Below are 284,488 nucleotides of genomic sequence, written 5' to 3'. Positions count from 1 at the left end.
TGGCGAGGGCGCTTCGTTGGATGGAGTGTGTTATTAACGGAAAGAAGAGAATTCAAGTAATGAAGGATTTTTTGTTGGGAAATATAAGGGTCACTGGAAAATGATCGTTAGTCGCGAAATATGCTCCGCAAGCGGGCGCAAATTGCCCTCGTACATTCCGCAGTACTCAATAATCCTCGTATCGTATTAAGTGGGCCAAAAAACGAGGAAATTAGGTAACTTTGTGCAGATAAGTATCACGAAACGTGAGGTATTTTAAGCAGCGAGTCCCCCCTGTATTTGTATTGCTAACAAAAAAATGGTACGTATTAATTTCACCTCACAATTCATTTTTAATGATAGACCGCTTGAGGCTGAAGAGTGCGGCTCTGTGCGTGAAGAGGGAAGGAATGCAGAATCGATTATTAGTTCGCTGTTTTGCGAAACAAGTTGACGCCCACCATTATCGAAGTGGGAGAGAAAACAGAAGGTCGGTTTATACACGCGTACGATGGGAAAGCTAGAAGGAGAGAGGAAGAAAAAGGAGCACGAAGAGAGAGAGAAGGAAAGAGAGATTTTTTCCTCTAGTACTGCGCGAGGGTTCATTATACCTCGTTGCGTCTTTTATTCCCCTAATTGCTTTATGACGCCCTATTACGTGTCCTCCCCCACCCCGAAAATACGTCTCCCTTATTTCCCGATAACGCGCGGCTTCGAGCCCCGGAGTCCTCAACTTCGTTCTATCGCTTTCACTCTCCCTGGGCCCTTACCCACCGAACTCTACGAAGAGGATCCACACGGACGTATACACCTTGTATAACGAGCCACAGACGCCCGCACGCACCCTTCGATAGTACTGCGGAACTATAGGGAACTGTGTATAGATGTGTAAACAGGGTTGGAAGAGCGAGAGAATGAGAAAGAGCGCGGGAGAGAGAGAGAGAGAGAGAGCGAAGGGGAATGAAGTCTGAATTATGCCACCGAATAGATTGGTATACATGTAGACATTTACGTATACACAAATATACACGGGGACGCGTATACGCGTGCATACAAAGCCCAACACATTGTCACGACACCCTCGTCATTCTCCCAGGAGGCTCCGACTTTCGGGGAGTTAATTGCGCCGTCGGAATTTCGTTGGCAAATTATTCTTTCATGCCTTTGGAGAGAAAATGTATTACCTTGTCTCTCCCTTCGCCTTGCACGCATTTCCCTCTTACACTCCAACTTCGAAGCGCCCCGCCCCTCCTCTACCGCCCCGTAAGACCTTCCTAGTTCCGGTATAAAAGGAAATATCCACAGATATATTTTCCTAAGGTTTGCTCATCTAAGCTCTTAGTGGAATTGCGAAAAAAAAATATTCTCTCGCTCTTCCTCTTGCCTTACTGTTCTAACGAGGACGAGGAAGGAGCGGTGCTGCGCTGGTTCTTAGTGGAAAATATATACGGAACTCATCCCCTCTGTTTATCAGAGGGAGAATCAGCACCGAGCTCTCGTTTACTTTTCGTATGAATAGTTTTTCATTCATTCGGACAAAGCAGCGACCGGTAATTCCATCTACTGGGATTTGTAACGGAGCTCTGTCCTTTATGAATTTTTATGACCCCGCATTCGGCTACTTTCTTGATTAACAATATTTATTTGATAATCCTTCTCGTGCCACGTGGACAAACTTTCATAAATTTTACTCATTTTTCCGCGGTTTCCTTTTTCATCCACTTTTTCTCATATTTTATCCACTTAACAAGTTTCACCTGTGAAATTAGCCGGGATCACGCACCCAGGAATAAAAGTCACACTCCCGATGGAAAGAGTCACTTCGACGTAATCAATATGAAGAACGAAGCAGCCGAAAGTAAGAAAATAACATTTCCAGCTAGACGGAAATAATCGATGTCTTTTTTCCCAAAATATCTACGTAGGAGAAAACGTGTCAGTGTGACGTCTGGCTCCTGCTGCGCACATTGAAACTCCCATCGCGCTCGCACGCCGCCGCCTCAGCCGCTTATCCTTTGCCGCAGTTGATCTTCGGAGGAACGACATTAAAAATACGAGAGAAAGGATGGCAGTAAGTGAAGAAGCGCGGAGCGGAGGGAAGTCAAAAATGTGGAAATCCATAAAAAGGTGTACGTCAAAATTCCAACGATGTAGAGAAAACTAAGCGATGAGAAAAGGAAAGAGAATACACGAGGGAAATGAAGATAATACGGGCCATAAATATTCCGATGAAACGAAGATACGGAAGAGCATAAAGATACCGAAAACAAGCACTGTGCGTTGCCGAACGCAAAGAAATCTAAGCGCTCTCGAGAATCGAGAGAGGATTCAAAAAAAAACCATAGTTGCCCGACGTTTTGCCGTTTGTGGCGAATTCTACGTGCGTACATGTGGGCATTTAAGGGTCCATGAACTCTGTTATTATATCAGCAAGATATATCTCGTTTGTGCGCGGTCGTAGTGTCGCGTAATGGTGACTCATGTCGAGGAAACCGCCACTTGTTCTCTCGGCAGCGTGTCTGCTGAGGTCTTCTCCGCGAAAACTCAATTCCGGACAATTTATTACGAGCCAGTCGAGCAAAGTACTGGGAACATAGGTTTTCGTCTCAACGGAAGAGACAGCGAACGAGAGAGAGAGAGAGAGAGAGAAAGCGAAAGTGTACGCGCGTAAGACGGAGAGAGAAAGAACACGCGTGGTGGTCGAGGATGGCCGAGATGTGTGATGAAGCCATTATATCTTATGGCGCCTGTATATATTTTCGCGGGACCACAGGAACGTCATTGATGCCAGGAATTTGAAGCACACGCACGAAAAATAAACCTCCGTCGGTCTCAGGCCTCCCATCTCCGTTTCACGGTGGGGTGATTAAACAATTAACGATGAAGAACGTGTGGTGCGAAATCACCGAAGACGAAGAAGAAGAAGAAGAAGAAGAAGATGCGACACGATTTCCGTGTGGTCTTAATTCTTCGTTCGCGTAGTACAAAAAGCGACTGCGAGCTGCTCCGGCCTTGGTGCGATTGGCAGAGTCGATATCGCCCGTCCGAATGCTGCAGGTCCGGGAGCGACGAGTCCTCGGAATAGGCAACATAGCTCGTGAGCGTGTAATCGAGGAATCAACGGTCGCGGAGAAATCGGCAGAATTCCTTTGCCACTAATTGCGAATGGATGTTGACTTTGGTTTTCGAACAAGCTCGCCCGTGGGTACTTCGGATATAACGAATAAATGGATTGCTCGGGGAAAAATAGTGGAATGATGAGAGAGAAATAGAGCTGAAATTGACCCTTGAATACCGAGTTTAATGATTAGACGTACGTGGACGTGAAACTGGTCCAGTTCCTCCAAGTTTCCAAGCGAGCGTGTATCAGACTAAAAAAGGGTCAAGTGCGAACAGATGGAGTGGTAGGTTATATGCGCCGGTTCACAAGGAGAGAGCAGTTGCCTCGATCCCGCCCGGCGATGTAAATGCACGCGGGATATGTGCAAATACACACACGAGCATGTATACATGAACGTGTGTAGAATGTGGTAGTTGCATCGTTAACGCAGAAGGTTGGGCTGGTGGGGCGATGAGAGAAGTTCGATCGCGGCAGTGTCCCTCCTGGAGGAGAGCGAGGTCATTACCGGCGACGCGCGCGCGGGGGCCCAACACTCAATCCATTTGGCCGGGTGCCTCTCCGCGGTGCACACGTTGCTCCTCGCTTGGCTCTTGCGAGCTCTGATGCATGCCTGCATCATCGAAGCGGATGGTTAGCAGCGGGAATTGAAACGGGATTGAGCAAGAGAAAGAGAGAGGGAGGGGCAAGGGAGGAAGGAAATATGTTGTAGAGCGAGAGACGGAAAGTGTGTATATATGCACGCGGATGGTCCAGGCCAGCATGCGCCAGGAAGTTTATGTCTCAATTATAATGGTCTCGAGCGTAATAACAATAAACGTCACATATATATTAGGCGTGCGGAGGGAAGGTGCGCGCAGTGAAGAACGAAGAGGAAACCAGGAACCAGCGGCAGCAGGTCCAAGGAAGGGTGATCAGCTCGAATAGGTGGTTTTGCAGGCGCATGGGGAAACGGCCCAGGTACACCAGCACAGTACGAGAGAATTCGTTGATAGCGAGGGAGAATCTTGTTTGCCTTAAACGAACTTCACCGCCGCAATTAACCGTTGGGAATGAGCCAGCGCACCAAACAGCAGCAGAAGAGATATACGCACGCGTAGCTTATACATACGTGCATACTTCTTTTGGTTTTCCCTTATATATGAGTGCGGTAAAGCATGCTCATTCTCGTATTTCTCTTCTCCTACCCTCTCCCCCCTCGCGCGCTCTTTCTCTCTTTCTTTCATTCTCATCCCAGCCCTACACTCGCTCATCCTCGCGCTTGAGCCTCTCCTCCTGTGGAACTTCGCGCCGTCCCTCCCGTACTTTGCCACGGTATAGCTCCCTCCCTCTTTCACACAAGCCAGCTCGGAATGAGGCACTGATGATGAGCTTGTTCGCCCACGGAACACGTACACGACCTGCTAAAGGCGATTCACTCGTATCACCTGCTCTACACACGCCGCGCGACCACCACTCTGCTGACCAATGGGGAAAAAACACTCCAGACCACTCGCATTAGCATAACGGTCATTGGCCACACGACTCTATAAACGCTCGATTTTACTGTCAGCAATTAGTCTTGCGACTAGAATTTATCTTGGATTCGTTATCGTTTGTATAATGCTGAAAATTATTCATTCTTTCCGGAAAGTTTTTTTAAGCACTGAGCAATGCCTCGAGACTCCTTCAACGAAGCCTTTTGTCTCTGGAAAATTCCTCTTCAGCGTTTCCTTTTTACAGTTCGAAACGGAAATGATTATTCAATCGTATATACAAGCGTTTAAGTCTGGCTGAACTGGAAGCCTGTTTGGAACTATTTGAATTTTCACTCCAAATTTATGGACTTACTGCATTACTGCTCATATTGGGTCGGTCTTTCGAATGAAATAAGAATTCTCCGAACCCGGCACCTTTGCTACGCGTTTCAATGATGAAAACGCCGCTTCGATTCACTCTCGAAAATGCCAAACTATACCCACAATTTGTTCGAATTAATTCTAGATGACAAGTTCTAGCCACGACATCGAAGATCGATCATAATCGTGCCGGAAGATCGAGTGGTTAGAATTATCGTTGGAATCTCATTTCTGAATGCAAATACATTTTTTTCGTGAGCCTGGATACTCCAGGCAACAGCGCAGCAGTTAAAAAATTAGTCCTAGAGTTGACTTTGACATTTGTGGAAACGAATTATTAACATTGCAATGTCGAGCATATTTGAGCAAAATAAAACGAGACGTCAGTCGTTCCGGAGCTGCTCGAATCTCAGTGGGTATTCCTCAAATAAGTCGAGAAGTTCAACTTCGAAAAACGCAACATCATGATCAACTAACTCAATTATTGGTCTTCGAACTCTCCATCGAATTTGGAAGAGTATCGTCGATTTTTTCAGACTGAATTAACTGGTAACTCGGAGTCGTCTTGGGAAAACTAGTTGAGGAATTCATGAGAGAAGAGTCTGCTGTCGCTATTCTTGCACTCTACAGTCGGCTCAACGTAACTCGATGATCAGGCACGCCGAAAATAATCTTATTTTCAGTTTAGATGATATGATCGAACTCGTCATAACCAATAATAAAATGACACGTTTCTACATCTGCATCCAGACGAATAATTGATTAACCACCTTAACCGATTAAACTCCTTAGATGCCATCATCCCATTATCTTCAATTCAATCGATCAATCGAATGTCATTTTGGGCGACCCACAACTTCCCTTCGTGAGTCCATCTTAAAAGATGGAACTAATGAATCTTAAAAGACACTTCACTGAAAACACGAAGTCCAACGCGTTATAAAAAAAGATAGAAGCGAGTAGATAGAACGGTACTTGGTTGCGCAACAGAATTATCACCGTGAAAATTCCGAGGCTGGCTGCAGAGGATGACGAACTATCTCGCGTACGGCTTTCGAGCCTGGGTGAGCCTCTGTTTTTTCCTCTACCGAAGGAACAGGATATAATCACGTGTGACATACATTTTGTTGTATCCTCTTTTTATTACATTTCCTCTGGCCACTGAACAAACGCGTTTCGGGTCCTTTACGTCCCGTTTAAAATCCCACTCTGACTCCGGAAAGCGTTACACCCTTTCGCATAGCAAAAATTCCGTTTTTCCCCACTTTTACCATGTGACAAGACAGTCCATTTTTCAGGGCTCAATTGTCAACGTCGCAGTCAATTCGCCACTCGCAAAATATGGGCACGATCGATCGCCTCCAGCTTTTGAGAAAATAGATATCGAAAGACCTTTCACGTACTCCATTTCACACCGACGCCTGTCATTTGACGTACCACTCGTTATCGCATATTCGATATAGTTAGAAGTCTTTGAAACAATATCAGAAAGTCGAAGTTATAGAGATCCGAAATAATGAAATTTGCAGCAGACGACAATCGTTCATCATTTTCATTGACATCAATGAATAATCAATTTTCAGAAATAATTATTGCTAATAATCGATGAAAAATCAGCACTCGATAGTGCACCGCGACGAAGATTCAACTTTGTACAATGATCCGAGTATTTTTTGTTTCATCAGGCTTTTTTAAGGTGGGACCGTACCTCTTTTGCACCGGGGCAGGCCGTGAGAGGGGTGCTCTTACGCTTCAACATGGAAAACCGCTCGTTTTAGCAGCTGCACGTGAATTTAGTTTCTGGTTTTCAATTTACATGAAAAAATGGTAATTGTGTGCTTTTGGACGAAAAACCATAATGTTTCTAATTTTATCGAAAAAAGCTTCTTGTTTTATGTTTCGAAATATCAAACATTTGCTTTGACAGCAGCAGTGCAGGATTATGCTTTCAGTTTTTGACTGTCGGCTGCTCTGCTCGATGCGACGTTGCCGCGTTTGAAGCTGCGTCCGCCGAAAGAGAGAGACAAACTTCGTTTATTAATTTTCTTTTGCACATTGCAGATAAACGGTACGGTGAAATAACCGCGAATTTCGCGAGAGTTATTTTGACAGTTGATTCATATTCTGGTATTTCATCAAAAAATGTCTTTTTTAACAGTAGTTTTTCAGTATTTATTTGCGTTTTTTTTTACACTTTTCCATAAGATCCAATGTAAAAAACAAATGAAATTTTCTCCGAAACGGTATGGCCGAACCCGTTAAATAAGTTTCGCAAGCAAATAGTCAAAAAACTCCCGAGCGTATCTACCAATTTGCATATAAAAATCCCTCTTTTTTTATATATGCTACCGTTCCACCTTAAAAAACCACCAAACAAGATAAAACTGTTGCGGAATAAAAAAGCAAGATGTTTCATTGAGATGCTTATTTCCTTGATTAAGATTGCAGTGGTACGTGTTTAATGAAATTCGGGAGTTAATAACAAGGTGAGCAGGAGAGAGCAGAGCGAGGGAGAATAAACACAATCTCACGTCAGGTATCCGAGTGTAACGTCCATGACCCTGTTAACTGTTGGAAACACACGCTTTTTCCTTCCACTGTGGACATAAATGGTTGAGCTAGATGAGATATGTGCGGGTAGAAAAAACGAGAAGAGAAGAAAAGGCGAAGCGGGAAAAGAAGAAGATTGACATCTCGAGCGTATGGGTGTGCATTCTTGTGCGTGAAGGTATCATCAGCCAGTCCGAGGGACACGTCTCGTTACACACATACACAAACTCCGCCGTCTTCGTCTCATCGGATAATTGGTTAATTGGGCAATTTATCTACAGCTACTAATTAAACAGGAAGGGCTACATACGCTCGTATATAAGAGACAGAGAAGAGATTCGAGAAAGAGAATAAGGAAGCGAGAAGGCGACAGAGGGATTAGTCTTGCAAGATGCACTCCTGAATTGCACACACATACATGCGAGGGTCACGTGCGTGCGTGGATTAATACAGCGAAGTAGATGCGACATAAAGGGGGTCACGGGGAGAGAGATGAAACTTCGAAGAGCTGGATCCCAACGAGGCTTTGACTCCTTTGTGACAGAGACATCTTTTCCCTCGCTCGCTTGCCCCCCTCGTGTCCGTTCCCTCTCTTTTTAAATTTTAGAAATACACTGAAACCACAACCTCCGAGACAAACTAGCACGCAGCTTGCATGTGTTTTAACGTGTGAGTGTGTTCCCTTGATGATTCCCCGACCATCTCGCAACCTGTCATAGTAGTAGACTCTGCATGAAATTAACTCAAATTTCTAGGTACACAGAGGCTACGTGACTCTAATAAAAAGAAAAAACTTTGCTCACTTTTCCCACGAATCCCTCGAATACCGCATGCGACGCTAGCTCTTTCGTCAACTCGCTCGCTTTGTGGACCGATTTTATCAGTTTCTTTTGAGAACTTTGCGCTATTTTTTTTTTCTCTCAATCTCCGCTCAAAACGGTTCCTCGAATTTTCATTTGCGCCACATGTAAAAAGCCGTTGAGCTTATCCGAATATGTGAGAAGAGTTTTTCGCCTCGTTCAAATCTCGGCATCGTGACACGAATTTTTTTTCGCATTTCAAACGCATCCCAACTACACGCATGAATCAATCATCGATAATCATACCGCAGGTGCGAGCTCTCCCGATCTTGAAATCAAAAACACCATAAAATTGACCACTAACGAAAAAAAAAAAAAAAAAAGAAAAACAAATCCACATTTTATGTTCCCTGAATCAAATGGATGACCCCGCGATTTTGAAAATTTGGAAAAACGTTGTATAAAACTGCATAATTAAGATTTTACGACCGGCTGATCGAAAAATCAGGAAACAAACATAAAATGTTCGTCGCTCTAGCCGAGCCAGAAGTTAAGGCGAGCGAAGGAAGACGCCGCGGCGGGTTTAGCAGCCATAAATATACACGTATATATTCGTACAATAAATAGATCCATCTATACCGTCGCCTCTTCAAGTTCTCGCACCCACGCCCGCATTACCATACGCTTGGCTGGCCGGAGAGCGTAACTCGAGATGTTACATTGCCACGAAAGGGGAATTAAGATCAATGGCTTGAAAGGGAGCGTGTGACTCTTGAATCTACCCGAATATATGGCAGAGGCGTTTTAACGCCTATAGATATAGATACGTAAAGATAAATCCACATTAAAAGTAAGTGTTGGTGAAAAAATGCGCGTGTATTAGAGTATTATATTACAGCATGTCAAAAAAGGCACAGACATACGCGCATACACACGGCTGCACTCGTTTCGTGTAGGGCATAACATACGTTTTGACCGTGCAACATTTATTTATTCGAGATCTCGTTTCCGCCCACTTTTATCTCTCACCTCGAATTGCAGAGAGCGCTCAGCGTAATCGGACGTCGAAGGATCGCGGGCGACGTGATCGGGTACGCCGCGCGAACGATCGGACGTGAACCGATCGGCAAAATACGGGCGTAGGCAGACCGCGAGAGTTTAATTCGAAATCACACACGAAACGAACGTTTTATTTGAAAAAATATGTGCTCGCTTGTACGGCCCTCATTCCGTTATAACCAGTTGGCGAGTAGGCTTTTTACAGTAACCGTACTTTCCTCGTGTCCTCATAATCATATGGGAAATATTCCTTCGTTATTATCATCGTGATTATTCGATGCTCAAACGATTTTTATCGTTGTTATTATTTTTCATATTCTCTTTTCGTTTCAGTATCATCATTGCCTGCGCTATTATTATTCGTAGAACTTCCGTGTGACTTTAATGTCTTCACTATAATCCGATTGAAGTGAATAATTTGTGGCTGGGACGTTCGCAGCAGGGTTTCCTCACGTCGAAATTTTTTTAACGTCTACATTGACACGATACGCGCGTATATTATGAATCTTATTGGATCGTATGGGTTTCTCGCTCTCTCTCTCGGTCTTACTCCTTTCTTTTGGGCTCATTAAAATATTTTGTACCTCTTTTGCTCATATCCCGAGGGCTCTCTCCGTCTCCCCCATATCTCGCTTTCTTTTTTTCTACTCAATCGCTTTCTCTCTTCCTCTCGATCGTTTTATAGCTCGCGCAGTCCTTATTCCCATCTCGCTGCGTTATCTCGGTCCATTAGGTCGGAGAGGACCGGGCGCGCGACACGAGTCGGTAGTGCCGTTGAAGATAATTTATCACTCGGCGCACATCGGCTCTCCTCTCTCCATCTTTCTCTCACTCGCTCCCCCCACATTGGGAAGGTGGCCGCGGCGCATCAGCGGCAAAGACCCAATGTACCTCGGAGTGTTGCATTACGTCCCACCTTCGAGCCCCCTTTAAACTACTTTGTATTCCGAAAAGTGGAAAATCTCATGCGCTCTCGAAACGTATAAATAAAAATTCAAATATAGATGCGGACCTGATCTCATCGTCGTTGCTTGTACCGTGGAAACGGTGCGTTGAACCGCCCGCGCGATGACTGCAAATCGCATTCGCTGCTGAGCCGTCCGGTTCGCGAGACTCTATCAATACCGCGAATGATCAATATTTTATTCTTCCTTTCTTCGTAATTATTTTGCCTGAAATCGTAGAAAAGCGATTTTCTCCCCGTACTTTTTTTTAATCAACTTTTCTAACGGTAAAGTCAATAAAAAAAAAACCGGAACCACTCAACGAACCTCTTCTCATAGGACACTCACGTACGCGAGGATGATTGAAAATTTATCACCAAATAAAAGGCGTCGTCGACCAAATTATTTCTGCCCTCTCGAAAAACGTCCCACTCAATTTCACTGACATGTGAGTTATCACGATATGCAAATGCATACTTTTATATTGGAGTAGGAATCCTCCCTCGGAGGACTCACTCTCTCCGCTCGCTTTCAATACCGCACGCGAAAATTTTGCTGCCGTAGGGTTGAATCCAGCTCCTGCCCGCGGTGCCCTCCCTCTCACAATCCTCTTTATGCTCGCGCCCCCGCAAAAAATGTGAGGGCTGCACTCGAGTCCGAACTCTTCTCCGGGAGAGGTAACAACCAAGACGACGACGAGGAGGAGAACGACGTGAACGACATTTCTATTATACTGGCAGAAAGCCTTTGCACATTGTTCGGAATGCTGTTAGCGACAGGTACTCGTCGATGTTCGATCGTTTGCCTCGCCATTTTCTATGCTCGTGTTATTTGCTCTCTTGTCGAAAAAATAAGGGAACACACGTGAATTTATAAAAGCCTCTGGGCATTTCTCCTCTTTCTCGATGAATACGGATAAATTCTTGGCCCCTAAATTTTATGCTCCAAAATAATCGATTCGAGAGCCTGACATCATACGGTGAGGATTCATCGAGTGTTATTTTCGAGAAAAAATAAAAAGGAAGGAGAAAAAACGAGTTTTTGATTTAGAAGAAAATGTGAAAAGAAAAGAAGATCCCGAAGTCTTTTGTTGGTCGAGAGCACATCGAGCGTGTGCCAATTTGTTTATTCCTTCTTTTCTTCGCTCAACGAAGTAGGCTCGCAAGCTGGCAGGCTCGGGCGTGAGTCAATTACTAAAAATAATGGAAAAACAAGAGATAAAAAAGAGAGAGAAAAACATAATCCTCACGACGATGAAAAGAAGGGAGCGGGGAACGAGGATTCCCAGCGATGCTGCGCGCTCGGCAGGAGAAAAGTATTAATTTACGCAGCGGGTCGTCGCATCCTCCGCGAGTGTGTGATAAACAATTGCTGCCCCGTGGCGCGATTTCGATGAAGATCCACCTTTTGTTCGAAAACAAGAGAGCCAACATCCCGCAACGCTGAACGCTCTCTTTTCCGTCGACGCACGTGCTTTAGATTTATTATTCGAAACTCCACGTCGCGGTATGTGTGCGATCCTCTCGGAATTCACCTCTCAGCTTCGCGCTCGTACATACCTTGAATCGAATGTTGCATCGAAAATATAATACATCGAAATATATTCAACCGACTTCGAGACTTTTTTCGTAGAAACAAATGTCTGTTTACCAGATGCCAAAATTTCGACGTAAATATGGGAAAGGCCAGGGCTTGTACCGACAGTGATTTATTTCATCCCCTAAATCCGCTCTACTTTTCTACTCTGATATCTCTCAACGATTCAACAAATAGCTCGCCCGATGGCACGGAGTAAATGATTTTATGTATGCAAATACCTACGTTTGTACGGAGCCATTCAAAATTTACGTGAGACCACGAAAACCATTTTTTTGGGTAAAAAAAACGTGCGTTCAGAATAAATTCCGGTTCAATTAATTTAATTGATATTTTACATTGAAATAACGGTATAAATTTCCATTTTGAACATTGGGATTTTCACTTATTCATTTACTGAAACGAAGCGGAGTAAAAATGTGCTTTCAAATTTGATTTATAGAAATTTTTTATTCAATTCCAAGCTAATTATTTCCATGCCTGTTTCATTGAAGATTTCAACCAGAACTTCCGTTTTGAAGAGAAATATTTTTTTTTGTTTTAAACCGAGAATGAAATGTTGAGGTGAATTTATGCGAGTGATACGATTTTACAAAAGCTCATAAATCATAATCTTCGTGGAGTTTATGTGATGAACGAGACAAATGTTATCCAGCTGTTGACTCCATTTTACCAAAAATATTACGAATTAAGTGAGAATAAAGCAGGTCAGGCTTGAGCACACACCTCGTGCACTAAAACTTCCGTATTACTCGTCTGGGTGAAGAATTCCATGGTTGCTATAGCGGAGAACGCGCGTTTGTATGAAATATCGTAAATCTGAAAACCAGCGACAATTTTTCTAGCGCACCGTGTATTTTCTCCGGTCTTTTCGCAGCTCGGGATTATATTTAAAAGTGCTGCCCCGTCGCGGAATTTCGATGAATCCCTCGCTCTACTATAGTTATATTTGAGAGTGCTTGCTCCAGTAATTCTAGGATTTGCGCAAGTTTTGGAGAGTTTTCGAAGCAATCAAATTTACAATTTTCATTTTCAATGACAAGGAAAATCAAAAGATGGAAAAATTTTTTAGCTAATAAATCAAAGCCAAGGAGGAGAATCTTATGGAAACTCCCAACGAAATGTAACTTCATTCGCTCACCAATAAAGCAACGTGCTAACGTCGAAAATAAAATTTCCGAAAGTTCATTAATTTCGTTAAATTCAATTAAGACTAGAATGACAAATTTTGAATCGCCTTATAGAAATTCATGCTCGCACGACCCATAAACCCATGTGCATTTGCTCCCTCGCTCTCTAGCTTGTTCCGTTGACGTTTGAGCTTTAGAAAGTATCTGACGGTGGCGAGCTTAGCTTTATCGTACACATTTATGTACGTGGCGCGCGGAGTATGTATAGAAAAGAGAATTTGCGCACGCGCGCCCTCTCCGTACGTGTGTATCATCGTGTTTTTTCCCCCTCACTTTTTTTAATACGCCGTTGCCCTCCTTACGATAGCTGAGGGCAGAGAGGGATAAAGTTGTATCTCGTCGACATAATAAGGCCGTAGGCTTTCACTGCTCTTTCCCCTTCCGCCCCTCGGCAGATTCCCCCGAGCCCCTTGCCCTTGACTTTTGCTTCTTTCTACTCCGTCAGAGTTTTTCCACGAGATTGCGTCGGTACTACTCAGCGGGGCACGAGCTGATGCATATATAGCATCTGGGTCCATCATTGTGTGCCGCCGGAGAGGAGGAAGAAGCGCGGGACAGAAGAGGGCAAGAGGGGAAAGCACTCCCGGACTCTGAGCAAAACTTTTTCTTCATCTCCGTGTTCAACTGGATCTCTTTCTCCTCCTCCTCGGTCTCCGTCCCTCTTGCACTAACTGAGCTACAAAGGGGCTGAAAATAATATCGAAATACTGCTCCAAAAAGGGTTCCACAGCTCGATAGAAGTCTGGAGAGGCTGTCAGTTCCCTCTGCTCTCTTTCCTCTCGCACGCAACTTCGTCCCTCGCAGAATCCCGCGTCTGACAGCGCGCAGACTAGTTCTCATAAAAAATTGGTACTTTCGGCTCGTCTGCTGCTGTTTAGCACACGATTATTGATGGGTGATAGCGTTGCCGTGTATTATGAGGATGAACAAAAATGAGGGACGATTCGGTCGATATACTATTAACGAAATCAATGAAAGGAACAAGAGAAATGAATTCGATTGGATAAATGAATCAGGAATATAAGAGTGTAGAATGATGTTTGAATAGCCACTGCGAAAATAATGCACTTGAATTTATATTTATAAAACATTATTTCGAGAGAGAAAATCCGTGAAACGAGCCAATGGTAAATTTTGAAAAATGCTCGCTTTATGTATTCGTACAGATATGAATAGATTGTAATTGGAATCGATGGTGGCGAGGCGAATGGGCTCGTCAAAATGAGCCCCGTATGAATATCGTACGTACGATGAAAATCGCTCGATTGTAATTAAATCTCTCGAATAAAGCTTTGACCTCGAGTTAGCGATGGAACGAGCGACCAAACCCCACTGCCGACCCCATCAACGTACTTTCGCCACATGAAAACGTAAACAAACTGTTATTGCAACGTTCTCCACCCGCTCTCTCTTGCTCTCTTCCTCTCTACCTTTGACAGAGTTCAAATAGCCGGATTCTTTTTAACTTTTTTCTAATTTTATTTTCGTATATAGAGACCGAGAAAAACAAAAAAAAATTGCAAATTTTTTTGTCTCCTTGAACTTTGATCCTCACGTATAAATATTCTGACTGTAATACGTCCACAGAAAAACAACACTTGGAATAGCTCAGATTTTTTTTTCATTAAAAGTCTGCTGGATTTGAACAAAGTTTTATATTTTTTAATAATATTATTTACTCTAGATGGACAGCAGTTAATTTTGATGCCCGCTCTTCGTGGTTCCCATCCTAAATAACATAGCTCAAAATAACCAACGAACAAAATAACTCTAATATCCTCAAACAAACAAACGAAAGCACACACGAACCTACCAATACGAAGGAAAAAAAATCGCACAGTGGGTGTTCTCGAGATATCTCGCGATATTATAAACACGATAAAAACAATAAACAATAAATTTATAATCAAGCATTTCAAATCTAGTAATAAAAATCCCGCATAGAGTTTCATATTTATCCGCAATCAATATTTCAAATGAATATTTCAATTACTTTCCGTATTCCATTAATGACAAACTTAAAGTTCATTTTAAATGACGATTATTATTCTCGTGATTATTTTGTTCATGGGTCATATTGTTAATTGGTTATTTTGCTCGGACACCGTTTTTCGTACTAAATTTGAAAATAACCATTGGAAACTTCACCTCGCGAAATTACTAGTCTGCGCTACCAAAGAATGTGAGTTTTGGATCGTGGTATTTGAATCATCGTTTTATGGGTGAATAAAATATTCAGAGCCTCAACAAATATTCTCTCGTATGAATCACCATTTTTCGTCGAGAAAGTTAAACGTTTTCAACTATTGTCGGTACACGTTTTCGAAACAGAAGCATCGAGCCAACGTGTAAGATAACCACGGTATGCGCAATGTGCAGCTCTCGGATACGTTTTACGTGTACCTGATGCTGATTGGCCTGATTTGCGTTTGTCACATGATCGATCATTTGCCTCACCACATTCGTTGCTTCGACCACACTGCCGCAGTCACGTCTCCGATCGAACTGCAGTTGGGCTGTGTTTTGTTCCCACAGTCGACGACGACGACGACGACGACGACGACGAGGTGTGTATATGAGGAATTCCATACCATTCCACAACGATGATTTTCAAAATTGTTGAAATTCATTGCCGCATTAACAACGATCGAATTGGATTTGAAATTCAATTGAAAAATAAATTAACGAATTTAAAATTGATCACTCGATTCGGCATTTTTGTTTTGTTTTCAACCATGCACGCATGTCACTGGACTCGAAACACAAAATCAAAAAAAAACTCCAACAACGGAATATTCAAACGTGATTAAAGCTGATTGATTATGATGAAAAAATGCTTGGAATTTTCAAGAATTTCGAAGCTTTAAAAATGAAAAATTGCCATGAAAATCAATGACTTCGGATCCTAACGGTTCCTCGTCACAAAAGGTTCCTGAAATGTGAAAAAGGTTCGGGATCATGGGCCAGATGAGAATAGTAGGAACGCCTTATATGCATGCACATATATTCAGATGTGTATCGACTCGATATTTCCTACGTGCAGTTTTGGTTGAATACCGTATCGCACATCAAACTTGGCTCCTCTCGTGTTTACCGTAAAGTTCAAAGGGGCATTAAACTATCGAGAACGCGGATAATCCATCGTCAATTACAGAATCCAGTATGCGGTATCGATTTACCTTCACGGACGAATATGCAAACAGAGGAAGTTCGAAATACGCCGAAATTTGTTGGCGTTGGCTCCGTAAATAAATGTGCCTTAAGTATACTTGGGTAATCGCGTACGATCGGTTTATTCTCTTCCGTGTTCGCCTCCCGCCTTCACGAAACTGACCTCAGACTATATTCTATGTAATAAAACCGAAGCAAATGAATATTTGATGTAGCGTAGAAGAGCCTAGTCATAGCGGGAGTTCATTGGTCGATGGGTACGTTGAACCATTGGAACACAATCGCTTCTCATCGAAGGGAAACATTGTTTTATTCTTTTATATCTCGAAAAGCTTGGAGCACCCTGAAAAATGGTGCAAAGAATGATCGAAATCACCATTGTGAGATGCCTTAAGACGCTGTCGTTTGTACCGCAATTGGACTTTGGAGTCTCGACTGTGAACGGATCGACGATGAATTTTTCTGACCGTTCGTAGAAAAGAAGCTCGAGAAAAAAGTGTCGAAAAATCATGGGTTAACCTGTCCAAAGCACTAATTTCGTAGCACAAAGTGCCACTTATCGTTTCGTCTGGCATTAGATAATTAAGCGGAAGATAAATTGAAGAAAAGAGTTGTGCCGGAGAATGACTGGAACGTGCCAAAACGCCCTCCATCAATTTGATCTTAACTGCGATGCTCGTAGCTGCACGTCGTTTATTGCGGCGAAGCGATGAAACTTGCCACCCTTCTTGGCACGATTGGAACGGTAGTTGTCAAATTTCTGTGTGCCGCCGTTGTTGCGAGGGTGAGAGAAACACTGTGCGGACGGGAAGCAGATGTGCAGCCAGCACTCGATGTCGCTGCTCTGATTTTTTTTGTGCCGCGTTGTTTTTGTGACACGAAACGAGGCCCAGATCACCGAAATATCCGGTACTTCTCCGAGGGTTTCTCCGTCTCCGTGTTCGACGTTGGTGTGTACGGAAAACAGTGGCAAAACAGAGGCTTTTCGTCGACGTCGTTTCCAGCGCTGCTTCGGCTCTTCCTCCGTGTGCCGCGACCGCCGCGCTCATTCGACTCCGCTTCTGTTGGTCCGGATCGTTAAGTAGAGGGTGCGAGATATTTCCGAGGAACGGGAGAGAACTGTCAACGTTCCCGAAACGACGCATCGTGTTACAGAGAGTAAAAGCGATGAGCGTACATACACAGCAGCGAGACGAGTATGCACGCGGATAGAGCGCAGATGCTTCTACAAGAGGGCGGAGAGAAATGGAGAGAGAGAGCGGGAGTAAGATGGAAGTATAAAGAGACTCATTTGCTCACACCCGACGTTATAAATCACAAGTGTTGGTCGTCGCGACGCTGGAATGAGCCAAGTTGCCTAATCATTTCTCCCTTGAAGAGAGCTACGCGCGCCTCGGCAAAAGGAAAGAAAACAAGAGGCGAGAGAACGAGAGAAAAAGAGAGAGTCGAAGCGCCGCCGATCCACAAAGACAACGTTTTACCACCGTCCCACTCGTTCTTCATCATCATCTTCATTAATCCACGAACTCTCGATGTGAATTTTATTAAATGCCGTCTTATTTGAAACGACGCTCGTCCGTCTTGGCTTGCGGCTAGAGAGCAATTACCTTCGAAATTGTCCAACGCGAAATTTTTCACTGCAGTCAACGTGACTTTTGTGTAGAATCGGATATAATAAATTCGAAATTCGTTATTTTCAAATTCAATTTCAAACGAATTACAATATTAAAAAAAAAAAACGACTTCGTTCTTCGAGATTCACGAATAAAAATTTTCCATTCCCACATTTGTTCCAGCTGTTCTGTATCCCGAATGACTTCAAGAGGCTCAAAATTTCCGTAGTTCTGTGTCAACTTCCGGTATACACTTCCTTCCGTTGTAATGAGGAGTAATTAACGTTTTGATTGCTAATAAACCACGCACGATGGAGCCACCCCGACATATCGCGGTTGATGAAGCGAAGAAAAAAATCACAGCCGTCGTTGAACAACGAAGTGACGTTCGCGATTCATAGGAGCACTTAGGCACGTGTTTATGGAAGCGAAATATATTTATTGTACTAGAAACGATTTATGTAGGCGCGAGGGCGGTAGAAAATGCCATGTGGGTTGCTCATAATCGTAGATTAAATGGCGTTCGACGATTCATTGGCAGTCATATTAGCGGGGAAGAGACGAGTCGGGGGGGTCACGATAAGTGATAATCTCGATCGATAATAGATCGGAGTATTGTGTCCCGTCATATTTGCGGGGGGAAGTACTTTAACGCCTGGTGTTATACATATACGACATTAATGCTTACCGTGAATTATTCCGCATAGGTGGAGTCACTGTTATATGCCTTATTGGGACGTATATACGACCGCACGTTCGTGTAGGGCATAAATTGGCGTGTGTATATCGCGGAGAGAGCAGCAGTAGCAAAACGCACACATGGGATTGGGCTCCTTGTGCAATCTGGCGCGGCCATAACTGGTCACCGCACACACGGAGCATCGCCGCCTGCACATTGGCTGCGCTTTGATAATAATATACGAATATCATACACGCTCCATATACGCACAATTTTACCGGGCTATACACGTCGTTCGTTCCAAAAATCGACTCCATAAATAACAGCGAATGGTTAGAGCGCTCTGCTATTCTGTGGAGAAAAATTGCTGTACATTTTCCTGTCGGATGCACCGCTGTTGGAATACTAATAAATAAATGACGGCCAATACAATGTGGCGAAAGAAGCGAGAGCTCGCAGAGCTCTGGGACGAATTTCTCCCTCTCCGTGTCCTGTCGCAAGAGCATCGCGGATCAGCTGTCGTCGTTCAATCGTGGAATCCCGAATCGAGGTCCGAAAAAAAGCGACTTGACTCGGAGTTTTCCGTACGAAATTCCTCAGATATTGCGTCAAAATTTTCAACGCACCGCGGGCAAAAGAGCCTCCGAGTCGTCGACGAGAGTCGAGGCAATTCCGAAGCCCACGAACGCGCCCCCAATTCGCTGCAATCCTCATAAGACAGTGTAACGACATATGGCTGCGCAAAATTTCCCAAAAATCCGAGGCGATTTAACGATATTATAATGAAAGTACAAAATATATGGAACTCCGCGCTGCGCATCTGTGCATCCAATTTTGGGCTGCTCTCCTCTGCTTTGTCCATTTAAAAGCCACTTTTCGATATGGACCGCGTAGCCTGCTCAACACAATGGAACTATTCCTGAATGACGATGAATCGTTCATGAATTCCCGTACTAATGGGGAAAAAGCCTTTACCTTGATCCTATTGTGTGTAAACGCGTTCACGTGGATGTTTGCGCGCGCGGGGCGCGCGCACTGTATTAGTTCGTCGATTGGTCGAAAACTCTCGGCCAATTTCGAACAATGAGAGACGTTCATATACACAAAATCATTGGTGTTACGTGCATTTCTCTCTGCCGCAGGAGTACAATGCTTGTATGAACGTTACATAACAGCCGAGGGAAAGACAGAGGGAGAGAGAGAGAGACAAATAGGAGAGCAGAGCTCCCCGAGATAGTGTCAACAGCAGAAAATGCTCTGGTCTCTCTCTCTCTCTCTCTCTCTGCCACCACTGCGTATCATTTAACTCGATGAACGTTCCATTGAACTTAATACACGTATGTATATTAATATATGTATATGTTGACTTGTATATAAGCTGTACAACATGGGCCACATTCGAGTAGATGCGATCGAATAAATATACGACTCAATATATATTTACTTGATTGTCTAGAATCTCGTATTAGTAATAATACATAATTGTGTTTATACGTACAGGGTGTCCTGATAAAAGCGCGATAACTTTCGGCCTTTCGAAGAAAGACATAGCGATCAAACGTATCATCAGTGAGAACTGAGCATTTCGGAGAAATTCAAACGTTCGGAAACTCTTTGATCTTGACTGTTGACAAAAACTGTTGCAGATCAAATTCTTTGGATGGGGCACTCACAGTGGGGTAATTATATTGTTTCTTCTTCATGCAATTTGTTTTTTTAATGAATTTAAACGTCAATATCCTTGGACGGGATATCATTGCTGGTGGTGCATGACTGTTTGGAGCTAAAAAACAAAAGTTTGCACGATTTTTAGTAAAAGTAGTCGAACTGCATGATCACTGAGAATAGTTTTTGATGTTTTATCACCGAAGCTATTCGATGACAAAGCTTTGGCCGAGTTACGAACGTTCGTGATTCGGTTTCGCTGAATGAAGCATTCACGAATGGAGAGAACAAAGTTTTTCAATGTTTATTTACGCTTTTCGACGTACCGTTAACAGATATGAATCTGGAGTAGCATTCCAAGTCGGATACGGCGTATTGTTCCGGTGACTGGGAATATGTCGAAGCGTCCCGGAGTATCTGATACGAGAGTAAACGAGTTTGGCCTGTACTTTCGCTTGTCTCTCACACCCCCTGAAAATTGCTTCCGTAGAAAAGAAGAAGGTAAACTATATCTTGCGCGTATGGTGCGCGCCCATATCGAGGAGGATCTAAAGCCAAAAGTATCTCAAGTTTGCACTGACAAGTACACATACTCGCTCGCGTGAAATGTCGTTTAACCCGGAGCTATTGGCGTACCGCATTTCCATGTATACATAAGCCGAGAAACGGGGAGAGAAGATCGAACAATGGAGCTCACGATAATGTCAAGCTAGACGAGGCGGGGAGGAGTGAAATCGAGGAAAAATGTTGGAAAAGTGCGAGGCTTCGCGAAGAGACAGAAGAACAAAACACACATTCGGAATCAGAGACCGAGAGATGGTCGCGATGGTTGTCCCTTTGCCACGGCAATCAAGTAATAAAAGAATCCTCCCTTCTCGCTTTCTCCAGTGTCCCACCGAGTCCTCCGCTCCCTTTTCGCCTCCCCTTCTCCCTTATCTTAACGAGCGATTGTGTGTGCGTGCGTGCGCGCTTTTGGTGGAGAGGTTTTGAAGAAGCGGGCTAGCGAGCAGCTAAGGGTGACGCGAAACGGGGCGAAAGTCGATGGCGCGTGTGCTGCTGGCTCCGTCAAAAGGGGATGCTCCGGGGATGCTTGACGGAGAGAAAAAAACCTCAACGAATGCTGCTCGGCTACTTCGGCGCTTCTGTTGCCAATTCTATACACAGTAAATGTGTCAGATTCACTCTCTCCCTGCACGTACACGTTTCCCTACTTTGGTGTTAGTGTTTGTACGCTTTGAGGGCTGAACGACGATGAGAATATTACGGGCCGAGCGACGAAAATTCTATGGCGCTTACACTGGACATCGTTGACCTGAGAGCACAGCAGGACCCTTCCTATCATGGCCGCGCGAAAGCAGCAGTAGCAGCATCATCATCGGCTGCGATACAACCAACGTGTATTGATTTATCGCTCGATACTTACCTCCCTTCGTCTCCCCCTCCCTTCCTCCCTTTTCGCGATACGTCATCCTTATTCTGCCCTTCATTTCCTTCGCTTTGCCACGAGCATAATTCACCCAAATTTCCAACATACCAGTCCTCGTGTACAAAGGAACAAGGACGCGGAGCGATCGCCTCTCGCTCATACTTCTCCTGCGCTCGAATGACACTTGACTCTACTTTATGGGGATGATGAGAGTGCACCCCAGCAGCAAGCAGCTTATATATTAAATAGTCGGGGGCTAACATCGTTACACCATTTCGTATATGAAATTCACAACGTACACACACCGCACATCCATCGCAGCTGTAAACGATCTTTGTATACGTTTCGCATGCTATCGAAAATCCAATGAAAAGAAAAAGAGAAAGCCTAAGGGCTTTTGCCTTTCGATACACGCCGCATTCATACACCTCATCCTGTTACACACGCATATGCCATGTTACAAATCGCTTCGAGTGTTCACGAGCTTGATGACAATCACCTTTGACACATAAACCACGTAACATTACTCCAGATATTGTGTTACGATATACGCGCGCGCTTGGCGACGGCGCACGCATTAGACGTAAAATAGAACTACTTTTGACCTTTCATTTTTCGATCCTCTCTTGCATCAACAGCCTCGACCCCGGGGTATTGAAAATGTTCGATCCAATTACGAACTGGGTGCGCGTTGAAAAAAATTTGATACTACATTTTTACCGAGAATCGGAGAGTTATTTGGATTAATAAATCGAGTGACTTTTCCAAGTTATTTTAAAATTGCTTTTGCTATCATACGAAAAATTTGTGAACGAGATTTCACGATTTTTATTATATTTTATTTCCAGAACGAAACATTAACCGCAACGCTGCAATGTCTCGAGGTTAAAGTAGCTCATGCACGAAACGATTTTGAAATTTACACAGAGTTTAAATGGGCAGTCAACTGACACGTGTATCAAATTTCAAAGGGTTCGTCTCATCGGTTATTGAGACAAACATGTTTAAATATGAAGACAAATACACGGGGTTATAGTGACTAGGGGTAAAAAATCGCGTTTATCTTTCCGTATAATGAATTCGGAAAGTGAATTTTTGAAAAAAAAATCGAGACGATTGTCTTACTAGTAATAAAGATATATTACATTAAAGATTGAACGAAATTGGTAATGAGCACTCGAATAACCACACATTTGCTTATTTCGGCAGTTTTCTTCTTCTTGGCTCGAGCCTCCCGTTGTGTTTTCCCTTTGTGCTCACTAATGCGATTTTCTACATGAAAAACTATAGTATTTTAGCCAGGAACGAATGAAATTTCGGGTTCGGTCAGTGACGGATCCCCGATTAATTAATGGCTTCTAATTTCGTTCGCCATAAGATAAGTTGAAAAAATTTATTTACAATTTCGAATTAATAACTCTGACATTAATTTAAAGTGATTATATCTTCAATAAAGGTGTAAAAATCAACCCAATTTAGACACCCCTAAAATACGATCGTTCGGGCATGATCTGCCTTAATTGCCTCTCAATTTCTAATGGATCTTAAAGTAAATTGATTCAGTTATTACATTAAAAATTCGATATTACAATTTCATTTCATGTGGACTTGGAATAGATCCCGAATGAATGAATTACTGGCTCATCGATCTTCCGTTTGGTTAATTCAGTTATGAGACACGAAGTCTGCTAGTTTTTCGATAAATTTCGAATGATCATTATAAATAGAGGATTCCCGGAAAATCGTCGATATTCCATTATTAATAGAATCCAGCAGCAAGATTCCATCAAAAAGTGACCATAAATGGCAATGATTGTAACAAAGTTACGAATATCAAGGGTTCGCCTCTCAGTTTTTTCGTTCAATTCTCCTATCACGCATGCGTGTATCTCGTGATACGAAAGCAAGACTGAACGGGAGGTCTAACGGAGAGGAGAAAAAGCAAATGTGACTCATTGGAGAATAAAGGAAAAAATAAGAGAGAAGAAGGATGAGCGATAAGGCGTAGGAAATTGGCTCGCAGGATTCTCGAGCGAAATAAATGCGAATGCGATTGCGGGAAGGATCGAATCATTCCGGGATCGTGATGCGGTTTGAGATACATATGTATACAGTATTACTCCGTTGGATGTTGATCGCATGAGAGAAGATGATGCCGTCGAGTTTTCCGTGCCACTCGTGGAATAACACATGTTGAGGAGCGAGAGCGAGCGAGGGTGTAAAGCGAAGTAACGAACTTTGTGCGAGGAAAGGCAAGGGCCTCCCTTATTCTAGAAAACTATATATACAGCTTGAGCCTACAGACATATCCACCGGTAAATAGAGAGGCGATTGGAAATAAGGAGAAAAAGATGCGTGCGTGGAATCGGAAGATGAGCGAAACTTTTTTACCTCAATAAAATAGAGAACCTGATACAAAGTCGCAGCGAACATACAAAACAGGTGCGCACACAAATTCTCTCCGTATACGAGCTTATTTACAAACACTCTAGTGTTTCCTTATGTTTTAATAAGCACGTGAGAGCGCACACATACCTCCATACATACGCGTATGCATACGCATGCTAATGGAACTAGCGAGCAAGAGCGAACATGGTCCATCATACTCGCGGTCCCCCAACTCACTTGCTCTCGATCTGAGAGTGGTGAAACGCCGGTTCGATTACCGGAAGAAGTAGTTGGGTTAGTTTAGTCGGCTGATCGAGTTAGCGTATAGTTACCGGTTCGAAGCCGGATGACAAATAACAGATGAGGTTTCGGAATGCTGCACACGTAGCGAGACGCCAAAAGGGGAGCGGATTCGGAGGGGTGGGATCCTTCCTACGAGAGGGAAGAAGTAACCACGCTCTTATCGCTCTCTCTCTCTCTCTCTCTCTCTCTCTCTCTCTCTCCCTCGAATCTCCCTCTTTTCACTATCCATCGTCCCACCGTGGAGCTTCCATGACTGCCAAACCCGAAAGCAGACGCAGAGCCAAGTTAGCTCGATGCGGTCCCTCTCGCGAGTGCAAGAAAGACGAGAACTCGCTATGTGCAGGCTCTCGAGGTACTTTCTTATATATTTTCCCAATACATATATACGCTTTCTTGCAATGTACGGAGCGAGATGCTGCATCTAACCCTCGAGGGTGATTTAATACGCACGTTTGATCCCATATTCTTTATAAAGTTTGTCCCAGGACACGCTAACAGATGCTGTGTTTCTCGCAGCTTTGCTCTTCCTCCTTCGCTGTCCTTCCAACCTCTTCTTTCCCACTTTCCTCTTTCTCTCTCCCTCCATCTTTTTCCTTCCTGCTGCTTTACTTTGTGCTCAAAGATACCGCCCATCATCAGTTTCAGCAAAAGCAAGAAAAACTTTGTACGCCCGCACTCTTGAGCGTCGTAATGCCTCGTAAAATCCTTCCCAAAATACACCTCGACGAATTCTGAGAGTCACGACGCTTCGCGACTATTCAGTGCGTGGGGTTGGAAAATTTATTCTACGAACGTTGCGTTTATCCACATTTTCCACTCTAATTCTTTCTATATTAATTATTCCTACTAAGTTCCATAGTCGCAGAAATAATTGATAAGAAAATTATCGAAAAACTGAGAACCGCTCGAAGTCACTGGATGTCAACATCAAACTTTATCTTAAACCAACGATTATTCACGATTTTTAAAAAATCAAATGAATACCATTTCGAAAAAATCACCGCGAAATGAGTAGCTTTGCTCCACTCTGTGTCAGTGAAGCTCCGAAAAATAATCGATTCACCCACACGTGACCCCCAGCGGAAAAAGGTAACATAGGACAAAAATGAGATAAATTCGTGTATCTCGTATCTCGGGTAAGGCTGTCAGGAGGTTTTGACACATGGTATATATGGCTGCGTGGCTTAGCGGCTGTTTAGTTCACCGGAATAGCCACAAATCATCATGACTGTCTCTCGCCCCCGATAAAAAAAAGAGAAAAATTTTAGCGCCAACGCCAAAAAGCACTTCCATCTTTTTATGGGCTGCTCGCGCCATCTTCTTTTATTTCTCGTCACTTGGCACGAATATGCCGTTTTTTTCCTTCAAAAGATATGCGTATCACGATGATATATCAGGGATATATTATATACGAAAAGCGAGAGTCTTACGATCAATTTGCACACGCAGCAGGCAGCGCTAGAGGTATAAGGCCACGTAAGAGGAAGAGAAATCCGACGTCTACCGCGCGAGTGCCGCCAAGTGTTGTACGTGTAAAGAATACGCGTGTCTTGTGAGGAAGCGTCTGTATGAAGAATTTTTTCCCCACATGCTGCGTATTACGTAACACAAGTCCGTATAATATATAAACGAAAAAAATGTCGAAAAAGTGTTTAGAATTTGAATGAGAGAGAGAGAGAGAGAGAGAGAGAGAGAGAGAGAGAGAGCTTCAATGAATTTCTCGCGATCGCGAAAGCTTCCGAAAACCCATTCGGCGAGAGAACCGAGCTGTAGAACGTTGCATCTCAGCCTGAACTTCACCCCCCCGATGAAAATAGTGCCCCGTTTCAACGTTCAGATCCCCACGATCATCGGGTTTGAGCAAATTGCTTTAATTCACGAATGAAATGTAAAAATCTAGGTTGTGAATAAAATGAAAGCAGTGCAAGCGCGATAAGGAAGCGAGGCCGTTCTTTTCGGGGGTTCTCGCTCGCTCGCGTGCTTTTCCTCGTGCCGCGCGCAGCTACTCGAAGCGAAAATAGAGGGAATGAGCTTGCGAACCTGCTGCTGTTTTCCAGATGGACATCTACGGATGCACGAGTCCGTGCACATACGCGCGCGTTCACCCAAAGACCCAAAGTTGTATACAAGTGGAGAGGGTTGCGACGAGGGACGGGGAGGGACGTGCCCATCCGTTGGCGAGTTGGAACAGCGGAGTGTCTTCTCTTCGCCTCCCCTCGACCATTCGCGACCGATGTATGAGACAGGCAGCGAGACTACGGTGCTTGCGTGACAGTGACACATATAGGCGGCAAGGCAAACAGTGAATCGCTCGGGGGCGCCTTAATTACATGGCGGCTTTTTCCTTTAGCAAGGACAGCGAGGAGGGGGCGAGGGTTTTACTTTTACGACTGACATACGGACGACAATCGGACAGACGTACTAGAGCGATCGCGCGGTGTGCTCTCTTTCCCGTGCTGCCACGATGCGGTTCAATCTTTAAACTATACGCGTATGCATATATATTTATATAGTTGTGAATCTATATGCAAGTACATTGTGTATGTATATCGAGTATCTCTCTTTCTCCCGTAGTTCGCATTGTCACCGTCTCAAGCATCGTCTGCTCACCGGCATGAACCTCACTCGTGCTCGTTTCCATTTTTTTTCTCTTTTCCCTTTTGTTTTTTATACTGTTTTTTTCTTCCCTCTCGGCGCTCTTTTCCTCTTCCTCTTTCCATTCTTTCTCTCCTCTCCTTCTTTTATTCTCAACTGCTGCTTGCCCCGTACACCGCCGTATATTACACCTATACAGTGGGCCGCCGCTGCCGCGCGCTCTCTGACTTCCACCTCGAGAACACACTCCGCGTCCACTGACCGCGATGAATTTGCCCGGTGCACCTTTCGGTGGTACGTGATACCCTCCACTCCTGGTGCTCGTGCAACAGACATTCGAAACTCAAGCGGAGAGGCGCAGAATAGGGAAAGAGAGACATCTCGCTCGGTGCACCTCTTTTTCATTTCCTATTCATTTCCTATCCACACGTACACGTAAACACAGCCGAAGGAGCTGCCTACGTAGGCAGCCGCTGCATATGATAGCTTCCTCACTTTTTCTCTCCTTGTTTCTTCTCCCCTCCGCCATTACCCACTTTTACATCGTTTTGTCTACCGAAAGTGACTTTTCCCAGAAGAAAATAACCTCCCGGGACCGACGTCTGGACCTGGCCGGAATGGACTTCCTTGAAGCATGTTAAGTCCCGTGTAGGCCAGAAGCTTGAAGGAAATAAACGATGGACATGGACAAAGTCTGCTATCGAGCTCCGCGGAATGGAAACGTTATCGATGCGGCTACTTCCTTTTCGAACTTTGCTCATAAATATTTATTATTTTCACCGAACTAGTTTATTCCTTCCGAGAATAAACTCCTCTTCCGTGCTTCCATTGTCGCCGCGCGAGAGATCGCATTTCTGAATGAGCGAACCACCGCGCGAGTTTCCATGGAAGGAAAAAACCGGTGCGCGGGGGCGCAGGGGCGTCGGGAGCAAAAAGCTTGCGCCCTTGTTAACGGTCCGTCACCCGTAATCAATCATTTATCACACGTGTTAAATCCACCAGGTTGCGAGGAAGACGCCGCACACTCGTGATATCCGGAGCCCGAGCCGCTCGCCCTCCGAAATCTATCTTGTTAGTACGCACGACCTTCGAGGCAGACAAGTTGTTAATCGCGCTAGGATACACGCAGGAGTACGAAGGGTTGCCGATTTTCCGCGGGGCGACATGACGAAGGGGTTGGACGGGCGCCACGTGCACCAAACTCAATCATACTATACTTAAGGGCTTACTGCGGAAGGGTATAAATCCGCACCCGAGTTCCCTCGGTTATAGGCCGTCCTGAAAGTCGCTCGGCAGGAGGCCAAGCCCGGCTTCGATTCCGGTATAATGAAAACGTAATTCTACCGCGATCCGATCGTTGGACGTCAATCCAATGGGCTGGCAAGCAAAGAAGGAAGCCGAACAATATTTGCAGTTTCGCCCGACACCCGACGTCCACGTTGCCCCGAGAAAAAAAAAAAAAAAAAAAAAACAAAATTCCACAAACTTTCCTCCTCGGGACGACGCAACGACCGGCTTAATAACAACTTTTGTAACACTCCGTAGCGCCTAAATTTGTTATACCGACAATTTTCGACTGTGAGATATTCCCCTACGGTCGGGATGCTTTCGGGCCCTTTGCAGACGGGCGAGCTCACGTCCATCGTATTGGACATGGAAGCACGTGATACCGTTCGCACGCGGCGAGTTATATACCGAGAGTTTTGGGTTGACGCTCCTGCGGCCCGAGAGGGCGCGCAATCACCGTCACCGTCGCGTCACGATATACACTGCGCCAAATATGCTCCCGGAGCGCTGTATATTTCGTAGTTTCCCAAACGAAAGGGCGCAATCGAGGCTATTTCGCGTGTCGAATAACCTTCGTTATGCTCTTGTGTATGAAAGCTCGACACGTAAATGTGTGCGGTACACACGTTTTGTTATGTACTGCCTAGTCGGTGCAAATCTCGCTTGGGAATTTGCCTTTCTTCTCTATGCTAATCTCCGCATTTCCCTTTCTCCCTTTCTCTCTCTGTCTCCCTCTCATTTTTGCGCCAACAAGCTTGCGCGAGGATACAGTCTCAGTGACGTGCGATTAGCATTGACTGAAACGATGTGTAGCGCACGAGAAGCGCTGCCGCGGGGGACCGGGGGCTGAGCTTTTGTACGTCAGTCACTTTGAATTCGGCCGATATCGCTTGATGATATTATCCGATCATGAGCCAGCGACAGCCATAGCCGAGTAGCGGGGCGGGGGTGTCGGAGAAGGGCTCGGTGAGGCGCGGAACGCTGGCGCTGTGTGCTCCCGTACAAGTGTGCGCCCTTCCGCGCGTTCGCCTCTGTCGGAGTGTGCGAGACCGAGCGGCAAGTACGGGTGAAGGAAGACTTAGGAAATATCCCGGGCATCACACACGGCTCATCGCGTGAAATGAGCCCATCGCTTGCTTCGGCGCTGACAAACATTTCACGGCACCGTTATTAGTCCCTGTTCCTTCTGCGTGTATTCAAACCGCTCTCTCATTTATGCCCATCTCCGTGTACGAACGCGCATACACGCACATCGAAGAGTGAATAAATCCCAACAGTAAATATAATATAACGTCACTTGTGACGTTCACCAGGCGCAGGATGAGGCTCGATCCGGTGATGATCGATACGTCACATATGCCTGATTCGATTTACTGCATGCACACCAAACGTGATTAGTTAATGACGGATAGTTTTTGCACGTGTCTTTCTCTAATTGCGCACTCGCGCGGTATACGGAGCATGCGGCTTCGGTTTATTCACAGTCACGATTTTTCGTCGCAATTACAATGGCGTGATTAACTTGGGCTACGGGTATATGTAACAGAACGCATATCGAGCCGGCGCGAGAAAAAGAAATGGAAGGGATCGATCGCACGCCCGTATTATTACCCCGGCGCCCCCGGCGGGCCGCGATGAATAAAATCTCGCGAGCAATTTTTCATCGCACTAATAAAAAGCAGCAGACGACGTGTAGCCTCGTTGGGAGTACAAAATGCAAGTCGAATGTCGTCACACTTATCGCGAGTTCCGCGCACTGCGCACACTAATGGCCCTCGCTGTATGTGCCCTGCAATCGGCCATGGACAAACGAGCCGGTTACAAACGTTGGATTTCGCGATAAAGAAATGTTGACGTGCCAAGGATTTTTTTACTACTCGCGAACTCGTGATAACGATCGATACGCGAGTGATAGAAAACATATTCTCAACGTTATTCGCGGCTTAGTTTTTTTCTCTACGAATTTTTAACCTCGCTCGATCGCATCCAAATAAATTCCTCGCGCTTCACCAAAAACGGTTTTCCCGTACAGCTGTTCGGCGGGTACCATTTCACGAATTATTATTATCATCCCCGAAATCGCTCACGTCCAATCAGTTTTCCCTTTCAAACGATTTATTTCCAACGTTCGCTAAAACCCTTGAATGAGAATTGAAAAAAATAAGGTCGAATAGAGCAGCCAAATTGAATTCTTCTCTTGCACGAACGACAGTCTTTATGCGCTTTGAATTTCGTTCGAGATGGCTAAAGGCTTTTTCCCCGGTTAGAATCAAATGGAGCTGTGGACCCTTATAAAAAGCACGGTATATCCGGGCGCATGGAGGAAAGTGCATCGATTCATGGAACATCAAGAGGCTATTTCAAATGGAGATATGCTCGTCAGTGATTGTTTTAAATATGTGTTGCTCGCCTGCGTATGTGACTGCGGGCTGCCCCTCCTCGATACTCATACTGCGCTGCCTCCGTGTCCACGGGTAGAATAGAGCCGAGCTATTGATGAATCAAAGCGTCGGTGGTGGTCGGTTGTAAAGTGTGCGTGCTCACCGCCCTCGAGAACGCGCGCTCGGACGATCGAACGGATGTCCCGGCAATGACAATATCGCTAACGAGCGATTCGAGTCCCTCCCCGCCTCTTTGCTTCCTTCTCTATCAGTCACTCATTCTTCATCCACCTCAGCCACTGATTCTAGCGTCCCTTGCTCATTCCGTGCTCTGTCCAGCTTCTCTGAGCCTGTGCCGGGCGTCCCATGAGCGTTCCCTCGATCGACCCCGGAGCATCGACTCTTTGTCGACCTCCTCAATATCGTAAATCAAATAAAAATCACGGCGCGCGCTCCATTGACGGATAATGACACCGCGTTTATTTCGGCTTACAGGTGTCCCTCGTGCGGCGTCGACATACATTACGATCAGGGGGAGTTGCCACGATTCAACGTCTCGCACTTCCGGAGCTCCGACTTTTTTCGTGCACCAAGTTTCTTTTTCACGGGGCTGCAACGTCGGGGAATTTATAAAGCTTTTTTGGTAAGGCGCACTTCTTAGGGAGCTTTTCGATCTCGCGCGTAGCTCTGCTCGAAGCAGGGCAAACGCCGTCGAGGAGACACGCGGTGGCTGCAAGTTTTTGTGCGAGCTAAGGGAAAAATGATGGGGGAGATATATTTTTTCGCATAATCAGCATGGAAAGCTCGAAGCTAGGCGTTTCCGGGGAGTAATGATACAGGAAAAAATGGATAAAAAAGATTTCGAGCGCGCGCCTCGGTCGAGCGGGAACTCGCAACAAGCGTTTTTCAATCCCCTCTGGGCGTGCACGCACCATTGCTCTGATTCGTGGTCACAACATGCGTGATCGACATCGGCGAATCGATGACGCCTTCCATTAATATCGCGCGTTTGGAGTGTGCGCTAAAATTGATGGAAAAAGTGTCATGGCGAATCGTACGAGACGGATAAATAGGGAAATGGAGGGGCGAGGGGGCCGAGAGAAAAAGCCGTGGTCGCCAAGGGAGCGTGTCTACGTATACATGCATAAACCAGACGCGCGAGGATACGGGTGGGAATGGAAGAATAGCGAGGAAGCTTCGACGTCGGTATGGGTTAGTTTCGGTAGAGTCCTCGACGCGGAGCCAAAAGCCCGAATCGCAAATGTTAACGTTGGAATGTCACGCGAACACCGCAGTACTCTGTAAAAGAACTTTTATACAGGGGCTTCCAAAAGTTAAAAGCCCCCAGCTGAGGATCCTCATCGAATGGTAAAATCACGAAAAAATCTAGTCCCCCTTACTCATTTTTGCGAGAATCACCGCGACAGCAGCTTGCTCTCGGAGATGGCGAGCTCGCTGCGCCGATGAGAAAAGGCTCGCGGATTGAATTTTTGAGGCGCTCTGTATTCCGGCGTGCAACGATTGCGCCGCCGGTAAGCGGAGAAACCTTTATGGCAAATGCTGTGCTCGATTTGGTCTTTGCTATTTCATTCTTTCGCAGTATAGAGAAAATGAAAGAATGAGAAAAGGAATAAAGCGGTGGAAAGAGGCACTTCTGGACTTTATATGAAGGGGGCAATAAATCTACGACTCGCTATCCAAATCCTTTTTTATTACCACCCCCATCCCCGAGCCCTTTATTATATCACTCGTATATAGCTCAAAGAGTTATTCGTTATTTCTACGCTCGCCTCTACCAACCGCCTAAATATTTGAGTCTCCGCGACGAGCTAAAATTCCAAGCGCGAATACGTCCATATACACGTCTATCAATGTGTGTTGGTCTCTCTGCCTGTATACGTGTACGTGTAATGCATAAAATCTACATTAGAGAGGGCTGGTGGCCCTGCGACGTCGCCTCTCCTAGTCTCGCGAATGCCACGGTGGCTTCTAAGCATGAATTTCCGCCGATAAAGCTTATCGGTACCGCGGTCCCGTTCGTGACTTCCCCGGAATCTGCGATCTACGCGTTCCTACGTATATCAACTGTATGTGCCCCCTCATCGGATCTCTCTCCCTCTCTCCCTGCTCTCTCTGCGCTCCATTCTTCTTCATCACCCTCTTCAGACGTATATACAAGTTTACAAATGGCCCAGGCCTTTCTTCCTATATATATTTATTAAGGCACTTGAAATCCTTTGGATTTAGTCAACACCGCAGACGGATACGACGTCAACGACGACGACGACGACGACGACGACGACGAGGCGTTATTTAACAGTCTAGCTGAGTGAGTTACGTGAGCTCGCACCTACTAATATTCGCGTAAACGAGCACTTAACTCTATCGAAAAGTATACATCTCAGGATGAATGATTGAGTATTATGTGCGTTTTTAGTTTTTCTCTTCGCTTCTATTGCTTCATTCGCTTTTTTTTACTCTCTTCTGATTGTTATCGTGCCCGTTACAAAGCGATTATAAATTATCGTGTCAACTCGCACGTATAATTGATGTGGCGGAAAATTTTCGTGTTTTTCGGGCCCCTGGACGTGCAGCTGGGTCTCCATCTTGTGTGTAGGGTTCTACGAAATTATTGCTAAAATCTCATTTTTATTTCGTGCCGCCGCAACGTTCCGGTGCTATAAACTTTGACTCGGAACACACTTTGATCGGTATCCATTGTTGTACCTCAGATTCGTAGTCGAGCAGGTTGCTACATTTTAGTGACGAATGAAGACGCTTTCGATTTAATCGCCCGACAAATGAGACTCAAATACGCCAGTAGTTTGTCACGCGCTTTGCTTGCATCGCGCACATTGTAATCAAAAGTGTCGTGCTGTAGCAAATTATATTTGCTGTTCCATTACAGCGCCCGTGTTTTTGGTACATCCGCCTGGTAATCCAATCTGTTTTGAGCCTTCAGTCCTCACTACTGGCCTCTGTTAATCCTAGGGCTGCGCTCATATACGAGCGAATATGCTGCTGGAATAGTTAACGTAAATTCATCCAGCTCACTGGGATACTTAATAATAATGTAAAGAGCAAACTCACTGTTTCAAATATTCCATGTATTTCGTGATATTCCGTTCGAACTACGTTTCCCTTTGAGTCTCTTCTCTCAACTGGATATCCTGATTTTCAAACATAATATTAGCAGCAGCAGCAGCAGCAGCAGTGGCGAGCGAAACAAAATAAAGTTAAATTGAAGTTAAAATGAGAACAAAAGATGAGCGATATTGCTTGGGAAATATGAGAGAACTAAATAAGCCAACTAAAATTTTTCCCAATTATCGTGTTTTTTATGCTTTACATTCGTCCAACTTCAATAATATTTCTCGACACGTATCTCCGGTTCTTTTATCCATTTTTGAATAGATTTTTTCAGCGAGACTGCGGACGAAGATGCGATAGTCCAGAGGATGCGCTACCGTACAGCGAGTACGATATTATCCGCATGAAATAAAACAAACACAAAATCATCTCTGTAATTACGGATATTTTTCCCCATCATTGTTACGGTACAATCTCGTAGTTCACGTTATTAAAAACGTAAGATTTTATGCCCCGTGTATATATTCGCAGGATAATAGCGTGAAGCAGCGCAGAAGCTGCAGTAAATGCATCCATCGGGTCTGCCGGCGAGTAACGGAGACGAGGTTCGCGCGCGATGGCAAAAGGCGTTGGCCAAGTTCCGTCTACGTACAGCTCGTTCTCTCTTTCTGCGCCTCTTTTTTTTATTTCACTCCTTTTTCTCAGCCAAGATCTCGTCGGTATTCGACAGGCAGCAGTTTCCACCGAGCGCGCAACCTTCCCCGACAGACTGGAGGCGCTAGCGAGCAGAGGCCTATGGCAAAACAAAATTCACGCACACGTAATAGAGGAAGTGAAGTTTATGTGGCAACTTCTTACAGTACTGCCACCAGCAGCGAGCGCGTTATATTCACCGGCGTATACAACGTGCATGGATACGAGTATACATATATAGATGTCAATATACGTGGCGCGTATGCATAAATACATGATCATAGGCGGTACGTATAGCTCGTGGGAACCTCTGAGGCGCTCTAGTTATTGCAGCAATTTAGCGTTCGAGAGCAGCGACGTGCCAGTGGAACTTATCGACGCGAGCAATTGAGAAATCGTTAGATTATACGCCACACATTGTAAATCAAAACGCCCTCTCTCGGCGTGCGCACTTTGAAAGGCAAAAAACTGGTCAGTCGTGGATTTTGAACGAGCGGTGTCCAAGTGATTTTCATTCCAACCGGTCGAGGGGGGAGAAAACGAGAGTTGGAAGGTGAGATAAAAATCCGCAGGTTCGTCGGTCTCGCGGAGCTCTTTCGGGAAACGTCTTCAAAATAATTTCCCAAGGAATGGTCGCAAGAGCGAATTCGAGCGGGCACACTCGGCCATATTATTTCGTATCGACAGCAATGAAATGTTGTTTTCAATCGTTCCAACCGAGCCCGGTACAATCTAATAGTAAAAGAGGCCATAAAAAGTATTCCCGGAGAAATGTGTCCAGTAAGAGAGTCGAGAGCCGTAAAACGCTCCCTCGTAGATGTGCTTTTAGCCAGCCGCCACGTTTTCTCGCGCGAGACTTTCTGCCCGAGACTACCTCGCGGATTTTTGGCGCACTGCGAAAACCTCGGGAGCCCTCACCGCCGCCTGAATTACATTGTACGCCGAAAAAGACGGATACACGCGTCGAGATATATCGAGCATGTAAATAATTATACGTACAAGAATAATAATTGGCGGGAGAATGCGCCCGCGCTCCTCGCGTTTTAATATAGCCTCGAGGAATCTACCAACGAAGTCGGACACTTTCACTGTTAATGCGCTACGTGTGGGTGTGGTGTGGCTACAGCATGCTTACGAGTAACCAATTACGTGTGGATATTCCAATGTACCTACATTTTATTTAAGCATCCAAGTATGTAATAAGTCGAGGGTGTGCATCGCGAGTGTGTCTGTGTGTGTGTGAAATGAGCGAGTGCGCGAGAAATGTCGAGCCATTGTCGTAAGTAGCTCATTTTTCTCCTTGATCCGGTTTGAATTCTCTTTCGCTTGTTCTTTTGCTCGTGCTTTCACAAACGTTCTCACCCACACACACACACACACAACGCACACACATTAGCGAACGAAAAGCCTGACCACAGCCACATCACACGGGCTGATCTGGGCTCGTGGTCTCTCGCGCATTATGCAATTGAGCAAATAACTTTCGGTTCACTTGTCACAAACATTCGCATATGCGGAGCGCTGTACACGCACACGTATCGCTATTTATAAACACGCTTAATTTTTATATCCCTCCTTCAACAAATACCTTCGCGCAGGACCGGTTATAAACGCATTTAATGCCTCCCCCCGACAACAACAGCGCAGAAAGTAATATCCTTGCTCGTTCCACAAACACCTACAATAATATATCAGTCTAGCCATTGTCCTGAGGCGATTTATATATTTTATCAATATAAATACCTGCGGCCCGCGAACACGAGTGTTCGTGCTGTTCGAAACCACCTAAAAGTATCCATCAATCAATTAATGTATCGCTGCAGCACCTAACAATTGTACACAAAACAATTTCATTGTTTTCGATACCGCGCGACTCGTGAGAGCAGACGCACGTTGTTTTACGTCCGCTACTTCGTGCCGAGTGAGCAATGAAATATTGGAACGTTTGTGCCTCGAACTCTGTAATTTGATGCACAATTTTGTCTGCTTAGCTAATGTCCCAAGGTTGTTTTTCCTCATTCCTGACGAAATCTGTCACGTGGATTTTACGAATACCGAGACGTGGGAAAGGAGTTTAGTGGCTTCGGTTTTGACTTTTATTTATTTGTACTTTAAATGCGATATTGTCGAAGTGAATTATTTTAGGTGAAATCACAAATTAATATTCCAGTTGCGCCAGCATGTCCTACATTCCGTGGAAGTGGAGGTGGCCCACGCGTGTGACAGTAAGCCTGATCGGATGTGAAATAGCGAGGCACATGGAGAGGACAATCAATAAAACGAGAACGATGAAAAATTCAGAGAACGAAATATATTTCATTGTCGAAGCATTTATGACGTGGGAAAGAGCCGGGAGAGCAGCGGAGCAACGACGTTCGCTGCATCGCACACATTTATGGAATAAATAAAATTTTGAAATCAAACGCGTGTGTCTCGATTTCTACAATCGTGGGGTGCGTGTGCTCGCCGAATCCTTTTGATGCAAATTGCTTTTCACGAAATCGCTCGTTATATTTTATGAGCCTGTAGGTTTGAATGAATTTGAATAAAAGACATTTTGCACGAATGTGTCACGACACGTTTTCTATTTATTTGAATACTCGCGCACAATCATTTACCTCCGAGCTCCTGATTAGCTACTTTATTCGTGACCTACATGCGCCCATCGAGATAAAACAGCGAGCGAGCAACCGCGTTGGCGGGTTCAAAAATCTCTCGAGGTTCATCTCCGCGTGTGCGAAGATAACATCACCTGCTTCCACGCGTCAACAATACGCTCCCTGTGTCGACGGATCAGTATTCCAAGTGTCCCAACTTCCCGTGTTTCTTCCGTGTGCAATCAACGCGGGGCGACGATCCCGTGAGAGAAAATAATACGAATTTATTTCTGACGACGATTCTTACTCGAAAGCTGTCCGCGTGCATGAACTCGAGTACAATTAAAAACTACGAAGCCCGACAAAAGTTCACCGAATTATGACGGAATGTGCGCTTAAAAATGCACCCCCTTCGCGTATCATCAACCCTCAACGTACAAATAAAGTGTACTCGACAATTATATCCCTCGAAACTGTGGCGTGAATATAAAGATCGCACAGCAGGTTTCCGTCACTTCCACGAAGTTTGCCTATCTAAAATGCACGTTGGCCGCATGCTAATCGCTCTCTTGAGAGTAATGCACTTCATTGTGACGTGAAACTGTAAACAAACTCCGAGTTTCCGCGGGTCATTAACTCTGACAGCAGGTGAGAAACAGCAACACGTCGCTTAACCGATCTATTTTTAAAAATTTTTCCTCGCCCCGCAGTCCGTAATGCGAAGGAACTTTCAACTGTGCAAATATCACACTCGAAAGTGTCGACCCGTCATAACTTTTCATTTATTCAGTGCTCATAAAAACTCGTTGACCGACCACGAATACTTGTAATTCTGTAAGTAAAAATTCATTTTGAGTTATTGCCGAGTAGCTTCGAGGTTGATTCAAAATTTAGCTTCATTTGGAACCATCGATAGTTTTTGTAACATTATACCGCGAGCATTGAAGTATAGCAAGCGGTTGAAACACTCGCGCGTTAACCGAAAGTCGGAGGCTCTTTTCCTGTAATCGATCTTCTGGAAAAACTTTTGCTATGCATCGGAGCTTGTGAACCGTTTCGATCAAGTTTTCCAGTATCGGTTCGCTGGGATCGTGTGTCTTTATTCGTGTTACCGAGCCGTGAAAATCGTTCGTGTCAGCCCCGTTACCGAGTGCTCTTTCACTTAGACTGTCCTTATCTCGATCTCCGGTATTTATTTCTTCATCGCCACGTCGAGTGGGCCGAAGCTCGGGCACCGCTCTCCGCTTGATTGACGCGAGCTTAAATTTCGTTCGGGCAGAGCAGCAGCCGGTTCCAAAATTTCGACATAGACAACGCCTCGATAACCTTGTCATTTACAACTTAACCGTCATTTTCATTCTATCAACGCAACACGATAAACTATCTCGGTGGCTTTGAGCCTCCCTCCCCCTCGTCCAACGATTAAATCCCAATCTCTCGAGTTCTCTCCTCCACGCTTCATTCACACTAAATATAAACCTCTGGAATATAAGCCTCTGGAAAACTAACATGCTGACACTCCTCGTTCAAACTGTCTGCAACTGTGTATGCAGAGACAGCATAACTCGCTTTTCAGACTTCCAAAAGTCCTCCGAAACCCGACTCTGACGTTGAAAAAGTGTTTCAAGCACGCTCTCAATGGACGTTTCTACAAAAATTCGTAAAACTTCATACCAAATTCAAAATTTCTTAGTGCGATTAACGAACTCGTATATTCACCAGGCTGAAGTTTACTTTCAATTTTAAGGTATAACTGGATGGATAGCTCGACCAAAAATTATATCTGATTGGAATTTCCGTACTTCGTGATGCAATAAAAATCTGAAAAAAATCAACAACATTTGGAAAGCTATGAACAATAATTATCAATAATAATATTGCCCAAAAGTTAATAACAAATTGTTTAAACAATTAATTATTCAATAATTTTGCGGTGACCTATTGTTTTTTTTTACGAATCAAATATATTTTTCCGAATGCTCATGAATTTTTTCAGAATTTTCGTGGATTTTTGAAATTTCTTGAAAAAATTTTGAAAAAAATTTTTAAAAACTTGAATTTTGGATATGTTTTAGAAGACATATTTACCATCAGTTTTGAAAAGTCTCCAGGTTACTCGATCAAAAATGTACAAATAGAGCCATTTAAAAAATTAAAAAAAGGGAATTTCAAAAATCCACGAAAATTCTGATAAAAATCATGAGCATTTAGAAAAATGCGCACATTCGATTCGTAAAAAAAATCAAGGGTTTACGGTAAAATTGTTAAAAATTTATTTATTTAAACAATTTATTAATAACTTTTGGGCAATATTATTATTGATAATTGTAGTTCATAACTTTCGAAATGCGAAGTACGGAAATTCCGATCAGGTACAATTTATCGGCTGAGCTATTCATCCAGTAATACCTTAAACGTTATTCGGTGTTTCTGCTATTGAAACCGAGAGCAAAAACGATGTGTGTTTTAATTTGGGATTATTGAAGGTACTGCGACGAGAGCGAACGATGTGAAGTTGAAGTATTGATGTTGATCCGCATGCCATCAAAGTTCGTTCATGCAAGCATCAAAAAAGTACCTACAAAATATATACCCTCGATATATAATGCATATATATAAATATGTATTGCCGATATGCGTATAGACGCGGCTGCAAATCAGACTCGAGTGGCATTCGAGTATAGATTGCGATATCAAGAGTATATTGGTAGCGTGGCTATATCGTTGGATGAATGCAATGCTGTATCGGCAGTAGAGAAAAGGGGCGTTGACTGGAAGGTGAAGAAATAGTGGAGCATCGAGTGAGCTCGAAATAAAATGCCTCTCCTGTGTCCCGATGTCTGCACACTAAATGTCCGGAAGGCGTGAAACTATAAATTAATATTTTCCCAAATCAAAATTTATCGACACTAACAATGTACTTGGGAACTCTGTTTTTTTTTTTTTTTTTATGTGCGCGAAATACGTCTTCGGTACACGTCATAAAGTTCGACATTCTCCGCTGTGATGAGGAGTCGAACTTGCTGGGTTTTTTTTCCCCATTCAAGTATAGAAACGAAGCGAATCGAGACCCAGTTTAATAAAACTAGTGATTCCTCGACGAGTTCTTCGTCCTCAATTTTGCTGTAAAACGAGAAAAAGCTTCGTTCCAAAAGTATTGAATTCAGGGGTAAAGTACGGTCAGGAAAAGCATGAAAGAGAATGACGAGAGAGTTTTGAAAAGGATTCTCATCCGGCTAACTTTGTCCTCTTTGTACTTTGAAACTTCAAATTTCGAAATAGTGGCGGAAATCGAATCCTTTCACATCGAATGAAAAATGGCTCGATTCGTCGGACGTTGCTGGGCGTTTCACCGAGTGATTTGAAAAAAAATACGTGACGTATTCGCATCGATAATTACAATCGAAAATTGCATTACATGTGTACGTGTACAGACAAATGTCGTATGCATTATTCGAATGGTTGGAAAGAGCCGAGGCCGCCTCGAGGCCCCGATTGGGTCAGCTTTTTGTCGTTTCTTTACAGCGAAGAGCCACAAGCTCCTGCTCGCCGCGCGCACGAGAGGAGACTCTCTCGCGGGACAATTTTTCGATGCGCGTCCGCAAAGCGACTTCTGCATCAATCTTCGTTCTCGCGGTAGGAAAAAAAAATCGACATAATGTTCAATCGAGTCCACTCTGTCTCCGGGCTTGTATAACGACCACGAAACTATGCGCATCGCGACTGCTTGCCAAATTAATTCGGCAGTCGATTTTTTCGCCCGAAAAACCGAGCTACGCTGCTGTGTCCGATAAAAATATACGGTGACGTGTGTTAGGTAAAGAAGTCGCAAGAAGTGAACGAGCCAGCCGAAATGTTGGGCTGTAAATAGTGCGTAGTAACGAGGGATTCTTCTGCGATAAGAAATAAGGCGCTCCGAGTGCTGCTCGTACTTTTGAGTGAACCCGCCCTTCCGCGGCCACTTTCGCGTAGCGAACTCGGGCGCCATACTTTTTTCCAACCCCATGGGTATCGTTCAAATCCACATTCACCGCCAAATTGGGAAGAGAAATACTTCTAATAAGGGATTGTCCGGATCGTTGATGATGAAAAAGCTTCGAAAACACTGCGGAGCCGCAACGTTTTTGTGATTCGAGACACTATACCGAGACACTACCGAGAGCACCAACGGGGCGAGGGATGAAAGGCCAATTAATTATCCTCGCGTGTCAGAAGCTCGAAAATGTCACACTCCTTTTTTGACAAGTTTCACGCGCGATTGCGAAAACTCATGAGCCCTTGCGAAGAGGCTTCAAGTGTGAAAAACATTCATTTTTCGTCCCAAAACGCTCCTGCTTTTCCTTCCGGGGACTCGAATTCGGCCAGTTTACTTCGAAGCCGCAATGCCTCCTGCGAGTTAATCGTATAAAATATGTCTTCAGTGAATCGATCGATGGAAAGTGAGACAATCGAATTTACGATGTTACTAATGATTCGATCGAGAGTTCCTGCTGGCCTATTGCATTTTCATTACAATTTCTTTTCTCACATATTTGCTCAAAGTCAGCACGAATCCCGCGATCAATCCGCGCGTGTATATAAATGTATGGACACGAATACAGGCGTATGCGCGAGGGTATAGATCGCCTCGAAAGAGATCCGCTCGCCATAGCCGTGCTATAACACCAGCACTCTCTCCCATTCGGAATATTCGATCGGAGTATCGGAAAGGATTCGTGTTTTTTTGACCGATTCCACTCGAGCGGCCCCCGGACAACCTTCAATTTGGATAATATAACGCGAGGTTGTCGAAGCTTTCGTTTCGGTTCTTCAGTCCTTAAATCAATAAATCTCTCGCTCCCTTCTCGCCGTTCCTCGGTGTGTGTGCAGGTTCTTTTACCTTCTTTTCTCTCTTTCTTCCTCCGTGTACGTATATGCATCGCCACACGGATAAAAGGTGCGTGTGTCTGTATTAGCGTAAGTATACACGTCCGCAATTCCTCTCGCGGCGGTTTCTCCGCGCGCGTATGTCCTCGTATGCTTCTCGTATACGTTTTGTTGTGATTGATGTTCGACTGAGGGGGGAGTCCCTTTATTTTTATTGTAACAAATAAATCGGAACGAAAGGCAGTGCTGACGTTCTTGTGTGCAGTCCAATATTTACTGGGGCCATGTAACCCAACGGGTGCTTCGCCCGCGCGACGTATGGACGATATTAGCAAGAAATTCAAACACCCTCAATCCCGAAGACTTTACGGATTTAGATTTCACAACGATTCTAAATATTCACGTACATCCTCAAATAGAATTCCCACCCTCGTTCACTCGTCATTCTCGCAGCAGTGCGAGTGTCTCTCATCCAATACAACACACTCCGATTCAAACCTTTTCAAACGTTCTTATTTCACAAGTTGAACTATAAATTTACATAAATATCTATATCATATATCTTACACGATTCTACGCTCCTGGAAACACGCTTTGCCATCCGTACGCGCTCCTAGGGCTAAAATTGTATAATGTAGATTCGTATTGCACGCTCTACGTCCCCGCGCATCTACCTACGTAAATGGATATGAATGCATACGGATGTATGAGTATTCCATATTCCACTCAGGTTTAGTCTTGGCAACTCAGTTGAATTCACACGACTAATGCGGGACACACCCTCTCCTACTTCTGCGGTATATTTCTCTCTCTCCCTCTCTCTCGGGCTCGTTCAACTACCATTTCTCTAGTTTTCCTGTACATCTATACAGCCCGCTTTCAGCAGAACCATCGTTCCATACATACTGACTCTTGCAACTCGAGATTAGGAACTTGGCATAGCACGAGTGAGCGAAATATTCGCGGTTTTCCGCGAGCGCACAAACTCGCGGCTTCCATCCAGAAGCCCGGGTATTTGCAGCGCACTCATTAAACAAGGGTCTCCATAACTATAGCGAATTTCATTCGGCGTGTGCGTGCGCGCGTGTCTGTGTGTACTGATAGAGGTATACTGATCGCGTGAGCGGCTAGTCGCGCGTGTGTGTCTTTCTGTGTAACGAGATGCAGGCATAATCGGATAACCGATTTACGAGGAAATTCAGTCGATATATCGAAGGAGAAAGGGATGAAGGGAACGAGACGGGGCGATACGTTGGTCGCGAAAAGGGGGGAGAGAGAGAAGGAGAGGGCGCGTGAGGAAACGAGAATAAGCAGAGCTAATTGTGTATCAGTCGATTCGCAAGTGCAATCATCCGCATCGCTCGAAGGTAGGAATTCTTAATCATAAGCTATTTGACATTGGAGCTAATTCGAATTCTCATTTGTTATCGCTTTATTTTAAGTGGCGACTCGTAATCCGGAGTTCTTTATTTTTTCCACGATTCACAGGGTTTTATACTCCGTCGTTCCATAAGCATATTAATGGTTCGGGGATTAGGAGGGGGGGGAATAATAAACGTAATTTCTCGAATGGCGATCCCGGCGCGCTGAGATCTGCTGGCAGAGTCAGTTTTCCATCGTCCCGAGACATTTTTTTCTTCTCTAAACTCGCCTTTCCTCTTCTGCTCCCGCAGCGCTGGCTTCGTTTCGCACACAAGTCTATTCTGCGTTGTATGTAGAGCAGATATTAGCGAGAGAAAAATTCTCGGTTCAACTTATCGGAGGCTACGGGCGCACACACGCGAACGCTCACGCGACGGTGATTAAAAAGTTTGCGCATAAATCGACGCGATAAATTAACTCTGATTTCGTTGAGGCTTACTCCGCGCCCGCGCCCGCAACCGTACACTCGTACGTATACAGATATAAACGTATATGAAATCGTGTGTGTGGGAAAAGACTCGAAAAGTCAACGAGATTTACTGCCTGCTTCGATGCACGATGGCACGGACCGCTGCTCAGCGATACCTTCCTTGTCTCTATTTTTCCATCGCTCTTCTCCCCGTCTCGTTTTTTCAGCACGCGACAAAACTCTTACAGTACGTACGGTAAAACATATATAAATTCCTTTTCATAATAAGGTGTCCGAATGCGATCAAGTTTCCTCGATACAAATGAGTTCGAAGCATCGGTCTTATTATGTTTTCGTAACGTCGATGCGCTGCTTCAAGTTTCTAGAAAATGACACTATGTAAAGGGCAAATTAATTGCTTTTTGAATGTTGCGTCAAGATATACGGGACACCCTCGAGCAGGAGAGTTTATTGTCTAGTTTAGGCAAAGTAGTACGAGCGTGCGAGCCACCTGAGCCCTCTCGTGCTAGAGTACAGGTCCGGCCAAAAGTGGCTCCAAATATCACCGGAGCTTAAAAATTTTCGATGTCAAAGTTTTCACACCAGTCTTCGATGCACGCGCGTTGGGAGGAAATTATTCATCGGGCTCTGTGAGAGCGGAGCGACTTTGTCACACTCGATCGGCTCGTTTCGATGATTGTTCGCGCTTTACAAGCGGAACATTGAGCACGAGACGGAGAGCCTCTCCGTCAGAATCCCTTTGAAAACAGTCTTTGAAAGGTGCTATATTTAAGGCAACGACAGTCACAAAGTACACATTCGTGTGTACAGAGAACGCGTTTCCATTGAGGGGGCTCGCGGTTTGAGAAGAAACGACACAAAGTCTGGCACACATTGTCCGCGAGAGAGAAAGAGAGAGAGAGAGAGAGTAATTATATGACCACGAGAATCGCATCCCGGTGTGCCACTTGTCTTTATACGTTCCTATTATTTCCTGGTTTCTACTCGGCCGGCCCTCTGTCTGGACACTCTAGTTCCCTCGTTCGCCGTTCCCGGCTTGGCATTGTAACTCCGAAACGAGCCAGAGATTCTGACCCACCCACACAGGGACACACGTATGTGATGTGCATTGCGGAACAATTCATCGTGCCCAGAATTTCAGTTACGTATGAGATATTCCACGCCGGGGTTCCAACTAGCGGCCGCTAACTATCGCGTCTAGTAAAATCTCATTTTATACGCATGTTATTACGAAGCAGTAAAAAAATATCGGCCAACCAATTTCAGCTGAAATCCTCCGCTGGAGCGATGAAATTTCTATAAAAACAAGCGAAACGCGACTGACGAAATTCGTTTCCCCGTCGCTCCACGACCGAATCGAGGAAGAAAAGTTCGTCGATTTCGAATCCGCCTGAAAAGTAGCACAGTCATTCGTACGGATTTGATCCTCCGACGAGCTGAATATTGAAGTTATTTTGTAATAAAGAGCAGAAGCAGTGCGCGCACGGTCAGCGAGTGGACAAGTTATGCGTCAGTGGAAGATCGTAGACCTCTCAAGCTGTTGGGCGGGTCGACGGCTCCGCAAGAGCGCAATGCATGCCTCTCTCCCAGCTCTAGAAACTCGTCTCGAGAAAGTATTAGCACTAAGAATTTATACGGGAGGTTGAGATACATTATGTACGTGTATTCCTATCCGTATACGTGAGTATTATATACATTTATGTGCACTAACGTATGTACGTATACAATGTACTGTATCTGTAAGACCGCATCGTTCCCGTTTCTCTGCTTCCTTCATTGCATCGTACGCCATAGACTGGCTTGCAGTTTCAGTGCATTGCCTTGGCTTATGGCCTTACTCGCCTTCCTCTCTCTCTCTTCCTTCCTCTCCCTCCGCATCCTCCTTTCCTATTTTCTTGTCTCTCTCTCCTTATCTACCTTTCTATATTTCCCTCTCTTACTTTCTTTATCTGTTTTTATGTACGTATGCGACTCGCTCTCTTTTTTCTTGCTTATTTCTCTCTCTCTCTCTCGGTGTCTCGCTCTTCATCTTGCCGCGGTATTTTTCCAGGACAATTTAATAAGACCAAATAATGACTGGGCGTGCAAACTAGTTTTCCGAGAGTCTGTCTGACTCTGTACAGAGCTCTGGATTAGTATATTCCACCGGTATCGCGAGCTATACGCTTATCTTTATTGTGTATATATTCCATGGCCTCACACACACACACACACACACAGGGATACACGTTAACACGCGAAAATGTCTATACAAATATACATTTCATAGAAGCCCTGGTACGCGCCAACTTCTCAATCTCTTGGGAGAAGAGCGCGAGCGCGCGCGAGACGAATAAAAAACTTCATTCTTTTACCGTTAAGGAGGTAAAAGAAATAAAAACAAAAGGAGAGGAGCGAGAGAAAGAACGGCGATATACACTTTGCGCAAATTACAAACGAGCCGTCGCGAGAGCCATAATGAGTTCGCACGTACCAGAGCAACGGCACGGGATGCCCAATTAGTGATTTCCGAGTTTTAACAGTACGCGATACGCGAACGCTGATGAACGACGTCTCATAAAATATGGATTTGGACCATGCAGTACGCTGCGCTGAAAACCTCTTCCGTTTCTCACCACGCGTATCGGTCTTACATCCCACCTATTTCTCAGAGTATCTCAGTGTTCATCTAGCCTCGCGCACGGAGTTTGATAAATCGTCACAGGAGTCCGCTCATTTCCGGAGCGAATGATTTCATTCTTTCGATAGTCAGGGTCACCGCTTCCTAATCACTAGACAATTACGGCTCTTCGCGCAATATGCTGTCGACAAATACTTTAGAATGTACTGCATGCATTGGTGGCGAAACGAGCCGAGAATTATTTGTATCCGCAATTAGTATGGCACGTCCGCACACACATTTTTTCATTCTCAATCAATGAATTTGTAACTGTGCGAATAAAAGTTTGAAGAACAATCGTCGAGCATAGAAATTGATGATGTATTTATACGAGGAGGCAAATATATTACGTTTAAGATAGCGAAAGCAATTTGAAATAAATCCATGGGACTGTTGGAGCGCGGCGTCGCGCGCTTATACATTAAATTGCACTTGGCGGATTGGTTTATATCGTGAATGCACTCGTTGTGATACAGGCATATTATACGTGGAGAGGAAGCAGGGGCGAGAGCGAAATTGTTTGGTATTCGCGGTTTCGAGCAGCGTACGTGTGTAAGTCGCAGAGCGCGAGGGACGAGCGGAAAGACGGAGAGGAATGAAGCGAGAGGGCAAGAGAGATCGAAACATTGTGGGTCCGTGGAGCGAGTCGTTGACGACGACGACGACGACGACGACACAAAGGTACCCGCGACAGTAACGAAAGTTATAGCTGGCCCTTTACGGGCCCCTCGTCTCCTCTCCATTTCCTAGACATCTCTTTCTCTTTCTTCTTTTCATTTATTTTTCCCCGAGTCGCGTTTCGTTCTCTCGCTCTCCGCACGGATTCGACACACAGAAAAATCTTCACCACTTCTTCCCTCGGTAACCCTTTTTCCCTCGGTCGCCCTGCCTCGATCTCCTTTCATCCCATTACAGCCCCCCCTTCCACGTTCCTCCACCAGGGACAATGGACCGCCCCCGAAATCCTCGCGTTCCGTCGAATAATCATTAATCCACGCGGCATCGCGCCTCACGGACCCATAGAAATGAGAGAGAGCGAGAACCCGGAGCGCGATTGAGGGGCGCGTTGAGCGCAGCGAGATTCGAATAGATGGATTCAGCCTTCGGAATAAAATAATTCCGAGCCTAAACAGCATAGATGGGAGGCAAAAAAATGGCGAGGAGCGAAAGAGAGGGGGCGCGTCGAAGATCCGCAAAGAAGAGATTTCGGAGCTGCATCTTTCGCTCTTCCTGTCAACGCATCTCTCGTCCGATCTCTTTGTCTCAACGGACTCTTGAAAGAGCGTCGCGAGAAATCGGAGTAAATAGAAGTACACGGACTCGCACGGCACACGAGAACGCGCACTTAAAAATGTCTGTCCGCACACAGCTCCACGCCGCGGAGCAGGATCGCTTCATATACATCCAATCCCACGTATATGTATAAAGAAAAAAGTTTGTCATGCGAGCAAGAGTGGGGGTAATGATGGATAGAGGCAATTAAGCGAGCGCGGACCGCCGCCGCGGTCGGGATCGCTCCAGCCCTTTGCCTCATCCGCGCGTCCGTGCTCAGAAACACGCGTATACCCGCACACATACACGGCTAATGTACTTATACATGAATCTTAAATTCACGAGTGTACTTGTCGCCCGCTGTCCACCACCGGAACCCTTTAAGCTCTGTCGAGATTGTTGAAATGTGTGCTGAAACACTGTGCGCAACGATCTCGTACAGAGTCGCACACATTATTCCTGCCCATGTACACACACGTGTGTGTGTACTTTTATTCAAATATGTTACACGCGCATGTACGCATACGCATGAGAAGAAAGGACGCGCAGGCATATGCACGAGAGCGGCGTCACGGGCATTGCGGTGACTATTAGTCCGTGCATAACTGCAGGAAACTGGAACGTCCCACTGGAGCAAGTGCTATTAGACTCAAGCTGAAATGTATGCCCCATCGATTGCCCTATCTCGACGAGAAGGTACTCGATGAACATGGAATAAGACACGAGCCTGGTGCGAGACGGTCGAGCGAGGAGCTTTGTTTTGCGGTTCATTTCATTTATTTTGGAAAGAAAAATTCCGTGAGTGAGAATTAAAAAACATTGTTTCGAGGCTGGTTGTGGTACAGAACGTGGGATGCTCTCATTCTCCCTCTCTCTCTCTTTCTCTCTCTCTCGCACTAGTTACTATATTTTCCCTCGTTTTGGCATGGAAGATATTAATTTCATGAATAAAAATATTGTAATTATATTTAAAACACGTGTGACTGTGTCCTGGAGGCTCGTACAATTTTCATTTCATTTTCATTCCCATGTGAATTGTAATTAATCATAGAGCCCTGTGTGCCGTCCGTATACAGCCATCCAACAAAGTGATAATAACGATTACACATGAAATTTAATATCCTCCTTTTTCAAGATCCACTCGCCGGGCGCGACGGGTCAACGATTTTCTGGCGTGTGGTATCTCCGTAACAGTTATTAGCAGTTAATTAAATTATTCTTTCATCGCTTCTCTCTCTCTGCCCTGCGAGCGGCACGCCGCACACACTCCAAGCGCACACTCGCATCGCACTCGATTGACGTGTAAGAGCGCGGCGTAGCGATAAACACATTAAAATAATACGTCACCCTGCAGACTACCATAAAGCTGCGCGAGCGTTCGCCGGGCTCGATGTAAATGATCAACATTCGTATGTATATGTTAAAATTATGCAGGATTGAAGTTTTTGTTCGAATGATTCAAAAATATATAGGACCATCGCCGCGACCAGGCATTCATATATTTAATACGAATATATTCGTCGCTCCTTATTCCCCTCTTCGTTCGCTCTTTTCTACCATGTTTTCTTCCCCCTCCCCCCTGCCCGAACTCCCTCTCTCTCTCTCTCTCTCTTACACGTCGCGTGTTTAATCGTAAATCGATGCCTCGCCCAGAGAACTGATAAAAATTCGATTACGACGAAGCAGAGAAGGCGAGAGGATCCTCGTACAGATATAGGCAGCAAAGCAACGCGTTCGCGAGAGTGCGAGAGAGCGAAATACATGGAAGGAGCAACGAGCCTCCGACTCTGCAGACTCGCACAAGCACACAAATACACGCGTCGATGTATACAGCTCTGAAAAAGCTTGTATATAAATATATATATTTCAATATACCATAACCCCAAATAAGTGCCGTCCGTATATACCATATAATGGCTCTTCTAAATCTTGCTCCTGATAGTCGAGCCAAAGAGATCGAAGTATCTACCGCGACTGGAGGTTCAACGATGTTGCTGTGTCTACCGATCGCCACGACGATTCCTCGCCTTCAGAAGGCCCCAGACTCGGTTTTCTCGCTTGCAAAGCCACCGGAGGTACGCCCTTGTGGCGCTCGCTCTGACAAACACATCCGAGTCCCATCTCGATATGGCGCACTTTGAAACGAGAATCGGTGATGGTCGTGATCGAGTTAAAACTCACGGGATCTTTCTCTGTGCAGCCGGACGATATGCGCACACATGAATTTACAAATATTTTGTTTTTTTGTGCCGGTCCATTTATTCGAGAGCTCTCGGTACTTCTTTCGGTTGCTTGTGCGGAGAACATTTCGATACTTCTTGACCTACATTCGCTATTTTCAACCTCGAACGTCTTCCGCGAGGCTCCCTGCTCTTCGAAGCCTGTTTTCATAAGTCGGTGCGGGGCTACGGTGGAGCCGATCGCTCTTCGGCGTTCGTGGCATCCAAGCGATTTCGTAAAATGAGTTTTTTGTGCTCCGAACGACGAACGTCCGCTATGGCGCATTGCTCGGGACGAAACTGAGCGCGCTCCGAATAGGCGAACAGCTGAAATAATTTTTTGAAGATGAAAAATTCGCTCGGTTTGTCTCATTTGTTTGACTTCTTCCTTCGTTCTCGCTTCGAACGTTTCAACACTCTCAGGCTCCGAGACTCGTCAGAAAGGCCTTCATTTGCATCAGGAATGGAAATGCGTGGGGTGTATCTGAACCGATTCCCCCCGCGAGCGTGTACCCCCCTCGCCCAACCGTCGTCCTTTCTATTCTTTTTTCTGGGCCCGTTGAAACGATCGACCTGTTTCAATACATGCCCGAGCTCACAGTGTCTTTTTCCTCCTTTCATCTCTCTCCCTCTGCCCTCTCAATGTTGGTTTATAAAGAATCAATTCGCCGCGGGATCCCCTGATCTCGTCATACCTTTCACCAATAAAAAGAGCGGGGAAAGAAATAAGTTTTTAGATACGCTCTCACCGTACCCGAACCTACGGTCGCAGGAATCATTTTTATTCTCTTTCATATTTTTTTTTCCATTCGACTGCATGTTTCTGTGTTTTCATTTCAACGTACGTCCAATCGATGACGCAAAACACGTGTGAGTCTCCATTTATTTCTGTACACGTGACTCCATTCACACATTCGAATGGAGTACAATTAATTTTTTAATTCTGCGCTACACAAGAATAACAGCTTTGTCGTTAGTTGTCGCGAACTGTCGCATCAGATGGGATCACGCCCGCAGACGTTTTGTCAAATTCGCTTGAAATTGTAAAAGTTTAAATGAAATACTTGTGTGAATAATTTGTCGCCTTTCCAGACGCGAACCGAGAGTTCTGCTCGCGCGAACTGTCAGGAAAGCATATTAATGGAAGCAGAATGGGGATTACGCGCCAGAACTACGGAGGTCTCTTCCTGACGAGTCTTTACAATATTTCCAATTATAGATCATGAATGGCGAACTGTTGGAATCAAAATTGAATCAATCGAGCAGCTAATGGGATTCGTAATGTAGACCACTCGCTCTGACTCGGTCATGTTTTCTGGATTCGATCGTTGACCGCATGCGAAAAGGAATTTAAATCTTTTAGTCTACGGCACTCGACACCGAATAAGCCCAATTTCGAGACTCCGTTTAACCGCAATGTTCAAGCAGATAACGAGGACATGCAAGAGTCGAAAAAATCGACCGTTTTATGATGAGATACTGGAAAATTGTGTAAAAGCACCGCATAAAGTGTGAGGCGAGCTTACAGCAAACGAGGAAAACTCGTTCCAGTCGTGTGCAGCATTCAAGTACAAATGCTCGAGTGCTCGGAGAGATTGGTAGTCCGGAATCATGCGGAATGCCTCCTACGTCTCCGCACGTCGCCCATCCACACTGAAGCCTACTCCTCGTGAGGGGATATTAAAAGTTACAAAAATCTTTCAAATTGCCTCCGCGCTTTGAAATGATTCAAATCAATTCATAATTCTCAGCTCGCATTTTTAGCTTCGCCTCTTTTTTCTATTCCCAGTCGCTCCCTCACACACGCAGGACAGTGTACAGACTGAAATTCGAGAAAAAAGGGCTCATCTTACAATATGCATGTGAAATAAATCCTGACGCGCAGTCGCGCATCGAAAAATCGACGTTTTTCTCCCGAACCAGGCCACCTCCATTGCGGGAAGGTTATATTTCAATTAAATCCACGCGAAAATTAAATTTCAGTATCTTTCATTCATTCGCGTATATCGTGAGGCAGAATATGAAAGACGTATGTTTGAATAAGTATTATTAAAGGGAAGAAATACGAGCACGCTGTACGATGAGACGTTTCATATAAACGTGTAAATAGAATCTCACGTTACTCCCAAAGATATATTCAGCATACTTATCTTACGGTCTAGTGCTGACGTGTGCGTAGAATTCACGTGTTTCTACAGGACCTTCCATCCCTTTTTACCAAAACATTGTGGAATCTCTAAATAATTTGATTCCGAAAAAAGTTGGAAAGAATAGTGAAAAAAGTTGGAAAAACGACGTAGTAACTCCGCAGTAAAAGATTCGAATTTTTCATCTCGAACAAGTTTTAGGTTTCCAAAATCGATTTCAACAATATTTTTTTTAGCCAATGATTCGAGTAATTCGTCAAAAGTGCGGTCAATAAATTCACTGTATTGTTGTCCATCCAAACGGCTTTTGTTCGATCAGCAAATCTGTTTTTCGAAGGAAACGACGAGGTGTCAAAACGCAAGGAAAACGTGTTTCACTGACGATCGGGGTGAACGCTGACGAAAGTGAAATTTCAAATGGGCAAAAAAAACAGAATCGAAAGTGATCAACTTAACGCGAAAGCCCCATAAGTACTCCTTGACTATTTACCTTAAGAATATGCACATCATAGGTGTCTGTGCAAGTGCAGCGCTGAAAGGGCAATGTCGCGATCTCGTAGCAATCGGGACCGAGGTCAACGGAGGTGCGCGCGCAGCACAACGTTTTCTCTCAGCACTATGAATAATCCGTGTACGAGAGCGAGCCTCTCGCGTACTCAGCAGAGCTTGCACTCGAGAAGATCAGGTCTTGGCTGTAAAGACACACCGTATAGCCAGGTCCGAACCTAATATGTTCTACACGTGCACATACATGCGCGAGGAGTCATCACAAATTGCAACTTTATATACTGAGCATGCACTATAAAACCAGAGAGAATATAGATACGAAAGTGCATATTTGCATGAACGTTTTCCTCGTAAACAACATATGCCTGCGTGCAGAGCGAATGTTTGAAGAAAAAAGCAAAGAGAGCAGGCGCGTCCCTCGGTGGGGACCTTCCCCGAAGGCGTTCGAATATTGAAAGAATATTGAAAATTGAAAGAATTCAATGAGAGTTTGTGAAAAACGAGTAAAGACGATGAATTTTCCATCTGAATTGTTTTCAATTTTTTCGATCAACGGCACATTTGCCACTTTCCGAAAGTTTCAAATACTGTAGAAAAATATAGAATTGCACACAATTTTTACTGGAATGCTGTCATATTTGTTCTCTTCTTTCACTTAAATTACATTCGTTCTCATTCTTTCGATATTTATACTCGATTGAGCGTCCTGAACCAAGAAAACACTTCTGAAAAATGACATTCTAACGATTGTAATCTAACGATTGATGTTGCAAAAAACATTGAAGAGATTCGCCATCAATGGTGACCTCCGAACACGAAAACTGCGACGATAGCCATTAATATCGACAGAGTTACGGTGATCGAAGTCGCTCCGTTGGGTAAATGGGAATCGTCATTGCATAAATCCCAATCGCAATAGTGGACTGCCGATTTACTGCCGATCTATTCGCCCCACAACGCAGCCTCGAGTCGTATGATTTTTATTTCCTAGAAGAAGAATCAAGATTTCGGGATGCCAACGCTGTTTTTTGTTTTTATGATGAGCGCGAAAAAATTGGGACTTTCTTGCAGCTTACCGATCTGTAGGAATTTGCTGAAACACTTGGCATTTGCTCGACACGTCTCTGTTGTTACTCCCGAATCATTTTCGTTGAAAGTGCCATGGCCACACGCCCCGCTTGGTGGATCACTGGTGCAATGGTGACACTTGAGAACGTCGCCTGGAACAAGAAAGTCGTTCGTCAATTCGTCCACGTCCGGAGTCAAACTTCTTTGCAGAATAATGGCCAATCGACAGGTCTCCATTTTTTTAATGATTCGAACGAAAAACCGAATGAAAGTTAAGCAAAATGCGAGTCATTTTCATCCTCCGCAGGGTACAAAAAAACAACGAACGTCAGAAGATTCACCTGCATTTTTAATCCGAGAAGAAGAAGAAGAAGCAAAACTTTTTACACGAAAAATCGTTCCTCTTCCGCGTTCCTGTTATTTTCTCTTGTAATCGAATACTCACCCATCGCGAGCAAGCGGCAGCGACGACGAATAAGAAAAGCGCAAATTTCATATAATATCGAAGATGAAGCACTGACTGATTGTATAAGCACTGGAAGAAGCTCCTTGTCGAAGGCAGTTGGAGCACGACTGATCCACAATGCTTCGAGAATATGCCTTCAAATCTAATGAAAGGTGGGGACTGTCGAGGCGATTTTTTACAGAATGGATTTAAGTTTTCCTCAAAACTATAAAACCATAGCCACACGAGAGTTTGGATTCTCGACTGACAATAATGACAGCATTGTGTCAGCCCAATCACCTGAAACGTATTTTACTCCGAATTCGTGCTGCTCGAGATAACAGACACGTTCGCTCCAAAGTTGAGCTAACATTACTCACGCTGCGTACATTTCCCGTGACTTTATTTAATCAACGAGAGATGCGAAACTTTCATAAAAGTACCCATTCGCTCGACTCGCTCAAAAATTCGCTCAAAAATAGTGCTTCTCCACATGTGTTCCAATCAATCTGGGTAACCTTGGAAAACTCAGATTTCGGATCATCAAATCGCGAGCTCCCCGAATCAATGAACTCCTACTCCGATTCTCCATTAAATTTATGAACCCTGCTTCAATGGTCGCGAGGTGAGACTTTCTTTCACATATTTTAACACCACTAATACACTTTGGCAAGGTAGCACGACTATTGGCTTAAAAAATATAAATATTTTATCATATTTATTCAATATATTTAAATAATAAATAAATTATATGAGCAATCCACTCATACACTGGAAATATATAAATGCAAGTGCACGTTCGTGATTCCATAAAAAATAAGCAGACAAGTGTAACTTTTTCTCGAAGCATTCGATTACTATAAGTGTTAAGTATACGAATTGCAGTTTTTTCCAGGACTTGATGGATTTTTATGCAAATATACCCTTTTATAGCAACCGGAGGTTAGGTTTTTGCACGCTGTTTTGATCGAATTTCTTCACGAAAACCATCCAATCTAAATAAAATTAATTTCTCTGAAGTCAGGTCGATATAACCGAGCCTGAAATTTTACTCAGTCCTTTATAAAAAGTTTAAGCACAGCATAAAAAATGTTTTTTAATCTTATGAACCGAGCCTGGCGATCGAATTACCTCAACTACTACAAACAAGTTTATTGGTGCAAGTATAGAGTGAGTACACACATTGACAAAAGGACGTTACATAGGAGCCCTATATATTTGTATCAACATGAATTTTCTGCTTATATATATTCGTACATGTGCGCTATAGAGTTTTGGTAAAGAGAAGAGGAAAGCGAGGGACTATCTACATATCAGCAATCTGTGACAAGTTGGCGTAATGAGGGCTCCCTCTTTGTGGATAGAAGGAGAAGGGCAATTATCGAGGCTCCGGTTTTCTTCGCCCGTGGGCGCTTCTTCGTACCGCGTGTTGCGGTGAGTCGGACCTTTATCCGGACAACGACAACGACGACGACGACAACGAGGACGACGGGGAAAGAGAACAAGAGGAAGAAAAAAATAAAATGAAGAACCGAGCGACCAAGAGAAAAGGGATAAAGAAGGCAAAAGAGGCAAACGAGAGCGCGGATAAGAGGCTCGATGGAATGGAATGTCTCGGCGCGATCGGTTCCGAACAACGTATATGCAGATACCCATACGCCTGTACAAAATCCCCCATACACGTCTGCACACATTGCACCTATGCCCGTACTAAAATAAAGGATGAAAAAACGATCGTTAAGAGGGCGAAACACCTGCAATTAAGATATGTTAATCACTATAGAACACACGTATCCGACGCATTCGAATATATATACACGTATCCTCGAAGCATCACTTGTTGCATGCATTATATACATATGGAAATATAAATGGACATTATATGTATTCACGTATTTTTAATGTCCGCGAGTACACAAATACATACACCGGCGCAGGTAGTTCTCGAAACGATTTTTTTACCTCGAAGCTTTCCCCTTGAATCTCGGTGGGAAATACGATCCCAGTAGCAGCAACATTTACGAGATATTTCGAGCAAATGAAACGCAATCGTGCAAAGCTCATCGTTTTTATAAAAAAAAGTTTCTAGCAGCAGAGAATTATAATGAAATATGCTCATTTATCCTGCTTCGTGCTCGTTCGTCAATAACAATGCGTTTCGCGATACACGCGAATGCAGGGAGTCTGAATAATATTGTGTATGTACGAGCCAGACGAAAGCTGTTCGGAATTATCATAATCGCGCCCGACGAATTATAAACTTTTGCATCATTTCGCATTTTCATAACGCTGCTTGGTAATGACGTCGAATATCAAGAGGCAATCCAGCGAATTTGTTTGTGGCGTCGATAACTAAAATAAACGAATAAAGTGTCGCAGGTTTGTGGAAATAATGATTGAAATAAAAGGGCAAAAGTGCCCCTGAATCTGTGTGATCCTCTTTAAAGTTTGAATCGAGTTGTACGTCGAGGGATGCTACACGAACGATCGGGGCTCCAGATAAGAAGTTGAGGCGCTAAGATTAGTTCTCACTCTTAAAATCGAAGGAAACAACGAGGCTTCCTCCCATCTGAATACATAATCGTATATATAGCGTTATGTACACAGTGGTAATGTTAAGTCTTATAACTATATGGAGAGGACACGCCACGGCGATGCCTACGAGCATTGATGGATCGTACAGCCTGATATCGTCGTTCTCTCCAAAGTGATTGAATATCAGACGATTGATCTCGACACCGATGGAGATCGATCAAGGGCTATTACACTCGCTACAAATATCCAACGCGATAGATTATAGATTTGTGTTACAAACTCGGCAAGTAACGCGTCGCGTTATATACGTAGGCGCGTTTCGGAGGTGTGCGCGCCTGTTAGCGAAGATATTTTGGGGATGAATGATGGAATGGTGCACAGCTTGTTTTAGCTGTGACGTAGGTCAGCCATCGGTGGGAGTCAGAAGCTCTGAGGGCAGCATTTTTTATGGAGCGATTGTTGCATGGCATTTCTTCGGAGCCGGATCAATTTGATGGTGAATTTCTCATGGAGGTTTGAGTCGGAGATAAGAGATTCTGCGGTTGTACTATTCGGGGATGTCGATCGTTGATTTTCGATTGTTCAGGCTTCTGGGGAAACTCCAAGTTGTTTTTTGTCTATTTCCATGTAAATGGATGGTGACGAATAAAGGGATTATCTTCGAAGGAAAATGCGTTAACTGGTTTTAGCACGGAGGCACACTCATTTTTCCAGTAGTTGGTAAATTTTCATAAAATGTAGTGAAAGACTCACCGAGGCAGATAAATATTCAACGCGGTCTTTTGGCGAAGCCACTTCCTTCTCTCCCGTCGCTCGCTCTCCTCTTTCGCTCTCTCAATGGCGAAAGAAGCACCTGTTATGTGTGTACACTTCGGTCTGAATGTGCGGCGGGTGTGCGCGCAGTTGGACATATATTCGCGATCCTAATTAAACAGTTGGGCAAACTCCGAGCATTGAGTCTGTCAAAGTGCTTGGTACGGACGAGTCGTGGATTTTATGGCTTTGGTTATACGCAAACATGGATAATTGTACACATCTGTATACGCTCGTAGTGAAGAAGTTCGTATAACGTAAACGTTTCTGAAACGCAGCCACAGCGCGGAGGCAGAGGAGCTTGATAAAGTTGTTTATTTCATTTTATTCGCCGACAAAAAACACTCCTGATAATTTCGAGCTCTCGACTAATTGCCCCTTGCTGAATGATATTCTCCTACGGATCATAATTACACGTGCAGCCATACCGTACCGCATATGGACTCGAACGAACTTTCCGAATAAACACACACCATTTGTACACACGCAAGCTCCATATTCCGGTGTGTTACACGTGAAAATTACACTTCCTTCTATCTAACCTATAAACTCTATGGCAAACTGGACTTTCAGTGATAATTCAAGCCTATCGTACCCTCATATTTGTAACGCCTTCGACAGATTTATGGAATATGACCTCTTGGCAACGAAATATCAGGGAAATTGTACATTTTTATTCATTCTTTCATTTTCCCTCGTTATTCATCGTGCCAATATTTAAATCTCTCACTTTCTCGTCCCTCTTCCACTCTTTCTCTCTCTCTCTCTCTAACTAATCTTTTAATCCACGAACACAGAGTCCCATAAATAAAGGATTCCGCGATAAATTTGTTTAAAGCGGGGCTAAAGGAAGTCTATCGTATAATCGTTTACGCCCTATGAATTTTCTATTCATGAGTTGGAAAAAAGTATTCCATTGCTGGATTATTCAACAGCTCAGAAAAAAAATCCCTTTTAAAGCCTCCATTAGAGGCTGAGACAAACAATGAGATAGCTCGCTACTATAACCCGTGATAGGCATTGACGGCGTTACAAGTTTTTTCGTCAGAAAAAATACGGAAATCCTCCATGAATTGTTCATTCCTCCAAAACTGGGTTACGGATTTAAGGATCTTGGGAAAATCGTCGTTTCCTTGCGATATCAACGAACTCTCTCCTTTCCTCGCAAATGTTTCAATTATTGAAGTTTCGTTGAATAATTCCAGTTCGAAGTCCACAGGCTCGGAGTGTACATTCGAGAACGTTGTTTCGAAGGCATTTTTAAAAAATTATCGTCAGTTAAAAGTGGAAAGCGACATCCTGATATTTTGACGTTATTAGTGAACGGAACGTAGAATTTTTATGGAAATTGAAGAAAACTTCTTGTTTAAATGAAGAACCAACTTTTGCCGTCTCCTCTCAATCTTGACGTCAATAAAACACGCATTTCTCCTTAAGATGATGGATCAGTCGGTAATCACAACCGTGAGTGCGAGAGAGAGAGATGCAAATTTTGAAAAGGAAATTTTTCCACATAGTTCGTCTGATCGAAAAAAAAAAAATTTCATCGGATTTTTGCGATCGTGCTGCGTACGATGACATTTTTATTATTTTAATCGGACGAACGATGTCAAAGAGTTTCAATTTCAAAAATTCGAGGTGTGATTACCGACTGATCCCTCATCTTAAGACACGTTTTGAAGAAACGTTTGTAAAAAAACTGGCATACTTATCGATATTTATTTATTTTGAAATATTGCTTGAGCGTCATCGGAAATTTAACCGTTCTGTAAACTTTTTGCGAGAAATCGTTTCGCCAGGATGGCGGAGTATCTGCTACGTTTTGTAAATTCCAAAAAGTGAACAAATACGTATTGCGAGCGTGTTGCTCAAAGGCATCGCGGTGACTTCCTACAGTGAATTTCGTGGCAAAATAACTATTCGATTCTCTCCGTGTATCCAATTTGCGTGTCCTCGAAATTGATTCTCTCAATTTCACTGGCGGAGAAGAGAGACGAAAGTAGTGAGAATTTCGTTGATGTTCTTCAAGTGTAAATTCGTGTGAAACGCTCATTTATTAAACGCGAAACATCGAAGCGAATTGAAAGTGGATTGCGGTGGCCCGGTTGAGTTTGGCCCAACATTTTTCCCTTCTTAATTATGTACAGCGATATAATAGCAGCGGTCGGTGTTGAGGCGTTCCCGTGGCAGTTGCGAGCGACACTTACTTCCTTTTTTACGACGGTGAAACAGGTTGTGAAGGGTGGTTCTCGTTAGGGACATTTTGTGCGTATATGCACGCGGCTATTTACTTAATAGTTAAAGCGAGAGTGCACGCGAGAGGGAGAAAGAGAGCGGAGAGAGGCCATTTTCATTCCGGCAATCATTTTTTGATTGCGATACTGGTCTTTTATTAAAATCAACTCGAGTCGAAATGCGTTGACCCCGCGGACATGCAACGAACTTCAAATTCGCCACGAGAAAGGGAGGGCTAAAATAATACGTTAATGGCGAATTTACGAGTGGCGCTGCAACCGAAAATTCAAAAGCGAGCGCGCCAGTACGCAATTTAGGAACTCAAATTCCACTCCGTGATTCGAAAATGGCTATAAAAAAACCGGAGGAAAATGAGTTCGAGGAAAAATCGAAGAGTTCCCGCGAAAAGCCTCCAATCACGATGACCCGGAATATCAAAAAATTCGTGAAGAAATTTCAAGCTTGTATAGAGAGACGTCCGCACACGGAATGGGCGCAGTCGGCAATGATAGTGTCTCGAAAACGCGTGTATACGCGAGTGTCATTAGGTGAAAAGGTGGTTTTCGGTGGCGAGTGTGGAACGGCCAGAGGGGGAATGAGCGTGGGCACACAAAAAGCAGCGCGGAAGAATGAAAAAAGTAAAATGGGCGAAAAAAATAGGGAGGAGAGAGCGCGAGGCGGCGCGGGGCGGGGAAGAAGATGGTTGAAAAAAGGGAGCGGGAGGACGAGCGCGAGGACGGTTCTTTTAATTAGTCAAAGGTGTGAAAAAGTCGGGTGCGAAAGTGTGCGGGGACTTGGCCAGCACGGGGGGGGAGGGGAGAAGCGCGGGTAGGGAAAGGAGGAAGTGTGAATGTGTGAAAGTCTCATGCTTCATATACATGCTACCACAAATGCCCAGCGTGTGCGCGCCTCAGCGACGAGCCTGGAGCGTCTACCGCGTGCCCGCACCGCGGTTTCTCAACCCACGGTCCTTCCTCCGCTCTCGCTCTACATCATGTATGGTACACTTTATAGCCGGGAGAGTAAGTGAGACGAGGGAAAAGAGAAGAAGAAGAAGAAGAAGAAGAATAAGAGGAAGGAGAGTGAACAGGGCGAAAGAGGAAGCGAAGGAAGCGGGGAGAAAGAGAGCGAGGGAGCGCGAGCGAGAGGACTCTGGCAAGACGAACCGGTTCTCATTCTTGCTCTATTGAAATTCCTACCGCGTGCCGCTATGCTACTTCATGCAGACGGGGTCCGCACACAGAGACAGAGAGACTGAGAGGGAGGCATGAAATAACAGAGAGAAAGATAAAGAAGGAGGGAGAGAGAGAGAGAGAGAGGGACGGAGAAAAAAGAGTCTCGGAAGCAAGAGATAGCCGTCTATATGGGTAAGTGTATCGCAACAGCAACAGCATCCCGCAGACCGACCACCATCTTGCTCGTGTGTGAAGAGCACATTAATTCGTACCCCGACTTAACATCTTTCTCTCTCTCTCTCGCTCTCTCTTCCTCATCGTCCTTCTCCTCTCGCTGTCCCTCTCTTTTGCGGCAACGCCCCGCGACGACCAGCAGAAGCAGCAGCAGCAGCAGCATCTTTTGCTCTCTATATCTCGCGGCGAGAGTCCCTGCAAGGAGCAACCACCGCGAGGCCACACGAGAAAGATGCAAGATCCACTTTATTCATGTACGCGCCTCTATATACGTCTATACATTCGTCATAGTTTACGACACGCACGAACTTTACACAAACAGTAATTATAAAGGAACTCGAGGAAAATGTAATCCACGGGGGCTGCGGTCCGATTATATTAAATTCATTTTCATCACAACCCTCCTCGACCCCTCGCTCTCGGTCTCTCTCCCGCCTCCCGGCCTACGTCTCCTTGTTCGCGAGGTTCTTTTTTCTCCTCCGACGCCAGATCCACCGCGCACTCTCGGACTTGCAAAATTGAATTTTCTTTCTCTTCCCTATAAAAGTTTTACGATGAAAAGAAATTCGTTCTCGTTGTGATTATTATGCTTTTTTCTTCTCTCCCTGCTCTCCGCGCCTTTGATCGTCCCCGTTGCTGGACGATCTAAAGAATAAGTTCGCGGCTATGAAATTTTGTTTTAATCGCCATCAAAGATGCTGTTTAATTGTAGCATGTTGCGGGCGATAAATCATACGAGAATTTACAGCTGTCGGGCGGTCTCACTTTTTTCTGTTTTATTCCTCTTAATTAAAGTACGGAACACGAATTAATTTAAATGACGTCGGGAAATATAATACAAAGTTCATAAAGCAACCGGGAGACCGTTATATCGTCAGGAAACTTTGAACGGATTTCACTCGAACAATAAAAAGAAGCAGCAGCCGCTATTCTCCCCACGAAATCGTTAGTTTTTTCATGTTTTTATAATTTCACGAACAGCGATGAAACGACGTGAAATAAAAATATTGAATTTCAAGATTTGGAATTATTCGGCTCGCTTTTTCTCGCTCGAAACCGGCTGCACAAAAACTCAGCTTCATATTGATTATTTCTGCATCGCTCTCTCCGTGGATTTCGCGCCTTCTGCAGCAGCAGCATCGTGAATTGTGTGGAAAAATGTCCTGCTCCCTCGGGAGGATTCTCCTGAGATAAAGTCGTGTATTGTGTGGAAGACTCGCAGTTGCACAGTCTCGATAAAAAAGGAGAAAAGCCCGCACTTTTCTTTACATTCATTGTTACGCTAAATACGATCTCTGTCTTTTCCTTTCTCGCTTTCGTACAATACACAATGGAATTACCGTGAGCAACGTGTATCTGCGCTAAATCGCAGTGTTTAACGTGCCTCCGATTCGTCACCGATGGAAAACACCAATGAATTTACCGAGCTTCGTCCAACAGGTTTTCAGCTCGCATCCGGACAATTATTTAATTAACTTTATCAACTAATTCATTCGACGAAACGATCGCGGCATGTTATTAGACTAATTTTCCTGAAGAATACTTTATCTCGAATTCCTTCCCAAAATGTGCCACTAGAAGGAATCCTCGAACTTTTCAATGGATTTTTTTTTAAAGTGCACTTTATTTCCTTCATTGAAAAAAAAAGAAGATTCAAATTCACTCAATTTTTGTTCATACGAATGGATTTCGTGAACAAAATTCCCCCCACGATGTCATTTGATCTTTCGAATTACTCATCAATCGTTCAACCCCAATTTTCCAATCGTCGTAACTAACAACGATTTTTTGGGGTACTTTTAATCTCAACGATAACGAAAGATCGAGCATCCTCGCTCTCGCTTGTAAATGCGGGGACAAAAGTTAACTGAATAACGTGAAAAAATTTCAACGGAGATTCTCGTCCATGCGAGAATAAACGATGCATCATCGTTTGTCTCTAATGAGAGAACATCGTGTGACTGCATGAGAATACACAGAGGATGCATCCATTGGGACATGACTGCACTGGACTTTCCAAGCCACCTCGCTATACTCGATCCCTTAATATGCCATAATATATAGACTATCAGGTTCTATTCATACGTGTTATCAGTGACGTAAATGTACATATATTATGTGAGATAGTATAAACAAAGGAGAGAGGGTGCTCGAACTCGGTCGTTCGATCGTCTGGCGAGCCATCAACAAGATATCAACGAGCAATCTTCGCCGTCACTAAAATCCAATAACCCTATAAAACATCTATGAATATTTGTTTCGCTACGTCAACGATGCTGCATCTCGAATAATGTGCTTTTTGCATCGTGTAGTACCAAATGAAATTGATGATTCTGCAGAGACGGAGAATTCTCGTGCAAAAATAATAAACGACGGGTAGAGAGCCGTGATTGCCCAGGCGGCTGGTCGTCCCGGGCAAGAAAAAAGCTCCGTTCTCGGAGGAAAGAGACGAATGAGTTTTCCTACGAACGTTCGAATTATTATTTTCCCTTTTTTTATTCGCACGTCGCATAAAAAACATGGGAAACATTTCTAACGGACGACTCAATATCGAAGTGTTGTTTCCGACAGGATTGTACGCGTGGAGCCGTTTTCGTAAGTGCCATAAAATTTTATTTTTTCTTTTCTATCGAATCGTTCGTGAGGTGGATTTGGGAATTGAAAATATTCAGTGGAAGAAAATGGACTTTTGGGTTGTTTATTTCTCAGGAGAGCGTTTTCTCGAAACGACTACGATGAAAATCGTTTTGCAGCGACTAATCTCATCGTAATTTTCAGGTGGTTCAATATTTTTCCAAAAGCCATCGTCCCCATGACGATGATGATCATTGATGAAATAAAATTTTAATCCATTAGAAGCTTAATTCGAATGAGATTTTCAGGAGTTTACAACAATTTTGGGTGACTATAGAGAATCCGACAAGAAAATCTGTCTGACGCGTGTGAAAGTACAGAGTTTGGAGAGATGCAAAAGAAAAAAGGGAAGAAAAGTGAAGGGAGAGTTGGCTGCGAGTTCTTTGTCTTTTCGTCGTCTCGCAAAAAGTCTGCTCCTGCGACGAGGAAATGTGTGCACCTCGAAGAGATTCTTGCGTGACTATGATGGAAGCTTCTGCTGGTGCTTTTATCAGTCTCGCGCGTTGTCTCATTCCTTGTCTCCCTGTCGCGGGCGCGTCAAGTAACGCGAGAGACTTTCCACGACGTTTCTGCTCTTCTTTGCCCCTCGAGTCGCGGCGGGCGTCCTCCTGGACGGTCTCGTCTTCCGCCAGGACCGTCTACTAATGGGATTTTCTCTTCTGACATTGCGAGGAACAAAAGTTATAGTATGACGAGTGCCCCTCGATGGATCGGCCCATTCCTCACTCACTTTTTCCACTCCCCTTTTATCTGTCGACTGGAAACTCAATATCTTTCGCTCGGGACGATTTCAATTTATTTTTAACACTTTTCACGTTTCGTCATTCAGTAGCGCGACAAATTAGAATTTTTATTTCTCCTCAACGCACCTTTTCCTCCACGTGCTTCTTCTTGCTCGAGCGCTCTCGTAATCAATCAAAAACAGATGGAAAATTAGTGAGGATTTCACCCAACCAGACAACTTCCGTGCTGCGAATTTCATACCGCGAAATCAACTCACGAAAACTTCATCTTCGTTGCCACTATCTCGCCTTTCTTTATTCTTCCATCATCCAACCTTTTTTTACAATATAAACAACAAATTGAAGATCCCAAGAAAATCATCCGCAGCCGCTCATTTATACGAACAACTAGATAAGTTATAATACTTAAGAGAAGATATATACGAACGTCGATGCCTTGCCTAACTTCGAATCATCGAATCACTGGCAATGAATCGTCTCTCGGGTCTCATATACACACCGGTAACACCCATCGCATGCTCGAGCGCGTCCAGATCAAGGATATGAAAGGCAACAAGAATTTTTCCTACGGCGATCTCTGTACGTACTGTATATATAAATATACATTATGTACTACGTGAACTATAGGCATTAAAATCCACGCTATAGTGCACACCTAGTTGAACTTATCTGATAAACTTATGCTATGGGAGAGCCGATAAATCCAAGGCCTCCATCCACCTCGATCATAAATATATAGGCACGCACAATAAAAATTCAATATTCTATATTTCCTTTTTCATACGACCATCTTCCGTAACTGTATCTCGAATTAAATGGACGATTCGTGGTGGAATTAATGATATTTTTGGTCCAAGACCATCATTAGGAGTGAGGGAATTGCGAATCTCTCGATGAACAGAGTTTTTAAGGTAGTACACGAAACAATTTTCTGAAGAAAGTCCTGAAATTTAGACAGAGTTTAAATGGGTAGTCGACTGACTATAACGAATGAACGCTGCTTACGAATTTTATGAAAAACGAAAGTTTGGGGAAAAATTCGAGAAGATTTTCTTATTAGTAATAAAGATGTATTATACGGTAAAGATTAAACGAAATTGGTAACGAGCACTCGCGTAATCTCACATTTGCTTATTTCAGCATTTCGTTTCCTCATCTTGGCTTGGGCCATTGCTGTTTTGTCTCTTTATTAATACTTTTTTCTTTATCTATTTCCCGTTGTGTTTTCCATTTATGGTCTCTAATGCGATTTTTTACACAAAAAACTCTAGTATTTTCGCATGGGACGAATGAAATTTCGGGTCCATAATCAGTGATGAATCTCCGATTAATTAATGGCTTGTAATTTCATTAGCCATGAGATAAGTTGAAAAAATGTATTCACAATTACGAATTAATAATTCTGACATTAATTTAAAGTGATTATATCTTTAATCAGGGAGTAAAAATCGACGCAATTTAGACACCCGTAAAATACGATCCTTGGGGTATGATCTACCTTAATTTTACGAAGGTAATTTTACGAATTTGGAAAACAGACGAAAAAGCGGTTCGTATATTTCTCGTCAAGTTGATTATTGAATAAAAAATTCCGACGAAATTCATTGCATTTTAATGTTGAAAGCCCGGCGAGTAGCGATTCCACGAATCATCATTTTTTACATTTCAATTAATTTGTTTTAATCGAGTTTCTTTAGCTAGGATTTTTTTGCTGCACCGATTTAATCCGAGGAATATAAGCATTTGGGGTTAAAATGAGTTTGCAATTAATTCAATTCGGTGGTGAAGGATAGAGTAATAAGTTTTTTGTTAAGCACGTCTATCGAGAAGTAAGAGAAAAAGTTGATTAACAATGCACGGATTGAATCGGAATTCTCGGAGTCTGGGACGTTCCGATTAGTGGTTGAGCGTGTTTCCTAACTGAGTTATGCAGCCCGCGCTATACCACGATCTATTTCGAATTCTCGATTCGAACAGTTGTACCACGTGTTAAATTACCGAATGCGTGGTACGAAATTCGGTCGAAAGTTCATCCTTTTTATTAGTCTCGAATTCCATTATTTCAGTGCGCGCGATTAATTACAGTCCCGACTTTATGTGAGAATATGAAAGTTTCATTTGAACTAATCCAAAGTTACAGAAGCTCGCGTCTCAAGATTGATACGAAGTTTCTCGTCCCACCGGAATTCGTCGGACAAAGATCCATGAAAAAATCATTTCGTAAGTCATTTTTTTGACACAAGCATTTATCCGGCGGAAGCCCTTTCAAGGGCTTTATTTTAGTGCCACATATTGCGAGGGATCGTGACAAGTCCTCCGACAGTCTCGCCGCTGGCTCTTTTATAACACTTCTGAGAGTAACAAAAAATACAATAAATATAATGCGAGTGTGTGTGGTTGTAACAGAACTGAAAAGCATCGTTTTGCGTGCGCCTGCCTCGGGTTCATGTCTTTTTTGAAAGCTCTACCGGGTTTTACTTCATTTCCGTTCGGAGCTCGCTCGCTCCGCGGCTAGTTCTCTTTCTCGCTTCACGATCGCTAGAAAGTAATGTGCCATGTGGCCACTCGTTTTTTTTCGTTGAAAAAGCAATCTGGTGACTGGAGCTCTCTCTCTCGACACGACGATTCGTCGCTGCTGAGCTCCCTGCACATACTCCGCTACGTACGTTACGAGTTTTGACGCTGATGATGAAGACCCTGTTGAAAAAAACATTATCCGAAGACAAGATGCGAAATTGTATCTACGGCCACGGGGAATAAAAAGAGAGTGAAATTTAATGGCAGCTTAATATGAAAAATGCAAACAGACGTACGCCAACGAGAAGCGTGTGTGGGGAGCAATTTCGATGCGATTTTTCGTGAGTAAATACGTTTCTATGTCTGCAAGCCTTCTGCAAGTCGACGCAGGGATTTAAGCTACTTTTTATCCGCAGCAACACGAGCTTCAAAAATAATGCATTAACGACAAACGAGAGACGAATGAATTTCGTGTGAAAACTACGATACGATGACTGAAGTGTTATTTGGTATATTTCTTTGGGAAAAAATTGGAGAGTAAACCGCGCGCGTGAATTTTTTTTATGAGAGAATCACGCGAAATTAAAGAGCCTCTTTGACGCTGCCCCGAGAGAGAGAGAGAGAGAGAGAGAGAGAGAGAGAGAGAGAGAGAGAGCGCTGAGGGAGATAAATATTTTCGTTGGCTCGGCAAAAACTCGCGAGAAAGAGAGAGAGCAGGAGGATGAGCGGAAGGGGGGAGGAAAAAACTTGGCACTTGAGATTCTCTCGCGTCTGGGGCCCATTTACGAAAGCGGTTCTCTTTTCGCGTGTTCCTCGAGCCTGCGACTTCTTTTATCCTTCCTCACCCTCCCTCTCACTCTTTTTCTCTCGTCTTGCGACACGTCGTGATAGTTTCTTTGAAACTCATCCGCCCAGGTCTCAGTTTCCCGACCGGCTTGTAAAAGCTTCTTCGTTCAATCTTTAGACACTCTATTCTCACCTCGTTTTCACATCCAAGAGAAACGAAAACGTCGAATAAAATAAAAGCATGAAAACTCTGTTTAATTGAAAAGCAACTTTGGTGAGAATGCGGCCGAGAAGACCGGTATTCGTTTCGAGCTTTTCTATCAATTCAGTAAATTGGACTTTTCATGTTTCCAAAAGCGATCGAGCCCACGAGCTTTCTTGTCCTCTCGAACAGCAGCGCGCGCCACTTCGCCGCGGTGGACACATAAATCTCCAAATAATAAACTCCCGGCGCAGTGAATATATTTTTCGGTAACCGAAAGAGAGACGAAACACGTACGGATAATTGAGAGATTCGGAAGGAGCCAGGCTGCTGCGAAAATTCAGTGGTCGTGTGTGGGAAAAGAGAGGGAAAATGAATGTCTCTCGGGGGAGACTTTTTCGTCCCCTGCGCGCGAGCCTGGAGGTTAATAGTCGGACGACCTCGCACTTTCTCCCTCTCTCTCCCTCCCTCGATCTCGGAATATGGTGAACGGCGTAGAACGGAGGAACGGCAACGGCCCTGAGATGGATGGATAACACGGGCCCCGCCTTGCCTACCGGCTGTGAGTTCTCGCGCACGAGTTCTCTCACACATGTGCGTGTGTATACGTGTACACAAACGATAGCTATTTGCCCCCCTCTCGCGGGAGCGAATCCGAGCCGAGTCGGTTCTCGCGCTCGCCGGGGCCCGGCAAGACCGAACGGGCCTAGAGAACGAGTAAGAGCATCGAGCACGAACGCTGTTCTCGCGGAGCCTGTCTCGCTCCTTCCAATCTCTCGGAGAATATTCCTGAGAAAGATGAAGAATAAAGGTCCAAAGAGTCGAGTGAAAAGTTTTCAAATTCCGCTGTCGCGGAGCAGAGGGGATGAAACAAAATGACTGAAAAAGCAAAATCGTGAGGCCCAAATGTACTCGATCAGTCGTTCAGCCCCTTTATCATCGCGCATTTGGTTTACTTTTCCATCTCACAAGTCCGTACGAAAAGGTTTTTGCGGCAGGCTCACAAATCACAGTGATTTTTTTCGTTCGGTAACCGCGCTCGTTGTCCTTCGAAAAATAAATGACTTTTGGGGCCCGCGTTTAATGCACGCGGCGAAAGACAAAACAATTTGACCGCAAGCCTGCTGCTCGTCACCTCAAGAAAAGTATTGCAATGCGGTATGCAGTTGTTGAATGCGTGTATATAGGCGCGCGCATATAAATAAACATGCTGAAAAATACAGCTTCAAACCGCGAAACTCATTTACCCTCGTTACAAGCAAAAGCATTATCGATGTATCCTCAACACGCACACACACAAACAAACTTCAAGTCCGGTTTGCACACGCACGTACGAAGAGTCCGCGCACACGCTGTTAAGGCGCAGTGTAAAAATGAGCGAGAAAATACTGACCGGGCGAATGGAAATTGTGGCTTTGTCATTTACGAAGCGTGAAGAGGTAAAAGTGGGTGAGAAAAAGAAGAAGAAAAAAAACGTAACTCGACGGCGTCGTGTTTTCGTGTGCGAGTCGACTCGCTCGCGTATGCCCACCAGGAGGCATAATAATATATCGAAGGGATGCATGCTGCAAGGTTGCAGACGCGAATATAATATCTCGGAGAACGTTTTCGAGGTGACTTCCGTTGCGGTGATCCCGACAAACGTTTCTCTCCTTGCGATCGTAAAATATCCGCGCTCGCATGTGTGCATGTGATGATTTTTTCAAACGGTTCAACCGCGAGCGGTTCGCGTCAATTGAAATGCACTTTTTGGGGAGCCGATGAAAGTGGAGCTGTCGAGCTTTCGGCTTCGCTCATAAATCCAGACGGTTTTTTGCATATTCGCCGAAATTTTTTCCGAATTTCAGCCCCATCAGACTCACCTACGAAGAGGCCACACTAGAAATGTTTTAATCTGAATAAACTTGAAACAAAATTCACCGAAATTCTAATCCGTCATCACCCTGGACATTCAAGGGCCAATTTGCACTAATTTCAATGCACTAATGAGGGGGTAAAGCGATTCACAGTTAATAACTTCAAGCCCACTTCCGATTGTGAGTGCATGAGCAATTAGAAACATATCACTGGTCTTAAGAACGATTTACTCCGCGGTACGATCTGCCAGGAATCGAAGAGAATTTGAAAATTGAAGTTTGCCCGTTGTGCACTGCAAATTGGGATCGGTTCGTTGGGGATAGTGCGCAGTGTAAATGCTCACGTGTACATACATCATTACAAGTAGGTGTATACATGGTATTAGTGTAATAGAGTCTGACATGGTAGAGGATCATACGTTGCGAGAGAGCTTACTCGTTCGCGTATGTTGCCCATTTTCTCTCACCCTTTCGCCGATGTTGTTTTTCCAGTCTTCCTCTCTCTCCATCTTTTCTGCATGTCGTCCCTTCTCCGTGCCCCTTCCTTTTCGTTCATTTTTACACCTTTTTTCTGTAACTTATACCGGCGGGCGTGGAACCTTGGATTTACTGGGATTGCAAGAGCGGGAAATGCGCGTGACCACGCCCGATATACCGGGTGTTCTTCGAATAACGCTGGTCTCTTTTCTCACGGTATCGGGACACTTAATCGCCTTGGCTGCTTTCCTCTCGTCCGCGCGACTCTTCCTCCCCCGCCGCTCGCTCCTCGCCGTCATCCCACCTCGCCCAGGACTGGTTTTCTACGACGCCAAATGCAAATAGAATATGCTCGATGCAGTGGGACTGCTGTTGCTCCTGCTGCTGCTGCAGCATTAGTACATCCGACCCACACTCTCTTTGTCCGACTCTCGTACATATTTTATCCTTTTATCGCACGGATTTAATCATGCGCACGAGTTTTTTCCTCTCTACGTGTTCCAAAGGCGATACACCATTCGTGTCTTCCACTCGCTTTACGTGCGTGTGTGGGTGTAGCTGTTTGCACGGGGATTTCTATACGATACAATGCAGATGTTTCGTACACGTTAAAATTACTTTGTTATACAAAGTGCACGTAATAATGTGAAATTTTCGCACGAGAGCGCGACTCCTGATCCCTCCTTTTTCAATACTATTTTTATGAGACTCTGTTTGCTCAGCTATAAATAAATATCGTTGCAATATTATCTACGATCTTCTGATAAATTTCCCCGCGCTTACGTTCCTCCGTACTCTCTCATTAGCGAGCTATCACTCGCGGGTCTCGGCTATCGCACGAAGCGGCTGAATCTATTTGCGAAATATTAATACTATCGGGAAACTGTTGAGAAAACGTCCGGTAAACGAAATTAATATGCGCTCCAGAGAGAGAGAGAGAGAGAGAGAGAGTGGGAGAACGGAAAAGACGGAATTAGAGAGAAAAAGCTCTTGTAAAACAGCGTTGTGAAGCGCACGACGCTGAAAGTCTCGAAAATGTGATTATCGAATAATTTAATTAACCGGCTTAGAGGCCGAAGTGCTCGTGATCTATGAGCGGATATAATACACGAACGATGAAAGATATCCAGAATATTTTCTCCGTTCCCTTGGCTCGTGCGGTTTCTCCACAATTTTCCACAAGCTTGTCACATTAACGCTGACAAGTAAAACCCCGAGCGAACCATATCCTCGTAATTGTCTCTACTTTTATACGAGACTTTATAATAACACATTGAACTGACTAATCTCATCCGGCGTATAACCATCTCTCGCGCAAGTTACTTCGTTATTAAATATTCGAGAGTTGGCCAGAAGAAAACAAGACAAAACATCGCGGACGTGCACATCTTCCAGCGCGTGTCAAAGTATCTCAACTATGCGCGCACTCCTCTTCAACGAAGAACAATGTTGAGCGGAGCACTTCCGAGCTTCACGCTCAAAGAATTTTCAACTATTAGTAAGAGAAATTTTTCAACTTCCGCCATTTAATTATTCCATCGCTCCGTACACGGACATGCCACCACTGGCTGCAAGATTGATTTTTATCGAGGTAATAAGTACCGAGTTTTCAAATACACACACACACACACACACGACAGTCGACACAATTATTCCAGGCCCACGATCAGGGAGAACCGTACTTATTGAGAGAATTCCGCGAAAAAATTCTCAGCTCTCAGCTCCGTTGAAATTGATTTTAATTAGCTTCGATCCTGCGTGATTGTTGATCGAAAAATAAAGATTCTGCAATTCCTTGAGATCGATCAACTTCGGATCGATACTCGACGGTAGACAACTATTGATTAGCGCACACTCAATGAATTCTGCCCCCTTATTATCAGAGTTGAGAAATCGACTGGGATTTGGAGAGTAATGAACGCGTTATCAAAACGTATAGTCGCTCATTTATCGAAGGTAATCCAAAGCGGAGAAAAAAATCATTCTTGAGACTTAATACCGCGAGACAGCTTTTGATGGACTCATTATATTCAGGGGATTTCAATCTGCGCTAGATTAAAACTTATGTTCGCGATGACGAGCTAATCATAAGCAATAAACACACGCTCTTGCTATCCATTCTCGTTGTTCCATGGACAAAGTAATTCGTCGAGATTAAGAGACTGATCTTCTTTTCTACCGCAATATACGTTATACGAACAATTACGTGCGCTCGCGGTACCGTTGCCCGCGATTAAAAGTTACTGTATCATTTTTTCCCGGAAATAACGCCCGCCGCGCGCCCCACTTTTTAATGACCAGAGAAAATGAATGAAAAAAATGAGTTGCATGGATGATGCGCCTGTTAAAGTCTCCGTTCGCAAACTATTTAGCAGGCAAGCACTTTTTAACGCTGCTGTTAAGCAGATAAATATGTGAATTTGTAATAAATTGACATCCGTTAGGAAACCTCAGGCTTCCACACGCGAATGAGGATAATTTTAAAAACTGCGAAACGCGATGAAATAGTCAGCGCGCGTCTCGCGCATGTGTAAAAAAAAAATGCGATTTCTCGAACGAACACCCTCAATTTTCATTTTCATTCATTAATCATTTGTTGAGCGTCCGACGAGCTTTGTTGTATTCCACGCTCTCGTAAATCCGATGGAGCAATTTACCAGCGAGCCGTGAAAAGCGCTTTTGTTGTAATCGAATTAAAACATTCATATCGCCTGAAAATATGAGGAATAACTTGCGGCGATCGCAGTGGAAAAAGCTTTTCTCAGTCTCTCCTCGTACAATAATAACGGTAATTATTGCTGTAAATGTTATTACGCCATAAAAATTCATTAAGTATATTTTCACGTGCACAAAATGAGCGAAGAGTTATGCTAAAAGGGCATCCGCGTACGTACGGACTCGTGTGTGCATTGATGTATCAATTTTTCCGATGGAATTCGCAGCAAAGCCGTTCCAGAGCTCGCGGCCAAGTGCTATTTTATAGCATCCCGAATGAAAAAATAAAAAATAAAGAATGAAAAATAGAAGGGAAAAAGATAGAAAAAATAGTGCAGTGTGGAAAAAAAGTTGGAAAGAATGAAGAAAGAATGGGAGAGAACGGGTGGAGTCACCGTAAGGGAGAGCAATGTTGAGGCAACGTGCGAGGCTCGTGGGCCATTGCGCTCGAAAGAGAGAGAAAGAGGGACCAGGTGAAGCCACACTTGTTACAACTTGTGTAAGAACTGCAATTACCGGAGCGAGGCACGACTATTAAATATTTCTTCCAGGGCCGAGGTTCCCGAGGAGCGGGCTATCCTACTAGGAAATACTTACCGAGCGAGAGCGTGTGTCCTTTTTTTCTTAATAAGGACGGAGGAAAAGGACAGACGAGGAGGAGACTCGAGAAAAGTGCGCGCCGAGTCCTCTCTCGATACTCGGCTTTCGCCTCTTCGCACGGCGCGACCCGCACTGAGTTAGAGCAGGGATCGCGCGCGCGAGAGAAGGAATGAGATGAAGCGTTGATTGCAGTATACAACGGGGCGTTATTTCTCTACCCCAACTGTGAATACGCCAAACTGGCTTTACTTCGAAACTTTTACGATCCCAGGTGTATTTATATGCTCGTCCGCAAAACACTGCCAACGATCTAAACGTATTCTTTCTTCCCCCCTCGCCTTTTTTCTCCATATTACTCCGCGCGCGCAATTCTCTTTTCTCCTTTTTTTTCAATTTTACAATCCCCGTAATAATATAAACGTTGAAATTCTTCACATAATACTCATGTATCGACGCGATCTCCCGAGAGTTACGACTCGATCCCACAGCCCACTTTTTTTCTCTTCCGCCTTCTCCCTCCCTCGTCCCCCCGTGCGTCCGGGGCCTGGCGAAGTCAGTCTGCCGCATTTGATCGTCAAAATAATCAACACTTATTTGTAAAGTTTTGCGCAGAAACTCGAACGAGAGTTCCAGGGAAGCGGATGGAAAAAGGACTGGAACAACGAGAAGCAACGCGCGACGCAGCCATCGAGACGATTCATCAACGACGTTCCCGTTTTTCTCGCTCTTTTATTCCCACAAATGTCCAACGATATTTTGCCTCGCCTCGTTCTGAACGCCGATGCGAAAAAGCGCGTTTTATCAAAGTTGGTCATCCCCAGGAATTCAATAATCGTTCAAACAGTTTGTGTAATTTTATTGTACAGTCTAGACCATTCGACATTTACGTTTCCCCCAGGATACTCCTTCCTACCGAGCGCATTGTGTATTCCAAGCGGAAATCACTTCGATGCATCGGAAGCAGAGTGAATAGGACGCGAAAAATGTCATTGATTGTAAATGGGCCAACGGGCGACGGATGACCAAGCGACGAGTCGAAAAATAGTTCACTTTTCCACACACACGCTTCGAGAACAGAATCAAATAAACTCGCATCTAATTCAGTGCCGCAAAGTGCCGTCGTACGAGTCCAAGAAATTTCGTAGCTACGAAGCCATCCTCGGAGCCGAAATAGAATGTTTCCTTGAGCGAATTTCTCGTGACAGAAAACGAGTTTTCTCGCCTCCACCGATCGGATCGTTTTGGCTCCTGTAGCATTGAGATTTTACATTTTCCCCATAATCTACTGTCGCTCTTATGATCGCGAATAAAACCTTGTAAATTTCAAGAACATCCTTCCCATCGGATGAGACCGAATACACGAGCCACGATAACCTCAATATTATCGAACCTCCAGATCACTGGATGAATCCCCACGGTTAATATTAAACGAGAGTCTTCCTTGCGACGTGGAAAAAGTGTATTCCGAGAAAAGTACTGATCGATTCGTAGCCATAATTGGACTATAAATGAACAAGTTTCTCCGCGAGCAGCGAGGGAGAAACGAATGCAAATGCGCGTTTACAAAAATAGGTCAAACGAGAGTAATTTCATTGAAATATTTCATAAGATTCGCCTCATATTCTTATGCATATGTGCGATGACTATATTCATAGCATATAGAATAATAAGAGCTATTTTGTGTCTCCGCGGTTGAGAGAAAATATTAACGTATACGCAAACGCAGCGAAAGCCGCACGATTACACGCGCCCGCATATAACCCACTTTTCGTATGGAGCTCCTATGTTAACTCTTAACCCGATAAATATACAAGAAACCTATATTTTCACGATCCAGAGATATTTATGAAAGCGATTTACAATTTCTCGCGAGATTACCGGGGATCGCGTATCAATTTTTCTCCCTTAATCAGTTAATTCTATTTCATTTTACACCGGACCCATGCACCGGTTTAATACAATCGTTTCTCAAACAAAAAAATACGGATGCGCGAGAGACACTTTACGCAAGGAAGAGCTAAAAAACCAACCCCCCGAATGCCAAAAGGAAATAAAGAGAAAGTGAGGAAAAAGGAAAAGAAAAAGGCGCGCGAGAGAGGAAAAGAGAGTCGGCGTATTCGCAAAGCAGGCGAAATCCTCGTACAGTGGGATAAGCCGCAAGTATTCACCAAATCTCATGTGCCCCATATAACATTTATACGTATAGTTAAGTGCGCACATAACGTTAAGCGATATACACGAATGCATGTATATAAATGCAGCTCGTATAAATGCCGGTGTAACCTTATAGGTTTTATTGCAAATATACAGACGGCGCTGTCTACATATATAGACGCATTTATGCATAGCTTAATGCCGCATACTCTGCCGAGGGAGCTAACATTCTATTTTGTTGTCTCGTTCATAGACCACGATATACACTCATAAGTACGTTTACACACATATAGAGAGGGATATGCGTGTTTATGTCTTCGTACATGTACGAATATAATCTCTGGTACATAACACATTTTAAGTGCGGTCAACGGAGCAAGCCCTGGACTTGGTGGCGACGATGGTGTGTGGCCAACGCCCCGGACCGCAGGAGAGAGAATTCTTGATTCTCTCTTCTCTTTGCACAGCCTTAGGGACGACGAGGAGCATCATCAGGCGTATAGTTTATATTTCGTGAATATTCTCAAGTTCGACGGTCCTGGATCCTCGCGGAAAGAGGTTGGATTTTTTCCGCTCTCGGCGCGAGAGATCGGAGGAAGGCGGGACGGTTTCGAATTGGTGGAAATGGAGAGGTTCGACAGGTCCCGTAATACGGAAAGTTCAAACGACGAGCGTGCTCGTGCGAAATTGAAAGAAAATACGTAGATGGAAATTTGTCTGGGCGAGTTGGCGAAAAATTGACGAAAAAACATCTCATTCGACGTGTAAAAATGTGGACGGAATTAAAGTTCGCGGAGGGAGTTTCGCTCGAGAATAAGAGACCGGCCCATGGTTCGGGAGAGCGAGAGAAAACGGAAAAGAACACTTGCTTTTAGCCCAACTGTTCTCACTATGCGGAAGAAACTCTCGCGAAACTCGATGCCGCTGGGCGAGAGGCCCCGAGTGTTTCAACATGCCAATAACTGAATCGCGCGACCCCCCATAAGTCACCGCATTTACATGGCCCTGCTTTTCCTCCGGATATTATTTCCCTCGGCGAATATTTCTGATATTTCATCGGCACTCTACGGAAAATACACTCGCGGATGAGCACGTGTGAGTACCCGGTGGCTTGCGCGTACCTCCGACACCAAACCCTGAGGCCAAACTTCTCTCGCGGCCTATCTCTCCCGCGAAAAGAGTGAAAAAGCATTTTCTTGTCTGCCGCACCTCAATGGAGAAAAAAGGTAAAAGTACACAACCGACTAATGCCCGCTTGTGTATAACTGTAGCGCTGTAAACGCAGCAAATAAAAAGTTAGTGACAGAACGTGGGGCGGCGAGCATTCGACTCAAAACTACTGTTCTCCGCAAAACCCTTTCAACACGAAGTACACCTTAACTCACCTCGATTGACTTCTTTTCTCCCTCCTTTATTTTCGTCACTTCGCTCCTTCCACACCAGAAATTTGATAAGCAGTTGAAAAACTGCGTTGCAATTCTTCGCTCGGACTGAGTTTCTCGACAATTTCAAAGTTACGAAATGCCCCGACTAACTACTCACGAATTTGAGCTTCCAGCAAATTTTCGTCGTCAAACCAAATGCATTTAGTCGCTCGAAAATACGGTGGATTCGTCGCCGCGTCCTCGGGTCGAACGAACCGAGGCGTTGGTCACTCGATAAAAATATGCTTGAAAATATTTCCGTGCAGATGTTTTTCGATAAACATTATATTTTTATCTCTCCATACAAAAAAGGTTTTCGACAGTTTTAAGAGGTGAAATGAATTTTTAAGGAGCTACGTGCAAATTCGCTTCTTCCATTCCGCCATTGCTCCGGCTCTCGTGATAACAACGACAGGCATAGGAAGCATATAATTAAAAATGAAAACGAGCGTAATAAGTTTTCAGTGGGAACCGAACACCACGATATATTTCATCGAGTTAATTAAGAAATCTTAGTTCGTTAGCCAGGTCAGAGGAGAGTTTTTCTCGTGGATATAACAGAATAAGTGGATATCGATTTCAAGTCTGTAGCTTCATGAATTTAGGTCGAAATAGCCTGAATTATTTCGATCAACGAATACGATTTGAGTATTTCGAAAACTCAAGTTTCATTAATCCAATTTAGCAAAAAATATACGCGGATAAATGGAACGAATTAATGAGCTTGCGTTTTGGAGTTGACAACAGCGAGGGCGCGAATATAAAAAGTACTAGCGAATACATTCCCAAGAAAAACTGGTTCCACGAATAATTTTATTGCCGGAAGCAGAAGCCTGAATTATCCCACTTCGTTCCGCATTTCCTTAAGACGCATTTGAATGCTGCTCCGCACGTCCTTGGCCCGCCGAGAGATCACCGACGCTTTCACGACAGTTTTGTACCCACGAGTCCTCAAAAAATATATACACAAGTATTTATATAGACCTGCTGCATCTGTATTCCGTTCTCGACTGTTTTTTGTACCACTTGGGAATGATACATACACAAAGGCACGTTGAAGAGTGCGAGAAACCGGGAAACTGGGTCACGAGAAGAGCCACCACTGTTCCGTTGCTCTCTCCCGCTATGCTGAGATTGAGTTCGTGACATCGCTCTCCTCACAGGTGTAAAATTAGTACAGAATTCAAGCTCACTCGAATGCCTCCGAATCCTCTGTTTTCGGAGCGGCCCGCTCCTCATCCCGCGCTTCTCTTTCCTTCCGCCCCGATCTTTCTCTTCCGCGGCTCTAAACAATAACATTTTGCTGGGCTTCAGCGCCGCGGAAACTTGGCATTTTACAAGGAAACTTCAACGCCCTGTACTCTTGTTTCATTCGCACCGACGCGCTTCCTCGAATACTCAACAACCAAATTTTAACAAGATGCAAAGTCATCGCGCGCGCACAAGTATCCATTCAGCTTGCAACTCGCGCGGTACATCTTCGTGGGCAAGAAATTGTTGCGCTCGAAAACCCGGCCGCGGGCCTCTGACACGAGTGCACTCTTCCGTGAAAGAAATATTTGAGAAGAATATTCTTTGGTCCAATCGCTAAGTTCGAGTCTCTGTTTAATTCTGCGACTCGAAAAAGGGTTCGAAAGAAATGAGAGTTTCGAGCTAATTATCTGTAAATAACAACGCAGATATGTCAAATTATAATACCAGATACGTCGCACATAATAACGCACCTCGTCGAAATTCCTGCACGTAGCATCGGATGATTTAACCTCGTAGGAGAATTCCATTTCATCCAATTTGCCTATTTACCGGATTGAAATTAGAATTTGCGAGAAACCGGGTCGCGTTTAACTATGAACTATATGTGCACGTGGAGGAATGTCGCGAGAGCTTTTGGGTGACATAGGTACAGCATATAATAAACCTACAGCGATTGAAAGCTCAGAATCTTGCTCTCTCTCTCCAGCTCTCTTCGTTGCTCTTCTCACTGTCTATACACCGAGCCTCGCTTCTCCTTCCATTTCCTAACGTTTATCTCTCGCGACGAATCTCCCTTTGGCGTGTTCAATCTCTCGCCCTCTCTCTCTCTCTCTGGCTTGCTATTCCCAGCCTCCGATGACACGTAGCCTCAGTGCATCGTATTTCCTTTTCGCGAGAAATTGCACATCGAAACGAGAGCAAAATTCAACGGAGATTGCGATTTGATGAGTCCTCAACGAGCTTTACTTTCCGTGCTCCATTGCAGCTTCTGAACGACGATATATGCGGTAACAAAGAGAGATGGGAGGGCCCATTACTCGTTATGAAACTACTTGGATGACTTTAGTTTGCCAAAGGAACCGGCATCGCAGTATCGAGAACTTGCACCCCTGCGCGAACCAGCCTCGCCCTCGATTTAATGAAGTTTCACATCGTTAACGATGTTTCCTCATATTATATTTTTCCTTATTTTTACTTTACAAAGTGGCGCGAGCATGCTTTGCGATGAAGTTACTCTTTTCTTGCCTGATCGAACTCGAGGCTCGTTCGCAACAGTTTTCGTATACCGTTCGCTCCCAATTTTTAAATTGAATTCGATATCGACGTCTGAAAACACATGAGCACATTCGAGAGGTTTACTTCTGTAATGGAGCAAGCTGAGTCTCATTTCCGAATTTGTTTTCTGGTTTTTTTTTCAAGAACTACGATTCCGGCTTATTTTTAGTTGATATTGATCGACCTACGGAACTGTTTGTTCAAATATTTTGATCCTTTCGCCTCTACATTTCCTGAAACGAAAAGTCATCTCTCCGCAGTGATGGCTTTGATCGCCTGAGTGACGCGCTTAAAATCGCCGTATTTCCGAACCGAAAGGAAGCTTTTAAGCCCAAACCTTGACCTTTCTCTGACAAAAAAAAACCTGATCACCCCCCTTCGAGCTTTCTGACGCCAATTTTAATGCGCTTCCGTTTCTCTTCTTTCCGTTTGCACTCGCGCGCCCGTGGTTCGTTATCAATCATTGTATTTCCTCGTGCTTCCCTGTCCTATTATGATTGATGTTAAATTTCGTGCCTCTTGGCTTGTTTACCATAATCCGCCTTATTCTCTTACGCCTTCCCAAACTTTCCACACGATAAGATTTCTTTCTCGCTTTCTTTTACGACTAAAGTTTTCTTGATGGATACCCGCTGAATCCAGGATTATATTCTAAAAACTTTTTCACCTTCGAGTTAGCGCTCTCGGTCTGGGGTATTTCAAGGCCTCGTAACGTAATATTATCGCTCGCGCCTTCCTCCGTTTATTCGCCCCAAAGTATCTTTTTCATTTTCAACTTCAACATTGTTTATCGCACTTTATCACATACTTCTCCAAATACCCTCTTTGCTGTCTCTCGAATTAATGAATTTTCTCGAAAGCTGACCGGTTGGTCTTGGAGTCAAACTCGAGGAATTTAATTTCTCACGATCGCTCATTATTTTCGAGGATCAACGCTGGTTTTTCCGAGTTTCTAGATTTCCTGGAGAATCGTCAGATTCCCGTATCTATCGTGAGACTTGAAAAATCACGTTTAAACGCAGGGCCCACGAGCTCAGGCAGAAAATTGGCAAGTCACGCGAAACACTTTTGAGCCTTACTCTTATCAGCGAAGGCGAGAAGGGGTGCAGGAGGCCCGATAAGCATCGCATGTCCTGTCGTGACGTGAAGCGAGCGAAGAGCCAAAGGGCGCGGAAAGAGAAAGAGAGGAAGAATTATGGAAGGAGTAGCGATCGGGAAGAAGAAGAAGAAGAAGAAGCCAAATTCGCACCATTTTACAGGTGAGAACGGCATCAGAACCGTTGAGCCGAAGCCTCACGCAATACTCGCTCCCGGTGCGGAGAAAACACAAATGGGATGGAAGACAGTGAGGAATTACAGTGCAGAAGAGCGACACGCACATGAAGCACCGAGCCGCGTTATTATACCCTCGAACATACATATATTCATGCGAGCATCCACACCACATGTGTGCGGCCTTGTCTCGAATACGAAATTCCGATATACACGCCTGACTCTTGTGTGAAATAATGAAGAAGCTATTTGATTGCTTCCCTATTAATTCATTACTGCGCCATTGGCTAATTAAAATCAGTGTTCGTTCGCTTCATAATTGATTGGAACACACGCCTCGCGGTCCTTCCAACTATATTTTCTATCTCAATTTTCGCAGGAATTCTTTAACTCGAAATTTCATATTCCGGTCGATTTCCCGATCGAGCACTTTTCCGTCGAAAAACTTGATCATTTTTTACTTTCATTTGTCGCGATTGGCGAGACGAAAAATGCACGCGAGGATCGATCGAATATCGGGGTTGGCCAGCCCGGAATAATTTGTGAACGGGTATTTTCGAAAGATCAATTGAAATTAGATTCAACTCCGCTTATCATGCATGCGCGAAAAACACAAGTTACCAATTTTCGCGTGATCCTTGGGCGCTGAGAATCTCATGCGCCGCACGGTACGAAGGGCTTGGAAGAAATAATTCAGTGAAAATCTATTTCCCTTTCCCTCGATTTACTCCGGTAAGTGAGAAACTCGATAATTTTCTATTCCCATTGAATCCTCGTCGTTTCTCCCACCGCGCGCGCGAGTTAAGTACACGAGCAAAGGTACCGGTTCGACATATCGTTTAGGAAAAGAACGTATTAAGCTCGTGGATGCGATTTGAGAAGAAAAAAAGCGGCTTTATTTCAGTAGAAGCGACGAATCGTTGCTCGAAGCAGACTTTTATCGATGTCCCGTTAAAGCGATAGAAAAAAAGAGGATCAGCGAACTAAAACCAGAGATTGAAACGTGAAAATTTCCGTTGTTGAAGAGAGCGCGAGAGGGGGGGAGAGGAAAATAGAAAAAGAGGTGCAATGAGATTTGGAAAAGAAAGCACCGAAAGCTCGAATAGTACGAGAAAGAAGGAAGAATCAGTCTTTTTTTTATCGGATGTGCATCGATCCAATAAAGTGCATCAGCGAGCGGCAAATTTTTTCCCCTTTTTTCTCTCCAGAGGCGAGCAAACTATGTAGATCTTGAGAGAGAAAGAGAGAGCGTAAGTGAGACGAGGGACAGCGACTAGCGAAGTAGGTTGGTTATATTCCTATGTTCGTACGAGGTGCAGAGCTCACTTTCTCTCTCTCCCTCTCAGCCTCTCTTTTACCATGAGAACGAGAGGATATCGATTCGATACCTCGGTCCAATATATTCTCATAAAAAGACTTCCGTCTGGATATTGTCACAGTCGCACGGTTTCCCATTTACCGATTCGCAGGACCTCGGAAAACGTACGTGAAACGAGAGATTTTGCTTTTGTGAGTGTGGCCTACGTGTGCATGCACGGGGCGACACGCTCATGGTGGAAAGTTGGAGAGGAGAGAAGGAGCAGAGAGCTAGGTGCGGTGTTACGCGTCGACCCTCGTAAGGGCGTTACCGAAACCCAACACATAAAATCAGTGCGACCGCGTCGCTACCAAATACTCCAAAAGCTTCGTTCACCCTCGCGCGATATATTTATATATCTCTTAATGTATATCCCCATTATGTGTACACGCATATATAGCCTCGGATGTATGCACATGTACGGTAAATTCTTCGAATTAGTTCGCTCTTGGCAAAACGAGCGAGAAAATCTCGAGCTCGGGGAGCGACCTTTATCTGATTTTGTTTCTCGTTTCGAAGATTCCGTACCCAGCCTCCGCTCGCTCTCCCACTTTCCACTATCTTTCGCTTAACATCTCAATCAGCGTTATATCTATAGGTTCGTTTCATGTCTACAGGTATATCGATCGCTGCTTCTCTCACTTAATTCTAAAAGATTTTGCTCCCCCTGCAAGGGCTGCTTATGATTTTAATGAAATTTCACGATAACGATGCTTCCCGAGGCATCATCGCGTTATCGCCCATTTTTTATCACTATCGCTTCACTCATTTTTTTGGCACTGACTTCGAGTCTTTGTGAGATGAAAAATACGACTGGCGTCGTTCGTTTATTTGTTTATTTACACGCGTCCTGGGGTGCTTATATTCACGGAGTATCGAATAGAAATATTGGGGAAGGCGGAGGCTTCTCACTCCAATTTCGATGTCAAATGTCTGTCTCAGAGGAATCGCGAATACTCGCGAGAGCGCAAACTCTCGAGTTTGAGAAGCATTCGGAGACGCGACGCAAATTATTTGCCTCGATTGATGTTTAAAGGAACGAACTAACAAGCGAGCTTACCGCTCCGTGTGCACGCTTGCTGCACGACTCTCTATCGCGGTCGCCACTTGCACAGGCTCTTCCAAAACTAATGCGGGCGCACGGACCGAATTCGCCGATCCCGTGATTCCTCATAAATTTTCTTGTTTTGTAAAAGAGTTATTTTTTATTTTTTTATAAATCTATTGGAGCAACGCAGCGAGGGTGAAAAAGCAGTGTAAAAGCACCTGTAAATGTGCTCCGAAAGATCGAATACCATCCAGTTTGGCCTGGATTGCCTCGTGCGAATGCGCACGTGGGTGTATTTTATGATGAACGTTCGCACGGAATGGGCAACCTGTGTCAAAGTGACGGGCAACGACGCATCATGCTTTTTGATATTTCCGACGAGTATAGTCTCAGCACTCTTATAAATTGGTGAACCTGCAGTTATTTATTCACAATTCGTGTTCCTCGGCATCCTTTTGTTTCTTGTTGTTTCATTTATTTTTACCAACGACAGCAAACTTAGAGTGCGTCGTTCGCATCCTCGATTTCTTTGGTTTCCTTCGAATTGAACGACAATTATTAGCAAAGACGATGGAAAACAATAAAACAAGATCAAAGAAACAAGAATATTTGAAAATACTTTTGGACACCAAAGATTGAAATTTCCGCAGCGAAAATGGCGAGGTTATTTGACAGTTCGAAATGGTGTGCTTATGAATGCCTCAGTGTAATCAAAAGCTCTCGACAATTCAACGTGGACGTACACACACGTACAAGCGAAGGCGTCGCCGTGTGCAAACTGAGAAGCGCGAAGTGTGCGCAAAGAAGGTAAATTGCTAGAGACGGTAATCGGACCTAAGCCAAACTAACCAAGTACCATCGTCTTCCGCGTCTCTCTACTCGACTTTCTCATTGTCCATCACTGTCCCGAAAACCACTCGTGGACTTGGTTCTTTTATCATCGCGGAACGTCCTGCTGGCGGACAGACTCTAATTCGCAGTTCTCTCGCTCTCCATTTCTCTGGTTCTTCGCTTTTAACTTTTATCCACGAAAGGCCCCGCGGTCCTGTCTCTCTTACGAGCATTCATTTTTGCATAGAGCCTCCGTGCCCATCTTTTCGTTCCCTATGCTCGTTTGCTCATGGTTCTTTGCCTCTCCCGCCGAGTTTTACTTTCTTTGTCTCTGTGTGTTTCTCTTTTGTTACAGTATAAATGTCATGTCCCAGTTTTAACGAGATTCGTTTAAGGGTACACACAGCGAGAGATACACCGCGAGAGCTCGAGAAAAAAGTAAATTTCCGGGAGCCGCGAGGAAAAATAATTAAACTCCGTGTACACCGGAGCCAGAGAAAAGCCAAATAATGGTGCTAATTCAAGTATAACGGGCGCTAATTCAATTACACGATCTCGTCTCTCGTTAAAACTAGATCCAACAAAATTCTTTATCCTCGGCTATACAACTTAACCATCTTTTTCATAATATTCCATCAGAAATGAGATTTCGGGAGTGAGGCTTTTCGAAATTTCTCAAGAGGAAGAAAAGCTCCCAAGCACAGGATCTCCACAGACTGAGCCGTGAACTCGAAAAAGAATCCGTCGAAGCTCCGAGCTCGCTGTCAGCGGATGAAAATCGTACTGAATAATCAAAACGTTTCCATTGCGCGAACAAAAAATTCTTTCGGGCCAGTATTCTTCACAGTGTTGACGCAAGCAAACTGGGTCGAAAAAAAAAACAAACTTTCGCAAAGAGAATATAAGAATCTACGAGTAATGGAAGCTCTCACGAGAACGACAGCTGCCCACAAAGTTAGCACACGTACACGACACTCAGTCTCTGCGTGTGTCTGAGCATGTATTTAAACTCAGGTTCAGAGTGGAGAGAGCGAAATAACAGGAAAGAGAGAGCGGGAGAGAGGCCAAGAGAGACAGAGGTCTTGCCCAAAGAGCAATGTACTGTGTTACCTATGTATCACGTGGTATAATCTCATACATATCTGTATACGCGGCTCGCTATATATGTACCTTGGTACATTGTAGCTTTAGTGACATCTGGCCACGTCTCGCGATCTACTCGAGAGATCTAACGATATTGCGGGGATCCTCCGGAGAGGCGAGTATCCCAAGAGTAAGCAACCGAATTGGAGATGCTGTCTGAAGCAACTATACACAATAAACAGAACAGTATTTGCATTACGACGGGTAGTAACCGAGAGAGAGAGAGAGAGAGAGAGAGTTTTGTGTGTACGTGGAATAGGGCGGGACACGGTGTTGCAATCCCAAAAAGCAACTGTTATCTTTCCATTCATTGAAAAGATGCTTCGAGCTTTGGTGGCTTTGCCTTTTGACGCGAGTATTTTTCGAGTGTTAAAAACGTAGGAAGGAGAAAAAGTAAAAATGCTTTGAAAGAACTTCCGCTTTCCGAGGACTCGGTTTTCCTGGGGAAGCGCGCAAACGCCAGACACGTGGGCGGGGGTCACGATCAGATAAGGTAGTTGACACAAAATGTCGAAAATGTCTGTATCGGTGTAGAACGTGGCATTCCTGGGGAGAACGCACTGGCTTTTGAGGGCTTTCTCGTGTACTTTGTCAGCGCATAAAGCAGCTGGCGATCCCTCCTCCTTGTGGATCGTCATCCACGTACAAGCGCTCCCAAGATCGAAGCTTTGTCGCAATCACTTCCTCTCGCGCTCCGTGTTTCTCGCTGTCGATGTCCACCATCACTGTGCACGTATACCAATGACGTTCTCGCCGCAGACTTATACCGAGCCTTTAAAACACAAACGTGTCCGTATCAAGGAGTCTTTGGGCTAATCTTGATGAGCTGGACGTCAACAATCTTCTTCCATGATCTAACCAATCACTCGGTCTGTCACACACGTTCGAAACTACGAAGATCAGAGCGACTTTCATCGGGAGATAACACCAAATATTCATCGAGGCTCCACCTTAACGACTTTTCTATCCGAAATCCCTTAATTATCGTGCCCCACGCATCGAGTAACGAATTTCCTGATCGCGAGGGATCGATTTTCCGTGGAAAAAAGTTTAAACGATCGGCTGCGTTTGACGAGAAACTAGACAAACTTCGTGGGACGCGATCCCTCGTTGATATCCTTCCAAAATGATTGCTCGAAATGCCCCGGCGGCGAATTAGAATGTAAATCATCAAAGTCCACGAATGACTTATGAGCCCGTCAACGAATTTCGTGATCCCGTGCATACGGATATCTCGGCAGATTCCCGGTGTCCATGCCGAGTGTACACGAGGTGGGTCGATGGGCCGTCATAAAAGCTCAGGAAATGAAAATAGTTCGCTGCGCGGTTGTTCCTCGAGCAGAGGGGACACCCCCGCAGAAGATGGAAAATGCGCTGCAGAGCTTTGGAACGAGGGGAAGGAAGAGCGAGACAAATGGAATAGGAAGAGGCCGAGAGAGAGAGAGAGAGAAAGAGAAACGCCTCGGACCAGCGAGTTCGCGTGACGGCTATCCGAGATGGCGTGTGAGAAACGGTCGGAGGTCTGTGCTCGCGGGTCTTTCGCCGCTGCACGCGGCGACTCCTCGGAACGATTCCCAACTTCAACTAGTGTGCAAACAGCTACCAACACAACGAGATCCATCGAGCCTCGTCGTGCCCACATTCGTGCACGATCGTAGTGATTCGCCATGAAACTCTTTCCAAAAGACAATGACACACAAATCTTTAGATTTCGGCTGAGCCATTGGAACAAAAATCGACTCACAGCGCTCTTCGGAAAGGCAATTTTTTCCTTCCCTCCGCGACTCGAGCGTGGGGGATCGCATTTCGAGACGAAAACGAAACTCGACACTACGAAAATAATGAAAAATAATGATTCCCTAGAAGGGGCATCGTGGCCAGATAATTTTTAAATGAATTTATCAAATATGCAGGTTAATTGGTGTAGTACCAAGCTGCTTATCGGGCCGCAACACGAAGCCATGAATTTCGACCTCAAACGAAGCTTCACGAGCGATAAAAAGACAGCAGAATAGTCAAGAGTCCCCTTTTTCCTTCCCTTTTTTATCTCCTTGACAAACCCTCCGAATTTTCGGATAGCGCAGAAAGTTTCAACGTTCTAACGGCGGCTACAGCCGGAATGATAATTTCATGAAAGCTCCACTGATAAGTTTTTAATTAACATGCAATACGTATAAGTTAATTAATGTCATATATTTATATAGACACGTTCATGTGTGTGTGTGTGTGTGTGTGTAACACCGAAGCAGTGATGATAGTGGTAGTAACACGAGTATAAAGTATCCGTATAAAATGATTGTAGGCGGGAGTGTGTTGGAGAACGGGGTTACGAAGGAATTAAGGGGGTGGTCTTGGCAAAAGCAAAGTCTCGCTAGCTCTCTGCAAACATGGCAGCCGTCACGCGAGACTCCGGACGGCCACACGATATCGCACAGCAGCAGTAGCAACAGCAGCACACAGGCGCTTTGTGGATGGCGCGCGGCGGCGCCACCGCACCACGGAGCGAGAGGAAAAAACGGCCGAGGAAAATAAAGGAAGAGAGAGAGAAAGAGGTATTTTAAGCTAGCCGCGACGCCACATTATTCGCCTTAACTGCGCCCTGGCTATCCGAGTAAAGTCTTTCTCGACGTATGACATGAGAGTCAAGTGTATGCTATGTATAGCTAAGAGACTGGGAGGGCGGGGGGGAGGACCTGGAAGGGCAAAAACACTTCGCTTCAAAGGCAAAGGTAAAAGCGCATGTAGAACACGAGCGAGGAAAAGTCACTGACCAGGGAGACGGAGAGAAGAAAGCTCGAGTGAGTTTAACGAGAGGGCCAGTTCGGAGGGAACGGAAAATAAAAGGGGACCGGAGCAGCCGTGGAGAAATGAATAAATTCAATGGGAGAAGCGTTGATTGATGAGCGCTCGAATCCAGGATTGCTGCAGGCCCGATATTTCGAATATGATTCTTCGTAATGGTTTTGAGGGACTGGCGAAATCGAAAGTGTTCCCAAGGGGAATATTTAAGGACGTAAAAATGCCTCCCCTTAATTAATTATCGATGAAATACTCCCGTAATTATACTTTGAGTGTTTCAATTGATAAGACCGCACGAGCCTGAGGCACTTTTACCTTCCAATCCCATGGACATTTGAGATTGCCGAAATCGAAAGTGGACTGACGCGTCGAACGAGAGACCCACCATCATCGCTCGATACGAAATAATTATAATCATTAGAAAGCGATAGCGATCGGAACTCGATTTACGCAACGAGGAGCGATCGGTTACAACTAACAGTGAATGACTCAGATGAAAATCCGACTATCGCTTCACGCAGGAGAATGCTCGGTTGCATGCTCGCGCCAGAATTTCACTCGAGCTCTGGTCGCGCCGTCGAAATTCGAAAAGCTGCAACGTGTCGTTGCCCGCGAGGACGAACGCGCTTAAAAATGAATCTCCCAACCGAGAACAATTCCAACGAAATATCGGCGTTCAATTAAGAAGGGAAAGATCGACAAAAAATCGTCACCCATTTTCACATTTTTTAATGAAATCACTCGTCCCCGCGTGGGCCGTTTTAAAGCTCTGTGACGTCACAAATAATCGATTCCGAACTGATTCAACAATAATTCGAAGTCTCCATACTTGAAAAGTATTCCCATATAAACTTGAGTCTCCATAGTCATAGGCAATGTGTCTTTATGTGAATGAGGTGAAATATAGTACGCGGATAATGCGCGTGAGGGCTTACCGCGCGAGAGAGCCGCGGCGGAGTTCCGCAACCGAGCTGCAAAAAGATCATAATCGGATCGGTCGATGCGATGACCCTCGTGTGCGTTTTAAGTCCCCTCAGGTTCGCAGGCATCGCTCACGCTTCTTCCCTAGCCCGCCTCCTGCTCTCACTTTCTCCCCCTTTCCCTTCAATTTCTTACCGCACTCTCTCCTTTTTAGATTTCCCTTTACCTTTGGCATCGCGAGTCTCTTGACGAGCTATAGAAACTTACGATCCGTCACAATGTATTGTTCATTACAATGGTGTCGATCCTCCGACACGCCCATGCCTTCACTCCTCTCCATTGTTTCCAAGTGTCATCTCTTAATACGTTTGTTCTACTTCAGTCCACGTGTCTATACCCCGATACCCTATGAGAATACGTCGAATCACCTGTCAAAAACTCGTGGTCGAAACACTGTCTTCGCAAACTTGCTACAAGTTCATTTCCCTTGAGGGGGATCTACGCTGATGAGAATTTTCAAAAAACCCATTTTTTTATATCGCATTTTTCGAAAGTATACGCATATTTAAAAATATCATACGATAATTTTATAAAGATCGGAGCAGTCTGAGAGTGCACTTTTAGCGGCGTTTACGTGGCTGGGTGAGCGCGCTAATACGCATCGGCCAGTGCAGTACCGCGTACTTGAAACTGTTCAACCGATCCTTACCAAAATTTTACCACGTGTTCTTTATGACTTTAGCTGTGGCGCGTGTCATATACGAATTTTGAAATTTTGGGCGGAGCTATTTTTTTTTGCGAAAAGCGATGAAAAAACGTGCTTTTTCGTAGTTTTTGAAAAAATCAAAAATCGCATGATATGCGCTATAGCTATTTACCTATTGAATCTAAAACCATTTTTATTTTTTTTCCGATCGTCTATTCCAGAGATTTCATCAACAGCGCACACCCATTTTTTTTTGGACCTGTCTTCTCCATTTTTCTGTACTCAAACTGAGTAAAATCAATATAAAAAAAAATGTTTTTTAAGAGCATATTTTTTAAGCCCAACGCTTTTTATATCCGTATTTATAATTTATACCCGTCAAAAAGATTCATGAAAACAGTATTTTTTTTGGCCACCCAATTAGGATAGAGCCCTTAATGAAGTGAGGGCACTGCGGGACTCATTGCCCCCTCGCCCGCAACCCTCGCTTGAATTCAGCCCAACAGAGGGGCCCGATCAACTCAGCGGTTCGAAAACCCTCAAAAGTCACTCGTTACCATAAAATTTACAAAAACGAAGCATTTCTCTCGTAACATTGTCAGGCCCAAAGATTTCAAATTTCACCATTCATTCAAAGTAACCGAAATCCACTGGAATGAGAAAAAAAAATAATTGCATATGGATAACGGAGAAGAAAGAGAAGTGCGAAAATCATAGAGTCACGAAAATGGAACGAGGTTCGTGGAGCTCAAGTGCTCGTTTAATGGTCGGTTTACCTTTTGTATAAATTTCACTCATGTCAACTGGTCGTCCATCGTGTTCGCGTAACTGCACTACGAGGTTCCGCGCTCACGTATATTCGGAGACGCTCACATACAGACCCGAGGCGGGGGGGAGGGGGCACGTGTTTATGTAAGAATGTATATATCTTGTAGTACTAAAGAGGAATATATATGCCGAATCGATAAAGGCAACGACTCATATACGAATGGTATCGTAGGTCAACGCCCATGCGGATAAGGAAAGAAAAATTTCTGATGCCACTGGTCAGATGTTGTGGAAAAATTGGAAGACGAATAGCGAGAGCCGGAGATCTGAGATCCTCGGAAATATATGTGTTGGAAAAAGCAACTTATTTAACTGCGTGTGTGCTAGAGTTTTTTCTTCGCAAGTGGTGCACACACGACGAGAATAGGATACTGTTGGGCAAATGGTATCGATTTTCGTGACCTCAGAGGAAACACATCATTCCATTCCTATCTCTGCACTTTTATTATTTCGTTCGTACACGTAGCCTCGACTTTTTTACACGATATTATATTCTCCATGCGGCGAACACATCACAAAATTTAACGTTTTCACACGTCGTATTTCGGTTTTCGAATGGAAATATACGAGTCGAGTTTTCTCATGGCGGATTCTCCCTCGTCGTAAATGTTTTTTTTTCTTCCACGGGTGGATTTCAATTCATTTGAATGCATTATTTTTAGACTTTCGCGGACAATCGTTTATTCTGTTTTTGCTCAGAATGCCAGTGTTTAAATGATGATTTTAGTGCTCGATTTGTTCAAACGATTCACGAATTTTTCGACCGGTTATAATGAACGGATTAATCCCGGAAGCCACGAGCCACCAAACTTTTCTCTGATCACTCAATAAAAATAGAACTGCGCGGGATACCGAGGCGACTGCGAGGGGCGAAAGAATGTGTGAGTTAATAATGAGCCAATTGCGAGTGAGGCTACTTCGGAACCGATTAATCGACAGATCTCTGCCCGGAGTGTTCTAATATTCATGAGATCTTCAATTATTCATTCGAACGATATTAATCCCATACGTGATGAAACCATGTTAACAGCAAAGATTAATTGACGGTTTGGTAAACATACGTCGATTACGAAAGTTTCGAGAATTTCGAGATTTTTCGCATGCGTCCCGGCACGAGAAATCTTCGCATCCGGCAGATCGAAATGAATTTTCGAGTTGTTCATTATTTTTGAATGAAAAAAACAATTGAGTATTTTCATTGCGGATGACGAAAACAATGAATTTTTGCATAAAGCTGCAGCGACTGCTCGCTGCTGCAGCTTTTTTCGAACGAGTGATTTCTCATTCGAATTTATTTTTCCACTCGATTTTTCATACAAATCCAGAGAAAATTCCACTCAAAGTTTATTCCAAATTCCACTCATGAGAGGAGAGCTCGTGTGAGAAGCGAAATAAAAAAACAAGGAATCAGAATCACATTCGTCACTCGAGAGACACAAAAGTGGGTTGGAATTCGCTCGTCAGAGCTGCTCTACAAAGCACAGGGATATACTTATGACGCTGGACCAGATTCGTGGAATACAGAACCCAAATTTCATTCAATTATTCTTGAATAAATGATTTTTGAGCCACTGACACAAATGCTGAAATACATTTTCGCCTGACACGTTCCACAAACAGCTTCCACATCGGTATCAAATTTAATTACATTCTAGGAAGAACACAAGCGTTGAGTGATTTTAACGGGAATGCAAAACAAATGGCAGCAGCCACGAAATTCATCTCATTAAATACTCATCATTCTCCCGAATACTTCATCTCCTTCCAAGCCGAAGGATCCTGAGAAACGAAAATCTTACGAAAACCTGATTAAGGAATAAGAACGCTTATGATTATTCTAACACGCTCATCACAAAAGTGCCAGGAAAGTCGATAAACTGAGCTCACGAAATTGGCAGGAATTTTCAGTTTCGTGTTGGTTTTGAGAAGCAGCTCCTTTCAGCAAATTGGGTAATAATCGAATCATCGAGTCATCAATTATTGCCTACTTTCGAACGCCTACTTTCGGCTCCGATCATATTCACAGCGACAGTCGGCGACGAAAGTTATATGCTCGAGGATCGAGGCCAGCTGGAAATTCGTGCAGTAAAATTGATCAAGAGGCAAGTGGAAAAGTGTCAACAGCTAGTGAAAATATGAGAGCGGTTTTCCGCTGATTTGTGCTGAAGTTTAGTAAGCGCAATAAAGCAAAGGGAAAAGGAAAATCCATGTTAAAATGTAAAATTGACGAGGAACAATTAGCACAGGAGAATCGTTCGGGGAGATAGCAGTGGCATCGATGAATTTTCATAGCCACAACCGCGCAAGTTTTACTGGTCGGTCATTTTTCTCGATGCGTATAACGTAAATACGTTTTCCGTAGCGTTATATCAATTAACACTCCGCACGACTCGCCGAGCAAAATCGGTTAATAGACTACAATCGCGATTGTTCATGCGACGTCACAATAAAAATTGACAATCGACGATAGGAAAAAATATGCGAGGTTGTTTATCGGACGGACACAAAAGCGAGGATCACACTGCGGGACGTGAATTTTTGCACGCATCGTTTAGAATCAAACGTGAAGTGAATTCAACAATTTGCCTGTTTTACCGATTGCTCTTCCGTCTGTTGGTTACTGTTGACTTCCATACGCTTTGTGCATGAAATAAAACGTCTCGTGCATCGCGTTTTACATATTTCACGATCCCCTTGTTGTACGTCGGCCCCGTGCTCTTGTTTCCATCCCGTTTTCCTCGCGATACCCTTTCATTACTATTATTTTACCTTTTTTGCGAAACCCCATTGTTGCCGAAGACAAAAATGTCGACGTCGGCGTATAAATGTTCGAAAAAGTAACAATCCAGTAATCAGAAAGGTTGCAATCGACGCTCCATTTCACCCGAATATTGTATTTCTCCCCTGGAATCACAAGCCCTCTCGATCCAATTCCAAAACCCTTGTTTTCACATCTCAAATAAACAGGAGTAAAATCATACGCGAAAATCCCTTTCGCTTCGTTTCCAATGTTACGAACAATGCTCGCAGTGGCACCGCCCGGATGTGTCGCAATCGTTAAAAAATCTTTTTTACAACGCGATACTTTATTCGAACTTTAATCGCGAGAACAAGGCGATCACAGAGCTCGTTGACGTCGCAGAGAGTGAAGACTTGAGAAATATTTTCGTCGCGACGGCCTTAACGTCTCAGGCAATGAAAAATGAAGACGCGTAAGAAATTTAAAGAGGCAGAGACAGGGAAGATGACTAAAGTTTATCCATGTACGATGTAAATGCATAAAAATGCCAATAAAAAGTGGCGCAGAGCCCTCGATTTCCGGGTGAGTCGACACCATCCGAACGACCGTATGTGTGAGCGTGTCCGCGTGTACGTTTATCCATACAGCTCTGGATCGTCACGCGACACAGGGTTGAGCCAAATTGTGACGCACAAACGTGTAAAATAGAATTTGGAATTAACGGTGGTGAATAATACTGAGGAGGAAAGTAGTAATGGCATACCAGGCGCGGGTACGTGTTCGAATAACACTTGCTACACACACCGTATGTGAATTTGGTGGGTGCAAACGAAAGGGAGGAATGATACAATGCTCGTGTGTAAATACAGTTGAAATACGCCCTTCTGTGTTCTCACACTCGTGTCAGCACGCAAAGGGCTTTTCAGTCAAAATAAATAGCTCGATGAAGAAGCATTTTTCTCAGATCTGGGATTTTCAAGTCTGGATTTTTAGAGTCCCTGGGGGAAGGGGGTCGAGGGAGCGTTTCGTATTGACGTTTCGGAGGAACAAGCAAATGAAGGAACTTTTTATTTATCGCTGCGAAATTTCAAGACTTTTTCAATCCCCAAAAATAGCGCGGATGCGCACCGCAGTGCCTTCTGCGGAATGGTCACTTGAGAAATTGAGTTGCTTTTCGGGAAGGGGAATTTTGATTTGGCCGTGGTTATACGAAGGGAGCGACCTCCGAGTTTGTTCGTTCACGATTTTACCAAAATTTAGGACATTTCGAGTCCGTCAGAGCAGTAGGCTCGTTGTTTTGTTTTCGGTTATAGTATAAGCAGCGTCAATAAAAACGTGAAATGGATGAGGGTCACGGTTGTGATGTCGATTTGGCTCGGAATACTCCGTATGTGCAGTGTTTATGCGAGTGTGAGAAGGTGAAGTAACGTGTGGAGGACTCGAAGGGTATATAGGACGGGGAAAGCCGTGAATATTCGAGCAAACGGTCGAAAGAGAGCGAGAGCGATAGGGTCAAATATAAAGAAAGAAGGAGAAGGAAGACTTTAGTGAAAACGCGGGCGTGGGCGCGAGAGGGTGTACACCCAACCAACTGGAAAATCATCCGCGACGGGCGATTCGTCTACCCCTTGTGCCGTTTGTCCAGTGAACACAACACCCACACTCTCCGTGCCCTTTTCCCTTCCTCGTTTTTTTCCCTCCTCTCGCTGCTACTGTTTCCACTCGGATGTGTATATGCCTCACACGTATGCAGATGACATCGGCCTCCGAACGATCTGCCTCTTCGGCTACCGCTACCATGCTACCATTAACGTCAGCGAGCAGCTCTCTCCCTTTTTCTCTCTGGAGCCCTCGCGCGCCAGCTCCCATTCCTGCGACGTTGGTCCGTCCATTTTTAGCTAAAGCGCGTAAAAATTCACAAAGAAATGCAAATAATCGATGTGAAGATTACTCGAGGCGTTATTTACGAGAAAAGAGTGCAGGTTTTCAAATCCACCCAACTTTTGACGAATGATCGTGTGACTCGTTACAACAAAAATTTTCAATCGCATTGCCAAGAGTATTAGGAGAAACTGGGAAAAATTTCGAAATTTTTTTGACCCCAGGCGAGCGCCGGAATCGAAGCATGGACCATTCGGCCTCACTCCTGGTGCACCCTGTACGTACATTCATACGTGTACGTTCCTAGTCCGTATATATTCTCTCCCGAGCTCTATCACTGCTCTCGGGCTACCGTTGACCAAAAGCGCCGACGAAACCCCGTTATAAAGCCCGTAGTATCCGACCCGTATCGAGACAACCCCGTACGAGTCGCGCGCACGAGAAAAATTAAAGCGTCCGGCCTGAGCGAGCAAAAAATAAAAATAGAAAACAAAAATAGCAGCACCACCGAAGCTGCTATTCGCTCGCCGTGTTTGACTGTAAAAACCTATCCAGTGTTCGCGCGTTTCCATGTGTGATGGAATATATTCTGCTCCGGCGAGGACGTCCCTGTGTGCGCGCCGATTCGTACATATGTACGAGTTACATATACGGCAGGGCACATAACTGTGCACTATTTGCGAGGACAGTATCTCGCTATATAGACAATCCTATACACATGTATCATTCATGCGCATGAGACAATTTACGTAAAATCGTTTAGACCTTCTGGGCTTTCAATTTCGTTGCCAAATTTTGATCATATTCATCAAGTCCGCGCGAGAGCATTTAAATTTTTCAGTTTCCCTGCAACCGAGATGATATCCCGAACCCAGAATACCAATAATGAATCTCCGATTAAAATAGCTCGATGATTAACAACATGTTCGATGAAACGTTACGATTCGGTCATAATTAGAGGGCCGGAATGCCAGGAAAAATGACCTCTGTTTAACGTAGTTCGTAAACGAAACGATTTTCTTAAGAAAGTCTCGAAAAAGGATTCGTCTTATTGGTTATTGAGATAAACGTGTTTGAATATGAAGAAAAATACACAGGTTTATAGGGACTATGCTCAAAAAATCGCTTTTCTTTCCCATATAACGAATGAACGCTTCTATAACAAAGTTTATGAAAAAGTACACAATGACAACGAAGTATATAATGAAGGTTAGGGAAAAAATTCGAGACGATTGTCTTGCTATCAATGAAGATACGTTACCTTGAAGATTGGACGAAATTGGTAACGAGCACTCGTACAACCTCACATATGCTTATTTCGGCATTTTGTTTCCTCTTGGCTCGGGCCATTGCTGTCTTTTTCCATTTCCCCTTGAGTTTTCCCTTCGCCCTCTCAAATGCGATTTTTTACGTAGAAAGCTATGATATTTTCACCAACGCCGAATGAAATTTCGGATGCAGTCAGTGGTGGATCCCCGTTTAATTAATGGCTTGTAATTTCATTAGCCATGAGATAAATTGAAAAAATGTATAAACAATTTCGAATTAATAACTCTGACATTAATTTAAAGCGATTATATATCGTCAGTTAGGAAGTAAGAATAGAGCGAATTTAGACACCCACAAAATACGATCCTTCGGGCGCGATCTACCTTAAGGAGCCACACGAGGACCTTCATAAATTTGAGTATGCGAGAAAAAAGTAAAACTCGCACGCAGCCCGCTTCGAGACAAAAGTTAGTCGTACCTCTAACGAATGATGCAAATTCACTGCCGCCTCTATGCTTGCTTACTTACGCGTCCGTGTGCACACATAATCTGCATACAGAGTATCGTGTTACACGCGCTGCGACGGCAATATGCCAGTCTATAACAAACGCAGTATAGCCGCGCACTCGGGGAGAGCCGTTATTTTTTAAAAAAATGGCGACTTCCTCGCGCACATCGACCCTCTTCGCGTTATTTTTATTATTATTATTCCCCCCTTTTTCCTTTATTACTCGCTAACAACGTATGTGTGTGCATAATGTTTATGAGGCACACAGGCCTGCTCTCGTACAATTTCGTGTACGGCTTCTCCTTTCCCTCTCGTAAGTGTGCTCACGCGTTTTTTCCCTCTCGTCGCGGCGCGTACGTGTCGTGTCTGTTGCGTTTTCCCTTTCGACGATTCTCTTCTCTCGCTCCGCGTCTACCTCATCCCTGCTCCCTCCTCCTTCTGCCTTTGCCATTAACTTTCTCCCTTAACCGCAAGAGATTAGAGGTATCATCCTATATACGCGGGAGAGACTCGATCTGCGGTCTCTCCTCGCCCTGCCTCCTACTCATATTCCGCAGACGTAGGGAAACTCACGCGAAATAAAACAAAGCGAACGCGAAAGCCCTTTGCAATGAGACTGCTCGCGAGACACGCGATCGAATGATCGATCCTGTTTTCGTACATTATACGAGGACAAACGAGCCTGCAATCCGTGCTCATATATCTTTCTCGAGATTCAGCCTCGTCAGACAGAGGCTTCGAATTTCCGGTGTAGATTTGCAGGAAAATTCGCGATCGCACACCTGAAAGTGAAGAAAGTGACGCAACAGTCGAGAGCGCTTTATAAATCAATCGTTTTTCCTGCGCTCCCTCGCTTCAAGCCTCTCGCAAAAGCTTTTGATTTCCAGTAATTTTATGTCTGGTGTAAAACACACACTTACTTCTAATGCGAAACCTATAAAATACGAGGGTTGGCGTGATTCGAGGCTTCGTGGCTTCGCCGTACGCGCCGAGTCCACAGAGCCGGCGTTCGCGTACGAGAGCCCCTGCTCGTATCGCGGCAGTCATTAAGGTGCTTCGAAGAACACTTTCTTCCACATATTATATATACGGCGCAGTTCGTTACGACTCTTTCAGTTGACGAGCGTAAAAATGTGATGGAAGAGTCGATCGAATGGAGTTGAATAAAAATGCGGGGCTGTGCGCCTCGGAGCCGAAAAAATTGGACGATGCTCGCCCGGAGTCGCGGTTTCGTCGAGGGCCCGGCCGTTGGCAGTTCAACTGATTATGTACTCGTGGCCCATTTGTCAATCGGAAATGTACCGAGACCAAAATGGCGCTCCTAGTTTGAGCTCCCAGCTGCACAGACGCGCGTGTATGCCTATGTAGGGAGGTGCGTGATCCTTGGATCGGAACGTCGGTATGCATGCATCCAATTTCGCGAATCGGCGAAGCCGTCGTTGCGGTCATCTAGTCTCGGGGCACGAGACCACTGACACTGCGCACCGCACCGCGCCGTGTTGTACTTTGAGGATCGACAGTTTCACGGCAATTCGATTCCCCGTTACCGTTCGCTGCGTCCTGCGACAGAAGCTCATTCCCTTCTACGTTCATGTATGAACGGCGGACTCGGAACACACTTGTGAATTCGCTGGCACGAATGCGTGTGCGTACGCATTACGAGGGATTCTTGGCTGAGTGGGACTGGGCGACCCTGACCTGTTTCCATTTTTTTCATTAGCTGCTCTTGCGGCGTTATCGTAGCTGTGGGAACATCGGGATTTCAGTAGATTCGCAGCTCAACGTTTTCATTGACTGTTTTTGTGACGCTGAGGAATCGAGGCTTTGCGTTGGTCGAGAGCGTTCGAAGGAAACCCAAGGTAATTGTCTTTGTTTAGGATTCGCTCGATGACAATCGCGCAAAAAGGTATTGAGATGAAAATCTCCGAGGATACACGCAGCCGAAAGATTGTAGATCGTTTCCCGCGTCCGAATGATCAGCATTGCAGGGTCGATGGACCGAACCCGCGCGCCCGGAGTATCCTTCCTTTTCTTATTCTCTCCTCGCAGCCTCGTTCTTTCCGCTTGGTCGGGAATTTTTGAATCAAGAAAATTCCTACGGGAGGATATGTCGTAGGAAATTGAATTTCTTTCGGAGAGCATAAGCGAGAGCATCCGCGAGCGCTGCATCAAACGACGCCCTGGCGGCGTCCTCTCTCCATCTCACTCCTCTTTCTCTCTTCAGCTGATGTTTCTCTGTGCTCTCTGGTCTCGGAAAGAGAGCCCAGCCCGGCCCGCGTTAGGTGCTATAAGAGCGGAAAGTCAGTCGCATTCTCTCGTCCTCGCGAACAGGTTCAACGAACCTTTCTCCTTCTCCCTGCCCCCTTTATATCCATCCCCCTTTCTCACTGTGTCTCTCTCATACGCACACATTTGATTATGTACGTATACGAGCACACGTATGAAATATATACTTCGCTCTCCATCTCCGTCTCTCTCTCTCTCTCTCTCTTTCGCTTCTGTGTAATACACATTTGCGGTTACGGCTGCTCGCGCGTCTGCTCGCAGGACAGATGAGACACTGGTTATAAACGAACCTTTCATACGTAACCATGCGTGCAGTCTAGTTCTGCGGATGATAATTGTTCCGTGCTGAGCCCGAAAGCCAGGGCACCCGGCATCGTTGACCACCTTGACGACCACTTTGTCCTCTTTTCCGGAAGTTATACTCCAACCTTGTTTTGCCCACCGTATAAACTTGCCTCGCATGTGCATGTGTCACGTGTGTTTTAGCATGGATTCGAGTCGCAAGGTAAATTTAGCGACGAGTCCTTGTGAGAGTAACCGCAAACGTCAAGGCTCCTCAAAATTTCTGGCTCTTATTCCAAGGAGCTTTTCGACTCTTTCTATTCGAACGTGGAACACTTCCATTTTTAAATTGTCATCGAGCTATGAAATCCTGTCTTTTCTATGAAAATCCCCACCTCCCGCGCCTCACTCCTTTTCAAGACTCGCGTCCGTGAAAATCTCTTCGAAATGCGGAAAACATGAACTCTGACGTATTCGACTTTTATCGTATAGAAATATGATGAGCTCGAAAGGACTTTCCGGAAGAATTTTATATTACAGCTTATAAAGAATTGACGGAGCGCGGCTATGAACGAACGGATACTTTTGAGAGGCTAGTTATAGTTCCTCGTAAAATCTTTTTCAAATAATTCTCTCGGCATTCAGACGTCTATTTACATTCAGATACAAATATACATCGAAATGTGCATATTTATAACGTTCGTGTTTATAAGTAAACCGGTATCCATGAGAATTTAATCGTATTATTGAAAAAAGCCTACTTCACTATTCCAGGGCTTACATCAGAGCAGTGTATTTAGTGAAACCGCTAACCGAAGGTAAAATACGACTTGACGAGAAGGCTCGGTGTTGTATATACTGGAAAAGAAAAAAAGGGGTTTTGAGTTAGAACCGAAGAAGCGTCGAGAGAACGAGCTTCAATCATCCCTTTTTATTCGTGCGCATTTGCGTCGGAGCGTTGGATTATCGAGCCGAATTGTCCGCATTCGGCGTGTGAACTTTATTCGGAGACAATTTAATGCCAGAACTGGTCACGTGCGGTAGATGGACAAAGGCGAGAAATGGAATTTTTGGACGATGTTCAGCTACAGTTTTAACGATCGGGGAGAAAGTCTACGATGGAGAGCGAGAGAGAGAGAGAGAGAGAGAGAGAGGGAAAAAGGGAGACAGAAACAAAGAGAGAGTTGCTCCATTGTTTCTAGTGATGAATACGTTACTATTTCCACTCTGGCTTTCCAACATTGACAAAACACCACATTCGTCCTTTTTCCGACAGTTTTTCAATCAAATTGAACGACACTGTTACCGTCTACGTATCCACTGTAGATACATCAAAATATAGCTATGTACGTGGATGTATGCGAATGAATATGTGTTTCCGCGTACGCATATATGTTATTGTGTAAAACCTTTTTGCGGCTATCGATTCACTCGTATCTCCAATATTTACCGTATTTGTTTCACGATCCCCGAGATCGTGTATAATTTCATGCAAACAATTACTCTTTCTTTATGCTCCGATCCAGCTCGGTGGGTTTTAATTTTTTTTTTTTTCTATTCATCATCTCCCCTCCCTCATCCTCTGTCTCCAGGTCGTTTGTTCAAATATCTGGCGGCTTAATTCGATCGATGCACGATGTCATATTTGTGCAGCCTTGTGTATTGTACTTTTGTCTCGCGCATCGTACGAATGTACGTGAGCATTTTTTTTCGTCGTGAAGCTGCTGGGGAATGCGGGATTGGAGGGGAACCTCAAAATTTGAGTTTCCAATTGGTCCCTGAACCGTGTCGACAGTTTTTTTGGTCCAAAATTCCGAGACTTCGATTCACCTGGATTCGAATAACGACAAAAAAGTTTTTTCTGCTCTCCGTCGAATGTTCGGCTTTTGTTTTTCCATTTTCGTGATCCTGCTACTCGTCAGTGTTTTTTCAAGTGTCTCCAATTTGCATCATGAATCACTTTTTTGCGTGTGTGTGTGTGTATGTGTGTAATGGAATTTTTTGTAGTAAGCAACGAATCAAGTATAACAAGAATAAAAAGCAGTCTCTGACATCGGGAATTACGAATGCTCATCGCATTACGTCCTCGACCTCAGGACTCGCGCAACGCAAAAGATGTATGCCGGTGATATATATTTGCCCGTATGACTCGACCGCGAGGGAATTCCCCTCGCGTAAAGCTCTTGGGAAACTACACGAAGCGACGGATCGATCAAGAGTGGCTTTTTATTTTACTCTATTTTTTCACCCTTTTTTTCTCTTTCTCCTTTCTCTCTTCTTGCCAACGAGCACTCGTTTTTATTCTCATTGCGATCATTTAACAGTCGCTCGTTACGCAATCGCTAACGGCTTATCACGATGTTCATTCATTACCGCGTTCTCCCTTTTGTCCCATGCCTGTCTTATCACAATCGACGTTTTAATGATATCCATATCGACAACACTGCGCCAAGTAAAATTTTACGAAATTGCCTGCGGGAGCCGGTGCACATCGATCGGCGGCAGAATCACCTTCATTTATTTATCTTTTCACTAGCTCGAGCTGGATTTTCTTGAAAATGAGAAGCACCGTTGAGTGTAATGTAATGTAATATAAAACGTAATGAGTTTATTTGCATTAAGGCGTTTGGCGCATCACAAATTGCCAAATTATATGGCACCGTTTACACTATGAGATTCTACCACATTTTTCCAATGCTATGAGAACGGTTAAAATACTTTCGTAGTAAAATCGTCAAGCAAAATGTGACAAAAGCCATTTTCTGTTTAAACGCGTTTGCATATTTATTTTAAATCAGCTTGTCGTTGTCAAACCTTCCACCGTTTGTGGCCTTATTACTCGATAATCTCAAATAAGTGTTTTTCTTTTTCCATTCCCAAGTGGTTTTCTCAAGACATCACTGACATATCCAAAAACATTATATTTTCCTATTCTCGTTTTTGGCTCTCTAAAACTTGGGAGGATCCTATTTCATGAAATCCAAATCGTCGCACCGGAAGTGTCCTGCCATAAGAGCCTGTGCGCGTACAATTCTTCAAAAAATGTGACTCGTCAATTGTTTTCTCGACAACAAGACGGTCGTGTATCCTAAAATAATTCCGGGAGTAGATGCACGCTGTATATTTCTACGACAATTCCAAATTGAAACTCTTAAAGTTGGAATTGTCGAGTATCGATTGAGCTGTGAGGAGCAGGTGTTCAAAAAAAAAAAGAAAGAAAAAAAACAAAATCTCATTAGTTCCCTCAGATTAATTCAATTTCTACAAATTCTTGAAGGAAAAAAGCCCTGCCACGAAACTCGAGCGACGAAGGATCCGCGATAATTGCGGGTTGCTCGAATTGACGTTGACCAAGGTATTTACCTGTCACGATGTTGTGTGTTTTCGTTGTTATCCAAGGCTCCCTTGCATTTAAATGCGCAACGTCGTTTCACAGAATGCAACAATTTTTCCTTCGTTGGCGGAGCTACCAGCGCGCGATACACTTTTTCGCGGTATTTACTTTTCTGTTTTATTTCGTGAATTATGTCCACGATGACAATTGACATACGTAATACACATGCACGTTTCATATTTACGTGTTATAAAATGAATGGCGTGAGTATGTCTATAGAGAAGTTGCTATATATTCATGACCTCGCTCGTCATATCAGTCACGCTATGGAGGGAACGAACTCTGCTGAATAAAAATATACAACACATTCGTACATCGTATCTCGGTGTACGTTAGAATAATATGGCGAGGGGGGAGGATGGAGAAAGAGTAAAACCGTCACTAATGTTGGCTCAGCAGTTAACGCTCGTAATTTGTCTCCTTTCTGTTTCGTAAAATGAGAATAAAAATTCCGAAATGATCTCTGCTGCCGTCTCGCACGGTCATCCCTCTCTTTCAAAAACACTCGCGTACATCGGACGTACGTTGAGATGTTCGCGTATCAGCAGCCTCTTAGCTCGTACATCATCATTACGAGGAGCACAAAGCCAATATAAAGCCCGATGGTTCTCTCATCGGCAACGCAGAGAGTATACGACGATGGGGAGGTAAAAAAATGTGTTTTCAGATCAGTGATTTCGTAGTTAATCGATTATCTACGTCGAGTAACGAGTGTGAAACGTCAAGTACGCCGTAAGTGTGTGATTTGTGCATGTATTTTCAGGCGGTATGTGTGCACACGCTGGTCCATGAAACGATATCACTGTATGGATGGAGCAGAGAGGCTGTTTGCGAGCGGGATTGTGCGGTTAACTTTTGAACTGATTTTTCATCCGTACACGTGATATGCAAACATCCTCGATCTGTATATTTGTACAAAGATATATGCGGTTGTATACACAGCCTCGTACGCGATCCGATGAAATGAAGCATATTATACGTTTTTTCAACGCATCCGTCAGAGCCACTCGAATTTTTGTAGATCTCTTTACCACGCGAGCTCAATATTTTTCCGAATCGTTCTCTATTGCGGCCTGGCAGGCGGGGGTTTTATTCGAGTATTTTAGCCCCGAATGATTGAGGCCGGTAACCTCGATTCAAGTAATTAAATCGTCATAAATGGGACGCTCTTTTTCTCGATAATCAGTTCGATGTGGAGCGTTGACGCAGAATATTGGGCTTGAAAATCATCCAAGAACTGCTAAAGCACTGCGAAGTTTAGCTTTCACTCGTGGACTTTTCAGCCCTGGGAAATGAAATTTTAACTCTTCACATCGATTAAAATTGTTACGTACGTAGCTCGAGCTTCGGCCAAGAAGATATTTCAATTATTTATTTGGGTCACTTATACCACGGAATTCTTTCGGTGTCCTAATAAAACGTTCTTTGAAAAATGAGAAACACTCGTCAAGGCTTAATTGTTCCGTTGTTTTTGTTAAGTTACTCATGAATTACTGCTATTTGCTGATACTTAAAGTGCTACAGACACCCTGCTGACGATTATTCAAATTTGAAGAAAAATACAAACGTCTAATTGAACGAATACTTCGGCGAGGGCTTCACGAAAGTTTTGTCTTCTTCGCGAATTATTCTCCTTGTTTCGCGAATCGCTTTCCATGGGACTAAGTGGTTTCCACAATCATTTTTTCTCCCCTTTCCATGAAGGGATTAACGTTCGCGAAAAAAGAGAAATTGTGAGACCGTCAAGCAGAACTTTTATTCGTCCTTTTCATCCTCCCCCCGTACACAGCTTATTCAATTCGACCATTTGAAAAACACGCACTCAGAAACTTTATTATTTTCCAAAATCCAAGCACACTCGTGTCCACTCACGGGAAATAGCTCACTTTGAAAAACCACTCGACCTCGTTTCAACCGGGTTCGCAGAACTGCAGAATGTAATTAAAAAAACGGTTATAATTATTTCTTAGCCCCATTCCAGGCTGCCGGAAGCCTCAAATATTTATGTTGGAAAATAGCGCCAAGAAATATTCCCGTTCCATAATTAAAATGGAATTTTTTATTGAATTATTACCACCGAGACAAAAATTCATTGGTTAGAAAATTTATTCGTCTTGAAATACCGGTTTCGGGCGATATCGATTTAGCGCGGCGAGAGTGAAAGAGCAAATCCAGGTCCGGAGAGGGTGGTTATTATATCCGCATAGCTCAGGGGAGCGAGAGAGCGAGAGAGCAGCGTGGGAAGGGCGCGCTACAGCGAAAGAGGTCTTGCTATGCCTGGGCGCGATATCAATTGTTATTCCACGCGAGAACGATCCAAGATGATAAGAAGGCCGCGATGTATTTTTCTCTCGTTTTGCGCGATCCAAAGCGAGCGACAGCTGCTCCGATTTTATGCTTATTAAAAAAGTCGATGCCGAGCGAGCATGGCGACGAACAGCTGGTGTCGCGCGTCGCGTGACGAATTTTAGGAGGACAGAATAAGCGCGCGAAGGGATAATGAAGAGACGTATGACGACCTAAATGTATACATAAATATATATGCGACCGACCCAATATTACGTATACTAATTTTCCTATCGCGCCCCCTCATTTTTTGCGTATTACTCATATGCAGGGCGCTTCGGGTTGAGCCAACAAATCCGCGATTCTGGAAGGCTCGCGAACCTTTTTTTTCTTTTTTTTTTTTTATTTTTTTTCACTAAATATTTCCTAAGATTTTATCTTCAATATTCGCTTCAATTTTTCTCATTAACATGAGAAACTTTATAAATTCTAAACAGCACTAGAGACTCTGCACACTGCGAGTGAAATATAAAAGAAGATTTTTGAAGCTCCGGATGGGGGATGTAAAATATTTCACTCATTTTCTTGCCATATGCGCGAGCGGCAGCCCCGGAATACGTACACGTCCTCTTCGAAATTTTTCAAGCTTATTTGCAAAGCCCTGCTCCTTTGAGAAAGTGCTTTTCTCCATACGTTAAGTTTCTCTGAGAAAAAGGAGGTGCGCGCGCGCCCCCCGGTTTCACGAAAATAACGATGACGTAAGATCGGCAATTTGGAAAAGGCGAGCGAGGCTCGCGTTTTCATGCACTTGGGATGAAAATTTAAATCCCTTGATCTAGATATCCGATGGGTGGGAGAGAGGTCGCTTACAATCTTGGAGCTGCCACTTCACACGAAGGTTAAATTCCGCAACGAAGTAAATATTGACCAGTTTGAACAAACGTTACCGCGCATCGCGCAAATCCGTTTATCGAATAAACGAAAAAATCGATGAGAAGTGCTGGAGCAAACAGGCTGAAGAAAATATCCGTAATAAAGTTTGAATTGTGGGATTGTGATCGATGAGCGAGACAGGACTGTGCGCCGTGCGCACGAGGGAACAAAAAGAAAATTCTTCTCTTTCCTCCTTTTTTCCATTCAATTTCATCGAATCGAAAGTCACGGCGATTTTTTGGACGATAAGTGACGCGGACTCTAGACCTAGCCCCGGCCCTTTGTAAGATTCTGCACCGAAGTTCTCTATAGAATGGTCACGTGACCGGGGAAATCGGAGTCCCGATGCACCGGTCGATCGTGCACTCGGCCATTGGAGCTCCGAGAGCGCTTTACACGGACGATGGAAACTCTTCGACGCGCGAGTGAGAATCGTACACGCGCCCGAATCGAATCAAGGGTCGTTCGAACTTACACACTCGCGTGTGTCCACAGACACTCGTTTGTGTCATTTCCTTCGCGTTTGTCAGCGGCGTTTGCCTCTCGGTCCTTCTGTCTGTGACTAATTTTGCCTTGGCAAGCGCGCACACTCACCCTTCGTACTTCCCGTGATCGTTCGCCGATTTTAAACGCTTTCGACGAAATATATCGAACCGGTGAACGATCTTTGACCGAAATCGAGGCTCCGTGGATTCTCTAAGTTCGTCCAAGCGAGCCAAGATCCTCAACATTCATCTGGGAGCATCGAAATTAAGAAGAATTATGCTTCCATTGAGGAACACACTATTGTGGATTTCCGAGAATTAAAATTTATTGCAATCGACAAAAAAGCCAGCGTCCCCCGAGAGACGCTGCTCGTTGACACGAAATCTAGTGGAATAAAAACTGAAAATGTTGCTCGCGCGTCATCCCCTCGCTTCGAATCAATCTCTGATACTTCCATGTTTGCGATAACTTGGAAACGATACTTTCGTGATTAAACCTGCCGCCGCCGCCCCACGCCTAAGTTGCATTATCAGCGAGTGTGAAATGGAGCACTTCTCTTCGTGCAGATAATTACCGAAGCCATTTAGTTCGTTCATCTTTTTCGGATTAATCAATTCGTTGATTGAATGGGGGGCTGCTGGTTGAGTAATTGAAAGTCAAATGTGACTTTTCAAAGGTCGTGACAAAGGTCAGCGTTTGTTGTAAAAGCTACATCGATCAGTTAATATTTCAGATTAACAATTAATTAGTATATTCGAGTGCGGGGCTCCGTAAACACTCGTATCAGGCTCTCGATATTTACCGAGGATATTGAAAAATGTCAATTTGATCGACCAGCCACAGAGCCATATTTCCCATTGGGGATTATAGTTGTACAGTATTTATTTGTTCGGAAACGCGTGGCACTCGAGGGACTCCGTGATACAAGAAGTTTTAGAGTGCGTTCGGCGAAGGAGCAGTCGTGGGATTAAACTCGGCGTATATTCCTTCTTTTTCGAGTCTACGTAAGCTCCAAACCCTCACCGGAGTTCCCAACCTATCTCGGTCTTATTTTTCTTCCTCCACTTCCTCCGCCGTCCCCCCGCTCTCTGTTCTTTGATGTCTTTCTGCCATCGATATACGAGAAATTTCTCAAGACCTCGGTGCCGGTTCCTCGTCAATAAATCAATGTCTCTTATTGCGTTAAAATGAAAAATTTCGTAGAGAAATGACATCGAACGTACCGCGATTCGATGCACACATCAGTTTGGCTAACAATACCGCATCGACTGTATAAATTACCGAACTTTCATTCTACAGACTCCTACGAAATTTCGTAATTCAGTCGATTATCGAACGAATCGTATGAAATTTCGAAAATACGTGACCTCGGCTCACCTACATTCGTCAACGCGATTCCTCGACCTTCCCAATCATTATTACCTGAATTTTCGTCCCCGTTTCCAAACCCCCTGATCAATATTATTTCACAGCTTTTCATGGACAAAAAATTTGTTCAACCTCAAAAATAATTAACGAAACTCACACCCTCGTATACGTATAGATATACAAATACATCATTCAAGTTTTCCAACCCTGCCAACCTCATCCTTCACTCGTGCTACATTCTGCCACATGAATATCCTATCCTACTGAATAATATCGCGAGCCGCACGTGTATATGCGCGCGAACAGACTCACAGTCCCATATCTCTATACAAGCATATAGAGGAGTTATAGCTATATGGCTTTGAGGCAAAGCTCATGTACGCTCTTGGATGAAAAACGAACAATTTCGAGGTACCTTCCGGAATTTTCACTCTTGCCATCTTTTTGGAGCTCTCTCTCTCTCTGGCGTGTGAGAGCCAACGCGAGCCGACGCGATAGCTGCGCGTTGTTGAATACACCGGAAAGTTAAGAACTCGGGGCGCATGCCGCGCGAGTACTCGCCGAGCTTATATCCAACTTTTGAACTCTGCTCTTCATTTATATATATTTATATATACGAATGAATATAAAAGTCACACGCTGCAAATTTCATATGATGCTGATGAGAAAAATCCTTTATTATTCCGTTTGTTTCAGTCGCAGGTTGGAATTAAGCATATGTGAGACTTCGTGGGCTTCGGCGCGACCCAGTTCTCGGAGAAAAAATCTCGATTTTCCCGCTGTCTTCCGATGCGCGAGACTTTTTTAACGTCAGCTCGAAAAATTCGTAAATCCATTTTTCCTATTCGAACGAGGTGTGAGATTGAGGGAATTTGTGCAAACTTTTTGTTGTCAGAGTCAAACTGAATATTTCCACGAAAACATATGCGCAGTTTCTCTAAATATCATTTTCCATGGATCCTGGGCGCCGTACTGAAAAATCATTCGTGTACGTAGCTGAAAAACATTTAAGATTGCGCCTCGCGTGAATTGATGGAGTTTCTGTAGGAGCACGAAATTGATTAATTATTTCGATGCGAAGCCCTGCTTCGCGTTATAAAAGGCGCTGATTAATCTGTCAGAATGTGAAAAAAAACGAAGAAGCAGAAAAAATCTCGAGCTCCGATCGTTCGTCATTCGGTGCTTTTCTTGTCTTTCATCAACATTTCCACTCCAGACGCTAGTTTTTTACCTTCGACTACCCGTGCGCGCGCACAGGTTTACATGGAAAGAGAGAAACACTTTTATCCGAGCAATAAAACGAGCGAGAAGTGAAAACAACAAATTTTCTATTGAAAAATTCACGTTGAATCAATGATACGCATCATTATTTTTATAATTCATTCGTCAAAAAGATTAGTAGCTCCACGGGCCCTATCTCGATCGAGTGATCTAGCATGGCAATTATTTCACCCAATTCCACAGCGCCTTTTATGGCGCGAGTGTAGACAGACGGACAAAAAATTTCGTAAGCGAAGGTAGATTGAAATGGATTTCAAAAAAAGCTCGCATTGTACGATCGAGACTCTTACAGACGGATAGCTTCAACGTGATAAACGTAACACCGATAGCGAACGGTAATAATAATAATTATTATTATTATCGTGCGCGCAACGCGAAAGAAATTGCTGCGTCACGGGCGGAGTTCTCGCCGGATCTCAATCAAAATCCACGTTCGTATGTGAGGCACAATACATTTTTTATCCGCGCGTCGCGTTTCCATCTCGCGCTCGCGCGACGTGAGCGAAAAAAATCTGTCACGTCCAGAAGGTCAGATATTTCAGAGGTTTCAAAAAAGTATCAAGACCGTTGGTGCGCACTCCGATCGCGAAGAAAACGACCGTAAAACTTCACCGAGTTTTCCAGCACACGAAGTTCATTAGAATCAGGCTTTTAATTGTTACTGCCATCAATTCATTTCGGGAGTGTCAAGAATGCCCATCTAATTAACATTCTTTCGATAAACCAACCCGAAACTCATTTGAATAACGATCCAAACGACTAAAGGTATACGAATGAAAGTTTAAAAAGATGAAAATATTTTCGAGAATATGAGGAAATTGAAAGGAGAATTGAAAAATGAGTATTCCGACGCTTTTATTTCAAACGATCAACGCATTATTGGCCTAAAACGTTGGGAAGGTGCTCTCCTCCTTATCCGATTAGTTAAACGCTCCTCGGAGTCAACCAAGGGCGAAGAAGGAAGCAGCTCCGCGGCGGCGGCTCGAAACAACCAAAGGGGCCACAATCTCGTCACGAGCACATACCTTGCCCACACACACACACACACACACACACATCCCATTAGTATGTATATATTATTGCTCGTCCCAGTATATATTTTGAGAATTTTATATATGTACATATGTTTGACATACACGTGTATGTGTATATATAAAGAATGGCGTACGTGTTATACATATAACTTTGTGAAACGACGTGGTGAATTAGTGGTCAGAGTTTCACGAAGACAAAATTCAGTTGTAGAGGAACGAGGAGATGGGAGAGCGAGGAAGAGGGATGGAGAGAGAGAAAATTCACGCGAGTGACTACGTGGATATACGTGAGAAGAGATTTTTATCTGTACGCAACGCGGCCTGATGTTAACTAGCTTTTATTTATGTAATTCATGGAGTTACAGAGGTGGTCCACCTGTCATCCCTTAGACCGGTTTAACGCGGAGAGATATATCTGTGGCACATATAGTTGACTGGCAAGATGAACAAGGCCTATGGTAGGGAATGTCAACGTTTGTCGTGACATTTCTTCGTTTTATTTCTTTCTTTTTTCTTTTCTTTCCGTACGAGCATTCCAGACCGAGTGAAAAAAGGTACGTCAGCCTCGGAATTTTTAATTTTTTTCCCTCCGCTTTCAAGCCTGACGGAGGTTGACGGGAAAAATTATTTTAGACCGATTTTTTGACATTTAAAGTTCGGCTCGGCCTCCTCGTTATCAAAGACAAAAAATTGCCGGGCGTTTTTTTCTACAATTTCACTGGGAATTCGCAGCTCACATGACAATTGTGACGTGACTAGAGGCGGAATGGAACGAGATTGAGAATCGGATTTTTCTGCGCTGCGCTCCGGACTCTTTCCAACTGCTATTTGGGCCGCTTTGCTCGATTCTCCGCATAACGAAACTCGCTGTGAAAAAACATCAGGAAAGGAAGAAACCTCACGAAACGCGAAACGACGAAATATTTAAAATCTCATAAATCACACGCTCTTATCACCCAGAATCTCACAGCTCTTTAATCCTCTCTATTTTTCTTGAATATTTTTTTCTTTCGTCCCTCACTTCCCTTTCGTTTTCTCGTTCCCTTAGCTCCTCCCGACTGTGTTAATTCACCTCCTTCCCCCGAGAAGTGCGCAAAAATCCACGCCGAGAAAGTAACGAAGTCGCGACTCGAATTACCATTGAACGTAGTTTTTCAATCAGCAGCGCGTTCATATCTGTATATGCGCACCGTAATGACGGTATTAACTAGAATTTCTTCGATCTTTCTACCATATTTGATTATCCGTTCCAGCAGTTTAAAAAGTAACAGCATGAAAGGAAGTGAGGCTTCAACGAACTCGTAGCAATTTATGACGGGCGTACTATTTCAGGTTTCAACTTTTATTCAGTCAACCTGTAATTAACTGCATGGGATCGTGCTCGTAGGTCCAGAGCTGATAAAATATTCTCTTTCTCTCTCCCCCTCTCTCTCGCAATACGAATTGACGGTTGATAATATTGAAAGCATGACTGAGCGATTGGAGAACAGGCGATCGGTTTATTTCTATTATGTCATTGCTGCGCGGTATGCAATAATAGATTTGACGATTTTTATTATTAATTGTGATTATTATTCACTCGATTATTCCGGGGACCCCTGGATTCAATTGTTTTTATTGCTCGTCGTTAAAACGATGCACGTTTGATTATAATGAGTGATTGAAAAATGTTATTATGTGATGGCAATTTTCATGGCGTAACGATGATTCGTTGCAGTGAACAAAGCGATTTTAAACTCGTGGAAAATGTGGAGTTACTCGATCCCATAATTTTTCACAGATTGACGAAGTACGAAAAAAAATAATAAAATTCTCAAAGCAAATATACGCACTACGAAGGAAACTGTGAAAATATTAATGGATGGTTTTTGTTTACGTGCACACTCGTCGCCATGTGCTCTTGATTCTCTATAAAGCTTCTCTCGTCGCGTAACCATCGCCATAATTCCCTTTTCCAGCACCGAGCCACCCATCCCTGCCAACCCGTTCTATTGAAAATCCCTCTTGTTGCTATTTTCCTATACGCAAGTGTGTTCGTCCCAGCGAGCCAACGCAGAAGAGAGCTGTGAAAGTATTACCAACACTGCGTACGTTTCGTCTGTTTTTATATATAGAACGGGGGAGATCCGCGCCATGTGTTTTTGCACCATGCCCCCCCCTCTCAAAGCCCTCGCAATCGTCAACGGCAAAAATATTTTCTCATCGCGAGCATTGTATTTCGGGGTCTGCAGCACATGGACTACCCACGAAACGGAGCTCCAGATCTGACAGCCAATTCGACGTTGCGGGCGCTCTTCGCATCCTGAAAATATCTCGTGCCCCCGAACTAATGCAATCGTGAAAACATGGTTTTTAACGTCAGCGAGTCAAGACGGGGCTGAAATGTTGGGAAAATGTGTTCTTATGAAAAAAACATTCGGAATTATTCAACTTTTGTGAAATCTCAATTTCTTGGAAATCCCTAGGCTATCGTTTATTGGCAAAGGAAAATTTCAAAGGCACTCGAACCTTGTCAAATATTTATTTTCCGTTCGCGGTTCTCAGTTTTCCAGAGACTGACGTACTAAATTTATACAAAACAAATTTCGAAGCACAGAATCGGTGGCAATGCTCCAAAGAACTTTCAGACTTTTCGGGTACCAGCTGTCCCGAAAAAAAGTTGCGAGGCTGTAAACGTCGAACAAACTTGCTGATATTAGATGAAAAGAGAATGAATACTTATATGCAGAGGCGAGGAAAGTATTTTTACATATATCGATTCTCAGTTTTCATTCTCGTCGTGAAATCAATCATTTTCAGTTTTCATCGAAAGAAAGTCGCGTCTGTAGCGTTGTGAAATAATCTTTCAGGTGCGTATGCGAGCTTCAAAGTTTCGAATAGAAATAAAAATCACAAAATGAGTGGAATTTTTCAGAGGCACCTATCGATCGAACTTCGTATTCCGGGGCTTTCAAAATTGTTTTTTTTTCACACCCATATATATGAGGCTTTCGACAACCCTGAGGAGGATCTGAAACCGCATAGATAACAACGTTCTATGGAGGACTTATATGAGCAAAAATAACATCGATGCTTATGTGTAACGTGAGAAATGTCGAGGAGTCTCTGCTCGAGGGGACGAAAAGTCTCTCTTCCACGCAAAATATTACAAAAAGGAACCCTCTTCGTACAATGTTTGTTTTTTATAAAAAGTAATTCCAGCAATATCCGGGACTGCGGTGAATGGAAAAATAAATAAATGTATTCGTATTCCTCCAAATTTTCCCAAGCCCTGCTCCTCGCTGACAATACGAAGCTATCAAACTCGCTTGGCACAGAGGGAACCCACGAAATTCCCTGTAACTTGCAAAACCAAGTTAGACTTTCACGTTCGCTTTAAAGTTTGATAGAATTTTCGAAAGAGAAGACGATTCGCAACCAAAATTCTCTCCCCCTTCGCACTTTTAAATAAAATTCATTTTTCGATAATTCCTTCGCAGCTCCTTCACCCCACCGACTGGCCGAATGAATCGTCTTTATGTTCATGCTCCGAAGGATTAGAATTAAAAGGAAAAGAATACCGAGCACTTCCTGGAGGGCCATTATCCCTTGACGAGAGAAGCAGATAGGGATTACGTAAAATCAGTGGAAATGCTGGTTACGACGTATATATAGGGGCAAAGTACTTTAATAATGAAGGTGCACATCGCATCGTTCATCGGCACTGAGTACGATCGATGCACCCTCCAGCCAACAGCACCTCCCTCTGCTGCTGCTGCTGCTGCTGCTGCTCGCATATACAGCACACTTTCCTATACATGCAAACGTATATTTTGCTCGCACTAATGCGCTCTCTTTCTCCAAGTGAAACGTATTTTCTGTGTGCTCTACGATTTATGCTCGAGTCGGTCTATGTCTGTATGATACGCGCGCACACACACACGCACACACACACACGCATGCACACGAATATTTTCCTCCGCCCTCCGCAGACATTGCAAGAGTATTGCAACGCTCTCTCGCGAAGAATGACCTATCAAGTGTCTGCCATGAATCTCTTACCTCATACAGAAGAGTTGTTCTTACTTAGTTATTCATCTTGAAGATTCCGAGACAGAGATATTACACATATATATCATCTGTATACGTCGGTATCTATATGTCAACCGAAATCTTGGGGATGAGTAATGGTACATATGTATGAGAGATTTCATTCGGAACGCAGCGATTTTTGGTGGAGGGAATTTTTATCAGGCCCACGTCGAGGTGAAGAAAAGAAGAAACGAGGGTAAAGAGCTCTTCCAAATCCGCTTTGCATACACTTTTTTTTATTATCTTTTACTTTATATTGTAAAAGGAGGTATTCGAGTTTGGCTCTGTAGAAAATAGAACACGCGTTGAATATAAACTTTTTTCCCATATTTGGTAAATTCTTGAGAGAAACGCTGTTTCGAAAGATGTCAAATTCTGACAGATTCATCGCGTACTTGCCGATGAAAATTCAATCGCTCCGTGAATCGATAAAAGTCTACGAAATTATATTTGAAAACTGACTTTTAGAGGGGTTTTCCTTCGAATACGATGCGATTTTAAAAAGCTTGGAGTCTGTGCCACGGTATTATTTACTGACTCAGCCATTCTTTTTCTACAGACAACAACTCTTTGTTGGAACGATGTTGAGCATAAAGTTGTCGTTTTCGTCGATTATTAGGGCGACGCTATTGTTTCGATAGGATAGGAGGAACGAGGAGAGGGATTCGTTGCAAATGAATAAGAGTGAGTTTCGAATTGAAACGATAACGTATGTCGTAAATTTATTCACAAGATTTAAATTATCGAAGTATATTAGCAAATATACAGTGGGTGGGTATACGTGTATGGATACGCGTGTTAATGCGCAATGAATGTTTTTTTTTCTCTTTAAATATTTATTTATTTATTCTTCTGCTTTTGCTTGATCAAGTAACTCCGTCACCTCGAAAGTTCGACGTCGAAAATTGAATTCTTGTTCAATTGCTCCATTGGATATTTTCTTCTATTTTAATTATTCATTCTCAATCGTATTTGCGTTTTTTTATTCTCTGTATTCATTATTTTTTAACGGTTTGTTCTGTTATTTCACGGCGATTATATCTTACACGAGGCGGAATTATAGTTACATATTTACATATCATACACGATACAACCTTTGCGCATTTTCTTTCGCTCTGCATTCAATTCTTTTTTTCTCTCTCTCTCTCTCTCTCCCTCTCTCTCGTCAGTCATATAAAATTACAAAAAATTGCCTACCTAAATTGAGTCTCTCAGCACTGCATTTCTGAACGTTGCACTCGTTTTTTTTTTTCTCTTTTAATCTCTCTCTCTCTCGCTCTTCGTGAAGAAAAATTATATTTCAATTTATACACAGCTCAATACATACATATACGTATATGTACGTACGTTCACGAAAAAAAAAAAAAAAAAAAAACAAAAAAAAAATATTTACAGACGCGATCCGGCGAGGACAATGGTACTTTGACGCAATTTTTTTTTCTTTCCTTCTCCAAATCCGAATCGCAATGTTTTCGTAAGCACAAACAACTTAAGTAAAACGGTATTAAGCTATTAGTCACTGGCGAGGTAGTAGGCCATCGATAATATAATTTACACATTTTCTTCAGGCCACGATTGCCACTTTGTTCATAATGAAAAATGGGCCACAAGGAAAATTGGGGGTTCGCCTGAATGAGCGATCGAACGGAGTAAAAGAAAAAATTTATGGACGTTTCTCCGAGGCCGCTTCGCGCAAGGCAAGCCCGGAAATCTGCGTTTTCAAGTAATTCAAAGGCGTTACAATGGGATATCGTTAAAAATACAATCTCAACGGATAAACGTTTATCTCCTCGTCGATGGCAGTATCTGACAGCATTAAAGCGTCCAACGAAAATGCTTATTCGCACACAAGACAAACAACAATATTCCCCGAGAAAAAACGCCTACTTTTGTCTCGTTTAAGCTCCGCTGAAGGGTTGGTCGAGGCCTCGTTCGTGGACTGCAGTCTCAAAATGCGAAAAATACAAGTCAACAAGACGATGTGACGAAGCACCGAAATAAAATTGGCGAAATAACCGCAACGAGCCTCTCTTACGGACTCGCGTTCTCTAGCACCCTCGTTCCTGTTTCTTTTTTTATACGCCACCCTGTGTTGTCGCCATTCCCCATCCTCAATTAAACAATTAGCGCAGCTTGCAATTTTTTCTCTTCCCGTTCTTCATGATCCTTCTCATTTTCAACGTCGCGCCAAGCAATGATACAATGTACTTTCTCCCATTTGACTAGACTCGGCGTATCGTAAATTGCGAGACAAAAACAAAACAAAAAGACCCTTGAACGGTCAAATTCCAAGACGTAGAGGAGAGGAGAGGAGAAATTTGGCGATTAATGAAGAATGAAAAACGAGAAAGGAAGAGAAACCATCGCGTAAAAGTCGTGGAAACAAATATTTCAAAGCGGAAAAAATATTTTTCCAGCCTCCTTTTGTCTTTGAGCATATCCGTGGCTTCCTTTTTTCTTTCCGCCAACAAAGATTTCGCAAAATCGATACTCACTTTGCGAAAAGAGTTGTTCAGCTGACGCAATTGAGGCCAGAAAAGGGCCTGGAACGCTGAATAAAAAAAAAAAAAGAAAAAAGAAGACAAACATTTTCATCGTATACGCTCGTCACGACGCTCTTACACAACTATTTATAATAGACACCATTTTTTTATTCTCCTTTTAAATTTGACTTGACGCTTCGGAATAATTGAGTTCAAAAGAGATCTCTCGAAAGTTGCGTGTCACATGGGAAACGGGAGTTTGCGTAATTTATATTTTATACATGCGTTTGTTCGTATTATTTCGCTGGCGATGCACATGAGAAGTTCCGAATAAGAAAAATTTCGGATAAACGCACACACACGCACGCACACATACACACACGTACGCACACACGAGCACGAGCAGATCTATGCATATCCTTTGTTTTTTAGTCTCGAAATTGAATCGAAGCTTCGTGTCACTGTGAAATCCGGCACAGTGCGACAAGAAGAAAAAGAAAAACGTTTCGTCCCTCCCCGGCCCTGCTCTCCTCCTCCCTTTCCCTAAATCACAGCATGGCTCGCGTAAAAGATCGGGCGGAATGTGAAAAATCCTCGTTTCGTTGTTGCAAGAAGCAAAGGAAGATGAACGAAGAACCGAACACGTGAGAAAGTTTATTCGGTGCGAAGAAGAGAAATATCTCTTATACGAGATAAGCCTGGCCGGGTTGGGACGGCTGTTGCTGCCTCCAGGCGATCCTTTCGAGGGTCGAATAGTCCGAATCAATGGAAGAGTATATGTGCTCAGAAAGCGGTCTCCTACTCTCATTGACAGCGTCCATCGGGCCCTCCTGATAGCCACGATTCATCGTCAATCTTGGACTCGGACTGGCAGCGGTGGAGCTCACCGGTGTTTCCCTTCCGGGTACAACATCGTTGCTTCTATTAAGGTTGCTCTGTCCGATTGTCGCGGTACTCGTATAAGCCGGTGGCGCTTGTAACAGCTCGGGCGAGTCTTTGAACAACGAGTGATTGTGGTGATGATGATTGTTGTGATGGTGATGATGATGACCCTGTATGTGTCCGTGTACGCGGAGCGTCGATGTCCCCTTTTCCGGTCTTCCCTCGAGGGTGTACGTGTTGACGTTGCGTCGATAGAGGGACGATGATTTTCTTCTTAGCGCATCCCCCGTTGGCATCGCGAATCTAAGCCTCTCCCAGAAACGCTTTTCGCCCCATCTTATGGTAGTGGCGGTCCTGAGGTACGGCCTTAATTCCGGATCGGCCTCGGCTTCCGGTCCGACCGTGCCTGCTTGGACGACGACCAATTGTCCGGTCCGGCTCCTCATCGCCTCGTGAACAGCCGCTCGAAACTCGAATCTCGACCACTCGGTTTGCAGAAAATTGCGCGTAAGAACGATCACGACTCGTTTGGAGGCCTCCGCGGCTTCGAGAACAACCGGCGCGGCTGCTCGGAGACACGGCAAGTCGCGGTGGTGCAGACAGAGCCTCAGGCCACTCGGGCCATGCTCGAGCTCGACTATCAACGAGTGCAATACAAAGTCCTCGTCCTTCGGACTGTAACATACGTAACCGTCGTAAAGACGCTCCTTGTCGTCGTTGGGAGATGATTTTGCCCAAAATCTAACCCCGTAACGCGTGTAAGCCCACGTCCTTACGGGCTCCCGAAATATGAAGGCCAACACGGCGATAACAAGCAAAAGAAGCACCGCCGAGAGGGTCGCCGCGACCATCGGCAAATAATCGGATATCATTATGCTCTCGATAACCCCGCCTTGAGCATAATAATCCGAACACGCCGTCTCGTTAACGTTCAAACGACGACGATAAGCGGGCCTCGCCTCGTTATTGTAACACCAAACGTCAGACGCGTCGATCACTTTGTGGGCATTGTCCGATACCCAGGTAGACAACTCTTGGAGGAATTTGCAACGACACGACCAGGGATTATCCCCCAAGGAGAGCTCGATCAGGCGGGTATTCAGCGTTACCTGCCAGACGGGGAACGTCACCAAACGGTTGCCACTCAATTTTAATATCTCCAACGAACGCAACGAGAAGAGTGTCAAATTACCGATAAAACTTATCATATTATTCTGCAAATATAATTCACGCAGATGATAGAGATGCTCGAACTCGAATCCCTTGAGTTCGGCGATCTTGTTGTCCTCGAGATGCAATATTTGAAGATTGTTCAGGCCGTTGAACGTACGATTTTGTATCGACTCGATACCACTCCCGTTCACGTACAACACTCGCATATTTTTTCTACCGATGAATACGTGATTCTGTAATTCGCGAAAATCGTTACCGTCGAGATAGACCTCGGTAGCGTCCATCGGTATCCTCCGCGGTATATCCTGCGAGCCGAGACCCGAACAGTCGACAACGTTCGTATTCCACGTTTGATCGTGATAACACTTGCAATCCGATGGGCAGGTCATTTCGCAATCGCAGGCGTCAAAATCGCAACAGTGACATAACGCGAAACAGTGAGCCTCGTAACGACACAAAAATTGTTCCGGACGAGCGACCGCGGCGGACACGATTGCGGTGCCACGAGGACCGGAGACGCGACACATCGCGTTATCGAGGTCCATCACGCGGGGATATTGCCGGAGCGCGCTCATGTTGTTTATCACCGGGAGCCAATCGATTGAACAATTGCAATTGAAGGGATTACCACCGATGTAAAATTCCGGCAAAAATTTCCCCTCCGGCACTGGCGTCAGGCGCAACGAGTTTAATTCCATCGTTTCAATCATGTTCGCATACATATCGACGCGAGTTAAATTCGTTTTTCGTGTGAAAGTATTGGCTCTTACGGTGCTTATGTAATTGTTATTTATAAACAATAATTCAACGCTGTCGGGGACCGAGAGGGGCGACAGTTCGGTTATACGATTGTGGCTCGCGTCCAACGTTCTCACCCGGAGATCCCTTATCTGGTAATAATTTCCAAGACTCTCGATGAAATTCCCGTGTATATCGAGCCACTTGAGATTGCTAGGTATGAAGGCGTAATCGAACCACTCGATGTGGTTCTCCGATAGATTGAGCAACAGGAGACTGGCTATACTCGTGAATATTCCGTTAATATCGGACAAGAAATTTCCGTCCAATCTTATGGCCTCGAGACGAGTGTTTCTCTCGAAAGCGTCTCTCTCAACGTGCTGCACTTTGTTCCTAGCGAGATTGAGAATTTGCAAATTCGGCAGATCCCAAAGCATGCCCCGCGACAAATTTCCAATCTCGTTACCGATAAGCCGGAGCCCGGTGAGCTGATTCAAATTCCGGAAAGAGCCGTTGTGAAAATCGGTTATTTTGTTCTCCCCGAGGTCGAGAGTTTTGAGAAAGGCGAGATCGCGCAACGCCTCGGGAACGCTCGTGAGTTCGTTGCCACTGAGATCGAGCTCTTTCAGGTCTGAGCAATTTTTGAAGGCCTGCTGATCGATCGTTACAATAGCGTTGCCCGAAAGAGTAAGTCGGTTCAGTACGTAGAGGCCGTTGAAGAGCTGAGCGCTCACGCTGTGCAAACGATTATCCGATAATTCGAGAGTATGGAGATTGTACAGCGGCATGAAGGAATTGCTCTCGATGTGGCTGATGCTGTTGTTGCGCAGATCGAGAATTTGCAGGAAGAAAAGATCTTTGAACATCTTTGCGTCGATGCGAGTGAGAACGTTGTAGGATAAATCAAGAACGATGAGCCTGATGAGGCCGAGAAAGGTGGTTTCATCGACGTTGTCACTGTCCAATCGATTACCACCGAGATTCAGGATCAACAATTGTTCCAGCCGCGTGAAGGTGCCCCTCGGTAAATTTTTCAATTCGTTCCGTTGCAGATGAATTTCTCGGAGATCGCGAGTGCTCCCGAACATGGCTTCGGGCAAGGATTCCAGGCTGTTGTAACTGACATTGATGACGCGCAGACTGGTTAAGCCGGTGAGCGCGTCGCTGGCTATCGAGCTTATGGCGTTGTGTTGTAAATACAATTCCTGAAGCTGTCGAAGTCCGGAGAGGGGGCTCTCCTCGGGCAGGGACCTGATCTCGTTTCGGGAAAGATCAAGGGCTCGTATGTCGGCGTGGCAGTCGGCACGATTGACACGGGAATCGATGAGGCCAACTTCTTCGATGGTGGCGAAACGATTATCGGTGAGATTGAGAATCTGCAGGTTGTTTAATCCACAAAGTACATTTTTCGGTAGGCTCTTGAGATTGCTGCTGACGATTTCGAGAGTTTGAAGTTCGCGCAGGCCGGCGAGAGCTTCGGTGTCGAGTTCGAGGACTCGGTTGGTGCTCCAATCGGTATTACCGGTCCGTAGAGCGAGCCTCTTGAGTTCCCCGAGTGGTTGAAAAGCGGCTTCCGGTATACGCAGTATTTTGCATCCGTCGATGCTCAATTCGTGGAGGCCGCTCAGGCGATTCCAGCTCTCCCCTGATATGATGCTCTCGAAGTGATGAACGCTACTGCAGCCGAGTGCGAGTTTGTAAGCGCCATCGAGGGATGGAAAAAGGGCCGCGAGGGCTGACGAATCGAGTGTTCTGAGCGAGCACGCAGCCGAACGCGTGTCGTTACCGTCGGATGACCAGTGACAGGATGCGCCGCACAGCCCTACGCTCATTATCGACCAACATACTAGCGTGCAAACGACCACATTCAACACCGTTATTTTCACCCTCGGCGCCCATGTCACAGCCATTTTTTATATCCTTTCCTTTATCGTAATCCAGGTGAAAAATCGCGATAGCACGTCGACGCGAGAAACGCGGGACACTCGATCACGTACATGTGTGAAGTATCACAGGAGCGATCTTCTGGTCATATTTTAACTGCTTCGCGCGCGTTCTCTCGCACGACACCTTACTTCCTCTCTCACTTTATCTAATGTCCTTGTTCCTTCCTCTCTTACGTTCACGATCACTGGGACACAACACCACAATTTCCCGCGCGCACTCCTCTTTAGATTCTCACGCCTTCCAAGTTTTTTTTCAATTTATTTATTTATCTTTCTTCCGTGTTTTTTTTTTTTTTTTTTTTTTTTTTTATTATTTTACCCGGTAAGACTTATTTTCGCGCCTTTATTCCAAAATGGCGTCTCACTTTCACCGATTTGTTGTGTTCCTATCGATGAAACAGCCTCGCGCTTACGCCGCTACTCCCACCGTCAACGGTAAACAAAAGCAATATTTTCGTTGGTCGTACAAGCGACTGAGAACATGGCATCCAGCCGTTCGGAGGCTCGCGACCCGTTTGACTCTCGTGCCTCTGTTTATACATACACGTATACACAAATATGAATACATATATACATCAACCTCTGCCCATGTATATACATATAGATATGTGTGTATACAGAGACGTATACGCGTATAACGTCGTTAGAAAAAAGGCGCGGATAACTCGAGGATACTCGTTCCACGAACGTTCGAGTCGCACTGATCGTTTCTCGGCCAAGTACGAGACGGGTGGTGACGGTAGAATTTCACGAGTCAACGGAGTGGGGGCAACCGTCGGGCACGAGTTAAGGCGCGGTGGGGAGGGAGCGAGCAGGGAACCGAGGGAGATGGAAACAGGAATCCCCGAGTAGTTTCGAACCATACCACCGCAGCGGGAGCCTCGAGACTGCGCCACCGTACGGCGCATACGAGCCTCGACATTGGATCTACCACCCCCGATGCATTCGCCGCCGTGGTGCTGGCCTGGCGGACTGTGGTAGGGGCTAGGGGAGAACCAGGGCGACCCTAGATGACGAAACGCCATGGGCTCCTATTCATTCTTCGACAGTCTGCCTGGGCTAAGGCGGGCTACACGGACACACCGGGCCAGGGGGCTTACGACAGCGAGAGAGAAAACTCTTCTTCAGGTAGCGAGAAACTCCGAGAGTTGTCCCACAATTCAAATATAATGGGAAGGAAAATCATGCGAGATTTTTTCACAGGAAAAAAGATCGGTCGCTCGGCCTTTGGAGGCAACAGGCTCACACCCTCGAGCGACAGGATGTATCTCTGACAAACGCTTTCACGTATCAAAGAATCGCTCGCGCTAGTCGCTAAGAGTGTCTCATTTATGAGAACATTTTTTCAATCGACTGACCCTATTCCATTAAAATATGTTAGATTTTTCAACTGTTGATTGGCGAACGAAGCATTTTTATTCATCGAGTTTTGTCATCGGCTCACGGGCGAAGGGAACCCTCACGGTGTGGCAAACTCCATTCATCATTTTCCACGTGGCTTTTTTCATCCCTACGAAATCTTATTGACTTCCTATTAAATACGATAATTTATTAGAGCATTTTTCAAGCAACTTAATGAACCAACGAACGTTATAATCGCCGTGAATTTTTGCACGTTCCACGCATTTGCGACGTCATCAATTTTCTATGCCAAAAAAAACATTCGGCCCGAGCCCCACGTCAGACTATATGTGTATCGATTAATCGGTACGACGTTGCTCCAACCTTTGAATAACTTTGACCGAAAAATGTAATTTTTCCTCGGGATTGATGTGCTATTTTGCAGCTTTTGGTTGTCCATCGAATCGATTATTTATTCAACGAAAAGGTACGAGCTGGCAGTGCTGATTGACAGGAGAAACCAGAAAATCGATCGAACCGGAGCAATTATCACTGAAACGATCGATCGGATTTGGCTAACCGAATGAAAAATATTTTCACTCGTTTATTCCCAGGACGAAACAAGCTCAAAAGGCTTTTGGAGCACGACTCGTTCCTCGAGATCGTTGTACACTTTCCTCTCAGTACCTTTCGAGGGTAAAAGCTGCGTCGATAACGTCGAGTCCTTCCAGACAGGCGAGAAAGAGGCGGTCGGTTTGTGACAGTCGGTTACGACGAGACGTCCGCTGGAAAATGGTAACTCGTATTTCACGGAGCCCTGAACACATAGCGCAGTACTTGAAACAATAATTACGATGATAATTATAGAAATTTTACGAGGCTCGTTGCAGAAAGTAAGAAAAAAGAGGAAAGATGAAAAGGAGAATTCTCCGTTTGATTTACTGCAGCGACCCAGTTACGAGTGACGGCCTCGTAAAGATCGTCAGAGTGTAATAAAATAGGTAGGAAAAAGGTAAACGAAAGAGAGGAGGAGTGGAAAGTAAAAAAAGAAAAAAAGAAACTCCACCTTTGCACGATAATTCTCGAGTGCAGTACCTATCGTGCGTTTCCTCCAACGCTTCCACCTTTCCTTCAAACCAGAATAATTTATATCGTCAGTTTTACCTTTATGAAACGACTAAAGTAACGATAAATATAACTTTTAATTTCCCTGGTGCATAGACGAGGAACACACATTCGATTCAACTGCTGCTGCTGCTGCTGCTGCTGCTGCTGCTGCGGCACGCGGTACACAGGAAATCTTGTTATGCATTCTTCAAACAGTCTTTTGTTTCCTATCGGAATATTTGACAGAAGTCATATAATTATGGCGACCTCCTTATCACAGATGCGAATACGAGTATAAGTTTCGTTGCTTAAATAAATTCTGTGAATACAAGAGAGCTCGCTCTCGAAATACACCTCCAGCTTCCTTCGCAACGGTGCAAACTGATCCGGGAGAATGAGCGAGAAGAAGGAAGAGGAGAAGAAAGACGACGATCCGCGTTTCGAATACATCCTGCAATATTTGACCCTCTCGAGCAAATTGAAACCAGAAAAATGGGCGAAAATGATGAGCACCGACGAGTACAAGGTAACCTTCGATCCTCTCGCTTAGCAAATCCAACGGAAATTCTCCGTTTTCGTTGACACGTCGAGTTCGTTGGCTGCACATAAGAACTTTTCTTTCCTCACATTTCACAACGATTGTTCCACGCGCAGGACACGGTAACCAAGTTCTTCGACGATCCGAACGAAAAAATGCTGACGATGCAAATATCGCCTGCCGGCATCCTCGTACCTTCCCTGAGCCTGCAGACCGGCGGGAAAGTCAAAATTTCATACTTCATGAGAAAAACACCGGAAAAGATCACCCCCGGTAACTACCGGGACGTCATTATTCCTGGCGACATGTCCCCAAAACCGTTGGAAGATCTCTCTGTTTTGTTCGAAGAGGTACGTTCCGCTGACGTTCTTCGTCATTGTTCGTTTCTCCTCCAAATATTGCCAACGATTTCCCACAGAAGTAGGATTCCTCGAGTGCCTTAATGCAAAGATAATAACGTTTTGCCAGGCTTACGTTCCAATTCTTTTGAATCCCAGAAATCAAGTTGGCTGGCCAGCCGTTGCCTCCGAGGATGTGGAGAAGCACCTTCACGATTTTGGAAACTCGATACGTCAGGTACGAAGTCAGAGCTGCAAATATTCTCGTTAGTCGCTCTCGAGCTCGGTCGCAAAATTACGGAAAAAGAGATTTTTGCATTTTAATCGAATTTCAGTGATTTCGTGATAAAGTTTTTGTTCAACGTGCGAGAGCATCTCGTTTGCAGATACGTGGAAAAATGAGCGGACAAACTCTGCTGCCGATGCCGATTGGAATCGAACGGATTTTCGATGTCGATTTCACCTCTGAACAACCGGTGGGCGATCGATCAGCGTATCGAATGAAGAGCAATATTGAGGAGATTGTAATTAAATGGTCGACGCAGATAAACGAGGTGCTGAGCGAAGATAATTCCCGCACGGATAATAATCACCCTACGCCTAATCTCGGTAATTATTCAAAGAGGCGCATGGGACATTGGAGTATTTATGGGGCCTCGCAGCCAGATATTGAGCGTCAATAATTATTCTAATTTATACGCTTATCGCTCGAATGATGATTCAGAAGTCGATTTTTGGCGTCAGAGACTCCGAAACCTCGAATCCATCTACGACCAGATGCAGGATCCTCGGGTCAAGAGGATGATTTCGCTTCTCGAAACTACGGAAAGTCCTTATTTACCTTCTTTTACAAACCTCTTTAAAAACGTCGTCGCAGGTTCGCAGAAATACGCTTGACTTTTCGCCAATTTTGATAAAGCCGATTTCCGGTGGTTCGAGACGCGAAAATTCTTCGCTCTGGTCACCGAAATTTTGCCTTTTCGCAGGCGTGGTCGAGGCACGTGACATTTGTCTATATTTGAAGCCACTGCAACCGTACTTCGGGGAAATCGAGAGTGCAGAATTCAGCGATATCGAGCCAGTGCTCAAAAAATTGCTGCATTGCGTTTGCCTCGCGTGGGCCAACTCGCGATATTATTGTACAACCACGCGAATAATAAAGCTCATCAGTTCAATCGCTAATCTGATCATCGAGCAGGTAAAAATGCCACTTTTTCGACGGGGAAAAAAACCCAACCGGAAAGAAACCAGAATTTTGTTCTTCACTTGGTTTCGTGTCAAGGCCACCAAATACCTCGACGTGGGTTCGCTGTTCGAAGGGGACATAAATGACAATATGATACGCCTCGACCAAACATTGAGCACCGGTGAAAATTTTCGCGAGACGTTCGAAAGTTTTCGGGACAAAGTTGGCACTTATTTCAAAGCACCAACGGAACCGATTCTGTGGACTTTCCACCAGAAGTTGGTGTTCTCACGATTGATCAAGTTCGAGGAACGCTTGAAGGAAATACAAGTAAGCGAATCGCATTTTCCAACGCGTCAATGGAAAGCCTCATTTTCGGAAGATTCGTCAAGCGTTTCCAGTGCTTTACCCCTGACTCGTTGCACTCTAGCAATTATTCGAAATAGCAGAAGATTATTTGAAGCTCGAGAAAGTTGAGATTTCCGGGCTCCAGGGCAGAAAATTGTCTCAAATGACGTCCGACATTTACGACGAATTCGTCAAAGCTTACAACGAATTCAGCTCCGTACAGTACGATATTTTGCTACCCGAAGACGATCACTTCACCGAAGATCTCAACGAATTTTTAACCAAAGTGAGTCTAATGATATGTCGTTAGGAAAGCGAATCGCATCGATGAAATGATGAATCACGTCTACTCAGGTGGACGAATGGGACCGCAGATTGGCGACGATATTTAACAAAGCATTTTCCGAGTGTTACAACATCGACGAAGTATTTCGACTGACACTGATCATGGGCACGATCGGTCTGCGACCAACGATCCTCGAACTGCTTTACGACAATTACGATTCGTTTATGACGATGTTGCACGAATATATGGACGATGTAAAAGTAAATAGTACGCAATATTTCATCCTGAATCGCAAAATCTGCTTAAATCGAACTCATCGAACCCATTGACGACGCGAATTCATTTATTTTCACATGTTCAAGCTCATATTCGATAAAAGAATGAAAAGTTGGAGAAACGAAGGGACCATTAACATCGACGTCCACTTTCCCCCGGTCGCTGGTGCTCTCTGTTTTCTCATAAAACTCAAAGTTCGCATCGATTACCCGATGGACTCGCTCAAATTGATAGACCATCCGGTATTGAACAGCGAGAGAGCGGACATACTTTACGAAAAGTACGAAGAGTTGCAGGTACGATTTTCTTCGTCCCGAAACCCCGTGTCAAAATGAAATCGCGTCGAACGACTCCGAATACGAAGATTTTCAAAATCTATCAAAAATTTGCTCGAGAAAAATCAATGCTTTTTTTCCTACGAAAAAATTACTTGGAAAAATGATTTTCATGCGAATCTCGTACAGTGATGAGTCGATAAGTTCTGGCGATTGAAGATTTTTCGAGATTTTGAATATTTTGTAACTTTCCTTTTAAAGTTTATCTTATTTCGGGTAAGAAGTTTTTTAAGGCTTTGAACATTCTCAAAGAATCTGTTGAAAAATACGGAAGAAGAAATATTCAAGGAGTGGGCAGAAAAGGTGCCGGAAATATGTTCGAGCAACCTGGCGAAAACTCTTCTCGTGGTCAACGAGGATCGTACCTTGGCGTTAAACTTTGATCGAGAGCTGTCAACTTTGTTGCAAGAAATCCGTTACATGATAATACTCAACAGAACGGACTTGCCTCAAGAAGCGGAGGATCTTTTCGCGAGAACGCCTTTTTTCTTCGAGAGCGTATACAATCTTAATCTCATAATAAATTGGTAGGCAATGGTTGGTCCTATTTAAAGAGGACGCTCGTGGGCTCTTGCGTGAATGATTGGAGTTGGTAGTTTAATTCGATCTCACACATTGGCGGATTCAGGTACAATAGAATTCGAGAGCACAGTTCACCCGTCGAAATGGAATTAGTGAAAGAGGAAATTGAAACTATCGACCAAATAATTGATAATGGGCAAGAAAATTACGACTGGAATTCACCAGGTAGAAAAGATCAAATATTTTTCATTAGTTGAGACTCGCGATTGGGCTAACGATAAAAGAGGCTTTGAAGGAGAACTTTAATTAGGGAAAAAAGGTATAATGGATTCAACGAGAGAGTGTCAAAAGATAATATCGACGAATATATTTTCGATAATTAGTCATTAATATGATTATAACTATATCGACTATCAATTATATTATTATAATTGATTTGCTAATTAGCAATTAGCCTATCTATTCCTATATCGAGTATTAACAACGATTTATGCTAAAAGATAGTTGGGTGGATAAAGCTGACTGAAAATTATCGCCAGAGGTACCGGAATACATAGAGACCCTTTTGGATCTCGTGAAGAAGTTACATCTACGAATATTCAGAGCTCAAGAGAATATCGATAAAATGCTGAAAACGATGTACGAGTGGGCGATGATTCCCGTTCTCGAACGTAAAGATTTGCGGGATGAGAATTTATTGGCTATCGGGGAACGGGAAGAGAGATTCGCCAAGAGATACGACGAGATCAAACGAACTGCCGATGAGATTGCGCGAATTCTCGATGAGAATTATAAACTCTTTTTCGATCTACTGCCTCAGTCAGAATATGCGAAAGACGAATTCGAGCTCGAAGGTGAAAAATATCCTTCCATTCGAACGTTATCTCTGCACTTTTTCGTTTTTATTGCCCCAATATTCGAGCCCGATTGCTGCTCCTCGTTAAAGAATATTATCTCTTCCCGAGGCAGAAGAGCGAGAGGAAAAACCGAAAGAAAATCCTACGGAAGGAGCAGCAGAAGGTGAAGCACCGGAGGGCGAGGAAGCCAAGTAGGTTGTTTAATAAATAAATATTCCGTTGGAAAAGACGTCGAGAAATATTTGGAATCGCGAGCCCCCGAGTATACACGAGCCGTTTGTTTTAATTAAATTAACGCACAAGAATCACGGAGCCGGTGGAAGATGCTCCTGACGCCGGATTCGTCGAGGGCGAAACTCCGGACGAGGAGAAAATGCAGGAAGCTCAGCCGGAGGTTGAAAAGACACCTTCCGAAATGCTGAGGGCTGAGGAAGAAGCTGCCAGGGAAACTGAGCTCGACGCTGAAAGACAAATCAAGTGGTTACCTTATCTCGCTTATGTAGACGACCTCACGTCCCAAGGATTGATACAGGCTGCTACTTCCAGGTTTTATAAATATTTTTATACCTTTACTATAATTCATCACTCTTTTCATACGAACTGCTTCGATAATTAAGATTTACAAGATTTTTTTTCGCCCTTTTTGCGGTGAAGATAAAAAAATAGACTTTTGAAATTCGGAGGGTTTATTTATTGGTATTTCAACTCGATGATGGAACTTTCTGACTGCGATATCTTGGGCAGATTCGGTGTAAAACTACTCCGCAGGAACCCATTTGTTTCTCCACGTGTTTTGATTTGTAAAGCAGTGGCTATCGCCTGAACTAAAATCATACAGAAATGTTGAAAATTTAAGGATTTTTTTTGAAGAAGTTGACTTTTCGACATTTTTCTCATGCTGCGTATATTTTCGATGCGAAAGAACGCGATTGAAGGGTTGAGCGAGGTGATCGTGTTTTCCATCGCGTAACGTTTCCTTTTGCCAGCGTATGTTACATTCTCGACGAAACGGATCCCGAGGGAAAGGCCTTTCCTCTCTTCGAGATTCAGCTGCAACTGAAGGAACCTGATTTGGTTTTCCATCCGTCAATAATCGTGGACGATGAGGATGGATTCTACATGTTTTACGAAGGCGTAATGTTCGACATTATGAAAATGGGCACTTTGATTCCGCGCATTGATCCGGAAAAAGTTAGCGAACGCGAGAACTACTCGGTGAGTGAGATTTCCCTGCTCCCTTTCCCGTCCTTGTTAGTTCTCGTGGGATTTTAATATTCTGGTTCGACCGAAGATCGATTTGGCTGAAGAAGAAGCGATCATTTTCATGCTCGAGGAAACCTGCAACAGGGTCAAAGTCGGTCTCGCACAAGCCGAGGATTACAGTTTGGTAAATAATACAAAAAACCTGTCATTTTCATGAATAATTCAATCGAATATCGCAACCAATTGGTCATGATCCGATTAGACTTTCGAGCCGTACTCCTGGCTGTGGCTCAACAACAGGCAAGAATATCTCGACACATTCCTGCGGTTCTCCCGAAGCTTGACCGAAGAAGAGAAGGAAATTGTTGAACAAGCGCCCGAGAATTTGCACGATTTCATTCGCGAAAAACACCCGGGTTTGGATGACTTTGCAAGAGAAATCGATTACTTCATGGACCTGTACAAAAAGTGCGACGAATTTGAAAGTGAAAAAATATTCAGCCGCTGGTTAAGAATAGACACGAAACCCTTCAAACAGACTCTTCTCAATACCGTCTGCAAATGGGCCAATTTGTTCAAGAACCATCTCGTCGATCGTGTCGTTAACAGGTGGAACGAGTTTCTTGAAAGTCAATCATTTATCGAATCCGCCAGTCGCCCAATTATTCGTTTTCTCCAATTCAAGTCGACGATTTACGAATTTCTTATTATCACCCACGATATTGTCAGAAAATATCGATCCCCCATTTTTCTACGTTCAGCTTGAAGAAACTCGCCGAGTTTTTCGACGCGGCGACCGAACGGTTCACTCAACCGGTATTAGAAGACGATCACGACGGTTTGTTGCAGACGATTTATTACCTCAAGGAAGTTCGAGACCGACAATATGAAATTGACGGCATGTTCGATTCTCTCAAGGTAACCTGCTCCGGTCGCATAAAAATATTCGTCAAACGACACAACGAATGCGGTGAATTTTTCAGGACACGATGGACCTCCTGAAAAATTACGAGGTAGATTTCGACGAAGAGATTTTCAACCAACTCGTGGCGCTGCCCGACCGGTGGACAGCTGTGAAAAAGTTGGCCATTCTGTCGAAACAACTCGTTTCACCGCTGCTCGCACGACAAATCGATATTTTGAAGAAACGTTTCAACTATTTTGAGTTCAGACAGATGAGCTTCCTCGACAAGTTTCACAAGAGCGAAGTCTTCAAGTTTGTTGATTTCGCAATAAAATATTGAAATCTTAAAATAAATTTGCAGCGAACGTTATTATGGTTGATTGCCCGCTTATTCTGCGAATCATCAAATCCACTCAAATCCTGCTCCTTTTTTCCCTATAGTTACGGTTGTGAGAATATTTATGACAAATTGGACGACATCAACGAAGAAATAATGAATTTGGAAAACGAGCTCAAAGTTCTCACGGATACTGCAAACATTTACGAGCAGAAGATCCAAGAATTCAAACACATTAAACAAGCAAGAAAGGAGTTGAAACTGCTGAAAATTCTCTGGGATTACGTAACCGTCATTGAATCCAGTTTGGACGAATGGAAAGCAACCCAGTGGGTTAAAATCGATCCCGAAGCCTTGGACCAGGAGTGCAAAAAACTTACGAAGGAACTGAGGCGTTAGTATTGATTGGATGAAAAAGTTTCATCAAATACTGGAATTACTTCGAGTGCATGCACTTTTGCTGCTATTCGAACGACCAATTGATCATTTTTTTTCAATCCTGAACTCTTATTCGGCCTTTATCATCTCGTCAAATCCAATGGTGTCATTGTCGTTGTCACGATTTACAGTTTTGGACAAAGAAACAAAAGCCTGGCCGTTGTACTCGCACGTTGAAGCTCAGGTGAAAAATATGATGTCATCGTTGAGGGCTGTTTCCGATCTCCAGAATCCTGCTATTCGCGAGCGACACTGGCAACAATTAATGGCAGAAACAAATGTAATAATGCGAATGAAATGTGATCGATTGCAGAAGAAAAATAACGAAAGCAATTTCTTTGTTGACCAGACAAATGCGATTCGAATTTACCCAATTTTCTTTCTCCCATCTGTCAAGGTCAAATTCACAATGGACGATAAAACGACATTGGAAGATCTGCTCAAGCTGGAGCTGCACAAATACGAGGAAGAAGTGAAAAACACCGTTGACAAGGCAGTCAAAGAAATGGCTATGGAAAAAATACTCAACGAACTGAAAAACACGTGGGCCAATCTCGAATTCGACAAAGATGTTCACGAGAGAACCGGGCTGAAGGTTCTGAAAATCGATGAGGAAACTATCGAAATATTGGAAGACAATCAGGTGACGATTGGTGCTCGAGTGTCAGTGGAAGCGAAATGAAACATTTTGCCAATCGAAAGATTGAAGTTCGATCGAGCAAAAAAAAATGTTTCATTGAATTTTCTTCGTCGAAGGTTCAACTGCAAAATATGTTGAGTTCGAAATTCATCGGATATTTTTTGGACGAGGTTACAAGTTGGCAGCATAAATTGAGCAACGCCGATGCCATCGTCAACATTTGGTTCGATGTCCAAAGGTCCTGGATGCACTTGGAAAGTATTTTCATTGGCTCCGAAGACATACGAACCCAACTCCCGGAGGATTCTAAACGATTTGATAAAATTGATCGTGAATTCAAGGTAAACTGAATTACGAAAGGGAAAATAATTTTAGTAAGCGTTCGATAAATATACGTGACCGAGAGTACACTTTGTGCGAATTTAATTTGTAAAGGAAATACTGAGAGACATGCTGGCCACGCCGAACATCGTGAAAGCAACCAACAAGCCCAAACTCCTCGAGCGTTTGGATGATCTCCAAAAACAGTTGAATCTCTGTGAGAAAGCTCTCACTGATTATTTGGAAACGAAAAGATTGGCTTACCCCCGTTTTTACTTCGTTTCCCCCACCGATCTTCTCGACATTCTTAGCAACGGTAACAGCCCCGAATTGGTGTGCAAACACCTGTCGAAATTGTACGATTCAATAGCCAAACTCGAGTGGAAAATGGAGGGCGATAAACCAACGAAAATCGCCAACGTCATGGTGGCGAAGGACGGCGAAAAAATGAATCTGCATGGCACCTGTGACTGCAATGGCAAGGTACCAGAATTCAATTATTACTGAAACAATGAAAAATTCAGTCAAACGTACGACCGACTGAAACTCCCAACGAATAAGGTCGAAGTGTGGTTGAACCGGGTAACGGATGCGATGCGTCGAGCTGTGAGGCACCATTTCAACCAGGCAGTGACGTCCTACGACGAGAAGCCCCGCGAATCGTGGATCCTCGACTACGAAGCTCAGCCAGCGCTCTGCGGCACTCAAATTTGGTGGACGACAGAAGTGAATATGGCGTTTGCGCGACTCGAGGAGGGCTTTGAGAGCGCGCTCAAGGATTATCAGAAGAAACAGATAAGCCAGCTGAGCGCTCTCATCACCGTGCTCTGCGGCGATCTTAACGAAAACGATCGCCAAAAAATCATGACCGTTTGCACGATCGACGTCCACGCACGCGACGTAGTCGCCAAGCTCATTTCTATGAAGGCGGAAAGCTCTTCGAGCTTCCAGTGGCAATCGCAGCTCAGACACAGGTTCGCCAAAGTTTCTGCTTCGAGATTAATATTTTAGAAAATTCCAACCGATGTCGCGGCACGTTGAAAAACATTTTTTCTCCAATTCCCACTTTCTTTTTCAATATTCATTTCGCAACTGACCATTTTTGCCGCTTTTTTTTTTTATTCAGTTAAAAATATTCTTCGCTACCCACGAAAAGCTGCAACGCTGCTCGGAATCACTCGCATCCGCACTCGGACGAAAATTGCATTTTTTTCTCACCAGGTGGGATGACAAATTGAGCGATTGTTTTGCCGATATATGCGACGCTTGTTTCAACTACGCCTACGAATACCTCGGGAATGTACCGCGCCTCGTGATAACACCGTTGACTGACAGGTGTTACATAACTCTGACCCAATCGTTGCACTTAGTGATGGGCGGTGCACCCGCGGGTCCAGCCGGTACCGGCAAAACTGAAACTACAAAAGACCTCGGCCGAGCTCTCGGCCAGATGGTCTACGTGTTCAATTGTTCTGAACAAATGGACTACAAAGTACGTCCGTTGATAACACGGGATTTGAAAGCTTTTGAAAAAACACGAAAAAATCACTGTCCCGCGAGATATAATCATGGAAATTTTGCAAACGAGGGAATTTCGTGACGCGAATTTTTGTGAAAAAAAAAACGGTCAACGATGCTCCAAAATTGACAAATTTTCAGTCAAAAGGGAAACAAAATTCACTACGATGACGAATAATAATTTACAGTTGGCTGCTAAAATGAAATCGAATTTTGTCGAAAAGTTGAAATATTTCGTCAAAATATTCCGTCCAACCGAGTTTGCTTCGATCTAGTAGAACTTGGTTGTGGTAATCGAAATTTTGGTGCCCGAGCTGAAAAAAATTCTCCGACTAAATATCAATATTTCACTAGTCATTTCGATTGAAATAAAAACGAAAGTTTTGAATTATCGATCAGATATTTCGTGTTGTTTTCGACGTTTGAAATTGAAATCGATTTTCAACGCAAAAATTTTTCCAACTTCACCAGTCCTGCGGAAACATATACAAAGGCCTCGCCCAAACCGGCGCTTGGGGTTGCTTCGATGAATTTAATAGGATTTCCGTGGAGGTACTATCAGTGGTGGCTGTTCAAGTCAAGATGGTGCTCGACGGTATAAAAAACAGGAAAAAAAAATTCTTGTTCTTCGGTGAAGAGCTTGATCTGGTAAACACCGTTGGAATGTTCATTACGATGAATCCAGGCTATGCCGGAAGGACCGAGCTTCCCGAGAATTTAAAAACATTATTCAGGTACACAGTTCTTATCTTTCCGTATTTTTATAGCCAATTAAAGAACGACTTTTATTTCACTCCGGCATTGTTTCCCTCGAGTATGTCAATCGTAAATTCCTTGTATTTTCTCTTCAGCATTTACGATTTTTTTCGAATAAATGAGAGTGATAAAAAATGACGAAAAACTCTGACGACCTTCGTCATTATTTGTTTGAAACCGAAAAGAATGATTATTGCCAACGCGATGGCGATTCCACGCAGCTTTTCAATCGTCGTAAAACCCTCTCTGTTTGCTAGACCTTGCGCCATGGTAGTCCCGGATTTTGAATTAATATGCGAAATAATGCTGGTTGCCGAAGGATTTCAAGAGGCTCGTTTGCTCGCAAGGAAATTTATAACACTGTACACACTGTGCCGAGAACTGTTGTCTAAACAGGACCATTACGACTGGGGCTTGAGAGCCATAAAATCCGTTCTCGTAGTAGCTGGTAAATTAAAACGTGGCGATCGTTTGCGCCCCGAGGATCAGGTGTTAATGAGAGCTCTGCGTGACTTTAATACGCCGAAAATCGTTACGGACGACGTGCCCGTCTTCATGGGACTGATAGGTACGTCGCGTCTGAAATCCTCCCTTTTTCATCGCAATGGACTCCGAATTGAACAATTTTTATGCTATTCGATGTTTCCGGTGTTTGGAAATCGCGTCGATTGTAGCTTCGGTACGGCCATGCGGTAATGAAAAACTTTGAAAGGCCGAGCAATTTTTGCAGTGAATCCTTATCTCGGTATCGTTAATTATACCGGCGTTGCTCTGATAGTCCTTCGTGCGCTTGAGCTCGCTTTTGCTCGTTCTCTTATTCGAGTCTGCGAAGGTCAATTTACGAAAATGAACGATGACGCAATGGAGTTTCGGGGTTACAAATCCAATCAATCTTCATCCGAATGACGTAATCGTTTTCCTTGATCCTCGTTTCATTGAAATACAGGTGATTTGTTTCCCGCTCTGGACGTGCCGCGAAAGCGTGACTTGGATTTCGAGAAAATGATTCGAGGCGCGGCCCTCGATTTGAAAATGCAGCCAGACGATGGTTTCGTTTTGAAAGTCAGTCGCTTTACGTTCATCGATAAAATGCGATAATAAGTTTCCCTTCGAGATTACAATCGCGTCCCCGGGAAGGGTATGAGACAAAAAATAAATCGATGACGATCTGATTTTCAGATTGTCCAACTCGAGGAACTCTTCAACGTGAGGCACTCCGTTTTCATCGTCGGTTTAGCTGGCACCGGAAAAACTCAAGTTTGGAAAACTCTAAATAGAACTTACTTCAATCAAAAATTGAAACCCTACTACAACGACCTTAATCCTAAAGCCGTTACGAACGACGAATTGTTCGGGGTGATTAATCCGGCAACGAGGGAATGGAGAGACGGGTACGGGTGGACAATTAAGGGGTTTAGCCTAATTAAACGGCCGAATAAAAGACTATTTTCACGAATTTTTTTGACCGGTATAAATTATCAATACGGATATAAAAAGTGTTAGGCCTGAACAATACACTTTTGAGATACACAAAAAAAAAATTTTATATTTATTTTACTCAGTTTTCGTACAGAAAAATGGAGGAGAAGACGGGTCCAAAAAAAATGGGTGTGCGCTCTTGATAAATTCTAAAAATAAAAACGGTCTTAGATTCCATAGCGCATATCATGCGATTTTTGATTTTTTCAAAAATGACAAAATAGCAGCCATTTTTCCAAAAACTACGAAAAAGCACGTTTTTTTCATCGTTTTTTACAAAAAAAAAAATAGTTCCACAAAGTTACCCATTAATCACAAAGTACAAGTGGTTAAATTTCGGTAAGGATCGGTCGAATGGTTTCGAAGATTTGATCAACGAGCCGTCCAAGAACGTAATTTTGAGAAAAACGCGTTTAAACAAAGGCAAAAGTACACTTGGAATGCTCGGATCTTTATAAAATTTTAGTATGATACTTTTAAACTTTCGAAAAATGCAACAAAAAAAATGAATTTTTTGATAATTTTAATTACCTTTTCTTAACTATTTTACCACGCTAATCACGTGTTCGATCATTCCAACCCGATAATTAACGTGCTTCAATATTAACGATACCTTTGACTAATTCCTTTCGACGGCTGATCGATCATTTTAATATTCATTTACTTTTTACTTCTTCATGAACTTCCTCTTCATTTACTCTTTTACGTTCTGTGACGAATCTTCGAATGTTCGAAGCGTCAAAATTCGCAGCATCGGAATTCCGCTTGCTATTTCCTCCTCCAACGATTAATTGATAATAAACAAAAAACGTCAAATTTGCTAGCATCGAAATATTTTGTCGAAGGCTTAATGAAGCTAAAATCGAAGCATCGGCTTATTCGATTTTTAATTAAAGGCAACTGTAACCCGTTTCAATTGAATACGGCTAGAATTGATTAATTTGACATTTCGCAGTCTGTTCTCCGTGCTGATGCGAGATCAAGCGAATTTAACGGGTGACGGGCCAAAGTGGATCGTTTTTGACGGTGACATAGATCCAATGTGGATCGAGTCACTCAACACGGTCATGGACGATAACAAAGTATTGACACTCGCGAGCAACGAGAGAATTGCACTCACCAAACACATGCGGCTTCTCTTTGAGATATCTAATTTGAGGTATTCCCATTTGCCGCACGAGAGAAGCGTGTTTTAATCGAGAATTTTTAACGCGCATGCGCTGCCAGCGTCTAATTGCTGTTACATATCCGGTATTTGTACTTACAGAACCGCGACACCGGCCACAGTTTCGAGGGCAGGAATTTTGTACATAAATCCGCAAGACTTGGGTTGGAATCCGTAAGAATAATTCGACCTCAGCTACTCGATTTTATCGATTATAAATTAACCTCAATATACCGAGCTAATAAATCTCGATGAAAATAAACTTGCCAAATAAGTTTCGATCGTTATGCCGGTGATGAATTTGATAACGATCGTTCATCACGATTACTCGAAATATTGATGAGAAGAGAATAAGAATAATTGAGGAATAACGAGTAGTCCGAAGCCCCAAACGAATCGCATTACTCCGCCACTCAATTATTCTATCGAATCGTTCGGACTGCTAATTAATATTACAACTCCGTTAACAGATTCGTAACGAGCTGGATCGAAAGCCGGGAATACGTAGAACGAGCCATTTTGGTGATTCTATTCGACAAATATATTCCGACGTTGTTAGAAGCGTCGAAAACGAAATTTAAGAAAATCACTCCCATACCGGAAATCTGCCACCTCGAAACTTTGTGCAATTTGTTGGATTGTCTTCTAACCCCTGAAAATGTTCCTCCCGACTGTCCCAAAGAATGGTAACGCCTCCGAAAACGTCGGATTATTAAAAGCTCTTTAATCATCGTGGATTCGTTCTCGATCTCAACGCAGGTACGAAATATACTTCGCTTTCGCCTGCATCTGGGCGTTCGGCTCAGCCACGTTCAAAGACCAGTTGATCGACTGGCGAAACGAATTCAGCAGATGGTGGGTCAGCGAATTCAAAGCTGTCAAGTTCCCCTCGAGCGGAACCGTCTTCAATTTTTTCATTGACTCCGAGACGAAGAAAATGCTGCCGTGGAGCGAGAAAGTCAACAAATTCGAGCTCGACTCGGATGTTCCTCTTCAGGTTTGCCCAGCAACGATAATCGTTCTCGATTTTGACGAGTCCTCTAAAAATATTCCTCGCGTTTCCTCCTGATTAGTCGAGAGACTTTTATGCCAAATTAGAGTAACCGAGGCCGCATTTTTCGGCCTCTCGAGTCTTTTATAATCAGCAGTAAATGTACGAAAATTTATTTCACTCCTCCCGCTGAAAAAGCCCCGAAAAAATGCAAAGATAGAAACTATCAAAGGGACACGCGTTCGCTGTCCAACGAAAGCGTGAAAACACTGAAATTTCGTTCACGCACAGTCGACTCTGGTGCCGACCGGGGAAACTTGTCGCTTACGTTTTTTCATGGATTTGCTGATGAAGCGAAGAGTGCCAGTGATGCTAGTGGGTGGAGCAGGCTCGGGGAAGAGTGTCATAGTCGCTGAAAAGTTGGGCTCTTTATCCGACGATTATAACATCGCGAACGTTCCTTTCAATTATTACACGACTTCCGGTGAGTATAAAACGCGAATATAAAAAGCCTGCGGTCCCGAAGCAGCCCGCGAAAAAGCCTTTTTTCTTCGTGAGCATGCATAATAGTCCGTTAAAATAATGATCGTGCAGAAATGCTCCAACGAATATTGGAAAAGCATTTGGAAAAGAAAGCTGGCCGTAATTACGGGCCACCTGGCACAAAACAATTAGTTTACTTCGTCGACGACATGAATATGCCGGAAGTCGATGCTTACGGCACTGTTCAACCGCACACCCTCATACGGCAGCACATGGATTACGGTCATTGGTTCGAAACGTGCCATTTTTTAACGATCAAACAATAAATCCAAATTAAATGACTTTCAGTCCCATTGAATCACTCCATTTCGACAATAATCACCCTCCTTTCAAGGTACGATCGATCTAAACTTACTCTCAAGGACATTCACAATACGCAATACGTGTCGTGCATGAATCCGACCGCTGGAAGTTTCACTATTGATCCTCGGCTCCAACGACATTTCGCAGTCTTCGCCGTCAGGTACATTTATTATTGATCCTATGAAATATCGAATTAATGCCCAAAGATATTCATATTCCATTGCCAATCGCGCGTCTGGAAGGCAAAGAAATTTTACTATTTAACGGGACCAAATGTATTTATGAAAATTTACTCGAGACGCGTCTGATGAAAAAAATTTAACCAAAATACTGCTTCAAGCTAGTTTATCCGAGCAGCTCGTTATTATTCATGCAAACTTTCGACGTTTTTCGTCGGTTTAAATATAATTATTATCATTATTCTTCATCACGAATTTTGGATATTTTGAGAAAAAATTGATGATTCCAAGATATTTTGATATTTTTAAGCGATTTTGTGATACTCGATCGTATTATCGTTTACAGTTTTCCAGAACCCGACGCCTTGGTGACAATATACCGTCAAATATTACAATCCCATTTGTCGAATCCACTGAACAAAATAAACTTGTTGGTGCAAAAAGTAGCAGAGCCCTTGATAAACGCCGCTCTATTTCTACACGAAAAGCTCGCGGCAAACTTCCTGCCCACGGCTATAAAGTTTCATTACGTCTTCAATTTACGAGATTTGTCGAATATATTCCAAGTAACGAAAAGCATCGTTTACGTGACTCGCTATACACCATGAACATTATATTTAAAGCTCGCTTTTCGAATATTACGAATTAAATTTGCATTTGTGAAACAGGGATATTTATTCTCTAATGGGGATACGATACCAACGCCGAGTGCAGCCGTACGTTTGTACGTCCACGAGGCGACTCGGGTTTATTGCGACAAATTGGTGAGCGTCGATGACAAACGAGAATTCGAGGCACTCGTGCTCGACGCTTTGAAAAAAAATATTCCGGTAAAAAAAACGGTCGATCCTCTGCCACATTCGAATGCTAATTCCAGTGCTATTCGTGCATGATTAAAAATAAATTTCCTCACTTTTCGCACGTTTAAAGAGCCTCCGTTTTCCCACGGTTTTTGACGATCCACTCGAATCGACTGATTATTCTGCTCGGTGCATATTTGTCATGAAAATATTTCCAGCGCGATCAATAATCGTAAACACAAAACAACGATTAACTTTTCTGTAAAATCGAGTTTTCCGGTGGCTTTAGGAACTTGAAGAAACCGCAGTTTTTGCCAAGCCCATTATTTATTGCCATTTCGCTGAAGGAATGGGCGACCCAAAGTACATGCCGATCAGAGATTGGAAAGTGCTGAGAAAACTGCTTGCCGAAGCTCTCTCGAATTACAACGAATTGGTAACATGAAAATGAATTTTAGTAAAATACTTCAAACGTCGATTTTACATGTTTTACCTGGTATTTTTTAAATTGTACTTATTTCAAGGTCGCTGCCATGAACTTGGTCATGTTCGAGGACGCGATGTATCACGTTTGTCGTATAAACCGGATTCTTGAAACGCCCAGAGGCAACGCGTTGTTAGTCGGTGTTGGAGGCAGCGGGAAGCAATCGCTGTCAAGATTGGCGTCATACATTTCCGGTCTGGAGGTAAAAAGAATACGCGAAACACTCAAAACATTTAAAACAGTGAAATTATTTCGTTATTTCGCGTATAAACGTGCGTGGACGATCGATTTGCACAGGTGTTTCAAGTGCAGCTCAGAAAAGGATATTCCATCAACGATCTGCGAGCGGATCTGGCTGGTCTGTACTTGAAAGCTGGATTGAAAAGTATCGGCATAACGTTTTTGATGACGGACTCGCAAGTCCCTCAGGAGAGGTTTCTCGTGGTCGTCAACGACATGCTCGCTTCGGGCGACATCGCTGAACTCTTTCCCGACGATGAAGTCGAGAATATTGTGAATGCTTTGAGAAACGAAGTAATTTTGAGACGATAATCAAGCCATTTTCTTATCACACTTGTCCGATGAAAGATTTGGAGAAATTTTGAGTAATCGATCTGAAAAATTCGACGCCTCGAATTCACCCTCGATCAATACACTTTTTGGTCATTCGCATCCCCCCCTCCCAACTATTTTTCATCCCATCGAACGAGGAGCGATAGAAAAAGATTTTGCAATTTATCTAACAGGTGAAACAGAGCGGTATGTTCGACACAAAAGAGAATTGTTGGAAATTCTTTATCGATCGCGTGCAAAGATATCTTAAGTGTGTTCTATGCTTCTCACCGGTCGGGGCGACACTCAGAAAGAGAGCTCGACAATTTCCAGCTTTGGTGAATTGTACGTCGATAAATTGGTTCCAGGATTGGCCCCAGGACGCTCTGGAATCTGTCTCTACTCGATTTCTCGAGGTAAAACTTTCGTGAAATCTATTTTACCCATTCTATCGAAAGTAACGGAATTACGGGAGAGATTTATACGCGTCATGAATTTATAAAAAATGGAAGAGCCAAGGCGCGCGGAGGTTTTTTCTAGTGAAACTTTAAATCTTTGCACTTTCAAACTATAAAATGAAAAGTTCTCTCTCGAGCTGCGCATCGGGGGAGGATCATTGAACAAAACCGACCTTCGTCACGATCCAATCGAGCCTTTTTATTCATCGATCGAATCATTCCCCGTCGACAGGGGCTCGAGGAACTGCCAAAAAAATACCGTCCATCGGTATCCTTGTTCATGTCCTTCGTCCACACGATTGTCAACGAAACGTCCAAAATTTATCTGCAGAACGAAAAACGTTACAATTACACTACGCCCAAGTCGTTCCTCGAGCAGATCGCTCTCTACTCGAAACTTTTGGCTGAAAAAACTTACGATCTCAAATCGACGATCGTAAGATTGGAGACGGGTTTGACGAAGCTGGCATCTTGCGCAGGACAGGTTCGCCTTTGAATTTATTTAAAAAACGTCTATTTTCCTACGAAATTAATCCTTTCCCGAACACAATTCGACGCTAAGCAGCCGAAAAGAGTTCAATAAATAACAAAACGAACGTAAATAATCGGCTTGAAGGCTCCTTTCATTCGCGTCTTCTTGTTAGGTCGACAACCTCCAAGCGGTATTGGCAGTCCAGGAAGTCGACTTGAAGAAAAAGAATGAGGTTGCCGACAAAATCTTGACCGAAGTAAGAGCGGAGAATACTAAAGCCGAAGTTGAGAAGGCGACAGGTAAGTGGGAAAAGTCTTATTACACCGAGTCCAACCTCGTGAACTAAAATGCTATCGTGGGGAAACGACTTATTGTCTAAACTTTACGAGTCTCGAGTTAAGTGTCGCAGTATTGTATGCAAACTTGATCCCCGGCTGTGTATATTGTATATATACATTCATAAGTTGTTTCTATTGTTTTTAATCATATTTAAAGCATCCGAGGAGGAAGCAAAAGTTGCCGAGATAAAGGAGCGAATCACGGAAAGACAGAAACGGTGCGACGAAGATTTGGCGAAAGCCGAGCCAGCCGTGCGTCAAGCCGAAGCTGCTTTGAACACCTTGAATAAGGTTTCAACATTTTCCTCAATATGCTTATACGTAAAGGACATTCCGTGTCGGATTTATTTTCGAAAAATTCATTTCCTAAAAACGTAGAGTGTTTTTAAAGACAAGCGATCGATGAGAGCTTCGTTCATCCTCTTCGAATTATCGCACTGTTAACGGACTAATTTTTCAAACGAAAAATTACGCTTGGAGAACAAATAATGAGCGGAATTAACTTCACAAAAGTCTGAAAGTTTTACGATTTTACCTCGTTCAAGCTCAAAAACGTTGAAACCGATTGAATACGTTTTTACCGTTGACAACAACGAACGAAGACGCCGTAGATTTGTCGGCAAATTGAAGAACTTTAGTTACAACTCGGGAACGAGTTTTGAAGCGTGATTGCAACAAACACCTGCTCCCTCGACGATAATGCCGTCCCCTCTCTCTCTCTCTCTTTCTTCCGCTTTCTCTACCACGCTGCTGCCTCATTTTTTGTCCGACGGTTTGGAAACTCTTATTTTTATTTTTGTCCGTGTGTTCACTTTGCATTTTTTTCACCTGCGACATAGAACAATCTTACGGAACTTAAGTCATTCGGTACTCCGCCGGACGCAGTTGCGAAGGTTGCCGAAGCTGTGCTCGTTCTATTTTCACCGAAAGGCGGCAAAGTGCCTAAGGATCGAAGCTGGAAAGCGTGCAAAGTCATGATGGGCGGTGCCGATGCATTTTTATCGTCGTTGCGCAATTACGATAAGGAAAATATTCATCCCGACGTCGTAAAGGCTATACAGCCTTATATAAACGATAAAGGTCAGTCGCGGAAGCTTTTCGTGCATAATATTCCGTTACGAAGTATAGAAACAGGCGAATATAGAGAAATAGAAAAACATCAAAGCCCAACCGTTAACAGGATTTTTAAAAGCGTTCGCAAATAAACTCCGTACCCCCATTTCCGTAATGACCTTCTTTTTATATAACGTCTTATCCGTTAGTAATAACGCGGACGTTAATTTATAGCAGTGCTTTTTCTCGATAAGTGTGTGTGTGTTAAAAGAGCTTATCGCAAAGAGCTTAAGCTTACTGAATGTTGAGAAAACTTTGTCGTTGCGAATTTTCACCGAACAAACGAAAATCAACATCATTTTCTCGGCTTCATTCCATTTTTTTAAGGTGCACTTCATGCACGAAACAATTTTCTTAAGAAATTCTTGAAATTTAGACAGAGTTTATATGATTAGACGACTGACGCGCGTATCAAATTTTAAAGTGTTCGTCTTATTGGTTATTGAGATAAACGCGTGTTTAAATATGAAGAAAAATATGCAAGGGACTGTGCGTAAAAAATCGTTCATCTTTCCATATTACGAATGAACGCTTATATTACGAAGTTTATGAAAAACGTACACAGTAACAATGAAGTCTATAACGAAGGTTTGCTCGTGTTTGCACATTTGCTTATTTCGTTGTTTGTCTTTGTATTAATACTTATTTCTTTATCCAATTTCCGTTGTGTGTTGCCTTGGTCGGTGATGGATCCCCGATTAATTAAAGGCTTTTAATTTCATTCGCGAAAAGATAAGTTGAAAAAATGTATTTAAAGTTTTGAATTGATAAATCTGACATTAGTTTAAAGTGATTATGTCTTTAATTAGGGAGTAAAAATCGATCCACGATCAGACACCCATAAAATACGATCCTTCGGGAATGATCTACCTTAACAGACGACGAAAAAATGTTCGCCGAGCAGAATCGATTCGGCTGAAGGACAAAGCATAAGGAATCCAACTGCATTTTGAAGCTTTTGAATCCACTACGCTTTCGTCCAACTGCAGGGAATTTCGTTAAGGACGGAAGCGGTATTATTTAGAGAAATATGCATGAAATAATGTCTTTGGCAACTCCGAAATAAATCAACATGTTTCTCTAAATAATACAAGACTGGTAGTTTCCTGTGCGGTGAATAGTATAAATATTTGGTGCTCTTGAGCAGGATGAGAGCGTCACATTGATCGAAATTCCGTTTTCCCTCTGCTCGCGGCAGATTTCGAGCCTGACTTCATTTATTCCAAGTCGCAAGCTGCCGCAGGTCTCTGCAGCTGGGTCAAGAACATCATGGTTTTTCACTACATCAACGAGAACGTGAAACCACTCAGAGCTGCGCTGACACAAGCAAACGCCGAGCTCAAAGCAGCCCTGGATAAATTGGCCTCTCTTCAAGCTCGTTTGACTGTAAGATTACCATCCCACCAAACTTTACGTTTAATTTGAACGAGCCGGCGTCCGCAACAACTTCCGCCTCCCCTGCGACCGCATATTCAAGCCGAGTTATTTATCAGGAACTGCAAAAAGTCCTTGAAGTTCTCAGCGAAAAGATGAACGTTGCTCTCGCCGAAAAGCAAAAGTGCCAGGACGAATGGGACTCGACCGCGATGACCATCGATCTCGCTAATCGACTGGTCAACGGACTTGGCTCCGAGAAAATTCGCTGGGCTGAGACCGTTCAAGTGTGAGTTTACAAAAATCCAAAAAACTCTTCCCTAATTTTTACTCCGTCAACAACTGTATATAAACCAATTTTCCCAGCAAACTCCCTCAAACTCCGTCTTGATGAAGCGAACGAATCGAGCCCCTTTGACGAGAAAATTATTATTCAAAGTTCAATCTCTTTGAGTTTCATTCGCTCTCAGATTCTTCGAGTCGTTTTCGCTCGTAAAATGAGAAAAAATAAATAAAAAAAAACGTCGTTTTACCGAACCGCAGGCTGAGCCAGTCCGGCGAAACGATCCCCGGCGACGTGCTCCTCGTAACCGCTTTCGTGTCGTACGTCGGTTGTTTCACTCGAAAATATCGTTTGGATTTGATGAACGTCCATTGGATACCGTTTTTGAATAACCTGAAGGTTCCGATACCTCGAACACCGGACCTGGATCCGTTATCACTGTTGACCGACGACGCGCAAATAGCTCAATGGAACAATGACGGTACCGGATTAACTAGACTCGCCTGACAACGTTGATCACATTATCGCGCACGCGTTATAATTGCGCCACAATAAAGGACAAAGTTTAATGAATTGCTTGGAAATCAGGGCTGCCGAGCGACCGGATGTCCTCGGAGAATGCAACGATCCTGACCAACTCGTCCCGGTGGCCTCTCATGATCGATCCTCAGCTCCAGGGAATAAAATGGATAAAAGTTAAATACGGAATGGAATTAAAGGTGATGAGACTGACGCAGCGCAATTATCTCGATCGCATTGAATTCGCGATCTCTAACGGACAAGTGGTTCTATTGGAAAATATAATGGAGAGCGTCGACGCTGTCCTCGATCCTATTTTGGGCAGAGTCCTCGTGAAGAAAGGACGGTCAGTAGTTGATGTTGCGCGTTAAGATAATCATCGATTTTCCTAAATTTGTTTTTGCTTCGAAATGCTCGAGAGTCCGAGGGCCTGACGAGCTTTGGAACGATCGATCGGAATGCCCCGGACGGGAGAAAAGATTTTCAGGCTTTCAACGTGAGACGATCCTTCGACAGAATATGCGTCGAGAAGTGAAAAACTCCACCGCGGCATTCCGAGCTTGCTCCCGCTCGACCCAGCGATCTTCGCTCCCCTTTCTGTCCGCCCTATCAACCGCACACGCTCCTCATTAATGAGCAGCTTTTCGTCGATCCTGTTCACGCAAAATGACGAGATCTTATAACCCGCGCGCAGTGCAATTAAGCTCGGCGACAAGGAGATCGACTTCAACCCACGCTTCCGTTTGATACTGCAAACCAAATTGGCGAATCCTCATTATAAGCCGGAGATGCAAGCGCAAACGACACTTATTAATTTCACGGTCACGAAGGACGGCCTGGAGGATCAGCTATTGGGCGATGTCGTCAAAGCCGAACGCCCCGATTTGGAGTCGACCAAAGCCGAGCTCACCAAGCAACAAAACACCTTCAAAATCACCCTGAAGACCCTCGAAGATGATCTTCTCCACAGGTCTCCATTTACCAACTAAAATAACTCGATGAATCGACGAAATCGAGGACGAGACGACAAAAATGTTGGATACCGTGAAACGATGGCGAATCAAGCCCGATCTTTTTCCAGGTTATCGTCCGCTGGACCGAACGTCCTGAGCGACGTCGCTCTCGTCGTCAATCTCGAAACAACGAAGAAAACCGCCGCCGAAATTGGGGTCAAAGTGGTCGAAGCGAAAATAACAGCCGCGAAAATAGACGAGGCTCGCGAACTGTACCGACCCGCGGCATCGCGAGCCAGTTTATTGTACTTCATTCTCAACGATTTGAACAAGATAAACATGCTTTATCAATTTTCGTTGAAGGCCTTCAGCGCGGTTTTCCAAAACGCAATAAAGTTCGCCGAGCCCTCCGAAAACGTGAAAAAACGAGTGGCCAATCTCATAGACAGCATCACTTATCTCGTCTTCGTTTACACGAGTCGCGGCCTCTTCGAGAGCGACAAGCTCATATTTCTGTGTCAATTGGCCATACAGGTAAAGCCTCGTGTCAAAAAAAAATGGTAAATTCTTCAAAATTATTTATCGCTCATCGTTTACCAACCATTTTCCCCGCAGATATTGTTACACATGAACGAAATATCCGTTGACGAACTGGATTTTCTTCTGCGATATCCGTACACTCCGAACCTCGTTAGCCCGGTTGATTTTCTGAACAACACCGGATGGGGTGGCATCAAGTACTTGAGCGGTACCGACGAATTTCGAAACCTGGACAAGGACATCGAGGGCGCTGCGAAGAGGTGGAAAAAGTTCGTCGAGTGCGAGACACCGGAGAAGGAGAAATTCCCTCAGGAATGGAAAAACAAATCGCCGTTGCAGAGATTGTGCATGATGCGATGCCTGCGACCCGATCGAATGACTTACGCGATCCGGTAATCGCGTCCTCGCTCATTCCTCAAACTCAATCATCGTTAGAGTATTCAACGGTGTGTTTTGTAGCTCGATGAAATTCAAGTTGAACCAACTTTTAATTCTCCTCCCAAAGGAACTTCGTCGAAGAAAAATTAGGTCAAAAATTCACCGAATCGAGATCGCCGCCTTTCGAAAAATCCTACGAAGAAACGAGCTCCGTTACTCCCGTCTTTTTCATCCTATCTCCTGGTGTCGATCCCTTAAAAGTACGAAAACTTGAAACGTTCTCGATACAAGTTCCTCCGCAGGGCCAACCGTTTTATCTTCATTCTCTTCATCTCCTTTTTCCCCTTATATCCTTCGTCATGCCCGATTTTTTATCTTCCACTTTCCGTGCTCTTTATCTCTTTAGTTTTATCTTGTGCACTGAAAGAATCATAGTTCCTTTAAAAAGCTCGAGGAGCCATAAAAATCAAGGGACGAGACGAAATTTCGAAGATTTTCAGTCGACGACTCGATGCAAATATTCACAATGAAGGAATAAACTTTTTTGTTTACTGTAACAAGTTTTCATAACTGCCGAGTTATGAAAATAGTTGGAGCATGAACGTAAAAAATGCGTGATAAAAGCAGAATTTATCGTACACTTCATTATTTTATTTTCATTTACTTTTTTTTCATTCCCAACAAATTTAGAGCACGAGGAATGCCCTTCGTTCAATAAAAATTTCAATATTTATTCCCTCCTTTGTAGAAGCTCGCAAAACTTTTATCGAGCGTAACAATAAAAAAGAAACGGAGACGCAGCCCCGAAAGCGCTTTACGAGCCTTGAAAGTGGACTTATAAATAATCTTTATACTCGTCTCCACGATCGAGTGTTCGAGGCTAACTTCAATCGTGAATTTTCGAACGTCAAATTTACTTGTCACTTTTACCACCCACCGGATATCCGTTCACTCACGCCCTCGGTTAAATTTTCCCTCGGAATTCTATCGAATACCCTTCAGATTGAATTCAGCCTGAATAAAATAATTGGTGCATGAAAACAGGATGTTGAGAAACTGGGAAAACGATTGGGCTTCACTTTCGACGGTCGTAATTTCCACAACGTGTCTCTCGGTCAAGGGCAAGAGCCCGTGGCTGAAGAATCAATGGAGCTCGCAGCCTCGAGCGGTCACTGGGTCATACTTCAGAACGTCCATCTGGTGAAGAATTGGCTGCCAAGTATGGAAAAGAAGATGGAACAATTGACGGAAAATCCACATCCGGATTATCGTCTGTACATAAGCGCGGAAGCGAGCCCGGATCCCCACGAGTCAATAATACCCCAAGCAAGTATTTTTCCGAAAAAATCATTTTCCCTTCTTCCTCCCTTTTCCAAAGGTTCCTCGCCAGCCACAAAAATTCGATAAATTGAATATTAATGCGATTACGTGCACGCTCATCGAGCAATAAATTCTTCCATCAGGGCATACTGGAATCCGCCATAAAAATAACCAACGAGCCACCGACCGGCATGCACGCGAATATTCACAAAGCTTTGGACAACTTTAATCAGGAAATTCTCGACTCGTGCAGCAAAGAATCGGAATTCAAAGGAATTCTCTTCGCGCTGTGCTACTATCACGCTGTCGTCGCTGAGAGACGGAAATTCGGGGCTCAGGGATGGAACAGAGTTAATATTACAACAATATGAATTACCAAGCCTCGAGCCAACTTTCCGTGATGAAAAACTCCGATTGTCACGCTCGAATAATCTCGTTTGCGATCAATCGGTTTATCTTTCTCAAGGAATGACGTTTCATCGAGTTCCCGACGAGCCTCAGCCCCGTTTCCTCACAATTCTCCCACTCTCTTTTCCAGTCTTATCCCTTCAACGTTGGCGATCTGACGATAAGCGTATCCGTTCTTTTGAATTATCTCGAAAACAACACCAAAGTGCCATGGGAGGATCTGCGCTATTTGTTCGGCGAGATAATGTACGGCGGTCACATAACCGACGACTGGGATCGTCGCTTGTGCCGAACTTATCTGCTCGAATACCTCCAGGCCGAACTCATCGAGGGAGATCATTATTTAGCACCGGGCTTCTTGGCACCTCCGAACAGCGATTATCAATCTTATCACAAGTACGTCGATGATTATTTGCCCTCGGAGAGCCCGATCCTTTACGGACTACACCCGAACGCTGAAATTGGTAAGGAGAAACGATCGGTCAGAGATCGCGAGCTATTTTCCCTCGTTAATTCAACCTTCGATTATCCTCCCTCGCACGTCCTCCCCTCCGAAGGTTTCCTCACGACGACCTCGGAGAATTTGTTCAAAGTTTTACTCGAAATGCAGCCGAGAGACGCCGCTGAAACTTCCGGAGCTGGACTCTCCAGAGAAGAAAAAGTCAAAGGACTCATCGAAGATCTCCTCGATAAGCTGCCAGAGGAATTCAACATCCCGGAACTCATGAGCAGAGTGAGACTTTCGAACGATTTTTTCACGAACGAGCCGTCGCCTGTGGACACTCGAGGAGGTCACGCCGTGTGGCAGCCGGATTTTTTGGGGCCTCTCGCGACTTTCTTGCGGCAAGGAAAAAAACTCGGATTTTTGAAATTTCGAGAGTTTATTTATGGGTATTTTAACTCTGATATCTCGGGAGGATTCGGTCTCCACGATTCCAGGGATTGGTTGATCTGAGATCACAAAAGCACAGAGCGTTTCGATTTGTAAAGCAGTGGCTGGCGCCTGAACTAAAATCATTCAGAAATATTCAAAATTTTAGGACTTTCGTGCGTTTAAACACAAAATTCCAATTCTCAATAATGCTTCAAAGCGCGAAAGTCCTCTAATTTTAAGCCCGGATCAACCAAAAGTCTGTTTTTTTTCCTCGCCGCAAAAAATCGCGAAGAAACCCCAAAAAATGTGGCTGCCACGCGAGGTGAGCCCCTTAACGACTTTTATTTATGCCTCGAAGCAAAAAATGATGGATCAATTATTCATTTTTTCTCCCAAGGTTGATGATCTAACGCCTTTCGTTATCGTCGCGTTTCAAGAATGCGAAAGAATGAACATTCTGTGCGGCGAGCTCAAACGATCGCTTCACGAATTGGATCTCGGAATGAGGGTGAGAAAACGATAAATCATAGAAAAAAACCTATTCGCGAATTTGAGAATCGATTTGCGATGAAAAATTGACAATCTCAATTTCCGCACATTGGACGTAAACGGAATAATTGAAGGGGAAATCCTCATGAAAACTGGATTACAGGGCGAGCTAACAATCAACGCAGACATGGAGGAACTACAGAATTATTTATTCATGGATTCGGTGCCGCCCACGTGGACGAAGCGAGCCTACCCTTCGATTCTCGGGCTGACCAGTTGGTTCGCCGATATGATAAATCGTATCGGTGAACTGTCCAATTGGACGACAGATTTCAACGTGAGTTGACGCGTGTCACGGTGCGCGTTTCCCGCAAAACATTCCTGGAGAGAAACGAATGAGCGATGAAAGCCCACGCTGGAGTCGACACCTCCAAACGAATTTTTTCATTTCGATGCTTTCCTTCTCCGCAGCTTCCGTCGTCCGTTTGGCTCGCTGGATTTTTCAATCCCCAGTCGTTCTTGACCGCGATAATGCAACAAACCGCTCGTAGAAACGAATGGCCGTTGGACAAAATGTGCTTACACTGCGACGTCACGAAAAAACAAAAAGAAGATTTCAAGTGAGTTCTCTAATAAATTCACGTCAAAAGTCCACTGCTTCGAGTCAAAATTGTCCCGAATCTCCAAACTCAGTGGAATCTTACTCAAAACTTTATATCTCTTTTAAGACAAAGTATTTCGAAAGATGAAATCAAAGGAATATTGTGAACCACCTGAAAAATACTGGTATCGCAACTCTTTGGGTCAGCAATTTTTGTTTTCGGGACTTTTTGAACAATTTTTAAAAACCAGGCAAATTACTATAAAATTTTTCTTTAAAAAAAAACACGAAATTTCTATTGCGTCGAGTTTTCGATCAAATTTACCTCGCACATTGAGTTTTTATTAGCAGATTTTATATATTTATACAGAAAAGTGCGACTCGTCGCGATGATATCTTGGTATGCATCATGCGCCACGTTATTCTTAAGATTATTACGTAATTATTGGACATTCTCTAACAGTGGTAATGTTTGAAAAAATAATAGACAATATAGACGAAAAATAAATATATATTTCTAAGTAATTATATAATAACTTAACACAATGTATCTGCAACTGGGGAAGTTTCCAATGCTTGGCTGTCGTGTCATCCCAAATGGAATTGAGGAATGTTCGAGTGGTCTCAGTCCTTGGAACATGAGAACCAATGAGTTGTGTGTGTTGAAAAATGTTGTCATTACGTTAGCGAATATATTTTGCTGCTACAAAAATGTTCCAGCGATGGTTGGCACGTACGAAGTTCTTAAAATTCTGAAAATTCATGCTGAAGTTTTTTTGGAGTCGCTCTGCAACACAAGGAAAAAATGAAACATGAAAAATGGTTAGGTTTAGAATTCCGACGATCTTATGCGTCCGAATTAATCAATTGAATAACTCAATTCAATTTAATTTTCTGTATGAGCACGTTTTTTTTTCAAATATTGAGAATTTTCAAAATTCCCTCTCGTTTGAGCTACAAAAAATGTATTAATCTCGTTCACAGCGCCCCACCGCGAGAAGGAGCCTTCGTGAATAGCTTGTACATGGAAGGAGCTCGTTGGGACTCGACATTGGGTGCAATTACGGATTCCCGGTTGAAGGAGCTTTTCCCACAAATGCCGGTTATTTATATCAGGGCGATAACCCAGGACAAACAGGAAATGAAAAACATGTACGAGTGCCCGGTTTATAAAACAAGATCTCGAGGTCCGACTTACGTTTGGACCTTTAATTTGAAGAGCAAAGACAAACCAACAAAATGGACTCTTGCCGGAGTTGCTATAATGCTACAAATTTAAGATATTCCTTAATAAACGTCATTTTTGTCCATGACATTGTGAGAGAAATGTTTTCAAACTTAAATCTAACCGTAGTTGCTAAGGTAGTTTGGATTCGAAGTAAAGTTTAAATTTAAAAACCCACACACACTTGGTTTCGAACGATTTTTTACAACGCGCCAGTTCTCCCCTTAAAGCGTCGATTGAGGTCGATGGCACAGTGGTTCATTGAACGTGCACTAGCGGGTCGAGTGGGTGGCGCATGCGGACCGAGCAATACAAACAAAAATGTAATTTCCCTCGAATTCATACGAACTCGTGTTTCATGAAGTGCTCCAAAAATGGACTTTATCACAGAAACCGAATGACTTTTTGACACGATTTTTCATCGCTGACCATGTAAATAATCGTCACTATGGAACATTTTGTATCGATGTTAGCATCGTTTTTGGACTAATATTTGGAAATTTGAAAGAAAATCTTAAATTTCTGGCACAATATAAAACTGCTGCTTCGTTATTAATAAAAAAAAATTAATGGAACGAATAGTGACGTACATCATTTTCAAAAATCTAAGCTAACGTCCTGTTGCTTGAGCTTAGCTGCTTTTCTCGAATCCTCCAAGCCCCGAAGGAACTCTTGAAACAAATGTAACGATTTGTTCAAACTGGTTTTCTTGTAGTCCTTAATTCTCTTGGTCGCAAGTGAATGTTCTCCTTGGACTGCTTTGTCTTTAGCATCGAATGTATTTATCTCGTCGATGAGTACACTTATCGTCGGCACTGTCATCGGATCAAACTTCTCGATCGTTTTTGGATTCAAAGGAATACAAACTTTGCCGGTTTGTGGATGCACGCAGAACGGAGATTTCAACAAGTGATTCATGCCTTTGCTCACGTGAATATCCAGACGAGGATAAGTGTATTGAAGCATTATTTCTTCCAGGAAATGACGATATGATCGCCACTTCTTCAATCCCTAAAAAAATAAGTTTTTTTTTTCAGGAATCAAAATGTTGATCCTCTTCAGCCAATCCTCTTCGACTCATTCATTCGAATTCGATTTCTTGACTCACCGACTGCATTTGATTGGTATAATATTTCGTAAAAGCATCCCATCTGTCGACACTTTTAGAGTACTTATCAAATAGATTCTTCACTTCGGATTTGACCTCTTCGTCTGGCAGTAATTCGAGAAATTTGGCTACTGCCTCATCTGTTCCAAGTATGTCTTGTTCCTCGATGCACATTGTGACGAATCGTGGTTTTATCAATTCGATAGCTCTTCTAAGGAAATGAGAAATCATACTAAGTTCGTTCAGATTCAACAATTTAATGGGAGCAAGGATGAGATTGACCAAAAAAATTTTTCCGTTAAAGTCAACGATTCTTGCTGTTAAGTGTTAATAGCTTCGAAAACGGACTCTCTTTGAGAATGGAGCAAAAAATTCATTGTCGGTTGCTTAATCGATACCTTATGGAGTGATGAACTTTGTCTCCGAATAGATTTATTTTCTTAGCCATAAAATCACCGCCTGACAGTATCTGCAAATATTCTGCAACTGCAGTTCGAGCAGCCACTTCTAAACTCCTTGCTCGATCGTCACAAACCCAACCGTGAATACCTCTCCGACCAGAAAATACCCAAAGAATATGGTTGTATCCAAAATCCTCTGGAGCAATAATGCAAAAAAGTTAAATACTTATCTATTGGTCTAATCATTTTCATTGGTATCAGAAAGGTATCGAGGATCAATCTTCGCAGAATACCTCGTAATGCAGCATCCAAGATTTTACAGGCGATGACCATGAATTTCCAACATTTTTTGCAAATCTCTGCACCCGAACAACAATTTCTGACCTCGTCGTAATCCGTCATGTCTATGTCAAAAACAAGCTCTCGCTCAATGGGCTGGAACTTTATAGCCTTTTTTTCTTCCTTAGGGCTGAATAATAAAAAATAGAAAACAATGATACGTACTCCTCGCATTAATATTTTCATCCGTTATGTTATGCATCTAATAATTTGAGTTCTATGTTAAAAAAAAAATCCATTTACTTAAAATATCTATATTCTAGTACAAAATGTAAATGAGGTATATTTTAAAATCCGTAGAAAAGTTTCGATTATGGTGAGAATTATAAGATTGAATATTTTATGTTCTCAGATGTTATGTGAAAATGCTCAAGTATTCAAAGTTTTTAATGACATTCGTTTTGAAAAATAAGTTTAATAGATATTGATGGAATTAAAAGAAAAAACTTACCTAATATTGTAAACGGCACCAATATCGATTTTGAACGGGACGAGTCTTTTAATTTCCGCTTCCATGTGTTTGAGATCCCTGAACGATTGGAATCGTAAATAAACATCTTCTTGAAGTGTGAACGAAAACTCCCTCCGTGAAAAAGTTTCCTCTGCAATGATGAAAAAGAAAAATTTATGGGTGGAATTTTGTAAAAAGATGAGCTACTAAATTTTTATAGAAATATTCGAAAAGTCACTGACGTTTGCCATAGCTGAGCCAGCGATAATAATCTTGAAATGGGAATAAACGAGCGTAATAAACCGGTAGAAGATCGCCCAAGATGTCCATTGTTGTGCTTTTTGGCGCCTTTTTTTATTTGTTAATAGGAAATTGAAGAACGTTGAAAATCGATTTTGACGTTAATTCGTGTCGATTGTCGCGAATCGAGAATTATTTTCAAAAAATTATTCCTCTTGTGAGCAATCCAAGCTCAACACACTCACGAGAAACGTAACAATTTTTTAAATGTTTATTTCGCGAACGAAGCCCGACAATCGAACAAAATAATCCCGGGCAGTGAGCAGAAACGACGAAATCTTGGCAAGATAAACACTCCATTGAAATTTCTGTCGATAAATTTTTAATGATGACTGTCGCCACAAGATGACGGTAGCGATCAAAGGACAAATAGAACGGCTTCCACTTTACTTACAATTAATCTGCTCGAAATGAAATCTGTCTAAATAAAATCGAACGAAAAACGTTTCCTTTACTTTTTAAACTCAAAACATTCATTTGAGCACACTAAATTCTCTCCATAGCATATTATCCCATGAAACTATCTTTTATTTTCTGAACTTTTCTCGCTGTTCATGCAGGGACGAATATCTGTTCGTTCAATCTATGAAAACAGAACTTATCGACGGAGTTTTAAAATAGGTAGGCTCACCAATGTATACAAAAGAGTTGATTATCAAGAAGTATATCATTGTAGATCACCGACTGAACTCTACTGATACTAAACGCGCGCGCTGCGTTCCGAGAGAGAGTCTGAGTAGCCACAGTTGTCTCTGTTCCTACATTCCACCAAAAAAAAACTGACAGCCTTCATCACGTCTTGATTTTTCGAGAAAAATAACAGTTACACCTTGTTCTCTAATAAAATAAGAACAGCGTATAACTCACATTTTCTTCGAAATATCAAACTACTCGGAATAAACTGTGTAACAGTATTTTTATCGACCGAACAACTGATAGATCTTTTCAATGGGAGTGCGCGTTCCAGTATTATTATACAGTTCAGTGTTGTAGTAGAGGATTAGTAACCATACGTGCAAAGTGCTGTACAACGATATCGTAGATTCAGAACATTATTGAAATCGATAATCAAGAACTTTAAGCTCCGAATTAAGGGAAACGCCTGTCTGGAATAGACGGTTGCACGATGGTTTCTCTTTTGAAAACTTCTGTACACTTCAGTAGCACAAAGGTAACGAGACACATGAATAAAGACGTTGAAATACATGCATACACGTGTACAAGATTGGCTGCGAATTAAGTGACAATTCGAATACCCAAATGGCCCACTTTGAAACACAATCAAGTTACATAATTTTGCTAAGTCATTACTTTTTTTTTAACTTATAATATTGATGGGAAAAATCCAAGACGCTTTGGCCCCAATTTGGAGCCATTCTAATGTACATATTTACTGTCAATCGTGGCCGAACGATTAGTCGACCGAAATGTGAAATAAAAAAATTGCAAAATCCACCTTTCCATGTGAAACAAAAAATTTTTTGTTCATAATTTGTGTCTTTCGAAAATTTTGTGCATTAATGGAAACTTTTCTACGCGAACCTTGACTGACGCTCGTTCATTAATCCTTCGACGCCATTGGTCGAACAGGCAAAGTAGAGCGGAACTTCGAACAGGTTTCGAGAATTCCAAGTCGAAAATCGTCGAACCCGAAATTTCGTATATGTGACCTGATTTTCGTAATTGATTTTAATCTCGTCTTCATAATATCCCTCGACATAACAAATGTTGCTAACTATTGTATTTTGATTTTTTGTTTGTCAAGCTCAATGGAAGATTACGCGGATCGAGGATTTGTGTCACCCAGAGACGTTCCAGGTGTTATTCCCGTAATTATTCCTTATGAAAAAAGAACCAAAAAAAAAATAAGAAAATATAAAAAGCTTGAAAAAATATTTTTTAAAAATATTTTTGTTTCATTGCAGAGTCAACACTGCAGTTTCTCAAGATTCGGACGATTACGACTACATTCAAAAAAGCCGTTTGCCAACGATGCACTTTCAAGCCTCCTTGCCACGTTTGCCAATACCGAAACTCGAAGATTCCTGCAAAAAGTATCTCAGAGCTCAGCAGCCAATTTTATCGGACGAAGAATGGAAAGAAACGTCGAAAAAAATGCAAGAATTTCTCAGCAGCGATGGACCGCAATTGCAAAAGAAATTAGTCGACCACGATTCGAGAAACAAACACACGAGCTACGTCAGCGAACCTTGGTTCCACATGTACCTTAAAGATCGAAAACCCGTACCAATCAATTACAATCCCATGTTGGTTTACGATCAAGAAATCGATCCTCGCTACAACGACCAACTCGTGAGAGCCACCAACCTCGTCGTGTCCTCAGCCAGATTCATGAAGTCTCTGAGAGACAGAGTTTTAGAGCCTGAACTTTATCACATGAATCCCAAAAAATCGGACACTGAATTCTTTCGGAATTTCACGAGGATTTTACCTCCCAGCATCTCATGGTACGGAGCATACCTTCTGAAGGTAATTCGAGTTTTCACTGAGTTTTAATACTTATCAAGAACAATAGTTACAAGAATTTTGCTGAAAATTCAAATGATTCAACAGCACAGGAATGAGTGCTACGTTATTTGATTTCTTTGAATTCCTTCGAGTGCTTTTTCTCTCCAGGTTTTCCCCTTGGACATGTCTCAGTATCCAAATCTTTTTGGGACTGCGAGAATCCCAGAAATAGGAAAAGACAGATTGCTGAATAATCCTAAGCCTCGTCACATAGTTGTCATGCGAAAAGGTCACTTTTATTCGGTGGACATTTTAAACGAAAATGAAAAAGTTCGACCGGCAAGAGAAATAGCAACGAGTTTGAAAGCCGTTTTATCAGATGAGAGATCAGCCAACGCCTGTCCAATCGGTTCCTTGACAACGTTGGATCGTGACGAGTGGGCAAAAAATCGCCGCGAATTATCGACGCTTGGAAACAAGAAAATTTTCGATAAAATCGACTCCGCAGCGTTTGTACTGATACTCGATGACGAAATCGTCAACGACGATTATCATCGAATATTGAGAACGTATTTGCATGCCGACGGCACCAACAGATGGTTTGACAAATCTTTCTCGTTGATTGTCACGAAGGACGGCGTCGCTGGAATCAATTTCGAACACTCTTGGGGCGATGGGGTTGCTGTTTTACGATATTTCCAGGTGCACCATCGATTCACGTTCTTCAAAGTTTTATTCGAATCAGACATTCGATAAATTGGAAAATTTTTCTTCCTTTTTACCAAAAAACAAAAGAGAAACAATTTATTTGGGGACTGAAAAACTGGATCGACTAAACTGGGGGGAGAAAGAACTGAAAACCATTTTCTGAGCTGTTCCAGCAATTTGGGAAAATTTTTTAACTTTTTTTTCTCGTTCCAGGATATAAAGAAGGACGTAGAAAAAAAGGCGCGACTGCATCCGGACGAGATAGCGACTCTCCCAGTAGATTCCTCCACAATAACAAAACTTGATTTCACGGTTGATTCTGCAATGAAAAAAACTGTTGACGAAGCGATCGATCGATACAAAAAATGGACGGATCGGCTGTGCGTGGATTACCTGATATACGATGGTTTCGGAAAAAAAGAGTGTAAAGAAATCGGCGTGAGTCCAGACGCTGTAATGCAAGTTGCTTTTCAATTGGCACTTTATAAATTGGAGGCTCGTTCCGTAGCGACGTACGAGTCGTGCAGCACATCAGCGTTCAAACACGGTCGTACCGAGACTGTAAGGTCGTGCACCAATGAAACCAAGGCATTATGCTTAGCTATAATCGAGCAGGAAAAGTCGGGAGTTTCGATGGATCACTTGAAAAAATTAATGCTGGCTTGCAGCGAAGCTCATGGAAATCTTGTCAAGGAAGCTGCTATGGGTAATAATAAATATTCACAAATCACTCCTACGATAAGTAATTGAAAATAACAGATTTGAAGGAAAGTCACAAAATCTAATGAATTGTTTTCACTCTAAAAAATTCGTTTCATGGTCTTATCTCATTCGAATCATTTTTCTTTCACGTAAATTGTGAGCCACCTAGTAAAATATCTGCACTAAAGATAAATGTCTAGAAAAACTTCAACTCAACTAAAAGAAATCCATAAAATTTGAAACTCCTCAGGACTTTTTATTTATTCCGAAATATTGAATCTCTCAAAAATCATAAGGTGAAACAACCACGATGAAGAATAAATTGCAGAGGTTTCACAACATTTTAACATTCGCAACGTCGATCACGTTTTAGGTCAGGGATTCGATAGGCATTTGTTCGCACTGAAGGATTTATGGGACAAATCTAATAGCTCGGGAGGTTCCCTGCCAGCGATATTCAAGGATCCGGCTTACGCAAAACTCAATCACAATATATTGTCAACTTCGACGCTTTCGAGTCCTCAAGTGAGAGCCGGCGGTTTTGGCCCGGTCGTTGAAGACGGTTATGGAATCGGGTACGACAAATGACTAAAGACAAAAAGATTAAGGATTCGAACGCACTCCTAATCTCCTAATCATTAGTTCGCTCATTTCGTCACATTATTTTTCAGTTACGTGATCCAAAACCACCGACTGGGTTCGGTCGTTACGAGTTACAAGCCACATCGCCACGCGGAAGAATACGTGAAAAGTTTAAGCTCCGCGGTGAAAGATCTTCACGCCATTTTGAAGAGTTAATGATATCTAATGTTTTACGGTATACCACCGACGTATATACACATATATATATATATAATTAGATGCTTTTTTTATACATACAAATACTTTTTATAGTTCGTTTACGGACCTATTTACTAAAAAACAAATGTTAACGATGCGAGAGCCGGCCCTCGTGCATCAATTATTGGCTCCAGCTCAATATAATTCATGGGGAACCACAAAGACCGGCTTTCAAAAATAAACGGGAATTTTAAACCCTTTGAGAAATTATATTTTTTATAAGAGCCAAAAAAAGGAACATTTTTACGGTTGATGGAGAATCAATATTCTGTTATCTCTCTCTGTATACGTTTGGAATCGTCATGCAATATAGAAAACAAAATTGTTAATCAGTGCAATAAAATGACAATAAAACTTGGAGATCGAGAATAAATGATAATGGCATTATTTCAACTGACATACTTAACAAATAATAATTATCAGTGATTTATTGAAGATTGTGAACTCGAAAGGAAACTCGGCCTCCTCTGACGGGTTGTTTTTTGTTTTGTTCTATTTATATACACATTTTTGTTTCATTTCTTATATGTACTTAATATATATCGTATATATTTATATAAATAACGTAACGGATGTTTCGTTAATCGTGAAATATATATATTAATTCGTTAAATGAATTTTGGGCGCGTATATTTTGTGGCAATGAGGAACGCGCGGAATATTTATTGTTCCTATTGTTGGATCCTACCGTTTGAAACACTTGGAGCGCCTGTGGTTTTATCATTTTTTTGCTAATGTGAACCGCTTCAGCGGATTAATCGATCGCGCCTTTCATTAATCGCCCGAATTAACGTTAATTATTCTTTTGTTTTTTCCATTACTTTTTTACATGACGCACGGGCCGAACGCGATTTGAAGTTTTTTTTATTGTAAACGCTGTTACGAGAATGTGCTTAAGAGCTGTTGTTGCCCATTTTGGCCTTGGAAGTCTGAAACACAAATATTATGAACGTGATACTCAATATTTCTTTCGTTTCTTCTGTCTTATGGAAAATAATTCGGCGAGGAGCGGATGCTATTTTCTTACCATATAAATGCCAACGATAAGACCGAAGAGTCCAATAGCCGAACCAAAAATCTCGACGATTAAAATTTTCACGAAAAGTGCCGAATTCGCAGCGTCCGACAACGCCGCACCAGAACCAACGATTCCAACCGCTATGCCGCAAAATAAGTTTACCAGACCGACCGCTAAACCAGCTCCAAACATCAAATAGCCTGCCAACCAATTCTGATTCCTTATGATCTGCGATTCCATCGCCTTTTCCCATGTAAACTCTTCAAGCAAACCCGAAAGCACGATTGCTGTTATGAGACCGTAGATCGCTACAGCTTCACAGAATATAATTGATATGAGATTTTTCGTTTTGATCCTTGGAGCCTTCACACCTGCACCCACGATCGATACACCGGTCGTGTGAATTCCTCTGGAAATTTCATAGTTTAACATAAATTATTCCTTATGTCTTATCATTAATAATCTTTTCACTATTCTCTTCAACCTACTAATGTGTTGCTACCAAAGGTGTAAATTATAGGGAAATTGCTCAATTTCTGGACATTGAAAATCAAGGGACGCTTTCATGGAGGAAGAGTGTAAAAATTTTCACATGTGAAACAATAATTACGAAACTTTTCCAGGGATTTTTTGCCTTTGAATTAGCGAAGAAATATGTAAGAAAATGTTTATCACAATATGACAATAATTTTGACAGCTAGTTTCAGAGATACACAGATCTGGAAGTTGCTGGATTTTATATTCGAGTGCTCAAGTGCTGGCTACAGAGTTGATTTTGGATTGCAGATTAAATGAATATTATATTTGTACTTACAAGGCAGCCCCAGTCACGGAAAGTGCAACTGCGAGACCGATGCCCAGAGTGGCCCACATGTAGGGCGAAGTATGCTCTAAATACCTTAAATGTCAAATATTCTATTAATGTACAAGTCTAAAATATCAACCTAGCTTCAAATTGAAAATTTACTCACCATCCTAAGCTTATTCTTTCACCCTTCCCAGTGAATACATGGTACAAGACTGGAAAATGAATGAGGACAAAAAATATTACTTCATTGGGAGAACATTGATTGATCATTGAAATTTTTTGTGTCAAAAAGTTGAAGGAAAAAAGTCGAACGAAATACTGCGAATTTGGAATAGTTTTGAAATAAAATGACTCAATTATCGCGATTACCGAGGTATTTACTTGGAATATCCTTTTCTTTTACACTTCAAACAGGTGGAACCAAAAATCCTGAGATTCACTTTAGCAGTTGAGTGTGTATGGAGCAAACACGTAATTTTTCGACCATGATGAAAGGGTGATGTGAAGGAAAAACTTTGAGATGCAAAAATTTGCAAACATAAGACGAAATATAATGAATTTCAATGATAATTGTAAGATAAGAAATGTATTAACCTAGAACGGTGATCGTTGCGGTTGCAGTACCAGCGAACGTAGTTCCCAAGATGTACCTCATGATATGACTTATTTATAGTACAGTAGCGTCCTGAAGAAGAGGAAACTCGGAGGACTACCTCGATATCCTGAAAAGGGTTTATCTTAATATTCACGAACACACGCACACAAAACGCCCATCTCGACATGCCGATGAAACACATCGTTGATTATCGATTAACCGAAATTTCACTCTTACCGTTTTCGTCGAAGTCGTGAACGCAACGACACGCAACTTTTATTTTTTGCTCCTTCAATGTATCCAGAAAAAGCCTAGTTGAACACACAATTCACCTAATATTAACGAGATTTGGAAGAAGAAAAAGAGGATCGTTCACACCCGTAATGTTGTCATGTGACGAGCACAGGACGCAGACCAGCAGACACTCGGGATCAGGTGAAAAATATATCTTTCTCTAGCATTCGGCCATTGGCTAGAAACACAACGAATCATATTGGCTCCACCATCTTTGCGCGAGTACGCGCGAATGTTCGAATCCTCATTTACGCAACAAAGTTTGTAAATCATCTTTTCATACATTTTCGGAACGTTACCATTTTATAACACAATGAGGTTATGTATTGTTAAATTCTGAGGCCCAGTTCAGTCTGTTTTGTTTTTGTACCCCCTACTCCCCTCTTCGTTATATTGGTTATATTCCTTCCTCAACGAACTACAGTTAATCTCGCCGTATTTTTTTTTTTTTCAAAAGGAAAAGTTTCTAAATAAAAATCAACAAAACCAGATCGAAGAACTGTAGAGGGCGACGACTTTGAAAAATTTATAAGAAAAATTTTATAGAAAATATGAAAATGTCAAACTTTTTTTTCGTCTTTCCGAATCTTGAAAACACGACGAAGCACGTTAATAATAAAACTCAACTTTTTTAGTGATTATACAATCCACACATAAATTTCCAGAAAATACGTGAAAAAATATATACAGACGGTGCTGTACAAATAACCTGAAAAAGGAAGAAAAGCGACGTTCGACTCTCCGGAATTCTCTCATGCTAAGCACGAACACTTTACGGGTTCAAGTTGTCACGATTTAAACGATCGATTACAGCAGACGAACGTAATACGTTGAGTTCCCAAATACACATCATGAGACTCAAGTTTATTACGTAAGAGAAGAGCATCTAACGCACCCCCATAATCGTTCATTCAGTTTTTCGTTCTTCAAGAAAATAACCTTTCAATAATTGTTGTTGTTGTTTTATTATAATTTTGTTGTCGTAACATCGCATTTTTTTTCCAAATGAAAAATTGATTTAACGGATTTTCCTTCTCTTATTATCGTAAGCGGATGGAGCTTGTGTATTCAGTGGAATTTGATGAAGCCGATTAAACGCCATATGCGGCTCACGTGAAGTTCGACGCGGCAATAGTTGCGAAATATTGAGCAGCGAAAAATAAAAAGTAGAAAATATCGAAATCACCGCGTTCCGTTTGTTTGTTCCTTCTATTGGTATGCAAGGGAGCAGCACTAAATTTGTATCCCCGAAATGTTGAGGGGCCTGTAATGACTTATATATAAGAGCCCATGAAACGCTTACGAATGTTCAGTCGTTTTATTACATCGAGAACGTAAAAGGCTACGCGAACGTTGTAATTACATCTCTGTGCAGCACTAAAATGTTGAAGGTACACAATTGAGCTGGAAGTGGAATTTTGACGTAAAAATAAAAACGCAATTTAGTTCGAATCTGTTATTTCAAGTCGTTTGCTTTTTTCAATACAAAACCAAAATAGGAAAATCGCTCGGCTCTGTTACGAAAAAAAAGAAAAAAAAACAAATATTCAATTGAACGTTTTTTTATGAATTTCTCATAAACCGAGTAAAATATTAACGACAAATATGGTTTTAATTGAAATTTTATCGGATTTTTTATACCATCGTTACCGAATGCAAATAAAGTCACTCATTCCCGCTATCAATTTCCCGTCATTCGTTTTAATTTTATTTAACATTTTTTTATTTTTCAGTATTTTTTTATTATACATTTTTTCGTTTATTTTTAGCAAATTATTTTAGGTGTTTTGCTGGTTGTAGTGAAGGCCGAGTACGAATCTTATCATCCTCGAGGCTGGCGTCCGGCAGGACGACCTTTCGAGCCAGCTGGAAATGATCGTTTGCAAACTTATGGGAGTCCGCCTTTGTCAGAGTCGTATGGAACTCCGATAAGGAACCCGGCTCACGAGCGCTTCCCAACGACAACCATTGAAACTCCGAGAAATACGGCAACTGTTGTTGAAACACCTGAAACGAGGACTACCACTCCGAGAAGCAGAGAACCAACCACGAGTCGCGATCTCGAGGATCAAGATTACGACGCAAATCCTGCCCTCGCTATTGCCAATTCATTCGCTTTTAATCGCCCCGTTTACGTGTACAATTCATTTCCTTTTCACGCTGGTCTCACGTTCGTCAAATAAATTCATTATTTTTTTATTAAAAAATGTATAACGATTAAAAATTTCAATAAAAGTGTTTTTTATTTAATTTCACGTTACTCATTCAACGAGGAAAATCCGTGCTTTTTTCTCTTTTCTTTTCACACCACAGTGAAGAGGCAAAAATACTGCAATTAGTAATCAATTTCAGAGTTGGAGTTGCACTTATTTATTCAAATGGACTTTAGTGCTGATGAACGTGTTTGGGACCGAACGGAGGTCAGTAATATTGTTGAGATAGGATAAGAAAACTTTATTACTGTGTAAAATCACAAGTAATCCGATGTCGTAACTTCGTTCTCGATCGACTTTCTCCACCGGTTTTCTTTTTACCTCGTTCACGTAAAGTTATTGCACATTTCGATGGAAACGATGACGAACTTAAAATTTAATGTGTCACTCATGACGATGATACCAAGAGCCTCGAAAGGTCCGATTACTTTTGGAATTACGCTTTGAAAAAACATTGGTAAAATTTTCAATAAAAATCCTCACTTTCACTCGATCCCTTCATATATAATATGTATATATAAATATTTTCATGTTTTTCCTGAAATTTGTTGAAAAACAAACGTCCTTAACAGTCCGTTCAGGTTGGAGACTGAGCCATTTCCAGTGTATGTGACGTGTTGTAACCAATGTTTTGATATCTGACGGGATAAGCTAACAAACTTCCTCTGTCCCAAGTGTATAGCTCCTGCAAACAATGGGGAACGAGTATTTGAATGAGAAAATTCAGATCGACCTTGATATTCAGACGAAATTTTATTCTCTCTTAAAAAAATCAATGGTTCATTCAAAATTTACCTTCGTTTTGTGGCTGTACCGTACCATCGTTGTTTTACGATAAGGATTCGCAAATGACAAATTAACGTCGAGACTCGTGCTCTTGTATAAATCCAAAGCGAGGCTGTGGTAATGGGGAAAAAAATCGGGAATTAAAGAATGAAAAAGAAGTAGAGAAACATTGTCGTTGCATGGAAAATAAAATGGTGATAAAAGTTTTTTTTTTACCTTGTAATTGAGTGCTACACGTACCGTATTTTCATTTCAGTGTCGGTGACATTGTGAACGGCGTACAATACACCGCAGGCGATGAACATTTCTCCAAATTTGTGATTGTCAATGCTTATGTTCCAGGCCTGTTGAGCTTTCATGGAAACTGCGTCGATTTTCATCACAACCGTGTAATTCGATGCTAATCCGTAAATAACCCAGAGACCTGAAAGAATATTTATTGAAATTGGAATGTTGTGACGAAGGGCCACTAAATTCAGTGGCCAATAAAATAAGCGGACGATGCGAATGGTGAAAACGTGAAAAAAGTTCTCACCGTTTTCATCGACATCGAAATCTACGTAGCTGTAATTGTGATCGATTGAATAAAGATAATTTTTGGTGTTGACTGCCAAACCGGGCAAAGCAAGTTCGGCCTCGGCTCGACCAGACTGCAGATCAAAGCGTATAACGCTGTTGTTATTTTCAGGATTGTAGAAAAAAGATCCGTTGTAAACGACGTGTGCGTTGCCCTGGAAAAGAGAAAATCCCAACGCTCTATTTCTTTGCCTCTTCTTCTTCCAAATTTTTCAACGGACGCCTGCAAATATGCGGAAATCCATAGAAAGAAAAAAAAACGAAAGTTCGTTGTATTGACCTTGAATGGTTTTTGCAATTGTATTCTGCGAGGAGAACCAGTTTTGAATTCGTTACGATTTTTGTACTCGAAAATGTACGAAGTGTTGTCTTGTCGCGTGACCCAAAGTTTCTCATTCGGCACTTCGGAGGGGCGCGGTGAAGAATCGTACATCCAACAACCGTGAGGATCTTCCATGGACCCTTTGAATACTGGTTTGCCAACAGCTTCCAACACCCCCTCTGCGAAATGAACGAAACAAATGATAATTTCCTTTTTCCAGATCCATTTATAAATCCACTTTTCATAAAACAACAATTCGAGCAACAATTTTATCGATGAGGAACGCTGATTCTTCGGTTTCTACTGCATCGATCAATCATTTGATCATCAATCGATTGAATGATGCTTTTCAAATATCTAGAAGATAAAAAATAAAACAGACCTGCGAGACGAGGCGGTAAGCCAGTGTAAGTGACGTTTGGGAAATAAAGAGGTTTGACATCGAATCGTCCACCGTAGTCGGAGAATCCGCACTTTATATGAGGACAGTCATCGCAATTTTGTTGTCGTGGACAAAGTTCCTCGTAATCGACTTTGGGTGGAGCCCGCGCACCGTAAGTGACTTCGTACTGAGATCCGTAATTGGCAGCATTTATTTTTCTTTTGCTATCTGAAAGGATAAAGCAACGGTGGAAAGAAAAGTGGAGCGTCGGTAAAAACGTAAATTAAAATAAGTTTGAGAATTGGGCCCCCTTTGACGGATCGCTGCGAGTTCTACCTTCGACGTACAGAGTTCCCTTGGCCATGTCGATAACGTTCTTGGCATTGCAGTGGTACATTCCAAAATCCGAGGGACTCATTCTCGTTATGTTGAGACGCATTTTCAACTGAAACAGCAAAAAAGCGTTTGGTTTTTCATTCGATCGAGAAAGATTTGATTGGCATGCTGGTGATTTTGGTTTGTGTTGTTTTTATTATTTCTTCGAGTACGACGAATGTGAGGGGAGACGAGGATTGCTTTGAATTGCATTGGAAAATTGTGGTTCACCTTGTAAATGTCCCTCTTGTCGAATATATCCATACGATATTCCGAGGAGGATTGGATGAGTCGACCGTCGCCGCGTTCCCACCACGTCACGGGTTCGGGAAATGCTTCGACCTCGCACTCGAGTACGGCGCTTCCATGATTTTGTGCTCGTATTTTTTGCTGACGAATTCGTATGAAAGGAGCGACTGCAACGATTTTATTCTTTTATTTTTATTTTCCCATTTTTTTTTTCCTTTTTTCTTTATTGCCTCGACCCGCACATTTTTACTCCCCCGGATTCGTTGCGACTTGTTACTTTTTTTGCCTCTATCTTTTCCCACGTCAATCACTGTTTTTCATGGCTTGTGTCAAGATTTTCATTAATTCCTCGAGTACCCCGCAGAGTTTTAATCGAATAAACTTGATTGCGAAAACGCTACGATCAATCGGTCAAATTTCAATGTGACAGAAGTCCACTCAATTCCTCAAATAAGCACTTGGGGGGGAAAAAAAAAAACAATTCGAAAATGAAATGAGATGAAAGAACTGAAGAAATTAATCATTTGAAGAAAAATTTGATGAACGTACAAGCGAGAGATCTGAAATCGAATGATACAAATAGGAAAAGCGATTAATGAAGCGTGCGAGGATGAAAAACGCAGGGAATCTTTTCAGAAAAATTCCTCGTGCGACTTTTGCCACGCCTCGCGCAGCCACACTCACACGTGCGCCAACATTTATGAATTCACGATGATTTATCACAGAAATACTCGAGTTCGTATATCGGCTGATGCGCCGGGTCTCTTATGCTCGCAGATTTTCAGACACTCGAATAAGTACTTGGCAAATAATATTACGGGGTAGATAAAGCTCGAGAGAACGGAAGGAGAATGAGAGCGAGTGGGATTGGGCTGAAACGCCGGCTCGTATACGATAATATCACTCGCCGTTGAGACTCGTGTGTATCTCTGAATATTGTTTGTGCATCCACATGAAACATGCACAATTTCAGGCTGAGCCAGGGATGCTGCTTTTCCCGAAGATATACAAGGTGTCGCGATAGTTTACCGCGAATCAGCACCGAAGCCCATTTCCCTGAATACTCGACTGAATTCCCACAAAGTTCGCTCCAATTAGTTTTCCAGGGTTTCACTGAACGATTACGAAAGCCCCGAAAATTCATGGCGTCCGAAACGCAGCGATTTTCTCATCGTCGCGTTAACAATTCTCATGCATATTTGAGGGGCGAGAGATCAAAGCTTTTTTCATTGGCTTTTTTACTCTCGAGAATTTCCAGTAAAATTGATCAATTTCCGGCAATCAGAAGGAAAAAAGAGGAGGGAACGATAATTTGTCGGAGTTTTTTACCGCTCCAGAGAAATGTCGACTCTTCGTCTCCCCCTCCCGAGGTTTTGGAAAATGATTTTTTTGTCGGACTCAGTTTTGCTGATACTTTCGATAAAGATATTCGAAGGGGCTGCTTGCTTTTTTGTTCACTGAGGAGAAAAATTTCTCGTCGTAATAAAGTAATTCGTAGAACGAAAGCACGAAGCTCGTAAACTCTTCAAGCATAAAGCGGAAAATAGGGTTTTTTTATAGTTTTTTTCGAGAGCTTTTTCATCGGTTTATTTTGGTTTTCAACGCGTTAAACTCGAATACTCACAGTGTACTTCGAGGTTGGTCTTGTAACTGGCTCGTGGAGTGACTCCGTTGTCAGCGATACAGATATATTCGCCCATGTGTTCTCGATTAACCGCCGTGATGTTGAGCGTGTGGCCAATTACGGAGGACGCTGGTACAACAAGATTAGCAATTAAATACACAGAACATATTTCTCTACGAATGCAGAATTTATAACAGCCTGTTGCAAAGTGAATTATTAAATCAATGTTTGCCGCCATAATACTCAAAGAAAAAACTCCCTTTCAGCCCTCTCTCATTCTCTATTTATCCACAGGTCCGTCGTACGCTTTTTCTTTTTCATATTTAACGATATAAAATTTTCATTCACGAGACGTTTCGCGCGTTTAGTGCGCTATTTAACGAATTTTCTTTCGCCCCCTTTCAATTTGTCACAAAACTTTAACATTTCTTTCCTCATTTTATTTTTTTATATCGTTAAAAAATGTCGCTAATCTCGCCAATAAATGACGAACATTTTGGTGGAATTTTGGTCTCAAAAGCATTTTTAATGCGAGTTTCAAGGGGTTTTTTTCGTACGTTAATTTCTAAAATGAATTCACCGATTGTTTACTCAATTGTTCCGATTGGTGGCTCTCCCCTCGTAAATGGTTCGAGATTCAGTATTGTCCGTCGAGCCTACGTCGTCTGTAAACCTTTTGCACAATTAGTGCTATTTCACGACGTCGACTGTGCGGAGAATCGGAGCATTCGTTTGCTTGTTAGCCCGAAGCCCCGTTAATGGGCATGTGACACGAACTTCAGTCATGTCGACCGACAAATTTACACTGATTAAGTCTCGTTCACCGCAAGAGGAATTCGTCAGATGATACACTGACACGGGGCATCCCCATTTGTAACGTCGGAGTTGACGGAATTACTGAATAATAGGAGGTCTAACGAAATTTCATGTTCTACTCCAATGTTTCCTGAATTTAACAAACCCGAATCGAACTATGTGATGCTCAATCCCGTACGGAGCACCGACAAAAAAGCTCCATTCAAATTTCATTATACGAAATTTGATTCGAGCGAAAGAATAGCCGGTGAAAATGAAATCCATTTGATCGAGCGACTCTCGCTAATTGTACGTACAAATATATTTCGTACGAAACAATTTCATGCGAATGTAGTCACTCTCGACGAAAAATTTAGCTGTTGAATTCATTATCCCCCCCGGTATGACTGCTCAAAAATGGTTCGTCGGGTTACTCGGTTATTCAATTTATCACGATAATCCTCCTTCGATCTTTCGGTGATACGATACTAGACGAAAAAATATTGTTTTTCGTACTGGAAAATGTTCGTCAAAATTAGTTCTATTCCATCGTTTTCTCTCCACTATTTTCCAACTCGATCTCTTCCCTTTTTTCTGGTTTTTCGTTCAGTCAATTAAAAAATTTTCCCAATCAAATCTTTTTTCGTCCATGGCTTTTCGTTGAAGCTTACAATTCGACTGTTATTTCTTCATCTTCGTTTCGTTTTCGCTCGTTTTGTTTTTCACTTATTTCGTTCGTTTAATTCATGAAATTGTTTCATTCGATTTTACTCTCTTCTATTGTTTTGCAGTGGCAACTTTAGTTCTAGCGATCAGAGCTGATTACTCAAAAAAATGGGTTCGAAGCGTCGCGTTGAAGGTAAAAATCATTAATGCGATACGACGGGCAAACTGATAGTTACGAGAATCTCATGATATGAAAATGAGGAAAAGAGAACTTCGTGTTATCGTGAAATACCGTGCCAAGCTCCCGCGGGCATCGCGAAACCAGTGATTTTCGACCACGATACCGTGGGCTGAGGATTTCCACTGACAACGCATCTCAAACGTACATTAGCACCTTCGGCGACCGAAACTAAACCGACCGAGTTGCCATCACCTGCAGAAAAGGCCAGATTATTGCTCGTTCTTCCGCAAATTTTCAGAGGAATTACCCATTAATTTCGTCGGATTTTCATCTTTTTGTTCGATGTCGGAAACACACCTAAGATCGACGGGGCGATGAGTAATTCGCTGGCTTTTGTTTCATTACTCTTCAACTTCCAGGCCACTATACCAGGCAATCCGGGCTTCCCGTCTCGACCTGGAATCCCTGGGCTTCCGGTACGTCCCATGGACCCTTTAACATCAAACGTTCCCGTTCAATTTATCCGGAAATATTCATCAAACTTCAAGTTCCCAGTACAGAGAAAAAGAACTTTTTTTAGATTGGTTATCAAACTCAATTCCACTTCTTGATCAAAGTTTCTGGTCTTTTTATTGGAACATCGATGACTCATCGACTGGATTTTCAGAGGTAAATATTTTTCGATTAACCCGAGATTCCAGACCGTTTCTGCTCTCAAATCTTGTCAAATATCATGCGAAATTGCAGGGAAAAAACTTGTCATGTTAACGAAAATGTAAATGAATGTGGGAGACCTAAAAGGACGTTGGAGAGGGTCCAAAAGAGTGGCTGCCTCGAAACAGTTTCTGTACAAAGTTCCAGGATAAGAGTTCCAATGGGACAGTCGAGAAGTCCATTATCCCAAAGAGCTCGAGTTTAATAAGCCAGAGAGTCTTGATTAGTTTCTGGCCTCTCCGAGCTCCCGACAAGGTCGTGCAAATTAGTCGTTCGCGGCTTCACACGCTAGGGAAATTTCTATAAAATTACAAGGGGCGAGTCGGGCTTGGAATTTGACGAGAATTTGCAAGTCTTTAGCTCCTTTAGCAACTCAATCGAAGTTCTGTTCTCGCGTCTCACGTACGTTTCTTCTAACACCGCTCTCTCGAGCATTTTTCCACAAACATCGAAAATCTTTGAGAATCAGCTTCGAGAATTCGAGATTCGGGAACGTCCGGTTCGATCTTCGGGATTTAACGTTGTCGTGGAAATGCATACGCACAGGACGAGGGATAAAAACTCACCCTGTGGCCCCGGCGGACCGCTAGGACCTGCGGACCCTTTTTGTCCTCGTTTTCCTGAAATAAAAACCACCGACGCATTATTTCGTGAATATTTTTTGAAAATTAAGAACGTCGATGAATGCGATAAAAAAATAATCAACGGTTAAGAAATTTAAAGGAAGGAACCAAGTTTCGAAATGTTGGGAAGCTTTACGCGAGAAATTCGAGGACGAATTTCGAAGCGAGCGATGGAGAAATCGTGTTTCATCACCCGGAACAAAATGCCACCGAAAAACGGTGTGAAAATAAACGCGAAGCCCGAAGGGCGTGTACGACACACATCGGGCATGTCTCTCACGGCAGCAATCGTTAAAATTACATATTTCGCGTCACCGAGATTCACAACTCCGCGTGAGTGGGTGGGGATTTAGCCCAAGGGAGATTTTCCATGTACTTGAATATTCGATGCCACTTGATGGCTTCGGTAATGTAGATATAACCCGCTTTTCACACGTTATGAAATTCAGATATTCTGCAAAATCTGGATGAACTCTACATACATGAAACTCAATGTAAATCCGTTATATGTTACATAATCTTATTTTCCAATGTACTTAAATCCCCTCAAGCTCGAGTAATACGGTGAAACGTAATCCACGTTTCATATGATCGACGTTAATTCGTTTTAAAATAATAAACATCGATCCCTTATTTCCTATCCAACCTTAAAGGATTTTTTATAAAACCGAATGATTTACGAGTTTTTATGAACTGAAGCTTGCGGCGGAGAAATTGAGTTTTCTTATTATCGATTTTGCACCTGGATTCGAAGAATTTCTATGGGACTCATGACTTTTTAGCGAGGAAATAACGTCTTTAATTTTCGAACGAACAGCATCGACGGAAGAATTTAATAAATTGTAACGCGGAATTTGCGTTAAGCGAATGAAATTGCGACGAAATATTCCAATCGAATGTCCTTTTCGTCGAATTTACGCCCGACTTCGAAGAATTTCGATGAAATCAAATAATTCGCGAATTTTGAACATTAAATTGTTACGATTTCATACGAAATTGGAATTATTCGACTAAATAAGTCGGAAGCTCCGAATCCTTAAAAATTCGCTGAATAACGAGGCGATATTCAGTGCGTGTTCGCTTATACAAATGACACGGCTAGACGGAAAAATGGAGCGGAAGAAAAATCGAGACGATAATGCGGATTTGAGGAGTTTCGAGGTCCAGCTTGGGTCGAGTGGACGGTCGAAGCAGCGACGAAACGAAGGTACCGTCGGTGCCGTTTCTTCCTGGTATTCCTGGGGTTCCGTCGACACCAGGTTTGCCGTCCAAGCCCGGAAGGCCGTCGAGTCCGCTGCGTCCGGGGACGCCGTCGAGTCCGGGTTCGCCGGGGATGCCATCTCTTCCGTCGAGTCCCGGTTTTCCAGAGTCTCCCTTGGGACCTCTCTCGCCTCGATAGCCCGGCAAACCGGGTGGACCTTCCGGCCCGACCGGTCCGGCGATTCCTGGCAATCCACGATCACCTCTCATGCCTTGGGGTCCCGGAACTCCGGGCAGTCCGGGGGGACACAACTCCGCTGACTTTCGGCACAAAGTGTCCATCGCGTCGACCTGCGAAAACGTCACTTTCGTCTCAAATAAACCGAAACTTTTCTTCACCGAGGTTCTCGCGTTCATGGACCGCGGAGCCAATTCGCGGGCTGCGATCGCTGTCAGGGCGCCTCTTACGGCGAATACGGAGCGACAAAAACACTGAAACTCTTACGCCCGTCGATCCGACCATTCGGAGCGAAAACAGACGATCCCAAATGACGTTTTATGTCAGAAAAATAACTCGTGCTCGGAAGAAATCGAAACGAAATGGCTGCTTTGAAAAAAAAAACGTTTAACTTACCGGAACACGCGTGTCAGCTGTCAACCAAACCCAGCTGGCAGCGTCCCCGTTGGGGACGGCGGGAGCCGAAGTATCGCCCGAAGACGCATCGTCTGGCGACGCCGCCAATTTCTTCGTATCTTTCAGCAACTCTTTCACGTCACCGATCTACGACAACAGAAACATTTCGATTGTACTTTTGTGTAAGAGTCTCTTTCTTGTGTTTTCGTTGGAAAAGTTTCAAATCAGTTGTGCGTGATCGCGGAGGGGAAACCGTTTCGAGGGAACTCTTGCGGAGTTATTGTTGTACGAACTTTCTAGATGGCTCTGTCAATCGTTGCGCGAGCTCGATTAGTTCTGCTTCTGCGAGTGCCTAACGACGTTCTTTCGCGCTTTTTTAATGTACGGGAATTTTGAGGTTCTTCGAAATATTCGGTTCAAGATTGACTGTAATTTCGTAGTTGAAAAGTCGTTGGAAAATAAATGAGTGGCGAACTCGGTGTGGAGGAGCGTTCTAAAATTTCAATTTTCTAAGAGAAACCTTTTTGAGTTAATAAATCAAAATTCCGGGTTGGAATTTCATCGAGGAAATCCCAGCGGGCATAACGGGCGATGAAAGTGAGGTGAAAAAGAGGGTCGCCTCACTTTGGGAGAAAAAAAGCTTGATCGAATAATTTAGGAGAGTGAGACAAAAGAAGTGGAGAGAGAGAAAGAGTATTTCCCCTTTCTTTTTTCTCTGTTCTCATTACGATTGCACGGGAATTTGGGCGATTTGGGATATTCGCGGTAATCCTCTGTGTTCGTGATAAATCTTGTGTAAGGAAGGAAGGTCACGACGAAACTCGCTGCGAACTCGGTGGAAGCTTGCCTTTTGTCCATTCGACCGTAAGCTCCTATCACGACCCTCCCATTCACGGATACGAGTTTAAATCTGATTTACGGCGTTTCGGCACGCACACACATTCACGCGATAGTGCAAGAGCCCCGGCAACCGGAGAAACAAAGACGGAAAAATCGAGAGAAAGAATGAGAGGTTAGGGAGCGAGAGAGACGCACATCCGATTAGGAGACCGCGACCGGTGGCGCGGTATGCGTGAAAAAACGGAAGTAAAAAAGCCCTTTTCTCTTTGAGAGTTCGTGCGAGGGTCAAGGAATAAACAAAAACCAATACACTTTGTACGAGCCTTTAGTAAGGAGCGAAATAAATTTTAAAAAAACGAGTACACAAAAAAATAAAAGGAACGCGACACTCGATACTTTCTTCTCTTCCCCCCCCCCCCCCCGGCCCTGCACCACTCGCGTTCCCTCGCTCGCTATCTCTCGGATTTTCCCTCCTTTTTCTCAAGCATCGCCCTCTTATATCGTGAAGAAACTACACTGCACATATTACTTCACTGAATCCTCGTCTCTTCTCGTGATCTTTAGCCCCTATCGACGACAAGAGAGTATAAACCCGAGCACTCGAGGACACACGCCATGGGCAGAGAGACCTCTCTCGTACTTGCCCTCTTCATTTCCGGACGTCAGCAATGTGACGAGCACTTGGCGATATAATCTCTCTCTACGAGCTTATATACCTATGAGCCCCACTGCTATAATATCTGTATATAAATGTGTACAAATACTCTCACAACGATGGTTATTGCCGGCAATATGTTGCAGTAAAAATGCATATGATACGAACACTTTCAGAGGATATTCACACCTCGTTTTCTCGTGGACGCGACGCGAAGAATAAAATGGTCGATCGATTGAACCGAAAATATCGAACGAAACGACTATCGCCGGGACGATAGTTACTTTTAAAGGAAAAATGCTTTCAGGCACGAAATCATGGCGCTTTGAATCGACGAAACACGATTTTTAGAAAAAATTACGGGATAATTGACAGTTTCCGGAGGCTCACATTTTGAGGTTAACGAATAGACGATCGAGAAATTTCGTGGGAATCTTGTATATTTTTGCGTACTTTTGCTTCGCGTTTGGTTGCGGAAAGTAAACTATAATAAGAGAAGATTCGAACGCATTTCTGATGCGTTTGAACACGGTGAATCACTTTAGAAACACGATGAAACAGCGGAGGAAGATTGAACAAACCAGCCACTATGACGGAGAATTTGTTGGATCTGTAAACTTTTTTTCGGAACTTTTGACCGCGACAAAAAGCGGGGGAAAAAGAGGAGCGAATGGAGAAAACGAGATCGCGTTGTAAACAAGCAAAAGTAGGAAAGTTAGAAAAAGGGTATTTACGAAAAAAATAGGAGTCTAATTAACTAAAAGCGGAAAAAGGAACGAAAAAAGTACGAATAGCGCTGCGGCGGAAATGGCGGAACGGGAACAAAGAGCCGGAAGTCTTTCGCCGTAAAGGCGGCAAATATTCGAGTGTTGCGGACTTCGCCAACTTTGCCACCTTTTTCGTCGCAAACTCTTTGCATTTTGTCTCACCAAGTACGAAATTTTTGAAAAGAACCTGTTGAAAGATTGCCCTTTGAGAGGTTATGTCCCATGGACTCTTTTGTCTCGCGGCTGTGAATTCACCAATTTTACACATTCATTTATCAGCAATAAATATTTTGTAGAAAAAAAAATCAAGAAAAATATTGCAAAATCATGCATTTCGCATTTTTCTTTCCGACTGACTTCCTCGTCGCTTCAGTTCTCGTAAATAATATCATCGCCGCGTCAACATACGTTGTATTCGATTCTGCCGCGAAGAGGGCGCTCTCTCGTGGTAACGAAACGCGATAATCGTCCGGGCCAAGTTTTGATGGTGTAATTAAGCTCGGGAGCGGAATATTTCAACGGTGAATGGAATGTGAAAAAAAAATATAATAAGCTCGCCCCGAACATCCGTGCTTCGGCTAGTGGTGCTCCGCCTAATAAAAAGCTTGAGAAGAGTGAAAACTTCTGAAACTGGTACGGCAGCCCTCGAACCAAAACTTCCTTTCGCAACTTTGTGTTTTGCAATGAAAGTTCTTCGGGACTCTGAGTACTTGTATGCCGCATAAATACGTATCTACAGACATATATATTCCGATCGAAGGACACATTTAATATTCTCGAGCAACGGTGTGTTGCGGTCGACTTTGCGATGATCAGTTCCGTTTACGAATATGAAAACCCGTTGTTCTTCGAACGAAAAAGTGTCAATTTTCATGAGAATTGAACATTTCAGTGAATTTAGTAAAGTAAAAATTGCCAAATTAATTGGCTATGAATGTTGACGATTTGTAAGGCCGACTGAGAAACTGTTATCGCTAAATAAGCATCGTTATCGAATTATGGCTCATTATTGCAACATTATTAAAATTGATGTGAAATGCTAATTAATAATGTGAAATAATAATTAAACCGAATGCCACGGGAGCTCGAGCGAATTCGGCAAAACAGAATTTCAGTGTATCGGAATTCAACAAAATGGAGGCCATTAAAAGTTGAAGGGACAATGTTTACAAATAAAAATTAAAAAAAAATAAAAATAAAAAAAAACTGTGAGGAAGAGAGAAATGTAACGAAAGAGTAATGTTGAATATGCGTATAATTACCCTGAACATGTCCGGGACCGAGTTGTCCTCAGCAGCGGGAACCGCACTGCTACGCTTTCGACGTGTCATCGTAACGTCGAAACTGTTTGAATCGTTGCGCATCTCCGCTTCGAAAGCTCGAATATGAAACTCCAATTTTGTCACGTACGCGTACAGATATACGAAGGTAACGAACTGTGCTACGAACTGCGACAACACGAGATAGATCAAGAGTTTTGTTTGCAGCGGAGTGCCAGGGGTGGTGGACTTGGCCGAGGGGCTCGTTGTGCCGCTCATAACCGCGCTGTTTTCGTTCTCGAGCCTGTCATGTACGAACGTATATCACCCAATCTGCATACGTTCTCCTTTTTTATTTTATTTCTCTCGTTTTTCTTTCTCGACTGCACATGCGATTTATTTTTTCTCTAAAATCAAAGTTCCGTTACACTCGGGTTAGCGAACGTCTGTAGAGGTTAGGTTCGATGTCAATTCGATTATTTCTCTCCGTATTTTCGGTCATTGTTAACGGCGCGATAATTAGCTGTTGGCAACGATCGTCGAGTTATTGAAATATTTTATTAACGGTTATGTGGCCATGGGGTTCTCGAACTAGGATTTTTTATTCCGAGATTTTACTTCGCCGCTCGATTTTTCATGGCCTTTTCGCAGCTCCGACGGAGAAACTTTATTTTTGCCTTTTACCTCGTTCGCGCAGCGCCGCGCGAAAAAAAACGCGAGTCCTTGGAAAAACGAGGATTTCGAAATTTCAATAAAAATTCAACGAAATTTATCGCTAACGAAGGAAAACTGCGCCGTAGGAAATTTTAATAAAAGCTCCCCCGAGCGTTAATTTAGATTTCAAGTTACAAGCGGAATTCTAACCCAAACTTCGTCATTTTTTGCCCTTAAAATATTTCAATGGAAAAGTGTCGTCGTCGTTACGAAAACCGTTTGAATATTTATCCACAGTGGAAAATTCCCCTCAAAGGGTTTGACGGTTGCCTCGTGGATTCGGAATTTCACGCTTCGTACGTTGAGAAGTGAAAAAAGAGGTTATGTTCACACTTGCCACCGCAGTTCGAGACGTGCCGAAACGGTGAATCGACCGTAAAACTTCCTTCGCAATTAGCCTCGTGCCCTTATTTGTCTCGGAGAATCACACAAATCCGACATATTCAACAAAATATTTCAGTGACTTTTGGGACACTGCGTGTATTTGGAATGATAATATGATTCGTTTGACCGAGTCCGCTTACAGTCGCTGGGTACGATCTCAACGCTGGTATTTCATCAACTCAACAAAGTTATTAATATTGTTGTTATTGTTATTATTTTGTTTGAAACATCGTAACCATGATTGTGTATATGGTTTCAGTGAAATAAAGTGCGGAATGTTACCTCTCGATTTGTGTACTGGCCAATGAAAACGAGTCAATTTTATATATTTGTCAAAAGAACGAAAACATAAATAAAAGTCTCATCGTGTTTGCGATTTATTCGGTATTGAAAGCTCGTTCCGTTTCCACACGGGAGAGAAAATTGATGATGAATCTCATCAAGTTTCGCGAGATAATCGTCGTTGATGTTTTTCAATTAGAATTATTAAATCGCGTACTCGCATACAAACCAACGTTGGAAAAATCAATAAAATCTGAGTTTTAAGATTCCACGCGTTCCGTCAATAGACAACGAGTGAGAATTCAATTCGGCGGGAAAAAAGTTCGTCAGTGTTCTCGTTTTCTCAATCGATTCCGGTTCGAGTGACACGCAGAGCTCGATACGCGAAATATATCCGTCAATAAAATGGTGGAAAAATTCTTAAATTTCCTATGCATATTTTCATTTAATTCGATAAAAAAAAAAACACTAAAAGAAAAGAAATTGTGAAATTGACGGTCGGATAATTGCACAACAGGTTAAACGGTCGCGTGCAAACGTCCGAAGCGCTAAGAAACCGAGAAAATCGAAGCTTCAAATAAGATGAAAAAACCTCGAGTGCGATATTCATACCTTGAACATTCCTTTCGCCCTCCCCAGTCCATTACTTTTTTCTCTTTGTTCCAACAATTTACTCTTGTCTCGGCTCTATTTCATTTACAGCGCCCCCCCCCTCGTCAAAGAGAAAAAGCTCAACGAGATATGCGCTCCTGCCCTCTTGCGAGCATCTTACAAAGGAGAATCGTCAAACTGTCAACCGTAAGATTACTGTGCGACGAACGAGACCGTACTATTTTCACTCGGTCGTAAGTGAGCCAACTGCAATTTCGTCGTAAATTAATGACATGGTCTTTCCTATGTGCGCGTCCACTTCAATCTTTACTTTTATTCTATTTTATTTAAATATTATTTCGTCGATATTTCAAGAGGAATAAAATACCAGAGCCGTTTCGACGTTTTATGGATTCGTAGAGCACAACTTCATCTCAAAGAAACATTGAAAGGCAAGTTGCATGACATACGAACTGAGAAATAAAACGTCAATGTTCCTTCGTAGCAAAAAGTTTCAGTATTTTTCCATCCCCGATATCGACGGCTCCCGAACAAAGCCCACGAGCTCGACGTTTTTGAGGTTAATTGTGACAAGCATACGCGTTCACGAATCTTCGGCGAACGGTTCTCGCCGGCCCAAAGTCGAATTTATTTACCTTTTGTCAATAAAAAGCTGAATCGTAACTCTGTTTAGCGGAAGTATGAATTTCGAATGAAAAATAGTGAAGTAAAGAAATGATCGGTACATGGGAAATCCATTAGTTTTTTTTTTTACAAGAATCAAGATCTCTCGGCCCCTCTAGTTTTCTCTCTCGGTTTCATTTATCGGAGCACGTTTCACGGCATCAATCGTCAAATGGATTGACGTTGATGTCTCGAGCCCTCTCGAGAAGAGAGCGCTTCGCCGCGTTGAATCGGCAAAAAACTTTTAAATCCATTGTTGAATAAAGTATACGTGACGGCTGATCCAAACGGAATAGCGAGAGAGAGAGAGAGTTGTGCCATATAGTTTCAGGCTTCGCGTGCAGCTTTGGAAAAACTTTTTAATTCTCTGATTGACGATCCTTTGATATAAACGCTGGATAAACTATGCTTCGACTTCGTTTAATTCCGAGGAAACGGATTTAATTATAGATGCAAGCGGACGAGAATAACACGACGGAACGGGCTGCAAGTAGAAACGTCAATATTTCCGTTTCGTGAGGTTTCCGCGACAGATTTTCCATCGATAATTACAGCGATCACACCCCGCGTTGAATTTCGTAATATTTCCAATAATTTTGTCGCTTCTGTACTATTCCTCGAGTTTCATAAACCGTAACCGCTTTTCCGAATGTATAAAGCAGAGCCCCGAGAGACGATAATATCCGTCGCTGGTAATCGCATATCCAATCGAATAACCGAAACGAATACGAATCTGGAAGATAATTACAGCACTTCGTGGACACAAGGGTACGCGGCGGGGGGTGCAGACACACTCGAGAATCATCGCTAAGCGATCGTGTAATAAGGTTTTAGTCCCGTGAAACATTTGCCCGATTCGTTTAATTCCGACCGAACTATTATTAGTTTAGGTAATTAATGAATACCCTCTTCAAAATTGCTCCAAGGTATGTGCGCTTCTTGCTCTCGAGCAGGAGCAAAAAAGGCGGATTAAAATTTCAGTCCGTTCGCGTCTATTAATTATTATCGACTTGGATAAAAGGAAAAAGTCTTGCCGAAAGTTCCCTTGGCTGGCTGGCGCGTCATCGAAAATTCTGACGTTCCCGAAGAGTTAATCCCGTTTTTTAACGTTTCCGGATAATGATTAATGCTCGGGGGTAATGAAAAAGACGGTGAAAAGGATTTTTGAATATCGACGCCGGGGCAGAAATGTTGGACAAGCAAACGACTGGATAAATCATCGGAAAACTGTCAAAATTTTTATTTTTTAAAAATAGTTATAAAAATGTTTAATTGGAAATAAAAATACGGTTGGAGTGCTTTCGAATAATTTCGTGATCGATCGAGCCCGGTGTAAGATTATAAGTTTAAAAAATTGAGGCTCGAAAACTCTGCTCACGAATTTCACCGAAACTCTCCCACGAGCTTTCGATACATCGTTATTAAGCCAATTACAAAAAGGTATTTATTTCACGTGTGTGTTCCCGGAAAGAGGATCGAAAAGAGAAACGAGAGGAATTACAGTGCGAGAAGCCGCAGTTAACCTCCCAAGTTTCAGGAGCACTAAAGGAAGAATTCAAACCGTAGAAGCGTGGAAACAAACTGAAAGTACGTTTAACTCTTATAACTCGATCTCGTACTTATATGTATTTGAAGAAATAATGAAAACGTGAAGAAACGCTCGCGAACCGCATAATAATAATAATTCCCGGAAGTTGAAAATTTTGATAGACGTTACTCGAATAAGGGGTCTGTGGCCGTTTCACCGCGCTTTGAATAATAATAACGAAACGAGAGCTAAAAACGTATCAAAGTTGGGGAATTAAATGTGGCGAGCCGTCCAAATTCATAACGAGCTTTTATACTTTGTACGTCGAGTGTGCCAAACAAGTTATCAAAATATCAGCGAGCTCTGAATTATTTTCCTCAAATCTATGACACAATAATTTCATTAGAATTTCGCAATTTCGGGTATTCGCTCGTTGATAAAAGCACTTAAGAAATCATTTTAATGCTCGTACTTTATTCGTCAAATGAGATTATAAATTATACAACAATCTCCTTATGAGAGAAGTTGACGCATTTTCGAGGGGAGAATAAAAAAAATCTACCTCGCATACTCGATTCCCGCCGCATGCCCCCGTCTTCGTACGAGAGAAATAAAAAAAACATTCGGATGAAATGCGAGATGAGAAATTTCTCCGCCGGGTGACAATAAAAATTTCCTCGTGAGCCGCGTTTTTGAGTGCGTCGCATATACTAGACGTAAGTGGTCGCTAGTTAACCCCCAGTGTACCAGGATCGATGGATTAAGAGGTTTACGTCATCACTTTAAACGCCCGAAAGTATATGAGAAAAAAAAAAGAAAAAAGAAAAAGAAAAAACTGAGCCTGCGACATTTTTCTTCATTTACATACACGAGCACGTACGAATTATTCCTTACGACAAATCGACTTGGTAATCGTCAGGGAAATGTAGGCAAAGAAAAAAAACCGCCTCGTTTTGATCGAGTCATTAAGTAGAAAAGGGCGCAATAGGTTTGGCTTTCGAATGAATTTATGTCGACGCGAGGCGCTCCGTGTCGGAAACATCTTCGAGTGAACAAGTTCGAGGAAAACGCTCGTCGTTAGCTTTAATTCGCCAAGTGATTCAACGATTCGGAGAAAAATAATGCATAAAACTGTCAATCGAAGCACTTCAGTTTTCAACAAAGTCCTTGGAAGCTCTCACAACTTTTTAATTACGCTTTAGAATTAACTCGGAAGGGTTATTTGAATAAAATTAATGTTGCTCCCAAGTGCTCGACGTCAACCGCGCGTGATTTTGGCGGCAAAAAGTGACGCGGCCATAGAAGACGTTGTCGAGCGAGCACTCAAAGTTCGCACCATTTTTATTACGAACAAAAGTGTCATCGCCGCGAAATTTAGTTTTCAATAACAATGTTGATTATTTAGGGGGAAGAAAGAACTGAAAGAACTAACGAGCGTTTTCTTCTAGCGGTAGCATCGACGAGCTCTTGCATCCAAGAATAATTTAACAAAATTACGTTCGCGGTTAACGTGAAAGTGGAGGAAGAACACGAAAGGATGGAAAGAGCCGAGTAATGGAAGGTGTAAAAAAGTCACCAGCAAATTCCCTCGATTTCACGCACGTTAATTCTTGCGAAAAATTCTCCGGACCGGCTATTTTAGCAAGTTTGAGCTTTACTATTTTTTATACGAACACGTAGACACTTACATGCCTGCAACTAAAAAACACGGGATAAACACGCGTTACACCACTGTACGAGGAGGTACGACGGAAAAGAGCCCGAGCCCTTTGTTATTGAAAGAAGTTCGCCCCGCTGCCACACGAGCAAGTGCACCGCACGGCGTCCGCGAGCGGACTGATAGTCACGAAACAACGCTTGCTCTAAGTCGCCGCGTCGCCACATCCGTACACCTATATCACAAATGTATGCACTTACAGTGAAGACTACGGACTTTCGAAGGGGATTTTTACCAGCGGAATATCATTTTTAGGTTATAAAAGGATCCGTGTACAAAAACTTCGTTATTATTCGTCGAAATATTGTCTATTATAAAATCAGCACTGAATTTCGCAATTTACAAGTATTTCGACCTCGAAGTCAGTCTCGCAGAACAAGGACGCTGAAAATCCAGTTGAAAAAGTGCCTCATTGGACTACTATACTTACGGTAATTAGGTACTCGACACAATTAAACTCAATTGCTTGCGAACCTTCCCGCCGGGGTGGTTTTTTTCGAGGTTTTCACAATTGTTAAAGATTTCTATTACGTCAGATTGTAGTTGTGCTTTCACAGTTCGATTTATAGTTCGTTTACACGGTCGCGCGGATTCGGGAACATTGAACTTCGTCTTCAGACGATCAAAAGGGAAAAGAGGTTAAAATAAAGAATATTTTATTGGCGAGTGATAAAACACAAATTCCCATTATTTCCAACGATTTAAAGTAATCTTCGGAACAATTTCCTTTTCGGGGTTCCCTGTTTCTCCAATTTTCGGGCTTAATTTTCCGGTTAGGTTTAACAGGATCAGACTTTAATTGGATCGATGCAATAACGTGCGACACGCCATCCGTTTCGTGAAACAGCTCGAGCCCCTCGTGCGTGGGCTTGATTCCGTGAAAGCTCGACCGAGGGCAGGAGCGGCGGCAGGAGCTATTCAATCGTGTAAAGTTAAGCCTGCAACAATCTCGTAGCAGACGGTTAAAGCGACAATTTTGGCTCGCGCCACAAATGGCGGTGTATAATTGCATGAAAAATTGTAACAGAAAGACTTTCGAGAAACTCTGAAACTTTCGTCGTGTGCTTTCATGCAAAGTGTTGTTTCCAGCGTGTTATGAATGGTCCGAACGTCTGTGTCATCCGTTTGAAAACGTTTGGATGTGATCGAGAGTTGCCAGTTTCGTTTCTATATGGATGAAAAAAACATCGCGTGAAATCTAATTTGTGTTGACATCGTTCTTGTCGTTGCAGCAATTTCTGCGTCCATAAATCGTTGGAAAACGTTTTAATGCGATCAAGACTTTCCAGCGTCGTATCGTACGCAAAAAAAAACATCGCGAACGACCTCTAATTCGCGTTGATATTGTCATTGCCATTTCAGGAATGGCCGCACGACGGTTACAGTGGCGCTGCGGAAGAGACGCCCATTTCTTGCGAGAGAAATGGGATGCAATAATACTTAAAGAGAAATAATCGGACAGGTTGGCCGGCGCGCTCGTTGATGCAACAACATCGAGTAAACATCGTGTGCACTATAGATAAGAGTTAAATGAGAACCTTGGGAAACATAAAGTGAGAAAACGCTGTGTTTATCCATGTCACTTCTGTTATAACGAATTTGAACACTGCCTAAAATTTGAGGAAAATTGTCGAATCAAAATATTTCGCAGCCCGAAAAAGCACAGCTCACAAATAACCTAAAATTGACGTCGTATTAGATTCTCGCAAGTTTTTCAACTCGTTTGAAACTCGTGAGATAGTGTTCCTAAAGATTTATTACGTGCATGACTAATTTGGAAAATTCTGTTAAATTCGGTACAACTTCGGGATCTCCGAAATCCTCGAGCTCCGTACAGGTTAGCTCAAATTACTTGCGATAGAGGTTTATTACGAATATTTTCGAAATTTAAGAACCGAGGAAAGTTTCGTCTCCATATATATCGAATGAACTCACCAACTCGAACCGTTGAAAGGCACTTACGTGTGCGATGTTCATCCTTCCTTACCCTCTATTTCACTCGGTCTATTTCCGCTACCGCAATATATTCTCCAGAGCAAACTGAATCTAAGGCACATAACCAGCGATCGTATGCCCCAAGGGCCAAAATATCTCGTGTATTCCTACCGCACTTTTAACGCGAACTCTTCGACTCGTTCGAGACAAAGCATTTTTTTATGGAACGACCATTTTTTTTCTCGACGATATTTTTTTACGCACCATCAGAGTCTCGTAAAAACTTCCAAGTATCGTTAACAGCTGGCGCTTCCGTACGTATATGGACGTTCGTACCCTAAATCGAGAACCTTCCACCACTTTTGCCATTTTTTAGTTCGATTCATCATTTTTGTGAACGATTTTATTTTTCCCCAAGCACCATCTTCAATATTTTCTGACCTTCGGTGTGCGAAGGTACTAGAAATGTCGTGCAAACAATGCAGAAATTGGAAAACCGTTAAAAAAAACGTTCTTATAGGTTGGAACGACGGCGGTAGTGATTGGTCCGTTAAAAAGTGCTTGCAAATGGAGGATACTCGAATTCCATAAAGTGAAAATATGGAAAGTAGCTTATCAAAAATGTTGGCAGACGTGAAAAAAGATATTCAAAGGATGAACATGCAAATTCTACGGGCTTGAAATGAAAAGAGGTTATCTATATATGCGGGGCTGGGCAAAGGAAGCGAAGTAAAAATTCCGTGAAGATTGGAAGAGTGGTGCGAAAGCCCGAGATGACGGGAATCCTTACAAAGATCCTCAAAATTAGAGCTTTCCCGCGAGCATCCAAAAGAATTCAAAAGACGTTGATTAAGGCGAAAGAAGTGGTGGGATTAAAGTATTCAAGACATTGCGGCTTTAAATTGGAAAAGGAGATGCGACGTTACGGAAGTTGTAACAATGAGAAACGCGACCAGTCATTTATTCGTCCGTAGAGCGTTTGTGAGCTGTTAAAACGAGCCACTTTTTCTGCCCTCATATTTCTGTGTTATTTCAACCAACCGCTCTTCCCGGCACTCGATATCGTTTGAATAAAAATGAAAATACCTTCCGTTGAATTTATTCGAGGAGTTTATAAAAAAAATGTATTTCCCGCAGAAAAAAATATTCAATTTCGTCCCAAAAATACCTGATAATCGACGCGTTGACATTTCCAGCACAAAATCTCGATACCTGAAAAAATAACGAAACTCGTGGACACAAATAAATTCTTGGGAATATTCAAACGAGTGTTTTTGTCTTCGACGCCATTGGCACTTTATTTATTCATGGTACAATATTCTTTTTAAATCCTCCTCACTTTATATTTTCATTCGAACTTCGATTATAGGAGAATTCAACACTGTTTTTTGCTCGGTAAGTGCAATTTTCATTAAGCTCATAATGACGTGTGAAACTAACGAAAATCGCAGGCACACGAGCCGTATAAAATGATGTTCATTCGGAAAACACAGCAACATATTTGCTGCGAAGAATCTACAGAATTTACTCATTGTCAGTCTGTATATGAATGTACATGTTTAGAGCGAGAGAATACAGTGGCGATCCTACCGTACAAAAGCTGCCGGATATACTCACTGGTACAACAGCTTGCGAACACCTTGGTATAATGTACAAAGGATGTGTTTCGTGTTCAACACATACATCTATCTTATACATAGTGAAGCATCGAGACGTGCATTCAGGCTACACGTATGCAGAACTAAACTGATCCACGAATGTATGGGGCGTTTCAGTAGAGTCTACCAGGGTGTATAAATTTTAATTCTTCATAGGAAATAATTTCGAGTCGAATCTCGAGCGAGGCGGATACGAATCAGTAAAAATCAGTGACCGAGCTGACTCCACGTCTCCCGTGGAACTAGCCGAAAGCGTAAGAATAAGGAAGAGCAGAAAAAGTAGTTCCGAACAATGGTGTGGAGGGGAGAGAAAATGGAGGAAACTTTTAGAGTAATTCGTTGGAGTTCTCCCTGAAATATTACGAGTTAACTGTTTACTTTAATTTTCTTTGATTGGATCGTACAATAAAGGAAAGATGGAGAGTTTCATTTCGAATCGAAGGTTTGTATTCGCTGGTGCAAAAGTGTTGGTGGAATTGAATTCACGGTGCGGTGGCGAATTCGTTGGGCTCAGAGTTTCAAAGACTTTTTGACAGTTTGGTTTGTTCAATGATTTACGTAATTTTTTCAAGAATTTCTTTAGTACTTGAAGAAAAGTGGAAAATTAATCACTCTTGTTTATTTTTATATTTAACGAGACTGCTAATCGGTGGCTAGTAAATTTGTTGCGAAAAGCCTCGTAGGCGTACATGCAAAAAGGTACAATGGCCCGTGTCTACGCTCGCACGGAGGAAGCTTTGGCTTGTCGCGTCGTGGCACATGAATGGGACCTTTTTTACCGACTCATCCCTTTTCAGTTCGAGAGCAACGTTTTTTTTTACACGGTGTGATACACGTCAGAATCGAGGTCGGAGGAAGACGAAATTTTTGCGACTATTTGCAAACTCGCGGAAACGAGAAATGAAGCTTTCAAAATAAAAAGGCTTCGAGATAAAGGAAAATACCTCGCGTCAGTATCTTGTCTTAACTAATCGATGGAATATCAAATTGCGTTCACTCCTCCAAATTCCCCTTATTCCTCACAATGTTTCGATTCAATATCCTCCTTTTAACTCTTTACATCGCTCCAATTATTTTCGTATTTCCGATGCAAAATGGAATTCAATTATGGAAATTCGTCCGACCAGAGGGAAAGCGTTTCGTATTAACCCAAAACTATTACGAACGAAGATGACAAATTATACGCATTAGGTATGAACCAACGGAGCTGTTGAATCGAGTGATTTGATGCTGATTTATATATAAATCCTCGTTTCACGCGGGAACATACAGAGTGTCCTAACCTCAAAACCTGTTTCCGAAAGCTCTCGCGAGTCTCAAACGACTAATCCGGAATAATAGAAAGTATCCGATTGCACCATGTTTTTGTTTCTTTCGAATTTCATTGCGCACACACGTTTCACCGTTTACTGAAATTGCGACCAGTAAACCAACGAAAATCTAGAACCGAAACTCGATTAGCAACGGAAATAAACAGCGGTATGTTTTTTTCCGTTTCACGTGACATCGAAGTGAAAATGAATTGTCAAATATTTATATTTCATTGAATAAAATACCGGGATTCCATCAAGTCATCACATTTAAATTCATGACACCCTCTATATTTAAACGTCCAGGATTGGCACATAAATCGTACAGGTGTACGTGTGCACACGCATGAACATAATACATACGGATAAATAGCATGTAAAGGGGTGTATTGGGAGCGAGGGAGAGCAGCAGGGGTTGAGGAGCCTGGATTGGGGAGTGTTGACCGATCCGTAATTTTCATTAAATTCGATTTCCTCGTGCACAATTGAAATTTAGCGATAGTGATTTCATACACGTTGAGAGGTGATACTGACTGCTCCCGACTGGATATGGAATCGAATTGCGACTGAGCCGAGACTCGAGTGACTGAAAGAGCAGGAGAGAGAAAGACTGGGGGCGAGGAGGAGGAGGGGGGGGGGCACTGGGCAGAGGAATGAGTGGAACCGAAACGCGGAGGGATACACGATTATAGTCCGAATAACGATTTCGTTACATCTTCCTTGGCAAGTGACAAGTATTCTGTAACCTTCAAATGCACGAATTAGACATTAGAGTGAAAACCAATATCGGAATATCCACGACCGTACGTTTATTATTCGTCTGGTCAACGATTCGCGAACGTCGAGGAAATTCTTCTAAACGTTCGAAACTCGCGAGCTCTTATATGTATACGAAAAATCCAAACGATAAACAATAAAATTGCAAGTATTTTCGTACAATTCAGTTGTTTTTTTTTCTCTTTTACACAAATCCAACTCCGCACGTAGTTTTAAGAGTATGGATCACTCGGCTAACCTCACTTTGAATTTTCGAAATCGAAATTCTTTGACACAGTTCGCCGCAGGACGATGTCAAAAATCGGCTGACAGAGCCTTTTTTAATCGGTCGAGCTGTGTGTCCCAGAATTTCGATTTCGAAATTTGCAACTGATTCCCACTCACGGTTGCGATATACCGACCGATCCATCCCCTTAAAACATGAAAAATAAATCGCTCAACAATGTTTTGTTTACACCTTGATTGACGTAGAACTCCTCATATATTCCTGCATACACGTGACGGAAGTTTGCACCGTACACCCGTAAATATATACAAACACACGCAAGCCGATGATGGAATAAACAATACATGAATATTGTATATGCATGTATGTACAGCACAGTTCATTTCATCTCTATTCAAGGAGCTACAAGGATATTCGCGAACAAACGTTTAAGCCGTCTCCTACTCTCTCGGGCTTATGTACCCGACATCACAAAAGCTACTTTCCCTCAAGAGATATTCACAATAATGATATACCGCCATTGTGTGTCTCCCCCCGTAACGTGCATAACCTACAAACGAGCTTTTTTCTGTTTAGTCCTTTGATCGATACTCGCCGTGCAAATAGTTACGAATTTTTCAATTTTTTCAAATAATTCAATTAATTTGCGTGTACTTCCCTCCATTTTTCATCCCGATGATAATATCGTGGTGACGGGAAAACGTCGAGTGTCGTGAATCTCCGGATTATTTCGAGTTTTTTCGCCGTCAATGCAATCGCGAAGCCGCGGCGTATCTCCGAACTAAAATAAACGCATCGTTGATCGAAATTAAACTCGCATTTATATATTCATTCGTATATTGTACTTTATTAAATCGTTTATACATAAAATAACACAAATTCGCATGATAAACTGTGGTTGTGTGGAAAACAGAAAACGAGATAGCGATGTCCGAAGGCTGGCCGCACGAAGAACGTAACGCCGCGCTGTCGCTGACTAAGTTAAATTGACTGTGTCAAATTGAATTTCCAACTATGGCAAACACGCAAGTGCATCAAATGGAAACCGAATCGTAAAGCGGAAAGCTTGACGCTTAAATTATAATAATCGGATAAAAGACTGAAAATCATGGAGGAGTTCGGGAAGCTTTGAAAGTTCGATGTCGTAACACCAGGAGGAGCGCCAGGTACAGAAATACGGGAATTTACGAAACTGCGGAAACGGTGAGTCTTTCGGGAGTGTAGAAATGCAATAAAAGCGAAGAATTTTTATGAAAAATAAATAAAAATCAAGCGGAGAAGTAAAAATCGAGTCGGAAACATTTACCGACTCACAACTGCGGTAACCTTACGTGACTTTTTTTTTTTTTCTTTTCAAGTGTAGAAACGACGATACCTCGCGCTGTATCGACGCAGAGCCTCTTTTTTCAAGTCACGTATTTCTGGCCTACACTTATTCGTAACGTAAATTTCACCGAGGTATAAGTGAATTGGATTACGTGCAGAATCTACGCATCGGGGCTTAATACTTAATATGCACCTAGTACCAAAGTCCCAAACAGAATATATATCTATATTTTGTAGGTATACAAACGAATGAGCGACGACGATGGCAACTCGTTAGGGAATCGATGGCAGACAATAGTTCACAGTCTCGGAAGCGAAAGCCACGAGAGTTGATGACGTCTTACGACATATCTCGCTCGTAATGCATCAAAGAGATGCGTCGCTGATTGAAATGTGAGAAATATCGACGGATTCGAAAAGCAACGACACAATTAATATTCCGTATTGAAAATCGTCGAAAAATCGAGTTTCATATGTCAACGTCGAGAAAAAAAATGTTTTCATTTCACCTGCAATTTCGTACTTTTTCTGACGTTTTTTCGAACGATGCTATTCGACGAAAAAGTGAAATAGGGCCAAAAAAAATGTGAAGGAATTCGGATTTAATGAACTCGCGCTTTTTCCACATTTTTGGTTGCACATTTCTGGGGAGGAATATTACGACGGACAGATACGACTCTCGGCGGGGATTCACATGGTTATCGGTCATCTCTGCGAGCCCTCATCCTCATAGCATTACTCGACGATTTCCATGCCCGGTGAGCATCTGCATCGTCGTACTTATAAGGGCTGTATTCATACGCGACAGTTTCCACTTATGTTCGATTCAAAGGCACGAAGGACAGTTTAATTGCACGATTAAACTCGAAAACGTTCGTACGAAATAAAAATTCGAGAAGATTCCCCTTGACGGGTACGACGAATCGCGAAATACGATGCTTGCATAATTTTCGTGTGTTCGCGAACGCTCATTTTCAACTGTCGATGTGGGGAACTCCTTCGTTTGTTCCGCCATTGTTTTGGACAAACGCTCGCAATTTTCGTGTATTTTTTCTACGAACCTTGTTAAGATAGAGACGAGGTAAATAGGTGCAGCTGTCCGCTTACCAGCACGAGGATATCTTTTGATGAAACGAGTGAGCAAATGAGCTTAACAGCATTTCTCACGTCCCCCAGTTTTCTGCGCGTCCTAAAATGGCTGACAAACGTTTTGTTTAAAGTTCCTCTCCGCGACGAAGCTCGAGTAGACGGATCAACAAATGACTATTACGATGATAGATACGCGATAAATAGGCGGAGATAGTGTAGGATTTATAAAAAGTAAGTACACGAAGCGGTGAGTGGATTTCACCAGTGGATACACACATAACGGGCGAGAGAGATCGGGAAACGTGACGATATTCGCTCCATCATGCTCGACAAACTCGACGAGCGTCTCTCTCCGCTGGCGTCTTCATATGTATGATGTTTGTCGTCAACCGTTTTCATGTTCTCCTCTTTTTCAAAAGAGGAAAAAAGAAAGAAAGGAGGGAAGAAAGAGGAGAAGAAGTAGGGGGTTGGAGAAGGGAGGCAGCGAATAAAGCGCGGATAGAAGTGGCGCGCTAGGGAAGGGGGGGGGGGGAGAGCCCGCTTCCCGCGGCCTCCCTTGTCGTCAGTACGAACTTGTACGTGCAGGGAGGAGGGGGCGCGCCGTGTCGCTGCTCGTCGTCGCTTTACCGTCGTAGCAGCCTCAGCTATGGTAACTAACGTGATAGGATTCACATAGCTTCCGGTTTCGTCACCCGAAGTGTGTAAGAAAAAGAGAAAAACAAGGAGCGCGAGGTGCGAAAAAGGGAAAGGAAGATGGTGAAAAAGGAAGGTGATAAAGAGCGGGAGAAAAACATCGGGGAAGAGACTGCTGCGCTGCGAGAGAGGACGAAAATGGGAGGATCGAGGGAGAAAGGGAATGTGTATTCAACGCTATTCAAGTAGAGACTCCAATGATGTATATTTATGCACATAGAGATACATGTATACGTCGGCGGAAGACGCTCTATATCTAAAAAGTTGCTCTCTCATGTGCCGACTCACTTACGCCCTCTAAGCCTTCTCTCCTCTTCGCGCGTCCACATAGCGTCTCGCTCCTCTTTCCCGCGCTTTTATGTAGCCAAACTCTCGTCTCGCTCTCGCTATGTACTCCGGCAAATCTCCCCTGTCACATTCAGCCCTCGTACTTCATACCTTATCAAAGCACCTCGCACTATACTCCGAGACTTATTTTTCTTCTCGCGCGACGCGATATCCACCCACTCCCGCAATGACACGAGGACTCTTTTCCTCACTCCTTCCTTTCGTATTTTTTCTTTTTTCTTCTTATTCGCGATTTTATTTCCTCCTGATTTTCAGCCCAGCTCAACCGCAAGGATCGAGGGATTTTTTATATTTACCGGTGTTGACCAGTTCGATAGCGAACCGACTGTCTTTTTTAAATTTTCACACTTATTTCGTGATCTCTAAACTCGTAAATATTATTTTTCGTTTCTGGTATTGATCTTTTTGTATTTTTTTTTGCTTTATATGTGATGTCATCTCGGCTCAGTTACCCGAAAAGTTGGGCTCGATAAAATTCGATTTTCGTACATTTTTCACGATCGAGTTAACCCTCGAATATATATATATTTTTTTTTTTTCGTTGGCTTTTTTCATTGTAGTGGAACGGGAGACGGAATATTTTTACCGCAATTGATTGGCAATAATAAAAGCTACGCGGTTTAGTTCCAAGCTCGTACATCGCTCTCGACGAATTCTACAATTTACTGCAATTTTTTGGGGCTTTCATCGAGAACATTGATCGATTTTGAGGACGAAAAAATAATGGGATTGCTGGCCGTCAACTCAGATGTTTTTCATTCGAACAAATTTTACGGAAATATTCTTAAAGGTTATTTCAGACTCTTCGATACGACGATGAGCTTCGAAACGAGATTCGCTCCTGTTTATTTTGAAGTGATAAGCTTACACTGTAGAAAAGAGACGTGGAAAAAATGGCGAGACGAATAACACACACAGAAAGCGCATCGGCCGCAGAGCGGAGATTTCTGCTTGGAAAATGCTCGAGCGTACTTACGTTGAATTTTCGATCGGTTTGATGTACACAAAACGATTGGAAACTACAACGTCGCTTGCAGAAATATGAAAAAGATTGGTCCAAGCAAAATTCTCTCCGATGTTATTTCACGGTTACTTGATATCGTTAAAAAATATTGGTTGCATTCCCCTTGCTTCAATGCACATTTAACTCATCGAGCTGTGTTCGTTTTACCCGTGAACTCCCCGCCCCTTCCCTCCTCCACCATTCTCATACCCGATCTTTTATAATTTTCCGATGCTAGCGGAAAAACGTCTCTCGCCGATGTTTCGGATACGTGAGCATTCATATATGTGATATGTACGCGGGGTGTCTCGAAAATAACCTCTAAAATCAACGCTGCGAAACCGCGATCGTACAGTTTCAGAGAATAAATTACTCGGCCATTTTTCCCTGCTCGACGTTCAAAAGACCATTCACCGATAAATAATCGACATTTTTTCAAATTCCTGCATGGGTCACACTTTTTTAGGTTATGCTTGAACGGTTAAAAAAATGTCGGAACGGTCGTCAACACGAAAGTTCGAAACTAGGAAAAATGTTCATTTCACCGGCAGGTCGGAGAAAAAAATTTCGTATTTATTTTCGACCCTTCGATCCATGGCTTCACAAACAAAAAACCCAAAACAAAATGGCTAAAAATTTGAATGGTATACTCACGATTCTTTTGCCACCCGATGTACAGAACAGGCGGTAACACATGCACACATGTGAAATACGAAAAAGTCCGTTTATAGCGAGACCCATTCGGCATCGATTTCGCATTTCAATTTCCATGACCCACACGCCAACTCATTCCCCATCGCGCACAGATACTAGTTTTCCCGCATTGAAAAAGAGTTGCGAGCTTGTTTTGCATTCTTTCTTTTTCTCGCTTTCTCTTTCGTTGTTTTTCCTTTTTTTTTCTATTCTTTTTACTCCGTACGTCAAACTCGTTGAGGGACATGATTTTCATCGAGATAACGTGCCACGAAGCATAGTCGTCCTGAGTCACTACTTGATTTAAACGTATTTTTCCATCACCCTGATCGTATACGAGGCATTCGCCGTCACGCGAGACAGCCCATTTTTTTTATCCTTCTATCTACTGTATAAAGATTATTAAATCAATTCCGACTGGGATCGATTCAGCTCGACAGCGAACGCAGATTTTTTCTACCCATCGAAAAGCAAAATTTATGGAAAATCGATCGAGCAAAGTTCTCAATAAATCGTACACTTTTTCCCTGTAACACTGTTCATCGAATGAGGACGCACGATCGTGACGAGGAATCCGACTTCCGAACTCGATTCTCTGATTTCGACAAATATTTTTCGCACCTGTTCCCAAAACTTGGATATTCAGAATTCCGTTTTTGTAACAATAGAATTTCACGGTGTGATCGAGCACTTCGTTACGAAAGAGTTTCGATTTTCGGACACCGACACATTTGGCGTGCCGGCGCGCAGAAGCCGACGAGAGCGCCGAACCTAACCTCACTTTCTTCGATTCTCAACTCGTTGCGAATCCACGATCGCTCAGTTTTTCTTGTAAATTAAATTTTCATCGCACTCCTGCAGCACAGTGAAAACAATTCAAATGAAAAATTTGAGTATGACACAAATAAAAAAAAGCTGCCCGCGTTTTTTATTCTGAATCGCTTATTCGACGGTTTGAGAAACCCTCGAAACATATGCTATCGAAAAGTGCGCGAATTTTTTGGTGCTCCTTCATTGGATATCAAATCAACATCCCTACAAGTCGATCGATTAATTGGACACAACGAACTTTCTGTTTCCCTTGAAATCCCGTACAAACTCCTGAACTCATCGAAGCGGGTTCGGGGATTCCAGCAGAATAATGTTTGCATGCATCGTAATTGGGAATGTTTACAGAACAGTGATACATGCTCCCAATTATCGTCATATATCATGATACATATTTCGCAGATATATCGTATATCATGATTGAGTCAAAGATCGCACGATACCGAGAAACGTATCCCTTGTGTAACGTTGTTATTTCGATACACACAGCACTGTTGTGTTACGAGAAATTTCCTGCTAAGAAAGCTCACAGCGAGATGTCAGAACCGCTCATTTGAACAACGATTTTTTCAACTTTTCGTTCGAGGCGAGTTCAACATACTTCAGTGACAATTTCGAAAAGTTTTTTGTGATTTTGATTTTTCACATTTCTATTCTTAACTGTGTAACAATATATTGTGTATGTGGGTGTAGCAATAAGACAGGGAAATGGAAAGAGAAGGAATGCGAGGATAATATATTCAATTTTATTAATGTTATTCGAATATTCGTGTGAAAAATTGTGCGATTGATAAATCTAACGTAATTTTATCGAAATAAATCGTTACAATCGTTTTAAAAATTGGATTTTCTGCTCGTTGATGAAACTGTCATCGCTGTTTCGAACTCGTGATCGAAAAATGAATTTTTTTTTCACAAACTCTGTACATTTAGCGAAAATCGAAAGTCTTCGGTGTATTTTAAGAAGTTGAAGTTTGCTATCTACGAACTGATTTATTTATGGGACGTTGAGTTCGTGAATTTTTCGTGGAAATTTAACGGCTTCGATGTTGAGGTGTACACATATATAGTGAGAATTTATGCCTGAAAGGATTTACCGATGTTTACCCTTGACTAAAGCTCGCTCTGAAAAAAGATCTCGAAGTTGGGGGAACGCGAATTTACGGTCAACAGGGTTTTTGTTACGAAAAAGGAACGCCGAGAGATTAACGACGATTGCAGTTTTCCTTAACCCTGAACCTCCGGCGTTTCGACGCGGCAGGCTATTTTTCTATGGTAAAACTTCGAGAGGCCTTTCGCAAGCTTCCGGACGAGGTTAGGGCAAGCCCAAAACTCTCGAATCATCATGAATAAAAATTCTCTGAATAACAATGGCGGACATGAGGATTTGCTTGTGTATAAAAGAGCTTTCGAAAAGTCGAGACGTTTTTGGGGACCTGCTTTGTCGATTTTCTTCCATTTTGTTTCAGCGATGTGACGGAAATTTTGTTCTCCACGAATTCTGACGAAAGTAGATGAAGAAACTACTAAAATTCAATTTTCTCCTTGTCGAAAATCCCAGGAGGCTCCGAGCCCAAATTCTCAAAGTTACGAAACTTCGAGTGCAGAAATAAACGACGAAAGACGAGGAATCGAAGGAAAATCGATTGATCGATTGGACGCGTGTTATTTATTGGTAGGCAAAATCAGCTGATGGTGAAAGAACTTTACACGATTGGATAAGATCACATCAATTTAATGGTGAATTGCCACGAGGAATCCGAAATACCCGAACAATTGATTTACTACCAGGAAACGAATGGCTTCCACATTTCAGCGTTTGGAACACAGATGGCGCATCGATTCTCCAATTCGCGATTATTCCTCGACGGGTCCTCGATAGTGCTTGATGTTCACAGATATGTACGCCGGATATGCCAATACGCCGACAGTGAAAACCAATCCATGGAGTACTTTTTCCTGAGAAAGTTAAAAAACCACAGTTTTTTTAATAGATGAACGTTTTTTTTAAGGATTCTCAATGCGCCCTGCTCTTGATTCGATTCCCAAGCCAGTTCCGACTTCGAATGAAAATTTATTTACTTTAATCGCCAAGCGTGTACGCGCGCGCGTTCGATTCCTCTCATTGGCCGACTCGTACTTCGAATTGGCAAAGTTTTCGAAAAATTCGTATATAAATACACACGGAAATCAGTGAAAAAAAAAAAAAAAAAAACAAAATACACGAAAACTTAGAAATTTGTCAAAACACGTAACGATAAAATTATTGAAAAAAGATATTTTTTTAAATTCTCAAATTGTAATCCTGGTATCTCATGATTGATAAAAAAAAAGGAAAAAAATTCTCGTGAGGAATTCAGGAACTACGCGAGATTCATATTTTACATGTCACGTGTTATGTAACGATTGCGTGGCACATGTATATTTAGATTTTTTTTAATACTCGGGCGCTTGAAGTCTCCGCTTGTTCCGATGCTCTAAAAATGCGCGCGCGACGAGGATAGCAAAAAGTCAACGAACCGCAGCGCCATTGTTTCTTTTTATTGCTATGCGCCCTTTGTACGTACGCGAGGTCATTGTAACGAACGCGAAATAAATTTACGCGTTAGTGAAGTATTCAAGGAGAATTCTGAGAATTTAAAAAATTCGAGTACAGCATTTCTCATAAGTGGGATTAAAATTGAAAAAATGCGAAGTGAATATACATAAAGCACTCGTATTAAATGTGTCACGTTACGCTTTATAAATCTTGGAACTGTTTTTCGTCATTCGCGTATGACGAAAACTTTGCTAATAAAAATTCGATAAAGTACGAAATAATATTGCGAGATTTTGGTATAAATCTAATCCAACTACCTTAATCCTTAACCTTAAAAAAACAATTTTCATCGGACATTTATGGTAGTTCCTATTCCAAAGATCGTAAGAACGCGAAGCGCCACACAGCACGTGCGAGGCACGAAAACTGCCTCGCGTTTCCTTCCCTTCCCTTCGCCCCAAAATTCTACGATCATTCTCCCCCCACCATCGATCCGCTCTGAAATACATGAATTTTCACCGCAAAGCCCGGTTATACGATTGTACAAAACGATAAACGTAAATTATAGTGCTAACTTGTTCCCATTTTTAAGTTGTTACAAAAAAGGTGTGAAAATCAATTACTAATCATTATCGGCTTTACGATCTTCGCGCTCGGGGATCGGGAAATAATGTGCGCCGGGTATTCAACATGTAACACGCGTTACGCAGTCTCCCCTCTCTTTTTTGCCCATCCCCTTTCTCTTCAGACCCATAACAAGAGATCACAAACATAACCGTCATAATTATAAATAAAATGTTTACACGCTGCGACGATCGAGGATCGAGACGAATAATTAAGTAGTTGACGGGAAAATAAAGGATATTCAAAAGTTCTTGGTGTTTGATGAGAATAAATCAATAAATACGAAATTTGACCTGAGCGGCTGAAGGTCGGGCGAAAAAAAACTCGACGAGAGTTGGGAGAATTATATGGACAGTCTTCGAGTAGGCTCGGAAGGCGTCACAGTCATGAGGCTTTATTATTCCAACGCCCTGTTTTTTCCGTAAAAATTATGGTTTGGGCGAAATCATATTTACGCGTTATAATAGGAATATCAGTGTATATAGATATACATTTGTCTTGTGTTACGTGAACTGAGTGGACGATGGGAATCGAATTTATACGTGCTCAAAGTGCCCGGCCGAATTCCCCCTAAATTTTGTTTCGTGCACGTAAAATAAATACATGTATATACACATTGAGGAAAAACTTACCGTTATGGAGATTCGCACACGAGGTGGAGTGGTCATGCTGGTTTCTCCTCTTGCGACAACATTTACCGATTTCGGAATATTCGTTAAAAGTTTACTGGCGCGAAGCATTTTGGAGGAAAATAAATAATCGGATATAATTTCACGACGGTCTGTCGAAGACTGAAAGATGTGTTCGGGCTCGTAACACGCAGATGGCGATCGAAGTGTTCGGGGATATTTCGTAAAGCACAGTGTTGGCGTTGTTGTCTTTCCGACAGTTTGACAAACTTAAAATTTCGTCGATCGGTCAATTATGCGCGCGTCTCAACGTATTTGAAAAAAACTTGAGTTTTATTGATAAATTAAGAATATGATTTAGCGGTTGTAATATAGTCGCGTTGGTCCGTTCCTCTTTCGTTATAAAAGTTTTCTTATCGCAAGTATCGATAAGAATTTCGTGATAGGACCGCTGTAAGCAGACACAATCTCGAGAAAATTTTGCTTCCATGTATCGCCAGAGTGCGTACGCGTGCGGAGCGTGCGAACAGAGGATTTTTTTCCAACGAACACTTCTAAAAATCAGTTCCACGTACAGAAGAAACGTCTTTCCAGACGATGAGTCGTGTCACAGTAAAAACCATGAACAAATCCCTTTTGGAAAATTTCTGATAAAATTTTTCTTTATTTTCAGGAAATTCGATTCACTACGGTGGAAGTAGGGCGTATAAATTTTTGAAAGTAAGTAGAAAAGTTACTAAGTTTTTTTTCACCCCAATGCTTTTTGTACGAGTGTGCTGAGAGGCCTGAGAGATCCTTGCCGGTCTCGTAGGATCAAAATGGCGGCAGGACCGTTTTGCATAGTAACAAAGAACTCGAGTGAATTTCCATTTCCCAAGTGTAGAGGAATATATGAGTTAAGGAAATTGTATCGATCTCTGTTCATCGATCACTAACGAATCATTAAATTACGAAAATTGATCAATTCGGTGAACAATTTTAAATCAATGTGATTCGTCAGTGATTTTTTATTTTCTACCGGCTTATTTCTTTGAGCGTTACGAAATGTTTGCAAATTTAAGTCGTGTCAAACAATCTTTATAGCAATGAAAAAGCATGAAATTTCGCCTAGAAAATTTAATGGTTATCATTTTTTTCGAAACTAATCTCCCCAAGTTAACCTTGGTCATGTTAATATTTTTTTTATCAGGTATATACGTTTCGATTCTAGCAAGTAATACTTATTCATTAAAACCCCTACAATTTCGAGATGGTTCGTTAATGTTTCCAAATCAAAAGTGAAACTCTAGGATATTTTTTCAAATAAAGGTATAAATTGTAATGAGATAATTATATTAAGGAGAACGCGGACAAAAATTGCAAAAGATTATGAATTCAAAAATAACAGATAAATATCCAAGTAAATTCTTCAGCATAATTTATAGAATGATACTACAATTATTCAAGAATATAGAGATTAAAATTTATTCCACCAAAAACTGCCTATGGAAACTTATTATCATTTTCCAAAAAAAGAGGTTACAACTATTTTTGTTGCCAAAAAAAGACGTAAATAAGAATGTGATTCATTAAAATAAAAATATTTTGTAGTTAATTGTCGTTGACACGATAACAATTAAAGTTGAATTGAAGTTAAAAGGGTTCACAATTGTAAACATAAAATAACGAACCAGGGCGTAATACGAACCAATTGTTTATTCGTTCTTCATAGTCTCAATAATTTATTACACGAATGGAAATTTGTGGCAGAGAGCACTAAGTGTCAAATCAAGTGGCTATGCCAAATTCACTAGCCTGATCCGTTTTGAAGGGGTCAGCAACATTTTGAAAACTTATTATCCACGGTAATTCTTGATGTTGACTGCAATGTACGTAGGAAATGCCAATAGACCGAAAAACATAGCCATTCCATGCATGACTTTTTCCTGCAACATAAAATAATGAAAATTAATTCAAATTACGAAATAGAATATTGTTGAAACTCTGCATTCACTTTTTAATTTGAATTCAAGTCAAAATGGTTGAGTCTGATTTCATTTCAATTAAAATCAATAAATTTTTCCAACGACTCAATTTGTACTTGTGTATTGCCATTTTTTAAATCTATTTTTTCTACACTCTTATGTTTTGGTAAATTTTCTTAAAGTTTATTGAACAATTTGTATGACGGCGATAATTCTGACTGGGTGCAACGAATCAGTAATTTTCAAAACTTTCACCATAATCTTTCATTATCTGACCAGTGCAAAAAATACCTTAAAAAAATGCACATGACGTTACGCCACTAAGATTAATATTTTTCAATGTTACGCAGCTAAAAGCTTTCGACGAGGGAGGTGCAGGTTGAATAAAGAATTTGCCACCATGTTAGACTACATAACAAATGATGAATCTATTTTGATGAGTGATGAGCTAATGTTGAATGTTATGAAAATTTCATTGAAAAACATGAACATTAGTAGCAATAAAAAAAAGGGTGATTTTTTTAAGGACAGAAAAATGGAGCTGCTTTCACATGATTTTGATTCAAACACATTTTGTCATAAAGTTCCAAGGATTCGACGCGTTTTCATAGTCATTTCAATGTTTGCATAGATCGAATTGCAATGTCGAAAAAAATCTCATTCGTATTACGCAATAACGCAGCAAGATACACGTAAAAATACATCGTTTTTTCAATTTTGCTTACAGGAAACGAAATTCGGACTCTGGGTCGTGAAGCGATCGTTGTTCTGCTGGGAATGAGAAAACGTCCCGTAACTCGGCTGATCGAGATGGCTTTCTGAGCGGCCAACATGTTGTCTCTACAACCGACGAGTTTTTCACTGTCGTGACAAGTGGAAAACGCTTGATTATCCTCGACGAGAACGTTTCGTAATAAAAGCGAGATCGGATCAGCCAAAATCACGTTGCATAGGAATAAAACGTTCTGGGCAGGTTCTGCGCACTCGCGAGTCAATTTACAGTTTAGCAAAACAGTTTACGTTTTATATAAAGAAAAATCGATTTCGAGTGATGCCTCCTGTCATTATTATCAATCGCTAAAAAACTGGCATTGTGAATCTCAGTACTCTTTCGATTTATGCACTTTGCAATTCAGATTATTCGAACGCTACTTTGATTTGCGTATTCGATCTTTAACACGGGAGTTTTCATGCAAAATCGACAACTATTCGAAATTCTATTTTATACGTCAGCGAAACTATCGTTTGTCTCGCAAACAGAACTGAGTTGAGTCATTACGAAACGAAAACTTATCGAAACACATTTTTTTGCATAAACGTCCTGTAGTTTTGAATAAAAATCAGCTTTTTTTTTTTTGATAATTTTCAAATATTCCTAAGACTACACTTTTTCAGATAACGTGGACAAGCCTGTACGTTACTATATTGTGGGAAAATGCAGCTGATTGCAGCGCTGCATGCTGGTGCTAAATAAAAAAAGCGCTGAATTCAAAAATGTTAATTTTCACGATTTTTTTCATTCAACATTGTTTCAACATTTTTGATGAATTTTTATTGTTTTTGCGATTACAAATTGCAACGAACCATCTTGCGTTAATCTAACACTTCTGAGAGTAAAATTAGACTGTGTCAGCCATATTACCGCGGCAACCCATAATAAAACCATTTTTTCAGAAACCCTCAAATGATCTACGATCTTTATTCATTCATGCATCCTTCCAAAAAACAGAATCCTCGTCTTATTGTGTCCATGTTTTAATGGAGGGGATAACTAGCACAATTTTCTCCTTGCTCCCGAAACAATGAAAAAGTGCAAACCAATGCCAGTTTACCGAAAACTGAAGAATTTGAAGCCACATTTGAAAAAGGAAGTTCGCTCCAACGATGGTTAGGAATGTCACAATCATAGAATTTTCAGTTTGCCTAATATGTTAAGGATGAACATTTTTTAAAATCAGTTCCAAACAACGATTCACTTGTGGGTGAATGGGGTGAATGTTCATCGTTCTTGTGATATTCTAAATCTAGAGTAAAAAGAATCTCAGCTGAGATTTTGGGTTGGCAATCCTGACAGCAGGAGCTGCTCCATTATCACTAGAATTGCATCAACGGCGATATATTTATATATATTTGAATGAAAATATATGCACGGAGGCTATACATATATAATGTTTATCGTATATATATGTATATATCATGAATAGTATTGCTATATTTCTTAGTAGATTAACCCTCTCCTCGAAACTTAATACTCTCGGTGAACCGCAAAATAAAATATGTAATGTGTCCGGATAGGTTTCAAAAAGAAAGAAAAATGATCGCGATTTCTCATAAAATATTAACAATTTTTCATTGTGCACTCGATACAGTAAGTTTTAGTCATTCGTTTCGCAATTTTCGAATATTCCCAATCACTAACTGCTCACGCGCAAACTCGACAGCCTTCCTGAAAGTACATACGAGTACATAAAAGCTATGTGAACACGTATATAGATAAAGTTACCGAATACCCCAAATACATAGATGTGTATGTGTGCGTTATGTATACGGGATCTCGATGTACTGGATCTACACACGAAATGAAGTGACAATGTTTCGAAGAAATCGTCGCGCACCCGACGACGCGATTTTACGAAATTATTGTGTTAAACCGTGAAGATGCTTGTAGTGAGTTAAGAAAGTGTGTAAAACAAGGAGATTTAAAAATAGTGGAGAAAAAAGAGTTGAGTTTTTTTGTTCCTTATGCTCTGGTGCTGGTGTGTTCCTTCCTCACTCGCTCTTCTCTCGTGTGCTCGCGATGCATTCGAATGTAAACATGGCCGACAGCGTGTTGTTGAACCAGTGTTTGTGTATGCCCACTACGGATTACTTTAATCTCAAGTCATAATAATCGAAGATAAAAAATATGCTCACAAAGGACCCAGGTAATGAAAATAATCGATTATTATTGTAATTTTATTAATATCTTGAAGAGATCGATGGTTATTTGGGAGGAAATTTTCGTACTAGTGTCAATCGGTCATGCATATATATATATATATATATTCATTGTACATAGATTTCCTTGGATATATGTATGCCAATTCGTGTGTTTCGGGGAGAATGCAAATTCCATTATTTCACGAGTTTCGTCGTTATTCAGGTCGAATTTTTTTTCGTTGACGGGTCAAATACGATGAACGCTGTCCAACGCTTTAATATTCGTTCTTTTATTTTTACGAGTTTGCAGATAATGTATCCCTTGATCGGGCAAGTTGTTGTATGGAACCAAAAAAAAGATGACAAAAAAAAGAGAAAACAGCTGGATTAGCGTTTCAGCTGACCTGTACACAACTCGAATTTTAAAACTCTTATTTCAATCCATAACTTTTTCTTATCTTTTGTGTTTCATCCAACCATGATCGGATCACTTTATACTTTCAGCTTTTCTCAAAAATTTCCTCCAAATGTTTAATTCTTATTTACAAATTTTATAATGAAAATACTGATTTCTCGTTTGCATCAAAACATCGTAAATTTTTCCCATATCCTTTCCTAACAGATTGATACGTTTGAAATGTTCCTTTTAGGTCAGTGGCAGTTTTAAAAACATTTTGCAACTATGACCTACTTAGTACGTTTGTTGCCAGGCTTTAACCCTGCAATGTCAACCCATGTTTATTTTGAGCATTTTCGAAATCTTACATGTTATAAAATTAGTAGATTTTTCAAGAATGATAAAGTTAAAATGGAAAGCTTAACCGATGGTGATTGACGGTACATATTGGAATACAATGTGAAGTACATTTCCTATATATACTTTTTTCTGCAAAAGTCGAATAAAAAAAATGCTCACAACGGTTCAAACATATGCCGAAGCTTCAGATCTGATAGAAAATATCTTCAAATTTAATCCAATTGGGACAAACGAATCTACAATCGTTTGGTATTGGAGAAAAAACAAATGAAATAATGCCTACATCAATAAAGATTTGAATGAAATAAAAATAAAGTCCATTGAAATCTTTCAGGCTGGTGTCTGGGCGAGCGATGAACGTATTCCGGATTCTGATACCGTGCGCGTTGCAGCCGAACGAAGAAAGCGACGACAGTGTCGTCAACTGGCATAGCGGCGGAGGTTGTTGGTCACTGGCGAGAGGACAAAACAATGATTCTCATATGACCCATAGAATGGGAGCTTCCGCTTCTACTAACTTCCCTGCCAATGGCGGAGATCCCGTACAGGCAGCGAGACTTTCCTCTTCTGGAAATACCGAACAATTCGGTATTATCGTTCGGTACGGTTGACTTTTTGTAACTACATTATGCGGTGTCTTTCCGGTTGATAACTAATTGAAAATCATGTTGAGAATAATTCTGTTCCTCCGAACAGGAATTTTTGCTCGTTTTTATTATAGAGCTTTTTGCTTTTTTTTATTATATCAGAGGAAATTCATAATATACATCTCACTATTTCTGTTCCATTATATTTGATTCACTAACGTTTTTATTCCTCGCTATAAGATTGTTTTATATATCATAATTCATTGACATTGCACATGTAAGTCATAATGACTTTAACATTTTTTAGTAGACTCTCAATAGGCACAGAACCTCCTGGTTCGCTGTAAAAGTAAAAATAGAAAGCAAAATTATTTGAAAAACTGTGATGGAGTAAAAAATATTTACAGGATTTTAGTAAAACGATGTGCTAAGAATATTCTTCGCACAAGTTGTTAACCATGAAATTCATAATCCAAATAACTAAATTCACAAAACTTGCCTGAGAGAAAGCACCAACATGTTACATGGATAAGAAGCTGATTTGAGAATGGGTACAGCAGGAAAAGAACGACCATCGCAAACGTAAAGTGGCTCTTGTTGATAAATCTGAAGCCAGGCGTCAAGAGCAAATAATTCAATCATCGATAATTTTTTTATTTTTCCAAGATAAGAAAAGTCTTTGATTTTTTGAATACCGACCGATTTAATGGCTTCAGCTGCAGCCCGATAATTCGAATGTGTTGGCTCTTCTTTCCAGGGATCAATGCCCTTATCCATTTTCAGTTGATATTCATTCACTTTTTTCATTCGATCCCACACTTGCTTTATATGACTTTCAACTTGGGCATGAGTGTCGGCGGCTATTTGATTTTTCACCAAACTGATGGAAAACTTAACTATCGTTCTGGGAAACGAGAACAATTTCAATTTCTGAGTAAAGAAAAAAAAACTCTAATGAAAGAATGTACCTGCAGGGAATCATTGTAAAGTTATGAGGATCCGTGTGATTTGTTTTCGTTTCAAAACTGTGGATACTGACGCTGGGCAGTCTCGAATTATGGATTACGATACGAGACTCAATTCCCTTGTGTCTGAGTTTTCTCACACCAATTTTTCTCTTTAAATCCTCGGTATTTACATTCATATTTTTAATGGCTTCTTCTTCTTGCATCGATGGACCTACCACGTCTTTCATCAGCTAAAAAGTGTATTGTTTTCACGTAAAATCATTGTCCATGTATGAGAAAAATCCCACATTAAATTTCTGTTTGGAAACTACATTTCATCTGACTTTTTTAGATTCCGAACGGAATGTATTTACATTTGGAGCAGCGAGCTTGTCGTGTTTGTCCATAAGGCTGGAAACGAGGTGCACGGCATCCATCAGCGGTTGATCGAAAGCACCGGCATACTTTTCACTGTCAATGTCATTCTCAGCGCAGTTAATGTCCAGCGAAAAATGGCAAACCCCTCGATATCCATATCTCAAGCACGGAGTTTCCACTATTTTTTTGTCGATCGCCAAGCACACGTAATCGACGTCGATGAAAAATTCTTTTTTTCTTGACAAAACATCTTGGAGGGTAGGACTGCTCGATTCAGCCAGCCCTTCGACGATGAACTTCACATTTACTGGCACCTCGTTCTTCGTGGCGGAATAAACTTTCAATGCCATCAACCAACTCAGCAGTGCGCCCTTTCCCCCAAGTCCACCATCTTTTTTCGTATCATCCTCGTTGATCGTTGAAGAATCTATCAGCAAATAAGAAGAACGATAAAAAGAGATTTTCGTTTTCACTTTTAAGAATGAATTTTATTTTCGTTCCAAAATTCACTTACCGACGTGCCCATAAACGCAGATAGTTCTGAAGCCTTCGTCGACGATCAATTCCCCGAAAAGAACGGGTGGATATTCGGTACCCTCGGCTGTTTTGTTATTTTTTCTCTCAACAAGTTCCGTTTCCACTTCGAGAGCATTCAGTTTCGATTGAAAAAGTTTCAGCTTCGGAAATAGCCATTTTTCGTTATATGACATTATTGGAAGATGTTCAGAATGAAATTTTGAAGAAAATATTGTGCTCTACCGCTTTCGTAATTGTAGGAAAATTCTTTTCGTTCTGAGACTGACATGGAATAGCTCCGAATTCTTGGACAATTTGTGACGCAGTGGCTTGACTTTTGTCAGTGTGTGCGTACAGCTGTGGAAGTTTCGTGCTCGGTAGTTCTTTTAGTTCCCCGGAATCGTCCATTATTCGAAATAACGAAGAGGCCAATTGTGTGGTGGCATGGACTGAAGTCGAAACTTTATTTTCTCCACGTTTTCGTCGTATTTTATTTTTCGTTGAACGCTTTTTTGTTTAAAATTATTATTCTTATGATTTCAGAGAGCGAAAGAAAAGAGTGACGGGCTTCGCGACGTTGCGAAAGAAATTCATACGAAGACGTCGCTCTTCGAAAGCCTGCGACCATGGCCGTGTCATCAGAGAACTCGTCTCAACGTGGAGTCCTCTCGAAGCTGGAGCCTTGCTCGAAGAATATGAAGCCCTCGCAGCCCTCAAGGACTTGCACGTTCAAGCCGAACTCGCTAGACCTCCTGCCACAACCTTCAAACAGGATCTCTCCACTCTTTACGATTACAAATATTGCACCGACGTTGATCTCGTCTACAGGGGAGCTTGCTTTCCAGTCCACAGGGCTTTGCTTTCAGCACGATGTCCCTACTTCAGAGAATTGTTGGCCGGTTGTCCAGGTCCGAATTCTTCCATTTTCTTATCGTATTTTCTTCGCAATTGCTCATCAACAATAAATACTATTTTTATCATGGTATCATTCGATATCATTTTGCTGGAATGTTTCATTTTTTAGGCTACGGAGCTCGTATATGCCTGGACTTGAGAACGCCAAGCCTGGAGGTTCAAATGTTTTCCGCGCTTTTGCGTTACTTGTACACCGGTGACATATGTCCACACGACACGTCGCTCGACACGAATTTATTACGACGATTGGGCGAAGAATTAGGAACGCCGAATCTCCTTGAGCATGATTTACGGTATTTATTGGATACCGGTGATTACGCTGACGCGGCATTGGTGTTCACATCGGACAGTGATTATCAGAGACCGGATAGCGGAAGTTCCGAGTATGGCTTTCGCCCGAAACTCGAACTCCCTTGCCACAAAGCTATTTTGTCCGCTCGTTCGCCCTTCTTTCGCAATTTGATACAACGTCGAACGAGATCCGGGGAGGATCACACCGAAAGGGCCCTTCACATACCCACGAGAATCGTTCTCGACGAGTGCGTCATACCCAAAAGATACGCAAGAGTATTGTTGCACGCTGTGTATCTTGACACCGTCGATCTGTCACTTATTCTTCGTGGCAGCGGCTGTGGCAATAGCGCTGGAAGCCTTGGCGAGGTGAATTCCTACATTTTTTTTCAATAATATTTTTATGATGAGAGTCATCAATGGCCTGTGATTATTTTATTTATTATGGATTGAATGCGGAGTTTTTTTTACAAAGCTTCTGTACAAAGTGAATAATTCATGCCTTCAACTAGTTTCGTCTTTGTATTTTTCGTTATTTAGGTTCAAGCATTGACGCATACGGGACGAATGCGACCGAGTCCTCTCGAGGAAGCAATGGAGCTCTATCAAATCGGTAGATTTCTCGAGCTCGACATACTCTCTCAGGGATGCGAAGATCTCATTCTCGAGTGGCTCACTCAGGATTCTCTAGCGACGGTTTTGAGGTAAAATCGCTGAAAACGAAATTCCTTCAACTTTATTATAATACAGTCAAACAATGTTGTACTGAGATATGAACTTTGACCTCCGTAGATGGGCCAGCCAACCACACGGTTCAGCGTGGGTGCACAGACAAGCACTGCATTTTCTTCGGGAAGAATTTCAAACGGTCGTTACGTCTCCGATACTCCACCAATTGGACCACACCCATATGAGCAACGTTCTCCAAAGTCATTTCCTTCAAGCGAGTGAACTAGAAGTATTACAAGCTGTATTGAAATGGGGTGAACAGGAACTTGTCCGAAGGATGGAGGATCGTGAACCCAATTTGTTGAGTCATACTGTACACTCGGTGACCCGAAAAGGCGTGAAAAAGCGAGATCTCAGTGACATCGAATTACGTGAAATACTCAGTGAACTTTTGCCTCTCGTCCGAATGGATCACGTTCTTCCGGCCAGCAGTGAAATATTGGCACAAGTACGTCTAAATTAAATGTCAATATTCGATTGATTCTCAATTTCCAAACATGGTAATTCGTCAAAAATTAATCACCAAGAACATAAAATTTTTCAATATTTTTTATACTAATGATTGAACTCTTTTTTCTCGAAAAAATCAAAATATAGAAGGAGAAAATTCTTAGAAAAATAGTTGAAAATTGTCGGAAATGGTGCGGTTAAAAAACTCATGCTTCGAAATTTCAAGCAGGAAAATTTTTCAATAGTTTTATCCGGATTGTCTTCAAGGTTTTTTTTTTGTTTTCAGGCTATTAGAAGAGGTCTCGTTTCGACACCGCCGAGTCACATGATCGGAGATGAGAGAGAAAATCTGCGAATAAACGCTTGGATACGAGGAGGCAAGAGGAATGGTCTGTTCGTGAGGCCTCGATTATTCATGCCTTATTACGAAGAGATAAAGGTAGGTAATTTAATTTTCGCGCTTCGACCAAAGCCGCTTCGTCAGTGGAGTTTCTTCTCTCTCTTCGTCTTATTTGTAATTTACTATTTTTTTGTCGTTACAGGCTCTAGTCGAAGAACAAATGGTTCAGGAAACCGAATTATTGAGATTACGGAGGGCTCGCTACATTCCTGATATTCCCGACACTCTCTACATGGTCGATGAAAAACCAAGGTCGATGGGGGCAGTCGGGGTGGACGTTCTCTCTGCAGCATTGCCAGGTAACAAATTGTAAACTATTTATTTCAGTCCGTCGCAGACATCGCTGAAAACCAATCAATTCTTGCTATTTAATACAAGAAAATGAGTCATCAGAGAGGAAAATTGAGGGAAACGTAATTCATCGCACCGCAATTTGCTACGCGGCAAAGTTGAGACTATTTTGTCATTCCAGTCCCATTCAGTCGAATTATTGCTAATTTTTTTTAAGAGAAAAAAATACTGGTGCATACCTCCGGTGTTTAATTACTGTCGATGAGTGGCCAACAATTTGTAGAAATTGTAAGAATTGAAGTCTCTTTTGACTCAACACTATTTATCTCGACTCCACGAGGAATCGTTTACTTAATTAACTCTAACGAATAATTATACTCTATTAACCTTGGTCTTAACAAATCGTAACTTGGCATTTTTTAAAATTTTCATTATTTAATTTCTTTTCTTTTGTTTCTTTGAAATATTCAGTACCAGACTCGGCCACAATGTCGGCGATGCTTAAGCGTGAACAAAAGTTACGACAATCCCCAAGTTGCCAAAGAGCCGTGAGCTTACCTCTCTCATCGAGACACGAGATTAATCGACAAGTCAGATTACGCGTCGTGAGAGAATTCAATCTGCCGGACGCTGTTGCCGATCTTCTCGAGGTAAGTATCTCTCCTCTTTTGTATCCTTCTTAATTTTTTGCAAATTAATTCTCGATCACTAACTACTCTGGATTTCGAGAGACAGAAAACGCACGCGGATGGAATGTCGTCCAATAATCTCGCGCAATTGGAACAGTAATTTTCATCACTTTTTTCGCATAGTATTTTAAATATCCAACTCTTCGAATTTAATTAACTTACACAAATGATCGAGGCACGAACGCGTCGAATATTAAACTCTCGATCTTGAATTGCGTTTGATTGGCGTTCAAGGTCAAGGCGCATAGGAAGTATTGCACGTGTCGAATTGTCGCGAAAATTATAGCAGGGAGGAGACAAAATTTTTTATACTTTTTGTCCAAATCTCCAATTTTATAAATAAAAAATATAAATAAATTCTCCATCACTCTAGCAAATTGCCTCAGACTTACAAATTTTTCGTTTTCTTCTTTCAGCCAAAAATTTCAAAATTCCCCAGTCAAATTTGAATTTATTCCTCATACCGCAGTTTCATGCATACAAAACAAATATCATTGAAAAAGATGCCAATTTTAAGGAATTCCAGCCCATCCTAGTGGTTTATTATCGTAGATTTTCATTCTTCTTCCTGGGTTCGATGGACTGGAAAAAGGAGCTGATATTTTTTTCTTTTTGCATATAGAGCGCCGACTCAGAGTAAAAGAATATCTACGAATTCTCGCCCTTTTTGGAGCTGATTTCGGAGCTAACAATTGATGAGTTCAATGCTAATTGAACATTCTATGAACAAAATGTGATATTATTTCAAATTAAATGTACAAATTTACAATATTTTTTAGATTCAGTACACAACATTTTCGATTTATGTATAAACGATCAATGAATTTTTATTATGATAGGACGCATCATTATCATTCCACACGTAGTCGCACAGCATGAATATCTTTTGAATGCTTCTGGGATTTCGTTGTCGAGAATCGTTAACTCCTTATTTTATTTCGCAGTGATGATTTGCACTGTTCTTCACTCCTGCAATTTTTCTCGTGCATTGATTAGCATTATATGCATTTTTTGCATTTTTTGCTTCAACCATTCCAATTATACACTTCTCCAAATAAATGAGAGTTGGTGTTTAATTTAAATTTGTAAAATAATCTATTCACAGTGAGAATAGAGATTCCGTTACGATGGAATGGTTTTGGCATTGATAAGTTTCCTAACAACTCGAATCGTTGTCGTTTTTTGTCCCACTAGTTTTAAGGTATACAGTGAAGTTGGATCTATTTCCATTGCTCAAAATTAATTTTGTAGCCTACTGAAAGGAAAATCGATTCCATTGCATGCGAGCGTTGCTTCTGGCTTTAACATTGTTTTGTGTTCAACAGGTTTGTATTGGAAGTTAAGGACTATTTGATGAGCCATCCACGCTTGTGGTAGAATTGAAGGGTGTGGAGCATTTTCTGATTGTAAATTTCACCGCCGCCGATCGTCAGGAAGTTTTCTTTGCTCTTGATGTCCTCCATTTTGGGAACGACGTCGGGTTTCGATTTGATGACTTGATTCATCATGAGACACTGTGGGAATTTCAAAGTAGCACATTCGTTGAAGCGCTGATGGAATTCCTTTTTGGGATAATTGGTAGGATCGACGGTCATCGATCGGAGAGTATCTGCGAAGGCCTCGTAATAACGGTCGATCAAACGATCGAATTCTTCTTCGATCACTTGCTGCGTCGGACTGGAGATGAGAAAGAAAATGAGGTCCTTGACGCCGTAGTCATAAACGCACAGTTGAAAATCAACGATTTTCATGTCGACGACACTTTTCGTAGCTTCGTCATGCTTGAACATCATATTGTTGGTCCAAAAATCGTTGTGGACGAGAGTGGCCCATTTGTCCTTGGGCTTCTCCATCTCCGGAGACTCCTCGAGGCTCTCCAAATACTTCATTGTCTTTTCAACGCTCGTTAAGTATGCCTCGCATCCTGGTATGAGGTTCAAATCCGCGAGTGCCTTTGCAATCATATCTCCGACACAATTTTTCGCAGTTTCGTTAGCCGGTTGTACGAGTGCGGGTAAAATCAATTTTTCGAATATTTCCGGCTTCCTCGTCCTCATCGCGATCACTATACCGTGCAATTTGCCGAGTTTACGAACCGCCAAATCGGCCTGACTCGAGTTCAGACCCAACAAACGGTCGACCGTTTTGTAACCGCTGTAATTCAAATTTTCCAACACGATCGCTGCCTCGTCGTCGAAAACATCGCCCTCCCCCAGGCCCATTCGTCCGCCGTAATAATCCGCTCCCAGCCACGTACTTTCCGCTTCCGTGATTTTATTTTCACGCTGCAAAGCCATAAACGCCGGTGTAAGATCGCGATAAAATTGTAATTCTTTCAAAAAGGTGAACGGCGTGTTGAACAACTCTTGCAGCCATGCCGACGGTGGAGGCAATTTTACCACCAGATTAACAACTTCCGTTCTCGAGTTCCTTTCAACCGTCGCGTTCACCGCGATTATCAAACTCCCGTAGTTGTCGCCCGGATCTGTCAAATTCTTCCAGTCCACTTTTACGATCTTCAAATCATTGCCCAACTTTTTACTCAGCAACGACGTCAAGTTTTTTACTGGTAACGAGTTTTCCGGCATTTCTGCAACAGTAATTCGTCAATTATGCTTATGCGAGCGTTCCTCGAGTGACTCGAAAGCGACAAAAAAACTAATGAAATTCACAGACACGTGACAAATTCGTTGAAACGTTTTTTGGAGCAGTGATCGCACATTTTTCTCAGGAATTCAATTTGCCAAAGTTTCTGCAACGCAATTGCTTTCAAATTTTTGCCTTAAAAAATCTCAAACACTCAAACAACAATATAAAACCAACTGTCAACACACATTTTCTGATATTTATCGACCAACGAATCTGTTCGCGAGGTTTTTTCAGACGGTCAAAGTAAATCAGATGGTCTGCAGATAAAATTGAGCGCATTTACCGAGTTGGAATCCCAATCGAATCGTTCAAATTTGAAGATTAATGACCGCGCAACCCCGACCTGCGCGTCGCGAGATGCCACAAGTGTGTGTTTTCGTTCTAAATCTAGATTCGCTGAATCTCGGGCGGTTTAATAATAGAATTGAAAGTTCAGTCGACTGTGTACGTGGCGCGGGGGCAGGGGGAGAGGCAAACGGAGGGAAAAAACTCGAGTGCAGAATTGTTTTGACTCGGCGGTGCACGAAACTCCCGTGACGAATTAATAACACGCGAGGAGGAATAGCGAGTTGGATTGGAAAGAAGAAAAACACAAGCCCGAGCGATTGCAGCACGCTGCGAGTTTTGACAAACAAAGATTTTAGTTTGTGCGTCGCATAGGCTTGGCCTTGGTGCGAATATTGAGTACGCTTCCTCGATCAGTCGCCTCGGATTATCGTTTCAGAGTTCCCGCATTACGTAATTCCACGCGTGCACCAATGGGGATCGCGATTTTCTTGGACGAGACGCAAACACATGCGTCTTGCGTCTCGACGAAAACGAGAATCTCTTTAAATTCGATCGGTGCTCCCGCGGATCGCGGCGATCGATTTACGCCGCTGAAACCTCCCTCGTACTTGGCAACGTAAAACGAGAAATTGCCAGTTTCCGATCAATTGAAATTCCCGGTTAGAGCCCGACGCTTTATCGGCCAAATTGTTCCGCCTTGAAAAGCCCGCTGCGAAAGGTCAGCCGCGATAATTCTTTATCTAGGTCACCAGCTCATAATGCACCAGATAAATAAGACCGCGATTAGTTCAAATTTGTCTCGCAAATCTACGTCACCGAAAATCGCTCATAATCGCGAGCAATACCACCCACTCCGCAGATAAGCCAATGCAAGTGTTTATTCCCGTTTTTTCAATAGCGGTCAGCGCTGTCGGACTGAATTTAAAATAATTTTTTTTCCCCAAAAAGCTGTAAAACCGTGCGAAAGAAGCCTCGCTTTTTTTCTCGTTTATTTTCACTGGGCTTTTCGATCACTAAAAATTTCGAATTTTCGAATTTGGCGAGGATTTTATCGTCGGATCTTTTCACGCGAATCTGCAAGGCTTCTTCGAGGAGGCGTTTTATTGAAATTATTCCCCGAATGACTGGGCGACTTACTCGATTATTTCGCTGCTTCGTATCGTTTATGAAGATAATATTTCCATGTAGTAAGCAAAAGCACTTTTCGTCGCGCTCGGGAACGTACGCGACACGGGTAAACTCAGAGACATACGAACTCGCTCGTTCGAGAGCGTTTTTATTTGGAAATTTCGGTGTATCGAGTCTTGCCAACGGTGCTGTGACAACTGAACATCGCTTCATTCCGACCCTTTATTTTCCCCCCTTGTGCGCGTTCAGATGTGCACGTACCCCTTCTCCTCGATTTTTTCATCTCTCGGACTTTTAACGAACGTCTCAATTGAGTTCCGCGTTCAGACTCGAGTTCACTTGCTCACGAAACGTACGGAGGAGCCTTCGGATCTGGAGCGGTGCATTTCGCCACCGAAAAGTTTCATCGAATTTTGACATTTTTCTGTCGCGATTATTCCGAATCCTCGAACCACCAAGTCGTAAGATTTCGTTCGAACAATTAGAAATTTGTCAAGCGAATGATTGCGTCATCGTTGAACGGCTCGGGCTGCCCTTGAATAATATCCGCATATTTTTATCATCGCGAGCAAGCACGCGCGAATATTCCATTTCCATAAATAATATTCAACCAAACGGTAAGAAGAATTGAATGAAATCAATTTGCCAGGCGCGCGATTCAGTTGTGATGCAAAGTGCTCGCGGGCTGGTCTGGGTAAAAACGGAGAACGAAGAATACGGAGAAAAAGCTACGCATTTTTGTCAAGTCTCGAACGAGACGTGAAAATGATCGATCGGGACTATCGATGTGTGCGAATAGTAATGAAACGTTTGAAAGCGTTGAGTGTCGGCGTTTGAATAATGCAACTTATGCTAATACCGTTGTCAATAATGAATCAAGATTATTTTTTATTTTCCATCACTTTACGGTGCCTCGAAAAGCTTTTTACGAACGTCATAATTATCAACGAGGACTTTTGACCCCCTTAACGAGGCCTCGAGACTCCGATTTTGGACGAACGATTCCGACGATTTCTTTATCGTCCAAAGTTCATCGCTTCTTCCGGAGCACGTTGAATTTCTATTAAATCTTACCTTCCGCGCTCCTCGACATTGAATAATAATCACAGATCGATCACTCTATTTTCTCGGAGAGTATGATCGAGAACTTTCGCATGTACGAGTGAACGATTAACTGTTAATGCAGGTCTTAGAAATAACCGGCCTCATTAAACGTTACGGTATCACGATCGAGTGGCGTTGTACGAGTGAGCAAATCTGAGTTGCGGTCAGAGCTCTTATCGCCTTCGATGTCTGATGCACTGTACAAATATACAAACTTTTATTGTCACGATGAATCGTCATTATTTTAAAACGGGGGGTCGTCCGAGTTATCGTTTTATATTTATCGAGAATATTCGTCGAGACCGTTGAGCTCGTACGAGATTATTCATTCGGGGGAAATCAGAAACTCGAAAAAATCATGAAAACACGTACGAAAGGACGATCAGAGCGATTAGGAGTACGCCGATAACACAAACTCCTTCGACTCATTCTTTCGATTGGATAGACGCATCTTTCGTCAATATTGACACCTCTTTGATCCAATCTTATCAGGAAATAAGCAAAGGTGCGACGCAGGCTAGAGTATAGAAGCTACGAAACGTCGAATAGTTCGATGCTAGTTCTCGTGACGTTTTATCTCCCACAAGCTCCAGATAGTTGACCCATAAAGATTATCCGTGCTTTGTTTTCTTATCGAGGAAAAATATTTAGGAGTCCACAGTCCTCGGATTATTGCTCGATCGAGAAAACAATAATTATGAAATTCTGCAGAATCGTTTGACGGATGTTCGCAGGGAAATTGAAAGATTTTTAAGCAACCAATCATTTTTTTTCATTTTTTCTTTCCCTTTTGAATATTCCAGTTTTGGATTTCCCTCGGAGGCAATTTGTGAGGAGTGAATGCTCCAAATTTCGTTGATTTTGAATATTTTTGGAGTAAATTTTCAGGGAGACAATCTCGAAACGATGTATAAAAAAAAAACAACCTTAAAATCAGGGTTTTTAAAGTTTCGTCGATGAACGTTCCGAGATGCATCAAAGTTTAGTTGTAACGAGAAAATCGTCAGAAACAATGACACTTTAAAGCGAAATGTTTAGCATTCCAGAAACGAAATGAATGTTTCTTCATTCGTTGTTTCAGAACGCAGCATGCTACAATTTAGGAGAGCAAGACGAAAACGTGACAGGCATGGAGGCCGTGAGTACAGGAAGCATAAGTATCAACAACGGCGCTCCAGCTCCTCCGATGTGTTACGGAAGAAACATGACATTTCCACGACAGAATGCATCTTATGGGCTACGACACGAGCTCCCAGCAGTTGTTACAGAAGGAGAGAATTATAGACTTCCCGGAGAGGTGATCTATCATTACAGGGCGTTACTTGCTTTTTTGTTTTTATCCCCCTTGACATTGCCTCGTCAATTAATTCGTTAAGACTGATTAATACTTTGCTACGTAAAGATTATTTTCTATCTTCACAATTTTTGCTTCGTTTTCGGTGAATTAACTGTGAGCGAGATACTCGAGCCAAAAGTAAAATATTTCGAACGTTTTATGATGCGATGAGGGAATCGACGAAGCTTTTTGGGGTTTCGAAAAGATTTAAACAATCTTCGATTGGAATTCATAAATTGGAAAAGGCTTTTAAAAAATTTAGCGAATCGTAAATATTACACGAGTTATTCAAATCACTGTCGCAATGACGTCAATCACCCACTAATTATTGTAAAATAATAACGTCTCTTATAATTTGAAATCTGGCTACCATTTGTTATTCGCTAATGACAACTGATTGGAAAAAACAATGATTTTCCCGTTTCGAGTTATTACTCCGCGCAGCGAACAATGCTTACGTCATTTGGCTATCGAAGTTTTTTCAATTTACATACAAATTGTCTAATTTCACGCTAAGATACAAATTTTCAGGACTTTTTTCATTACGAAATATTTTGCCTTTTGTCTTTTGGTCTCTGGACATTATTTTTTCAAAATACTTTTGTTTTCAACCATAAAAACGTTTTTATTTTTTATGATGATGCTGAAGTTCGTACTTTCATTTAGTGTTGCCCATTCGCGAATTTTACGCGAATTAAAAGTGTGGTTTTCGACGGAAAATTGACCAAATAAATAGTCTAAAAAGAAAACAAAATTTTTATGAATTTTTGCTTTCAAATGTTCGCAGCATCAACAAGAAAACAATGTTTGCGGTGACGGACATTTGTCCGGTATAATGCCGGACGTGGCAATGGCGACTGCGTCTTTTGGTGCCCTTCAATTGGTCGAGCAGCAAGAACTCGAGTTGGATTTGGGTGACGGTACATCGCACTTGTTGCAACACGGGCCGGTGTCAATTGGCACGATCGGGCCCCATCATCCGCTATTACCGCATCAACGTCAGAGACACTTCCCAGGACCTCCTCCACCCCCTTACATGTATCATCGTTCAAGCTCCGGTTTGCCGAGATTCATTTGAGACGAACTAACTCGGGCGCGATCTAACGTGAGAGAATAGCTCTCGCGCCAATGATCGTCGTACCGATTAAGCTAGTTATCTTGTAACATGACAAAAAGTCAAGGATTCCTTTCAAATTCCTGCTTAGTTAGGAAAGCTCGCATACCTAGAAGGATTCCAAAAAGTCATGAAAAAAAACTTCTTCCGTTGGTAAACATACATTTCGAGAAGTCTTCACGGATCCGGCTTACACGAGAGAGTAAACCACTAAATTTACTTATCAATTTTCTCAAAAAAATCGACCTTCCTTTATTGGGTTCGAGGTCTCAGCCGTGGTTGCGTTTTGAGGCTCTTTCTCACGAGCACCGATTGAACTAAAAATATCTTTTTTTCATTTGTCGATTTTCCATTCTCCGTCTCTCTTGTAGTCTTAATTATTATCGTTTTATCAAAAATTTTTGAGATAGAAACGTTCAGAGTAACAGTGGCTTTTGTCGATTCTCTAGTGATCTAATTGAGTGTCCGAAGCTCTCGAAAGGTGGGAAAATTTCGCATCATGCGACCAACGTTCAATGTGTAAGCTGAAAGTCTGAGAATGACTTGATCCTCCTAGGTGTACGTACTTTCTCAAGGGGACAGTGATGTCTTATCCCTTCGGAGATTCCAAAGCGATCGTGTATTCAATGTATAAAATCAAACAATCTGTCAAAACGAAAGGAACGTTCGAACGCGAGCGTGCAGTTCCAGAATCATCCCCATTGGTGACAAAGCCCATTTTTCCTGACCACTAACAGGATAAAGTTCTTTAGATTTATAGTCAATAATTCACAACTTCCTTTAAAACAGCCATCTTTTGGTGCGATACAATGAATTTTCTTAATTGTTTTTTAGCGTTTTTCTTCTGGAGAAATTTTCTCCAGTTAACTCTCGATCTCGATTTACTTCACCGTAGATTAAAGATTCTTCGCGACATCCAAATTTCGTTGTTGAAATGATTTGTTTTTGCGGATATTAGGATCAAGGAAGGTCAAATAAAGTTGCAAAAGATTGGAATTGAAAAAGAAAAATCACTTGCAAATGTAGCCTCCGATGCCGGAGGTCTTCAACAATGAAAAATACTCGCTACTGAAATTATTTACTTCTTGTCATTCGAAAATTCAGTGCTCAAAACAATTTATTTAATTTATCTTACGTCGATGGAAGATTCGCGAGTGTCTGAAAGAACGAAATTTAATTATTTATTCAAATTTATTCGATAGTGGGAAAGTAAAAAAACGAAATACGAAACGTCACATGTTTCCCTGTGATGCAGGATATGGACAGTGAAGGAGCTTACTGTTAGGAAAAGAAAAGCACGAGGCGTAATTCATATTGGACCAATGTAACTATTGTCAGTTTAAAATGTAGCGAAACGTAGGATCATATTAATTGTAATTTACGCACATTTAAGGTATCCTGGGATGGATTTACATACCTTCAGCTTCTGAAAGTCGTGCTCTCAATCTTTCGTGTTTCCTTCTTTCTTCATTTCGACTATTTTTCATTTTTTCTCAAGACAAATCCGATATCGAATGAGAACTTTTTCGTTCATGACGAAATCGCATACAACGAAATGCCAATGTCATTGAAATCATTTGAAAAAAAATGCATAAACTCTTATCAGAATGTCAATCATCGTTTATACAATATTGCTCGTTTCATATTGTTGAAAATAAGAACCGAGCAAGCAGGCTCGACTTTCAGAATCCAGTGGATATTGCGAACTGCTTGGAAAATACTTATGCGAATAGCAAATTAGTAGCTCTCTCTCTCTCTCTCTCTCTTTAAATGAAAAAGAAAAAAAAACGATGAAGGGTTGACTAAAGTATGTACCTGTTTGCGGCGATATGTCATCCATATCCTTAAGGAGCATTTTTCTGTTCTCATCGCTATTCACTCTCCTACAATGTATAACAAACATTTGAGGCGGTGTAAATTTTTTTGCTTGAGTCTGAAGCACCGTGCAACGAATATTTCCAATGATTAAATCAGCCGCAATTCTTCGTTACATAATAGCCCGAAAAGTCATCGTTGAATAAACTCTTCCCGCAAGCTTGCATCATTATAATTCACGCAACGATTCGTACATCCTAACTTGAAAAAAAACGAATTTTGTTAGTCGAGAGACACAAAAATACTCGACGACGATATGCGCCGTTAGAATGCTGCTTAACATTGTGAGGATTTATCTGAGCGATAATAGCGAAAAAGAAAAACATGATTAGTGATATGTTCACGAAGGTACGTGCAAATTTGTTCAACAGTAGAACTGTTAAGTAGAATCCTTTGTGTTGAGCTGAAGAAATAATTGGAAAAAAATGTAAATATACATTGATAAATAGCGCGACTCTCATAGATTAGACTCTTTATTTTTCTTCGTGATTCGGTCGGTTGCGAATTGTAGCATTTTTGAAAAATTCGTCATCACCGGGAACAAATGCAAAATGCTTCCAATATCTCAACATATTTCCGTCACGAAGTATCGCAACATTCAATGACAAGGCTTTTTTTCTCTATCCGTTCGATTTTTCTCCATTTTATTAACTACTATTTACACTGCCATTATTGTAGTAAAAATAATTCGCGACATTTATTGATTAAAAAACGAGCCACCCAGATGATAAACCGAGTGGATCGAACGAAGAATTCAAAGGAAAAAAAAAAACAAAAACAAAACAAAAAAAAACGATCTTGTAAATAGTTTAGACGTACGATTTACGAGGACCTGTTGCCAATATTCAAATTGTACATAGAAAGTAAATGAGTCAACGGATAATTGGCCCCAAAATGAATTTTTTTTGTTTTTTTATTTTTATTTTTATTTTTATTTTTTTCGTAAAAAGTGAACAGAACATGCATTAGATATATGAATATATATAAAAACCTTATTATAAATCGAGTGGAGTTTTGAAACTCCCTTCGAATATTCTGTTTTTCGTGACACCGTCAAATTGATGTCTGGCTCTGGTTTAATCTCGATTTTTATTTGTTATGTTTATCATGTAGTCGAAAATCGAAAATGTTTGACGTTATTAGAATTTTATATAACGATTGAATAATCGAGCGAGTCGTTCAAGTTCCGTTGAACGATCTTCCTTCGTACGACTGCCAATCCAATCTTCGGATATTTTGTGGTTTACTTTTTGCTTTCTAAAAAAAACAGCGTGTCGTAAAACAATAATTTAGCAAATTGAGTTGGTGACCATCCGATCACTGAAACTCTGGTCAGTTCATTTGGTTTTCCCACTAAATTCTCGTACGCTGGATTGAGGAAAAGTAATCTAGAAAAAAGAGCAATCGTCGATAAAGAGTTGATTTAAAAAATTATTTTTGAAGATTAAACTTCGACGAGATTGCCATCGTGCTTCAGATTTTTTGCAGACTCGAACAATCAGGACGCACGCGTGTACTCTGTCCATGCTCGATATGTTTATTTTTTTCGTTTTCGAGTACCTGAGCAAAGATGTGACGACTCCGAATCCTTACTAGTTTTGTGATATTTATTACTTTTCGCTTGTTTCGTTAGCTCTTTTCGTCGATCCATCGATCGATCAATCTCATTTGAACGAATAGTTCATTCGTTTTCCGTACTTTGACAGAATATAGATAAGAGAAGATTTCTCCTTTGTGGAAGGTGAATGGACTATCAATAGTTGTGATGTGTATAATTTTGTCTTTGTTTTTACAATATGATTTTCTTCCACCATAGCGCGCAAAATAAGAAATGAAAATATTGTTTCGTATTAGTTTATCAATAAAATGTTATAGTGTCTCTCTCATTACTGCTTGTAATTATCGTTCGACAAGATTGATGTGTGATCCACGTTATTTAATCATCGTGAAAATGAGGTTTCCTGCTCTCGAGGAGGCGGAACGAACGAAAAAAAATATAATCGTGACCTTGTGTGGTCATGGGGGTTATGAATGATTGTCTCTATTGGTTTAAATGCACAACGTTCATTGTGCCCTAGAGTGTAGGAAGATGGGTCTAACTTTTACAGAAAATGAAAAATCGATGACAAACTGCCAGGACCTCTTTCGTCTTTCGTGTGTTTTCTTTTCAATTTTTCGTTTCTTCATAAAATATACTCCATAGCAATGAGCAAAAAGTTCAGTGGTTCAAGTTTGTTTCTCGATGCCAAAAGGAATGAAATTTTTGTGAGATTTTTCATTTTCTCTAGTACCGAAATTCTCGTGGGGCAAATAAATGTACAAAGCACTCTTGCACGATGCGAAAAACCTTGACAGCTAATGTTATTTTCGACTCTCGTCACGCGAAGTGTTTTCACGACAAAAAACGTCCTAAATTGGCGTTTTTCAATTTTCAACACTCGTAAAACAAATTTTTTTGAATCATTTCCATTTCACAGAACCTGAATCAGGCACCTTGGATATCGAAATGTTCATTGAAACCTGTCAAGAGTCAAAGAACAAAGAAAATGTGTTCAACAATTTCGTAGAGCGCAAGTGCTAAGACAATTGCCCCCGTTATGAGTGCAAATCCATATGAGAGGCTTCAACTGAATACTTTCGTTGCATTTTCGACACGATGAATTAATGATAAAGATAGAGATTCCGTTGATGACGTAAATAAATTCGATTAGCATGAGAAATATTATCGCTACGATTATTCCGACAAAGATTTAGGTTGAAAACAACAGATAAACATTATGAATCATAATAGACTGTGGAAAGAGGTCGTTGTGCGATGGAGGAACAAAAGTGTGTATGTACGTGTATATACATTATATATATGCATAAATATATACATATATATATATATATAATGGTAATTGCGGTTATGCATTCTAATGTTTTAACTTATATATAATACACTTATTATTAGATATATATGGATTATCGTATAATATTATTATTATTATTATTATTAATAATAAACAAATCGAGTTAAACACTGCGAAGTATCTCCGTTTGATTATTTAAATTATTAGTATCCTATTATTTGTACGTAAATATTTTAGACTGAATAAAAACAAAGTGAAATCGATGTTTCGCCGCACGATTTGTGTCCCGTTTCGATAACGAGAAAAACGTTGTTTTCCCGCCACTCGATATTATGGTTCATCGCAATCAGCAATCAGCTGATTCGAACGTTGGTCATGCATGCGTGAGTTATTTTTATTATTTTTGTCAAGTGCCGCATTGTGCACTCTGCAAGTTCGATCGAGAAATCTGCAACGTCGGCCGAGTAGATAATTTGACATTTTCTGAAATTGTCCGCTACACGAAAATAGCGCTCGAAAACCCCTCAAAATTTTGTCAGTGGAAATCTTTCGCTTCTGCTTCTGCTTTCTGCTAGCTACAATCTTTTCGACAACCATCGATATACAGAAGTATAGAGTTTAGTTCTCCACGTTCTTCATCCATGGCACTGTGATTTTTTGTTTTTTTTATAGTTGTTTACGTGAGGTGAAAAAATTTATTTGTAAGTTCAAATATTGATCAAGTTGTGCTCTTTTTCATGTGTTTCAATAGTGCCACAACTCACTTGTTTTTCACGTCGAAATAATTCAAGTGGTTTATTCAAATCTTCGATCACACATATATTATTCATCGAACTCATGTGTTTATAAGAATATTTTTCAAATAAAACTTTCCGTTAGCGTTTGACACATTGTTTCTTCTAGTGCTTTTGGCTGCCATCTCACTATTTATTTCTGTGATCAATACAGAATAAACCACTTTGCGATGTCGCGATCCTGTTCGCGATAGTGTCATATTATCTATGAAAAATATACAAGTTTTGTTTGATTAATTTTTAATTGATACAGCCGTATTATCATCGGTCCCGCGTCTTTATTACATTGCGTAATCTCATTTACATTTCTACCGACGTTTTAATGTTTCATGTGCTGGAAGAATTTTTATACTGCTGTGAAAATAATACCCTTGTGCACGAAGTCTTCACAAAAACATTGCTATTTACTCACCCTGTATACGTGACGTAACTCTCCCCCGTGCGCCCCTATTTCTCGTTGAAACCGAGTATGAATTCGTTTTTTATAATTAGAAAATTCTTTTTCATACCTTTGCCACGATATTATGCTACGATATTACGATATCGTAGACGTAATTAACGTATTAACAATATTAGCTATTTGTTAATTTTGACATTTTACATCATTCTGTGCTTGGATTGATAAATCTCACATCTTATGCAATTATGCTTTATTCTTTATGGTTTCTATAACATTGTTCGAGTTATAGAATATTTTTTTATATTTTCTGCAAACAGAATTTCCAGGGAGTTTAAAATTTAGTGAAATGTTTTCCAATAGTCTTCTTTTTTCCAAAATTTTATTCTTCAATTGCATTTATGTGAAAAGTGGGCTGTAGTTTTCCAAATTTTCATAATTTTTGTAAATAATTATTTCTATTTTTGTAATTCTATGAATATTTGTGTATTATACCAATGATTTTTACAGACTTCTACAATGAACACTGTCCATGGGGTATAAGAGACTAGCGAAGGTCTGGAAACCTAAAAAAAATGATTTTGACAATCTTCTATATGATGGCGACATGGATACAGGCATGGAGATTGGCGACGCTGAAAGCGCGTCTTGCCACATCTCTCGCTGGGCCGGAAGCTGCTAGACCTACACTCATGTTTTTAGCAAAATCCATGAGTGATTCCAGAAAAGGTGAAAAATATTCCAAGTCATAAGCTAAAAATGTACTCTGTGGAAACTGAATTCTTATGGGTCTTTTTTCTCTTTCAGAATACAATGGAGCTAAGGTTGCCAGTAACAGCGAAAGTGCAAACGTTCTGAGTTCTCACTTATGCAAAAATCAAAGTGTCGCGAGACTCGGTGACCTCATTTGGTGTCATGGGGACAAGAAACTTTGTACTATTTATCCACAGGTAAAGTGAAGATGTTTCCACTTCAATAAAATCGATCTCATTTTCTTTGTGAATTATCAAGTAAAATGTATTCTGTTTTCTTTCAACGTTGAGTTTTTATTAGAAATTTGTAATAATGAGATGGGAAAACCCTCATTATTGTACCTTAACTTGATAAAAATTGAAATAAAACAATATTGAAATATTTTCAGCAAAAAATAGACGTCAAAGATTGGCTGATCTTTCCTACAGGAAAAACTCAATTTCCTCTTCACGTACGAAATCATGGTAAAGCGTTGCTCAATGATAGTACAAAAATGCACGCCCTAATCGAGGCTGATGTCGAGAATTATCACCCTACAGCTTTCGCAAAAGCAACCAGGGTATTTGAATTCCTATAGCACCTCCGAGAATTGGCATTTGACTATTGAAAGAATTGAAAATCAAACTCGGTTTATTTTCAGCTTGAAGATTATGGGAAAATCGTCACGTGGACGTTTGACGAAAATTTTGCAGTTATTTTAGAAACGGACTTAGATCACATGACGAAACTGTCGATCGCTCTAATGCATGGAAAATGTTTTATCAACAATGGATTTACTCTTACCCGTGTCGAGTGTGAGTTTGTAAACTTGCTTCAAAATTTTTCTCTCTTGTACTATGGCATTACGATGAAAAATAATTATTCGATCTGTTAATGATTTTTTTTTGTATTCCAGCAATCGGAGTCACGGGAAAACCGTGCGTGTACAACAGCGAAGAGTTGGTGACTCTCCATCACGATAAAAGTTAGTTGCTCGCGTGCGTAGATTTGAAAACCCATGATGGAATAGTTCAGTTAATTGATAGAAATATTTATTAAATTTTTTGTTTCAGAGCTCATTGGGAAAGCCCAGTGGGATGCACACGTAAAAATACTGAAAACTTTCAGTAGCATTGCGAGACACGTAGCTCAACAAGGAGTTTCATTAGAAATTGACGAAGTGCCCGGTGTACACGTGTCACCGGGTAACCAGCCGATTAATTTGCACATACCTACAATATTGGAGATTCAATTACCGCGTGACGCTTCAGGTAAATCTTTAAATTAAATAAAGTTTTAGAAGGAAAAGAGTAAAAAGATTATATTATGTTCCATGAGACTAAAAATCTGTGAAACAAAGTTTTTCTTAAGAAAAATAGAAAAGCATTGAATTTTTTGCATCAGGTTTATGACTAAGATTGGCATGAATCAACTGTTGACTTACTGTCGAAATAATTTGCTGTTTAAAAATAATGAAAAACTGAGCGCAAATATCATGAAGAGACGCAATACGAATGAACATTAAATTTTCAGACGACGCGATCGCTCCATTGGATGACATCGTAATTCCGTCGACCCCACCACCAACACCGGCAACCATAATTCCCGATAAGAATGGGTCAAGCAAGCCAAGCACCGTTGAAACACTTCTGTCCTCAGTTCCTTCATCAAAGTACTTGGAAACCTCGCGAACGGAAGATCTCACTAAAATTTTAGAAGTTATGTCTCCCGAAGTTACCAAAGATTCTGCAGATTCTGTTGAATCTCCGAACAAGACCACAAAAACTACTTCCACTGCCAGTAGTGTTCAAACACCCCAACGAAATTTCTCCACAAAGACCTCTCAGTAAGTAAACAAACCACAAAAGCAACCAAGTTTTTGTTAACAGTAAAGTAGCTTTTTAATATGCATCGTTTAATTTCTGAAACAAAATCATTCTAAAAAAACTCTTTAAAATGCTCAGCTACGAGATAATGAACTTTATTTTAAGCCAAAAAATAAAATATAGTTCAAAATTTATGCGTTTCGGTGTTGTTTTTTCGATTCGAAAACAAGGGAGTAAAAGATCGATATTTTTTATAGAATATTTCTCTTTGATTAAAATCGTTAGGAAAGATTTGAGAGAACTGTAATTTTCAATGAATCATTTAAAAAATTTGAATCCTCCAAAGTTTTATTACTGAAAATTTGTTCAAAGCTTTTTTCGATTATTGAGACAAAAATCCGAAAAGAAAGAAATTAATCAGGGTTTGTTTCCTTTCAAGTTTATCTATTTTCATCATTTAATTAAATTGTATTAATTTTTATACAGTTATTCGCCATCGAAAAGACCAATGGCCAATTTTTGTAACACCGTTAAGCCTCCGAACGTCTTGATTTATGCAGACAGCACAATAGCAGCTGAAAACATCAAAAATGTGCTCGGTCTCACGCTCAACAAAGACAAGTAATATATTTTTCCTTTATATTTTGATAATCAAGTCACTCGTACGTCGAATCCTGAGTAAACCATTCATGCTTAAAGGGTTAAATAATAAATGAAAATAATTATTATGCTCGGACGAGTATATGCGTCGAAAAATTCTTATCGTTATTGATGTACTGCCAAGAATTAGCATGAATGATAACGAGATCGCTTTTCATAGACGAGGAAAGTTTGATTGACTAAAAGAGTCAAACATTGTATCCCAGGAAATGTAGCTCCACTTCACAACAACGTAGAATCCGATTTATCCCCATTCCGTCCTGTTTATCATTGACACAATGGTGAATAATTCAAAGCAATTGGCATACGCATTTCTTGCGCCACCGATATCACGAAATTAAAGACTTTTCCTCATAGCGAATTGCGACGTCTCTATTGACATGTAAATAAGGAAACTTCTAATCAGAGACGAAATCACTTCATTCAATGTTTATGCCAGTGATGAAACAGTGTATTCTGGGAAATACGACTCGGGTTGAGGGCCGCAGCGTAAAATCCCATTTTTCCTTATCACATTTTGTAGTCCATATCAATACACTGATAAATTATTTAACGAAATTACCGTTTAGCTAGAGATGATGAAATCGAGCTACGAAATGTTTGCATTTCGTAGCTGTTTTTTCGACTAGTGGCTCGCTAGTAAATTAAAATTATTTTTCAATTCTTCATTTATTATGAGTCCTATAAGCAAGATTAAATTATTTTTTCGGCTAGATTTTTAGACACGAATTTGCATTCCGAAATTTGAATTTCTGACATTCGTTGTCTTTTCATTCCAGAGTTGGAAAAATCGTATTATATTATTAAAGAATTTATAGAGTCATACGACTTCAATTCTTTTGAAAGATTCGTTTCGTCTCAGACACGAAAATAATTCAATTAATTAAGCTATTTCCAGCATTAAAGCCTCGTTCAAATCGTAACAAGTTGAACTTTATCGTTTAATTTTTTAACAGATACATCGTTTATACACTCTCATCTGATGAGGCGAAAAAGGATGTCTGGATGGACCAAACGGTGCTGGTAATAGTCTGCGGTAACGTGGGTGCTGAAATTTCGAGTCAGCTCGTCGAATACATGGTCCGAGGGGGTCAACTTTTAGCTCTGTGTTCTGACACCCTCCACACACTTTTGCCCTCGTTCAAAACTGCCGAAGTACGAGAACACGAGCTTGTACGTTTCTCATATGGGAAATGGAAACACGTGCAGATGATGCATCACATTTTCTGCTATCAAGCGTCACCTGTAAAAACACAGTTTTCTCAAGACCACGATGAATCGAGGTTCATTTTTTATTTCATAATTTTGCAGTTGTTTTCAAGAAGATTTTTGAATAAAATTATTTCATTAACTGTCACTTTTTGATTTTTGTTTACAGAACGAAGACACCGCACACTCCAGTGTCGGCAAATGTATACGATAGTGCCGGTAAATTGCACACTTTTCATGTAAAAGTACTCGGAACCGAAGAAACGTGGCACACACCGAGTATCCTTCTCGCAAACCTTCCCGAGAGTGGTGGACGAGCCGTTTTTTCACAAATTCATCTTGAAGCCGATCCGTCCCAATACGAAATGGAAGAAACTAAATTCAACGCTCTCAAGCAAAGCAACACAGCGAGATTAGAGATTCTCAGTGATCTTTTAACAACGCATTTTGGTCTCGATGCTCGTACGGGACCCCGCGATGAGGTCAAATACACTCCTGGCTTTTTTCTCGGTAGACACGAGGTATCATTTCCGAAAATTTTTATCCAGTATCGTTTGGATTTAAAAAATGACGCATGCTGTTGATAAACTCATCATCAAGATCTTTTGAGTTTGGATTCACTTCCAAATCACCATTTTCATTGTTTTTGAAAAACTGATTTATCGCATCAACATACTTTTATTTAGTTTACTATCTCCGCTGTGATTAGCGTGTTAAATATGCGTAACTGTATGCTTTAGCTCAAGCTAGACATGTTGGATCGATTGAAAGACAAGACGAGTACCGACGACATTTACAAAACGGATAAAATGAGTTTACAATTTTGCGGAAGAACGACGAAACCGATTGCTGCTTCTGCTTCGTTATTACCGATAATGATACATCAGTGTCCAGACAATTTTTCGACTGTAGAATATTTCGAGGTAAGAGATATTTTGGGGTACTGAACAAAAAGTGCGAATACGTAAAAGGGTCGAACGATCGTTCGACTGGAATTTTCTGAATAGCCGAATCGTTTTCGTAGAATTTGAAATCAAAAGAATTGGGACGGCTGGTTATATACGCGGACATTTTAACATCGTCGATGAACGTCGTCGCGGGTCGTAAGTTACATCATGGGTTAGTCGTTATACCTAGACAACAGACTCAAGGGCAAGGTGAGGAAAAAAGCTCAACTTTTTTCGGCGAGCTCGTGAGCTCGATTTTTGTTTTTTGCTTTTTCCGACGTATTCATGTTTTTCAATATCGAGCATTGTTGTTTCTAGGTCGAAGAACGAATTTATGGCTTAGCCCACCCGGTTGTGCTATGTTCACGATGCAATTGCACGTGCCGGTAAATAGCGAGCTTGGCAGTCGCCTGTCGATTCTACAACATCTCGTTGCTGTTGCCACTGTCTCGGCAATCAAATCCTTACCTGGCTATGAGGTTCAAATATTTTTAGGGTCTATTTAAAAAAACAACATTATCAGGGATGAATTACATGTTCCTCGACCAAAAACTCTATTAAATTTTTAGAACTCGGTGATTGAATAAAAATCTGAAGCAGCTCGTCTAAGTTTGAAACTTCACAAGAATAAGTTTGTAATGATAATTCAGAAAAATTGTAATCATTGTTTCTTTTCAAAGCAAACGGAAATTTGTTCACACCATTAACTGTAGTCACGAATTTTTTGAATCTATTTGTCGAAAGATTCAATATTGCATTGACTAAAGTATTATTAAGGCGTTGAATAAACAGTTTTTAAAATCGTTAACTGGGAATGAACGTAAGTGAAGAATTTCGGATAAGACGTATTCTGGAAAATCATAACATTTCCTTTCTACATCAAGAAAAAAATCGTCTGATATTGTCTGCACTATTTTATGATTTTGCGACCAAGTACTGAAATTCTTATGAAATATTGCTATTTACACGAATATGTAATTCATCTTTGAATTCAAAAATAATTTCATGATTAGAGTAATCTTTCACGAGATGAGGTTGATCGCAAAAGACTATATTTTTTTTTTCAATATTCCTTGGTTACAGAACATCGATCTAAGACTCAAATGGCCTAATGACTTTTACGCAGGAAGTGAGACAAAAATAGGCGGGCTTATAGTATCAACGATAATGGAATCTTCCATAGCTATATGCAACATTGGTATTCATTTCATCTTCATTTTTCAAACTAATTTTGTTTCTCATTGTTTATTTTTCCACTGTCCATATTCAAGTATTATTTGAAAATGAAAAACAATTCATTGGCCTCATTCTGATCTTTTTCAGGCTTGGGTATAAATCTTTCCAACAGTGAGCCAACATATTGCATAAACGACGTTATCGCCAAGTACAATGAACAGACTGGTTCAAAATTGTCGAAAATTCCGTATGAAAAATTTCTTGCCCTTGTATTTACCGAACTCGAGAATTTGTACCTCATTTATCAGAGTGGTAACGTCGCACATTTTTTCGAGCTCTATTACAACTATTGGGCACACACGTGAGTCTTGTTTGAGAATCATTCTGTTTGTTTGGACAGTTTCTTTTACTCTCGCGTGCTTCCAATTTTCATCATCCTAATTCTGGTATTTTTCGCTTTAGTGACAAAGAAATAACGGTCATGACTCCGGATGGGAAATCTCAAGAAGTTAAGATCCTGGGAATCGACAGCTTCGGGTTTTTGGAAGTGCAGGAAAAAAGTGGCAGAGTCTTCACCGTTCATCCCGATGGAAATACCTTCGACATGCTTAGAGGGTTGATATCTCCAGTAATAAATACGTAAAATTATATCAATATGGTTTCTAATCGTTTCAATGCGAACTGGGTTGTTAAGAATCCAAAAAATATTATTATCAATTTTTCTTACATTCCATCAAGAGAACGTTGACGTGAATGCCCAAAGAAGTTTTCCATTTTCGTTAAAAATAATCATTTGTGGTAATTTGATGTACGAATATTCAAGATTTTCCATGACAAAATGTCAAATGTTCGATGACTGAGCCGGACTTGGCGATCGTGATATTGAATCGTTGTTGTTATTAATTTTTTCTCGTCGCATCATCAATATTTTTTATTGATTGTTCTAAATTTCTTTACTTTTTGGTATCCATGTTTTTTGTTATTTATTTATGGATAGATAATTCAGATTACGTAGAACGTAAGCCCATCGGATTTTCGTAAGAATCGGTGTATATGAATTTATCGCTAATCAAAGTCATTTGCAACGAATGTTGCTTATAACGACGCATAATCATTGTCATTTTTCCTCTTACGTAGTAAATGAAAAGTGAGAAATTGTGACTCGTGAACTTGTTTGGAATCGGAGTTTTTGATGAATCCATAATTACCCACGTGCTACTGCTGAGACTTGTTTATACGTTAAGAATAACAACGTAATTACGATATATATCTATAATGAAACATGCATATATATCGAAAGTCAATTATTCCAAAGAGTTCATTGTGGTGAGCCACACTGCGGGGCATCATGAGTGTCCAACATGAATATTGTATCGTTTTTTGCTGATCTGCAATGTGGTTGTTTTATAAGAACGAAGATCACATGTTAGATGATTTTTTGACAAAAAGAACCTTCCAAATTGTTTCGGATTCCTTCGAAGATTGGCAATACTAGAAATTCTGAAAACGAATAAAAGTACTGCATTAGAGAGACGAAGCTCCGAAAAGTAAAAGTTGCATAGAAGTCATTAACAAAAAAAGGAGACTAATCTTCTAGTTTAGTTGTTGCGTAGTTGCAGGATTAATGGAAGACCAAAGTCTTTGGGTAATATTTAGTTAGTTCATAAAAACCTATGTATGGATGCCGAAAATCGTTAAGTTTATGATAAGATGAAGCATACGTGCGTAAATATAAAATTGCCATTGCAGCTATAAGAGTTTATAATATTCTTGAATTACTGCACCGGCCTAGTGGCGCTATCCAAGAGTTCATTAGTTCATAAATGAATGTTTCATGCGAAGAATATCAAAAATACCACTTGTCGAAAACTTTCATCTCATGTTAAACTAAAAAAAAGACATTATTTTCCAAATTCTCCTCTATTCCCGATTGTTATCATTAGAAAAAATATTGTGAAGATGGTAATGAGTGTACTTAAAATATTTATACTATGTTTCAAGTGTAAAATCAATTTTGTGCTACGCACTCAAACTTTATCTACCTGTAAAAGCGTCAAAAAAAGGATAATTCTTGAATATTCAATGTTGCCTGATTAAAATTATATTATTGAATTGTTATATGGTCGAATTTTTATTTCGTTCTTCCAGATCTTCTCCATTTTTCCCTACATTTCGTTCTCCAAATTTTTTGAAGATTTTTACTGAAATTGAGAAGTAACGAAACTCACTTCGTGATGACCAACACATTATTTATTGCAGATGAGAAGCACGATCCCGTCACGGGAATGACACACAGCAGAAAAATATATCAATGAGTGCACCTTGATCATTTTTTATTCAGAAAAATTCAACAGAGATGCATTATTGATAATCTGATGTTGCATAACTGAGTACCATTTTATATTCTTTTAATGTTCTTTCTGTGTAGAATGAATCTACAGACTACAACTTGGTAGTGATCCATTAATGCTCTTCTCTAGGTATCGGCTCTGGCTCATCTCCGGGTTGTTCTTCCGGGATGTGAGGCCAAATCGTTGGCTTATCAATATTTATAGCATGTTCGGGATAAGCTTCAGCAAACTCTTCCATATTCATCTCTTCGATCGGTAAAGATGCTCGTACTTTTTCAGCTTCAGCTTGGAACTCGACTATGCGCTTGTTGGACTCTTCAATGAAAACCTTGACCTCATCCAGCTGAAAATTTATTTGTAAGTTCGTTAGCTATATAAGAGATCGATGACAAAACTTTGATTTAAAATTAATGTTTCAAACTTTCTAATTCATTTTTAACAAATCCTTAAAGATTGTCATGTAACAGAGAAGCTAATTTGTATTATTCTTGGAATTTCTCTTGCCCTTATATTTCCAAATAACCATAAATTAGTATGTGAAAATTTAGTAGAAATAAGCCTTACAACTTTTTGGCCTTCAGCTTCAATCTGTGCAGTATAATTATCAGGTGGATAGGGGACCTTCAGAGCTTCGTATTCCTTTTGAAATTTCTCTACCATTCCAGATGCTGGAACATGTTGCTTGTAATAGGCCCAATCAATTTTAACAGGCTGTTCTGGAAGGGACATGACCCTGAAAAATGTCAAATGAACATTCCATAATGATGAAGTTGATTTTCATCCTGTTTTTCTACATAAAAAAACGAGCAAACAATATGACCCAATTAATCAGAATTTGTGAGATACAATGACGAACAAAAGCACAACAGGCGACAAGTGTGAAGAACCAATAATGACAAGAGTTTGTTTTTCAACGGAACGAACTTGCTTTGAAAGGTTATATAGAAGGAAATTTTGACTTGAAACGGTAATGACAAGTTTTTGCATCAGTGCATGATGAAAATTTAGAAAAAACGAGTGGAAATCTCTATGGTCTTGAGTAGTATGAGGCTAGTTTTCGTAGTGGTTCAGATTAAAGCGGTTAAGCTCGAAATCAAGAAAATTATATAATATTTATCGAGTATGTTTTGTGAAGATTCTCGAGTGTTGCAAACCTTTGAAGATATTGGTCAGATCGTGATTTAAAGCTGGCATAGATATTTTTGTCTCCTTCGCCAAGCCTCTCAGCGATACCCGACCAATTTATTCCTTTGAGCGCGCGGCGAGACATTTTTATAATATTTTTTACGTCGAATTAAGGAGAACTACTCCGAGAAAAACTGAGCACGATCCTTCGGGTTCGCCGAAGAACAGTCTTCCTCCCTCCGGTTTTTCCGTCGTGAACATTCCGTCGGAACAGACAATTCGATATATATCGATCTTTGTAATCGCGCGCGGGTTATATCGCGCGACAACGTGAATACAGTGATGAATTTGTTCATCACGTGATCTAGTCACTACGGTCCTCCAGCGGTGAAATTCTGAACAAATTGGCTAACCGCAAAAATCATCTTGGCAATAAAAACAATAATATGAAACAGAGAATAGAGTATGCAAAGTGCGCGGGATTATAACCTCATAAATATCATTATATTTTTTAAAAACAATCAGTGTACTAGTGATAATATTAATTTTTAAAATGTCAGACGCTTTCGAGGAGATTCAGGCTATAAAAATTAAAAGAAATAGCTTGAGAGAAAAATTGCAAAAGCGAAAACGCGAAAGACACGAATTGTTTACACTCACTTCGCCGACTGCCGGGTCTACGAGCCTGACGGTTGAAAATGTTGGCATCGGTGAGTTTGTGAAATATTATATTTTATCTTTTTTCTATAATAATTTTTTGAAATATATTCACTTGCAACGAAGGAAAATCTAAAGAATATTTTCAAACACTGAACCTATCGTCACGTCTTCAATTTTTCGACAGATTCTACGGCTTTATCCTCTCATCATGAATACGAACGTGACATTCTGTCGATTCTCCATAATAATCTTCCTGATACGCCGATCACTTCAGCAGATCTTGGAGTACAATTACGGGAAAATCTTAGTGCTGATGTGTCGCATGCAGAGGTCAAAAAAATTTTGGAGAGATTGGCTGCCCAAGATGTTGTCAAGTGAGAAAACAACTTTTATTAAACGAATTTTTCTTTAGCATTCAGATTACCTTCTTAAGATTTTTGTTCATTCAACTAAAACATGAAAATTTGTCCTAGAATGAGCGACATCACAGAAGATGGAGTACTGGGTTATACAGTGTTGTCAGTGAATGGCGGCCAATCGTCTCAGTCAAGGGCTTTGATTGTCAAAGACACGAAAGAAACAGGAATTCATGACAAAAATGAGGAAGACGAGGTGAACGAAGAGGATGAGGAAGATGCATCGCCCCCTGACAAGCAGGCACGTGCGGAGAAAAAAAACACAGAGGACATAATGTCATTGATAACGATGCCAACAATCCGAGAGAAAGAGAGTAAAAAAGTTGGGGAACAAATACTGGATTTGTTGTCAAAGCAAACATCTAAAGAGAAATCATTGGCGGAACGTTTTAGATCTCAAGGTGGTGCGCAAGTAATGGAATTTTGCCCCCACGGTACAAGATTTGATTGTGCTAAATTGAATGGAGGAACGACTGGTGGTTTCAACAGCAAATGCAAAAAGCTACATTTTAAAAAAATTATACAAAGTCACACGGACGAGTCGCTGGGGGATTGTAGTTTTTTGAATACGTGTTTTCACATGGACACTTGCAAATACGTACATTACGAAGTAGATGGAACGACCGCACAGACGAGGGAACAAACGAGTGAGCCCGAAGGCGGAACGAGTCTCAACTCAAGAGTGTCGCTCGTCGACGGAGTCAGCGTTGGAAATATTGGTAGCAATAACATCGGAAGTAACAGCGGTAATAGCAACAATAGCGGGACTTCTGCAGTCCCAGGATCCGCGACTTCCGGCAGCGATCTTACGCTCTATCCTCCTCAATGGATTCAGTGCGATTTGCGCTATCTCGACATGACGGTATTGGGTAAATTTGCCGTAATAATGGCCGATCCCCCATGGGACATCCACATGGAATTGCCCTACGGCACGATGTCCGACGACGAAATGAGACAGCTGGGAATCCCAGCTCTGCAGGACGAAGGGCTCTTATTTCTTTGGGTCACCGGTAGAGCCATGGAGCTTGGTCGGGAGTGTCTCCAATTGTGGGGCTACGACAGGGTCGATGAGATAATATGGGTCAAAACTAATCAATTGCAACGTATTATCAGAACTGGAAGAACAGGCCATTGGCTCAATCATGGAAAAGAACATTGTCTTGTTGGTATGAAAGGCAATCCACGTGTCAACCGAGGTCTCGACAGCGATGTTATCGTCGCTGAAGTTCGGGCGACCAGCCATAAACCTGACGAAATTTATGGCATCATCGAACGCATGAGTCCGAGCACGAGAAAAATTGAATTGTTCGGTCGCCCTCACAACGTCCAACCCAATTGGATAACACTGGGTAATCAGGTTGATGGCGTGCATCTCATTGATCCACAGCTCATTAAAGCTTTCCGAAAACGTTATCCGGATGGTAATTCGATGAAACCGAATAAATAGTTATTTTTCATTCTATCTGTTGTATCTTATTTTTGTAATTTTCTTTTATATCAAACGTATAAAAATAAGTAACCATAAGTAATACATGAATTCATTCGTTGTTGATCGTTTCTTTTTTGCGTTTTAATTATTCTAATTTAAGATCGTTTATAGTTGAAATTATATTACACGAGCGTTCTCAGTCCCTATCGAAGGTTCAACGATTCCACCAGCAGAAATTGCTGCATTCGCAATTCTTTTGGCCTTTTCGAACGCGTCGATCCAATGCCTTTTTTCGTGTTCTCCATTCGTTGTCAATATTTTACTGCCAATTTTGAATCCGAATTCACCAGCTTCTGAGCTTTCTTCTACGTCTATTTCTTCACGTGGAATTATCGGGTACGAAAGATTGTAAACTCTCGATCGTGATTTTATTGTGCGACGCGTCAGAGCGAAACATGTGTCGAAGAGGAAACAATGGAGTTTCTATAAAAAAAAAAAAGAGAGGACAATAAATCGGATTGGTCCGTTGAACGAGAGATGAAAAACCGACAATGCTTCTGTGAATAAGAAATACACTTTACCAAACCACGAGAATCCTTAAGGGGACCTTCGGTGATCAATTCCGTGGCAGCGTCGATGCAACCTGTACGATCGTTGTCCGGTTTAATGACGATCTTCGAGCGAGCCAGCTCGCATTCAGCCTCGCCCATGGCACGATCAATTTTGCATAGAAGATCGGCAAGAAATTCGCTCGCTCGTTTCAGTGAGGCCCGGTCTGGATGCGCGGACGGAGTCCTCCTAGTTATCTCATTCACGAGTAGAGGATATTTGACAACGCGCGATCTCGCCACGTCCAAATACGTCCACAGTTCTACCGCTCGGGGAAGCTCCATTTTTTTCTTTAAAAACTCTTGAAAACGTTTACTCCGCGAACGCTTTTCGTCCAGCACATGTCTCGCCCACACTTGCGATCGACACCGATCGAGGTACGGTACTGTAAGACTTGGTAGCTAAGAAATATCGTAAAAATCTTTTAGAAATTTATTATGAAAATCGTTGTTCGGATCATTGGTGAATTGAAAGATTATCTAACTAACCCAATTGAGCAACGTTGGCCCAATAAAATCCGTTACACCCGCCGAATCGCGCAATTCGACAAGTTCGTCTCTCAGTTTACTGTGAATTTCAATGAGCCCGTCGAGATCGCCAAAAAGAGTTACAAGCTCGTCGGACGTGAAAATTCCTGTTGAGCATAGGGGGTGATAGTAAAAATCTCGAAGAACACTTAGATCACCGAGAAGTACATTCTCCCCGCAATAAAGTTCGTAGATTGCCTCTTGTCTTTTTATTTGATTTCGACCGAGTCTTGAATGAGGCGAGTCCTCGTCACTCAGTTTAGCCACGTCCGTAATCCAGCTACGTATAGTCAAGTTTCCTGCTGGCGGCTCACAGCTTTGCCTTCTTCTGAGAATGAAACATTCACATCATAATTATTTCGTTTATTCTCTAAGTAGCCTAAAAATATGATACAAAAAACAATTTTAGCAAAAATTGGATTCCGATTGAAGAGACCATGAGGATCCTAATTTTTTGCTATTGACTCGAGCAGATTTCAGTAGCATTTTAAAACCTTTTGATAATGTTACGCGTTTAATGCCAAAGCATCCACTAGCAGTATTGAGGGCAAGTTTTGTCTTTGTTAGCAAAACTTCAAATACATGTTACTCTGAGACGAGAACTTATTATTACATAACAAGAGTTTTTCCAATTACCTTCTTAATGTCGCAGCATCAATGTTTTCTTGGTCCAATGTTGTATTGGAGTTAACACTCGGACCGCCAAACGACCTCTGAAGGACATTGCTGATTCGGCTGCTGGTTGAATTAGCAAATAAAAAATTACTAGCTAATTCCGTGATTCTCCGTCGTTTTCTGGTTTTTAATGTGAGAGTAGAATCCAAAGAAACATCCATGGAGCCGATACTGATAGCATCGCTTTTCGTTCTTTTTCTCGAAGATCTCTAAACATCGAGAAACATATTTTTCCGTATAGAAAATTTATTGATTGTTTGGGTTTACGGACGATTAACTTACCTGCCAAAATTTTTTCCGAGGCTCCTGAAAAGTTTCGTCAAGAGTTGCGTCGCAATCATCCATTTTTCTAACACGAAAATAAAAACAAAAATACGAAGTTGCACTTTTACGATACGATATTATCGTAGTTTTCTTTTCATAGTTGCGTAAATTCTGTTTACGTAAAATTGATAGATGAAACTTGGAAGTTATTTGTTTGCATTGATATTTATTGATCGTTCGTCGATCCCATTTTCGTCGCTTTGTGAAAGTTCGCGATCAACTATCGCAGCCGTAAGCTTTGTTCGATCGATGAACAGGTGTTGTGAAACGATTCACGAGCGACGCATTACTTTATATCACTGTTGCCGAATATTTTTCTATGCAAAACAAAGGCGCAATTGTATTATTTTTATGTAAGAATTGAAGGTGCTGAACTCTCTTTTACAACAAATACACTTATTTTTAATGTCACTTTATCGTTTTCTCTCAATGGCTATAGCGGCGTTGGATCACTCTGTGCTAACCTCCAGAGTCGGTGAATTGTATTTGAAACGTTCGAATTTTCAAACGAGCTCGTAGCGTCATCTATCTATGTTAAAAATATGACGACATGCAAGCGAGCGCTCTTATCGACTGACGTGAAAATCAAGATAGCCGATAAAAAAAGAAACAAAAAACTAAGATTCATTGCTTGAGAGCAAGAAAAATAACTGCAAAAAAGGTGTAGTTTACTCGGGCATCCTTGATATTTCGAGAAAGACAAAAAATTGATTTTCTTCTCTGATGAAAGGAGAACAGCGTACAATTCAAATTTTCTCTCAAGTATCGAACCTTCCTCCAAATAAACCGCGTGTAACATGATTTTTACCGACCGTACAACTACGGACCAGTCGGTATCTGGTCACCGTAAGTGCGGGAGACATTGCTTCGAGTTTCGAAATTGAAATTCTTCGACTCGATTTGACTGATTACGAAAAGGCTTTGTCAATCTATTTTTGCCATTGTCATGCGTGGGCTGACAGAGCATTTCTTTATCGGTCGCACCGTGTCGTAGAATTTTAATTTCGAAAAGTTGCATCGAGGTTAGGTGATTGATTAACCCTCTTAAACAATTTCATCGCTGAATTTGTGAAGAAATCAAATGTAAACGCGAGCACACCATAATTTCGGATAACAAAAGACTGGATTTTGAAAGAATTTATTTGAGTCAAACATTGAAATATATTTCTCCATTGATGCAAAAAATTTGACATTCGCTTTTTTTCCACTGTCGAAGGATTTAATGCGCTATTAAAATTTGTGCATTATTTCGAGTTATCAATCGCCGATTATTTTTCGGCCTGTTTTTTCCTCGTATTATTTACTGAGCGATGCTGCACGAAGAAAGTCGCAAAAAGACAGTGGGTGTAAATATCCCGTAAGGAACGATAAATTTTTATTAGCCAACGTCGATAAACCATGAAATTGCGGGGCATCTGAAGAATACGCTTTTTCCAGACACTCGTTTTTTTAGGGCGACTCTCTCGTTTGGCATTCACTTGTGAAGAAAAGGCGTGAGGGTCGGGGGGGGGGGGGGGGGGGAAGAAGGGGAGGAAAATAAATCGTAACGCACGAGGGAACGCGGAACGCGTACGAAACGATCTTTCGTCGCGTTTATGGGACACATTAAGCGTCCGCGAATCCCCGGGGATTTTGGATCGTTTTAAGTGTACACTCCCCGATACTCGCCGGGGCGAGTGGGTCCGTCCGTGCCGTCCACCATATATATTTGTTGTCGTTTCAAGCCTATAAATCGAAATTGGGGGGTTTCGAAAGCGTTTAAACTTCGCTAGGAGGTAATTCGAACGAAAACAATTCGAACGTCCCCCGACGATGTTTATTTTTCACGTCAGTACCGCACGGGCGCGCGCGCGTGCGTAACCTCTTATCGTTTAGCCCAAGCCGCAAAAAACGACCTCGTTATCTCGACGAGGTTAACGACTGGCTGGCGCATACGCACGTACGGAGCCGTTGTTCTCGTCCGTAAATGAGATTAACTTTTAATCGAGCTGCAGCGCTTCGCGTTCCTGTTTCGTCGTTACGTTCGCGCGAGTGTTGAGAATAACAAAGAAAAGAGAGGTTAGAATTCGGAACAAAAATAAACATCGAAGCGAGCGCCACGCACGCCCCTGTGCACACACGCCCCGCGTTCTTTCGATAACACCAAAAGTACACAAAAACGTTTCGCCTCGGTTGTACACGCGTTTTAACCAACTGCGACGAAATCTGGCCCGCGATACCGCGGCGCGCGCGCGCTCCCGCGTAGTGGGAGCGAGCGGGAGAGACTCTCTCGCACACTTCGAGTCCGCGATCGCGGTGCCGGTCGCTTCGGAAAGCCAAGCCGCGCACGGGACCGCGTTGCACGTTCAGTCGTTCAGGCTCGCTTGATCGAAGCGCACACATATACAGACCTTCTCCGCACAGTGTCCTTCGAAGCAACCGCTCCCCTTCCTCCTTGCCACGTCAATCCCGTTCCCTCGGTCCTCCTCCCCCCCGCTTCTCTTTCCTTCGCTCTCCTCCCGAGCTAAGATATTCGAGCGATTCGCTGCTCGTCCTCTCACTGCGCGAAAAATCGTTCGCCAACGTCGCGCTGTACGTCCGCGACATCGATCGCGCCTGCGGGAGTGCGCGCCGAATTTTCCTCTGCCAAAGGACTCCCGGGATTATTTTAATCGTCGATCTTCCACCGGCGATCCCCCCGCTTTCCAGGAGAATGACACTTTTCGCTCGTTGACTCCCCGCAGTCTCCGGAGGTGCGCCAGGTGAGACTAGATTTTATTATGCTTACAAAGACCAGCGACCTAAGCGAGCCCACGATTATCGGTCCCTCCACCAATCGTCGCGTCACCGGATAAACGCTTTTTCAATAAATCCCGAACTTCGAGCTCCCGCGGGAGCCTCTCGGCCTGACAAATCGACTCGTCGTTACCTCACGACTCAATGTGACGTTTCGCACGCCGCTGTTCTCGCATTTTTCCTTCTTCGTTCGCAACGCCAGTGCTAAACTCGTATTCCGATAATGTTTATGCTAATTTCCGCTTCGCTTTTATCTCTCCTCCACTTTTTTCTGTCAGCTTTTCGAGGATTTTTCCCTCTCGATCTCTAATTGCTCTCCATTCGGAGGCTCGGCCCAGAGCCTCGTGTACATTAGCTCCGCGCGAGTGCCCTCGTGCGAGAGAGAAACCATGGGAACTTCCTCCTCTAACGATCATTCGTTGAGGACTTTTATAACGAGGAAATCGGTGCGCCGGGTGCCCCTGACTATTGGGAAGGCTTTTCCTTCTCGTCGTTTCATCGACCTCGACCGAAGAGCAGGAGCTCAAATTTCGGAAGGTTCGAACTCGTTTGGTACGCGCGAGTACGACGATTTTAATACGAGCGAATATGCGAGGCCGTTGTTTTCGCGAGCAAGTTTTAACGACTCCGGAGGTTGAGGGGACCTCCGATAAGAGCGTCACGGAGTCGCACCACCCAACTGGACATTTATGCGCCGCGAGGGAGCTGCGGAAAGCAGCACGACGCGGGCTTCCAAATTATTCACCGGGCCCAGATTCATAAAACTCGAGTAACGAGAGGCGGAAAAAGCGTTTTGAAAAAAACTCGGGCAGGCCGCCCGGTACCGTTTGCCCGCAAACGAGCGACGTCTTCCGCGTTTACGCTTTTTCCCTTGCTCCTCGTGGGCTTGCGAAAACATTTCGTCGGGAGCACCGTTCGACCGTCTTCCTTCGGACGCGGCTCGGAATCCAGATTCGCGGGTTATGCGACGGGGTGCAAAAAGTATAAAACCGAGACGCTTACGTCTGCGCGAAAAACTGAAATTTTCGAACGTTCTTTCGAACGGAACTGGTAATTTTCTCTTGGAAAAAGCGAGCCGAACGAAGGTTCCGGGCGAAGATTCCTCGACGGAGGGAAGCTCCTGACGAGACTCCGTAATTTTATGCACGTCGCGCGATTGCGTAGCCCGAGCGCACACGTGGCGTTAAACAATCGAGCTCCGTCGTCGTCGGGCCCCCGTGCGAGCTCCGAGAATCTCACATCGAACAAACATCGCTCTCGCATCGTTTCGTCATAAAATAAAGAGCGCGCGGGTACACAGCCGCGGCGATATAGCGATGCGCATGGCCCGAGGACAAAAGTTGTTTATACGCGCGCTGCGTGCGTTTTTTTCTTCTCTCTTTTCACCGAGTTTCAAAGGCTTCCGTGGCGAGAAGAGGCTGTAAAACTCTTCCGTAATAGCGGGCGTGGATGCGCGATCGACATGAAAACTAAAAACTATTACGACGGGGTTCCTCTCGCGTTAACGGTTCTTCGTTTATTCGGGGAGGGCGCGAGAATGAAAAAGTTAGTCCGTCGATGAGCGACGCGTATCTCGGGACTTTTGAAAACGGCGGCGGGGTTGAGAGATTCCGTTAAGGAATCTCGGCGAATCGGGTAGAGCTACGATCGCCGATTAATTCGTTATCGAAATTCTCAGGCGGTGATCGCGCGCTCGCGCAGACACACAAAAGTACTTTTCCTTCGAATTCTTTAATCTCGGGGACTCCCTCTCTCTTTCGTTAATTCTTGAAACGCGTTCTTCTCGCGGCGGTGCCGCCGCGCGCGAGGTCACGCACGATCACGAAATTCTGAAAGTCCGAGTTGTGAGTTCTCGGTTAAAATCGTAAAAATTCTTTCGGACAGTCGAGAATTAGCTTTACGATTGTCATATTATCCGCTCTTTGCTTCGTTCACACTGGGAATGAGTTATTCGAGGGGACAGAGGCTACCTTCGAAATAATATCGAGTTGCAAAATCGCGGAGGAAACGTCAGCGATTCGCTCGCTGCCCCGTGTCTTTCGACTCGTTTCAATATCGCATGGAAGCGAATTTTTTTCGTTTCATTTCGAAGAATAATAATAAAACGAGCGGATTCCGAAGGAGTTCGCAACGTCCCGCGGAATTCTTTTGTTTTCTCTTCCCCTGCTCGTTTATTTATAAGCATTTTGTTTTATCTTTCGAATTTCACGAGACTCCTCGCGCTGTAAAAGTGCAGCCCACGCTGCATTATCGCGATGCGTATCTCGAGAAATCGATCGAGCGTTGCGATCCCCGTCACGGATATTCGTACACGCTCGTATAGAGCGACGCGGGAGACGAGTGCAAAGGCGTACACGTATTTCCACCACCTGTGTCACACGCTTCTCTCCTCCGACGTCCGATATTTTCTCGTTCGCTTCGCTAGTAATGCGAGCATACGCGTGTATACTTACCCGCTTGTACGCGCGGCGGTCGCGCGGGGACCGGCATTATTCAGCCTCGCGGAGGTGCTGGCTCGAGAGTCGACGGCCTGGAAGGTCGTCCACCGCCACGAGCAGGGCTCGTCTTATTATGCTGTATCTCAAATTCACAAACACGCCTGCGCACATAGAAACATAAATCTTTTCTGGCTTGCGATACGTTCCAAGTGGCCTTTGTACCTGCAATTTTGAGATTCATTCGAAGAACGGGGGGCGCGAGCTTGTGCGGGCGGGGCTGGATTTTTGGGGGGCATTTGCGCGAGGGCTTTGCGGGGACGGTAAAACGGACGATGATTCGAGAGGATCGGAGGAGCCGCGCTATTCCGCAGTCGCGTTCCCGTCCCAGAATAAATAGGAGTGAGAACTTTCGTGGTCTCGCGTGCGACCTGAATGTCCGCGTCGCGGCTCAGCACCCGCGACGTTTCTCGTACGTGGCCCGCACCGATCGAGGGGCCAGAAGCCGCTCGCGCGTCGCATTGTCATTCCAGAAGGAGCGTTGCGACACATGCGATTCGGCGCGATCTCCGTTTTCAGCGTCGAAAATGCTTTTTCTCGTCTGCTCTCGTGAGAGTCAGAGCTCGGGTACGCTCGAAACAACGGAGCAAGATTTAAACGCAGCGCGCTCACGAGGATCGCTCTGCGGTCATCGTTTCTCGTGCGGAGGCAAATCGCCCGGTTTTTGGGCGGGGGTCCGCGAGCAGGCGGTCCACGCATCGGTGACTTTCGGCGCTCGAGTTCCGGCGCGATGAGGACCACGTATGAACAGACGGGCGCGCGATCACCGCGACAGGCCGCGTTCTGCTCGCGCGTGTTCCGGGCTGGGGAATCGTCCCCGTGACTCATCGCCAGTGTGCCCGTTGTCCAGGGGAAAATCGTTGAGAACGTTTGGAGAAGCGATTCGCCCATTCGCCAGGGAAAATCGACGGCTCGAGAGGCTCCGTTGATGGAAGAATCGCGAGAGAGGAAGAACGGCTATTAATAGCCTCTTATAGCGGAGTAGGTTTGCAGCAGTCGAAGCGGAAAGTCGAGCGAGTCGAAAGGGCGATTTATCCTACATATTCTGTGACGGAGAGGTGTGCGGATGCGAGGACGGCGGTTGGCGAGAGGGGAGCGGGGACCGCGGGTGCGCATTCATGAACGTAACCTCCGGCGGCTATATTGCCCGTTTGCAGCAGGTATACACCTACGTTTAATCCGGAGAGTTGCGCCCGCGCCGAGTCCCACTCCCGCGCGCGTAACCGCGCGTTCGTACGTGCGTCGGAGTACGAGATTGCCGGGAGTACGTGGCCGCAGCTCGAGAGGATACGCATTAGACTTCCGGTGTATCGCGGACGCGATCGCGGCAATAACGAGAAAATCGAGGTGCATCGAGAGTCTCGGCGAGTCACGGCGGAATCTCCGGTGCATGCTCGGTGCTCATCGAGCGATAAATTGAAAACCTGTCGAACGGCGGCTGAATTGGCCGATGCGCGATCATCATCCTTAGACGCTGGCTCCGGGCGTTGGATCGGAGCCGAAATGCCTCGATTCGCGGAGATTGAACCGCGGCGTCGGAACGATCGTGCATCCCCCGCGTACGCACCTCCGCGGGGATTAGAATCGCGCGGTCGAACGAGACACCGCGCGCTGGAGACATTCCGCAATAGTTGAATAAAGGATCTCGTTAGTCGGTGCGCGGCGGCGAGGGATCGCGCAGATCGAATCTCCACTGGCGCGTGGTAATTGAAAAGGTGCGAGCTCTCCCCCCCGCCCGAACATGGAAGAATAATCGAATCGTTGTGAAAAGTATCGACTATTATCGTACGCGAGCTTCGGATCCGGTCTTTACGAGCTTCGGAGGATCTCGCATGTGCGCCCATTGCATGTACCGTACACACGCCCCTCCCCCCGTGTATGCACGACGTGCAGATGTATAAACACCGCGGCACGTACAGATATAGAAGAGCATTAGCCACGCTCGAGAAGTTGTGGGGGGCTCGAAGTATAAGTACGAGTTTCTCGCGCGGAGCTATGCTGGTATTTCGCAGGGAAGCGCCGGTCGCAGCATCGCCCCGAGACTCCCGCGCGTCGGAGCCTGTGCACCGGAGGAGCTCTACCGGAGAGTCCATCCTCGAGGCTACTCTAGGTCCTTGCACCGAATCGATACATCTCGAGGAACAGAGAGACCGGACTACCCTCCTACGTGTTGCATTCCAGGCATTCTTAACGCGATCAATTCTCTATGGATTGAAACCCGAGCCCGGGCCCGCTGTCGCTTCCGCCTCGATCTTCGGGCATCGGTTACTTTTCGAGACGTCAAACGCCCGGAGAGGAGCCGTTGACCGGCTAATTTCGTCTCGAGGCGGGGGGGAGAGCGGGAAAACGGAGCTGGCTCGCGACGACGTTCGAACCCGGTATGTCAAGGACGTTTTACGACGACCTCGCGATTAGGTTTGTGGGAGTTGTCGATTCGTCCGCCGAAAATGGCTCGCGAGCTTTTCCCTTTGCTCGCGTGCGTGACAAAGTCCTCGTCCCCGCGAGTCCTCGGGACTCTCTCGCCCAGAGACGCACAAGCGCGGATCGCACTCGGAGCGAAGGAGAATTAACGTCCACGTACACGGATGCTGCGTCCGTAGTTGCGTGGCGCATTGTCTCGAGACACTTTCTCCCCCTCCGTTGCGAGCCGAGGGTACATCTCGCGGGGGGTGGGGGCTGCCGAGCATCGGCCTTGGGCCTCCTCGCGTCCTCGTCCGCTACACCGCTGCGGCCGCGGGTACACAACCGCGTCGACATGTCGCGCTCCGCGCGGCACATATAATAGCAGCGTGTTTATATACGCGCCGGATCGTATGAATCGGTCGAGCTATAATCGTTCGTTCTAGTAACCACGTGTGTTGAATACCCCGGCACCGGGGGACGATACGATATCGTCGTCGACGCGGCGGCCCATAAATGTTATACACACTCGTGCGTAGTCTCGGGCTCGTAGCGAGACTCGCGCGCGACGCATGTGTGTAGAAGCAGCGTTTTAAAAAACGAGAGAAGACAGCAGGACCGAAACGAGCTCCTTCGTTCGCTGCTCCTCCCCGCCCTCGGACCACTCTTGCTCTCTCTTTGTTTTTTTCCTACTACAATCCGTTGAGAAGAGTGGACGCGATCGAGCAGAGGCACACCTGGACGAATGTTGCCGCTGCTGTTGACGTTGCTCGCGAGAATCGTTCACCGCACTCGCTTGCCGCTCCACTCGCGACGGATGTGTTGTAGATCTATGCAACACAGACTCACTCGCTCCTTTCTTCTCCGCGTCTTTCTCAACTCGCAGCTCCAGAGCAGTACGCGATCGCTCGAGTCTCTCTGTCTCTGCGCGCCGCGTAGTATTTACCTGGGCGCATATATACGTGTAAGTTTTGTATAAATATACAGGCTCGAAGATGGCTTCTCGCTCCGGCCGTACGTCCCTCCCCCCCCCGCCCGGCCTCTCCGTTGGCAACGTAGTTACACGGCTATTCCAGCGCGCGTGGAATGCCTGGCACGTTGCTCATCAAATGCTTACAAAATAAAAGGATGAATATCCCTGGACGGCCTTGATAGTCTATATATACCAGCATCCCCGGAGCATCGGGCGCCGGACGAATACACACGCGTGCGCTCTTCTACACAACTTGCGTGTATGCGCAGTAAGACCTCGCCTCGGAAGCTGTGTCTTTGCGTTTGGACTCTGCTGAGCAGCACGGCTATTTTTGGACACGCTTTGCGTGTAGAAATGTCCATCCGCGCGCAAACCTGCTATTACGTCGTGCAATTTAACGCTCTTTTTACGGAGAGCCTATGCCGGTTTCGACGAATCTCTCGCTTTGTTAATAACGGAATTTATTATTTCGACTCGTTCGAATACGAATAATTCTCGTCCCTCCGCGCAGCTGGTTCTCCACGGAAAATCGCTCTCGTTCCAGGCTCCCTGGGAGTCTCGCATTCTCGATGGAAATTTCTCAATCCGAGCTCGATCGAGCTTCGAGAGCCTTGAAATCAACCGGGAACGAGATGAATACTCGAAAGATTGGCTCCGAACAACACTCGGGCCAAGTTCCAGGCGTATCGCCCGCCCAGAGCAGCCAGCAACGCAAGCATCTCGCCTCGCTCAACGTTCAGCATCTCCGCGCGTAGAAGAGTCACGGGATTCTAGAATCTCTCTCGCGCCCGCGCGCTCGCGGTTGTAGATAATAATACCTGGAAAGGACGAGAGCACCGCCGCTCACGAGTCTCTCTCCTCGGGAACAACGATGCCCGGTAGCTGCTCCAACGAACGAAAGAGACGGAACGATTTCGCGCGCAGGCGCGCCGCAGCGAGACTCCTCTCCCGAAGGAGTTGCGCCCATGCGCGATCTCTCGCGCCAGCGCACTGGATTTCGCTTTTACGAGCACACAGCCCCCGCCGCCGAGGTAAATGCGCCGCGCGTATGTCACTTCGATTTAAACGGTATTTCAAATATCCACTGCGCTGTTGCTACTCGCTTCCCCCGGCTCTTTTCCTTCTTTCCCTCCCTCCTTGCCGCTCGGCTCGCGGACGTGCTCGCACTCGTCCATTTTTTTACAAAAAGGAGCCGCTTCTCTCGTACCGCCATCCGGCCTTCTTACCTGTCACTGGAACTCATTGGAAGAAACTTGGATCCCTCGAAAAGTGTCTCTATTGTAACGGGAATTTTTATCATATCGGTTATGAGTTGAATGCGAGTGAACCGAACCGACTGCGACGGGATTAGTTTCGTCATTTTCGTCGTCGTTTCTCCGCGCGGCGGTGCTCGATCCCGGCTTTCCGCATCGCGCACGTGTTACATCGATCTACAGTTATACGGGTGCGCCGAGGAATCTGATCGAGTTTACCATTAATTATCGATAGCGGATATCTATGGACGACGATCGGAAAAAGTTTTTTCACCATGATTCCTGGAATTTGTGGCTCGATGATTTTCCCGTTGGGAATCAAATCTCTCAGCTCCTGGAATAATTGACGTTTGTCAATCGAATTCCGAGCTCAGGGAGACGAGCCACGAGCGGGTTAAAGAAATATTGGGAAGCAGCCACGCGTTTGCTTCCGGTATCGGGGAAGGATTGCTCGCGAATCGATGAAATAATTATCCAGCAATTCCCCCCGGTAACCACGCGGTCAGGCGCGCGTTAGCGAACGAAACTATTCCGCTGGGTTCTCGCAACATTGGAAAAGATCTCTCGCTGTCATCGCACCGCGGTAGATCGCCTTTTCCAGTTGTCCCGAACATGCATTCCGGAATGTCTCGTTCCCTCGTAACAGCAATTACCTTTCTGATCGACAATCCTAGCGATTAATACGAAATTATAGATTTATCTAACTGCGCGCGGCGTGTTGCGACAGAGCAGCGTAAATTCATGTGTGTCAGCGCACTCGAAAGAACTCTCGTGCCATAGCAGCGCGGAGAAAGTGGTACGAGACTCTGTTGGCCGCGAGAGTTGATTCCTGTATATGCCCGCCGGGGTCAAGACTCTGTTCGATCGCGAACATGCCACGATTCTTTGCCGATGAGCGCCCCCCGCGAGTCCCACGTGTGTGTCGATAGAGAAGGCAGAGCTCCGCTGAAATGAGGAGAGAATAAAATTTGTACGAGTGCGAACAGAGCGCAGGCTGTTGGTTTCCATTCGCCGGGCCGGGAACGGCGGAGGAGAGTGGCGCGAGGAAAAAGAAACTCGTGAAAACTTGTGACCCTTTTATTCGCGGTTATTCGCGGCTTCATTAGTTATTCGTGTTGGAGTTAGCGGAGAGCGCGGAGCGGGGCGACGACGAGGGACTGCTGCTTCGGTGTAATTCATCCTCGTTCTCCGTCCCCAGTAGAAATAATGAAATAAGAAAGGAGAATTTAATCTTGAAATTCTCCGAGGAATCTCGTCATAATCGAGGGCTCGCGGTGGACGAGAGTACGCGTCGTCATTTCGCAGAGGCAATGCCGAAGCGTTACACGCACGCTCGTTACGAGCCGCGAGCTCCCTCGGTCTCCTCGATCTCTTTTTCCCCATTTTTTTCCATCCACCTGGTTTAGCGGGAACAGTTTAAACGATACCTTCGCATTCCACTTTATTCCCGCTCGTACACACCGCGCGGAAAAATCTTCGCTCTATGCGCGATCCTCTCTGCCAACGCAGCCTCGCCGCGCGATTCCCATATTTTGTTGTACGACATGATTCTCCTCGACAGTTCCGGCACGACTGCTCAACGAGCCGCGGCCCTCTTTTCTCCTCCATATTTTCTTACGAACCGCGCGCTTCCAGCGTCCTCTATTCCACCTCGTCTCATTCGAAATTCTCGCTTTTCCTTATCATTCGATTATAGCAACGATTCCCCTCCTGCAACGTAATTATAGACCAAGGAACATTCATAAGCCGATAATCGCTTCGGCGTTACCGGAAGACTCGCGCACGTATTCTCATTAAGTGGCGGGCGGGTCGCCGGCTCTCCTTGATCGCCGGGAAGCTGCGTGCGCTCCCCCGTCTCATCCTCTCGAATCTCTCGCGCCCGATGGAAAGTGAAAACACACTCGATGTCGCGTGTACGCGTATGCATCCCCGGATCTCGTACCATACATATGTATTAGCAGCGCGCCGAATTCCAGTTCGTCGAGCCACTGGCACACTTATTCGCATCGGCAGTTGGAACGATCCGAGCGCTCGCGGAGAAAGTCCAATGTCTTCGGTCTCTTCTCCAGCGCCGAATCGTACGATAATAGCCAAAATTTATGAGCCTTCGGCGAGCAAAAACGCGATCTGCGCGATGCTCGAAAAGCAAGGGCGCAAGAGATGCTTACGAGGGGGCGGAGTACGAACGTTGCGTCGCGATTGATAAACAAGTGTTTCTTAATTGACGCGCTGATAAGACTCGATTGTTTCAGCGACTCTCGTAAGCTCTTTGGTATTCTTAAAAACACTTGAAGACTCGCGCGCAATTCTATTCATTTTTGGCACCTGCCGCAAAACGCCCATCCACGCGATGACGATCCTTAGAAATCTTTCTTACGCAATATCGTCATATAATCTCGGCTGTGCGGCAGCATGTGCGTGGAAAAACTATTCGTTTCTTATATTCATTCAAGCCCTCGCGCTCCTCAATCGCGTGGGAATTTTCAGCGGGCTCGTTATACCGCATCGCGTTAGACAAACCAGACGAGAAACTCGCACTCTCGTTCACATTGTTTTCGAGGCATATTTTTCCTGGTCGCGTATCATACTCGGAATTTGCTCCGCAGACTCTCATTATCGCTCTTGGCATGTAGATTCGCTCGATTTTTTACGTACGCTCGTTACGTTGGAAGCTAATTTTACGCCCAGGAGAGATTGATCGAATTCTCCGAAAAGGTCTGTGCGATCCTCAACTATTTTCTAACCTCCCTCAGAAAGTTCACGCATCAAACGATTTTCTTAAGAAAATCTTGAAATTTACACAGATTCTCAATGGCCCGTGCATGCACTGACACGAATATCAAATTTTAAAGGGCTCGTCTTATTGGTTATTTAGATAAACGTGTTTAAATACGAAGAAAAGTACACAGGGCTCTAGGGACTTTGCGTAAAAAATCGTTTATATTTCCATATGACGAACGAACGCTTCTTACGAAGTTTATGAAAAACGTACACAATAGCAATGGAGTATATGATGGAGGTCTGGAAAAAAAATCGAGACGATTTTCTTACGAGTAATAAATTGCCTTAAATATTGAACGGAATTGGTAACGAGCACTCGTATAACCTCACATTTGCTTATTCCAGCATTTTGTTTCTTCTTGGCTTGGGCCTTCTGTCAACACTTTTTTCTCGATTCGTACGACGCTGAAGTTTCCAACGTCGGAGTCCAACGAAATGAACGAAAAAAACGTTTGCAATTCGCCAATTTTTTATTTTACGAATCGTTGGTGCAGCTTGAAAAACTACGAATCGCAAATTTGGCAGGGAACAAAATAGGAGAATTACTGGAATTATTGGAGAATTTTTTTCGATCATTTCGTTGAACTCCAACGTTGGAAACTTCAGCATCGTCGAATCGTTCTCTAAAGCGATTTTTAACATAAAAACTACAGTATTTTAGCCGGGGACGAATAAAATTTTGGGTTCAGTCAGTGATGGATAATGGGCTTGTAATTTCATCCGCCAAAAAATAAGCTGAAAAAATGTATTCACACTTTTGAATTGACAACTCTGACAGACTCTGACTGAGTAAAAATCGAGCCAATTTAGAGACCCATAAAATACGGTCCTACCGAGCACGATCTACCTTAACGATACGAGGCTTTAACAAATTAATTTTGCGATTGCTGAAACAAAGGAAAAGCAGAATTTTCTGGAGTTTGGTCGATCGAATTGCGGGATTTACGGACAAGAATTTAAGCACGAACTGCGGAATAGCCCGGGACCTGGTTCGATAAACTGCCTCGCTCGTGCTCACGAAATTCCTCGTGGATGTGAGCCCGATAGTCCGATTCGGTTGTCAGGGTGTATGTTAAAATCAACGGAGGTACGTGAGATCGGAGCAGGTTCGTCAAGGCGCAATCGTCGCACGTAACGAGGACGCCGATTACTCATGCGTCCTGTAGTTATTAATACTTTCCATTTTCTTCGAATATTCAAAACTCGTTTAATGCCGATGGATCACGTACGTATTTGCAATTTAGATTGGACGATGCGAATGTAAAATAAGAAAATGACGGAGCGTTCGTTATTTTATTGGTCATAAGAAACGGAGATTAATTTTCCAGTGCATTAAAATCCTAAAGGCGTTCACCGGCTCACGCATATATATGCGGCACGCGAGCCTCAATTCCTCTGAGCAAAATATATCAGTCGAGATCTCTCATAATTTTTCTTCTAAACTTGACGATGTATTGATTACAGAATGCGCTGGTTTCGAGGCCACGCTGATGCACCGAGACTTTTGAGCCTTAGTCCTTTGCAAGCCGACGAGGAACTCGAGGGTGCGTCTTTGCAGTTGCACTCGGAATCACGATTGAGAGGTAATTAGAGAATAATCATTTTCCATTGCCCCGCATCGAACGTTTGCTTCAACATGCTTAAGGAGCGGATAGAGATAAAAATTGACGAACCGCAGCAGAGCGATTGAGTTTTATGAAAAAAAAGCACCAAAAGTTCGAAGCTATAAATTGTCCGCGTAAAATAAATAGTAAATGAAAAATCGGAGTTTACGATTTTTACGCTCGCTCGCGAGTCACGGAACCTCGGGGAGAGTCGTTTTAAAATCTCTCTCTCTCTCTCTTTCAGTTTTCAGAGTACGGTACACACCGAGCAAGATCTCGCTGTAAATGCATCAGCAGCCGCGCGCGCGCAACTTTCATATAGCCACGGGGCACGAACGTAAAATCCCCCTCTTGTCCCTCCGCTGCCTCTCCGCGGATGCATTCTCGGACTGAGGAAAAATCTCTCTCGTGGCTATTAGCCCGCGAAATTCTTAGCCGCGTGCGGTAACTCTACGAGGAGAATTGCGCGCGCGCGCGCGATTCGAACGCTCGCTGAGCGAGCATCGGAGAAAAGTTTGCATGTTTTGACGTATGGAGCATTCCGCTTGCAGTTCTCAGGGTCAAGAGCCACCCCTCGGATTCGAAGGTCCTTTGTTCCACTCGCGGCTGCTCGCGTGTCGTTCGGTTCCTCTGGAAAAATGCGGCTCTCCGATTGCGCAAGATGCGACTGCAAAGCGAGTTACCCAACGTTTGATTCCGAGGCGAGCGACGTTTAAGTAACGCAACTTTTCGTGCTACTCGCGTGTTGCGCACACGCTTCTCGTGTGCTAAAACGCAGGTGTCCCAACACGCCGCAACCCTCGCGGTGGCACAGCGAACTAACAAAAGTTTACAAACATCCCGATTCGTCGAAGACTCTCTTCACCTTCGTTTATTCTCGCGCTCCGTACGCGCACCTTTCCGCGATTCTCTTGTGCGCCAAATCCCCGATACGAATCTCCCTCCCCCACTCTCGTGACTTACCGCTATTATATTTGTGTCACAAAGTATAATAAATCCCCTTGAGGAGAATAACTCGCACGGGATGTCCTGCCTTGTTCACATCCTGTGCACGAAAGACGAACAGAAACGAAGAATGAAATATACGCACACATAAATAATCTGCACAGTCGAATCCACCTCTGGAGATATCGGCGGCTTCCCTCGGTCGAACGTTTGAGTGAAAATCCTTATTACGAGGCTCGATTCTGCACTCGAATAATAGAAAGTTGTTTCCCGTCGTCTTCCAAATTCCAAAAGCGGTAGCTCGATACATTATTCCGTAACGGAGAGCCGCGAGCAGCACTCCGCCGATCTACTTGGGATGGAAAGTCCCGTGTACATTCGTCGATGTGCGTTGCGCGTGTGCGAGTGTGGAATCGTATAACGTGTGTCACGCTCGTTGAATACCGAGCAAACGTCTTATCGAGAGCTTCTCCGCGAACGCAAGGTTCATTTCTCCATTACAATGTCGTTGTGAATCGGCCCGTCGGCGGTGACTCGTTCATTCATCATCCGCGACGACTCGCGGTTACACCTGTAAATCATACATCGTCCCGCGCCTCGAGAGTCTTCATTCGTTTTCTGAGGTAGTACACCGAGGATCGAGGCGGCGGTTGGAATAAGTGGAAAATAAATTAGCGGGATCGGGATTTTGTTGGACTTTTCTTCGACACTCGGGCCGATGGTTCGAAGCGGAAAAACGAAACTGGATCGCCCGCGGAGGGTACAAGTGGGACACTCGTGCGCGGCAGCAGGGTGAAAAAAGTTTGCGCGCTATTCGCTCTCTGGCACGAGTCGATAACCAGATCGGAGAGCGATAAACAAACTATTCGGGTTTTGTGATTTTTGTTTACAATGAGATACCGTACGGCGCGGCAGTTCGATTTACCGCTAAATAGATCGGAGAGAACGTCTCGCAGCTGTACAAACGGCTTTGCTGCGTCGTTACGCACGAATAACGCACAGGAATTCTCCTCTATTCGGCTCCGAATTCGTCATAGAACAAGAGAAAGAGAATAACGGTGCTCGAAATACGTTTTTGTAATTTAGCAACGTGCGTATATTCCTAGCGATGCTTCCCTCGTGCCTCAGCAGCGTCCCGTCCGTAATCTCTGTGCCCAGGATTTTTTCTCCGGTGCTCAACGATCGTCGCTCTTTTTCTCAACGCTCCGATGTGCTCGAGTACCGAACAGACTGCAACCGTGAGCGCGCGATGCGGTGATCCCAGATGTTGGATCACCTTGATGCCGAATAACCTCCGTAAATGTATATCGCTGGCTTTTATTCCGGCGCAACTCGACGAGGAGCGTCTTATATAAAATTTATTCGCGTATGCTAAATTAGCGATAAAAACGCATCATTAATATTACCGTTTTGGTGATGATTCAGGAGCGACAGTCGTCGACATCGTGATTTACCGTTTTCTTCGACTTTTACTGCACAACATCATCGTACTTACTCGCACCGCTTCCTTAATGATATATGCTCGGAGTCGCACCGCGCGCGCGGGGAATTACGGTGAAGAATGTCGGAACGCGGAACTCGGTACTAGATAAGGCGCGCGAGCTTGTTATTTTTGTTTATTGTGAAAAAAAGTGAAGAGAGAAACGTACGAAAGGACGAATTCGGGGTCGAACGTGGCGTCGCGCGCGATGAGTCAAACTTTGCTCGCTATCGCGAAATTCGGTGCAAACGAGCACGAGGCCGTGGGTATATACAAGCAGGTTTTGTACTGGCGCGATAATAGCGAAGAGTTTTGCTCGCGAGTGTGCCGACGTTTACGCGGATGATAACGAGAGCCGAGGGCCTCTAATTATTTTGTCATTTGCTTCTAGACATGTCGCCGGTACGATGGGCACGAAGGAAATCCTCGAGCTCCGAGTCCGAAAGGAACTGTTACAACGTCCAAACTTCTCAGGTGACGACCGAACGCGCCAGCCAGAAAAAGGACAAGAAGAGGATCCAGGAGGAGCGGAGACGATCTTGCGAGAAGAGGAATCCGCTGCTCGACCGCGTCAAGAATACACGGCTGAGCTTTTTCAGGGAAAAGGAGGCCGAGAGCGGGACGAGGTCGCACGAAAAGGACGAGGGCGGGGAGGACGACGGGGACGAAACCGGGGAGGACGCGCTCGACGAAACCGGCGACAAGTCGCAGTTTCGTTCAATGTCCGAGTTGAGCCAACGGGGACTGACGAGAAACGAATTTCGGCGCTCCGTCTGCGAGATCGACCTCCAACAAGTCGCCGAGAACGATAAAATTCGCACGAAGAGAAGAAGGCGCTGCAAGTCCCAGTCGAGGTTACCCTCGCGAAAAAGCAACGAGGATCGCTTCAGTTTTCTGGGATTCGTTAGCGGCGGAGCGAGCGGCTCATCCTCGGGGAAAGCGAATCGCGACGAGACGAAAAAAATGGGGAGCCCTAAATTGTCGTATCGTAAACGCTGGAGTCGTAGCAGAGACAAACTCGATGAGAACGTCACGAAAAAAAGCCTCGACGAGAACGACGACGACGACGACGACGACGACGAAGACGCTGCGTCGATCGAGGCAGAGCCCGGAGTTACGAACGACCCGAACGAATCGTACCGTTACGATACTCTCACCGCGTCGAGCTGCTTGGCAGCCAAGTTTCGAGCCATGCAGGATCGCTACCTCAAGAGCTCGACGAGTAAATTGATCGCGAAAATTTATCATCGGAAAGACGCGAAAGATCGGGACAAGAGAAGACTCCGAAGTTTCTCGTACGGGACGTTACCGGGCCTCGAGGAATTGCGCACGAATCCGTTGTACTCGGAGCAAGATCAGGACGACAATGATTCCGGGATATTGGACAACGGCTCGGCGACGAGTTCCCTCTTGGACGATCGATGCGGGAGCGGCGCTTCCGGCTCTCCGAGCATCGCGGCGAACGAATGTTCGCCGAGTTCTTTAATCCCACCGGAATTACCGCCTCGTGGAATTCCCGCGTCGAACGGTGAGGTCGATAACAAAAAGTGGAGTTTCGATCTGCCGAATTTGCGGTCGGACCTGCGCGACGAAATGGCCACGACGATTGCGAGGAACCGGGAGCAATCGCGATCGATCGTAAGGAACGTCGCGCTGGACGCGGATCTGAGAAATTCATGTGGCAGGATAAACGAAGCCTCGAACGAGAAGCTCATCAGGCGTAGGATCATCGACGACGATCCCCCCCGAAAAGAAACTCGCCTCGACGGGGGAGGTCGCAAAGATGAGAAACTTTCGAAAGAGTGCAGATTGTCCGTGGTCCGATCGCGTTCCTACACCACCGAGACGAGCGTCGTTAAACTGGCTCGGGAAAGCGCCGATCAGTGTTTAGGAATATTCATCGCAAAAACTACGCAATCCAGTCCCGGTTATCTCGTGGCTCACGTCGTCCCGAACGGGCTCGCCGATCGAGAAGGAACCTTGAAAATTGGCGACGAAATTCTCATCGTCAATGGCAAACGGTTGCGAGGCTTGAGCATGTCGGAGGCCAGGAAGATTCTCGGGGACGGAAGTCCTCCGGGCGACGTCGACATCGTTATATCTCGAAAGATCGGGCTCGATAGTCCTAAAAAAATGGAAGAGAGTAGCGTCGATTACGAGAATGTGGTAGTTGAAAATGGCCACATTCTCAACAACAATAACAACAACACGAATAACGTCAATAACAACAACATTAATAACAACGCCATATTGACTTGTCCCCCATCGCCAAAATCACACTTTCGCAAGCACAATTCGCGTCACAATAGAGATCGTAAAAACGAATCGAGCAGATCGATATGCTCGGACAAACGGAATCTCAACGTTACCGACACCGGTCAACAAAGCGTTTCCAACTTTTGTACTTTACCGAGAAGATCGAGGAGCACCGTATCGACCTTTCACACGGTCGTCTTTGAAAAAGGACACGGCAAAAAATCACTCGGCTTCACCATCGTCGGAGGCCGTGACAGCCCCAAAGGAAGCATCGGTAAGCAGAGTAATCGGATATATATTTGCATCGATCTTATGCAAACGTGTATACACGATCGTATGGAATTACGTGTGAACGTTTCCCATTGCAGAATAGTTTTATTTCCCTTACTCGTTGCGGTCGCGCTCGCTAGAAACTATTTTTTATCGAGACCGCGGTTCGTGGTGACTGTTAACCGTATTACGAGCACTCGCTCGACCATTTCCTGCTTGTGTACCACTTTACGACGACAATATTCTCGACACACTCGTCTAGCATTTCATTCGAGAGTTTTTGCCCGAATGAGCAAATCTACGCGAAAACCTGATGTCAAAATTTTTACTTTTTTCTTTAATCAAACATCGTTTCATTCGATGACTAATGTTTTTGAAAAATAACTATTTTTTCAAGTTTATTTCATCAGATTTTTCGGTCTTTTCTTCTAATGAAGTTTTTTATTCAATAACTGACTAAATGGTATGCAGAGGCCGTTGTTTCAAATGTATTCGATCGAGTTCTGACGTTCGCACGTTAGAATGTAGAATATGATTCTGTCAAAATTTGTCAGAAAAGGCTTGAAACGATCGTTTGAATATTCGTCCTGATGATCGAGTGAGAGCTTTCTGTTGTTTTTTTATTTTTTTATTTATTTTCTCGTGGTCGTTCGTTAGAAAAATTGACGAAATCGTTGATGGTTCCACAGGCATTTTCATAAAATCGGTCCTGCCGGGAGGTCAGGCTGCTGAAGATGGCCGTTTGCGAGCTGGCGACGAGATACTGGCGGTCAACGGACAGGTCTCCCACGACCTGACCCACCGTGAGGCCGTTCAGCTTTTTCGCAACATCAAAAGTGGATCCCTCGCTCTGCACATCTGCAGGAGAGTGAAGAATCGCGAAACACCGTAAGTTTCGCAATCACAATTTTTTTCAAAATATCAATCGATCTCAACAATTTTGCAGAGGAATTATAAAATCGTTCGTTTCCAGAATGCCAAAAGCCAAGTCCTGCGCGGATCTTTTGCTCGTGGATACGTGAGCCATTAACGAGAAACTTTTGGGCCTGTGGAACGCGTCGAACGAGAGAATCAACGATAAATTGTATTGAATAGAAAGAAAAAAAACAAAGACTGGTACCCCACGAATAACCAATCTGTAAATAATGTAAATTTGTGTAAAAAAAAGAGAGATTAATGAACGAGTAGAAGAAATTTCGCAAATAAAGTATGTTATTTAATTGATTAATTATGCTTCGTTCGAGTATTCTTTGCGATGACAAAGAGAAAGCTTTGACGACAGGAAGTTCGGGCGAATCTTTAGTGTCTGTAGACGCAATGAGTTTTTCGGTTTGTTTTTTTCGATTAGTACGCCGTCATAAAAACTACTATTTTCTTTATTAATTTGCCACAATTAAAAATTCGAGGGTCGTCGTCTAGTGTGGGGCATTGTGTAGAATGCCAATGATTTTCAACGTTCCAATAACAATTAAAAAATGATGAAAATAATAATATTAATAATAATATAATGATAATAATAATAATAATAATATAACAGTAAATCGTATAAAATCTTACAAGAGATAAAAAAAGAAAATGAAAATCTTACATTTAAGAGTGGACAACGAATGAAAAATTTTCGCAGACGATTGAGCCCAGAGGGCTTTCGACGATAACGAGAGGTCAGGGAGAAGAAATGAACAGACTAGAATCTAAAATTTCTCAGTGGCTTTCGAGGAAAGAGCGGGTCTCCTTAACCGGCAGTTGTTCGCCCACTAAAAGAGTCGTTTCGATGTTGAAACTATTTTTGGACGAGAATATTCGTACATTTGTTCGCTGTCGTTTCGCTGTATCTCTTTCGATGTCAGTAGGGCGCTGATTTAACAGGTGTTTTGGGGTATCTGAAAATGAAAAAAATGTCTCATTCGTTCGGTTGATTTTTTCGGATCGCACTGATAAATATTGAAACAATAATAAAAGCCTCGCTACCTGTGTCTTCTCGCCAAATCCAGCTCCACCGGACCTTCTCTCACAGCTTTGAACAATTCGATGACTTCCTGATGCGTGTAACCCCTCAGAACTTTACCGTTCAGACTCAAAATCTCATCCCCTGCAATAGAGAATAGAAGTTTGAGTGACGAGAAATGAGCGATCATCGCACTTTTTCGTCGTTCTTGTCGCTACTCGCTGTCTAATCTTCGACTGTTTCCGAAGTGCTTTTACGATGTTTAGCCAATTAAAAAATGCTTCGGTCAACCTGTTCGAATCGGGGATCGGTGCAGTGTGGGCGTCGTGTAAACAGACCTAAGAATACACGCAATACCAAGGCTCGACAAATATTTGACCTGTCATCCAGTTTTCCGCTCGTTCATCAAGCGAGTGCACTTATTTTTAATAAGAGCATTATTTCTAACAGGGAGGCTCACAAGTGCCTGATGTATCGATGAAAAAAAGTTGAGTAGTTTACGGCGAATGTACGCATGCTCGAAGCTAAGCGTATCATCGGGATATACCGTAGGCAGCGCGCTGTTATTGATGACGATTTACGAGCCTCATATTTTAATGGTCGCAGAACGTTGATTGATCGCGTGTCTCGTCTTTCCATTTAATATCGTTCGCGGATGAACAGGTATGGGTTGTCTTCGATCGAAATACGCACGCCCATTAAATGAAAGGAGGCGCGGGGGGAGGGAGCGGTGCGATTTTTCGAGGTGAAAAACGGGAAGCAGAAGGCGTCGAGCGAGCGCGGCTAGAACTGGCTCGGGACAGCATCGAAAATAAAGGAAAAAAGTAAACGGGTCAATTATACAATCAAGATGTTAATTTGCGCTCTTTTTAAGCTGAAAGCTTCAAGGGGCAAGGGAGGATCGGAGCGATAGATAAAAAACGTGACGTCGTAGGAAGAAGGCCGCCGCTGCCGCGCCGCGGCGATCGCGGTCCCTGACCCTTGATACAAAGTTGCGGTCCGCGATCCCTCGTCCATCAACCGGTCCCAGCTGTCGCATAATATATGGTCACCCACAGGGCCCCGTATAGCAAAGGCAATTCGAGTCGTCGGTAGCCCAAGCGCTGAGACGATTCCGTTAGGAGCAGAGCATGCGGCAGACGCGTGTGCCCCGAAGATCAGGAAATCGGTCGCTCGCGCGAGCGAGCGAATACGCACACGCGCGGGCGCTCGCGCCGCTTCGTCCCCGGCAAAAACTGGGCTGGTAACGTTGCACAGCGCGTTTCTTCGTTGTAACACGAAACGCGCGGGTGAAACTCGAGGCACGTCGGGATGGAAGCGACGGAAAAAATGAAGGAAGCAAAAATATATTGAAGTCGAGGAAGCCGAGCAAGGTTGAATGAGACTTTGGCTGCAATAACGACGAGCGTTTCGTTCCCCGGAGCTGCTTCCCGTGGGCAAACCTTCGTCGAAGAGCGTTTCCTTAATATTTTGGATATTTATCCGTTTCTCTAATGATCGCTATCCGTCGTAGAGGCCCCGGAGACGAGAGGCCGATCGCGAGAACTGTTCAGGGATGCACGAACCGTTGGTTATCGGATTAACGATTCGTGCCGTGTACACGCCACGGCTATGGGCATATATCAGCTCGTCTCCGTTCGCCATTAGCGCGAATACGCGCAAACGCTTGCGAGTTTAAAGTGCTCGTCACGTATTTTTACGTATGCGTACGCATCCTCTCTCTCTCTCCCGTGTACGCGGAGAGAAGCTGCAGCGAAAAGAGACGTACGCGCTGACGATAGTGTAAAGTAAAGGCAGTTCAGAGTTTTGGATTCACCCGCAGGAATAATAATGCCGCGGATAATCCGAAAAAACTCAACAATTCGAATCCCTTTTTCCGATCATCCTCCTCTATCGCGCAGTCCAAGAATAATCGATTGCGATTGTCCGATCCCGTCTCTCGAGCGGTACATCAAAGCGCAGTGAAAAATCCCCAGCACGCTCGACGCTTTCGAGATCTGTCCCTCGCTATCCAGCCTCGATCATTAATCCACGTTTATCTCTTTAACTCGCGAAACGATAGAATTGCACGTGTCTAACCCGATCGCAGATCGCGCGCATCCTACACGAAGTTCTTGCAAATTCCTTGAGCAACGGAACGCACGCGGACGTGTGCGAAATTGAACCCCCTCGACTCGCCTAACGTGTAATTTGCGCTTGGTCAGCCTGACAGTCCACTTTGTAAAATAAACGTGCACCTTCTTTCTCTCGATCTAAACGTCGTTCTCGGGATCTATGCATCGCGTTTTCAACGGCGCACTTCTACGATCGTGAACTACAAATTCTCGACAATCCCTCGATTCATTCGGATATAACCAATTGAGACGATATCACCGTCCAGAGCAATCCGAAAGAGGGCCAGTGAAAATGTTTCGTGATATTTTTTCATTGGGAGAACCGATTTTTAGTCGAGTCCTACTGAGACGTTACCTTGAAAAAGAGATTTCGTGACGTCGGCTTGTCCACCAGGAAAGACTCTTCTGACGAATATTCCCATCTCGCCCCGTGGGCTGTCCCTTCCGCCGACGACGCTGAATCCGAGGCTCGGTTTGCCGTAGCCCTTTTCGAATTTGGCGACGTGTCGGGTCAGATACTGCTGGGATTCAACGGGGTTTTCGACAGCGTTGAGGCTCTCTTTACGATTTTTGTTTCGCAAACAGGAAGTGACGGCGAGATTATCGGGGCGTTTTCTAAGCTGTACAATTTCGTTTGATTGACTCGGTGCCGAGTTCTTGTCGATCGGCGACTCGTAACGTTCCACCGTTTCCGGACTCTTCGGTGGAAGAGCCCCAGAGTTTTTCACCTTCCTTCCGACCTCGTGGGATTCCTCCTCCTCGGGGGGAGCAACGTCGCTGAAAACTTGGGGCAGCGCCTCGTCGTAGGCCGTCACCAGTCGGACTCTGTTGCCGGTGAAAGACTTGAGGAATTCCTGGACTTCGGCGAGGCCTTCCATCGTCTTGAGATCTTTACCCTCGACCTGGACTATCTCATCCCCGAGCCTCAGTCGACCGTCCCTGCAGAAGGAAGATTGCGATAATAGAGACGGCTGTTGTTCGAGAGGTTTAGAGCTCAATAATGGAGAAACGTGTTGATATACGAACCTGTGAGCGATGCCGCCGTTTTCGAGCTGAACAACGATGTAACGGAGCTCCCCGGTGCGCTGCTGCGCCAACCTGATGCCGAGGCTCTCCCGGGAATCCTTTTTCTCCAATTGCACGAGTCTGCACCTTCGAATTCTCTTGACCGGTTGAATAATGTCGCTGAGAAACCTCGTTTTGTCCTGCTGCAGTCGTGCCCGGTGAGGAGCGACGTTGGAATCCTCGAGGCTGTACCCGGACGAGAGACGCTCGGAGGAGTCTTCCCTCGGGTAAGAATCCTGGTGATGTATGGACGGGAGAATCCTGCCCGAGTTGCTCCGATGCCACCGGAGACCGTTGACGTCCCGGCCGGATTCCTCGAGCGCGTATCCAGGCTTCTTCGAGGGCACAAAGTCCTTTGAGAGACTGCTCGATTCAACGGGATGGAGACTGCTGTCGCACGCGGGTGTTGATGTTCTAATGGGCTTTTCGATTTCCGAGTCGACGACGCTGCTCGTGTCGGAGCTGTCGGTATTGACGCATTGTAAACTGATGTTTTCGTGTTCGGAAGCGAGAGTCGATTCACCGCGTGGCCCGTCGCTGTCGTAGCCGGACTCGTTCGAGCTCACGTAGTGCGAAGACAGTCTCTGCTCGGCGTTCGGCGCCGAATTTCTGCGCTGATGACGCAACGTCGCGGCGACATCGAGATCGGCATTGAGCAGCGACGACGTTTCGGAGAATCTCCGGTCCGAGAGCCTGCCGCAAAGGTCGTTGGATTCCTCGAACTGCCGTTCCCGATAGGACTGCTGCCGTTGGTTCGGACGCCGATCGAATCCCGAGTCGGAGGATCGATCGAGGCTCCCTGCCATCGCCGATCTGCAGGTTCTCGGATAACCGCTTTCGTAAAAGGCGTCGTCCTGGCGAAAGCAGTCTTCGATTCGCTCCAGTCTGCTCGGATTGAGGCTGTAACGATCCTCGTCGATCCTCGCCGAGTTTCGGGAGCCCCTGAGGACCGTTTCGCCGGGTTCGGCGTACGAGTTTCGATGGTAACGCCAATTCTCGTTGTCCCGTGGCTGAGAAAGGCGGCTCTCGATTTTGTAGTTGTTTCGAGATGCGCCGCGTCGGCCGAGGGTCGTCGTTCCGTCGAAAGATTCCTCGATCTTCAACGCGGGAAAATGTTCCTCCGAGGTCGCCTTGAACAGTCTTTCATCTTTGGTCGAATGAAGTTGGTGTTGTCGCTCTTCCGGCAGCACCGACAGCTTCGAGCGGAGAAAAGCGTAGGGAAAGTTGCACTTTTTCGTTTCTTTGAGGTCGCAGCTGCTCGACTTGCGAAGTATCTCGTTTCTCGAGTTACCGAAGTCGCACGATTGAAAGGACGTCGAGGAGGGCTGTAGCGTTGGGTCCTCGACGATCGTGTCGTTCCCGAAAACATCCTCGTCCGGTCGACGAGCTGCGAGATCGTCGCACGACAATGTCTTGTCTCTGCGATTTCCAATCTGCAGATCAATCCCATCGGACGGGTCGTCACCTTTGACGTAAGTTGGACTCGCGTTCAGATGACTCGTGCTGCAACTCCTGAAAAGATTCTCCTTCTCGGACGGCGTTATGCGCGTATTTTCGAGCTGTTCGGAGCGTCTGTTATTCCCACGATTCGAATTGAGCATGCCCGTTGAGCCCATTCGTATGAAAAACGATTTGAAGGGCGAGGGTGATCTGTGCGAATTCCCCGATAAAAATCTCCTTTCCGACTTGCCCTCAGACTTTTTCGTCGCTACCGTTTTCTCCGTGCTTGTCGAATCGTTCCCACTTTTCTGGCTCTTTTCCCTCGAGCTATCTCGCGTTAACCGATCGTTATTGTTATTGTTATTCGTATTGTCGTTGTTGTTGTTGTTGTTGTTGTGGCTCGCGTAGACGTTGTTGTTCTCGCGAATAGCGTGCTCGGATCTGTCGGTCGACGAACATATCGATTCTCTCGAGCCGGCTCGACGAAACGACTCGATCTTCTTGCTCATCCTCCTGCCCCAAACACCCAATCCTTCGTAAAAATGATAACAAAAAATACTCAATTAAAAGGTGCGACAAGACGACGTTTCAGCGGGGCTTCGATCCGTACATTTTTATATGTCAATTATCGCGGATTCGGAGCCCTAAACTAGAGCAAACGACGCATTGTCTCTGCAAAGGATGACGCGGTGATAAAAAATTTCTCATACCCGGTGCCGAGCACCTGTCCCCCGAGAGAGAGAGAGAGAGAGAGAGAGAAGCTGCGGTCCTCTGCGCCCGAGATGAGTCTCGTGCAAAAACTTGACGCCAAGTTTTCAAAATGTTTCCGTCTACGTGCAGTAAGCGGCGAGGGGGATTGCGGTCAGTCGATGCGAGCATCTCCGAAGCAATTGGCCAAACGGCGGAGTGTCCCATCACGTGCGTGATGTACGCCGTATATACGCACGGCGTGCGTGTAACACCGGAAAAAACTTCAATCGCGTTCGCGGTCAGTCTCTCCGCGTATGTGCACGAACAAACTCCGAGAGCTAACGGCGCGACCAGCTTCCACGTCCTCGAACCCGCCAAATGCTTCAGCAACTTTTTCTACCTTCCCGAAATAAAATTTCGTTTCTAACAGTCCTGTTTTTCGGTACGATCGATCCGATGACGAATGCGTTAACCCGCATTCGTCGCCGAACCTCTCAAAAGAAGAACCGCCGTTTTCGGGCTACTTTTTCCTCTCGCGGGATACGTCCCGAGTACCCCGAGATTACCAACGCGCGTTTATCCGAAAGGGCCTCAAGAGACGGATGCGCAGAGCGAGGAGCAACGGTTCATTCGGTCGATATGGTTCGGTTCCGCGCCACGCGGTCATTTTAGTATGGACGGGAGCGGCAAATGCTCGCCCGGATTGTCAAGCCGCTCAGGTATCGGGGGTACATGTGTTTTTCGATAACGCACGCTCCCTGAATTCATTCACGGGGCGACACACATGCGCTCCCCGTGCGTTTTTCTACGCTCGTTGTTCCGAGCGGCTCAACGGTTTCTACGACGCTGCTCGCGCGGTGTATTGATTCGCCTTGAAAACGCAATAAAAATGTCGCGCGTGAACCCCGTCGATAGCGAAGATAAGCAAACAGTATTTCAAAAGAAAAGCACTCTTTTTCACAACGGGTTGCTCGTTATACACGCGAGCCTCGCCGCTGTCCCCGTCCGGTTTCCACTTCGGTTTGCCTACTTGTGTAAAATGGTAGCGAAGCGCGGAGCCCATCGTACGGCCATCACGGAACGCAGAACGAGCACTTAGATTCGCCACGCGACGAGCGCACTCTCGTCCTCGAAGAAAAATATTTGTTCTAAAATATTACAGCAATCTTGGAAGATCCTTATCTTTTTGGCGAGCAGCTTAAATTGCCGACGCGAACTCGGTTGGCTCTTTCTTTGTAACAAAACAATATTTCAACGGAACAAAATAACGACGAGAAACTATCGTTTACTCGTGACAAATTTGACTCTATCGCGCTGCTGCGTCAATGATAAAAATGACGAAAAAATATCGCGCAGCCACGTCATCACGAGGAGAGACGCGTGTGTCGCCCGACGTAACGTCCAGTCTCGGCGACCGGAATGGATCAGCGAGACTCTTCGATTCGCCATTTCTCGATATATCCCGGGGGCGAGGTGGATTAACGATTAAACTCGTTCACGTCAGAGTAATGAAAGAAAAACTAAACTTTGTGAAAAACGAGATACAAGCTTCGCGGTTAAACGGAGCGCCCTGCGCTCGCGGACGGTCCGGAGGATTAGCCGAGAATGTCAAGTGTCCCGGTGATTAGTCATTCGGGATTTTTCTTCCTGTACCTCCGTACAAGCATAGCGTACATAATTCAAAATCGCTGGTACTCAGGAACGAGACCTTCCAGCCCCAATCGGCTGGCTCTTCTCGGCTTATTTCAAGTTTTTCTTACTTCTATCGAGCAGTTTTCTGGATTTAAAACTCTTCAGAGCGATTGCTGTAGTGATTTCAAAGTCAGCGCGACTGTCTAATTCTCGTTAAAGCAGTTCGGCCGTTCTATGACTAGTCAAGTTTACAACTACTTTATGTTGATTAATTTGAAATCTAAATTATTGATAAAATTAACAAACACTTACGTTGAGAATATTTTTATCACAAGAATGTTATAAAATGCTTTAAAATATCATAAAAGATCAAATTTACACTTCGATTTGACTCGATTGAGTCGATACCCGTGACACTTGAAACACACATAACACCGAGATAAAGGAATGTTAATAACTCAAAATTGCGAATGGAATAATTCCAAATTTTTATTATATCGTTATCAGGGGACCTTAAACTATCGCAAAAAATGGACCTTCACCGTACTTTATCGAACGGGCGAACTACTCAAAACATTGCCAGAGTTAATGTTTCGTTAGGAAGGCTAAGAAATCGGTTGGTTTCAGCCCGAAAGCCCCATATCGAATTATACGTTTCTATGGACTTGCACGAGCGTATGGATTACGTATCGATACATAGACGTCGAGAGGCTCTATAGAGCGATAATGACGAGAGGGGCTACCGGTTTTTCTCCCTTCCGAGAACCCGATTTCGGATCTCGTTCATGTCTATTAGACGCTCATCGTACACTCACGCAGCCGCCAATTGGTCTCTCTCTCTCTCTCTCGTTCTTGCTTCTCTCCACTCTCTTTGTTTCTTTCTTTGGCCTCGCCCCAGGATCTCGGGGAATGTTTCGATTGACGAGGGCAGTTTAACGAGGTGTGCAAATAAGAGGCTTTTTACCGGAATTCCAATATCGCACAATGCGCAACGAAGATCGATTGCGCAGCTTTATTTTTTTAAACGTATTTACCTCTTTGCGGTGGTAGCTGCTTTTCGGGTTCATGTTCAACGATGAACGCAGGTACAGCCGTGACCGTTTGATAGTCCGTTTCCGATCTCGTTCTCGAGGTCGGCGTTGGTTCTTCCACGGCCGCGAGGAGCGACTGCATGGTCGGGGCATCGCCGCAGCTCCGCCGAGCGTACTTGTTTCTCGAGACTCTTAGGAGCGCCGTGTTCAAAGCCTGAATTTGACCTTCGAGGGACTTTCTGGGCAGGAGCTCGTGTCGCGGAGCTTCCTCGAGGCCGATCCCTCCCGGAGGCAGGGAGCAGCCAACCTCGTCGGCGCTGTGACGCCGTGATTTCGCCAGTCGTTTGAACATCGCGTTTCTTCTTTGTTGCCCTGGAACACAAATTAAAAACATTCACGAGTTATCCTTTGAGCCTTCGTCACACGAACGAATCATTCACAAATGACGAAAAGCTCCGTGATTTCTGTGCACCCGAACGATCCCATTGCAATCGACAAAACTTTAACAATTTGTCCAACAGCCCTCGCCGAATCGTCCGAAAATATATGAGAATCAAATGGAACACGCCAACATTTTAATTGCTCAAATTTACAGGCCTTTTTGTCCGTCCACATAAAACACGCACGCACGTTCGAGCGTTACGGCCGCAAGGCCAAAAGCCAATAGTGCGCGCATACAGCAGAGTTTGCACTTTGCGTCCGCAGCATCCGCGCTTCTCCCGGTCTCGAGTGTATTTTATCTCGGGTCGTGCGCGCGGAGAGCGATTTACGTACTTTGTCGAGTCATCCTCGCGTATGGAACACGCTTAAAAAGCGTTATTACGCTCACGCACCTGTCCGACCTGGCTCTATATCTATATGCACATTCCATGTGGATATTGTACGAGCGGGTAGACGCATATGTCACGTGAGCTTTCGCAGTACAGCAGACGTTGAATTTATGTTAATCCACATCTACTGCCAGTGATGCGGTCGCGAGGAGATGCCCCTGAGACCACCAACATGACGTTACGAGCCGGGCCCAGCGAGGCTCTTTTCCTGCCTAACTTTTTTCCGACCCCCTGCTCCTTCGTCGCCGGGGCTCTCCTAGCTCCGGAGCACTCTGTGAAAAGTGGTTAACGTTGACCGCACACCGCGTGAATTTATAGTCGGCGGGCTCACTCGTATACGAGGAAATTAGCGGAATTTTCGATTTTATTTATTTTGGAAGAAAAACATGGCTAATTACAGGCGTTGAAAGTTCACATTTTTCCACACACGGTTAAGTGATTTACAGACGTTTCCGCAGCAGCTCGTCGTCGCACTTTCGTGCTGCCCCTTTCCGTTCATACCGCGAACATCCAACCGGGGCTTCTCGATAAGAAAAAAACACGTCTGCGTGCCTTATCGCACTGAGACCTTCGAATCAAACGCCGCTCCCGCGTATACACGAACTGCCTTCGAAACTCGCCGCGTGGGACGTAATTATAATACTCAATGTATACCGTAGTAAATACACCTGTTGGCTAAGAGCTATTGCGTAAGGTAGGTGTTGGAGTTACACCGTTGTCAGAGCGAGAGAGAAAGAAAGATCGCGAGCCCAACCAGAGTCCAGAGGCAACACACTGGCCTCAAGAATTCCTCGCGAGTACTTTCACTCGAGACGCACCGCGTCAACCACCATCGCGCCGCGACGCGGTACGGTCACCGCGCGCATGCATGTTATTCCCGGCGAAGTTTCAGCAAAAAAAACGAGGAAAGGTCGATCGAAGGGCTCTGGAACAAGGAGGCCAAGAAGTTCGAATGGAAACGCAGCGACGGGGATTATCGAGGACGTTTCAATGGAATTTTCTTATTCGTCCTCCCTGCTGCTATCGACGCGGGTGCCTTGAAAGTGGCAAACGTAATTATTACCCAAAATAGTTGCTTCATTCAAAGTTCATTGGAAGAATATTTCCTAATGTATTTGGTTTTTACACGAATTCTTAAGGTCCAGCTTTTCTCACGCACTGTCGCCTGCGTCGAAGAAGATCGATCGTTAAGACGTGTGCCTGGCTAATGGGAAAAAGTCCAATTTGAGAGAAAAAAAACTCGAAATTATGTAAACAACATTTATTCAATTAGTCTGATCGTACGAATGCTCGAATTTCCATAACGCGATTTTGAATGTCGTCGTTTGAGATTAATATTATTGAGTGTTTATTGGTCTCCGGTGGACGAGGCAATCATTAACGAGCTATTGAATAATCAAACGCACTGACTAACGCGAATGCAGTACGTAATCAGCCTGGAACGATTAAATAGGAAAAATGAGTATAAAGTGAAGTGGGGAAATAAGGAGCGAGTGCTCGCGCGCGCGGGCTGTGAGAGAAATAAAAGTATATAGTTACTCGAATCAAGAATACGAGCCCGTGCTTTTTCGCCCGTAATAAACGAGACCGAGATTTCTCCTTGAAAGTGGTAGCATCCGGTCGATGATTCTGGACTCTCGTTTTACGGCTTTCCGTCTCCGAGCCGGTGCAATTGCGCGGTAGATTTGCGCGGAATGGAGAGAATCCCGGGTAATACGATTTCCGCGATTGAAGTTTAAAGAGACACCTCGCATGAAGCGTCCCGAAGAAACGGCGATTTACTGCGGCCGGAATTGATATACGATTGCAGTCCCGAGGTGAGCAGAGAGGGCGATTAAAATGATTTCACGCCAAGTCTGTCGTGCGCTTTGCGCCCGGCGTTGGAATCGTGGAACGAGCAGCAAAACCGAAAGTGGTAGCGGCGCAGGCAAGTGTCCGATTGAGAAGAAAGTGCTTCGCGATCAGCGAATTCCGTAGCTCGCCGCGATTCGACTGAAATCAACGAAACTCCTCGACGACGTCTCGCGAATCGACGCGCTCCGTACGGTAGCTCTTAGGAAATGGAGATTCATCGTGCTTCTCAAAGCCTCTGCACGTCTATTCGCCTCGGCCCTGCTCCGTTGTCGTACGTCCCTCAAGCCCGGAGCTGCAGCCGCGAGCAAAGGATGCAAGCGATTAGAGTTTTTTGCCCTGTTATGCTGCGTTCCTTCATTTTCGTTCTCGGTCCCTCGTGCATTAGAAAGCGAACTGATGATGATGCGTTCGCCCGGACACGCCTCTTACTCAATCTCGATGTAAGAGGCCTTTCGAGTCGGGGATCCTGCCCGGCTATTTCTCTTTGTTTTTATCCGCTCGAGCCTCAATCCAAGATTGCGTGATTCGAGCTTTGCAGAAAAATCGGATTTTCATCTCGATACGGAGGTTTCTCGCGATGCGAGAAGGGAGGTCCGAGTGGACTGCGAGCCTCGAACGGCCTGTACGTGTGAGCGGTATAGGCGAGCACGGGGATTTGTGAGAGCGGGAGAGATGAAAGACGCGGGCGAGTACATAATCGAAAGAGGGATGCTGAGGAAACGCTGCGAGATTGTGGCGAAGCGCTCGGGATGAAACCCAGTCGCGAAGGCAATGGTAGAGATGGCCGGCGATCCGGAGAGAGCGAGCGAGCTCTGCGCTTGCGGAGACCTGAAAAAAAACGATTGAAAAAAAGAGGTAACCGAAGGAATTGGTGGGAAGAGTGAGCCGAGAAACGGGGAGAAAGACCCCCCATATGGACGGTGCACCTGTTACGAGAACGAGGGTCCGGAGCCGTCGATCCACCGAGTAAACTCTATTCCCTCGCGGTCTAAAGTTCCCATGAACCCCAATCGGGATGGCGGACCATGCACCTGTGCTTGTTTTGTTCCATGTGTGCGCGGATAATAGGTCAAGTGTGTATACACGCGAGGAGTCGCGCGATGCGTTCGTGTTTGAAAAGATCGTTTTAAAAGGTGCTTCGCCAGCAGGGCCACCTTTTTGTGGAATCGAATTCGAAGTCGTCGTCCCGCGGCTCTATCGAAATTTCGAACACGCCACTGTAAACACGAGCGCATGTCTTGCCCCGCGCACGCCAACGCGTGTCTAACCATTCCAAGCGTTCATTACCGTCCGATATATGAATGAAGAAAAAAAACGACTCGAATTTCGAAATATCGATTATACGAATACGACAGAAACGAGATAACGGTTCAGTCCCCCTTCCTCGAACGCGCATCTCCTTCGCGTGCGCGCGAGTGCGCTCGCGCGACTCACTCTTTTGTTGCTAAGCTTATTTGCTAGCGATCGTTGCAGCACACGTACCGATCTTAAATCGGCAGGATATGTACTGAGTGCTCCACACACAGGTGAGCAGCGTTTCCTACTGTGATTTATAGCAACGCGTCGGGAAGCATTAACGTGTCGATACCCTCGAGCCTCCTTGTTTTACCGCATTGCTTAGTCTCCCTCCCTCTTGCTCTTTCTCCTCCTCGTCTTCGACGTCGTCTTCGTCCGGGAGAACCGGGTCCAGTTCTCAGATCAATACATTTTACTTTACAGGACATTCTCAAGCCCATAGTCCTCGCGCGACGATTGTCCCGAGCTATGTAATATGCTTTCTCATACGCGCGTATTCACCTTTCTCGTGTTTATTATCGCGCGTGTGTTGGTATGCGCAGGGGAGCTTTCAGTAAGGCGAACCGGTCCTCCTCTCGATATATTGTGTGTTTACTATGCAACCGCCACTTATGGCCCCGACACCAAATTAATTCGTAAAGCATTAACGCGCTGTGCGATAAGAATATACTATCTTCGAGCACAATCGCGGCGTAACCATCATTATCAATTATGTACGAGTCACAATTAATTATCGGGGCAAACGGGCCGCGGGGGATTTCGCCTTTTTTCTGTTTTTACCGTTCGTTATCGAACCGCGCGCGCGCGCGCGCAGGAGAGTCGATAAATTTGAGTTCTTTTTGTCCCTCGGATCACGACTCTCGTCTTATAACAGCGAGAAGAAATGGAAAGTACAAACTCCGAGAGAAGGAACTTGAAACTCAGAGAATCCGCGAACGGAAACTCGCCCGCTCTTGTGTGCAGGCTCGTTTCACTCCTCGAGTGAAACGAGGCTATGCTAATTCTGACATTTTGCTCATCGCAAAATTTCATCCAAGCGCCGAACAAAGACGCGAATCTGTAAACTACTCACTCATATTCTCGCAGCTCTCTCGCCATCTCCGCACTCCCAGCTCGCAGCTCCTCAAACAAACCCTTTTATCGGCCCGCATATCTCGCACGCTCCTCGAGAATTCGCGGTAGCAACAACCTGTTCGCTTTCCAGAGATATTCGAGTGGTCCCTCCAGATAACCGGCGGATAGACCGCGCGCATCCGCCTCGGGAATGCGCACATGCACTATTCGTATACGGGAGCGCGCCCCATTTATTCTAACTCGATTTGAAACGGGAGTCGTACGCTCGATTAGACGAGAGGTTATAATCCTTTTAGTTTAATCGAGGCAAATGCGAGCGTACGCGTTCAAACGAATGGCTGGCCATGCGGCAGCGGAATGCTCCTTCGTTTCGGTGTACAGAGCCGTGCAAAAGTTCTCGAACTTTCGTATCATTTTCATACGACTCGTGTACTGAGAATAAACATTGTTGATTCTGTTATTGGAAGAGTTTCTTCGTTCAAATGCAACGCTTTCGGAGAAAATGAATCTGCGGTTGGATGTAAATTTGTATATTTCGTTTAATCATGTTTAACCTTGTGCACGGAGAGATATAAAAACCTGAAAAGATTACGGAATTCTAGATTTTTGGGGAGTTTGTAAAAAAAACTCATTCTAAAGAAGAAGAGCATTTCAACGTTCTGTAAATATAGAACTTTGCAATTTTTTCGGGTTTTTATAGGTTCCTATGGAAGGAAAATATATATGAAAATGGACAACAAACTTGGGATTTTTGGTGAGATTTAGATGAGAAACTTCGACAATCAGACTCGGCGCATAAACCATGTACAAATTAGTATTTCTCACATTGAAAAAATGCTTTTGTATACTTTCGAAATATCCTTGAAACTATACCGAAAAGTTCGCTATGGTGATTTTCGTCTATCCTGAAAACGTTCCCGAAAATAATCGATTTTTTTTTACTTTCCAACGCACGAGCCCCCTTATATTTAGCGTGAAATTCACTGTGAAATTTGCCGTGATATGTTTGACTGCAGGGACAAGTTGACGAAAAGTATTCATTGCTGTATAACGCATAGTAAGATTTCAAAGATTTTGCGGAATTTTTAGTTTTCTCTGAGTAAATATTGCAGGTAGGGCGTCAAAATTTACTAAATACTCTGGTAAAAGTTTCTAATTGGAACAATAATATTATTAATTTCATTGTCAGTGCGTTACCGGTTGGTTATTAAAACTTCGAGAAAAAGCTCAGAGGCCTTTTCACAGGGATTTTTCCCTTCCTCGTAAATAGCTCGTTCGTTCAAAAAATTGGATGGTAAGGTGTAAAAAAGCATGAAAAATAATGAACGAAGTGAAATTCCGTAAGAAAGTGTCTCGCGGAGGTTATCGAACGAGGAGATTGGCGACAAAAGCCCTTCAAGTATCGTGCACGAGCCTCGCGATCGCGTTTATCCCCCTGCGCTTACTTTCATCGAAGTTTTCTACACTCTGGATGCACGTTCATATAGTAGAATGAAGCAAATATCGGGAATACAGAGGAGGGGGAGGAGTAGCGTATAATACAAGGGAAGGCAGTGCGCGGAGCCCGCGCGTAGGTTTCAGAAGCCCTCGCGGAGAGTCATTCGCAACAGAAATCGCCGGGGAGATAGAAAGAGGGAAAGTGGGGACGTCGGGCTGGCTCAGAATTCGCATCACGTGTCCCTCGAGGCCTCTCGGCTGCCTTGCTGCTGCGTGGTTCCTTTTCCTCGCTCCTTTCGCCCCTTTGAATTCTCTCGTCATATTCGCGTTGTCGCCGTCGCGTTTTCGTCGTGGTGCGAGCTTGCTTAAAGCCAGAACAACGCGCTCCGGACAGGGACTTGTCACGCACGGACTGACGCACGCGAAGGGAGATGAAGCTCGAGAGAGCAGCGATTCCCAATGACGAAGAGAGTGACACAAGGAAAAGAGGCTCGCGCTCGGTCCTCCGCGCGGTTCCCTCTCGCTCCTCGTCTTCTCTCTGGGTTTTTGTTTTTTCAAGGCCCCCCCTCGACCCCGCCGCTCCGCTCTCGCGAAGACACTCGGCCGAGAGGGAACGCGAGTCCTCGCATTTGAATGGATTTCGTCGGTATGTATCGTCGCGACTGCATTCCTCGAGGGCTCGGCATTTCCTGCACGCGTCCTCCAGGCAGCCTTGTCGCGGTTCATGCCCGGGATATCTCGCCTCTGCTCCGTGCCACTGCCTCCAAGACGAGGATCGAGAAGGACACGAGCCCCGCGTCTAGAAGCCGCTATACGCGATCATGCGAGCGTTTATGTACGGATATATATTTCACGAAGTTTAGACCTTCAACGGCTTCAATATTCTTCCGGAGCGCGGCAACAATTTCACTCGTCGACTTTTAATGCCCTCAACCGGTTAATGCTGCTGCGGCTACTATTTTTTCATACTCTTTTTTTCTACGAGTCTAGAGATCCACTTCACCTTAAAACACACGTCCCTCTTATTCTCTGCGCGTATCGGCCCTCTCGTAATAAATCGGACAATCAATTCACGTATAATGAAAGATTAGTCGAACGCGAAATTTAAATATCTCACATGTCAGCCTCGGTGCGAGCGAAATAACGAGCCATCTCGCTCTGATAAATATTTTGAAATGATCGATCCCATCGATTAATCACCGAACCGCCGTCTTCTCCTCGAGTATCTTCTTGACATTGCTGCGCCCCCGATGAAGAGCACGTTTTAAGGGCAATCGGTGTCCTCGTCGTCGAGCGAATCGTTCAATGTTATTCAAACGTTTCCGGAGAGATGGAACTCGCGACGAAAGCTTGCGAAGTCATCAAAAATTAGAGACCAATTTACTGACTCAAGGTCCAACGGATTTTTCGAGGTTTCTTGCAGCCGAACCGACATATTCACGGAGGACCAATTTACATCGCGATTTTATGATTTACCACATGCAGCTACTCGGGGAGCCTACTCTTGACCTCCATCGCGGAGATGCTGCGATAAACACGTTCCTGGGCCCTATCAAATGGCATCGAATCTCGGGCCAACCCTCCTCCACCTTTAAGGAAGGCTTCGCGCCTCGTGTATTGGGTCAAAAAGTCTGAAAGAACCGGGAGACAAAAATCTACGACGCCGCGTTTAAATTTCCTAGCATCACTCTCGACTGGTGGGCCGGCCGGTCGAGTTTCCGGGGGGAAAGAAGCGGGGCCTGGATGAAGAAATATGTCCATTGTAAGGGGTCATTGACGGATCTCCGAAAAATGATGCTTATTAAAATAATGGTTGGGTATATGGTCGGGTGGGAATACGCGTAGATTTACTCTTCGTTAGTAGAGACTCTATAAGAAGCCTCGTTTTTTCACGGTAGTCTCGCATCGGCGTTCGTCGCCTTGTTTTATTTTTTCGCTGTAGTTCCATTCGGGGATCTCGCGGCGAGGTTATTATCCCGGTCGGGGTCTCTCAATCAAAATTCCCCTCGGTCATCGCCAGGGGCAGGTCTAGCGATGGAAAAAAGAAAAAATGCCGATTCATCTCGCCGCGCAAATGAAGATTTTTTCTCTCGGCGGCTCTCCGCACGCAGGTAACCATAATGGACTCCGTTTCATTTCGTTCAGCGTTGATTCTCGTCGGTGGAAAAATGGAAAAAGGCAACGCGTACCGAGGCCCTCGACGGGACGTGAAAGAACTCATCGCAGGGAGGCCGATAACGAAATTCATTTAATATCGACCTCCAACTCCCGTAGACTCAACCTCATCTTGCGCTAAAACATATCAACTTTTGTGTGTATATTTACGTTCGTATATCATCTCCGGCGCGCATTAGCAGCCTTGGGACGTACTTTTTGCTCCAAGTTCAGTGCACTTTCCGGTCTGCCTGAATTTGTACGTATACGCAATCTGACATCTGCTCTCTCGGCTTGAATACGCGCACATATTATTATGTGCGTGTATGCGAGCGTGGATGCGCTTGTGTGTATGAAACGTCTGCACCGGGAGAGGGGAGAGAGAAAAGTTGATTCTGTACACGCATCAGGATCTTTTCTGTAACCCCCGATTGTTCCTCGTACAGTCAAACTTCCTGTGGGATTATCCTCCGAAGGAGATTAAGTCGCGCCTTTTTAACCATGACACAGATATTAAGTCTCCTTTCCGAGTAGATTCTCGACGAGACTTTCGAAACGAGACGAAAAGTGCGTGCTCGCGCGAGAGATCCTCGCGAGCGACTTTCGACTGTACAACGTCTCGGCGCGTTTCGCTTTTGTTTTTCGAATCTCCGACGTATAAGCGCGTATACGGCGCTAGTCTCGTTCCAAGCATGGAGGTACTTCTCGCTCCTTCCTCTCCCTCTCGCTGAGCGTTCTCCAGATAAGCTCAGCTCGGAGATTCTCCTCGTACATCCTGCAAAACTACTCCGCGATAGCCTCGTAGATCTTGCCGAGTCGAGAGATGCGCTCGAGAGAAGTAGAAAAGCCCTCGTCGATGCGGAGTTGCACGCTGGGAGAGCTGCGCGAGTCTCTGCTTTTGTTCTCGTCAACCAGGTGCCAGGAAGTACGACGCCGGGAAACACTTGGAATCGCTCTCATGCTCGTGAAAATCGATCGACGCTGGGGTTAAAAATGGAGTTCCCTCGGTCCCTGAAGGAGGCGGAGAACGCGGTGAAAATTTGGAAAAGTCGAAATTTAGGAAATGCGTCGTGAGACGCGATTTCAAGTCGGTTGAAGATTCGAGTCCTCAAAGTCCAATGATTTTTCGAATCGCGCGAGGAAAATTGAGACCATATTAGCTCTGACAGGTTTTATTAATCTCCTTCGTCGTTTCTACCCCGTTTGTACTCCGCTCGAGTGCGCGTATCGCGCGTGTGTGTACACGTCCAAGACCCGTACCGTGTTGGTCTATCCTAGTTTTTTGCGTAGACTCGCGAGCGAGAGCGAGCTGCTCGAGAGCGTTTTATTTGCCGCGAGATTTACTCCGCGCGAGGGGTGATCGGTTCTGCTCGTTCCAGTACGACCAGTACGTCCGTTCATCATCAAGACGAACGTGAAAGATCCATGGGCACGTTTATTTCTGCGTCAGAAGCCATTGCTTCGGTAGCGATCCGAGCTAGCGAGCGAGCTATGAAAGCTAGTCGTGCTGCTGGCTTTTATCGCGACCGTGTACACCGCGCAGCTCAACTTTTCGAGCCATCTATGGGGCGGGCTCCGATGCGGTTGCTCTCGCTCGTCGTCGCCTCGCCATTTTCTTCCTTCACTCGAGACACCTATTGCGAGTGCCCCCGATATTATCCCCGTGCTATCGCTTCGAGTCGGAGCGAACGCGGGCACGAGTTGACTTTTGTGAGCGCGGCGGGGGGATGAGAAAAACGCTTGGGGCAAGAACAGATTGTCAGGAGTCTCTGCGATGCGAGCATGCGCCTAGAATATTGGTGAACATACGGTCTTGGAATGACTCAAGGTTACCCACCCGAACTTGCTCTTTTATTTCTCGACTATTCGCTCCTGCTTCGCGCGAGCGAGCCCTCGCCACGTGTGATTTCTCTTGTCTTTGGCCACGAGGATCCGAGACCGGACTAAAAAGTAATAAAAACGAGACTCGGAGCGAGGCCTGCCTATTTCCCGTGTTGTTTGCTCCTTCGTAACGTTCCTCATCGCGCACCATCCTCAATCTCAACATCTGATACGCTCTCCGATAATTCGAGACACCTGCTTTAACACTGTTCCGCATCGCTTTACGTACGCCGTTCGCTTCCCGAGTAAGACAATCCCTCGCCGCTCTATAAAACTCGACGCCGCTGCGCAAGGGCCTTACTAAATTTAACCATCCGCGGCGCGACACGAGGTTACGCATCCGAGTGAAATACGATTCGGTTATAAAGTATAATTGGCAGCTCAGCGATCTACGAATATCAAAAACGAAAGCGCAAGCACATTATTATTCTTCTTCGCGGTTAAACTTAATTAAGTAATTATCATATTCCGAGTATTTTGACACCGAAAATCTCAGGTTAAAGATAACTTCGAGTTTTTATAAATATTCACACCAGTGCGATAGTCGATTACGAGACAGCAAACATATCGCAAGTTCGCAGGCGAGACTTCAGCTGGATCGATGCAACGCTGAATAAAACATATCCCGTTCGTGTAGGACACACATTCACGAGCCCGACGAGCGCGCTGCCGTGGATTCCTACGTTTTCATGTATTTCCATTCTCCTCTCGAACATTAGCTGTTTATTCTCTCATTTTATCCGATGATGCACGCTATTTTCTCATTCGTCATTGTTCCACGACATGTTTATTTTTTCAGTTACTCTGCAGTTACTGCATTCTCTCGCGGATACGCAGCGGCTAGGCAGAGGCTCTCCTTCGGAGCGAAACATCCATAAACGTACAAATACGCGCATTGGAAGGCATCAAAGTGTAGGTATAATACGACAAGCGATCCACAGAGGTCTTCTATGATGAAGCTTCCACAAGGATTCGTCGTCGTAGCTGACAGCGTACTTTTCCGTGCTGTTTGAATTGCGCGATCTTGGTGCTTGCCCTCGCGCTGCTGTCCTCGACGCTCCTCATCGCGCGTCTCCGAATCTTCGTGTAACATCTCTCGCGGTTTCTTGAGGGGAACTTGTAACGGACGCACCGAGCTTATTCGTGACGCTGTTTTACGAGAAACGTCAATCATTGATTGACGCTTTTCGCATAGAGAAAATTTTTGGGGCTCGGGATTGAAATAAATGAGGATTATTTATCATCGGGATTTCAATTTCGACTCCGAGCTCGCTCGCCACCGAGATCGATGCCTCCCTCCCCCTCGCGCTCTAAGCTCTCGAATAAATCTGCCCCGAGAGAGCCACTTACGAGCGATTCGTTCGTTCCTCGAGTATGCGAGCAATCGAGTTTTTTTTTTTCAATATACTTTCAGAGAGTATCGATTGAATAACGTCGTTGTTTTTTTTGGTTGATTTACGTTTACGTAAAGCGAGTGACCGGAAGAGGGAAACACGGGAGTGAAGATGAAGACGCGCGGCGGCGGTGACGCTCGGCGCGTGCTGCACCTGGCCCGCCGCGTTCAATATCGATTTAGCCTCGGTTCAGGTGTATATCGCTCATTTCATTGACTCGAGACACGCTCGTGCGCCTCCGTTCTCTTTTGTCCAATCTCCGACGAGCGCGCAAACGTTTTTTCCTCTTTTCGATATACGCAATGAAAAGGGAAATGGACTTTGATCGAGCGACACTGCCAGCTTAAATGTGCGGAAATCAATCGAATTCACCAGAAAGCAGTTTGTGTCTTTCGCTCCCCAGGAGTGAATCCGATCGAGTGACTCAGGCGAGATTTTTAGCGAATAATACTGTTGGACTTTGGAAGCCTCGACTGAGACTTATTCATGGCGGATTATTAGGCTCAATATTCGGGCTACCGAGAGGGTATTTCTCCTGCGCGCATGAAGCGACGACGACGACGACGACGACGACGACGACCTCCAAGCCGACGAAAATAGATTTCGAGACGCGGGCTCTTGGCGGTATGCGTGCACCGCGCCGCATTAGTACGGAAATACATGCGGAGACGCGAAGCGCAAAGAGTCTCTCATATCCGTCGCTATATATGCGAATAAGGAAAAATCGATGAGAAAACGATCAGCATCGCCGGTTCGATAGACCAGAATGAACCGTGATGCCGCGGACGTAGCGCTCCTGGATCGCGCAACTGTGTCCATTCGCGCTCTTATACTTTGAAGAATATATAGAGCGAGCTGGAGATAGCGATCGCGCGAGAATCGCGGACCGGCGCAGTGAACTTGAACGCACCGTATCGACACTGCAATGCGGTATAATAGCAAAACTTTGAGATGCACGCACGGAAGTGCCAATTGTGCCACGGAGATGCTTCGCGTCTGATGCCTCCGCAGGCGAGCGCGTTTCAAGTTTACACCCTCGACTTCCGGTGCGTTAAGAGCATCCGGTCTCTTCGAAATGCCATTAATTCGCAAGGATTTACCGGAGAAAAGATTCGGAGAATGCGGCTCGTTCTGGAAGCAGCGCTCGCTGGGAGCGTCGCTTTAGAAATCAGCTGAAATCATGAGCTCGCAAACTCGAGTTTGGTGAGCACGTCGGCCGAATCTGCACGGAATGTCCCATGTACGTATAAATACGGTAAACATACGATATCCTTGAAGGTGTTCGGGCTCTTTATCACCGTCTATAAATCAACGAGTACGAGGTCCGCGCTCGAACGTATGACACTTTACAAGCGATCAGTTCGGATCTTCCCCGCTTGCGTCCCTCCCCCGCGCCCTCGCGCTCGCTCGCTTTCGAGTACATACGCTCGAGTATTTACTACTATGTACATCTTTCTCGTTACGGGTAATCCCGACTCCTACGCTCATACGTGTTCCCCGGGGAGCATATCTACGCAATAATAAAGTACATGTTCCTCCGAAATTATAAAAATTTCGACAGCCCCGCGCTGCACGCGGAGCGAGTGCGCTTCGCGCGCTGCTATTCCGCTCACGAAGCCTCAACTTTTTCGTTTGTACTCGCGAAGCCGCGGGCTCGAGAATGAGGAAGCGGAACGAGACGGACCAGCGATCCGAACCCGTGCGCGCCCACAATGCATGAGCGTTTTACACTTTCGCGATTTCATCGCCTTTTAACACCGATCGCTCGATCGATTAAAACGGAATCACTCAACTACAATCCCCTTCTAATTGTACCCGCCTTTTCTTTCATTTTTCTAACGAATTTTTTCCCCAGCATATTTTATTCCGGAGCCCCGTGTCCCAGCGCGGTTATCACAGGCCACTCCGCGTCGTCCCAGGCTCGAGTACAAATGTCTCTCGGTAAATAACAGCTAACGAGAAAATATCTCTTGCTCTCTCTCTCTCTCTCTCTCTCTCTTGCTGCGCTCCTCGAGCATTTATCTGATTTCTATCGTCTACTCCGGTACCCGGAGCGAGAGAAGCAGCTTCCGCCGAGTAATTATCGCGCACGCTTGCGAGTGAGCGCGCGGCCCTCTGTGCAAAATACCGAGGCAGATCTAGCTCTCGACTCGGAAGATGCGCGGCTCTCTTAGCACGACGCGTGCACGAGTGTGTGCACAAGAGATAACGCGCGTGTGCATCTACGTTTTCATACTCTCTTTGCCGATTCCCGAGCCCGAAAGGACTCTCCGCGATCTCGTTTCGTCGCGCGTCCATTATTTTTATTAAAAGACAAAAGAAAAAAGATGAATAATAAAATCAAGAGGAGCCTCCAGCAGTCCCAAGAAACAAAAATCAATCCTCGCGGGCAAGCTGAAATTAATAATGCGATAATGTCCCTCGCGCTATCTTCGCCCTCCTCGCACGACTACTTTTCAATGCTTTACTTCGTAACGACCCTCCGCCCTCTCACCCCCAGAACATCCACCGGCGCGTCAACGTTTGTAACTTGTTTAATTGCGAGTTGTAACTTTAAAGATAAATGTTCGAGATTACGAACGAGAATACTTGGTCCCATAATTTCTTGGTTTATTCCTTTCGCTCTGTTAGGTGGTTGTATACGCGGGTATTGTGAGCTTCGCACTCTGACTCATGTCGCACCCGTTCGCCAACGCGGATTTTACGCATATTCCGAAGAAACGTTCATTTTTTCATCTTCATTTGCGCCTGTGAAGACTCCGGAGTTCTGTCAACTTTGCTGAGATCGACTCAAAGTTTACTAGACTCCTCATTTCGCAGGGCAAAGACGATCGAGTTTCGAATTCCGAGACAAACTCGATTGGGGATTTCGTGACGAAAACATTTTTCCTCATAAAACTTGCTGAGTTACGAAATGGAAAGAATGACGAGGTGATTCACCTCTGCTGGGAACTGCTCGAACAGGGAAGAATCGAATTCAGAAATCCGGATAAATGATCGACGTTTGAGAAACCTTGGAAAAACTCTCGACCACGAATTATCGAAACTCAACTCACCGAGATTTGGAGCAGACGGGATCAGTGAACTAGACCATGGATCACCATAACTTTCGATAGGAAATTCGAAGTGTTGAACGAATTGTTACGGTGAATCGGTTGCGTCGGACGAGTGTCATGGATGTTTCAAAATTCTTGAACTTTAATATCGCGCTTTGCGCGCTTTTTCTTCAGTTTCGAACAGTTTCGTTTGTTTTAGCGTGGAACTCGAACGAGCGAACGTCACGTTACGTAAATAAAAATCACTTTTGTTTCTCGGTAGGCTCGCACAACACCAAAATTCACCGTTCGATCGAACGAAAATGTGATGAAAAATGAAATAAAAACGTGGCTTAACGCAAGTTAAAACGTGCGTTTCTATCCGATTAGTAAAAGAGCCAGGAGCGAAGAGTCGCGATGATCGGCCGACGCTCACCGGCCGACTGACTGACGCGTTCGTTCTATGCGTGTAATACCCCCGTCGAATTTGTAGTACCGACCGAACGAAACGAGGCAAACGTTTGAGCGACGAGAGAGCGAGAAAGAGGCCGAGCGAAGAAAGGGAGGGTGGCAGAGAAAGAGGGAAGGAGAGAAAGAGAGAGAGGCGCGAGTAGAAAGAGCCAGCATCGAGCGGACACTCGGCGTTGGCAGAGCGTATATATACAAAGGCGACGCTCGCGCCACCCGGCAGCATGTAAATCGACGAAAAACACAGACTTTAATGGAAACCCCAAAGGACGATTGTACCTTTTGTTTTGTGGCTTTCGACATCCGTTATTCGTGCATCACTCAAATTAGACGGGTGTACGCGAGCGTGTTCGATTCTCCAAAAGTCGAATTTCCTCGCTCTTTCATCCTTTGATGCTCCGAGGGCGATTGGGCTAACGAACTTTGAGCTGACGAATCCCTCGACTTGATGGGTTTCCGATACACGTACCAACTAAAAGCAGTTACGCAGCTTGGTTTAAGTGCATTTCGATCGATATTCCTGCTAGACTATGCTCCCGCGACTCTGCAATAATGGGAGGAACTGCTTCTTATCGTCACACGTTCCTTCCTCTCTTTCTCTCTCTCTCTCTCTCTTTGTCGAAAAGAATAATTACTTCTTCTCGAACGGTGGACTTCAACGATACAAAAATTTTTCACATTTCACCAATTCGTCCGGTCAAATTCAACAATTTTAAACATTTTTTCTCGACTTCAAAATTACTA

General features: G+C 43.4%; 17 protein-coding genes and 3 long non-coding RNA genes across 37 annotated transcripts; 9 read left to right on the top strand and 11 right to left on the bottom strand.

Annotated features, from left to right (window-relative positions):
• Positions 1–53,114: 53,114 nt before the first annotated feature.
• Positions 53,115–54,184, bottom strand: LOC122412930 (uncharacterized). Its single transcript, XR_006261457.1, has 3 exons — positions 53,998–54,184; positions 53,561–53,704; positions 53,115–53,471 (listed from the first exon to the last, which is right to left on the bottom strand). It is a non-coding gene; the product is annotated as an uncharacterized lncRNA (long non-coding RNA).
• Positions 54,185–115,039: 60,855 nt separating this feature from the next.
• Positions 115,040–122,286, bottom strand: Toll-7 (Toll-like receptor 7). Its single transcript, XM_043423677.1, has one exon. It carries the CDS (start codon positions 121,534–121,536, stop codon positions 117,517–117,519), a length of 4,020 nt encoding a protein of 1,339 aa, XP_043279612.1. The 5' UTR covers positions 121,537–122,286; the 3' UTR covers positions 115,040–117,516.
• A 2,128-nt stretch (positions 122,287–124,414) lies between these two features.
• Positions 124,415–128,901, top strand: LOC122413169 (dynein beta chain, ciliary-like). The gene is made up of 14 exons (XM_043423339.1): positions 124,415–124,546; positions 124,675–124,908; positions 125,027–125,134; positions 125,283–125,505; positions 125,621–125,773; positions 125,883–126,094; positions 126,179–126,412; positions 126,513–126,716; positions 126,785–126,976; positions 127,079–127,288; positions 127,580–127,854; positions 127,956–128,074; positions 128,389–128,703; positions 128,819–128,901. Exons 1-14 carry the CDS (start codon positions 124,415–124,417, stop codon positions 128,899–128,901), a joined length of 2,694 nt encoding a protein of 897 aa, XP_043279274.1.
• Positions 128,902–129,116: 215 nt separating this feature from the next.
• Positions 129,117–152,853, top strand: LOC122414139 (dynein beta chain, ciliary-like). The gene is made up of 50 exons (XM_043425050.1): positions 129,117–129,252; positions 129,693–129,921; positions 129,998–130,093; positions 130,172–130,518; positions 130,671–130,827; positions 130,893–131,125; positions 131,255–131,544; positions 131,720–131,868; positions 131,986–132,231; positions 132,345–132,569; positions 132,664–133,032; positions 133,111–133,523; positions 133,771–134,041; positions 134,539–134,801; positions 135,081–135,391; positions 135,770–135,885; positions 136,003–136,214; positions 137,258–137,461; positions 137,570–137,641; positions 137,938–138,153; positions 138,227–138,464; positions 138,750–138,942; positions 139,053–139,230; positions 139,336–139,464; positions 139,830–140,049; positions 140,152–140,313; positions 140,573–140,719; positions 140,808–140,969; positions 141,065–141,301; positions 141,514–141,735; positions 142,010–142,261; positions 142,422–142,548; positions 142,745–142,878; positions 143,427–143,667; positions 144,899–145,086; positions 145,194–145,363; positions 145,618–145,838; positions 145,946–146,222; positions 146,571–146,846; positions 146,958–147,363; positions 147,445–147,761; positions 147,875–148,007; positions 148,792–149,073; positions 149,211–149,417; positions 149,606–149,939; positions 150,033–150,208; positions 150,747–150,857; positions 151,002–151,175; positions 151,310–151,458; positions 152,424–152,853. The coding sequence occupies exons 1-50, from the start codon at positions 129,122–129,124 to the stop codon at positions 152,716–152,718; spliced, it is 10,908 nt and encodes a 3,635-aa protein (XP_043280985.1). The 5' UTR covers positions 129,117–129,121; the 3' UTR covers positions 152,719–152,853.
• On the bottom strand, positions 151,933–155,538 carry DNApol-alpha50 (DNA primase small subunit). Its single transcript, XM_043425061.1, has 7 exons — positions 155,206–155,538; positions 154,964–155,114; positions 154,467–154,642; positions 154,171–154,369; positions 153,773–153,983; positions 153,255–153,675; positions 151,933–152,226 (listed from the first exon to the last, which is right to left on the bottom strand). The coding sequence occupies exons 1-6, from the start codon at positions 155,291–155,293 to the stop codon at positions 153,262–153,264; spliced, it is 1,239 nt and encodes a 412-aa protein (XP_043280996.1). The 5' UTR covers positions 155,294–155,538; the 3' UTR covers positions 151,933–152,226; positions 153,255–153,261.
• Positions 155,539–155,981: 443 nt separating this feature from the next.
• CPT2 (Carnitine palmitoyltransferase 2) lies at positions 155,982–160,355 on the top strand. 2 transcript variants are annotated; one of them, XM_043425059.1, is made up of 7 exons: positions 155,982–156,434; positions 157,029–157,081; positions 157,189–157,753; positions 157,901–158,434; positions 158,654–159,146; positions 159,516–159,717; positions 159,814–160,355. In XM_043425059.1, the coding sequence occupies exons 1-7, from the start codon at positions 156,390–156,392 to the stop codon at positions 159,938–159,940; spliced, it is 2,019 nt and encodes a 672-aa protein (XP_043280994.1). In that variant the 5' UTR covers positions 155,982–156,389; the 3' UTR covers positions 159,941–160,355. The 2 variants fall into 2 exon arrangements, with proteins under 2 accessions (XP_043280994.1, XP_043280995.1); XM_043425060.1 differs by having other exon boundaries at positions 155,983–156,434; positions 157,029–157,092.
• A 37-nt stretch (positions 160,356–160,392) lies between these two features.
• VhaPPA1-1 (Vacuolar H[+] ATPase PPA1 subunit 1) lies at positions 160,393–162,782 on the bottom strand. Its single transcript, XM_043425062.1, has 6 exons — positions 162,641–162,782; positions 162,403–162,530; positions 161,972–162,020; positions 161,815–161,898; positions 161,010–161,409; positions 160,393–160,911 (listed from the first exon to the last, which is right to left on the bottom strand). The coding sequence occupies exons 2-6, from the start codon at positions 162,461–162,463 to the stop codon at positions 160,876–160,878; spliced, it is 630 nt and encodes a 209-aa protein (XP_043280997.1). The 5' UTR covers positions 162,464–162,530; positions 162,641–162,782; the 3' UTR covers positions 160,393–160,875.
• Positions 162,768–164,941, top strand: LOC122414145 (uncharacterized). Of its 2 annotated transcripts, none has more exons than XM_043425063.1 (2): positions 162,768–162,838; positions 164,498–164,941. In XM_043425063.1, the coding sequence occupies exons 1-2, from the start codon at positions 162,787–162,789 to the stop codon at positions 164,878–164,880; spliced, it is 435 nt and encodes a 144-aa protein (XP_043280998.1). In that variant the 5' UTR covers positions 162,768–162,786; the 3' UTR covers positions 164,881–164,941. The 2 variants fall into 2 exon arrangements, with proteins under 2 accessions (XP_043280998.1, XP_043280999.1); XM_043425064.1 differs by lacking the exon at positions 162,768–162,838 and adding an exon at positions 163,971–164,088 and having other exon boundaries at positions 164,467–164,941.
• Positions 164,942–165,136: 195 nt separating this feature from the next.
• LOC122414140 (uncharacterized) lies at positions 165,137–191,865 on the bottom strand. 7 transcript variants are annotated; one of them, XM_043425052.1, is made up of 16 exons: positions 191,798–191,865; positions 177,562–177,862; positions 174,038–174,184; positions 173,415–173,754; positions 172,147–172,200; positions 171,224–171,358; positions 170,978–171,118; positions 169,225–169,353; positions 167,583–167,767; positions 167,313–167,421; positions 166,977–167,204; positions 166,553–166,773; positions 166,232–166,427; positions 165,937–166,120; positions 165,706–165,808; positions 165,137–165,595 (listed from the first exon to the last, which is right to left on the bottom strand). In XM_043425052.1, exons 1-16 carry the CDS (start codon positions 191,848–191,850, stop codon positions 165,488–165,490), a joined length of 2,634 nt encoding a protein of 877 aa, XP_043280987.1. In that variant the 5' UTR covers positions 191,851–191,865; the 3' UTR covers positions 165,137–165,487. The 7 variants fall into 7 exon arrangements, with proteins under 7 accessions (XP_043280987.1, XP_043280990.1, XP_043280989.1 ...); XM_043425055.1 differs by lacking the exon at positions 191,798–191,865 and adding an exon at positions 183,430–183,576 and having other exon boundaries at positions 177,562–177,965; XM_043425054.1 differs by lacking the exon at positions 191,798–191,865 and adding an exon at positions 183,430–183,574.
• LOC122414147 (uncharacterized) lies at positions 190,244–191,114 on the top strand. Its single transcript, XR_006261708.1, has 3 exons — positions 190,244–190,567; positions 190,728–190,822; positions 190,928–191,114. It is a non-coding gene; the product is annotated as an uncharacterized lncRNA (long non-coding RNA).
• Positions 191,866–196,994: 5,129 nt separating the features above from the next.
• LOC122414146 (uncharacterized) lies at positions 196,995–199,817 on the bottom strand. The gene is made up of 2 exons (XR_006261707.1): positions 199,140–199,817; positions 196,995–197,303 (listed from the first exon to the last, which is right to left on the bottom strand). It is a non-coding gene; the product is annotated as an uncharacterized lncRNA (long non-coding RNA).
• Positions 199,818–203,338: 3,521 nt separating this feature from the next.
• On the top strand, positions 203,339–222,349 carry LOC122413678 (BTB/POZ domain-containing protein 7). Its single transcript, XM_043424185.1, has 11 exons — positions 203,339–204,024; positions 205,111–205,377; positions 207,748–208,112; positions 208,229–208,779; positions 208,951–209,114; positions 209,203–209,587; positions 209,876–210,028; positions 210,132–210,288; positions 210,752–210,930; positions 217,220–217,435; positions 218,262–222,349. Exons 2-11 carry the CDS (start codon positions 205,130–205,132, stop codon positions 218,550–218,552), a joined length of 2,709 nt encoding a protein of 902 aa, XP_043280120.1. The 5' UTR covers positions 203,339–204,024; positions 205,111–205,129; the 3' UTR covers positions 218,553–222,349.
• LOC122413683 (cytosolic non-specific dipeptidase-like) lies at positions 205,534–207,755 on the bottom strand. Its single transcript, XM_043424199.1, has 6 exons — positions 207,203–207,755; positions 206,685–207,115; positions 206,332–206,561; positions 206,063–206,267; positions 205,863–205,969; positions 205,534–205,704 (listed from the first exon to the last, which is right to left on the bottom strand). The coding sequence occupies exons 1-6, from the start codon at positions 207,396–207,398 to the stop codon at positions 205,617–205,619; spliced, it is 1,257 nt and encodes a 418-aa protein (XP_043280134.1). The 5' UTR covers positions 207,399–207,755; the 3' UTR covers positions 205,534–205,616.
• Positions 211,401–220,535, bottom strand: LOC122413682 (uncharacterized). 5 transcript variants are annotated; one of them, XM_043424193.1, is made up of 2 exons: positions 220,404–220,535; positions 211,401–213,559 (listed from the first exon to the last, which is right to left on the bottom strand). In XM_043424193.1, the coding sequence occupies exons 1-2, from the start codon at positions 220,489–220,491 to the stop codon at positions 212,316–212,318; spliced, it is 1,332 nt and encodes a 443-aa protein (XP_043280128.1). In that variant the 5' UTR covers positions 220,492–220,535; the 3' UTR covers positions 211,401–212,315. The 5 variants fall into 5 exon arrangements, with proteins under 5 accessions (XP_043280128.1, XP_043280129.1, XP_043280131.1 ...); XM_043424194.1 differs by lacking the exon at positions 220,404–220,535 and adding an exon at positions 220,006–220,117; XM_043424196.1 differs by lacking the exon at positions 220,404–220,535 and adding an exon at positions 216,109–216,275.
• Positions 222,350–223,855: 1,506 nt separating the features above from the next.
• On the top strand, positions 223,856–233,174 carry Hcs (holocarboxylase synthetase-like protein). Of its 3 annotated transcripts, none has more exons than XM_043424182.1 (17): positions 223,863–224,016; positions 225,017–225,235; positions 225,314–225,456; positions 225,648–225,818; positions 225,900–226,053; positions 226,155–226,223; positions 226,312–226,509; positions 226,772–227,084; positions 227,551–227,685; positions 228,681–229,007; positions 229,103–229,454; positions 229,674–229,856; positions 229,958–230,090; positions 230,199–230,359; positions 230,964–231,078; positions 231,204–231,417; positions 231,519–233,174. In XM_043424182.1, the coding sequence occupies exons 2-17, from the start codon at positions 225,082–225,084 to the stop codon at positions 231,697–231,699; spliced, it is 3,003 nt and encodes a 1,000-aa protein (XP_043280117.1). In that variant the 5' UTR covers positions 223,863–224,016; positions 225,017–225,081; the 3' UTR covers positions 231,700–233,174. The 3 variants fall into 3 exon arrangements, with proteins under 3 accessions (XP_043280119.1, XP_043280117.1, XP_043280118.1); XM_043424183.1 differs by lacking the exon at positions 223,863–224,016 and adding an exon at positions 224,444–224,576; XM_043424184.1 differs by lacking the exon at positions 231,519–233,174 and having other exon boundaries at positions 223,856–224,016; positions 230,964–231,340.
• A 190-nt stretch (positions 233,175–233,364) lies between these two features.
• Positions 233,365–234,784, bottom strand: ATPsynD (ATP synthase, subunit D). The gene is made up of 3 exons (XM_043424200.1): positions 234,562–234,784; positions 233,972–234,140; positions 233,365–233,750 (listed from the first exon to the last, which is right to left on the bottom strand). Exons 1-3 carry the CDS (start codon positions 234,675–234,677, stop codon positions 233,520–233,522), a joined length of 516 nt encoding a protein of 171 aa, XP_043280135.1. The 5' UTR covers positions 234,678–234,784; the 3' UTR covers positions 233,365–233,519.
• Positions 234,785–234,885: 101 nt separating this feature from the next.
• Positions 234,886–237,160, top strand: Mettl3 (methyltransferase like 3). Its single transcript, XM_043424190.1, has 3 exons — positions 234,886–235,242; positions 235,377–235,566; positions 235,666–237,160. The coding sequence occupies exons 1-3, from the start codon at positions 235,086–235,088 to the stop codon at positions 237,053–237,055; spliced, it is 1,737 nt and encodes a 578-aa protein (XP_043280125.1). The 5' UTR covers positions 234,886–235,085; the 3' UTR covers positions 237,056–237,160.
• LOC122413681 (rho guanine nucleotide exchange factor 3-like) lies at positions 237,146–239,823 on the bottom strand. 2 transcript variants are annotated; one of them, XM_043424192.1, is made up of 5 exons: positions 239,131–239,823; positions 238,810–239,057; positions 238,135–238,498; positions 237,619–238,047; positions 237,146–237,520 (listed from the first exon to the last, which is right to left on the bottom strand). In XM_043424192.1, the coding sequence occupies exons 1-5, from the start codon at positions 239,191–239,193 to the stop codon at positions 237,215–237,217; spliced, it is 1,410 nt and encodes a 469-aa protein (XP_043280127.1). In that variant the 5' UTR covers positions 239,194–239,823; the 3' UTR covers positions 237,146–237,214. The 2 variants fall into 2 exon arrangements, with proteins under 2 accessions (XP_043280127.1, XP_043280126.1); XM_043424191.1 differs by having other exon boundaries at positions 238,135–238,501; positions 239,131–239,820.
• A 1,651-nt stretch (positions 239,824–241,474) lies between these two features.
• Positions 241,475–259,632, top strand: LOC122413679 (putative uncharacterized protein DDB_G0279653). 3 transcript variants are annotated; one of them, XM_043424187.1, is made up of 5 exons: positions 241,475–241,913; positions 253,314–253,432; positions 256,270–258,408; positions 259,094–259,292; positions 259,378–259,632. In XM_043424187.1, the coding sequence occupies exons 2-5, from the start codon at positions 253,315–253,317 to the stop codon at positions 259,424–259,426; spliced, it is 2,505 nt and encodes an 834-aa protein (XP_043280122.1). In that variant the 5' UTR covers positions 241,475–241,913; position 253,314; the 3' UTR covers positions 259,427–259,632. The 3 variants fall into 3 exon arrangements, with proteins under 3 accessions (XP_043280122.1, XP_043280124.1, XP_043280123.1); XM_043424189.1 differs by lacking the exons at positions 241,475–241,913; positions 253,314–253,432 and adding an exon at positions 254,840–255,021; XM_043424188.1 differs by lacking the exons at positions 241,475–241,913; positions 253,314–253,432 and adding an exon at positions 255,664–255,694.
• Positions 259,633–259,762: 130 nt separating this feature from the next.
• On the bottom strand, positions 259,763–283,743 carry LOC122413676 (uncharacterized). Its single transcript, XM_043424181.1, has 6 exons — positions 283,298–283,743; positions 268,325–268,693; positions 263,490–265,500; positions 262,819–263,402; positions 260,373–260,493; positions 259,763–260,284 (listed from the first exon to the last, which is right to left on the bottom strand). Exons 2-6 carry the CDS (start codon positions 268,671–268,673, stop codon positions 260,248–260,250), a joined length of 3,102 nt encoding a protein of 1,033 aa, XP_043280116.1. The 5' UTR covers positions 268,674–268,693; positions 283,298–283,743; the 3' UTR covers positions 259,763–260,247.
• Between the last annotated feature and the right edge of the window lie 745 nt (positions 283,744–284,488).

The sequence above is a fragment of the Venturia canescens genome, chromosome 7 (genome assembly GCF_019457755.1).
Source record: "Venturia canescens isolate UGA chromosome 7, ASM1945775v1, whole genome shotgun sequence".
Classification (NCBI taxonomy): Eukaryota; Metazoa; Arthropoda; class Insecta; order Hymenoptera; family Ichneumonidae; genus Venturia; species Venturia canescens.
Note: the sequence above shows the minus strand (reverse complement) of the source record. Positions and strands in the feature narration are given on the sequence as shown.

Coding starts and splice junctions, on each gene's coding strand:
- Toll-7 (XM_043423677.1), bottom strand. CDS start 121,536: ATGGCTGTGACATGGGCGCCGAGGGTGAAAATAACGGTGTTGAATGTG.
- LOC122413169 (XM_043423339.1), top strand. CDS start 124,415: ATGAGCGAGAAGAAGGAAGAGGAGAAGAAAGACGACGATCCGCGTTTC. Junction 126,095..126,178: donor CTAATCTGATCATCGAGCAG/GTAAAAATGCCA, acceptor TTTCGTGTCAAG/GCCACCAAATACCTCGACGT. Junction 127,855..127,955: donor CTTAATCTCATAATAAATTG/GTAGGCAATGGT, acceptor TGGCGGATTCAG/GTACAATAGAATTCGAGAGC.
- LOC122414139 (XM_043425050.1), top strand. CDS start 129,122: ATGCTGAGGGCTGAGGAAGAAGCTGCCAGGGAAACTGAGCTCGACGCT. Junction 134,042..134,538: donor CTGAACAAATGGACTACAAA/GTACGTCCGTTG, acceptor CAACTTCACCAG/TCCTGCGGAAACATATACAA. Junction 137,642..137,937: donor CAAGACTTGGGTTGGAATCC/GTAAGAATAATT, acceptor CTCCGTTAACAG/ATTCGTAACGAGCTGGATCG.
- DNApol-alpha50 (XM_043425061.1), bottom strand. CDS start 155,293: ATGGACATCTTGGGCGATCTTCTACCGGTTTATTACGCTCGTTTATTC. Junction 154,643..154,963: donor GGTGCCGTTTACAATATTAG/GTAAGTTTTTTC, acceptor TTTATTATTCAG/CCCTAAGGAAGAAAAAAAGG. Junction 153,676..153,772: donor ATACCAATCAAATGCAGTCG/GTGAGTCAAGAA, acceptor TTATTTTTTTAG/GGATTGAAGAAGTGGCGATC.
- CPT2 (XM_043425059.1), top strand. CDS start 156,390: ATGGTTTCTCTTTTGAAAACTTCTGTACACTTCAGTAGCACAAAG. Junction 157,754..157,900: donor ACGGAGCATACCTTCTGAAG/GTAATTCGAGTT, acceptor TTTTCTCTCCAG/GTTTTCCCCTTGGACATGTC. Junction 159,147..159,515: donor TGTCAAGGAAGCTGCTATGG/GTAATAATAAAT, acceptor ATCACGTTTTAG/GTCAGGGATTCGATAGGCAT.
- VhaPPA1-1 (XM_043425062.1), bottom strand. CDS start 162,463: ATGAGGTACATCTTGGGAACTACGTTCGCTGGTACTGCAACCGCAACG. Junction 161,899..161,971: donor GAAAGAATAAGCTTAGGATG/GTGAGTAAATTT, acceptor TTGACATTTAAG/GTATTTAGAGCATACTTCGC. Junction 160,912..161,009: donor TTATCGTTGGCATTTATATG/GTAAGAAAATAG, acceptor TTTGTGTTTCAG/ACTTCCAAGGCCAAAATGGG.
- LOC122414145 (XM_043425063.1), top strand. CDS start 162,787: ATGTTGTCATGTGACGAGCACAGGACGCAGACCAGCAGACACTCGGGA. Junction 162,839..164,497: donor CAGCAGACACTCGGGATCAG/GTGAAAAATATA, acceptor TGCTGGTTGTAG/TGAAGGCCGAGTACGAATCT.
- LOC122414140 (XM_043425051.1), bottom strand. CDS start 180,277: ATGTACCGATCATTTCTTTACTTCACTATTTTTCATTCGAAATTCATA. Junction 169,354..170,977: donor GCCCGCGGGAGCTTGGCACG/GTATTTCACGAT, acceptor TTGTTGTACCAG/CGTCCTCCGTAATTGGCCAC. Junction 165,596..165,705: donor GGTACAGCCACAAAACGAAG/GTAAATTTTGAA, acceptor CATTGTTTGCAG/GAGCTATACACTTGGGACAG.
- LOC122413678 (XM_043424185.1), top strand. CDS start 205,130: ATGAACGTATTCCGGATTCTGATACCGTGCGCGTTGCAGCCGAACGAA. Junction 205,378..207,747: donor CAATTCGGTATTATCGTTCG/GTACGGTTGACT, acceptor TTATGATTTCAG/AGAGCGAAAGAAAAGAGTGA. Junction 209,115..209,202: donor TCTCTAGCGACGGTTTTGAG/GTAAAATCGCTG, acceptor TGACCTCCGTAG/ATGGGCCAGCCAACCACACG.
- LOC122413683 (XM_043424199.1), bottom strand. CDS start 207,398: ATGTCATATAACGAAAAATGGCTATTTCCGAAGCTGAAACTTTTTCAA. Junction 206,562..206,684: donor ACAAGCTCGCTGCTCCAAAT/GTAAATACATTC, acceptor TACACTTTTTAG/CTGATGAAAGACGTGGTAGG. Junction 205,705..205,862: donor ATGTTGGTGCTTTCTCTCAG/GCAAGTTTTGTG, acceptor TTACTTTTACAG/CGAACCAGGAGGTTCTGTGC.
- LOC122413682 (XM_043424193.1), bottom strand. CDS start 220,491: ATGTTTGTTATACATTGTAGGAGAGTGAATAGCGATGAGAACAGAAAA. Junction 213,560..220,403: donor TGACATATCGCCGCAAACAG/GTACATACTTTA, acceptor TTACTGTTGCAG/AAATGCCGGAAAACTCGTTA.
- Hcs (XM_043424182.1), top strand. CDS start 225,082: ATGATTTTGACAATCTTCTATATGATGGCGACATGGATACAGGCATGG. Junction 226,510..226,771: donor ATTACCGCGTGACGCTTCAG/GTAAATCTTTAA, acceptor TTAAATTTTCAG/ACGACGCGATCGCTCCATTG. Junction 227,085..227,550: donor TTCTCCACAAAGACCTCTCA/GTAAGTAAACAA, acceptor ATTTTTATACAG/TTATTCGCCATCGAAAAGAC.
- ATPsynD (XM_043424200.1), bottom strand. CDS start 234,677: ATGTCTCGCCGCGCGCTCAAAGGAATAAATTGGTCGGGTATCGCTGAG. Junction 234,141..234,561: donor TCTGACCAATATCTTCAAAG/GTTTGCAACACT, acceptor GACATTTTTCAG/GGTCATGTCCCTTCCAGAAC. Junction 233,751..233,971: donor AAGCTGAAGGCCAAAAAGTT/GTAAGGCTTATT, acceptor ATAAATTTTCAG/CTGGATGAGGTCAAGGTTTT.
- Mettl3 (XM_043424190.1), top strand. CDS start 235,086: ATGTCAGACGCTTTCGAGGAGATTCAGGCTATAAAAATTAAAAGAAAT. Junction 235,243..235,376: donor GGTTGAAAATGTTGGCATCG/GTGAGTTTGTGA, acceptor ATTTTTCGACAG/ATTCTACGGCTTTATCCTCT. Junction 235,567..235,665: donor GCTGCCCAAGATGTTGTCAA/GTGAGAAAACAA, acceptor AATTTGTCCTAG/AATGAGCGACATCACAGAAG.
- LOC122413681 (XM_043424191.1), bottom strand. CDS start 239,193: ATGGATGATTGCGACGCAACTCTTGACGAAACTTTTCAGGAGCCTCGG. Junction 238,048..238,134: donor GGCCAACGTTGCTCAATTGG/GTTAGTTAGATA, acceptor GATATTTCTTAG/CTACCAAGTCTTACAGTACC. Junction 237,521..237,618: donor TTAAGGATTCTCGTGGTTTG/GTAAAGTGTATT, acceptor TTTTTTTTATAG/AAACTCCATTGTTTCCTCTT.
- LOC122413679 (XM_043424187.1), top strand. CDS start 253,315: ATGCGCTGGTTTCGAGGCCACGCTGATGCACCGAGACTTTTGAGCCTT. Junction 258,409..259,093: donor CAGCCCCAAAGGAAGCATCG/GTAAGCAGAGTA, acceptor ATGGTTCCACAG/GCATTTTCATAAAATCGGTC. Junction 259,293..259,377: donor GTGAAGAATCGCGAAACACC/GTAAGTTTCGCA, acceptor GTTCGTTTCCAG/AATGCCAAAAGCCAAGTCCT.
- LOC122413676 (XM_043424181.1), bottom strand. CDS start 268,673: ATGTTCAAACGACTGGCGAAATCACGGCGTCACAGCGCCGACGAGGTT. Junction 265,501..268,324: donor GCAGCTACCACCGCAAAGAG/GTAAATACGTTT, acceptor ATTTTTACGAAG/GATTGGGTGTTTGGGGCAGG. Junction 263,403..263,489: donor AACGGCGGCATCGCTCACAG/GTTCGTATATCA, acceptor TTCCTTCTGCAG/GGACGGTCGACTGAGGCTCG.